The sequence below is a fragment of the Harpia harpyja genome, chromosome 21 (genome assembly GCF_026419915.1).
Source record: "Harpia harpyja isolate bHarHar1 chromosome 21, bHarHar1 primary haplotype, whole genome shotgun sequence".
NCBI lineage: Eukaryota > Metazoa > Chordata > Aves > Accipitriformes > Accipitridae > Harpia > Harpia harpyja.
The window spans coordinates 12,566,600-12,792,209 of NC_068960.1; the positions used below are offsets into that span (position 1 = coordinate 12,566,600).

At 41.1% G+C, this 225,610-nt stretch overlaps 4 protein-coding genes across 5 annotated transcripts; 3 read left to right on the top strand and 1 right to left on the bottom strand.

Moving 5' to 3' along the window:
- Positions 1-10,221: 10,221 nt before the first annotated feature.
- Positions 10,222-19,126, top strand: LITAF (lipopolysaccharide induced TNF factor). Its single transcript, XM_052772725.1, has 4 exons — positions 10,222-10,241; positions 16,633-16,815; positions 17,223-17,379; positions 17,716-19,126. The coding sequence occupies exons 2-4, from the start codon at positions 16,638-16,640 to the stop codon at positions 17,822-17,824; spliced, it is 444 nt and encodes a 147-aa protein (XP_052628685.1). The 5' UTR covers positions 10,222-10,241; positions 16,633-16,637; the 3' UTR covers positions 17,825-19,126.
- An 8,381-nt stretch (positions 19,127-27,507) lies between these two features.
- LOC128134724 (uncharacterized) lies at positions 27,508-131,535 on the top strand. The gene is made up of 73 exons (XM_052772789.1): positions 27,508-27,571; positions 30,806-30,856; positions 32,472-32,632; positions 34,162-34,232; positions 36,253-36,418; positions 37,399-37,536; positions 38,374-38,563; positions 39,638-39,765; positions 47,030-47,133; positions 48,732-48,897; positions 50,926-51,108; positions 54,231-54,383; positions 55,700-55,844; positions 58,813-58,971; positions 59,701-59,819; positions 60,908-61,189; positions 62,215-62,370; positions 62,827-63,011; positions 63,816-63,998; positions 65,449-65,540; positions 65,726-65,895; positions 67,153-67,312; positions 68,421-68,500; positions 69,718-69,898; positions 71,630-71,788; positions 72,879-73,012; positions 74,020-74,178; positions 75,276-75,456; positions 77,303-77,514; positions 79,243-79,431; positions 80,334-80,473; positions 81,865-82,027; positions 82,139-82,225; positions 82,736-82,870; positions 83,259-83,378; positions 84,142-84,359; positions 86,139-86,332; positions 87,028-87,330; positions 88,119-88,348; positions 89,391-89,552; positions 90,357-90,434; positions 91,573-91,929; positions 92,511-92,867; positions 93,936-94,286; positions 96,242-96,373; positions 97,311-97,460; positions 97,921-98,037; positions 99,829-100,002; positions 100,707-100,914; positions 102,170-102,336; positions 103,706-103,818; positions 106,038-106,119; positions 106,727-106,864; positions 107,598-107,760; positions 109,552-109,673; positions 111,072-111,212; positions 112,257-112,370; positions 112,771-112,899; positions 113,308-113,469; positions 114,589-114,753; positions 115,877-116,042; positions 117,389-117,573; positions 118,182-118,274; positions 118,559-118,763; positions 119,708-119,895; positions 120,593-120,690; positions 121,101-121,285; positions 122,292-122,494; positions 123,064-123,253; positions 123,940-124,049; positions 126,783-126,902; positions 127,352-127,491; positions 130,511-131,535. The coding sequence occupies exons 1-73, from the start codon at positions 27,511-27,513 to the stop codon at positions 130,524-130,526; spliced, it is 11,589 nt and encodes a 3,862-aa protein (XP_052628749.1). The 5' UTR covers positions 27,508-27,510; the 3' UTR covers positions 130,527-131,535.
- Positions 131,536-137,398: 5,863 nt separating this feature from the next.
- Positions 137,399-139,538, bottom strand: RMI2 (RecQ mediated genome instability 2). The gene is made up of 2 exons (XM_052772796.1): positions 139,183-139,538; positions 137,399-138,035 (listed from the first exon to the last, which is right to left on the bottom strand). The coding sequence occupies exons 1-2, from the start codon at positions 139,451-139,453 to the stop codon at positions 137,887-137,889; spliced, it is 420 nt and encodes a 139-aa protein (XP_052628756.1). The 5' UTR covers positions 139,454-139,538; the 3' UTR covers positions 137,399-137,886.
- Positions 139,539-168,987: 29,449 nt separating this feature from the next.
- SOCS1 (suppressor of cytokine signaling 1) lies at positions 168,988-173,167 on the top strand. Of its 2 annotated transcripts, none has more exons than XM_052772794.1 (2): positions 168,988-169,217; positions 171,174-173,167. In XM_052772794.1, the coding sequence occupies exon 2, from the start codon at positions 171,249-171,251 to the stop codon at positions 171,870-171,872; it is 624 nt and encodes a 207-aa protein (XP_052628754.1). In that variant the 5' UTR covers positions 168,988-169,217; positions 171,174-171,248; the 3' UTR covers positions 171,873-173,167. The 2 variants fall into 2 exon arrangements, with proteins under 2 accessions (XP_052628754.1, XP_052628755.1); XM_052772795.1 differs by lacking the exon at positions 168,988-169,217 and adding an exon at positions 169,653-169,958.
- The last annotated feature ends 52,443 nt before the right edge of the window (positions 173,168-225,610 follow it).

The window sequence follows — 225,610 nt, forward strand, 5'->3', positions numbered from 1 at the left end:
TGATTGAGTACTACCTGATGTTGTAAGGGTAAATAATTTGTTCTTCATCAGTACTGATCCCATCTGGAAGTTCATGCCCTTGGGACTTTGGAGTAGCTTTTCTTCAACCAACTGATGTTTGCAGCAGTGAATTATGTAGAAATGACAATTTTGGATTTTTGGTCTGGTTTGGGTTTGTTCATTACTTTAAATATAAATCTTCCAAAATATTTGGAAGTGTTACTCTTCGACATGGCACTGCTGTTTGTGTCTTTTTTTTTTTCTTTAATCCTATCGAGTTTACCTGTTTCTCTTTTAAAATATTTATATTGTGAAAAGCAATCCTATAAATGGCTTAAATTTTAGCTGTTATTGTAGGTCAGGATATTGACTGGCAATCGCAATACCAAAATGACTGGCTGTATTTTGCCCGTACTAACTGTTCAAATTGTGTTGGAGTTCTTGTTCTGTTTGCTTTGCAACTTGAATCAGCCATTGCAACAGTGGGGAAAAAACCCAACATTCTTTCAGATCATTTGACTTGATGCATCTACCTTGCTTTCTCTGTAAATCTATGCTTGTACATTGATTACTGGTCTGAAATTGCATTCTGGCACAACTCTCCTTAAGTATCTAGTATTATTGAAATGATCAAAACTCATAGAAATTCTCTTCTAGCCTCAACAAATCAGTATATGCAAAATGACCAAAAAAAAAAAAAATTGATTTGTATGTGTGCAAGTCCTATGATTTCCAGGCAGGAGAAAAATAAGGTGACACTAAGGTTTACTTATTTTACACATTGAGGTCATATTACAGTATATAAAATATGGCTAACAGTCTTTTACATGTACATCAACTTCTAAACTTTGTTTAGTTTCTTTGGTGGAACCTTACTGTTGTAAAAGCAAACACTAATAAAGCTAGCAGGCATTCACTTTTTGGGGCTAAACTGACATCTACTGGTGTTCTGTAATACAATACATGCAATTAGTGTGATGACAAAATATACACAATATTCTGTGTACATTTCCATTTCTGTGACGCCGTTAGCAGCCCTGGTGATGACTCAGTAGGGTGGAGAAAGGTGTAACAGCCAAATACAGTGGGTGGGGCTGCCAGGACATCATGCCACTGGACAGGTGATGGAGTGGAGCTCTCGTAGTTACAGCGTACTGCGCTCGGACTTGCTTCAAGCTTCTGAAACTGCCATGTGGCTTTTTTCTTATGATTTTTTTAAAACATTATGTTTACAATCTTCAGAACAAAAATATTCTAATAGGTACACAGCTCGGGGGGTGGGGGGAGACAGTCAAGACTTACCTTAATTTCTAGCCATGTTTCCTCAAGCATGCCTTGAGTTGGTGCTGCCCGTGTCCCCACCCAGTCACTTGGTCTATTGCAGGAAGGAACTTCTGTGGGTCCCACCACACAGGCGGCCGCTTCGGGGAAGCTGTGCTGGGTTTGCCCTGCAGGGCAGGCCTGCACCCTGCCTAACCGAGGCGGGCCAGTGGGCTGCAGCTCGCAGATGCTGTAGTGGCCTGGCCAGCCACAGCCTGGATAAAGCTGATGCTTCTTTCATCCAGTGCCAGCCAGCAAAGGACTGGAAAGGCAGGAACTGGTGAATGGTGAGACAGGTGGGAAGGAGGAGGGAGGGGTACTGAGAGGAAATACGCTCGTGCACTGGTAAACGGATGCTGACTGCCTGCTGTATTTGGACGTTTGGTGGAAACAGTAGTAGTGCAAAACTGAGTGATGTTATTGGGGTCCCCAAGGAGGAGTAAAAGCTGTAGTGTGAGCCAGCCTCTGACTAGATGTAAGCAAAACACATGGGAGAGCATGACAGAGTAAGGTGGCTTTCAGCTGAAGGTCATGCCTTATTTCACCCTGGGAGGTATGTTCAGTCATGGCTTTTCTCTCCTGTGGCTTCTAAGCTGCTCATAGCCACTGGGGGAAGGGGATTTAGTTACAAAGAGAACAATTATTCCAATTTTAGTTATGCCAGGGCACCAAAGCCAAAATTACTCAAATTCTGCTTCTGAGAAAAATATCATAATGTGATTTCTTGATAATGATGAAAATTTATTCACCTCTAAGTCTAGTTCTACTCTCAGGTTCAAATGCTAACTCGTAGGAAGGACTGCATGCTGCTGAATCACGCCCCCCACCACCACCAAATCAGGGGACTGGGAGTACTCATGCTGCCAGAGCCCTCATGCTCCAACATCTGATGAAAACCCCTGAGTATCTGTACCTGCAAGTGATTCAGTAGATTACTGTGACTGCAGAGCTCACTGTTGGGTTTATTGTCACTTGGGGTAAGAGCCCCTTTGGTCTTATGAAATCTGAATTCCGGCTCTGGGTTTGAAGCTTTATACGTGTTACTTAGGGCGAGGTCCAAGAAAGGATTTAAACACAAAACCAGGACTTTCATGGATTTTGAATGCTTTCAGCCAAAAGGCCTAATGCACAATCCCTGCTGAGCCCTCGGGGGTTATTGACTTCCTTCAGTCTAAAGTAGATTACTAGGTCTTGACAACTGGTTCACCTAAACGATAGTGAGTGAGGCAGTCCTCGTGGAGTCCCGTTCAGGGATCTGGCCAGTAATTAATTTTCTGTCTTATCTTTGAGCTGTTGGGCTGAATAGAGGAAGGAGTGACATAGCCTGTGTTTTCCAAAGACCGAATCCAATTTAATTGCCTGTAAAGGCACTAGTTAAAATCGCTCTCTCTCTTGAAGTTTTCTTTGATCATTTTATGTTTTCTTGCATACGGTGTTGTCTGAAACGACTGATCTTGGTAACATAAGGGGTATTGCAGAAGTAGGGGAGGGTTTTTTCCTCCTGTGCTACAAAATGTGGAGTCTGGCTGCGCTGAGTATGGGAAAGTTGAAGATCACTTGCTTTAATTTGTTAATCTACGAGTAAGCCTCTCGGGAAGAGCTGCAAAGTTCCCCAGTACCGAGGACCGGCCGTTTGTCTGTCTGGCAGAGTTACGGCGGTGTGCGTCCGTCGTCTTTGTACTTCCACAGACTTTTTTTTTTTTTCTCTTCTCCTTTCCTCTTTCTCCCGCCAGTGCCCAGACGCGCCGCTCCCAGGTGCGGGACGCGCTGGCTCCGCTCCCAGCCGGGGAGCGGGCGAGGCGTTCCCGGTAGCTCCGGGGGGCGGCGGCTCCCTCCGCCCGGCGGGGCCCCGGGCGGGGCCTGTCCCGGGCCCAGGCTTGGGGGCGGCGGACTGTCCCGCCGAGGCAGCCCCCCCGCGGGCGCTCGCTCCCTCGCTCGCGGTTCTCGGAGGAGGGCGAGCGTGGGGACGGGACAAGCCCTGCGGGGCGGTGGCTTCACCCGAGCGGAGAGAGGAGGGCAGGCAGGCAGGCAGGCACCCGCTGCGGAGCGGTAAGGGCCGCGGGGCCGCTGCGGGCGACGCTGGGCGCGCCGGGCTCTGTCGCTCCGCCCGGAGCCTGGCTGCTGCCGGACGGGACCTGTCGGTACCCGCTCCCGCGGCGGCCAGGGCCGGGCCGGGCCGGGCCGGGCCGGGGGGGGGGGGGCTTTGCTCCACCGCCGCGGCCGCTTTCGGGGGGCGCAGCGCCGGGCGCCGCTCCCAGCCCGCCGGCGGCGCCCAGGCAGGCAGGGCCGGACCCGACCCCCACGGCCCGGCTGCGGGGTGGGGGAGCCGCCCCGGCTCGGCGGGCCGGTCCCGCCGCGCAGGAGCCCCCGGGGCGCTGCGGGAGCCGGGGCTTCGCGGACGCCAGCGGTGCCGCGGGCGGCGCGGTCCCGGTCCCGGTCCCGGTCCCGGTCCCGGCGGGACGGTCAGGAGACGGCCCGGGAGAGGCCGTGGGTGGCGGCTCCTGCCCTCTCGGCTGCGGGGCCGGCGAGGCCGGAGCCGAAGCTGTGAGCTGTAAGGGAAGCGAAACCCAACTGTTGCAGGCGGCAGCCAGACTGGGGCGGCGAGTGTCCCTTTCCTCAGGGAATGGGCTTGAGAGCGGCGCAGCAGCAGTTCGTGCCAAAACGGCCCGGCCCTGCCCCGGGGAGGGGGTTTACCGGCCTCGCCGGGACCCGAGTTGAAGCCGCTCACAGGGTGATTCTGAGATTGTTGATTGCTTGGTAAAGGGAACATACTCAATGTCTGTAAGCTTTCCTGCTGGGGAGAACACGCCGTGTAGTATCACTTCTATTTTGCCAGTATAAAATTCAGTGTGACGCGAATGGCATTGGTTGTCATACTAAAATAATACATATCAAAGTCTTTTTTGTAAGTATTACTGAATTTTATTTTCTCACAAACGCCTGAGAAATTTACACAACTTTACCAACCTGCTGAGAAATACTGTTTTAAACTAGGAGGTTATTGTCCAGAGTTCAGATGACCAAGATGGTAGCACAAGCGAGTGCTGTGCTACAGCTTGCTGCTGCACACTGCAAAAATCTCAAGTGCTCTGATAAACCTGCATATCCTGCCTGATTGTTTAAAAAAAAGATTAGCCGTCAACCTGTGTTTCATTCCAGGTGCTGCTGATCAGCAGCTGTCTCAAACTCCTCTGTGCAGGGAGCTCCTATAATTACCTGTGGTGTTAGAGAGCAACTTGGGATTTCTAGTGAAGAGGACTGAGCAGGAATTGTTTAATTTAGGGGATTTAATCATGTCAAATTTTAGCAAGAGAGAAAGAGTAAGGAAAGGGCAGCAACATATTTGCTTGGCCAAGCTGGGTGACGAAAGCTGTATTTGTAAGTAATTCTCTTCTCTGTCTCTTTTTTTTTTTTTTTTTTCTTTTTAATACCAAGCAGAGGGGTGGGTTATTACCTTCTCCTTCTCTTGTCCCCAGGCTAATCTCCATGTAGCGCCCTGGATTGTGAGACACATGTTTGCACTGGCTGTATGAAGTAATAGTTCACATACCTCTTCAAAGTTGACATTTAAAGCAGAAGGGGCATTAGCAAAATTAAGTTGAAAAGCTGAAATTGTGGTTACCTCCACAATACTCAGTATTTGGAAGAGATTGTTTTGTAGTCCTGATGTCATCTTGTTCTTTATTAGGAATTTCTGTTTGATAGATAACTTAAAGGGACTGATATTTGCTTTTAGTTTTATACCATTCGCTGTAGTACTTGGTAAATCTATGCTGCAGATTTGAAACTTTTAACTTCAAAAAAAAAAAAAGGAAAGGAAAGCACAGGAGAGGTGGTTGCCATGCCAGGGATGCTGCCAAGCGCTGCAAAGACACAAGACCTGTTTGCATCTGTCTCCAGGAAGGGGGGAGGGAAAACAAAAGAAAAGAAAAAAAGAATAGCAGTAATTTTTAAATGGAACCAGCTGTCCAAAACTAGTCAGTGGTAAGAAATGAAAAATGTGACATCATTTAAAAATAAGTATTGAATGTTAAATATCAAGACTAGAAGTGTTAATGCTGAAGTTATGCTCATGACCACTTTGAAATCTATGAAAGGGTGTTGGCTGCTTAGAACTCACTCTTCAGTAAAGCAGAGGTGAGGATGGTCTTCGGTTGTGCAGTGCCTGTGCCACAGAAGGAGCTGTGTGTTGTGGTTTAACCCCTGCCAGCAACTAAGCACCACATAGTCGCTTGTTCACTCCCCTCCATGGGATGGGGAGAAAGAGAATTGGAAGGGTAAAAGTGAGAAAACTTGTGGGTTGAGGTAAGAACAGTTTAATAATTAAAATAAAATAATAACAAAAATTGTAATCCCTGCCAGCCTCCCCCTTAGTTTTACTGCTGAGCATGGTGTCATATGGTATGGAATATCCTTTTGGTCAGTCGGGGTCAGCTGTCCCAGCTGCGTCCCCTCCCAACTTCTTGTGCACTCCCAGCCAAAACCAGTACGCTGTGACTGGGGACAGTTGATCAGCTTTCAGGTCTTGTAGTTTAGTCACAAGGGGAAACTTTTCTTTTTCTAAAGAAAACAGGAGGTCAGTGGTTTTTAAAAATACAGCTGTGGAATATTTGATACTACAAATATCGTCACAAAAGCTTACTGAGTTTTGTCATCTTTGACTGCTGTCTTGTTCCCTCTTCAGTCTGCCAAAGGCAATGATGTGAAAGATCAACGCCTGTCCTCGGGGAACTGATGGGTTACCACAATTACTGTTCCTGCGTACGCACTGCACCTGTAGCCACGTCTGTTCCTTCTGTACCAACTCCTGTGTTTGCCCTAGCTACGTGGCTACTGTAAAACGCACACTAGACTGAGTACACAATTCCCTTTCTAATAAACCCTTCCGCATTTCTGCTTAGTCTACTGGGAAGACCATGGGACTACTGGAATGTATAAACATCCATAGTGTTTACTAATGTATTACCATGCCTCCAGTGCAGCAGATTAGTCTGGTGTAACGTGGAAGAGTGAACAAACTTGTGAGAAGTTCTTTATGGAAATGTTTATAGACTTCACTGAAATCCTGATGAAAGCTCTGTCCTGTAAGGAAGGCAATCAGCAATATTCCAGAGACTTTTCTGCACTCCAGGAAAGCGAAGAGGCTTGTGTCATTGTTGGGAAGCTTGTGTGCTGGGTCTTAGCTGTACTTTGTGTGGATGGAGTGACTCCAGTCCTAGTCAGACACTTAAGCCTGAAATTATTTTTTCTTTCCATGTTGTCTTGTACCTGTGAAGTTTTGTGTAGGCATCTTTCAGGTGTTGAAAGGGCTTTTTGACTTGAGAGACATGGTCAGAAAAAGTGTAAAATCAAGAGATGCTACCTGAGGCCTATTTTAAAACTTTGAAGAATGACCATGGAAACACGTACAGGAATTGGTGTGGTTGGGGAAGAGCGGTCATGGATTACGAAAGAACTTGTTTATGTTACTTAGAAATAACACACGCTTTCTTTGAGGTTTGCAGTCCGGAGATGTGTGTCCACAGAGCCTTATCCTTGTAGTTGAAGGCTTAAGGGAGAGATTTTTGGATGGTAGGTGAGGGAAAGGCTGAATAAACAGCTTACCAGAGCAGGAACCAACAACAATTTTAGATTACTCTTTTTTCTTTTTGGTATGCAGACAGGTGTGTAGGTGATATATACAATAAGGAAAGTCAATGCTGGCTACTGACTCAACAGAGGAATTGGCCCACGCAGCTGCAGAGGCACCGAGGCTGACTGGCTGTGTAACTGAGCTCTGCACTTGCTCAGCTGGTGCGTGGTGGCCATTGATTATTCCTAGGTACAGTGTGGAAAGGAAAAGATGGGTGATCCTGGAGGGCAGCAGTGTTGACGTGGACAGATACAGACATGAGTGGTGAGGAGGCAACATGGACGTTGTAAGACCAGCAGAGGTTTACCAGACAGGAGGCAGTGGTTGAGAACTCTAGTTGAGAAGTTACGGTAGTAGAAGTATATGAGATAAACATTAGGATATATAACTGCTTAAAGGATGATGTAGAGACAAGAGAAGCTGGTTGTGAGTTGAGGCTAAAACTTTTTATAAAGTTTGGAACTGTGATAGACTGGAGTTTCTAGAACATCTCACAAAAGCAAGAAGATTCAAGCTTGTCTTAAAATGGTCTGAAATTCCCGTGTTCCCAAATGTATATATATTTACATTATGTCTTGTGAAGTAAGGGGAAAAAAAAAAAAAGTCAGGTCCGCTAATAAAACCTAGCTTCCTTTTGATATCGAGATACTGATCCAGAATCTGCATTCCACTAGGTGTACAATAGTACTTGGGGCACAAGGTGTATTTAATAGCCATACAGCGCCTATTGTTGCTGCCAGGCTCTGTACTGGGGATGAATTAGTGCTTGCCTGACTTGAACCAAGCGGGCAGCAATGGAGACAGCCCAGCAATTCAGGCAATGTTCTGGAGAATTGTCCTCAGTGAAGAAGACATTAAAGCAAATTAATTTGTTTACATCACAATTGGTATCTTTTTGCATCATTTTTGTCATAACTTAGTATTTAGTCTTTAGTGTATGGATAAAAACAGAACTGGACCTTTAATCTTTTTCTTGTACAGTAACCTAACTTCAGTTTTCTGGGTTATTACAGAGTAATTTAGGTTGGACGAGGGATCTCCAGAGGTCATTTGGATCAGCAACCTGCTTAGGTGAGGTTGTTCAAGACCCTTTGACTTTGTATTCTGTTATAGCTTTCTGTTCCAAAGTGTGTTTCCTACTTCTGTTCTTCTTACAGAATTATTTACAGCCTGGTGGGATCCTCATGGAGAAGTTCTGCATTATCTGGCTTATTTACCATACTTTTTTTTGCTTCTAGTAAAAACTATCTAGTCGTAGCTTCTGTTTCCTTCTAACTAATCCGTTGTTTGCCCTTGTGTGTGTTGCCTACAGATTTTGCTGGTATTCCTTGCGGGTGTTTTCCTGGACTTAAAAGATCAAATACCACAGTTGTCTAAAGCCAGCAACTTTCTACTGTGTGTAACAAACGTGCAACAATCCAGGTAAGTCAAATTTTTTTTAAAATTTTTTTTTTTCTTAGTGCCTGACACCTTTTTTTTTCCCAGTGTTTCTCTCCCCACCCAGTGCAGGCTGTGCTGTACTCTGCGCTTTGAGGCTGGCTTAGGTAATGTCTTTCAAATTGAGCTGCATAGCTTCTTGGAATAAGCTTGTGCAGTGGGGTTATGTGAAGGACGTTATATCCAGGAGAAGGTGGTTGGGCTGGGAATAGAGCAGCAGGAGTCGAGAGTCTGGCAGAAGTTTCTGAGACAAGGTATAAGCTTTCAGGGCTGGATGGCAGTGGCGGGGAGGCAGTGGCTTGGCTCTCGTGCTCCTGGCAACCGTGCGAATCTTCTGGTTTTGTTCTCAGTGGTGTCTGCTCCCTTGCTCAGCTGAAGCCCCTCATGCGCCATGCTGTTTTGCAGCCTTCCTCTAGCCCCACTTCTCCTGCCAGCTCCTCTGCTGTGCTGCCAACAGGTGGTACCCAGCACTGCCTCTCCCTCCTGGGTAGAACCTAGTATGTCCCTGCTTGAGATCTGCTGTCTTGCACCCCAACGTGAATGACCAAATTTACATATGTCTTGTTGTTCCTTTTCATCCAACCATTCAATAAAAGTCCCTGAAAAAATGAGAACTGCTAGGAAATCTAAAAAAATAATCACTTCTTATGCTCTTATAAAAGGTATGCTTTCTTGATGATATTGCCACCTTGTTCTTCACTTGGATAGCCAGATACAGGCTTACTTTATTTTCTTGTCCTTGCCTTGCATCTTTGCTAGTGTGTTGTACCTCTCAGTAGAAATTCTCTAGAAAGCAATTTGATGTAATGCGTTCAGATAAGTTCACATTTAGCAACATTCCTTACAGCAGAAGATAAAAATAAACTATTTACTTCTTTTCTAAGTGATCCTAATAAACATGCGTAATGGAAATGTCCCTCCTCTTGCTGAGAATGCATATGTATTGATTCTGAGTTTTGGAATGATGCTCTGTGAAAGTAAAAGCAGGTGGTCTGAGATGTTGGTTCTGGTTTCATGATCTGCGTATGTTCCCTTGCATGAATGTTGTTGCCATCTCCCCTTGTAACACTAGCATTTATGCTACTGTGTGGCCGGTGAGACTAAGGAACTGATGTGGCTGAAAACTCACTCCATAGTGGTGAAGTGGCAGGTTGGATCTTTCTATTGGTAGAAATGGTCTTAGATTGATTTAGGACATTTGCTATTGCACTGTTTTAAGGATACAAATTTCTTTTGATAAAAACAGGAAAGTTGTAAATCCATACCAAACAATGAAAATGTTCTTAGTTCAAATTTCATATAGCTAACTGTGGTTATCTTTTATAAAAATTTCTTATGACAGACATACACTCTGATTTAAACTAAAAATTATATTTTCTTTACTCTAAAGTTTGTTTCGGAAGGACTTCAAGCATATACAGCTGTAATTATTTCATTTCAGGGGAGCCTATTTAAAAGCAAGCAGACCATTTTTGGTCCGTACCTGAGTGGCTAAGGAAGATTTCAGTTAAGGAAAATTGTTCTGTAAGGTAGTAAGTGTATTTGTTCTTCCATTCTTAGAAGAGCAGTACTTGCTGTTGTGTTAAAAGCAGGTGTCAGGCTCAGGTTTGGCTGGACAGGGAGAGAGGGATGACACTACAGTTTCCTCCATCTTCTCTGCTTCCCAGGAGCAACACTTCTGCACATAAGTTTTTCCTCGCGTGGTGTGTTAGTGTGGGGACTGCGCAGATGTTTTTTTTTCTTCCCTCCTGATAAGGGGCAGAGAGATTGTCTACCCACAGTTATCCTTGAGGTGCTGTTGCTGTTACCTGTGTGCTGCTATGGAATCCATTTCTACTAGACTCTGGTGCAGGTCAGGAAACTAGCTGGAATTAAAAAAATTGTTGCCTAATGATTCATCTGTAATTGTTGGGTAAGGCATAAATGACTTGACTTTGCTGCTTTTGACTTGTTCCCTCTCCTGTTTTGGGTTTTTTTTTTTCCCCCCCATTCGTCCTTGGGCAAAAGGTATTTTTCTGCATTCTTAGAATACACATTTGCATTCCGTCTTCAGAAAAAGACTGCAGTTTTAAACTATGTAATGTTAACATACCGATCTGGGCAGTATCAAAAAGTTTTCATAAGATGGGGGATGCATCCTATAGTGAGAAAATGGCAATAGATATATGTTCAGTTTTGGGTGTGGAGAGGACAATTTGTAGTTACTGTGATTATCACTAGGTGAAGGTGCATGAAAGGCATGTGAGCCAGACTGACCCTGACTGGTCTGCATCATGAATGGAGTGTGGGGAGGGAAGGGGAAGATGACTGTAGCCCTGTAGCTTTATCCGTCTCTGTATTTGGGAACATGACACAGATAATGGTGCCCTAACACTCTTACAGGAAATCTGCCCCTTGGGAGGGAGGGAATCTTGAATATATTTCCCTTCCTAGAACAGACGATGGCATAAGTTAACGTGTGAATGCGTTTTATCTGTCAGATGTAGCAAGTATAGGTTGTCACAGAGCAACTTATTGTTTTGGGCACGTTAAGGCCTGTGTAGCTTCTGGACTGTGATAAACATACGTTCTTTCTTATTTTCCCTGTAATGCCTGTATGCATCTTGATGAAGAAGGTCAGAGTAAGAGTCTTCCTCATCTACACTAGGTTTTACAGTTCGATATTTCAATTAGCATTCTGAAGGAGCTGCCTAACTTTTTACAAACCCATGTTGTGGGAGGGTGTACTGAGGAATGCTATGCAGCTATTTAAAAAAACCAAACTGTGTAGGTAATTTTTTACATTTTATTTTTATATTTTAATTGATTACATAAACATCAGTTGTCTCATCTGATGAGCTATAACGCTGCTGAATCCTTCTGCAATGTGGAGCTGTCTCTAAGCATGCTGCTAATTTCAAGTCAAAGTTTTATCTTGGATGATTTCAGTCAAATACAAACCCTGAAGCCCATGATAAAAGGCTGTAAGAATCTTGGGTTTATAATGAATGCTTGGTTAATAAGTTCTTCTGATAAGTTACCTTAGAAGTTCTGATTCACTTAATTCATTTTCTCCAGTAGCAAGATAAAAGAAAGGTTTAGCCAGGTGGTGTGCTTTTTTTTCAGGTACAGCCTGCAAACTCTCTTGCTGTGTTAAAATTGGCAGTTCTGGGTAGGGAGCAAATGCAGACCCTGCTTCTGGTTTCAAATTGCTGCATGGAGTTGGAGTTTAGGAATTAAAATGGGGGGGGGGGTGTTTGAATTAGCTGAAATACAATTTTGCAAAATGCAAAACCCTGCAAAAACTGCTCCACACCACTGAGTTTTACTACTCAACAGTATCAAAAGGCTTCCATTCCCCAAAATTCATGTGGCTTTAGTGCAGTTGTAAAAAAATAGCGCTGTACCGTGCTCTCCATTGGAGAGAAGGGTATCCATGCATCCTTCTGTCAGTAGAATTTGTTACTTGTCTTCCTGGTCTCTCCAGCCAGCGTAAATAACTAATCTGATTTTATTTGAATAGAGTGGTTTGTGAATGCTGTGGCTTTTACCAGCCTTTTCCCTCCCCTTATGCTAAGTTTCTTCTGTATGTAGAGCAATGGACCTCTGCAGAAAGGACTGAACTGGAAGTGTGCTTTGTCCCATGCCAGTGTTGTTCCAGTGTGTGCTTATGAAGGAAATTATTTGGGCTGAGAAAAGTGCTCGCAGCTCTAAGTACTTGTGTTTCTTTCTGTTGAGCAATAGAACAAAAAAGAAAAATCAGGGAGGGAGCTGGTACTCTTGCTGCTTTGTTCTTCTCTGGAGTCTAGTGACTCATCTGCCCAAAGTTGTAGTACAGCTGGGCACAGTGAGTCAATGTACACCTTACTATTGTGCACGTGGACGAGCAGAAGAATGCGGGATGGGTAGCCATTGGTCTTTGTCTTACCACATGCATCTGTAAAGACTCGAAGCAAAAGAGTAGTGAGTCTGGGAACAGAATCTAGAACTGCTCAGTTCTTCTTTGTGCTTAATGGTGTTTGGATCTGAAACTTCCAGATGTAAATGGAAACTTCTTGTGTATCAGTGTAAAAGGCCTGGTATTGCATTTAGTGTGCTTGTTGGTCTTTCAATGTTTGCATATCCTGGTTTGAGATAGCTTTAATGTTGCCTAATGTTTTGCATATATGCTACCTCCAGATAACTTTTTGGTGTATTTGACTTCCCTGTTATCTGTCTTATCCTTTGTTTTTTCTTGCAGTCAGGTACCTGTCACCAAACAGTCTTCCCTTTTGAATTATTTGGGAGCAGTATTTGAGAGTCTGCTTTGAGAAGATAAAACTTGTAGGTTCAGTTTCTGCTTCTGCCATCATCTTGCTTTTGTGTCTTTTTATCTTTCAATTCGTAAATTGCTGCTGTTTTTGTAAGTAGCTGGGTACAGTTTGTTAATGTGTTAGAAATTCAAGTTTTCCCTATTGTATATGGATGCTTAAGATTCTGTATCACTTTTTATACGATCTGGTGGTTAATTTGTAATATTAATCTTTTGTCCTCTTTGTAATCAGGCATTATATATTAGCTGCTCTTTCCAGACATGTCTGTATCAGTGGTATTTTATATAAGAGGTTAAAGTTACAAGCCGCTCTGTACGTATCTGCAGGGAGCAAAGTGCAAATGGAAACTATGGAAAGTCTATTAGTGCTTTAAGAGATTGCATAGGGAAGCATAATATGCAGTTTAATTACTAACCTAGGCTGTAAGTCTTGCCTAAGCTAAAATAAAATGCTGAAAATCCTTTCTAGAATGTCCCTCACCTTTGTTTTCATTACTGTCTAATCCTTGGGTTACTGCTTGTTGCCATATCAATTTGCTGCAGTTACTGTCTTATCTGAAGCTTGAATAAGTTTGATACTCAGAAACTCTTTATAATCATGGTTGGTCTGTTTTTTTGTTTGGTGGTGGTTTTGTTTTGTTTGGGTTTTTTGGGGGGGGTGGGGTTTGTTTTGTTTTAAGTAGAGGAAGCTGGTTTTCAGTTAGTTCTAGACCCAGTCTTGCAATAAGCTCTAGGGGCAGCGGGTTGGTTTGCAAGGAGTTTGTTCAGGGTTGGGCCTTACTTTCTTCAGAAGATGCAGCATCTCACTTCTGAAACAGCATACATGAAAATAGGTGTTTAATTTTAAAAGGCATTGCATCTATTTTCAAAAGCAAGTGTTGAAATAATGGAAAATACAGTTGGAAGGGATGTGAAGAGGTTCTCTAATCCACTTAATGCTGAATGACATATAATTTCTGATGTGTAACTCTTCTTAAAACTTTCAGGAGGAAGGTTCCACAACTCTTCTTGCCAATTTATCTAGTGCTTAAGTAGTCTTGTTAATAGACATAGGGAAAAGCTTATTATTTTAAAGTTTTTCTTAAAGTTTTCCTTAAAGTTTACTCTGAGGAGTTTGTTTAGTTGTTCTTCTTTGCTACCTGTCTGTCTTCATTATTCTCTCTGGCCTTTTGATACTAAGGAAACTCAATTTCTTTGGCTTTTTCTCAGAAGTCCTCTTTTCTAGACTTTATGATTGTTCTTGGTGCTTTTCTGTTCACCTATTTGTTTCTTAGATACTGTACTCCCATGGGGGCTTTCCCAGAGCAGCAGAACTTTTTCATCTGTCATACAGATACTGGTTTTGCTTACACATCCCTGCATGGTGTTTGCCATTTTCATGACATTGTAAGCTTATATTCAGCTTCTGGTCTGGTAGATCTGCTGGATCCTTCTCTGCAATCTTGCTGCCGAAGTGATCAGTTCTTCTGAATGAAGAATGTGGTGTATTTATTGGGTGATAGGTGGAAAGAGGTGCATTTTAAACAGTACAAAAAGCCAGATTTTTAGGAGACCAAAGGAAAAGGGGGTTCATTAGGCAGTTCTTTCATAGTTCTATGTGTTAATTTAGAAGTCCAGGATGCTTTGACATCAGGGTGGCCGTTACACAAGTGTCTTGAAATGGTGATGAGAAGATCCTTTTTCAGAATATGCAGTGAAAAAATGCCAGATCTGTGCACAAAATAGCTACATTCTTTCCTGGGATGAATCTTGTTGATGCAATTGGTTGTTAAACTGGTGCTTTTAAGCGTTACAATATACCGAAAACAGCAAGTGAATTCTGGGCTTCATCCGCCCACGTAAACAAAATGGAATGAGGTAGTCTGGGAGAAGGTGGCTGTAGATGCATGGTTTCACAACAGTTATCTCTACTTGGGAGTAATAAATTCTCTGATAAAATAGTCATTCTAGCTTAACAATAAAAGGATCATTCAGGCCACTGTGTGGGAAACTATTGTGCAATAGGTCATTGCACAACAGTTGTAGGTTGGTTCTCCACTGACTGTTGTTCCTCCACTGTCTGTTGTGACTATTGATTTCAGTGTGAAAGAAATTGTGGTCTTCCATCTTCTCAGGAACTAAATTCTGCAAAGGCAACTTAACGATTTAAGGGTTAGCCAGGTTTTATGCTGGAGTTTTTTTCTGGTTTGTTTTATTGTTTTGTTTTGGTGGGGGGTTTTTTGTTTGTGGGTGGGGTTTTTTTGGTTTTTTGTTTTGTGTGGGTTTTTTTTTTGTTGTTTTTTTTACCCCCTCTTGTCTTCTGGGCCAGAAAGCCAACAAGGTCTTCATGGACAATGTTACTCTTTGATTCTTCACTGTTCTATTCCTTCTGTGTAGTGACTCTGCATATTGGACAGCCAAATTACAGCATACTTCCTGGACTGTAAAAATCCACAGCATAGCTTGTGAGGAAAGGATTGTTCACTGGTTGGCCTTGAGAGTTTAACCAGGTCTGAACTTTGATCTTTAATGTTCAGCTTTGAATCAGCTTGTGTCTGTACTTAACCACATTCCTCTTTGGTTTATTTTTGGGAGGAAGTGTCATTTTTGTATAAGGCAGAAAAGGAAGTTGGGCTGTGAACCTTGCAGATAGTTTTCTGAAGCATGTGACTACCAAGCTGGCAATTGTGTATGTTTAGATCCTGTTACTACCATGCAATGCAGTGGTGTCCCAAGATGTGATATGAACAATGGGAAGAATGCTTGCGCTTAGAATGCCTGGCATCTCACACATCTCAAGATGCTGCATGTATCCAGCAAGCTGCTGTTTTCAAAGCAACAAGCTTTGAAAGTAATGCTATATTGTTGTGGATATTTTTATTTCTTAACATACTTTTTTTTTTCTTTTTTCCCCCCTCATCAGTGCAATTTCTCTTATTCCTTTTATTCATACTAGTGCTATGGTTAATTATAGCTTCTATATTACTATAATAATATAGAATTAATATTCCAAATACAGGTTGCCCTTCCCAGACAGTACTGAGTGAAATGACTTGCATGTATATAGAGGGATTGAATGTGCAACAACAGAGAATGGAGTGCAGCTCTCAGAGAGCTGTCTGATGGTCCTTAGGAGGAAGAGAAAAATGGGGATGCTGAATCAGCATTGGTGCTGTGAGGGATTGTTCAACAAAGAAATTGGTGGGCAGAATATAGGAAATAGGTAGGCAGGGAGAAAGAGGAAGTCTGGGTTGAGATCACAATCATTTCTTTCCACTTTGGGAAAAGGCGATGGTTGGCATTCTTATACTCTGTAATGAAGTAAGAATGGGTGGAGGAAAGTCACAGTAACAAACTCATTTGAACTTTGGTAAGCGGCAAAAATGGTGACCTTAGACATACCTGAGAGCTGTAAAAGCTTTGAGTTGAATTGGATGTACTTAATTGTTGGGGTTTCTTTTTCCTTCAATATAAATATTTTTTAATTTCAAATTACAGCAGAGATAAATAGTCTTTTTAAAGTATTTGAGCTTCACCACAAACCAGGCTCATGTTAGTTAGCAACTACCATGTGGCCTATCATACTGTTTGAGTTTTCAGGAGAACGAGAGGGATCTGAAATACTGTTCTTGGAGAACTGGGAGAAACTGCCAGATAGCTTAGTATGCTAATAAAGATGCCCTATATCCCTGTTTTAGCATTTTTAACTTATAAAGGAAGAACTGGTGGTGGGGAAAAAGTGTACAAACTACCCTGTGAAAAGGAAGAGGGAAGGAAGCAGCAGCAACAATGAAATCAAGATTAACATTTAACACTATCAGAAACAAATAACAGTCAATAAATTTTATGCTGGTAAAGGTGCATTTTAATCTAGTTATCTTCTTGCTTTCTGTCTGAATAGAGCCCAATTAGTTTTCACTTGCCCTCAATAAATAACGTCTTTTGTTATAACTTTCTCTCTATTATGTTTTAGATACAATGTCTGCTCCGAGTGGCATCCCTGTCCCGTCTGCACCACCTTCTTATGAGGAAACAACAGGAATCAATGTGGGCTATCCTCACACCTATCCTGTCCCAGAACCTGGCCAGAAACCAGATGGGAAGGGAATGAACCCTCCCCCATACCTGGGACAGCCTACACCAGCAAATAACCCGAGTAAGCCTGAAAAACTCTACTGTACCTCATGTTAAGGAGCTGTCAGGTGGCTGTGTAATAGGTGCTGTGCGGAAGTTGAAAGATTGTGGTTCACAGGTGTTCCCAACCTTCCAAAAATATTTTTGAAGGGAATAACGTGAATCAATTCTTGTGAATTCTTCCTTCAGTGTGCGCTAATATCAGTAGCATCATTTCGCTTTCTGCAGTTTTTAATGCAGCCTTATTCTAAAGACAGTATGTTTCTGCATTAGGAAATACCATGGTGATTGCTCTTTGTCATTGTGCGTTTCATTGCCCTGAGTCTCAAATATTTCAGAGTAATAACTGATTGTAGCTCAGAGGAAGTCAATTAACTATCCTTTCTTCCTTATTTACCCATTGAGTAAACAGCTTATTTCTCTGCTCAGTTACAGTTCAGACAGTGTATGTGCAGCAACCAGTAGTATTTTATGACCGCCCAGTTCAGATGTGCTGCCCTTCCTGTAACCAGATGATAGTGACACGTCTCTCATATGACTCAGGAGCTTTGACTTGGCTGTCATGTGGTGGCCTCTGCCTGCTGGGGTAGGTTGATTCCAATTTGCACTTTATTTTTCTCTTCTTACGTGACATTTTATAGCTCTAAGGAATAACAAGGCTTTCAGCTTTGTTGCTTTCTCATTCTGTCTGGGACCTGACCCTTTTATGGTTTGAATAGCCTATGTCTGCATTTAAGTCCTATAGGACCTTAAAGCAGCTCTAGAACACTAGAGTGATGGACTCCATAGCCGTGTGTGTTCTTCCTAAAGCTTCATGGCACCAGTTTTACTGATGGCTTTTGCAGGAAATATATTTTACCTTCTTGTGTATGTAACAAGTGGTAAAACAGATTGTTTTGTTTTGTTTTGTTTTAATTTGCAGGTGTATAGCTGGCTGCTGCTTAATTCCCTTCTGCATTGATGCCCTAAAGGATGTGGATCACACCTGTCCGAACTGCGGTGCTCTTATTGGTTCTTACAAACGCTTATAGGCAGTGTTTAAACATTGATAATTCATTGATGAAGTTGGTTAGCACCTCTACAAGCCCTTTCTGAAGTTTCATGGAGACTTCTGGTTGTTTCTGTGCATCCTGTCACTGGAAACCAATCAAAAGTAATGTTTATTGCTAAATTGTTTGAATGAGAATCTGCTGAAGGGGATTCTGACTTAGGTCTGTAAAAAATTATGTGTAATCTTTATGGGCCACTCAGTCTAGCACCAGTTGATAGCAGCTAAATGTTTTCCCTTTCTGCTTTATGCAAAACAGGTTGATGATGTTCTTCAGTTAATCTTGTCTCAATCATGATGGATGCTGGTGTGCTTGCTTGTAGTCTCAGCACAGACCAAGAGGAGAATGTCTGTGGAGACCTATATAGTCTCATGCTTGGTGTTGATGCTTTTGCAACAGCACTGTTTACAAACTGGCAGGGAGTTGCTTGCCTCTGAGGCAGGTGCCTCTCTTTCACAGAAGAAGTGATTTGTTGGCGTCTTTTCATGAGCACTAAAATTCACTTTAAAATTTTCTTAGTTGAAAGAGAACCAAACTTAAAGGCTTCTTCCTTCTTGGAGGCAGCTTTACCAAAGGGACAACTCGGGTTATTGTGCTTCAGTGGTGATTCAATCTAGTACCTGAATTTCCTTGCCAGTTTCAAGTCTAGTCATATCTCTAATCTGCAGTAAAGATGTTCATACAGGAATTTTAATAGATATTTGTTCAGTGTTTTTTGGTTGTTTTTTTTTTTTAGTGCTGATTTATAAGTCTGAGAAGTGTTCTCTTATCTCCACCCCAGTGGAAATGCCCATCGTTATAGCATTGGAAAACTTCCTTGTACATTTACATAAGTCAACTGATAGATCATAAATAAATCTCAGCCTTATCTTAAGGCTTGACTTCCACCTGCAAAACACAGATACAGGACCTGGGCTTTTAATTGTTGATCTGTTTGTTAATTAGTCTTTCTTCATTAAGAAGGTAACATGTTTGTTAAGGAGTTTCTTTGATTATTTAGACTTGTACTCTGATTTTTCTAAATGAAAGAGAAGTTCTGTTTTCAGAAACTTAAGCTGGATATGCTTATTTAAGACAATGATCACAAAAAATTAGGGAATGAGGCTCTGAAGGTTGAAGCATTTTACCATGTCATAAGCAGCAGACTTGTCCAAATAACATCTTGATGCATTTGAACGATACCTGTCTAAAAAAGGCAGACAGGTGTTTAAACAAGGCTATGATGCTAACACTGTATTAATCTCTGTAAAAGTAAAAAGCTAAAATAAATACAAATAAAAAGTACTGCATTTACTGTTCTTGAAAAATGTGCCTTCTATAAATATTTGGTATAAGTTAACTTTACAAAAGTCTTTCAATACTTCACGTTTGAAATCCAGGAGTTTCATGGATCACAAATACTACCTCTAGGCCTTGTGTGAATTACTTTTTGTAAACTGCTGCTGCTTGTGGGTCAGTCTGCAAGTGGTTTAAGAGCTTGTGCATTTGGAAGAGGTTTCTGATCATATGTCTCCCTGTACCATAAATTTTTACATCAGTAGCTACTAACTGGCAAGATAATGATGGAGATAAAAAGCTCATAGTTTTGTAGCTTTCCACTTCCATGATGCAGTACTAGCTTGTGTTTTTTGTCTGCTGCTGCACCACTGTAACGCTTTCCATGTTCTTTAAGGGCCTGGGTGATGCTCCATTGAATTGTCTGTTCTGATGACACAGGCAGTGATTTTAACTTCCAGGGTTCCTGTAAAGCGGTATCCCCCGCCCTCTCCCCTCACTGGATTTCACAGAAAATGTACTTTTTGTCAGTTTATCATGAGAGCAAGACGGGAAGAAGCAGTGAAGCATGAAGTGTTTCCAAACTTGATGTTTGCTTGCATGATGGGGACGGGAGGGTTTTAGTTCTTTTAGTACCTGTGTCAGTCTGGTCTGGATAATCCTGCTGTATATTCATTTGGTGAGTAAGTCTTCAAATTGTTATTACCTTAGCTCCCCTTTTCTATACAAAGTGGTGGTTGGAAAATCTGAGGTGGTGGCACCAGAATGCAGAAGAACACGGACTAAAAAAAATAATTATGTGGTGTTTTATTTTATTTTATTTCGTGGGCTCAGTCCATTGCATCTCTTTAAATTCCTTGTATGTATTGAGAATAGGTCACACAAAGTTGGCAGCTATTCCACCTAATTAAGCATTCCGCAAAACTTTCTGCTGCCCCTTCTATACTTAAATTTCCTTAAATACAAAGCCTGTGTTTGTTCTCTTGTGTATGGAATTACCTACAGAATGTGCCAAAGTAACTTGCTTTGTTAAACTTACTTTAGACAGACAAATGCAGGACATAACTTGCTTTGTGTGAAAGTGCTTTGTGTTTGATTATGTTGAAGTTACTGTTTGTTTTTAAAACATTATATTTAAAATAAAAACTGTCTTTCATATCTAGTGCTTGTAATCAGAAAATTATAACTTTTGGAATGTTTCTAAACACATGAAGGCTGAAATGTTAAAATGAAGTCAAGAAATGGAATTACAGGGTGAAATTTTTCAGTCTCCCTTGGGCCAAGTCTTTGTTATTCTCTGCATTCTCTGGCCTGCAGACCAACTGTTTGTACACAGAGAAACGTGTTTTCCTGCAACTAGGGCCCTTTTAAATATTTTTTAAATTAAAACTTCTTTGGCTAAAACTTCCACTTGCAATACAACTAAACAAACACATAGATATGGCTACACTTTTACATACCAGTGACCAGTAGGGAGAAAATAGATATCAAATATAATTATATTCAGTCAGGAAGATTCCCTAATTGTGCAAGAATACCCTGCTTTTTTTCATGTCTGAAGTACTTTTTTCTTTTTTTTTTTTTTTTTTTTTTTTTTCTGAGGTGCAGAAAATACAGGAAGGCAAGATTAATACCTCAAACAATTTCGTTTTAATGCTTTGATATTTACTGGTTTTATTAAGCAACTTTTTGGTCAATTTGTTAAGAAGCAAGTTGAGTTGTGAACAAATAGTTTTTCCTCTGTTGATAGATACAGAAGTGGCATGCTGACTTTACATGCTCATGCTATTTCCACAAGAAAGTAAGGAAGGGGCATAGGCCGTCTGAAAACCTCCAGCCTTGCACGACAAATTTCGGTGAAGCCTTCCCCTACCCCCACCTTCCTAAACTTTCCAGGCTGACATTGCTTTCTGTTACACTTTGACAGTGTTGTTTCCATTAGACTTCTACTTTGAATTGACAGAACTTGCACAATGTTCAAACTTAGTTCTGATGAGGTTTGAGCCAGAAGGAAAAAAAATTTTTGTCATGCAAAGAGGATCCAAAATAAAAGCTGTTGAAACAAAAGCAGCTGATAGCCTTACAAGAGGGAGTTGTTAAGCAAGGGCAGAGTGGTTTCAAAAAGCTGCTATTTATTGCAGTGTTTGTGACAGCACTTCTGGCAGTCTAACCACAAGTTCTTTTTTGAAGAAATGAGTTGTGATTTGTGTATTCAAACCCAGTTGATTGTTCTTTATAACTGAGCAGCAAAGAGTAATGGAGTATATGCTGTCATCCTAGGAATAAAAAATAAGTGCAAGTACTGTGACAAAGGTGTGACATGTTTGTAGTTCAAGTGAATTGTATTTTACAGCAAATTAACCTTTGTGTTCCTATTTTCTTTATAAGATCCTGCAATTATCTTTAGGATGATTTTAATGTATTTTTGTGAGGTGAATACCCTCGTGTATGATGTGCCAGATGTGAATCTAGTATAGAAATAAATTCTCTGATGAGTGTCTTACTACTTTTTCAAACCAGGACACCAAAAGGTGCATGGTGCAACCTGCTGCTTTCAAAGGAAGTGCCTCTTCTTACCCTTACCACATACAATTGATTTTTGTTACAATTTTTTTATTTAAGAAGCTGAAGTGCTGGCATCTGTTTGAACAGGTGCCTGTGTGGTTGGGACATGCTAAAAGTAGTTGTACTGAAGTCCAGAATAAACCAAGAGTGAGTAGGAGGCTTTTTGAAAGTCCTTTTGTGGTTGGCTGGTTTGCTTCATGCAACATCTTGGTCTTTGTAAGAAAAAAAAAAAAAAAAAAAGCACAGCTTCAATGAGCTCTAGATGATTATTGCATTAACGAGGTGTGTGACAGACACTGCTCTAGAATCTAAAGCCATCGTGCCTTTGAATGTGACAACAGTGATTTCACAAAAGCGTTGGGGGGAAGGAGGAAAAAAAAAAAAGACGACCCCGAACTCGTTTCCATCTCTTGCTCCACGAAGCCTGTGCCGCCCTTTCTCCTCCTGGCATGCTACCCCGAGCAGCGGCGGAGGGCGAAGCCTGCCCCGCTCGGTCGGCGTCCTGGCGCCTGGTTGTACAGAAGTGACCTGGGGCTCGCGCTTCGTGCGGTGCTCTAGTTCTCCACAACGCACCGCTGAAGCATTTTTCACTCCGGGATAGTAGAGAGGGATATATACGTACGCAGCTTAAAGGAAAAAGGCGGCGGCGGAGAGCCTGACCGCCGCCTTGAGGCGCAGCAGGCTCCGAGCAGGTGGGTGAGACCCCCTCTCGCCCCGCCCCTTCGGCGCTGCTCGGCTCCGCCGTGGCCGCGCCCCCGCCCGGGCGGCCCGCGCTGCTGCTGGGGGGCGGCGCCAGGGGGCGCTGGCGCGCGGCAGGGCCGCCGCTGGCCCCTCGCCCCCGGCCGGGCCGCCTCAGCTTCGGCCGCGGCTCGGTCCTCCCCCCTCCTCCTCGCCGCGGTGCTTGCTCGCCTCCGCCGTGCGGCGGGTTTCTCGGCTTCCCCGCGGCGGCCGGCGGCCGCTGGGGAGGTTGCGGGGCGTGCGGCGACCGCCGCCGCGCGCTGCCGCAGCCCTGGGGAAGGCGGTCGGCCCCTTCATCGCTTGATTTCCTCTCAGTAAACGGCCTGGAAAGCGTCGCAAAGTGCTTGTCGGTTTGGTTTTGGGTTTTTTTGTTTTTTTTTTTGTTTTTTCCTTCCAGGGAAATAATGTATTTGGAACGCTTTCCCCGAAGCTCTGCCCTGGGAAGCGTTCTGTCCTGTGAGGGTTTCCCGCGGCCCGCCGCCTGGCGTGCCTGCTCCGGCGGCGGCGGGTTTCCCTCCAGGTCTCGTTCTAGGGCCCCAAACTAGTGGCATCTGTCAAGGCACCGAGTAGTTGCCAGAAGAGGTCGGTGGGAGCGGGCGCTCCGCGGCCCCCCGCGCTGGGCGGGCTCTGCCGGAGCCGCGGTAGCCCCCGCCGCCATCACGGGAGGGCGACGGCCGTGCAGGTGTTGGCACTTAGAGGTGCAAGTTTGCAGCTGTGGCCGAGGGCACTTTCCGCCTGCTTTTGGCTGTTAGGGTTAAACGTGAGTTTTATAATAACGTTAATTTAAAAGAGCTTGTGGGGTCTTTACAGAACAGGCTTTACCAGTTTGTTAAAGCTCGGATTTTCTTGGTAATAGTAGTGTAGAGTTCTTAGGTGTCCATGGACATCCTTGCTGCGTTGTGTGCTAGATGGTATTTTTCATTAAATTCATTTTGCAAGCTTGAGTGCAACGTCCAGTAACATGGATGAATACTTTTTGCAGACTTACCACCAGTGTCAGTCTCCTGCGTGTCACCAAACAAGTGTGTTTGCAGCACATGTGCCTGATTTTCTTCAATATTTTAAGATTATCTAGGACAGCACCATGGTGGAAATTTCTCTTTGGGAGGTTCTTTGTCTGCCTGTTTTGGGGGTGGTGTTTTGATTCTTTAGAAAAAACTCTTTTGGGGGGAGGTAGGAAAAAAATGCTTAAAAGGTGTTGAGCTTGTATTTCAGTCTTGGACCGTATCCTGCACTTACCAACCCACTCACATGAGTGAAGTTAGTCAAGTACACAGGATGCTAATGTTACGCCGTGTTTTATCTGAAAGATTTGGCTTGAGCGTGCATTTAAGAGTCTACTGCAAATCAGGCATTTAATTCCTAACTTAGAAGTTTCAGTACAAAGGGCCCAAAATCTGTGATATACTGAAAAAAGATTTTTGAAATATTTTTTACAAGAAAGCCCTGGAGTTTTGTTTGTGAATATCTTTGTTCTTTGGTATATGAAATCATCGAGATGCAAGCAAGCTGAGATTTATATATTCTTGAGCGTGCTCATATGCCTACAATAAGATATTTTACTTCCTTTTTGTTAACATAGTTTCTTCCCTAAGAAATAGGAAGCCGCAAAGCTAAAACTTGAAATTAAATTGCAAATTTGATAATTTTGGAAAGTGTGATTTACAGCTGTAACTGAAAAAGCAGAGCAAGACAATTTGAACAAAATAGAAAATCAGATGCAGTTACTAGATAACATTGAATTCTGTTTTCTTTCTCCAAGCCAAAGCCCAAATCCTCGAGCTTCTCTGTTCCAGCAGTCCTTTCCATGTATAACATACCTCAGGGTCACAGCCTGAATCGGAGTTTGAATGTGAGCCTGACCTATGAGTCTCTTAATATGTTGACACGTAACCCATTCTGTAAGTAATGTTTTTAAATAGAAATCTACTGTATCTGTTACTTTGCATGGATCTTCTATGTCAATATTCAGTTTGTGGCTCACAGTGTTATTACTGGCTGTTGATCCTCATTTTGGTATTGGAAAGGGAGAGACTCGGCTACATGCTGGTTGTGCTGATGTCTGAGGCCAGACCTGTCCAGCTCTCAGACACCAGGATCACTGGTGACTTCTGATGGAAGCTTCTGAATAGCTGCTGCTCTGTTCTTACAGACATTTGAATTTCTCTTAACTCCGCTTAACCATGTGTCGTGTGTCTGCATTTATTTGATCCTTTACATTTAACAAGATTGCTTGTGCTTAAAATGAAGTATATATATAACCACATTAATATCCAACATTTACAAATGAAGTGTTGATCCCTCTTGAATCTTTTGAGAAAGTTTGTTTGCTAATCCTTAAAGAGAACCCTTCTTCTATGACGCTTTTGCATGAAAATGTTGTTACTCTAGAAATTGTGATTGAAATGCTAATATCTGTAGCTAAGTATTTGTCTTAAAGCTATAAAACACATCTTTTACTAAGCTATGGTACCTTGTCAAAAAGATCATCAGAAGAGTCCAGTTTTCTTAGTGTGATGCCTATTGTGTAACCTCTTAGAAGGAGGCTGTCTTGCCACGTGATAAGACATACATGCCGTGTTATTGGTCTGCACGTGCACAGTAGTTCTGAGGCATCTCAAAATGTAGTGTGCTGCAGTCTTGGGAACGGGTCTGACATTTTTGGTCCATCTGGTTAGACCCTGCTTTGTTTCAGGGACTTTGGGCACAGACTGTCTCTTAGTGTAGTTCATACAACCTTTCCTGGCCATCCTCTTTTCTAAAGCTGCTTCCTTGTGGGAAAGGAGTTGCCTGTGACCTCCTCGAACTATTCTTGGTGAAAATTAAAAATGTAGCTGAAAGAGAAAATTTGAGTAATTTTTTTTTTTTTTTATGAGAAACCCACCCACAGTGCTCTAAGGGAAATCTAGCTATTTAGAGAACAAAGGTTTCTGAAAGACCTTCTGGTGTTTGAGTAGGGGATGGAATGACTAATAAAACGGCCTTGTTCCAAGAAGGCATTTAGATTTGAGCACATGCTTAATTTTTGGGGTGTGCTTATGCTTAAAATTAAGCACCTATTTATGTACTTTGCTGACTGCAGACATTGGTGCCATACATGAAGTTAACATAAACTAAGTGGAAAACTTACTATAAAGTGTCAAATTCATTCATATGAGGGTAGGGCTACAAATGCTCAGTACACAAACACTGCTTGTAACTTGTTGCTGTTGGGCTATGCCATTCTTAAGAGAGTCATGATAAGGCAAAAATTCCCTATAATTCCAATGTTGGTATTCCCACTGACTTCAGTATAAGTATTATGCTTTTTAAGTTATTTTGCAATAGCTATGTAAAATATGTTGAAAAATCTTACTATATAAACAGTTAAAAGTCAGGCTGCTGTGGAGAACGGGCAATAGTAGTGACTCAAGAAAAGAATTGTCACAGTATAGCCATTTTCTGGTAAATTCATCATGGTTTTATATTCATGCCCAGTGATTAACTTACCTGCTTCTATCCGTATTGCTGATAGTACACCAAGAGCTGAATGACTGCAGGATAACGTACGGAGCATGTACTATGCCCAGCTGAGCTGTAATCTTAAAATTAAAAATTAGAACAAATACAAGACTGAGGAACTCAGCAGACTAAAAATAGCAAATCCAGCAAGTTGCAAGATTTCCACAATGAAATCTCTGAAGCAGTTTCAGAATTAGAATATTCTGAAAAATCACCATGGAGATGGAAGAAGGCTTTCTGATTTACCACTTTGGGTTGATCATAGGAAATCTGAGCCGCTGTATGAAATCTGTAAGGTTTGCTGTTTTTTTAATTCAGTTTCAGACCTGAGCTGTCCCTGAGGTTGGTATTTGGTAGATCTGTGATTTTGATAAAAGGGCCCAGCTTTTGGCATGGAATATTTTATTAACTCTTTAGACTTGCTCTCTCTCATCATCTTTGGTCATTGATCTATGCAAAACACATGTGAGAAGTTGCTTTCCCTTTAAGTAAAATTCGTAAGCATTTTGAACTGAGCAGATGTTACCTGATGGAGAAAGTAAGTTCAGGCGAGAGGCTATGACAACACAAGCTTGGGGGGGAGAGTAGTACTGGTGACTGGGATTGTTGTCTATGATTTCTACTTGTGAATCTTGTTTGAAGTAAACAGTAGCTCAGGGTAAACCAGAGAGGCTTACAGCAGATTAAGACATGGCAGCAGGAGAAAATAAATCTTTGCCTGTCTGCAGCAGCTTCCTTCAGAAGGTCTTGGCATGCAAGCGTAACCGAGTTTTGGCAACATCTCTGTGGCACAGGTGATCATCAATCCTGTTACGTGTGAAGAGTAAACAGGGCCGTAGGCTGCCAGGGCAGGTGTATGAGGAGAACCCCAGTTCTAGAAGAATGAGTCAGTAGGACAGGAGGTAGATGGTGAATCTCCCTCAAGCAGGAGTGGAAGGTCTTTATCACAAGTTCAGTGAACCCTGGAAGACCTATGTCTCTCATGTTGTAAAAACCTGATTGCTACCAGAAGGACTGTATTTTAGTGGTTTTGTGTATTTATGCAAGATTTCATCCATCTTAGGTTTGAGAATTTGGTTGAAGGGATGATCTGCCTCCCGTGAACTTTCTTGCTCCCAGTGGGAGCACATTGCCTTCAGCCCCAAAGCTTTTGCTTTCATCCTGTGTGCTTTTGCAGGGAACGATTGCTAGGGTGATTTTAAAATTTATTTATTTGTTTTAAACTTACTGCATAGGATTGTTCTGAGCATTTGATATGTTGTCGTGCTGTATACTTAATTTCTTTTCCTTGCAGTTTTGTGGAATTTCTAATAGGTTAATTTCTCTCTCTTTTTTTGCAAAAAGGCTGAAATGCTGTTAGAGATTGGATAAATGTTTGTGTGTGTCTATCTCTCCCCTTTACTACACACGCGCACCCTCCCCTCTGCAGGCTGCCCTGCCAGAGCCCCTCCTCTGGCTGGAAGAGCGGAGCTGAAATAGTGAGCTCCTGCTTTGTGAAGGAAATTTTCTTTCACTGCCTGGCTCAGAGGTGCCTTTGAGAGGAGAACTGATGTAGTTTTGTCAGCTTGTGGGCTGAGGAGGTGATTTCAATGGCCATGGGGCTGCACACCGTCATTTTACTCTGTGGTGTTGTGGCAGGAGCTTCAGGGAGTAAGTAGAAGAAACTTTTTCCTCTGCTAAGATTGATCTCTCTCGATGCAAAATACTTCTGCTAATGAATGATCTCACTAGCAAAACTTCTGAGGTGCTGTAAATTATGTTACAACTTGTAGGTTTGCAGTAATTCTTGTAGCATCTTTGTCTTGATTTTCAGTGTAGTGTAGAGATTTGCCTTAGTGACCTCTCTGGGTGGTACTGGGCAGGTGGGAGGGCAGCCTACCTGTAAAGGAGTGCAGTTAAATAGTGCATCTTCCTTCAGCATTACTAGGGAAAGCAACAGAAACAGTTAGATTGTGCCAGTCAATTCCTTATCTCACCTGAAAATAACATGTTAGTATCATGTTCTAAAATCATGCTCACTTTGGTATTTGGCAGATAAAGGATTCTGAAAAGCGTGAATAGATCATGAAATGTCCATGATGTGGTCCTTTGTTACTCTTGTCAACTGGAAAGAGATAAGTGCATGCTGTTTCTAGAACCAAAATAAATTATGGAAGAAATATTAAAATTTAAAAAGAACAAAGGAAGGAGCAGAAACTCTAAATTTAAGCACCTTAAAAAAGTTAGCAAAGTGCCTGATTGTCCAGGGTGCTCAACCTACCACACTATCTGTCTGTGATAAGCACGTTTAAAAATTCTGAGCGCAACATTCACACAGGAACTGAAAGAGCTCTTAAATGTGGTCCTGGAGAGGTGTGCTCAACATCTTAAAAATCTGATGCTACATAAGAGAGATGAATTTTCCAAGTTTGTCTTACCATATTTATTTTAAGGTTCTTGAATAAGTTGTACTGATTTCTTGGTTAAAAGCCATTAACTTAACACTACCTTTTTCCACTGTTTAAAAGAAAAGGGTGAGCTAGATAGCCCTTTTCTTACCTGATCCACTAGATACTTAGGGATAATTTTTTTTTCTCCCATGGAAACTGAGAAGTGTATTTCTTTCTTTCCAAATGCAGTGTGTTTGGAATGTTAAAGTTAATGCATATGGTTTATGTATAGATAGGTATATTTATAAAAATTAATAGTTGAGTGATAATTCTCATATGTTACATGACCTGGTCTCTCTATGCTAGAAAGTTTTCTAGTTTTGCAGGTATCTGTAGCACTAGACTAAGTTTGCTTGAAAATAACATGTTATTCATACATTTTAAAGGTAAAATCTGAAGTTCCATACAGAGAATTAATTCTGCAAAATAAAAAGGAGCATTTGTTGGGAGGAAAATATAAATGTGGGGTTAAGACCTTTTAAAGAAAAATGTAATTCTACTCTCCAGAAACTTAAATTTTAACTTGGGAATAAAAATGTATATAAGCTTGGGTGGGTGCTGAAGCAAAAACCTCTTATTTTTGTTCCAAAACTAGTGAATTCCCTTCTTTCCTCCTGCCAATAATTTTGACATTTCAAAAAAAGGGATTAAGAGAAGGGAAAATATGGTTCAAATAAATAGTATAAATGTGGATTTTTAAATGTTGTAGTTTGACAAGAGCATTTCCTGCAGGCATATAGCATATATAAAACATCCAAAAGCAGAGAACCAGAATAAAGAGGCTCTTTTAACTTCTGTCTCCAGTGGAAGACAAAGCTGAGCAACACAGGGATGTTAGTTACCACTTAACAGGGAGGTTCATTAGCATATAGTATAGCGTAGAGGTTGGGGGCAATTATACTTACTATTGAACTTCTTGTGGGAGTTATTTTTAAGAAAGATTTATCAATAATGGCAAGTTAGGGCTGAATGTTTTAATACTAATTAAATAATGTAATACATGGTTTATTAATAAAGTAGCGTTTTCATTCACTATGGTACATACAAATGCCATGTATTGAAGTGCAGCAGGATCACATATTTGATTTTGGCTGTTCCTTGTCTATCACAGCAGTGTATATGAGCAGCTGCGATCTGACTGATTTTGCTACGTGCACGTTCCTATCGATATCTAGGACTTGGGGTAACTTGCTGAGTTGAGTGCTGGGGAATGTTAGCAGTGCAGGATTAGGTCCTGGAACTTGCATCTGACGTGTCCATCATGGGGCTCCTCTCTCAAACTTCCTGCAATTCAGCTCAAGTTTATCACAGAAGTTCTCAAGAGATAGGGACCAGTAGGCCAGGACAGCCAGTCTTCAACATAGTACCTGTGCATTTCCCAGGGGTGAAAGCAATCTGCAGTGATTTTATTTCATGTGCTGAAGCATGACTTATATCAGTCTAGCCCTTTGAGTGCCCAGTCATCATGCTTGTAGAGGCAATCACAGTGATGCACAGGAGATAGATACCCTAAAAATTTCCCTGTTGCTTTTCTTCTCTGTGAAAACAGAATTTTTCTTCCAGTTCATCCTGGACTTTTATATTGTTTAGTAGTGCTTGCAATAACTGATAGATGTAATTTTGCTAGGCTTATTTAAGGTCATTCAGCGTCAGCATTAGAATGAGAGTCTTACTAGTTTACTGTGCAGATGTGTGCACACAGAGTGAAGAGAAGGAATGAAGGCTCTGTACGTAGCAGCCCTAACTGTTTCCCCTGTTCATGCCAATGTGAATCTCAAGCAATTCCATCTGTGTGGTGTAAGCGTGTTCTGCATCCCTGTGAATTCGCTGCCCTCCCAGTCAAAGTCTGAATGAAAGTCATGTTGGAGAACAGGCTCTCCAGTTTTAAAGGATGTCTTAACCAACTGCCACCCTTGAGTTGTGATGTTTAAGTGTTCCTTAGTGTGCTGGTGCTGGAGAAGTTTTTCTTGGGCAGTAAAGCTTGCTCTTACTCTGCTTTAAATGATAGTTATGATTTCTGGAATGGCCACATGCAATAAAATCTTAGCTAAGTAGAAATTTTCCCTAACTGCAGTAAAGTTAAAAGCCTGTGGATGTGAAGAAGTGTGGTGTATAAAACCTGTATTTCTTTCTTGGATTAAGAATGCCTTTTTTTAATTTGCTTGGTAATCCATGGTATTGCTGCATTTCCATACCTACCTCAATAAATACACTAAGGCATGTCATTCTTTTATGTATGTGCTTGTGTGGTACAGATGTGTGGAAAGGGGCAAAAGCAAAGTCTTGTCCCTGTATACTCGGTAGCAAAACTCTCATGGATTTTTTTCTTTTTTTTTTTTTTCTTGAGGGCCATGCTTTGGTTTCAGTTATTTCATTGTAATTGAAAAGCAGCGCGTCTGTCCTGAGCTACACACAAATTTTCAGTGCTTTTCTATTATCTTGCCTGTCGTTGCAGGATCCTTGGAGAGTTTAAGTTACGGAGCTTCCTGTTCCGCAGACTGTGTAGGTGAGTAAAACAAGACTGTACTCAGGCCTTGTATGTGATAAGGAAGGAGGAATTTGAAAACTTCCTTCTCTTCAGCAGGGGTGTTGTGTTCTTAGAAGAATGATACTTATGTCTGAGTGATCAGCATTCATGGAAGTAGCAGGGAAGTTCCACGAAGCTTTACCAGGCCCAGACCTGCCAAAAGTTCGCATTCTGTGAACTCAGAAAACTCACAGACATGAGAGCTAAGCAAACTACTAAACCAGTGCAGGACAAAACCCAGCCATGTATGAGTGTCTTTTTTTCCAGTACCCGGTGTTAGCTCCTTTCATACTGAAACAGGCATGAAGAAAGATGACTTCTTCAGTAGGCAGGCACAAAACTTACATTTTGTAAAGGAACAGATTGGAAGACAGCATATTGAACTGACCTGGAAAGGTTTGGTTGAATGGCTTGAGGTGCAGTTTGTAACTTATGCTTCTCATTTACATTGCCAGCAAGTACTTCAATGTGCAAAAGTGCTTTTCAGTGTAACAGCAAGGGGAGCACATGGATGTTCTGCTCCCAAGGAGATCTTGTCCTGGCCTCTTAGCTACCTACTCAGAGACCCTTCATTTGTTCAACATTACTTCATCTCTGTATGGCTTTGTCATTGAAAGTGCTTGAGTATTGCAGTGCCACTGTGAAGCAGAGAAAAAGCAGCTCTGCATTATGGGAGCTGCAGTGGTCATTTTTCCTAGGTGTTGTCTTCTTCATCTGAGGGAAGGGAGAGTATTTTCTTTGAATTTTCCCTCTTCTGCACTTCAGTGGTGCCAGTTAAGGTCACACCCTGATTTCTTACCATTTAGAAACACTGTATTTGTTACAATCTCAGACACCACAGTCACCAAAACACATGGCATTGGAGGTATTATGACTCTGATCTTCTCATCCTTTCAGAGTTAATTCTTATCACCTGGTCTAGAAGAGAAACTCCTTTGATTAGAGGAATACAGAGACCATGTAGCACACGAGGGTGTCTGACATTGTATTCACTAGAAGACAGTGCTACCCATGGACACTTGCCAGGTCATTACAATGTCTTCATACAAATACAAATAATCCTTGTCTTCCCATGCTTTCTCTTCCTCAGCCTGAATTTTTTCAGGCAGGCTTTCAGAACCAGAGTTCTTTACTTAAAAAACATGTAATTTAGTTTGTCTGCATATGTGTAGCTCATAGCATGGGCATGAAAAGCACTGAATGCATCAGCAGATCCTTTTCATCTTGCTGTTGCAAAGGTCCTGCTTTGCTGCTCTCTGAAAGGTAGCGAAAGAGCATCATGCCGTAAATGCATTGCCCTCCTTTTCTGCTCTTGGAAATTAGATTCCTGCCTCAATGGAAATTTTGAGGTTATGTGCATGGGAGCGAGGGGTATTCTTTTCACCCTCCGTACAGGAGTTATCGCTAGCATGCAGCGTGCTTTCAGAAACCCAGTTCTTTCAATGGTAAGTCCAAGTGGGAAGGGAACATTCTGAATATTCAGCCCCTTGTTTAGCTGATTACAGTGGCCAAAAGATTAAAAAGTAGAAAAAAAAAAAATAGGGGGAGGGGCAAGCCTAATAGACTAAAAAAACCATTTTTTGTTTGTTTCTAGGACACAGTGCATCGTACTCCCCCAAAAGAGCTAGATACAGCTACAAGTATTCAGCAGTCACAAACACATTCCTGCAGGGAAGTATTTACAAAAGCAGTGGCATCTCTCTGGAGAGCACAGTGATCATTGAGGTATTGGGGAATTGCCAGATGGTTTTGAAAGTGAGTATTGTCATAATTGTTGGAGTGATTGGGATGAGTTGACGTGAGACTGTATCTTTCTTTGGGATTACTGCTACATTTAAAACATTTGTTTTTCTTGTAATTAAAAGCCAGTTCAATTCTGGATCTCATAATTAGAGTTGCAGAATTGCTTTGATGCGACATGGCTTCAAATTAAGTATTTGCCAGTTTTAAATGACAGATTAAACAAACAATTATTTTCTTTCCTAAGTGGCATGGCAGTTTCACTGCTTTGTCACATGAAGTGCAGAACTGGAGATGAAGCTAGTCCCCTTTAAAGGAATTTGGTTTATTTTTAAGCACTTTCATATCTGCAGCAGTAATTTAAAAGTAGCAAGCGTTTTAAAGAGAACTTGAGAAACGTATATGATGTGCTGGATTGGTGCCATTCCTAGCCTAGTGTAAAATTCAGTCTTGTAGTGCTCCATTGATCTCGACAGGAGATCTCTCCGTCAGTGACAAGAGCAACAGGCCAGTTTCAAATTACAGACTTTTTCCTGGGGTGAGCCCTGCGGTAGGCCAGTTTGAGAACTACATGCTTTAGCAGGAGCATGGAAAATAAACATCTCTCATCTGCCTTGGTTTTCCTTCTAGTTAACAGAGGGGATAATTCATGGGTTCTGTGGGGGGTTGACATGTGTGTACTATATACACATATACATGAGGCCAATGAAGAATAGGGTAGTTATCCTTGTCCTAACACGGCCATATGGATAAAATTAACTGGTTGGTGGTCCTGTGATTTTACATGAAAAATGAGAATTTGGGTGCTGTCTTCAGACTGAATCACTCTCTTCTGCCTTGCAATATCAGTGGCTGGATTCCCCAACTTCCAGTCTTTATCTTAATTTGAGACCTCCTAAGATAAGCAAACCAATATGTAGTTGAATGCTTGTCTTTATAAAAAAGTGGAAGATATTAAGAAAAAAGATTACTAACAGTTGCAATCTGTGCTGTACTTAAAGTGGGGCAGAGAGCCACCATTTTTGATCTACCATTTAAGAACAGTTCTTCTTGCCACAACCAGCCAAATTGCAAGTACTTTAGGAAATTCCATAATGAACTTAAGTGCATTTTTTCCTCTGAATTCAGTGAAAGTAAGCTATGAAATGGCTACTGAATACTGAGAACTTTACCAGGGATAGTCTCAGGAGTCAACTGAGATGGGTACACATTTTGCTTCTCAACTGGAGTAGAAAGGACTTAGGTTTATCCCAGCTCTGACTTTACCCCGGCGTAGGTGATTGCTTCTGGCTTGAAAGTGAAAGAGATATAATAGTGCCATATAAAATGTATTTAATAGTGAGTGAAACTTCTTTGTAGAAGAAATTTCAGAAACCATCTCAGAAATGCAACCTGAAGATGTGGCTATTGCAGTTGTGTTGCTTGCAACACCAAGCCTTTTTTCATAGTCTATGTGTGACATTCTATGCAGATATCCTTATGTCACAAATTCCACAAGTTCCTATTGACAATGATACTTGTTGCTCTATAATCTTTGCTCCTAGGTGCAAGATGTACAGATTAAGAAAAGTTTTGCATCCAGAGAGGAGCCTCTGAAGGAAATGGACAGTCTAAGGTAGAAAAACTTCTAATCTGGTCTAGTTCTTGTTTTTTTGAAGCTATATGGCTTAGCAGCAGCTTGACTGGACATTGTTCACTCTGTTTCATCCTCTGTTTAATTTTAGTTGGGTTTTGTCTTGGTGTGTGTTGGTTTTTTTTAAAGCAAGGATCAAGATATGAGCACCATCAACAAAATTGGAGGCATTTGATCCAAAAAGGTTTTTTTGAACCTAATTTTCATCCCTTTGTTTGTAAAAACTTTCAGAGAGTAGACAATTAAAATTACTCTGGGTACAAATTATCAGGCCTCTAGCTGGCTAGCAGCGTGTATGGATCGCTCACTAGTTCTCTGAGTTGCAATTGTTACTTGTACTGACTCTTAAGTTTTGAAGTACGTTTCAGAAGTTCTTGGTTTGGAGGATTCTCATGATGCAAAACATTGGGTTTTTTCTTCCAGGATATTTAAACTGCATTTATTTGTCTAATGTAATTTTCTTCCTTTTATGTTTTTGTTTTTAGTAGCTCATTCATAACATATGTCAGTGTGTTTCCCTCTGACTTGCAGAGGTATAGACTCTAGTGAAGATGCCTGTACAAAAAGGTCTCTTCAAACTAGAGGTCTGGTATTTTCCCAGGGAGCTGATGCTTCTTGTGGCATCAAAAAAAGCAGTTCTGTTGTCTGATTAAGCTCAGCCTTGTAATCCTCCTCTTTGTCCTGCTACTGGGATTCTCAGCCTTTAAATGACACTGAGAACTGAGTTAATTGGCTCAATTCAAAGGGTCAAAAAGACCAGGTTTGGAGCAAAAGCATTGCTTTTTATATTCCTCAGGAATAGCTTTGTGTTCCACAGTATGGGTAGTGGTATCAGAGTTCAAATCAGAGTACAGGCACATCTTCTGTGAAGTTATTTGTAGGATTTTCATAGAGGTAAGAGCACTTGGGTCTTTTTTTCTTTGCAGAGAAGCCAAAAAATAGAGGTAGCAAAGAAAGCATTCAGTGAAGCTTGGCTATTGAAAATAATTATTCAGATGAGTGAATCTTATTAGCATTTCCCTCAGCCTATTGTGAATATACAGTGGTCTAGCTTGTCCTCTGAACATGCATGTAATTTCCACAGATAGTAGCAAATGCAGCCACAGTTGCCTAGGAGTTCAGAAACCTTTATCGCATGTACACAATCTCTTCTCCTGGAAAGACTTTATCCAGGTGTTGGTGCATTAAAAGTTTTCCTCTTACAATGTCTTTGTGACCTGGTTGATTAGATGAACAGTTAGTTCCACAGTTAATGTGCAGATGAACTGTGTATCTCCCTGTATGGGAGCTGACCATTGGGCTACCATATAATTCTTCCTTTGGATGGCTTATTTTTCCCCATTTAGATGGGAAATACACGATTAAAGTACATTATATTAGGAGTGAAAAATCAATGTTAAAAAGTGATCTCTTGCAAAAGTAGAAAACACTGTACTCTCAATCTGAGATAGCCAAAGCAATCAGGGAGTGGACTGACAACAGGGACTGGGGGGATAACTTTGGGATAGAGCCCAAGTATGTACACCTAGTAGAGCAGGAAGATGTGGGTTGATTGGAAAGCAGTTGTTCTTGTGTGTATCACAGCTGAAGAGGAATGATAAAGAGTACATGCAGTTACTTTGCAGTTAAGACATGCTTACCAACGCTAAAGGCACCCTGAATCATAAAATGGAATTTCTCTCTTACTTTAAACAAGAATTGTTGCCATTAAGTCTAATTACTTGTAAAGAATTTACCAGGAGTTGACTTAATTAAGTGTTACAGTTATGTTGAAGATGCTGTGATTATCTTGATAGTTTTTTTTCATTTGTTTGGTTTTTTAAGGGCTCTTAGGGTCAGGGTGAATTCATGAAGAATAGAAACTTGCTATAAAGAATGGAGATACAGAATAAGACAGATCCATTGTGGAAGAACAGCTCTGTTCAGAAAATCTGAGTCTAATGTCATAAACCGACTTGCAGCCACTGTTCGAAGCAAGAGACTATAAACTATTTTATTGCAGGGAAATACTAGAACAGCATCCTCTTCATTTTTCTTTCCATGATGGGAAAGTTCTGAAGCTCTGTCCTGTGAGGAGTGAACAGACCTGGGCACTGAACATAAAGCGAGGCATTCTCAGTGTCCTGCAGACATCACAAGCATCCACTGCTAGTGCAGTCACTGAAGAGGTGAGACTGTTGGTAGAGTTGTGCTCTAGGGTGGCTGTTAGCCCTTGCACACCTTAAGTCTACTCCCTTTGTAAATAACTAAAGGTTTTTGCCACTTGGTGACTGGTCAGCCAGTGGTGGTCATCTGATTGCTTTTTGTAGTGGATGTTATGAAATTATCTATAATTTGCGTTCTTGTTGAGGGTTGGAATCCCCTACTTGGTTACCTGAGGAAAAGCTGTGTATTGCAGAGTTCTCTGAGGAGTTGTAACACCAGGGCTTGTGCTTTACCTGTTCCCTGGGGGAAAATACAATATTCATTATTCATGATTATTCATCATGACTTTTTTCATTAATTTCAGGAGGCTTTAAGATGAGGCTTCTCAGAGCTCTTTGCAATTTTTTTTTTTCCTAATACTTAAGCCCAAGTTCTGCTGTGTTACACTGAAATAATAGTCCAGAGTACCACACTGTCACCTGTGTGTTTGCGTGAGTGCAGCTGAGATACCTCAATAGCTGCACTACTTCTGTTGTGAAGAGCAGTCTCTAGATTGACCTTCAGCATGATGTGCACTACCTCATTCTCATGCTATTGCTACATATCAGTGCTTAAATAGATGTTCTGCAATAAGGATTGGGACACCCATATGTAATTACATTTCTTCTAAGTAGAAATGCTCTTCTGAATTAATGCTTCCCTGCAAACCCACAAAATATTAAATGAAAAAGCACATGTCTGTAAATGGTCTGATTCATAATAACACAGTGAAGTTAAACAAATCAACAAACTCTGGCTATTATAAAGTTTTACCAAGGTCTTTAAAATGATTTGCCTTTCCATGGCTTTTGTGGAGAAGCCAGTGTCCTGCAAGGGAGAATTTAGATCTCTGTTGCATTGTTATTACAACAAAGCAATTATTAAAATTAATTGTAATAGCCCATAATACCTGCTTGTATTGTATGTGCGCATGTGTGATTCAACACTGTACATTTGTTACTAGGTGGATGTTCTGGGAATATGCCCAACCAGGTATCAGCGAAAAGGTCCTATTCTTGTCAAGACAAGGGACTTAAACCTCTGCTCTCATCGGTATTCTGGTTTTACTTCTGTGCAGTCTGTTGTTCTACCTCATATGTCGGTAGGTGTTGGGGAATGACACTGATTCTTCCACAGGGCCTTTTAATTTCTTTGAAGAGTCATAATGTAAAAGAAAACATTTTTGAATCATCTTTTATGCTCAATTGTATTTGTGTGTGTCTGCCCAAACTTGAATCATTAGCAAAAAAATGATGAATATTATTGTCCCTGTAATGCCTGTTATTCACAGAATTTCTTTCTAATGCAGATTTGCATTGTAGTTGATGAACATTATAGTATAAATGCAAGGGGTTGTTAGATGCCTGGATTAAACTCTGTCATTAAAATATGTTATAGCGGTAAACTGAAAGTAGAGTGTAAAAGAGAGGAATAAGAGATGTGGATAAGAAAAATACATTATGCAAAGAAAGTTGTTATTTGCAGAAAACTTTGGAAGGATAGAAGCTTTTCTAAGAGCCAAACTTCCAGTTTTCCACTGTTCACGGCAAATACAGTCCATGTTTGTATCTTGTGCTGTTTTTATTAGGTGAATATTACTTCTTTCTTGTATTGTATAGCTAGTCATAATTTACCAGCCTTTTGCTTTTCTCAACTCTGCTGACCAAAAAGATCTGCTTAACACTGATGCTTTGTGAACTGAAATGAATTGAGACCATTTGACCCTGAAAGTTAGTAGCAGTTGCATTTCAGTGATGAAAAAATTAGACTAAAAATAAAGAGCGTATTAACCTCCACAGGCTGGGCTCTGTCAAAGGTCTAGACAAGAGACTTCACACTGTATCACAGAACTGGAATCCTCTGGGAAGTTGGGAGAGAAAGGATTGGGCAGGCTGACACAGATGATCAAGACTTTACCTGAAGTATCTGTTCTTCTCAGTCTGAGCAGCAGATCCTGTCCTCCAAACTGGAATGTGTTCAGAGCATTAAGGGTGGAGTCCTGGCAGAGGCCAAATGTACTGAGTCCAATGTTGTTACAGTGTTCTCTCAGAAGGGCAGCGGGGCAAAGACGCAGACACAGTGTTTGCTGAAACTCCTTCAAGTGGAAACAGAGTCACTGTACGAAAAAGGTAACATGATGTTTCTGCTAAAATAGAGTAAATTTATTTCCTCAAAAAATCTTGGGACTGTGTCTTGCCTGCGAGAGCTCTTTGCACCTGATATTTCCTTTAATGTATGAAATGATATGAAAGCGGATGTTTTCACAGGCTGGGCTACTGAGAGCTGTCCCTTCTTTGGGAGTTGGGGCCTGCTCTAACAAAGCTGGGTGGGTCTCCAAAGGATAGATTTCAATAATGGCCAACTCTTTTTTGCCTCCTTTAAATACCTAGCCCCCTTGTACACAGAGCATCAGCCTTCCTGTGTCTGTGGACAATTCCTGGTTTGTGTACAAATGAAGTCTAAATAAGTCCTAATAAGTAAATAAATAAGTAAGTCCTAATGGAACTAAGGACATGCAGTGTCTGAGAACTGTTTTAATTTTTGCTCCTTCTTTGCTCTGTGTGCTTCTCCTTAGGAGAATGATTTTACTGAAGTGAATGGGAGGCTTGCCTGAGAAAAGATTTTAAAGTTGAGCTCTAAATGTTGAGAAACATTTTGTATTATTTTTTTGTTTGCTTCTAAATAGTGGGGTTTTTTTAAAAGGAAAATCCAAATTTCCAGAACACTTTTTTTTTTTATAGTTATGCTGACATAAGATGACAAGATTCTTCCTCAGGAAGAGGCTAAGAGCTGAGCCATTTATTTTTCTTGGCACCTAGATCTCCTGTAGAGTTTTTGGGAGGTTGAAGTGTGGGACCAAGAGAGTGATTAGATAAAATTGGAAAGGGCGATGAACGTAAAGTAGCAGGGCCATTGTAAGAGGCATATTGATGGAAAGTGGGACTTTTTTCATTAGTATCTTTGTCTTGTTTCTCTAACTCTTTCTTTCAGGTCATACTTGTCTTTAGGCCTTTATTCTGTTGTGTTCTTAAATTCAACCTGACTGCAGGCATTCATATTCATCCCTTGGCTTTACTGAGACTGGAGAGATTCTTACATTAGAAATAAAGGCTCAGAGAGAAACTTTCCCCTAGCATTTAGGGTTAACCATAGCAAATGGCCAGCAACAACCAGATATCTGGTTTTTCCTTATGTCTTTCCAGTGGACTCCGAGGATCTGTATGTGACCAGCATGCTCTATGAAAGGGAAGAAACTGAGAGAGAAGTCACTGGAGGAGAACTGACTGAACTAGTGTGGAAACTTTGCTTAGCACATAGTGTGAGTTTTGAGGTAAGCTTTTACACATAACCTCCATTTCCTTGTAAGGCCCTTTGTGGTCTGAGAGTTCTCCTACATAGGTAAGAGGTGACTAGGTGTCGTGGTTTAACCCCAGCCAGCAACTAAGCACCACACAGCCGCTCACTCAATCCCCCCCACCCAGTGGGATGGGGGAGAAAATCGGGAAAAGAAGTAAAACTCGTGGGCTGAGATAAGAACGGTTTAATAGAACAGAAAAGAAGAAACTAATAATGATAATGATAACACTAATAAAATGACAACAGTAATGATAAAAGGATTGGAATGTACAAATGATGCGCTGTGCAATTGCTCACCACCCGCCAATCGACACCCAGTTAGTCCCCGAGTGGCGATCCCCCACCCCCACTCCCCCCAGTTTCTGTACTGGATGGGACGTCACATGGTATGGAATACCCCGTTGGCCAGTTTGGGTCAGGTGCCCTGGCTGTGTCCTGTGCCAACTTCTTGTGCCCCTCCAGCTTTCTTGCTGGCTGGGCATGAGAAGCTGAAAAATCCTTGACTTGAGACTAAACACTGCTGAGCAACAACTGAAAACATCAGTGTTATCAACATTCTTCACATACTGAACTCAAAACATAGCACTGTACCAGCTACTAGGAAGACAATTAACTCTATCCCAGCTGAAACCAGGACACTAAGAGAGCAGCAATTTTGAAATACTGAAGCCTTCCATTTTGGGGGGCATTTTTAAATGTGGAATTATAGAAAGATAAAATGCTTTGAAGTGTCATTTTCCTATATAAACAATAAACTGAAGAGTCAAAATGTCATATGGCCCCTGAATATTGGGCAAAAGCAATTTTGAACTGTATTCTAAATAAACCTGAAAGAAAATGTTCCAAATTTTTGTTTTGCTGTGGAAAAACAAACAAAAAAGTGTCTGGCTCGGGTTATCACTGACAATTTTGATGCTTAATTGTAAAAACCCTTTTCTACAGCTTTAGCATGGGATACTACCCCTGGTAGCGCTGCTGTTTCTATATTTATTGGAGTTCTGCAGTCCTTTTCCTGTTGCCACATCCCTGCAAAACAATTTGCACATGAAACCCTTGCCTCTGGATCTTGGCTGGTTGGTTACATGTGCTTCTCATGAATTCTAGTAATAACCATCATGTTTTCTGGGGATGCTGCTTGGGTCCAGAGGGAATCTCTTCCCACGTAAACCATTTTCATTGGTGAATGCTGCTAAGATAGGGTGGAATATTCTGGTCATGTGGAACATGCAGTGGCTTAATTTTTTTCTATGACAACCATCATTCTAGATGAGGGTCTGCCTGTCTCCTTAGCTTGCTCAGGTCTTGTGATTTTTGTTGATACTGGCAGAAGCTGGATCAGTTAGTATTTGTCACTGTCTTTGAAATGAAGATCCCTATCTTCTGTGAAATTTGGAGATTATCAAGAGCACCTGTTATATACAATACAGAAGGATCAACAGATGATGGTGCTTAATCATTGCTGACCTGAGATGAACTGAGGGCAATGGCCTAAAAGAGAGGGCACTTCGTATCCCATTGTCCTTCAGATGCAGTGTTTTTTGCTGGTAATGAAGTTCCTATATAGAACGATGTGAAGAAAATATAAATTGGAAAATAGAAAACACACTTCTTGTTTAAGTCATTCATGGTCAGGATATTACTAGAGAACAAGTATGGTCTAATAGGGAAAGCACTGAACTGGCCTTGGTGCCTCTATGAATTTGCCACTGATGAGTTCAGTCAGCTCATTCCCGATATAATCCCTGTCCTCTGATGTTCTTGTCTTGTTAGATTGCTTGTACTTTGGAGCAAGATTATTTCTTGTGCAATGGGGATGTGATCTCTCCTGTAAATGCACATAGGTACAAGTGACATTAACAAAAAACTTCAGACCTAGCCTAGGAGAGGGCATTTCATCTTCCTTTGTCTAGGTTAAGTCCCATGTCAAACAACAAAAGCTCTGCCTGTTTCTTCCCTGAGGGGGACACAGATACTGGGAGATGGAGCACAGGCTTTGTGGGGACTGGAGAAGAGTGCACTGCTAGATTACAGCTCTGCAGGCCAGTGGTGCCTGTTTAGAAGTTAATATACTATGGCCATTCACCTTTCTCTTAGCTTTAGCTGTGATTAATGAGCACAAGAGGTGTTTGTGTAATGTGGCATGAGACTTAAGGGAAAGACACAGCGTGGAGAAGGATCACAGTCACAACAACTGAAGCAGGCAACTTCAGTCAGCTATAATAAATTACAACCCTAGCAGTTACTCCCAACCTATTAAATGGCGGTCATAGTCGGAGCTGGTATCACAGCCTGACAAAGACCTCAGCACAGGGCTGAGGAGAAAGCAGCAGGTGGCCTTTCTGGTGGTATATGGGATAGGTTTCTCTCTCTGAGTTATAAGCAAGTCTGCCATCTTTTTTAGCTGCATGCTAGGGAGATTGGGGCTATAGAGAGCTAGCAGAACCGTAAACATAATGGTTCTTGCTAATGTAGAATAAAAGCAGCCTCTTCGGTCGTGATCATGCTTAATTCTATGTGGCTGTCATTGTAACAGTGGTATGTAATGGCATTTAGGAACAGACTAGAGGGCTACATACGGCTTGGAAAATGTTGCAAAAAGAAATTACTGCAGTGGACCTGAGAAACTTTCTCTAGATCCTACCTTCTTTTGAATGCCCATAATTCAGTGTCTTTGAAAGAATGGTAGACGTTTTTTCCCAGTAACAGTGGGATGTCACTTCTGTCTCCAAAGAGGCCCACTGGCCTCATGTGTGGGAAATTTGTTTTGTAAATTACTAAGATTAGCACAAGTAGCTGCTGTCTGCGCCACTGCCTAAAAAAGAGGTGAATTATTCATCATTTGCCTGTCCCAGCACAGGGTTCGATTGGTTGTCAGCCATTTTCACTGTTTCAGGGTGTTCCTTCTGTGTGACAATACATTTCAAAGGGGATCTTTATTATCCCTCATTCCAACCGATAAAATGTCCTTTGGGCCAGGAAAGAAGTTATGGGAATGCCCACCACGTTGCTTGGGAGACAGCTCTGCTGTTACGCATGTATAGCTTGTTTGTCCCCTTATTGTTTGACTCTGAATGAGATGAGATTATGCATTTCTTTTGGGACACAAACCCAAGAATAAATGGAAGGGAAAATCCCCAGCTGCAGGGAAAACAGTGAAGGGATAAGAAAATGGGGGTGGAGATTGTGTCACTTCCAAGGAAGCAAAGTTGTTGTTTAATTTTTTAATGCTATTATGAGACAAGATTGAATTTCAATGTGGATGTAGATTAGCTAATGGACCATTAAGTGAACAAGCTGCATACTGACAAAGAATGGTCAGAAGGGATGGGGAGAAGGGGACCCTCACTTGAGAGAGGCTTGAAGGAAGCCTGTCACACAGCTTCTACTGGGGACTGCATTTACATTTGGCTGTCTGGATTTTGATGCTGGTTTGGTAGCTCTGGTGAATGTGGCTGTGTATGCATTAAGCAGTGTGGGCCAGAGTATGTCAGATTTACTTTGTCCAACTCCTGTACCCCGTCTGACCCAAAAGAGTTTACCTTTAGGGCATGGTCTTACCAATGTTTTTCTCATAAGGCATTCTAATTTCTAGTTACTACATAGTTGGGTGCTAGGATTTGCATGTTTAGAATACTTGTGGGTGTAGGGAGTATAACAGAGTATTTCCCAGGTAAGGAAGATGTTCTGATTATCAAGATGAATTAAGATACTGTAGTTACGTGGATGATTTTGCTTTTTGAAATTCGACTGTTACCTTTCCGTATGACCATAATAATAACTTTACCAGGAACAGAAGTCTTTGTCTGCTTTGAGTTGGAAAGCCTTAGAAGATAGTATTGGGAATGGCCTGTTAGATCACTTAAACCTGGTCCATGACCAGGCACAATTACATCCTTCCTGAAATTGAGGGTGAAATAAGGTTGACTGGCAAGGTGAGAAACCAAATAAGAAAGAACTGATGAGGATCAGAAGGAAGGGAAGTTATGCCATGGCAGGGAGAGAATAACCATAGCTGTTCAACCAGTGGACTTCATGGAGAAGAGTTTGTCAGCTCCATCTGATTTCACGCTTGGCCTTCAATTCAAGGAAATCACTTGTTCTTTAACATACATATAGTTGAAAAAAGAGATCAGACAGCTGAAATCCAGAAGTTCCATACAGAAGCGAGAGCTATGTAATTCCAAAGAGGTATACTGAATTTACTGGAGAGAAGGCCTCACACTTTCATTGAGAACATAAATTAGTAGGCAAAACCAAAGATGTTCATTGAACACATTTTCAAAGCAGACTCCCTTGTGATTATGTGGGCTTATACTTGGCAGCAAATAAGGTGTCAAGCTTTCAAAGGGTAAATATTTCTATATATCATAAATAGAAACACTTTTATTAGGAAACATTTTACTACTTCACCTTCCAATCTAAACTATCCCATGTTTATGCTTTCAGAGGAATTTTTTTTTTTAATAGAGCTACAGTAAGTCTGCAGATAGAGGGAAAAGCAAGCTTCTATGTAGAATAAAAGCCAGGCTTCCTTCTGTTTTATTTAGGGGTGGGAATGAGAGCCAAATTTGCATATAGTTTGTTGTTACGATACTACAAATAGAGGAATTTACAATGAGATTATTGTTTATCTGACAGCTCAATTTCAATGCAACCTACCTTAAAAAATAAAAACAGCCCATCTGACCAGACAGTTCATTCTAGAGCTTTATTATTAGAAAGTAAAAATAGCTGTTTCTGTGCAAAAGTTTGCACTGAGTTATTAGATGGGAGCTTGTCTAGTCAGCAGGTGTGAAGCAGAATGAAGTCAGTATACAGTCTAAAATTACATCACGTGAAAATCTATTAGTCTGGAAATTTTATCTTGAACTGTGCTGTGGCCGCCAGCTGATGAGCCACCTGAGCTCATCAGCAGCTGCACTTGCAGCTCCTTGTGATGACATCTGTGAGGCTCCCCAGCTCCCCTAATCATGCTGCCCATGGTGTATTTGCCTGTGTAAAAGGCACATAAGGCCTGTGTTTTACAAATGCTTTTGAAGAGCTTCATTAAATACAGTTCTCTGAATATTTTATAGACCGTGAAATGTAATCTGTTTCACTAGCTCCATAGTGTTCAGGGTTTGGTAATTTCTTTTAAAAGAGACCTTAGAGGTAATGATGGGATGGGATGGAATGGAATGGAATGGAATGTAATACATGTGGATCTAACTGAATTTTAGCAATGGAATTATAAATGTTATTGGAATTAATACCTAGGTAGGGCTTCATATATGAGAATAAATTTCAATTTGATGAAATTAATGTAGTATTGCTAAAAAGAAAAGTCCAAAAGGAACAAAAACATAAACAATGTTTGTATTGGATCTGACAAATTATTCCTTCAGCCTATCAAACAACACAGTAGGAAATTACTCCATCTTCTTACTGAAAGACAGCTTCTTTTTACTGAAAATGTCTTGGCAGTCTTAAATTAAAATCAAATGCTGGCACTGGGTTATTCCAATTTTTCATTGCTTTTGGAAGCAGCTCCCGGAAGGAAGGTCAGGAAGTCAAAGTAGGTCTCTCCCCAGACCTTTGAAAATGTGACCTAGTGGAATTAGACTTTGTTTGTATGATTTTTACACGAAGAAGAATGTTTCCTTTGGAACCAGAGCAGTAGTCCTATGTCTAAGCCTTTCACATCTGAAGTGAATAAAGAATTTAAGTGAATCTGTATGACATGGACCATGATTAAAACTTGTACATTGCAAAGTTATGTTAAAATGAACATACAAGCTACTGTATTTAACATTCTTCTAATGTTTTAAGTAATGAGACCTATCTCCCTTCTTAAACTTTGGATCAGGTTTCAGAGGAACACATCTACATGCTATTTAGCCTTTAAAACACCATTTTCCAAAAAGCTTCTACTGAGGCCAAAATAACAGTGCAATGAATACTGCATGTGCAAATGAAAATAATCTGAAAAAAGGAGAAAAGATCCTCCTTTCTCAGCAGAGGATAGGCTGGATAGGTAATACAGAGCCTGGTTTGAGTCAGGATGACACTGAAAGATTTGTACTCCATAAAAACAGAAAGGCTTCTGTCGTCTTGGTAATGCGATCAGTTCAATTCAATATTTGATTAATTTGATTTCCAGCATCACATTTGAGAAAATAAAAATTATTGCTGGTAATGTAATACACATCCAAACGTACCTCGAGACAGTAGTTTCTGAAAAATATTTGTTTCAGCTGATAGGACACTGATACTGCCATATAAATTGTGGGGGGTGGAAGTGAGCGTTTTTTTAAATGTAAAGTCTATTACAGGTAGCTACTTCACTTAGCAGAAAAGTGTGGGTGAACTGTGAATTGCTTTTAATTTCTTTCAGCCATGCACATGCAAATAAATTATTAAACAGAACTATTCAGCTTCAACTGTACAGCTAGATCAAAATGCTTAGGTTTTTTTAATGAAGTAACCCTAAAGTAAGTTTTTCATTTTTGCCCACGACAGCAAGGGGCAGCTTGTGAATGAAAGGCTAGAATTTATTTACACTGAAAAGTGTGTGTGATAATGTACTGCAGGTAAAATAGCTGCTGTATGTTGTAGCAATTCAGCTTAGTCAGGGAGAACAGCTCTTCTGCTACTATTCTTTTAACTAATCCAGTGCTGCCTGCAGAGGTAAGAGCAGTTATGCTTGGGCTTTTCCCCAGTAAGATGGAATATTTTCACATAGCACTAGAGGTACTCGAGCAAAACTTTCAAGTGTTGTCCAAACCTCAGTTAAATGATCTTTCTCATAAACTTAAGACTAATAGAAAGTTAGCTTGACTATTGTCTCATTTTGTGTTAAGGCTATGTCAGCAATTCTGGTCATAAATCAGGATCTTGCTGTACAAACGCAGAGAAGATTATGGCCTACTCTTCTGGATTGTAACCACAGTGCTGCATTTTTGTTTGGTATTCATTGGTATGCTAGTGGTGTGCTTAGTGGTCACTGAGCACTGTTGCTGGAGGGACTGACTGACATCCTAAGTGAAAGCCCTTCTCCTTATGTGTTTGCAGCCTGAAGAGAAAAGCAAGGGAGGGAAGGAAGATAAAGACACAGGGAAGAGAGGAGGTTTTACTCTCAGGTTACATTGTTAAGTCAACAGCAGTGCTGGTATAACCCAAAGTCTCTTGTTGTGCTCTGTTCTCTAAAGCTGGTTTCTGCACAGCTATAATATTACATTTGTTGTTGTGCTGTCTTACAGACTGCAGATCTTTTCATGACTCTCGTGTTTGAGCTTCGACGTCTTTCTCTTGAGGCCTTAAAAGCGCTATGGCAAAGATCTTCATTTAAATGCAGAGACAACTGGTAAGGGCCCTTTAGTAATTGCATTAAAAATATATATAGAGAGGAAAGAAATGTTATGTAAATATTTAAAATAGATTAACGTTTTAAATCCATGCCCAAATGTTGGATTTAAATTTGGAGCACTTTAAAGGAAGAATGTGTATTGCAGATCTTGTTTATGTGACAGAAGGATGATATTCTTTCCTTACTGAATGAATGTTGTGTACAAAGTAGACTTTCCTGTCCCATGCCTATTCCTACAGACAGACTTCCTGTTTCAGGAACAATGTGAACAAGAAACTTGAGTCATGGCTTAGATGGAAATCAATGCTGCTGGTTTTAAGCATCTACTGCCATTTGTTATGAAAAAGCTTACCTGGACCTGTTCTTTCAGTGCCCTTAGTACTCATGGGGGAGAGGAGACAAACATTAGGCTGGGAGTATGGACATGGTGGACCCACATCTTTCAGCAGCAGCCTGATCTCGGGATGGTTTATACTGACCATTGAACTGCAGCTTTAAAGATCAAGGCACCCACTCCTCTGCAGTCAGGAATAGTTCTGATGCAATGGTTTGAGACTTTCAGAAATATTAATCCAGTATTATTAAAATCAGTACAATTTTTTTCTCCCTCCAAAATCAATAGTCTGAAGAGTGTAAACAAAGAAACTTTTTTTTTACTTGGTTTCAGTACAAAATGTCATCAGCCTATTTGAAATTAATCTAATGCCAAGTTTTATGTTTGTAACAATATCTTAGGTTTCAGTACAAAATGTCATCAGCCTATTTGAAATTAATCTAATGCCAAGTTTTATGTTTGTAACAATATCTTAACCTTCGTGCAAAAGGGGCGAATTTTGTTTTGGCTGAGGTTTATTCTCACCTTTGACAAATAGTCATGCTAATATTCCTAAATATTAATCTAAACTACTCTGCCTCCTTCTATATTAACTTTAGACTAATTTTACTCAGGACAAGGTTATTAACTTTAGGAGCTAAAAAGAATCCCATGCAGACTACTCTCTTACTTTGATGCAGGTGCTTTTACCCAGTTTAGTTTAACTGCTTCCTAGTTAATGCAGAAGTGTCTGTCCACCAGTATAGGAAGTAGGTACAGAATATTTACAGAGCGACTGTTAAGAGCTGAAATGTGTATTGTCTGGCATGCTGGTGTAACCGTTGCACATACATAAGGTCTAAAAAAGCACAGGAAATAGAAGCTAGTCAATTCAGGTTTAATATTTTCATGTTATTGGTGAAATGAAAGAAAAAAACCACCTTAATAAAAAAATCAGAGCTTTAAGGTACCTCAGTCTTTAGAAGTCAACCTTGGGATATGTTTTGGCTTCATTTTCAGAGAAAGCAACTGAGTATTTTCTTAAAAGCCTGGTTACATACAGTTCTTGAAACACCAATACACTTCATCGCATCTTGGCTGAGGCATATTTCCCTAAGGTCACTAAACCAAAGGGTAATGTTGATTTCTGTGGAATCTGGCATTTGCTAAGCCAGTGGACTTTTATTAACTTTGAAAGAAGCCGAACCTTAATGTGTTTGTTATTTGATTCTTGAGTATTCTGGTCATTTTAGATTTGCTGTACTTTTTTCTTGTGTTACAGGCAGCCCCTAATAGAGGCTCTCCCATCTTGTGCTACAGAGGCATGTGTTGTCCTAATGAAAGAAATTATAGCGTCCGGAGAAGTTGAAGAAGACAAAGTGGAATACTTCTTCTGGTCATTTTCATTCATTCCTAAACCCACCTCAGGCATGATCGAATCTCTTGCTGTGAGTGGGTGTTGTTTTTTCTTTTTTAGTTTATCATCAATCTAGCTGGCTCATAATTTTTGTATTTTACAGTAATAGTCTTTTTCACAGATTTATACAAAACTCTATCTGTCCAGGTAATTTTCATGGTGAAACTACTGGCTATTTTAATTTTGATTCCAAAAGAGGATGCAGTTATGTTTGGTCACTGGAGCTAGATTTGCATTTGTAGCCTTGAGACTTTAAAAAAAAAAAAAAAGAAAAAGAAAAAAAAGTGTAAACTACCCTGTGGACTCCAGAGACTGGTTTATGCGAATTAGTTTTGAGGTTCAAGGTCAGGTCAGTGTGAGGAGAATGATGCTGTTGCAGCTACTCCCTGCTTTGGATAGAGAGTTTTATTCTCCGATTTGGTCTGTTACAAGCTTTGTATTTAGCACCTGGAGACATTTCAGTCCTTTTTATATGCAGTGCTATTGCAGCTTTTGACATTTTTCCTTAACTAAGTTAATTGTATGCAGATTGTATGGCTCCGTTTTGTACTATATTTTTCCTTTAAAGATCTGTTGTTCTGCTGGGTTTATACAGTGTAATCTGTCATGCTTTTAGAGTCTGAAGTTGGGCTTGCTATGTTGTTTTGTGAAGCTGCAGAGTTCCGGGCAGTAAAATCATAGATAGTCCTGTAGCTTAAATAAGCCATTAAGAATTTTTTTTAAGTAAGTAAAATGTTATGCCTGCTGGACTTGTGTGCTCATGAACCATTGATCAGCCATGGAGAATCTTGCAGAGTATATCACAGCCTGCTGTTCCCAATCATACTGGATCTGATCAGGACTACAAAAACCAGCTCTCAGTGTTAGCAGGCTTTCCACAGCATCTGTGTGAAATAATTCATACTGAGTTCATTTGGGCTTCGCAAACGTTGGTTGAAGCGGTGGGATTTTCAACAGTTAACAGGCTTGCTTCAGAGAGTACAGAAATTTGGAATTTGCAGGTTTATGGGACAGAAAAATTAATTTTCATTCTAAAAATGGGTAAATTGCCTGTGACTTACTGACCTGTCAGTGCTTTTTGCTAAGTATTAAGGTGGGACTTAGAGAAACTGTACTGGTGGGTGTTTTACTATTTTGAGTGTCCTGGAAAATAGTTTAGATTTGTTTTCACACTCCTTCCTAAGCACACAGGGCATGAGTTCTTGTGAAAGGAACTGAGGTCTATATCATGTTGACACTAATTTAGCCTGTATGTTTACATGTGAAGGTGGAAGAATTTTCCACTATATCTCTGCAGAGTTGTTCTTTTTTGTTTGTTTGTTTAAATCCTTTAAGGGCTGTTTGTAAATATGCATTGTTGAGATTGAGTTTTAGTATTTAAATATTTTGATGCATTTATTTTCTATGGTATTGTCGTGGTTTAACCCCAGCCAGCAACTAAACACCACGCAGCCGCTCACTCACTCCCCCCCCACCCAGTGGGATGGGGGAGAAAATCGGGAAAAGAAGCAAAACCCGTGGGTTGAGATAAGAACGGTTTAATAGAACAGAAAAGAAGAAACTAATAATGATAATGATAACACTAATAAAATGACAACAGCAATAATGAAAGGATTGGAATGTATAAATGATGCGCAGTGCAATTGCTCACCACCCGCCGACCGACACCCAGCTAGTCCCTGAGCGGCGATTCCCCCGCCCCCCCCTCCCCAGTTTCTGTACTGGATGGGACGTCACATGGTATGGAATACCCCGTTGGCCAGTTTGGGTCAGGTGCCCTGGCTGTGTCCTGTGCCAACTTCTTGTGCCCCTCCAGCTTTCTCGCTGGCTGGGCACGAGAAGCTGAAAAATCCTTGACATTAGTCTAAATGCTACTGAGCAACAACTGAAAACATCAGTGTTATCAACGTTCTTCACATACTGAACTCAAAACATAGCACTGTACCAGCTGCTAGGAAGACAGTTAACTCTATCCCAGCTGAAACCAGGACAGGTATATTACAGTAATCATGGCAATCACTTTTCTGAAACACCCTGTTCTTTTTCTGCTTGTTTACAGCCTTTGCTGAAATCACCAGGAGCAAGCCAGAGCTGCTTCTTAGGAGTAACTGCTCTCTTACATAGGTTTTGTTCAGCTTACAGTTCCTGTGATGGTGTACCTGCTGTGCAGAGTGTGATGAGGACTCTGGGGAAATTTTTGGGAGGAAATTGTACCGTGCAAGATTCAGAACAACTCAGTGAGGTATCAGTCATACAGAAGCATATGATATAATGCTTTACTTTTCTATTCACTTTATGATCTAGAACTTGTTTGATGAAAATGGCATTCAGTGGATTTCCAGAAAGCCATGAATACAAACTTTGTAAATGAATATTCTTTGGTAGGATGGGCAGATAAAATTTTGTAATCCAACAAGTATAACCTATCAGCATGGGTGTTCTTTTCTGTTTAAATAAGGAAAAGTCTTGGGTCTACTGATGAAGCAAACTTCATACTGTTGATCAGTATGAAGAACACCCATCACTCCCCTGTAAAATGGCACATTGATGAAAGTTTCCTATTCCTTTTATGACTCAAAATCATGTACAGTTAGTGTTAGCTGTGTTATTGCTGGCTAATAAGTTCTGCTGAGTCACAGTGTTACTGGCTGTAAGTCAGTCATGATATTGGGAGACTAACAGGAGAGGAAAATTATTCTTACTTGCTGTGTGTGATCTTGAGTTAGGAGTAATTCCTGTCACAGTTCTGGGGCTTTTTATCTTTAATTGACACTTGCTGCTGAAGAAATACCATTATATCTTAAGTTTGATGATCTACTTAAACAATCGGTTCTTCCTTATCATGCTTAGAAAATAGAGATACTAGTGACAATGTATCCCATAGCAGTAAGAGCCCAAGAGCTAAGTTTATCTCATGTATTTGTGTCTCTCTAATTTTCCAGTGTGCAAGCTAAACACACGGGTTTTGTATCTTTCTTCATACAGTGTGAGCAGTCTGTTCACTTTAATTCTTACACCATTTATTAAAGGAATAACTTAAAAAACTAGATTTTATGTATTGGGAGCCTTGAACAAAATTTTGACTAGAAAAACAAAAGAGATTCCATTGCTGAACTTTTTTGTCTTCCCATCAGCCATAGAATCATAGTTTCTGTGTATGTTTTCAGTTTCTTACTATGTGCTGTATGAAATTTTCATAGTTCACTTTGGTAGAATTGGGATTTTACACGGTTTGGGGATACATCACTCTCATTAGAAAAAATTGGAATAGGTGATGTATCTTTTAGAGTCTGTGCTCTCCATCGGAAAGAGGCATCACCGCACTGGTGAGTGGTCTCATGTCTCTCAGAGGTGCCTCACTGGTCTCTACTGAGCCCTTAGAAAAAAGTATTTAAAAAAATAAAAACAGCCATTTAAGTTCCCAAAGGTGGATGTGGAGTGGTATTTTCAAGAGAAGCTTTGATATCAATGTTGCTAGTGGATTGTCAGTGGGATTGGCATGGTCACCTGAGCATCTGCGCTCTCCATGCTTACTCTTACATCCCTTGCTGCCAGCTGGGCAAGGACAGTGCCATATACATAGTTCCAAGCTAGAATTGTGCTGCTGGACTGGATGTCTATGCATGCCAGTTTGCTAGCAGTTGACCAAATTAAGCAAATGTCTATTCAGTTTATATTGCAATCTTTCTCTGTGGGGAAGGGCACTAATTTCTCGGCTCTACTGTGGTGGGTTAACCCTGGCAGGCAGCTAAGCACCAAACAGCCGCCTGCTTACTCTGCCTGCAGTGGGATGGGGGAGAGAATTGGAAGGACAAAACTGAGAAAACTCATTGATTGAGATAAAGACAGTTTAGTAAGTGAAGGACCCCCCCCCCAACCCACAAAAAACCCCCCAAACCCACCAAAAAAACCCAAAAGTGATGCAAAAATAATCGCTCACCAACAGTAGACTGATGCCCAGCCAGTTCCTGAGCAGTGCATACCTTGGAACCACCCCCACTCCATCCACACGCACAGTTTTATTGCTGAGAGTGATGCCATATGGTTTGGTGGTAAATTCTGTGGTAAATTCAGGTCAGCAGTCCTGGCTGTGTCCCCTCTCAGCCTCTTACCCACCCCCAGCCTATTTGCTGGGCAGGTGGCGTAAGAAACAGAGAAAGCCTTGATGCTGTGCAAGCACTGCTCAGCAATAGCTAAAACTTTGTTGTGTTATCAACAGTCTTTTGGTCACAGATCTAAAATACAGCACCATACAGGCTGCTATGGAGAAAATTGACTCCATGCCAGCCAAAATTAGCACACACCCCCAATTGCCTTTTTCATGAAAACTTTGCTTTTTTTAACCCTTTTTCTCTTCCAACAAATCTGATTAAAATTAGCCAAGAGATTAGTAAATCAGAACAGGGAACTGATGAACAGGGAACTGACGAACAGGGGCACGGTGAGAAAGACTGCCCAAGTCTCATTAGCTTCTTGAAAACTGTTCCATAACTTACAGCTGAAACACAGTTGTCTGATGAATAAAGGGTAGCCTCTTGAAACTCAGCAGCATGTTGCAGTGAGTGAGTATACAGACATGTGGGAGAGGTATCTTTGACTATGACAACTTTACTGAATATGTAGAGCAGAACAGTAGATACCTCCCACCTGATGTCTCAAACCAGCAATAAATGGAAGTCTTTGACCCAAACAGTTGTGGAACGTTTTTGAACATTTTTAACTGCGTTGGCTTCAGTATAGTTGTTTCTAGGGGACTGTCGGTAAAAGGAAAATCAGGCACCATGTTGCGTTGAAGTCCCTGGGCTCTAAACTTTAATACAGCTTGTCATTAAAGATTCATTGATTGCCAGTGGTAGCATGCTTTCTGGGTTCTGAAGGTGCACAGGTTTCGTGTATGTTTAGCGGAGAAAACTGGTAACATTATGGCATCTGTTGACAAATTATTATTTTAAATTGGTTATTGTGTCCAGAACTCTGTGCTGAATCACTAGAAGGTCAAAATTACTGTGATCAGAAGGGACAAAATATTGAAGTACTTGAAAAACTTTTACTGCACGTCAAATCCATGACTTCTGCTTTTCCATCACGATGTAGCTTTTGTATTCCACCAGGTCTAAGCCAGATTTTAATTACAAGTGCTATGTGGCATTAGAACAGCTGGCCATACTCATACGAGTCTTGTGCTCATGCTAAAGCCAGAATATGGCTGGTACAATAGGGGCTGCAGTAAACACCCCAAATGACCCACAGTAATTTTAAAGAGAGAATTTTTTTTTCCCCCAGAAAATGTTAATGCAATAGAATTTCATGTACAGCTGACAACATGTGGTGAGCTTTTTATTCTACCTTGCTTTGTATTTACAGATGCAACTGGTGTTAAAAGCCATTGGAAATGCGGGACTGGCAGCAGCTTCGCTAGCTCCTGTTCTGAGCTTGTGTGCTTCCCTGAAAAGTAATCCGATTGAAATTCGTCTAGCTGCTATCCAGGCCTTCAGGCGCATTCCCTGTTCTGTCAGGGTAAGTGATTTATTGCCAGCAGATGACTGACGGCTTCCTGGTGCTGTCCCAGAGTTTTGACTTTCTGGAATAATTATGAAACATGCAAATAAATAAGGAACAAGTGTAAACGTGTCTTCCAGCAGAGCTCTTCTGCTGTTGGAGAGGTTGGTAGGACCACCCCGATGAATGGACCTATATTATGCTTTGCTGTAGTTGAGATAACACATCCAGTGACTGAGGTAATGTTTGTGACTTCTTAAAAAGTTACTTCAGTTGGGTGGCTTATGTCTGTGTGGGCGATGGCTGAAAACCCACAGTACTTGATTTTTCCTATAGTCTGTTGCACTGTATCATTCTCTGAAATGCTAAGTATTAATGTGAGAAGTTTGTTGTGATTGGCAATATGCTATCATAGTTAGAACGTTTTGTTAATGGTTTAATAGAAGAAAACACAAAAGTTGTTTATCTCAAATAACTTGATACTAAAAAGAATTTCAAAGCCAGGAGTGCTAGCCTGGGCAAAGCTGGCAGTCCTCCTCCAGAAGAACAAGAGTTTCCACATAGACTTCCACTTGAGGAAGCATTTTCTGTGGCTTTTTTAAATTTAATTGCAGCATGGATTGGCGTAATCTTCTTGTTCTGTAGTTACGAAGCTTGGTGTTGCTCCTTAGACCTGTTGAAAGTATGAAGTCTATATGTTGTCATACACCCCATCATTGTCTAGCAAATGAACTGCTAAACTGAAACCCTATATGTGGACTGGGGATGTTAAATGCTAATAGAAATGTTACTAGTATCAGTCACCAATGTCTTAATTCCTGGCAGTTGACCAAACAATTCACATTTGTTGATACTGGGGAAGTATTGAACAGAATAAATTTGTTACAGTCCTACCCTTTGATTGAGACCAGAAGTAATAATCTTAATAGCCTGTTAACAAAAATGTAGCCATTGTTGTCTGTGTATTAGCTGTGGTGTGTGTGTGAAATATAATAGAACAACTCTCCCCTGTGGTGGAATAAAACCATCATTAACAGTTGTGCTAGCAAGTGAGGTTTTGTGTTGCAGACATTCCTGAATAAATTAGTTGGTATAGGATTCAGGTCATAATGACAGTTTGTTCTGAAAACTTGTGGACAAGGTAGTATAGAGAATATATACATACGTTTGTATACGTGTTGCATGAAGTGACTTTGTCAGGTATAAAGCAATAGCTATCTCTTTCAGAAAGAAAAACCCACCTGTACCCGAAAGTGCATACATGAGGTGTTTTAGTGGAGTAAATAATAATTGTCTTTTTCTTTTTTGGTTATCTTTTTATCTTTTTGTCTTAGAATGCTATATTAGTTCAGCTGTATCAAGCAACCAGCGAAGATGTGGAAATAAGGATTGCTGCTTATTATATTGCAATGAAATGTCCACATGAAGAGTTATTTAAACAAGTACAAAAGACTTTGCTGAAAGAAACATCCAGTCAAGGTTAGCCAAGCAACTACTGAAATCTTACAGATTCCTAAATGATACATTAATGTAAGATTTACTTTACAGGTGTGGTGGTACCAATCTATATCAATTTTTAGTTAATCTTAATACTTTATAGGTCGTTTTTAAAAGATTATTTGTATGATTGCCACATTTTGTATAGGAATTGCGATACTGTTATTTTAAAAATAGTCGGTAAGGAGTGACTCTTCACAGAATTAGTTCCCTCTACTGGCAACATTTCATTAGCTGAATGCTCTTGAGAAAGAAATGCGTGGAACATCTTTGATGTTTAGTGTATTAGAAATATAAATGGATAACTGCAAATTACATTTTGTTAGGTTGAGAAAGACACAAGTGGCAGAAAAGAGTATTGCAAGCTGCAGGTATGAAGTGAACTATCCTTAATTACCTTTTTAATGCTCCTAAATTCCTCGTTCACATTTGTTTACTTGATGTAATACAAATATTTATTATAAGGACTCACTACCATGGTCTTTCTTTGGTACTATCCTCTTTTGCAGTTATTTTATATCAGTTTTGATATGGTTTTAATATTGATCACAGTATCACATTTAAAGATAGCGTTGGACAGAAACTAAGCAGATCTGAAGACTGCAAAGAAAGGCCTGTTGATTTTCATTTAGATGATTTAAGGTACCTAGGAACTTTAAGGCTTCCTGCAGTTAGCATCAAGGCTTAGCAGGAGGTGCTTTGTCACTGTGCCAGAAGCGATTCTTCAGGTCAACTGAAAGTCCTAAGGGTCACAGTTTGAGAACTGTGGATCTAATGGCAAACAAATGGCATCAAGAAACTGTTTATAACACAGGGAAAAAGCAAAATGTGGGAACTGGGACATGTTGTGTTAGGAATGTTGTTAAAAGGACTTTGTGAGGGGTGTTAATCATATATCCAAATGTATAATAGCTGGCCAACAGTGTAGCAGTCATATGGGGAAAAGGTTAGCATAAGTATAATGTCTTAATTATTGATAGTTTGTTCTGATTTATGCTTCCTGCTTCTGTGGTTCCGTGATCAATTATTGTCTGATCTGAGCCAAATTACTGACATGAGAGACTGAATTGAGAACTGATGCCGAATAGAAAATCTATACTATGTTTAAAAGTAATCATTTTATTTAAGTAGCTTATCTGAAGGAGAAGGTGTTTGGCCTAGTATGAAGTGAAACTGTAGGTTCCATAAAAGCGTAGAATCCGATCAGCTCTTTATTACCAAAGCACACAGATGTTTAAGGTGATCCCATATTTTGGGTGGAGGGTTTTTTTCTAAATTGTTTTACCACATTCAACAAAGAATACCTCTAAACTAATCCTTTGCTTTTAAATCTGTCAAGAAGGAGCAAACATGAAAGGTGTATCTATAAGATTGTTTGCAGGCAGATGAAAGCAGGCTCTGTCTGCACTCTGATGTGTCTGGATCCTAGCCAGCTCTGAACTTGAAGCCATGTATCCATTTTATCAGGATGTTATGTCCAGACTAGTATATCCTGCAGCCATTAGGAGTTCAGGCTCAGCATTGTATTCATCTGATGATGTGGCTTGTGGTTTGGACAGGACTTGTTCCCCTCTGTTTAGAGTTCAGACAGAGAGAAATTGCATAAGCCTGCAAAATACTCAAAATGTCAAGGTGACCCCCCACTCTCCTCTCTGTGGCTCCGTGCAAAAGAAATAAATTGTCTGATTTATGAAAGAGGTCCATAGGTCCATCTAAAATGTTGTATGTTTTAAACAATTTAATGCAATATTCCTGAATTTTGTTAATTTCCTTCCTTTGTCTTCGGTTGGTGTAACACCTAAATAATTCACATAATAGACTTTTGAGTAACAAGTGCTTTTGGAGGCATAGAGCACATACTAGTTTTTAGTTGCCACATTCAGAAAAAGCAACATGAACAAAAGAAGTATTGTGAAAAATGCAGTTATATCAGTATTCAGTGTCTGTGCATTGAACTAGCACTGGACCCTAATATCTTTTATCTTCAGGAGAAAAAAAAGCTTCTATTTAAGAACCAGACTCCAGAACACATGGAATATGTTTGCCCCCTACAACACAGTGCATACATGGCCAAACCATGAATCAGCACGGTGTCATGCAGAAATATTAAATCTGAATCACAACTGTTTAACTGTGTGTGCTGCTTTTTTTTTTTTTTTTTCCTTTTTGGAACTGCTTTTGGAAATGTACATTGCACAGTATAGAAAGATTCTTTGTATTGGAATGATTTGTTTGTTGTATGTAAAGAAACTTTATTGCCAATTTTCTCTTACGAGTGCACCAATATTGTTGCCAGTGTTCACGTAGGGTATCTGATTAATAGACCTCCCTATATATAAAGTTGCTTAATGCTTGCCTTTAAAAGGCTTTGTGTATTCCTGCTTATAGTTTTTAACAGTTATTTTAAGATTTTCATGTGCTTGCTGTCTATCCCAGACTTAATTTTCTTTTTATGTTTCAGTACAGTGGGTCAGTGATTTTTCAAGAACAAAATGAGTGATGCTGCCAAAGTTGAAGTTTAAAACCATCTTTTAAATAATTCTGTTGCATCTGTTCTTTGAAGAACAGAAACAGTCCAATATTATTTGAGCTGCATAGTCTGCCTCTAACATCTGTATTAGAATTGTATCTTTATTTTGCAGCATTCCTTTGAATTTAGTACAGAAGATCCTTTGCAAACAGTGCATAAGTAGGTTAACCTTACCTCCTTTTCTGCCTAGGTTAGCTGAGAAGCATAAATGAAACTAGGGAGTGAATGGCCCCTCACATGCCATATTGGAAAGAATAAGACAGTGTTTAAATAAGTTGACTGTCATAAAGATGGGTGCATCAGACTGATTTTAATGGTGCTGAAAATGAATGAATTCTGTTGTGGTCAGGGAAACAGTATTTTTTAAAACTGTTTTAATTTTTCTCTAATTTCCAAATGCTCTTCTTTGTTTAATTTAAGTGGGCTCCTTTGTTTGGAGTCACCTCTCTCAGCTCCTGGAGACAGATGATCCATTGAAGGAGCACCTTCGAGATTCTATTCCTGATGAAATCCTTAGCAGAGATTTTGACCGGGAGACATGGAAATACTCATCATATTCCGATGTCACATTCCACTCAGGTTTGTGGAGTTTTAGAACTGAATGCTTTGTAGCATATGGATTATTAAAATCCCACATGGCTTTTCTGCTCTAGAGAATTTAAATTTTTGACATACCCAGATATGCAAATGTAGGCTTGATTCTGCTTTGACCTTAATTGGAGTATATCAAATGTAATTCCAGCAAGCCAGGTACCATGGAACTTTGCGTTTTGTGAGAGAGGAGAATAAGAACCAATGAACTTTTTAGAATACTTTTGCGAACATCAACTTTTGATTCCTTCCTTAGCGAGCTTCCTTTGCAGCAACAGGGGATTGGGATGTATTTTTTTTTCTTCTGATTCATGTACTTTCCTTGGTATAAGAAAAGATTCAGGCTAATTCCTTCCTGGTTTACTATCTGTTCATCATTTGGTTTTAGCAAAAACACTAGATAATATTTTTCAAAGTAACATTTTGATTTTCTGTCCATCTCTTCCAGTGCTATTGTGTACGATATGTATTGTAAATGCTCTTCTTTTAGTGTTAGTCAGATAACAGGCTTTCAGTAATGTCTGTTAGTCTTTGCTATAGTACAAAGTTAAATAATTTCACCTGTTGACTTAATGTTTTATTCACCTTCTTTATTCACCTGTTTTATTCATCTTCTTAATGAGCAGAGTTGCAGTTTTCCAAAGAACAATGAGACTTGCAAAGTATATAAGAATAGCTGATCTCCAAATGACAGATATCTGATATTTTCTATTGCAGCTGGTGCAGGTGCAAATATGGAAGCATCAGTGGTCTTTTCTCCTGCATCTTTTCTACCACGATCAGTCATGACAAATTTGACTGTTCACCTTATGGGGCAGGCTATAAATCTACTGGAGGCAAGTTTATGGATTTTTTTTTTTTTTATCCCCCTCCTCAAGGGACACTTGGTGTATTGAAGTAAAAAGAAATATTTTCTGATTTTCCATTGCAGTTCCTTTAGCAAGGTGTGCTTTTCACTGCTACAGCAAAGTTGCCTCAGACTCATGACTCCTTTGTGTAATGCACTTAGTCATAATAAAACCACTTTCACTCTGATAGTACCATACACTAGTCAAGTAAGTTATATTCAGCTCTTGTTGATTCAAATGAAAGATAAAAGTCAGTGCTTTCAGAGACACTGGTCTAGCTCCTGCTTAGGACAATAAGATTCCTTTGGTTGACTTACAGTGGAAAACGGATTGGCTTGGGTGCATCATTCCTTCAATACAGGAGGTAGAGTCGTATATACCTAACTGAAGTCACTGTTCTAGTCCCATTGAGCATTCAGTACTTGGGATATTGAGATGGCCTGCCTGCAACCTCATCATTTTTAATTGTGCCTCTAATGTGCCTCCAAGAGAAAGCAGTGTTTGGCATATGGACCTTTTATTGCAGGTAAAAATATGTATGTGAAAGAAAGAATTTAATGTAGCCTTCAGATCTCCAGTTTAAGCTTGCAAGGGAACAAAATATTTTTTTTTCCAGTGTCATATGCCCTGGATTTATATGTGTTAGTAATACTATTTTAGTCAAACTTCCAATCAGAATCTTATTTCAGGAGCATTAAAAGGGTGTGTTAGTGTTTTCCAATCAAAATACTGTTTGTAACATGCTAAAATAGCAGTAGCTCAAACTGTCCCATCATGGTGTAAATGAACCAGTCCCTGAATAAAAAGGGATTTTTATTTTGTACTGAGCTTCACATAAGCAACAAACTAAAGAGTTTTTACTGGAAAGTTTTAATACTGAAATATCCAGTATTGGATGCTACATGAGGTAGGATACTAAACTTTGTAGATCACTGTGATCTTGTATGAAAAATCTTTCTTTGTACAAAAACCTAAAGGTTGCATCTGGATGTATTTTTTTAATTTCTGCCTGTAGAACTGGACATGGCTTATGCATCTCATTGTCAGGCTTTTTAATGCCATATGCTTTCCCCTAGGTTGATGTACGATTAGAGAATGCTGAGGCTCTCATGCAGAAGATTTTTGGGCAGAAGTCTGCTACTTTCAGTGACTATTATTTTGCAAACACTAATGAAAGAAACCACAAGTCAGAAAACCCGGTGGAAACAACAGGAAGAGTCAACCAGAGGAAGCTGACTTTGAAGCGATACAGCCCCACTGATTATCTTGTGACCAAGTCTGGCAAGCCAAAGTTGAGAAAACCTAACCAGAATTGTCCTGGAAGAAAGTACAGTAAGATGAGTGAGTTAGTAAAAAAGGTAACTGACTCTGTAAATCTTGGAAAAATTAGTGACATTCCCCAGTTAAACTTAGGGTCCCATCTAGCACTGGACGACTGCTCTGTATTACTGTGACTCCTTTGCTTAAAGCATACGTAACTAGTTCCAGTCACTTGCAGAGAATTTAACAGCTGCATAAAATACAAAGCAACAAAGAGCAAGATTTTCAGTTTTTCAGATTGTTTTATTGTCTCAAAACAATGACTCTCAGCCAGGGGAGTATGTTCCCTGTGTTTTGGGCTTCCTCTCATTATTTTGAGCTCTGATCCTCTTTATACTGATGTCCTTTTGTCTGTTGACTTTTGTGGCACTGTAAACAGCTGCTTGGTATTAAGTTCCTGAGTCATGCTGTTTGTGATCTGACTTCCCAGTTTAATGTCAGATGTTACATTGACCCTTTGTGAATTTACCCATGTTTGGAGAGAGCTATGTTCTATGTATGTAACAGGAAAGCTTTGGGAATTGACTTCAATTGTTGATGTATTATTGGGAAAACTTGGGGACCATGAATTATTTCATTTGTCTTAGACCATATCTCTACTTGGGACTCATCTTAGAGTTTCTTCTTACAGTGAAGCTCATGTTCATGTTGTGTTGCTGTTGTATTGATTCATAAAGAGGGAAAATGTAAAATTTTTACTTCTTAGCAGTTTATTTAGCAATCATGGCACCCATAATGTTGTATTAATTGAGACTGTATTTTTCAAAGCTTCCTCTGTTTGTGGGTATGTATTGCAATACTTGTCCTTTTGCCCAGTCATCTTAGGACTAGACGTTACCTGTGTTCATAGTGAAAGTCAACTTGTGTGGTATGGAGCTGAAGTTTAGCTGGAAAGAACAGGTACTAATCCAGGGTCTTAAGTGGTCTTGAAATATTTATAAAAGGGAGCCTAATGTCAGTTTACTGATAACATAGCCTGCACTGAGGAACTGTTTGTTATGAGTTTGAAAGGAAATTAATATAAACATCATTCTCTTCCTGATTTGTTTCTTTATCATGTCAGTTCACTGAGAGTACAGAGAGAAAGGAGGTTTTGAAATGTGAGCTAAGCATGAAGATCTTTGGAAATGAACTTAGCTTCTTGGATTGTGAAGATTTAAGAAAACAAATGAAACATTATTCTTTAAATCTGGCTGAGTTGGCTGTCAAACTTCTGAAGGTGAAAGGAACCTTTTTTCTATTTGAAAGTAAATGCCCTGAGAAACTACTTTCTGACAGATATGTAAAAGATACAAAATATTACTTATTGTTTCTCTAAATTGAACTCTAAAAGACACTAGTATGTATTGGGTTTAAACGGCATTCAATTCATTAGGCAAGGACTTGTTCTGTTGTCTTATGGTTCTTATCTCTTGCTGTTCTCATTCAGATCCATCCATGCTTAAATGAAAAATAATTATTTCTTTAACTGGGTGGGACTAGTGTTTAATTTGTGCCCTGGCCAGATGCAGGCTTTGGGCTGCTTTCTACCTTATTTCCCAAATCAGCTCAGTTAAAAACACTTCCACAGCAGAAGAATGCAGTGGATAGTTTTATCTGGAAAAATTCTTGAATGATGACTTTATTATGCAAAATAAAATTCTAGTTTTTGTTTGTTTGGTTTTTTTCACCATAGGGGCAAGAAGTCCAGTTTAATAAAAGACTGAGTTTGGCCACTGAAGAATTGCAGTTTCCAGCAATTTCAGGCTTGCCTGTTCAGCTGGCAGTTAATGCCTCAGCAGCAATCAACATAAAAATCAAAGGGAATGCAGATTTCAAAGAACAGTCAAATTTCTTTCTAAATGGATATATCAAGCCAAGGTAGTAACTGCTGCAGATGTGTCACTTTCACATATTCCTGATGTCAAGTAGCAATTCCTGATGTGAAAGTTTTGTCTGAATGTCTGTTGTAATCAATTAGGAGATTTCTGAAGAACTCAAGCAGTCATCAGCCTTATATTGCTGAATGGTTGCTAGCCTATAAGGACAGCAGTGGTTTGCTATCGTGCCTGTCTGATTTTGAACTCTATTGCTGTGCTTTTTCAGTACTGTTTTAAGCTGACTATTCCTCCCTATCTCTAAATCAAATTCCTAAGTGCTTGCATGCAGATGATCTTTTGAATGCTTTACCTGTTATGGGGATGGCATTTTTTATTTTTCTCAGGATCAGACATGCAGTTACAGGTTATGGATCTACAACCAATGGATGATTTAACCCTGTGTTTCCTTACCTGGCTGTTGTAGCTTTTTATACATACTGAATATATTTACTAAACTTCACTAAGTGCTGTATAGACAGAGATAAACTTACACCATGATACTCAATCCTAATTGCTTTCCCTTTCCTGATATTTCATGCTGAAGTCTGGGTTCAAATCCCTTACTTAGGAGATATAGCAAAACTACACTTTAATTCATGTTAGAAAGTGTATGTCTGTGTACATACAATTTTTAAGTTATTTCCTGAAACAAAATAGTCGTCATGATTTTAATGTTAGAATATACTGTGTTACAGCATCAAACACTATGTATTTATTGAAGAAGATGAGCAGCCTATGGTTTAAATTAGTGCTTTTAAAAGAAAGTGCTTTTCATAGAAGAATATGTATCTGAATCTTTCAACAGTGCGTTTGTCCAGCTTTCTGTCCAAATGGGAACTGTGGGGACTCTGGGACAATCTGGCCTAAGCTGGTTAACAGGAATGAGGACATCTACTAGTCTTGATGGGGGAATCCAGGTAAAAAAAGGGCAAGAGCTCAAAGTTTTCTTGAACACTCCAGAAGAATCTATGGAGATAATTAATTTCAGGTAAGATTAAGCAAGGATATCTTCCTAAAATAGTGAAAGTAATAACTTTCTTGCATCAGAACTTAACTGGCAGGCTCATTAATAAAGCAGAAATACATTTTGTCAGAAAACAAACTGTTTCAGTCTGACTCATAGTCCAAATCTGCCATTCAGAAGAAAAGGAAGGGGAAATTATTCTGTACATTTTACATTGTTTTACCATAAAAACGTACATTCAAATCAAAGCCTTATGATAAAAGATGTAAATGAATTTTTCATACTCCCCTGGTTTTTTCTACTGAATATCAGTGCTGTTTCTGGAACTTTAGTGTCCAAAGAATCTAGTTCAGGGAATTAAAGTGGTGGAGGAAAAGCTTAGAATTACTTCTACAGATGGTATTTAGCAAAACCAGGTACAGAATAGTATTTAGCAAAACACTGGAATAATTTGGAATATAGTACTAACAAGGTGTGCTCATACCCTTCTAGTGAGTTTTTAGTTAGGTTCTTTAATGCTAGGTAAAGGTTACATTGTAAAATACCACCTCAAAAACTGTCAGATGTTAAGCAAATTAATTACTTGTGTTAATGCAAGCTAGGCTTTTTAGCTCTTTTTTTTTCTGCTGGCTTTCTCTTTTCTTTGGACTTTTGATTTGATAGAAGTCCAAGTAGAAGGCACATATTGTAAACAACATGTCAACTACATGCCTCTTAGACATGACAACAGGTGAATGAAGTATTTACAGTACGTGGATTGTTGTTCCTTTGGGTTTCTCTTGATTTGGGACATTGCGGTACTATAGGATATGCAGTTCAGAAAAGAGCTAAAAAGCTCTGGACTTTGCTTTTAAACCATCCATTCCCTTAGGACTCTTGGAAACTTACTAATGTACTTCTATTTCTGTCAGCTAGGATGGATGACAGACCAGAGTAAAAGTCAAAATAATTACAAACCTATATTGTGCATTATTTGAACACAAGACTGACTGTAGAGTCTATTAGATTTTGCATTCACGCTCTTGCTCCCATCAAGTGCAGAGACCATGATTCTTGTACAAGCAGTTTAGTGAAGTTCTGAAGTTCTGGAAGAACTGCAAGACTGGAACAAAACTGATGTCCATACATACCCTAAGGGGGGGCGGGGGGGGGGGGGGGGGCAGGGAAATGTCTAGAAGCCAGGCAGTGAGTGGAGTTGGAATAAGCTGACCATACCAAATTGCTCAGAACAGGGAAATCTAATACTGACTGTGAAGAACTGCAGAAGAATCTCAAGATAGTGACAGATTAAACATGGAAACTGTAGATAAAAATCAGTGCTAATTAGTAGAAATGTAGACTGACCTTAGCAGAACTTCATCTTTCTTGTTTTTCCCATCTGGGACAAGATGGCATATAACAGAATTTTGTTTAAATATTGCTGTAACTTTAGCATAATTGTTTTTATGTGACCGTTTGAAATTCTTGGTTGTAGCTCTAAACTCTACTTCACAATGGTGGATGAGATGGAAGGTACAGATGTTTTCCAAGACCACACAGAAACCAGATCTTGCACTGGGGAGGGAGGTGAGTCTGACTATTATGTTTGTCTTAGAAAGCTTGATCATTCTGAAATATCCCTAACAGATCATCTTATTCAGTAGAATTTCTTTCTTACATATTAGTTCTAAAAGGTCTTCAGTGCAATGTTCATTTGCATGTTATCTTTGTTTGTTGTTCTAACTGAATGTTCAACTGTTGTCTTCCACCAGTGTCTGAGATTTTTGGCTGGCAGCTGTGTTCTGAAATGTCATATCCTGACCCAGCCAGTGGTTTGGTTTTCCCCCTTATGGGACCTTTGAGAGTGGCTGTCACGTTAACTAAGCAGGACAGAGGCCTGCAGCAGTACGTTATGGAAGCTGCATGTAACTATATTCCTCAGGTACCATTATGGCATGCTTCACTTTGGCATTAGTTTTAGTTTATTATGCTGATGAAAGAATGGTATATCTCAGTACTGTATATTCAACTTAACTGGCTTTCAAGGTCTACATTATTATTATTTCCATTCCCATTATAGTGGGAAAATACGTTGAAAACAAATAACTGATGCTGATAATAGGTACATACTATTTCCATATACAAAACAGTGCACATGAATATTAAGTCATTTGGTTAGATAAGACTGATCAAGCTGAAAGTAGAGACCAGGATTTTTTTACTTGGTTCCCAGTGCTAAACAACTGGGCCTCATTTAAATGACTCGTTTCTCTTTGTGAGAAAAAAAACCCCTCAAACCCCAAATAATTAATTTATATTAAACACCTTGTTTAAAAGCTGAAGTTAGGTTCCAGTGAACCCACTCCAGAAGGCTGTCAGTTGTTTTAATATGTTCGTTTGGGCGAGACCGGGGAAGGAATGGTTTCCAGCTTCTGCAGGGGACAGTAAGAATTTATGGCTTTTTCTGAAATGATAGTATAGGTGTTTAACACGGGCAGTGGCTGGAGCCTTATCTTCGATCACAGCCCAAGTAAGCTGCTGGGCTTGAGCTAATTGTTTTTACTGGGAGACAATTTGGGCTTTGGCTGTATTCAAACGCTGCTCAGTATCTCTGAGACAGTGAGATAAGGGCAATAAGCAGAGTAACTTTCCCTTTGTGATTTTGTTTTTCTCTAATAAAAGCAGGAAAGGGAACAGGCATTTTCCTCTGCCAGAAAATCTGCTGTCTGTAGGTAGGGCAAGGCCAAAACTGTCAACTAAGGCACCCACTGGAGGGTCAGGGTCATGGCGGCATGTACCGTATCCCACTGCTGACACAGGAGTGTAAGGGCTTAAGGTACCCCTGCCAAATTCTAGTCACTTAGCCCTGAGCTATAGAGCTTAAATTTATAACTGGAAGTGTGGTATGATTTTCCCTAAGTTTTCGCAGGATTCAGCATAATTTCAAAATAAGGTCAGTAGGCTGTGAAATTCAAGGTGTTCAGACAGCATTTCCCAAGACAAGCACTGGACAGCAAATGGAAAATACACCCTGGGAAAAATAGAAATTTCTTGCTGAAAAACTTGAAAAGCAGATAAGTGAAAAATGATTGTAGTGGTGAAGGTGGCTATTATCATGTGATGTAACCTGGTGTGATAGGTTGTTTTGTAAATGCTCTGCCAATTGCAGATGCGGTTACCCTTTCTTTCTTTCTATCAGGAGAACTCATGGATCCCAAATGAAGCTGTCCTTCACTTCTTCATTGGGACTCCGAAGTCAGACTTGAAAAGGGATGTTGGTGTTGACCTAAATTTTAGTGTCCCACAGAAGAAATTCAGAATCCGATTTATACAACCTAAGAAAAAAATTGAGATTGATGGTAGGTTTTTCAACTAAGAACCAGATTATCAGTTAATGTCAGTTAGGAGAACTTCATTAGAATTAACAGATAAATATCAATATATTTCAGTCAATAATCTAATGCTAAAACTGCATTATAGTGTGATAGCCATTCAGTTTACTGCTTTAGGTAACACCCATTCCCAGTGGTTTTTGCATCTTGGTTAAGACTATTTTGCACAGTCAGAGGTTCAGTACCTGGTTCACAAACTCACGTTAAAGAGAAAAGCTGTTACCAGTATAGATGAAGCTAAGGCTAAGAAACACAGCAGATTGTTCTGTAATCTTTTACAGATGCTGAACTGGATTTACTATTCTGGAATTTTAGTTTGCTGTATTCTGTTAGTTATGATACAAAATTACTTGTTGCCAAATCAGTTAAGTGCTGACTATGATATTGCTGTGCATTATAATAAAAAGTAACATTTCAATCACAGTGTAACGTAGAAAACAAAATCAACAAACACTTTGAGGAAATATAAACTGATAAATATATGGTAATAATATAGACAACATTTTTCAGCTTCTTTGACATGCTGGTCAAGTGATGTTTTGTTTTGTTTTGTTGTATTCTACCATATCACATATTTAGAATTTGTCCCTCCAGATTTTTTTTTTTTTTTTTTGATCTTGGTTATTTTCAAATGGATTGTATGGAAGATTTACCTACACTGTGCAAAGCTTTGTGTGCACAGTGTTCTGAGCACATGAAATGTCTCCACAGCACAACACAGCTTACAGGTTTTAGCACGGGCCTAAAGGAAGTGTATAAATCACTTCCAGAACTAAACTGGTTTGTTGGAAGCAGCTTCATTGCCTCTTCTCAATTAGTATTCTCAGAATGTTGCCTCTTCTCAATTAGTATTCTCAGAATGTCCTTTCAAAATGAGATGTGTATTCTGAGGACACTTCAATGCCTTTGCAAACTCTGTTCCTAACTTTTTTCCTTTGCTCTGATACCTATTATATTTTTACTCTGTAAATATATTGCTCACAACAATGGCAACTATCATTTTGGGTACAGTTTTATGAAGCATCACTGAACAGTATATATCCAGAAAAAGTAAACCGTTTTATTTTTCTCCAAGGGAGAATTGAGTTTTCTAAAAATTCACGAATTGGACACCTGGAGCTGATAGTAGATGACCGAGATGTATATTACATTAAGGTATGTTTTCAGGTCATGAGCTCTCATACTAGGATGAATACTTAAATAAAAGCACAGAAAAGAAAGACAATGAAAAACACACACATTGAAAAATAGTTTTTTGAGCAATCCATCAGAGAAATTACCAGTCCTCTTCATTACATATTTTTGAGATAGACTCAATGCTAAATTGCTGTGTTTTAAAAGCTTTTAAGGCATGGCTTCTTCAAGTAATCTAAAGCGATTTTTTCACATTCAGATGCACTCAAAACCTTTGGGTTGCTTCCAGTGTTAAATCAGTAGAGAAGATCACATTGACTCCTGTGGACTTTGGCTCATTATGGTGCATATGTAGTCACCCAGTTTTTCAGACCTGTATTCTGACCATGCATAAAGGCTCTGAGTAAGCCCAGGCTAATTTCTTTACATCTGAGGACTCTATATAGATGTAAGAATCTCTAAGATACAGTTCTTTATATCACAGAAATTGTGTTTTTTTTAAAGCACTGGGGAATAAGCAAGAGAATGCCAATATTTAAAATCTGAAATGAAAAAGCAAACAAAAGTGCAGGTGGGATTTTATCACTGAAACTCTACAGACATTTTTGTTTATATTCCAGGACTTGAACAATTTTTTCATTATGCAATTGATACCCATAGCAGGATGCCATGTCTTATGTGGGCCTCCAAAGCCAGTCAGTTTCAAACATTCTGCATTTTCCTACAGTGAGCACATTATTTACAGGTTTTTTTTTTTCTAGAGTAGTATTTCAACAAAGACTGTTTGGGTGTTTCTCACAAACCCAAACACTAATTAGCATTGCAGATTGTGACATTTGCATCTAGTCCAACCTAAATCTAGTTACTTCTGTGAGACTGCCAATATTTTCATTAACACTGTATTATTTTTTGGCCCAGTATTATAACATTCTTAGTGATTTCAGTCACTATTGAAGCCAGCAGGAGGTGAAGGAAATAGCATCTCACACCACTGTCATTTTTTTATAACTGGAAAAACAGATCAGTCCTTCCTCCCCATTATTTACTAACAGCAAGTTTTATGGTTTGGGGGAGGTATAAGGGGAGTTGTTGGGTGTATAGAAAAACAATCTCTTTTCTTCCTTCTCTCATCTCGTTTCTGAAATGCCCAAGTCTATACTGTTGCTTTCTCAAAACTTGATCAGTTTGTACTGTTGAGTGGCTTGGGTTTTTGTTTTTTATTTGTTTGTTTATTCTAGGGAATGACAGATTTGCAGATGCTGAGTAGAGAGCAGAGATACATGACCCAACTGGAGGTAAAGCTGATAAAGCAAAGCAGTCCTATCATTCTGTCAGGAAACATCACTAAACAACTTGGCAAGAAGATAGCTTTTTCAGTATCCCTGAATAATTTATTGAAGGATGCTGCATTTCTTTCAGGTTAGAGGACAGTAAGTATTTGCCATATAATGTATGTTCTGGAGCCCTTATATATTAGGGTTGCCTGGTTTTGGACACATATTTCTAAAGTTCCTTTCAAATCAGTAAGACTGCTTTTTATTATTATCCTTGGTAAATTAGTACTAATATGTATTTCAGAATAATAGGAATTATAAATAAATTGGTTTTTAAGTCTGTTTTAATTACTGTTTGTCGTGGCTTAACCCCAGCCAGCAACTAAGCACCACGCAGCTGCTCACTCACTCCCTCCCACCCAGTGGGATGGGGGAGAGAATCGGGGAAAAAAAAAGAGTAAAACTCATGGGTTGAGTTAAGAATAGTTTAACAGAACAGAAAGGAAGAAACTAATAATGATAATAATAACAATAATAAAATGACAATAATAATAAAAGAATCGGAATATACAAAACAAGTGATTCACAATGCAATTGCTCACCACTCGTTTACTAGTGCCCAGTTAGTTCCCAAACAGTGATCCCCCCCAGTTCATATACTAGGCATGATGTCACATGGTATGGAATACCCCTGTGGCCAGTTTGGGTCAGCTGCCCTGGCTGTGTCCCCTCCCAACCCCTTGTGCCCCTCCAGCCTTCTTGCTGGCTGGGCATGAGAAGCTGAAAAATCCTTCTTAGTCTAAACACGACTTAACAAAAACTGAAAACATCAGCGTCTTATCAACATTCTTCTCATAGTGAACTCAAAACATAGCACTATACCAGCTACTAGGAAGACAATTAACTATCCCAGCTGAAACCACAACACTGTTGAAGCAGGTGGATGAAATAAGATGGAAGGAATCACTTAACAAATGCGAAAACAGTAACAGCTCTTAGAATATTTTCTGTTTTTCACTTTTGTTAGTACAAAACAGTGCAGAAACACATATATGTAGCTAAATATCTCTTAAGACCTGTTGTTCTAAAAATCTTGAAATCTTTTTTTTTTTTTTTTTTCCCCACAAATACACTAAGAGGAAAATATAAGAGAAAGTATCAGGAAGAGGGCTTTACTATTTGTATAACATCAATTTGTTAAAAGGTAAATTAATACAGTGGAATAAACCAATAATTTAAGTCTAAGGCTCTCATTTTTTCCTTAGTATTTCTTACTGTAGTCACCATGTGGCAAAGATATTGAAATGTCATAGGATTACGCAGTATTTTCAAATAAAACTAACTTTTAAGGAATGCAGAATGCCAGTCTGGGTTTTGGGAGATCATCTTTTGGTGAAATCTTCATCCTTAGCTTTCACATGGATTGCCAGTGACTGCATCTAAAAATGGTGCTGGTCTGATTTCAAACCCTTATCCCCTGAGAACTAGGCTGCACCAGTTCTTCTGTTGCAAAGCTACAACCGTGCTCTGACTTAATGTAGAAGTAAATATCCACATGTTCATGTTAGGTCTTAGTTAATTAAAAGATCAGTCTGTTAGAATTTGTTTCCTTTTAGAAGCAGCTTTGGCTGGATTAATTTCACTAAACTTTAAGCAGTATCTGAGAAATATGGTCTACAGGCTGTATATGTAGTCGGAGAAAGAGACTGAACATCCAGCTCTGTCTTTTTGTTTACTACACAAGGAGTACATCATGGGGTCCCTCAGACAGGATGAAACTGAATGTATTTGTGTTTTTCCCACTGTAGTATTCCTTTTACTAGCTAAAGTAACAACATGTTCTACCACTGCGTAATCACTTCTACTCTTTTTGTAGCGTTTCTGGAGAAAAAAAAGGTTGATGATAAGCTGAGACAATATTCATTGGAAGGGGAGACTCACCTTCCAGGTGTTCTTGGAGTTCACGTCATCAGTCTTTTCCAGCAGCATGAGGGCTTGTGGTCTCATGGTTTGAGGATAAAATATGGACTCCTAGGTACAGTGAAAAAGAGGGAAAGTAAAAGGATTCTGTTTGTCTCATTTTTCTGTAAGTTATTTGCCTGTATGATTAGGACACTCTCTTAGCAAGAAAGATTTCAGTTGATTTTTAAACTGTGATCTGAGACCTGGGACAAGTTTCTTTTGAAAACTCTCTATTCTTTCTCTCTATTTATTTATTTATTTATTTATTGCTTCTGAAGAAAAAGTGAGTAAAAGAGCATGGAAATATGGTAAACATCTAAGGAGAGCCTTTGCTTTTCTTAAACAAAATTGGACTAAATTATTGGATCATTTTCATTCCATTCTTAATACAAACCAGCTGTTTCCAATTGTCTGAATTTAGGAACATCTTAAATTTTAATTGAGTATAAAGTAAACAAAGGCCCAAACTCTTACATGTAAAGCCTGTAACATGGCTGTTCCTAGGATTTTCATTTGTAGTACAGCTTGTGGAAAAAAAATAAAAATTTGCAATGCCCAAGCATTTTTTCTGAAGTTTTGCAAATTATTTTGCATATACAGCATGTCTCTAGTCAGAGGTGCAAAGGTATTGATTGCTATTAGGTTGGACATAGGTGTAGCAGGAAAATAAGTTCAGGTGTTAGAAACTGTTTTTACAACAACATTGTAGTCTGTAAAATGTATCTAGATCTTGAGCAGATAGTGAAGATAATTCTTGAGCTGAACTTCATGGTAATGCAGTTATATCAGTATTGGTACCAATCTTCACTAATTTTGGTCAGTACCTTTAGACTGCAGAACGTACTGCCAGACCTTTTACATGAATTAAATATCTACTTGTCTTTTACTTTTTACTGTGGTAGTGTTTTCATTTTCACAGATGTAAATCACTTATCTAGCAAATACAAACTCACTGTTCTTAAATGCAGTTCATTAAATGTGTGCTTTTGTTTGGATTCGTAGGATAAATCAACAAGTATATATCTGTAAAAATAGACAATTATCACTTTAATGTTTTTGAAAAATAGAAACCTTGAAGCCAGCACTAGATTTGTACTATTAACATTTTGAAAGTTTACTTCTGATTTATTTGAATAGGTAACTTTGTGATTTAACTTGAACAGGAGAGGCAAAAAATCTTCATCATGAATGCAGTATGCAGCAAAAGATTAAAGCAGAGACAGGTGCACATGGCATGTACAAACTTGATATTGGGCATGAATTTCACTGTATGTGGACTCCGACCTATAATCACAAGGTAGAGATACTGACCAAAGCACTTGTGTACTTGTGTGCTGCGTACCCTTGTGTCACTCACGTACTGAGGGGCTTAAACAGAGCAATGCCTAAGATGTCATTTTTGGATCAGTCTTTCTTCTCATCTTGTTTCTCTTTGCTTTCTGTGTAGACAAAGATATCTGTTCAAGTTGCTAATTTGTGAGTCCATTACAGCTCTAAGTGATGGAACTCTCCAGTGATGTAATTTTTAATGTATTAATTCACAGAAATTCTGCAGAATGTTTGTTGTGAAAACTGTTGTTTTATATAAAACAATAGTATTAGTAAGTTTATGATTTATCTTGTTTTATCCTTCTTGTAACTAAAAGTCAGGAACTCTCTTTGCTTATTTATCAGAAGTTGTATGTCTGGAAAATAAGGCATTTTACAATGCTTTTTATTAATTTTCTGGTTCAGATTTGTATGCTTTCTTAGAAATTTCAGTGTGTGTGACCCTTTCATGCAGAAAAGCAGATCTGTTGAAATTTCTTCTTTTACAAACGGCATGAAGACAAAGGTTAATTTAAAGGCAAATCATCATTAATACTGGGTATCTGCTGCAGAACAGAGAGCTGGCTGAAAAATAAGCTTCTGAATTAAAGGGATATTTCATTTATCCTTTCAGATTTGCTTTTGGTCCAACTTGGACTGAAGCCAAGAATTGTTAGGATTTCCCATGAAGCAATAGCTTGCCAGGCTTTGCAGCTGCACAGTGAATCCATGTGGGGCAGTCCATCAGGAGTACCTGATTCCAGTTACCTTAGCTTTTGAGAAAAGCAATAAGACTGGCAGCACATAGGCTAAAAGTTTTGGCCTGTCTATACTGAATTTATATCTTCTGATGGAACATGATTTTCTTTGGAAAATTTGCAACCTTTTCTGCCTTAGTCTTGCTTGCTACTTGGGAATATTTCTACAGGCAGTTAACAGCAGTGAATAAAAGAGAAAACATAGTTTACAGGAAAAAGGTGTTTTTCTGTTCTTTAGGTTCACCTGAAACATGATGCGAGTGCATCTTGGCTTTCCTCCCAGATAGAAGTGAACTATGGGAAACACTGGAATGAAATAAACAACAAGAAGAAACTGCTGATCAGCCAAGCATTTAAGAACAGTTCCAGTTCATCTCTAGTCAACTATTTCATGGAGGTAATCATGATCGTTGAAGAGTAAGACCTTCACTTCAAATATTTAACAGACAAACTAAGAAAAAATTTGGGATGAATTTATTTATTAAGACTTTTTTTTTTTAATGTGTTTTGTATCAATAATATAAGTCAGATACCCAGACCTAATAAGTTTGAGTTAGGTAATGTCTTAACACAGGCACATAGAGATAACTGACATTTAAAATGAACAAGAGAGAGCCAGTAGATGGATTTTCAAATACTAAAAAAGTTTGGGTGTAATGTGGTCTGAGTTTTTTGCAGAGTTTGTGCATATAAAATGATAGCAGAGATTTGTGAAGGTTGCTTTGCTCACACAATGTGGAAGGAGGGTGCAGGTTATAACAACTCAGAATATTACAGCATTTAGGTGGAAGTTGGTATGGAATGCAGTAGCTGAACTAAGATCAGACCTGTTCTTTTTTTTGTTGTTGTTTTTTTGTTATAAACTGATTTCTACCCTGGATCAGTAAAAAGTTTTCCCATGTAGTAAAGTATAATTAAAAGCCTCAGAGGGGGTTTATGCCTTCTTTTGAAGCACATTCTATGGGCTACAAAAAGAAAGAAACTTATTTATATTGGCATACCCTTTTGGTTTATTTGTAGAAAGTTCTTACAGAAGCTACAGAAACTATTCCTGTAAATTTTTGTGTTATTTCTTAGAATTTGCAGGGCTTCTCTGTTATTGTCTTAGAATAGGTAATAGTTTTCTGAGGTAGGTTGTCATTATTCTATTTCCATAGGGAGTACCTGTAAGCATAGAATTTATCTGTGATCCCAGCATAAACTGACCTAGAATTATTGTCTTCTGTTTGTTTGTTTGTTTTCAACGAAGTAAATGGTCTAAAAATTAGTGGAAATTTTCCTTTTTGAATCTCCAGTAAATGTAACAAATGCATATTAAAGAAATCCCAATCTGTAATTGATCAGCATGCATGAAAAGCTATGAAGTGAATGGCAAATGTGTAGAGCAGAGGCACTAGCTGTGACCTTCCTGCTACTATGTATGTTTGTGTTAGCTTAGACAGCCCTGAAGATGGGATCCTGTTTTTATTTAAATTTGCTTCACTTGTTTTCCAGTTTACCATGCAAGTCCTGGAAAAACAGGTGAATTATAGAACCCAGCTGCAGCACTCGCACAACTCTCAGGTTTATTTGCAGAGCAGCACCAACTTTGAGGTGCAGTATAATGACCACATGCCATTTGTGGCTGGGCTGCAGTGGAAAGATGCATCCAGAAATGGCCTGAAGAAGTGGGAAGGTGAAGTACCACAAACCGTTTCCAGTCTGTGATTAGAAAAGCAGGCATTGAAAGTTGCTGCTGGGATTTTGTGAGGTAGTTTTGCATGAGTGTAACAGAATCATACAAGTATTGGTTGGAAGAGACAGACCCTGGAGGTTACCTAGACCAGCCTCCTGATCAAATCAGGACTGTTACTAACAGTAGATCACATCTGCTGTGGCTTTGTCTAGCTGAGTTTTCGAAATCTCCAACTTTCCACAGCCTAGCTGGCTAGCCTCTTCCAGCAATTCCTTAGCCTCTGAAAGTGAAATTTGCGGCCATTGTCCCTTGTATTGTCTGCGTCTTTTGAAGGGATTGTGTTCCTCATTTTTGCCATTTACTTTCAAGTTAGCTGTAGGCAACTATTAGGTTCCACTGTTCCTTTGTCAGACTAAACAAGCCCTGCTCCCTCTCTTCTTGTCACAGGTTTTGTTGTCTAGGCCCTTTATCATCATAGCAGCCCTCTGCTGTAGCCTTTCTGGTTTCTTACCATCCACCTTGATCTGGGTGCTCCAAAACCAGATCCAGTGTTGCAGACATAACCTCTCCTATGCTGTGCAGAGGGGGATAACTTTGTCTGATGGCCATGCTCCTAATGTAGACCAGTAATGTCCTGTTAGCTTTTGACTGAGATAAGTGACCAGGAAGAGAACCACATTTTAAAAAAATTCTTTAGTCTAGAAAGTGATCAAGTTTGTTTTAAGACCATTAGAAAGTGGGACACTGAGCAGAATTTGAATGTGTGTTTTAAGCTATAAATTAAACACCTGTGTATATGTATGGATATTTTTTAAAAATCACATTTATCTTAGACCTTTTGCTTCGTAAAGTACAGCAGGGAGTAGGCCTTTATAATAATAAGCTGTATTTTACATTTTCAGAGTTCTTTCTCAAATAGGGTTTAAGTTACCAGTGGTGCGCCAAAAATCAGTTTTCTGACATTTAATTCTTAAGATGGATTGAATGCTACCACCATTTATGCTTCAGTGGATGAAGCTGTATAAATCAGGGCAATGATGTGCTCAGGGTGTAGATTTGCTGTTGACATGTATTTTCTTCAAATCTAGTATACACCATATGTGCAAAAACTTGGATCCTTATTAATGCAAAACAATTGGCTTGATACAGTGGACTGAATTAATGGATGTCTTCTTGTTAAGGTGAAACAAACTAAGGTTAGATTAATCCTGAAGTTTCAAAAATTTGGAGATTACTTTGTGAGTGTCTGTCATAAAATAATCGTGAGTTACTGAACTATATCACAATAAGTGAATGGTGTAATGTGATAAATAACCAGCAAAATTTCAACAGTCTGCTAGTGAAATTTCAGCAGCTTGTCAGATATAAACATTCTCAGCTGTCTATAAACTATTTTCCCAAATAACCTACAAATCTTGTTCAAAATGTATGTATTGCAGAGTTGAATTTCTGTGTTGGCATATGTCAGAACAGCTTTGATTAAGGCCATTATTATAATTATGTGAATAATGGTTACAGACTTACAGTTCAGGTAAAGATTTCACATTTTGTTGCAGATCATGCAGTAGAACAATTTCCTGGTGCCATTTAGGTACTGGACTTCATCAATTTCAATTTATTAGCAAACCTCCCTATGTGTTACGCTATGCAGTATGTTATGCTAGTGAAGGACATTCATTTCATTATGAACCATCCAGAGATTTTGCCAATTGGAAAAGAATAGGTTGATAGTAGCATTTTAGCCTCATTCCAAAACCCCAGCATCTTATCACCTTTGTTGCAGAGTTAGAATCCATGTAGCTTGAAATCTCAGTCTTCTACCAGCTTTAATATATGTTCCTTCCAGGTGGATTGAATATAGACACCCCGTGGCTATATCTGTATGCAGCTCACAAACTACATCAGCCTCAGCATTTTACTTATTTATTGACTATGGAGCTGACAACTGGAAAAGCTCTCTCCATTAAGAATCTCTTAGTGGAACTATTCTATAAAGATCAAGGCAATGAAAAGGAAGGGAAAGTTCACATTTACACACCAGCTACCACGTACCTGCAGGTTAGTAACGTGATGCTTCCTATAGTGTACGGCTTTGATTATAGAGCTTTGTGATAGATACCCTACAGAACTGTCATCGTACTGAAATAACACTTGTTCAGCATGCTGTGTAGAGTAGCTTGTTTTAGAAACTTAGGCACTGTGTGCCAGCTTATAAGAGAGGATTTTGAAATGCCTATGTTAATCTGTTTTCTGTGCTTGAATGATGAGCTATTCTTCTCTGGGGCAGCTGAATCAGCACAGCCAGGGTCTCTTTATTAGCTTCGAAAAAATGTTAGGGCCACCACCTCTACCCCTCTTTGGAACGGGAGTCCATCGCTCCCTGCAGTAAAGCCCAAATACATGATGGCAGAGTTCTGCCTAGGAGTGTACAAATAATAATTACTATTTTAAAGTTTTCTCCCCGCCTCCTCCCTCCATGAGCTAACAATTCCAGGAAGTAGGAAAATTGAATCATCATGTAAGAAATCTTTAAAACTTGTTCCTTGGTGATATGAAACAGTTGAGAATGTCTTTCATTTTAAAAGTAGGAAGAACAATAGCCAAACTTATAAATTAAGAGCCCAGTGATCACAGCATTCACCTAAATTTGAGGCATTAGATTTAATGGCATGCTCTGCCTAAGAAGAACGTAACGCGCCTCTTCCTGGAGAGTATCCTGCTCAGTAGGCTGTCATGTGGTTCATGGCACTTGCTGCCTCTTGATATGGCACCATTTCTAAAAATTCTCCATGAGTATTTGGAGCTCCATTAATACTAGAGTTCTGATCTTGCAGAACACCTTTGCCACTGAGGTGTTTTTGCTGCTACTCTTTATCTCACTGTATCACTACAAAATGAATAAGTATCTCTACAGGTAACTCTGCAATAAGAACAGATTCAGTGGGAGAAATGGTAATCCTGTTGCAGGCTAGAGTACTGGATAGTTCGGTGGTTCAGAACAATCCTGAGAAATGAAAGGTTATTTCTTTTGTTGTGACTTAGAGAATGACTCCAGTCTCCCACAAACCTGTGAGAGAACCTTCAATAGCAGTTTCTCAATGCGTAGTCTTCCGTCTTTTCTACCGGAATTCTTTCGCTTTCTATAAAATGATTAAATATCCACTGGGTGGAATCAGTGTGCCCCAAGTCTATGGTTTCTAAGCTTTCTCCTAATTTATTTTAGACTGTGCTATGCAATAGAGGTTTAAAACTGATTTCATCACAGTTGCTGTGTATTAAGCACTATGATAAACCTCTGTCACTATGCAAAGTGTAGATTTGTCTTGGAGAAGCTTAACTTCTTATCTGCCTCTGTATAAATGAGATGAGAGCCTGGAATGTTTGCCTTTCTTTTAGAATCCACTGCAGTTGTCTAAATCTTTAACTTAGATTTATGTTTAAGGTGTTCCTTTATCCTGAATGGCAGCTTTCCCTTGTTAGATCACTGCTGATTCAGGCACAGTGTGGAGGATTGTGAGAAACATTCTTGAATGAGAAAAAAATGTTCAGCAACTGTTCAGCTTTTTTGCTCTCCCTTGCTTACAGGGGATAAAATAAACTTTGAGATCTTTATGGCAATTCAGAATGTTTTGATGATGGAAAAGCTGGCACACTATTTCTAATTGTTCTTGTAATGATCGTCTCCAAGGGAATGCATTCTTTTCACCTCTGTGCTGTGCTGCTGGCACAATAGGATTCTGTCTGTCCTAACTCAGCCAGACTAATGTGTTCATCTTTGTTTTTCAGGCATCCACATTTAATCATCTTGGGAGGAATGTTCTGCATAGCTATAGTGAAATGATATCTCTGTGGAATCAGCTTGTGAAGAATGAGATTCATCTGGAGAATAATGAACGAGCCAAATTTCTCTGCTTTAAGATAAAGAGTACAAAACAGGAATTTAACTTCACAGCCAGCTATCAGAATCTGCCAGTGGTAAGAAATACAAATGCAATTTCTTTGACTCAGCACTGTGTCTTCCAGGTCTGCCACCTTCCTGAGAGATGTTATTGCTAGTGTTGAAACTTAAACACTTCTAGTGCTGCTTCTATTTCTTTCTGTTTTGACAACCTGCAGTGTAAAGCTAGATTGAAAAAGAAAACAAACAAAAACTTGTGTGGTGTAGTTTTGTGTACTTCTCACCTATTTGGGAGGACAACTACAGACAGAAAGTCAGGAAGGAGAGGACAAAGAGAGGCTACATGGCTAGAAAGAATGCTGTAAATGTGATTACTTACATTTTGATGCAGATGTATGGCAGGTGTGGAAGATTCTACTGCCTTGGAGAATCAAAATATCTTGCCTGCTAGTAAGCATAGTAACAGCCTGGGTTTATATGCTATTTTAGCCTCTACATCCCTTTCAACCTTAAAATCATTTTTGTTTTGCTTGATGTTTGTGGCACAGGAAGGGTAATCTGCAGTTTATCCTCCAAAGAGATACTTTGATCAGTTACTTTGGTCGTTTCCTTGCAGGACATCTTAAAACAAAAAGTGTTTTTCTAGTCATAGCATTCCATGCTTTGAAAATCCCATCAGTTTTTGAATGTAAATGTACTGGTACCAGAGCTAAAGCTTGCTCGTATTGCAAACAGGTTACACTCAAGTGACACATTATAGGGTGTTTGTCTTCTGCTGAAGTCAGTTTTCTACTAATGTCACTTTTAATCCTGTGTAAACGGAGACCAGGATTTAAACTGAAAGGGGTTGATCTGTGAAATGACAGCCTCACTGCAGCCTGTTCTACAATGTGGTTTCTGTGTTGATGTTCCTGAATACGGATGCAGTAAATCTGATGCAATTGTCCTTTCCTCTTCTGGTCTCATGATTTGAGTGCAGCCTAAGAAGACAAACTTTTCTGTGAGGACTGTATGGAGAGATTATAAAAGTCTTCCTGTCATGCTGCAGTTTGAAGGTCAGATAGAAGAGCTGAAGAAAGAGAAGATGCTCTATCAAAAATGTGGAACCCTCCATTTCAGGTTCAGTAGTCGTATTATTTCTATCTCTGAAGAACGTTTTGGCCTAAATTTAATGTGCATCTTGATGCTCTTGGGAAATGTTCTGGGCTTTACAAAGTGGAAGTGCCACATGCACAAAGCCCGTGCTTCCTCCTGTCTGGCTGTCTGAACTTGCTCAAGCACACCGACTTCATGGCTGGTTATTTGCATCCATTAGCTTTTGCCGTCTTTATTGAAATGATAGTGAAGAAAGTTGTCACGGGCAGCAGGCCACGTGTGCTGTGGCAACGTGTTTGTTGGCAACTCTACTGGGCGTATAGCCTCCTTTCATGAAAACAGATTTATGGTGTGTCCAACCAAAATCCAGATCTGATCCTATGTGACATCCAGATGCCTTTTCTTCTAGTCCTTAGGAATAATATAGCCATTCTAAAGCCAAAGGTATCCCTCTTAAAGCACATAACAAATGGTCTTGTTTAGATTTTGGAACATGTTTCCATTTCCTCATGAGAATGAGTGTGCTGCTTCTAGATATTGGCTGTCTCTGAAATTTCTCTCTTCATTACCCATTATCAAAACACAGCTTGAAGGAAGGCCTTGGTAAAAATGTATGCTCAGACTTGAGTCGTCTGGATCATCTCTGGGGACATCTCAGCTTTCTTAAGGCATAGTAGGGTCAACAGGAGTGCACAGGCTCCCTTAGGAGCCACTGTGCATCTTGAAGATAGCTAAAAAACTGTGAGATGCCTTTTCAGTAATGGAAAAAATAGGTAAATGAAGAACAAAGAGCTTTACCAGATATCCTGACATGTATAAAGGCAGTCCAACGTCTGTTTATAAAAGGTAATGCATTTTTCCGAGACATCCAACTAAGTAAATGTGTAGAAATGTTTAATAAAGTCTATAAAACATTACACTGAAGTAGTCAGCTACTCCAAGAACTACGTAGTGGCTGAACATCTGTTGCATAGGATTCTTGATATGCAGATATTGTTTCTAGAGAAAGCATAAAATGTGGTTGATAGGTGAGGTTTTCAAAGCTGCCATAAGCTTTTGGACACCGTTCCTATTTGAAATGAGGTCTTGGCCATGCAGGTATATAAAGTGTATGTACTGGTTATGCATGTCAGAATTTTAGAGCATTACCCCCTCCCATGCTCTTCCAAGTCTTTCCTGAATCCAGGATGGAAACTATCAGAAATTCTGCTAAGTGTGTGTAGTTTGTACAAAGTTGTAATTATGTTCTAGTAATTTCTTAGAGGTCCTGGTCCTATGTGTTTTGCTTCTGTATCTGACACCCTGATGGTATCTACAACTGAAAATTTTGGAGTTCAGGTTGAACTCTGCATGATTTCTTTTTTAGTTGCCTATTAAGATCTTTTACATTTTGCTTATTCCTTGTTTTGTTCTAGGCATCCTTTTAAAGTGCCCATTCTGCAGAGCTTCCTTCTGCAGGAAACGTTTACTGTTGACAAAAAGCAAAAGCACTATTTCTTGGAAACAAAAGTTTTGATAAATGGAGTGGAGGAAACAGTTCAAACTCTTAGACTTGGTTACCAACCTGAAAACCCCTATGTGAGTTATACAAGAATTTCCTTTAATCTGGCATACCAAAAAAAGCCAGCAAATGAGTGATTTACTGTATATATCTTATGTTCCTTGCATTTCCTCTCAAACTTCTTTTAGATTTGTGCTGGCTTAACTCATCCTTATAACTACAGGTTGTTCCCCAAAGATGTTGAAATATGCATTTTAACTCAAAGTCACCAAAACGTGAGTAAATTTCCCATTAAATTCGGTTAGGAGAGATTCATTACCTGTTTATTTACAGTTTATTGTCATTTCAGACCTAACTTGCTATAGGTCTTTAGTTCCTCACCATGTAAATAATGCAACCAAAAAGTTAACAGGGTAACGATGTGGTTGGTGCTAATACAGTGTTTTGTATAATGATATATAATAATATGTTGTGTAGTAATAGATGATAAAAATACTTAATATATTATTTTTAAAAATATTATTATGCATGAATATTATTAATAATAACAAGTACTGGGAAGGAATGGATTCAGAGTTCACATCTTTATCTCGGTGTATCTATTCATCTTTCTTACCAAAAGCAGGGGTTTTTTCCTGCTTTGCTCATTTTTCATTCTGAGCCACAAGGTAATAGCTCACAACTTTTTCATTTTTCATAATATGTAGGGATGACTTCTCTCATCTTTCATAATATACAGGGTTAATACTCAATGCAATTTGCTTATTCACATTATTAACACATAGGTGAAGCATGAGCTTGAGACTACTTTGAAGGTCAATAAGGAAGATGTTCTCAGCTTTCTAGGGGGATATCAGGACAAATCCAGTGAGGCAGATTTTAGACATCTTTTACACATGGATGTGACACATTCATTCCAGGTATTGGTGGTTTTCATTTATGGCATTTTATTTTTTATGTCTTAGCGGCTGCCTTACTGCATTGTCTTTAGAATTATAATTGTTTTATGCTTGTAAACTTTCTAGTTCAATGAAGTCCTGGCCCTGAGAAAGACCCTAGGTATCTCAGCAGATCAAATCATAATCTGTATCAATAATGTCTCGTAAGAAACACACTGACCTTTCGTCTTCATACTCTTTTTACTGCATTTGATTTATTTTTCAGTGTCTTTGGGTAAAATTGGTAAAATTTTATACACACATTTACTTATACGCATCCTCTACTTCATGCTAAAAGTTTAGATTCAAATCACATGAGGCAATTGATGGGAATGCTGTGATTATGTTTACATTTTACTTTGTCAAATAGCTTGAGTTTCCACAAGCAGTGGGCCTAAGTGGGGAGCTGTTTTCCAGGCAGACTAAACTGGAACACTTTGACTACGGTGTGAGTGTAAAAGCCATCATCAACAAGAACATGTCTTCACAGGTCAGTTTCTTGATTATTATAGTCTAGTTGCTTGAACTTGTGGCTTTTGCAGTTCATACGCTCAGACCTGTGTTGAGTCTCTGGGAACTCTTTAATTTTGTGCTATAAATTGCTTTGCAACTACTTTCAAGCATGGGAACACAAATGTATGTGTATACTACAAAGTTGGTCAACTTATGTGGAATTCAATGAGTGTAGTGGACAGATGTAAATTGTTAGGGAAACAGTTAACTTTTTATGGTTAGAGTTTGTTCTGGCTAGATGGCTACATGCAGTTGGAGTGGGTGGCTTGTGTTTTGGCTGAAATTCAGAAAACTCTGAAAGTCAAGTTAAATTGTACTTAAAATTCAATGTAATTCATAATTTTTTTGCTGAAAGGTCTAGAATGGTGACAGGCTTATATGCAAATATCAGGTGTCATCTGTAGCTTTTATTACCAATTCAGAAGGTTCTTTCTCTAGGATTAACTTTGTCCTGTGTGGTGGGTTGAGATAAAGGCAGGGAGATCACTTATCCATTACCTTCATGGACAAAATGGACTCAACTTGAGCAAAATTAATTTATTGCCAAATAAAAATATAGTTAGATGGTGAGAAACAAAGATGAAAAGCTAAAAACAACTTTCCCGCTCCGCTCCCCCTCCCCCAGCCTTTTCCCAGGCCCAACTTCTTGTCTGCAGTCTTATTCCTCAAACTGATGTTTCAGTCTTCTGTATTATGATTTGGGATCCTTAATGTCCTGTTTTTCTTTTCTTTATGTGTAGGCCCAGGCAGCCCTAAAGAGTTACGGTGAAAGCAATTTCAGTGGCTCTCTTTATCTTCATTCCAATGGAAGAGACATGCTGATGCTGGGGGTTGATATGAACAATGAAAACAGAAAGAATGCCAGAGTTGTCGAATTGAGGGCTTTCCTCCATCAGACAATCCTGACAAACCCAGAATCAGTACAGTTCCAGCTCATGGGCAAAATATTTCCATCAAGGTAGAGAAATTAGTCTTGGTTAATAGAGGAGCTGAAGAGTGTTCTGTGATACTTATTTAAATGTAACTGCTTTCATATAGCTGCAGCAGAAGGCACTGAGCAAACGCCATTTCATGCATTTTCCCTGCTACTGAAATACTTTTGCTCCTTGTGTTTCATAAGTTGGTATAATAAGTTATGTTAATGTGTTCTAGTTGCTTTCTTAGGACTTTGTATAGAGATAACTTGAATGAATGGGTGATACTGTTATATTGGTTTTAGATCAGCAGTTGGTTTTTTTCCCCCATTGTTTGTCCTCTCAGAAGTAAGGAACTAATATTTACAAGCTATGCCAGTCAAAGAAGGCATTTCCCAGTGTTAAAGTTTTATTGAGTATTGTGGAAAGCTCTGAGGTCGCAGCGGTAGAAAATAGAAATTTGGCCCTCCCAAGTTTCAGCTGTATTCCAGCTGATTTTTCAAATTTCACAAACACAAAAGTGTGCAGTGAAGGAGTTGATGGTTTTGTAGCGGTCTCAGTGTTTAGCAGTTTAGGAGTTGGATGGGGTGAGGAGAATGAGGAGACAGAATTAAAGAAATCAGAAGTTATTACAATTTAGTTGAAGCTCATTAGATTTACTAGTAAAAGAAAAAACAAAGAAGATAAAATATTCAAGAAAGATATTTCATGTGTTTGTGCAGCTTACTTGCAGTTCTGGGCTTCCAATAGTACGTTCATTTGTTTAAATACCAGGGTGGGCTGTAACAGAGCAATTTATTGCAGCTCACTTCACAGAAAGTAAAACAGAACACTTAAAATTTCTGGAATGACAATTTTTTTAGGATATATTTTACAGGGAGAAAAGAGAGAAAAATAAAAGATTGAATACTTTTGGGGAATTGCTAAAAAGATGCAGTCTATACAGACCTCAATTGCTGACTGATGAAATGAATCTTACATCCCTGAATTATGTAGTTCAATTCTTCCCATCAAGTGGATTTTCAATGAGTTTTTATTCATCATCAGTCTTTCAAGAGGGTTCCAATTTCTAGGAGGGATGTCTAACAATATGAAAATATGATTGCCTCACTTATAGGTATTTTGTGTAGTATACTTGAGTCTAGAAAGTCAGACATTTCAATGGACAGTTTGTTGAAGGCAATGTGAAAATTGAGTCTTAGTCATATACCTGGAACACTGAAAATTGAGTTTCTTGTTGCTCCAGCAGGTTTCCCTAAAAAGCTGTGCTGTGTTTCTCCAACACTGTTCAACTCAGGGCCAAGATACAAAGCAATAATTGTTGGTTCATTTACCAAACTCAAATGGTGGTGACATTTAAAATTATTGTTTAAGCTGAATTCTTAATGCTGCTTTTAAATCGGCACTGAAGAGAGATTTCATATTGTGACAAAGAAGAGTTCATTTCCAACTCTATCTAACTCTGTCCAACTCTATCTTTTTCTTTTATTAGGGATCATAACAAAAGCATCCAAGAAATTTGAAGAAAAATCAGTCTGCCAATCTGAGGCTTTACTGAGTAGTTTTACTGACTAGTTTTATAAACATCTGGTGAATATCATGTATTTATTGCAAAGCATCCGATTCACTGATTCACAACACTGGAACAAGTGCCGAGAAAGTCTGTGGAGTCTCCATACTTGGAGATACTCAAACCTGACCACATGTGCTCTTGAGCACCCGGCTGTCATTGATCCTACTTTGAGTGAGAGGAGGGTTGTCTTGACAATCATGAATTAAGCATAATAATATCTTACTAGCAATTTTTATCTCTGTCTTTTTAGACTTTTGATATCTTCTGAGGTGAAGCTTAATGAAAATAGGCTTCACATGGATTTCGCGGGAGTCAGGGAGCAGAAAGCTGGTTTTGTTTTGTCCCTAAATGGAAGAGTCCACCACACATTTGCTGGATTAAAGGCCATACCTCATCTTCTTTCTCTGAGTGGATTACTGAAGTGCAAAAACAACATTCATGATGGTACTTTTTTATTTTGTGTTTTGCTGCTAAGTCTGCAGCTATCTAAGGAGGCTTCTTAATTTTAATGTATTCCTTACTGAACTGCATATAATGCAGAAGAGAGTATTTACCATGCAAAATAAACTGTTGGTCATTGGGTTGAAACTACTTTTTAGTGAACTAATATAGTTTGATAATTTTCGTATTTTCATTGATTGAAGGAAATAGCAGGTGGCATCTTTCCTGTGCAGGTCTTCTGAAACAGAGGGTGTGGGGGGTGATGGGGTGTGACTTGAGGCCCTTACTCTTCTGAATGGCTCCATGGGTGGACTGCAGAGCTCCAGAGGGATTGTTTAGCCTGGAGTTACACAAGTAATAGGTCATAGTCCCTCTGTAAATTTTCCTTCAGAAGGCAGTGCAGTGTGGTCCATGGCCTAAAGGCACAAGCATCTTGGTGAATAAAAAGGAACAGCTGCCAAAAGTACTATTATGTAATTTGTTTTAAACACAAGACACTTCTACTAGTAGATAAACTCTCTCTCAACAATAAACTGATTCACTCTTTAGATTAGGCTAAATTATCATTATAATAAATGGAAATTCTTTTGCTTCTTCTTAGTATTAAATTAATGGTAGATTTATATGTTGCTTACAAAATTCTGGCTATTTCTGTCCCAAAGGACTCTCTCCACGGTAATTGTTTCTGCTTGTTACAGGTAACATCAATGTGATGGTCAACAAAACACTGTATGGACTCCATCTCAGGAACAGAAATGTGTTTGGGAATGCCACCGTACACAATATCACTTTTGCCATGTTTCAGAATGGCAGTCAGGCAATCCCAATGGAGGCAAAACTGAAAGGACACCTGGAGCTGAGTAAAGAGATGAAAAGGGGGCTAGCTAGCTTCCAAGTGGATGAGAAAGCCCTTTCTGTAGATTTTTCCAATGTCATGAGTCATGGGCACAGCAGAGTCAGTGGGACTTTCACACATAATATCAGCTTTTTAAAAAATGCAGGTATGAGGAAAACTCTGACTTGATGGTGTGGTGTAACAAGGTGTCAAGGTGAATTTATCTAAATGAGTGCAGACAGTGGAAATAGATGAGGTGCATTTGCTCACACCAGAACAAAATGTGATCTAGTCTTAGCAACATTCTTTTTAATATTGTTGAGAAAATACAATAAGATGGATACAAAACTATTTAAAAACTCTTTGAACTGCTTCAGAGTAAATTATTTCCCTCTTGTACATCTGTATTCCTGCATGCTGATCAGTTCCTCTAAGCATATTTTTATGCCTGTTTTGATTTGGGTCAGAACTGAAACATTGAAAGTCATTGAATAAATCACACTGAAGACTGAAATATACCAACTGTTCTTTTCTAAGCAAAACCAAGGGTTTTCATGAGCTGAAGTTACCAATAATTTTGAACGGGTAAATTGCCTTTGTCCCTTTGGACTGAAGAAGTCTGTTTTGAAACTTTCCAACAGCTGACTCCTGGAGTTGGACACAATACCCATTGATAGATATCCTTTATTAAAAAAAGAAAAATCCTTGACTTCCAAAGTGCATGCCACATTTTAATTTAACAGTCCTTTTTTAATATGATTCTCATATGGTGGGTAATGTTCTTTACTATAAATATCAGTAAGTACAGCTAACTGGATGGTCGCACTTTAAAAAAAGGTCTTTTTCTTATGAAAAACTATTGAAGCTTCTTTTAATCTGTAATACACCATTTCTGTATTTTACAATGACAACCCAGAAGTATTGTGTTGATTTTACTTCCTTCCCTGTCAATAGGATTGCCCTTGGATGGCATTCTTACTGCCATGTGTGACCATGGCAGAAGAAATCACACCATTACTATAGCCTTACAGAGTGGCAGTGAAAGGATTACTGCTGTGTTTGGAGGTCACAGACTGTCCGCAGAGCCTCCTAAATCCCAGCTATCTATGAGTTTAAAGCACAACATCTCAAAGATAAAGAAACACGGGATCCCTTTTATTGTGGAAGCTGCTGGATATTATGAGGTAAGGAGAGTTCTGCCTGTGATTATTTAATTTCTGGCAGAACCGTTTCTAATAACTGTAGGTTATTCCTGTGCACTTTATTCCAAAAGCATCTGCATTTTTGAGATGTACTAAATGACTATGTGAAAGAAATGTATTTTCTGGCTTCTTGTCCTACTGTGTACCTGTCATCTGAAGTCATGGAGCTGAATCTAGACTAAATGAGATGCTACATTCAGTTCTCATTTAAGTGAAGTGCTTTGCTGCATAGCAACAGGAGTCTTGTCCAATTTTATTTTTCCCATATAAATGGGAAGTGGACAGGCAGGCCTAATGTATGTAGCCATCAGGTAAGTGTCAGCGAGCCTAGGTACTATATTGCATCTGGTACTGGATTTAACTAGTTCTGAGGTCATCCTTAGGATGTCTGCTAAAGAGTGGAAGAGTGTTCAGCATGGCTTTCCGTTTGGAAATCTCTACCCACAGAAGCGTCACGGATCATGTTTCCTGGTACAGTGTTGCTTGGCCCACTCTTCTCTCTATCTGCACTTCTGCTATAGATCTGTGAATAAAGTATAGCTCTTTTGCATCTCAAATGATCCTTCCATAAAAGAAGGGTTCAGATATTTTGCTTGTTCTAACATATGCTGTCAGGCTCAAGTCACTAACATACTGACATTTGTGGTGGTTTCAGCCACTGTGGTACAGTGAGACACAGAGCTATGCAGAGGAAGAATTCTATACAGTTCCCCTTGCCCTGTTTACTAGTAGTTTCACTACTTTAATCGTGTATGCCTTAGGACTCAAATCCTCCAGGGTACTGAATGCTCTCAGTGTGTTTTGGAGCCAGAAGGAATTACTGGTACGTAGCATTCGGAAGGTCTAGCATAACAGGAAAATCTGTATTTGAAATGAAGCCGCTTTGATGAATTTGCACTTTTATTTTACCAGTGCTGCTACCCTGACACAGGCTGTGATGTTTTAAGCATGATGAAACAGACTCTGCCTTTGCCAGTTGTTGCTGGGATGTTTCTTTTCATGATTTGGTTTCTTCTGTGCGTAGAATTTCACCAGAAAGATTGCTGCAGGGATAACAACCACAGTGGAGATGGAACAGCTCAAAATTGAAATAGAGAAGAAAACCACTGGCAGTGCTATGGAAATCTCTCTTTCACTTCACCATGATGTGGGAGGACTGACTGACATTGTTCCACGTGTACTAGAGGTTAGCAGAAATCCTGCTATATAGTGTATTTGGTGCAGCTTTCTGCTCTGCATTCTCAACTGTTCAGATTTACTGCTTGAGAGCAAGCTAGCAGGCCAGAAGGGAGAGAGATTTTTATCAAACAAGGCCAGTACAGAAAGCCTAAAATTTTTTTGCTTAGCAATAAAGAGGAGGTTTTGTGGTGGGTAACAAAACATTTATGTTATGAAACTGGAGTGGGTGCTTGCCCAGGCACAATAGCATGCAGTCCCAGCTTTTCCCTCTTGCTAAAGCAGGGTTTGCAGGTGGATCACATGGCTGTTTGTGGGTGCAGTGGTATTGACAGCAGAGTGAATAATAATGGCAGTAGTTTTCATACAGCCAACAGCACTCCCCAAGGACTTCACTTTCTGCAACAGGGAACACAGCTGATGGCATTTGAAATACTGAATGTCTACTTGTGACACTGGTATTTTCTATGCCAAACATAAGAAATACCACTATCTCCTGTCAAAATCAAAAGCCAGAGTGTCAAAAATAGTTCTGTCTAGCAAGTAACTCTTTCCTACTGTTTGAAGATATTCTTCTATCTTTATGCTGATAATATTTTGGTATGATAATGCAAGATTAGAGAGATGATTTAGCCTCAGATTCACTAAACTGTTTATCTTTTTGAAACTGATCTCTAACCTTTAAGCTTAAGGCTATGTTTTAGTATCTTCATGCTTTTTATCCTGAAAGCAGCCTTTTAGCTCGTTCCTTTGTATTTTAGTCCTCTCTGCTTTTCTTCGTGCTCTGAATGTGCTTTGTTTATAATGCCAACAGGTTGCTTGCAGTGGAGAATCTGCTAACAAACAACTTTCTGGCCTTTGCAATGGAGCAATTAGATTTCATCATTTTGAGGTACTGGCTTCATTTATAAACTCTGCTGTCAACAATACACTGTCTTAACTACCACTAAGTGGATCTAAGTACTGAAAGGTGTCAGAGATGTAGAAATAGATTTGAGTTAGCTGGAAGTTTTGCATACGCTTTCAGATATTTTCACTCCCTTAGTATGGATTCAAACAGACCAGATTACTGCTCCAGCGTGGGTCCCCCGCAGGGTCACAAGTCCTGCCAGCAAACCTGCTCCAGCGTGGGCTCCTCTCTCCACGGGTCCACAGATCCTGCCAGGAGCCTGCTCCAGCACGGGCTTCCCACGGGGTCACACCTGCTCCCGCGTGGGGTCCTCCCCGAGCTGCAGGTGGATATCTGCTCCACCGTGGACCTCCATGGACTGCAGGGGGACAGCCTGCCTCACCATGGTCTTCCCCACGGGCTGCAGGGGAATCTCTGCTCCGGTGCCTGGAGCATCTCCTCCCCCTCCTTCTGCACTGACCTTGGTGTCTGCAGGGTTGCTTCTTTCACATATTCTCACTCCTTTCTTCCACTGCAGTTTCTGTCACACGGGGGTTTTTTCCCTTCTTAAATATGTTCTCCCAGAGGCACTACCACCATCGCTGATGGGCTCAGCCTTGGCCAGCAGCGGGTCTGTCTTGGAGCCAGCTGGCATTGGCTCTCTTGGACATGGGGAAAGCTAGCAGCTTCTTACAGAAGCCACCCCTGTCGCCCCTCCGCTACCAAAACCTTGCCACGCAAACCCAATACACATGAGTACAATATGCATAACACTTGTCGCTCCTGCTGGGGTGTGAGGGGAATTGAACACATTCTCATAGTGCTAGAGCTCTATCTACTTATAGTAAAACCAGAAGTGATGATAGTAAAAGCAATAGCAGTTGATTTTTCTGATACTAGTAATTGTTTGAACAGAGTTGTGGAGTTGGGTTTTTTTTCTGTTATTTTTATTATGGAACTCTAAAATAAAGATTTTAGGCCATGTCTCTTTGTTTAGGAGTTTATAAATATGTTGGACGATTACAAAATGGTGTCAGGGTAGTAGGGAAATAGTTCTCTTTTAGTAACATGAGCATTTAAAAACAGTATATGGCCTGACAGGAAAACAAACTTGACAACAGTTTTTCCTGTAATTTTTCAGACTCCAGCAAGAGTTTCACTGAATGGGTCAATGTTTACCAGCAACTTTACTGTCATCTTCTTTGGACATGTTTCTTTCCATGACATGTTTGCCTGCCTGCAACTTCATGCCACCACTAACATCCAGCCTCATTTAGAAATTGGCTTCCAGCATTCTTTGCCTTCGCTTCAGTCTCTAGGAATTGCCAGAGAGAACCAAGTGAAGGTGTTAGCCATGAGAAGTGAGAAGTATAAGGCCATGCTTGGTATTGTCCTTGGGCCTTGCAGTTTAAAAGCTGATGGAGAAGTGAGCCTGGCAAGCAATGAAACAGATACAGAATGGGTACTTACTTTTAGAAACAAGTGCATCAGTCTAGAGGTAAGCCTGGATTGTTTTCTGTATGGCATTATAGTCTGTGTATTTCAGATCATTATGAGTCACAGAGAACTATCTCCTGACACTATGGAAAAGACAGTTTTGGTCATTAAAGTTGTTCCGGCAGAGCAATGAGTCAGAGCACTTGCAGAGGGAGTGTATTTGAAGATGAGAGTTTGGAGTAATGCAATGGTAGATATTACTGCTGTTGCCATAAACTAGTTGCTTAATTATAGCTTTTTAATTAGAATAAACTTTTGTCCTAGAATCTAATGAAAAGCATGTCTTTTCTGTTTGAAATTTTGAGGTTTTCTTTGGGGTTACAAACTTTTTCTTCTACAGTACTTATGAAAAGGTTGTTGTAGGGCTTTTTTTTTTCCCCATACAATTTTTTTATAATTTCTTTTTCTCTTGTTTCACAGAGAAATTTCTGATTTATTTGTGAAATAAGCTCTCTTGTATGGTCCTTTCCAAAAGCATATTGGTTCAGAAAGAAGAAATGCTTTCTCATTAATTAGAAAGAAATTAGGAAGACAGTTACTTTACCTTGTGAGCTTTAAATAGTATAATCTTTTCTGTTGCAGAGGATGGGATTGCCTCATGCTGTAGCCTTCGAGGGCTCATTTCAACAGAATATCTGCAACGTTGGCTTGTTAATGAACCTCCAGTGTGATGGCAGAACAGTTGATGTGCAGATAGACACTTCCTGCGAACACGAATATACAGTCCAAGGGATGCTCAGGCATTCAGTTCACTGGCTGAGTCAGCTTGGGCTGCCTTTTGAAAACTCTGTCCTGTTGTCTGCAGCAGCAGACTCCACCACTGAGGGCATTTTGTTGCTGCAGGCTGGGAAATGCAAATTTAAGGCTAGAGGAGACCTCTTTATTCAGAATAAAGCGGAATGGACACTGGAAACAGAAACAGAATGTCAGCTTCTGCAGGTAGCTCTTAGAGGCTTTTGAAGAGAGATTTGGTATCTAATGCAGGCCATATAGGCTTTTAGCTAAAATAACAATGTTTGAGTGTTGGAAAGCTGCTCTAAAGACACACCGGTCTTACAGCATTAGGCAAAGAATGTGTCTAATGTATCCCGTTAATAGGTGTTCTCTGTAGACAGAGATTACTAGTTCAGTCTTTGCTGCTTGTTGCCTTTGCAGATCAAGACTGCCCTCTAAGGCTGAACAGCAGTTTTAGTTTGAACTATTTGTCAAAAAATACATTCTCTGGTCTGTCTTTTTTATCAAAGTAGAAGTTGTGAAATTTCCTTGGTTTTTCCTTCTAGCCTCACTGACTACATTAGAAAGAATGACTATTGTGAATTTAGGGGTTATTTCCAGATATTCATAGGCATTTATGTTTTGCTTTTAACTCCTCAGTTCTAATTCCTTCAACTACTGAGTAGCAATATAAAAACAAAAATTACAGAAAAGTGTGTGTCACCCATAGTGAAAAGGGAATGCAAGCCATTTAAAATATTTAAGAGTAGAATTTTCAGTGTTTTTACAAATACTTTGAAAGAATGAGAGGGAACATTTCATTTGGGATGTTGCACAAGACAAGCTTGAAGTTTTAGTATTAAAAAAAAAGAATCCTTATGACACCAGATGCAAGAATGTCTGTTAGGCCTATTATTTTTTGTGGGTTAGTTTGTTTGAAAATTGAGATTGGTCTGGTCTGAATGAAGCAGAGGATGTTCAGTAAACTTTGCCACTCTGAAGAAATGGCATTTTGTATTTTTGTAAATGTAAAACTTCATATAGTACAGAAGTCATAAATTCTGCAGAGCAGTCCTAAAATCTTCCCTCAGACCTTATTTAGGCAAAATTGCTGTCTTACTGTTGGGAGGGAGAAAAATGGCAGTGCAGAGATTGTAGGTTTTGTCTCTGATATTGTTAACATAAAATCTCCTTTCTCGTATGCTAAAGGGAGACGAAAAAAGACTCAATATTGACTTGTCTTAAAGTGTATGTGTAATCCAAAGGACTTTTATTTTTTTTAAATCTTGATAGGATCTCAGTATTCCAAATCAGTCACGGCTCACAGGATCTATTCAGAAAGACAAGTGCCAAGCAGAACTTCTCTGTGTCCTTGAAGCAGAAGGCAAGACTGCCCATCTTGAAGTGAGAACAGAGTGCGAGCCAAAGATTACACTGGAAATTCAATTGAGGCATGACCTCCCTCAACTGAAGGAAATCCCAAGGGAAAATAAACTGTCCATCACTGCACAAAACCAGTTAAAATATCATATCGGAATAGGAATGAAATTGGGTGATTGTGAGCTTCAAATGAATGGGGACTTTGACCCTGAAAAGAAGCTTCAGTGGAAAATGTTTCTAGAAAACAAATGCCAAACAATTCAGGTATTGGAAAGAATTTTTTTGCTTTACTCTTGAATTTATACATCTAAACTGGGATCTTTGCACCTACTAAAGTCAAAAAAAATAGTCTAATGTTTTCAATGGCAGCAGAGAAACAAGAAACATATTCTCTTTTAACGTTACATCTTGCTTTTGGTGTTAGTCATTCACTGTATTTTTGTATGATATAAGCCAAATTTTCTATGAATCAGTACCTGTAGTTAATAAACTTGGTTGTTCTAGCTCTGATGTATTTTTTTAAAAGCAAGGTTGAGAAATATACAGGGTTTTAATCTTCAGAAATAATGAGTATTCAAAATTCTGTTTGACTTTATCAGCAATTACAGTTTCTCAGCAGTTTGACAGCCAAACTCTGAAATAGTTTAAAAATATATCAAGTAAATAGGTAATCTTCAGGTGAGAAAATTTTCACTCAGCTTTACACAAAATTGAAATTTCTAACAAACTGATATGTAATATATGAAGACCATTGTGGAGATCACACAGAGTGAAAAAGCCAGCATTAAACAGCAGTTACGATTTCCTGTAAGACCTCAGTTGAGAAATATTTCAGGGATTTAGTTGAAAAACAGTGACGTTTTGAACAAGCTGGTTTGGACTGCCCTAGTGAACCATTTCTCTGTGGTAATTCTTGCAAATGCTGGCCATATAATTGTCCCTGAGCTGAACCTTACCATTTACAGTGCCTGACCAAGCACCACCAAATCACTCCTCCTGTTTCATTAATGAGATTTAGCTTCTGGGTTTGGTGGGAATCTCACTATAGACTGTATAGTCTGAACAGCAACTTAGTAAGGTAGGAAAAAAAGTAGTTTCTTTGTTGACAAGATTTAGCCAGTAGAAAAATACAGTGAAAACTGAACTTCTGTGGAGGAAGGTCACTCCATATCACACAAATGTGCCATCATTTGCAGTACAGTCTCATTTCTATACAAAGCAAAGGAAGTGAAGCCCCATCTCTGGGACAATCAACCTGGCTGGCATCAGGCATCCTGGGAGTCCCCATTTCTGAAGGAGTCCACAGTGTCATTGCCTGGGAGAAGCTGTGTGAGCTGGGGAGCAAAGTGACTTTAAGAGCTTCCCACATAAAGACAGGCAGCGTGCTGTGACCCCTCTCAGCTAGTTAGCATGACACACTAAGGTCCTTTAGCCTTTTGACAGAGGAGTGAAAAATGGCACTTTTTTCCCTCAATTCTTACCCGGTAGTTTGTTTTCCCAGGCCAGACTATTGTAGGCAGGTGGAAGCGGAGAAATTCTGCAGCAGGATTTCCTGAAGTAGCAGTTCTAAATTTAGCTGGATTGTGCACTGACTTTTCTTACTGAAAATTTGTATTGCTATTGGAAATCCTGATGTCACAGTGCTCGGCCTCTTACAGATCCCACTAGTCAGTGCTATATAGGCAGGAATGGAAAGGACAGGAGAAATGTACTGAAAGTTTGAGAGATGTTATCACAGAATGATCTGTGGATTCAATATGCAAGTCAGGGTAAATCTGAATATACAAAGATGAGATTCTTCCAGAAACAGAACTGCCATAATAGACCTATATATGCTGCCTGGTTTCACTGGATTTATGGATGCTTTCACTGGATTTATGGATGCTTTGGGCCACTGGAGCAATGCCAAGCACAGAAAATTAATTGACTTTTCCCTTAGGCAGGAAGAGCTGCCATGTTATCCTGTGTTCTATTTATGCTGGCTTACTTATCAAAAATATGTCAGACATTCAAAATAAAAAAGATAAAATGTAATAAAAAGCTGTCAAGATTTCTGAAACATCCTATGGATATGCTGCCTGATATACTAGATTTACAGCTAGGTGCTATTAGAGCTACTTATTAGGAATAAAATTTTCAGGTGTATAGTGTATCTGTGGGTAAGTGTAAAAGTGGTGAATTTTTTAATTTTTTTTTTTTTTTTTTTTTTGCTTGTACAGGATCTTGGAGCACCATTAAAAATTGATGGTTCGGGCTATGTTTTGATGGATAAAATGAACCTAGAGTCACAGACATTGATCACTGTTGATGAAAGTAAATTACAAGGACTCATTATACTAAAAGTCACTGATGTAAGTACCCTGCAGACTGTTAGAATGCATGTACAAAGTACTGAGTGACATACTCTATTTTATTGGGAACAAATAGTCAAGCTTTAGTAATAAATGCCAGAATAAAAATAAATCTTTGAAAATCTGTCACCTGTAATGTGCAGTAAAACAGATGTATAGGATAATAGGATACAGGCTTGTGGCACTTCCTGAATCATTTCATTGCTATGCTCTTTCTGTGTGTATATATATTTTTTTTTTTTATTGTACTATTTGATGTTCCTTATATTATGTGGCAAATATGGTAAGACATGCAAACCCACAAATGCTGATCTCACTTCAGATATATGACAGGTACTCCAATATAACACTCTTCATTCATCATGAAAGTATACAGCAATGCACAAGAAGAAAAAAGATTGCGATTTATAGAGTGGTCACCGTGATTTATATTGCAAAATAATAGGCAGCAATTAATTGAGACACTGCTGTTTGTTTCTTCGGTGAGACAACAGCACAAGAAAGGCTGTGAACCTCTTGCTTTCCTGTTTACAATTACAAGTTTGACTTCTCTTGTCATCAGTGCAGGAGAATAGAGTACACATGGAGAGAAGTATCTTCTTCCTTGTGATCATTCACTTTCATGCCATAACTGGTAGTTTCTGTGTATTTCTGTGCTGTAGAGAAACAGATAGCTAGTGGGAGTTCTTTGCCACCAGAGAGAAACGTTTGCACCTTTTTCCCTCTTAGCTGAAATATGTATTTTTTTCATCCTATCTGTTAGTGTTGATTTTTTTTCTTTTTCCCAGTGTAACTTCCCTAAGTTCAATACAATTGGTTTTAATTAGTATTAAATGTAGGACAGGCAGATTTGCTAAATTTCTGGTTTGAGCTGTGTATTGCAGCAAGCTTTGGGTTCTACACATGCTTTGCTATATATGCTGTGCTATATTAACAGGAAAGACAAGAGTTAGATGCAGTGCTAACCCATAACATTCAAGGAGCTGCTGACATTGGCATTCCTATGAGAATGTTAGTTGATGTGATATCAGAAAAAAACAGCGACTTCTATAAAAGACTTATTCACTTCTGCGTGAACAGCAAGCAAGTAAGTGTCTCCTCCATATTAATAAGATGTGAAATAGAGGTTAAAGTGAGCTAATTGACTTGGTAAATATTGTTTCTCCATTTGAAATAGCTGTGCATGAGGCCCTTATAGGAATACTCTGCAGGGGCTGGTTTGGTTTTTAAAGGCTTTAATTAAATGAAGGCAATATCTTTCAGCCACTCCTGTGCAATCACTTCTAGCAACAAATTTGACATCAGCAATGATCCATGACTCCTGTTTGCAAACTGTATCAAACCTTTCTTATCAAGTATCTTCCCTATTACAGTACAAAGTTGTGACACATTAAAAAATTAGACAATTCTTCACTATAAATTTTTCATAGTTTTCATAATTTTACTCTAATACATATTTAGTACAATAATTACAATTAATCAGAGTGGTCTGAGTATCAGAGATGTGCCACAGTTAACTTTTGTCATATTTTATTTGGACTGAACAGGTTACAGAAGAACTGAGCTTTGTCCAGAAATTGGATGTTTTGACTCTTAACTACCAATTTACTCATAACATAGAGACACTGAGGACTTTGCAAATAAAAGACAGGATTGAGTTGCAGGTAAGTTATCGGACAATGACAGGAGAGACATGAATCCAGCCTGAAATCACGCCATGATGGAAGCAGTAGCTGTAGAAGTCAGATGGCAAAGAACAGAGGGTATACATGTGACTTTCAGGACATGGTTTAGTGGGCGTGGTGGTGTTGGGTTGACAGTTGGACTCGATGATCTTAAAGGTCTTTTCCAACCTAAATGATTCTATGATTCTATGACTTTATGCATTTGCTATTCAGGTGAAATTTTTGTCTCTCTGTCAAGGAGGGTAGAATTGTACTCATTCAGTTGTTAACTTTGGCATCTTTATAATCTTTTCTATTCTGTTATGCCATCTTGCATAAGATCATAGCACAGATTTCAAAGTTGCTTCGTAATACTACTTCACTTAAAATTCAAGATTTATACAGGAGAAAAAGCTTATTGCTACAAAATATAGCCCAAGTGGAGCAAACCACACCATAAACGATCTACCTAATGTTGCAGACACAAGTGGGAAAGATTGTTCTTAACATTTTAAAATACAGTCTAACCTTCAATAAAGTATCCTTCTGAATGAAGAAGTCTGCATTGTCACACCACCTCAGCTTTCACTCTCATTTATTTATTTCTAGACCCAGTGCTCTTCTTTACCTATACTCTACTTAAGTGGGTCTTCCTTGCCTTTAATTTAGTTTCCAGAGAGAGCAGCAGTGTCTTCCATCCTTCAATATGTAATTTGAAGTATGGTGGAGTATTCATCATGAAAGTGCATTGCAGGATGTGCAAACTGTATTTTTTTTTTGTCCAAAATGAATGGTCTGATACATCTGAAATCTGTATCTGTGCATACAAGGACTATCTTGGAAAGAGCTGGGATAAGATGAGGCAGAGAAGTGTGGTGGTGGTAAAATGAAATGTCACCCTGTAATGGGCAGGTAACAAATCAGTTACTTTTCTCGCCACGCAGATTGTACTCCTGAGTTCTGTAACCCATCAGAAGTGAAAGGAAGTTGGGAAAGGTATTATCTGTCTAGGTGGAGAGTGGAGGTGGAAAAGCATATTGCTGCTTATGCTTCTCATAGAATAAGATTTTCCTGAATTTGGGTGTTGTCCCAATATACATGGGTCATACTGCCTGCTTGTGTTTTAAAAACGTTTATATTCTTTCTCTCCCTCCTCCCTCTCCTTCCTGCTCTCTTTCTCTCTTTGTTTTTTTTTCCCCTAAAGTTCGGGGTGGAGGGGAGTCCAGAAGCTCAGTTTGTTCTTGAGGGGTTGGGAGAATAGCTTGCTGGACCAGAAAGTTTCATAGGAATAAGAGGTTGGAGGTTGGCTCCCAATGTGTGAACAAAGCAAGCCACAGCTGAGCTTGCAGCACAAGGAGGGCAATGCATTTTAGCTGACATGCCTAGTCTGTCTGATAGATCTGCAGTGTACCTTGTATAGACCAGACAGAAGTGAGTACTGATACGACTTCCCAGTTTACGTTCCAAATGGTATTTTCCTCCCAGACTCTGACTACCTGGCATATTTTTTTTCTCTGAGGTACACAAGCCTACAGCACAACACTTACTCTTTACTAATCATGTAACTGCTTGAATAGCGTTAAGGCATTGCCATACTGGAGAATACATGTTAATATGTTGAATATCTGTATCTGTCAACATCTGTAACTATGTTGTGTTATAAAATTATACGAGATTAATTTTTTTGACACATCTCAGATGATACTGCCTGAACCAAAGAAAGAACCCTGACTAACAGGAGCTTTACCTTTTATAAAGCTGCCTTTTCACAATTAACTTTGTTGCACACAGGCTATCTTGAACCTGAAAGTGATCAAGAGTTTTAGTATGAAAGTGCATTATGGTGCTCACCTAACAGTTCTCAAAGGACAAATCCAGGAGTTTGAAACAGATACCAACATAACTGGGAATTTCCGTCATAATTGGCCATGGCTGCTACAAGCCAGAGTCCCATCATCTTTACAGGTAGGTTTTTTGGGGTTTTTGCATTAAAATTATTGTCCTTTATTATAATGTAATAGCCTGTGGGTTGAACGAAAACTACTGTTTTGCAAGGTACGGGATGGAAGCTGAGATTTTCTGGTATTTAAAAATCTATGGATGGCTAAAACCTGAACTACTGAAATAGAAAATTTCTTTATGACTGCTTTCTGGACCAGATTATTCCATTCTGATCAGTGTTAGTAGAGTGTGTATTGTTGATATTGTAACTCTACAGGAGAATAGTTTCAGCACATTGCATCAGGACTTGGAATATTGCTCCTATGTTCTTTAACAGGAATTTTTTACTTAAAGAAGTACTTCTTTAAGTGCTATTTTCGGGGAAGTATTGGAATACCTACTATCTGGTAAATATTGGTAGAAAGCATGGATCAAGGATCCTTTATATAAAGGGAGTCATGTTTTTGTGGGATAAAAGAGAACCTAATGAAAATTTGACATAAATCAATGAGGCTGGCGTGGTTTGAAATTCATTCAGTTGAATGGACTTCATACTGAAAAGTCATAGATGATTAATGAAAGGCTAAGATTTTTTTGTTAATGGATAGATTTTTTACATAAGTATAGACTAGAGAGAACTTTCTTTCACTTCTATTTGTCTTCTGTTTTAAAATTAAATAGTATTTAAATGTTGTTTCAACAACTTGTATCTACATGTCATTTTTTAGATAGATGCGGTTTTTCAAGGGAGAAACACTACTCAGGAAAGATATGTGCACATTGCAGCTGGAGAAACATCGATCACATACATAATAAACTCCTATTATGTGGGTCACCAAGTGGATATCTTTTGCCAAAGCATACACAGTAGCGAGGCACTACAGGCATCTGGCTACCCTAAGGCAATCAACTTGATTCTCAGTTTACGGAAATCAGGTAGGTACCTGCCATTCCTTGCAGGTTTCTTGTTACATAATAGCTCTTTGAGGATGTTTCAACTATTCCTTCAACAGCTACAAACTGACTAAGATTTGCTCATAGTACCTAAAAAGGGGATTTTTCTTGTATCTCAGTAAAATTGTCATTCTTAAACTGCATCTGTTATTAGTTACATTACATCTGTTTTAATTCCAGGAAAGATCTCATGTGGTACACCACCTGCTAAAACAGGTGATCCCCAAGATGCTTAGCTGCCTAAAATAAGATTCCAATATCACACAAAAAACCTCATTACAGAGTACAAAAAATGTGAATTCCAGTGTAGTTTACAGTGGGCTTTGAAAATAATTCTAAATGGCTTTTGCTGTTTGAACTGTGGAGGGGAGACAGACCCATCCTGAATAAGCCAGTCTATCCTCAAAACTTGCCCTGACATAAATCCTATTTGCATATCCCTCAACTACTGATTTATATTGTGGGCGAGTACCTTCAATGCCCACATGGGAGTATATTCATGTTGGAAAAAAACCCCAACAACTGTGAGGAGCACCAAAGAGTAGGAATTATTGAGGTTAGCAGGCACTGAATCAATACTAATGTTAGTGGCACTATCTCCTTTCACCCATTCTGGAAAAAGCAACAGGACAACAGGTGGCTTTCAGGATAGCCACCAGAGTGGTCGCTGTATGATTGCATACATGTCTGTGATTTTGTCTTCTCCGTAAAGAGTTTTGGGGTTTCACATCTGTCATCTCATTTTTATCTCTTAGCAGTCTGTACTTTCTTTTTCAAATATGAAAAGCTGGTAGGGAAGTGGGGGAAAAGTCTTCAAGTCATGTGTTTGAGCAGTGTTTGTCTGCTGTAGCTGGAACTGAAGGAGTTACTGAAGGTCAAACCAGCTCAGAGCTCTTCTCTAGAAGTGGCTACTATCTGCCAGGTGCTACAGTTGGCTATATAAGCTAGTCAGCTCTAGCTGCAAAAACACATTACTGTTGGGAATTGACTTGTTACTTAACACTTGTACATGGGTACACAAGCTCTGTTAACTCAAGACATTGTATGTTCAAGGACATCCAAAAAACTCTGCAGTCCTCCAACCACAGGCCAAAGCTCTTGTCTTCCAGAATGGATGACTTTGTTGTGATGAAAGTCTTAACCCAAAACCAAAAGCTGGCTGGATTGATTTTATTCATGCAGCACTGAAATACCTTAAAATGAGCCCCTTAAAATGGCACTGTTTTGTTCTTGCTAGAAACCAAAGCCAAGACTATCTGTGAAATCCAATATGATGACAAAGATATAACTGTGACTATGGATGTTGACACAGACTTTCAACTCTGTGGTATATTTGAATTCATGGCAGAGGTGAAGCATTCAATATCATTTCTCCATCATCTGGGACTTCCCTTCTTTCTTAAGGTAACAAACCGTAGATCTTTTGTTGCGCTTTGATTAGAGGTGTCATCTGAGTTTTACAGTAGCATGAATCCAGAGCAATTCCAGTGGCCTCAGTGAAATTACTCCAGGCTTATACAAGTGCAGATGAGAGGTACTTGGCCCAGTTTATCTGAATCCTTGTTTAACTTAAGTACACAGCTAATGCTCTGTTTCTGAGGAAGCTCAGCAGGTACCTGAAATCCCCGATTTCAGGATTAATCATTTCAGGAAGGCACTCATTTACTGTCACTTCCTAGCTGATACGGCTTACTAAAGTAGAAAGGACTTTTGGTGTAAAACAGCTGTCCTTCATACCTAGAGAATTCCTTGGCTTGGTTAAACCGTTTGTAGCATAGATACCTAAAATGTTTCAGTGTTGAATAAACAGAAATAGATTTGTATTCCAAACTACTTGATAGGATCAGCAAAGGCTGTACCTGCTCATCCCTTGGGAGAAAGAAGTATTAGTTGAAATGTCTCCTTCCCTTTTGTAGGGTAGTACACAGAACAGCATATCCAAGTCATCCATCACCTTCCCTTCAAGTAAGAGGATATGTAGCTAGGATACAAGATTAAAGGTAGACTTCTCTGAAAATAGATGTTAGATCAATATTAAACCTGCATAGTAAGTGTCAGTGTTTCAAGGGAATATTTAATGCTAACATTTTATTAAAAGGTATTAGATATATCCTCTTCTTCCCCCTTAATCTTTAGTGAAATGTCTTTTATCCTATAAATGTTTGAGTGAAAAAAAGAAAAACAGTGATGGTAATTCTTTAGGTGTATTATTCATGTATAAGGTATGAGTGTAATCATGGGCCTCTGTTCCCACAGACTTTGGCAAACACAACATGTGTTGTTATTTAAGTGTGGGAGATGGTGTTCATCTTCCCCAGAGGGATTCTTTAGCAGTTTCAGGATAAAGCTGTAGATGAGCTAGGAGCTGTGGCAGGAAGAAAATACCCTGGAGTAAAAAGATTTGTGGAGCTCCATCTGTTTCATCAACAAAAGAAGGAAGGGCTGTTTCTTTACAGTATACGAAAAAGAAGAGTGGAGAAGACATAAATAAGAACCAGTGTCTCTAAACTTAAACCAGATGAGGGTACATTGAAAGTAAGGCTAATATTTGTCAATAATGCAAATGAGTAGCTATGGAAACATACATCAAAAAAGGAAGACATCTCTCGATGCTTTTGGTTTAGGTCTAGAAAGCATCTAGAAGGCCTGTCTGGAAGATAAACTTCAGTCCAGATAATGGTTTTAAGTCAGTCAAGAGATTGTGCTCAGTTTAGGTGAGATGCTGGGTAGAAGCTATGGTATGTGATTTGTTTACTTCCACACCCCTCCACAGGTGACAATTCAAGAAGTCCTGACCGAAAATGAAACTGAAGGAGCTCTGAGGCTGACCTATGAACAAAACACAAACTTCTCCTTTACCATCAGTAGGAAAAAGGACCAGCAAGGGTAAAAGGGTCATTCTGAACACACTAAAAATGTCATTAGGCCACTATGATTCCATGGAAGAAATTATTGTTTTAGTCACCAAAGCACTGGTGAAATAAATAAAAAATGTTTGATAAAGTGACACCAAACAGTCTGTATACCTCAGGAATTTAATGAAGGTCTGCAGAAAGATTCCCCTCCTCATAGCTTGAGGCATGCTTGTCTTTTTGCCTGCCCCCACAGCACTGAAGTAGCAGACAGTGAAATAATCCAGAAAACTCTTGGTCTGAGACAGACAAGTACTTAAAAATATACCTTAACTCGACATAACTGTTAAAATCTTATTAAATTGTTTTGGCACAGTTGAACCTTGTAAAATTACGGACACTCACTCAGTTTTCTAAGTTGGTATCAGTATGGCTGTATCTGCTGTGCTAATTTCTCTCTTTTTTTTCTGTCTTCTAAAAATTTTCAAAGTTCTTTAAAGAAATTAAGAATGAATAGAATAACTGTTTACTTCAGAAGTAAAGTCTGATAATCAGTGTCTGTTGTGGTTTAAGCCCAGCCAGCAACTAAGCACCACACAGACGCTCACTCACTCCCCACCGGTGGGATGGGAGAGAGAATTGGAAGAGGAAAAGTGAGAAAACCCGTGGGCTGAGATAAAGACAGTTTAATAGGTAAAGCAAAAGCCGTGCATGCAAGCAAAGCAAAACAAGGAATTCATTCACTTCCCATGGGCAGGCAGGTGTTCAGCCATCTCAGGAAAGCCAGGCTCCATCACACCTAATGGTTACTTGGGAAGACAAACGCCATCACTCTGAACATCACCCCTTTCCTTCTTCCCCCAGCTGGAATATCCCTTGGGTCAGTTGAGGTCAGCTGTCCCAGCTGTGTCCCCTCCCAACTTCTTGTGCCCCCCCAGCCTACTCGCTGGTGGGGTGGGGTGAGAAGCAGAAAAGGCCTTGGCTCTGTGTGAGGACTGCTCAGCAATAAGAAAAACATCCCTGTATCATCAACACTGTTTTCAGCACAAATCCAAAACATAGCCCCATACTAGCTGCTATGAAGAGAATTAACTCTACCTCAGCCAAAACCAGCACAGTGTCTAAACAGAAATATCTGGTATGGTGTATAAACAAAACTGTAGGCTTTTGAGGGTGTTTAAGAGGTGTAATATTTTCAGCCTTGGGATATTTCAGATATTTCTTAAATTTCTAGCAAAAGACCTTTGCACTGAAAAGTCTTCTAAGTTCTGTTAAACTCTCTAAGAATTGTAAATTCTAAGTCTGGAAACCATGATAATGCTTGCAAAGTCAGATTCCAAAATACCTATCTCATTTTTAAAAAGCTGATGCTTTTACTATGGCTAGTAAATTACTAGCCAAAGTAATTTCTGATCCAGTGGGCCACATTCTGTCCCTGTGTCCTGGTTTCAGCTGGGATAGAGTTAACTGTCTTCCTAGTAGCTGGTACAGTGCTATGTTTTGAGTTCAGTATGCGAAGAATGTTGATAACACTGATGTTTTCAGTTGTTGCTCAGTAGTGTTTAGACTAATGTCAAGGATTTTTCAGCTTCTCATGCCCAGCCAGTGAGAAAGCTGGAGGGGCACAAGAAGTTGGCACAGGACACAGCCAGGGCACCTGACCCAAACTGGCCAACGGTGTATTCCATACCATGGGACGTCCCATCCAGTATAGGAACGGGGAAGTGGGGTCAGGGATTTGCCGCTCGGGGACTGGCTGGGTGTCGGTCGGCGGGTGGTGAGCAATTGCACTGCGCATCATTTGTACATTCCAATCCTTTCATTATTGCTGTTGTCATTTTATTAGTGTTATCATTATCATTATTAGTTTCTTCTTTTTCTGTTCTATTAAACCGTTCTTATCTCAACCCACGGGTTTTGCTTCTCTTCCCGATTTTCTCCCCCATCCCACTGGTTGGGGGGGAGTGAGTGAGCGGCTGCATGGTGTTTAGTTGCTGGCTGGGGTTAAACCACAACACCCTGGGATTCGTATGCAGATTTTTCACTGAGGTCAGAGATTGCACTACTGTTTGGTCTCCTTTACCTTTGTATGCATCAAAAAATGTTAGGTGGGTAAGCATTCAGTGGAAGGTATTGCAATTTGTAACTCTAAAAGCTGTGGCAGACTCAGAGATTACTTAGATGAACTTGTGCTGTCAGTGAGAGTGTACTTTCTGAAATATTGTTGAACAAAAGTACATTCCTTCTCTTTAGTGAAGAGTTGAATATAAAAGCACTCCAGACGCATCCCGTCTTTCTACAGTACTTCCCCGGTGCAGCAGAACTGTCTTCTAAGGTAACTAGCTACAAGTTGTCTGTCACATACATCACTACAAATTAGACTTGTCTAATAATTTAGGAGTCAAACTGCATTATTTCTAGTACTAGTATCTCTGACCTTTTTGTTGTTGTTGTGGTTGTTCACTTTTTCAAAGATGCTAACAATCCCAACCTACTGGAAAGGATTCATTCCATTCGAGTCTACTTCCGTGCATCTGCATTAATTATGACTTCTGGTAGACTCCTCTCATGAATGTTTTTAATTATTCTGGCTACTAAGAAAAGAGAGACTGGGCAGAAAGCAATTCTGGATATTGGCTGTTTGCAGTGCAGAAATACACAACAGCAAGGATAAGCAAGATGAAAGGGGTTATTTGTCAGTCAAATGCAGCACAGTTACTCCTGCTCACATAAAGACTAATTTCTTACGCATGTTGTTCAGTTTATGTTATTCTGTAGCTGTGCCTTCCATAACGCGAACATAAGGGAAAACCAGATCTCTCTTAGGTCCTGGGGACCATAATATAACATACTGTGCGAAGAATGCAAGCACAATATTTAAGTTTATTTTCTCTCTCTCTCTTTTTTTTTTTTTTTTTTACATTTAATGGAAACTTGAAAAGGTAAATTACGATATGACTGAAGCAAAAGGCAAACTCTACCTCAGTATGGAAAAAAGGGATTTCAATGTTACAGCTAAGCTAACTTTCACTGGAACCAGCTACACTAATGTCATTGAAATAACACAGACAATGTCCCAGGTTGGTATTATCAACTCAGATGGCAAAAGGCAAGCTGTGACTGCCCTGTTTCTAGAGTATGGCACTCAGGATGCTGGCTGCCAGACAGTGAAGGTCAAATACAGCTCCAGCTGCTATGAGGTGTTTTGCCCTTGATTTCTCCAGTAGCATGAGCAAACATTCAACTGTAGATTAGTTGGATGTCCAATGGTACAAACTGTTGTTTGATTTATATTTGTTTGCTCCTATAGATGGAGCACATATATAAGAAATAAGAAAAATAATATGTTATAAACTGAGCAATTGCCAATTCTTATTACGCAGGTACCACACATTTCTTTTTCTAAATAAGGAAGAAAAGATGTCACAAATAGCTATTATCGTTTGTGCTATCTGCTGGATTTATTCTGTAATAGTGGGGCTCTTGATGTTGTAAGAATTATTCAGCGAGATAAAAGAGAGATAGAAAATCAAAACATACAGTAAGCAAAGACTATTGTAAAGGGGATACTCAGTTGTTCATGTATGTTCCATTATGTGAGAAGATGACTTGCTGTAGAAATGAAGTCAGGTAGAAATTAACAGCTGTTTATACAAAAGCAGTGGGCTTTAGTTTATCATTGTTCTAGACCTTTTCTAAACAAATTTCTAAAGCTAGATTCCACAGGACTTTACAGTATGAAAATTGCACACTTAGGTTTTTAACTTTTCAGAGAACTTGGTTTTTAATATGTTTCCCCTCTTTCATTTTTAGTTAAAAATTCTTCCAAGGCAGCTTGTGTTTATGATGGTTTACCAAAAAGGCAACAGAACGCGTATGCTGAGGCACATTGCTCTGTGGGATGGCAAAGAGATAAAGCTAATAGGCACTTACACTGGACTCTTCCCAAAGTTGCCTGGAGGTCATGATGTTCAGGGTAGGTTTCTCAAGTCTTTTGCCAGTGTTGATAGCAGACTATAAAATAAACTAAACCACATAAATCCAATTTCAAAATGCATATTTAAATGGTTTCAATCCAGGCCTTCCAAGATCTTAATTGCTTTAAATTCATGATAAGTCTGGCTGTTAGAAACATCCACTTCAGAACACTATTTCTGCTTTGTGGATATGGAATGTAAAGCTTAAATAAACTTCAGTAGTTCCAGGGAAAAGTTTGGCCAGAGTGGAAAGTCATTAACAAGTTAAAATGTCTGTTGTTATTTTACAACAAATTTCAGAAGTGTTCTGGATTAAATGAAACATTTGGTTTTATTTTTATATTTGCTTTTGAATATTTTAAATATTTAATGAAAAGCAAAGGAAACCTAGGAACTAGTTTTGGACTAAATACCATTTGTAAACAGAGAAGATAGTTAAAAGTATTGCAGTTACTTTCATTCTAGCCAAGGTGCTAGGATACTTAGCTGGGAGGTGGCTGACTGTGGTTCACACCTGCATTTGGTTTCATTCAGAGCAGTGATTTGAATGAGAAATCCCAGTGTGCAGGGCTCTCCCTCTATTCTTCCTGATGGTTCCATTTTGAATAAAATAGTTCCATAGTTCTGTGCCAGTGAATGTTTCATTTTTTTTCACAAACACAAGCAACTTCGGTGGGAGAGAGGGGAGAGTACATGTAGTATGAGCAGTTGTACACTCTGCAGTGTAGATCAGGGTCTTGGTTCTGTAATTTTATGACTTAAGGATCCACTTGGAAAGTACTGGAAAAGAAACGTATGTATTTCCTTCCAGGAGGAGTCAAGGTGCTGAGGAGGAGCTTTATAGGATCTATAGTCTTACTACGCTGTGAGGTTGCCACGTGTGTGAGGTGTACACCTGGACTTGCTAGCCAGAAATGCCCCCAGATCCACAAGTGCACATGTAGCTTGAGGAAGATTAAGCCTCAAATACCCAGTAATCCAGTGGTCAGGTTGCTCACTATGAAGTGGGTACCTAAATGCAGATCTCCCGCAGTTGAGAGAAGGAAAGGGTTTTGAGGTGACCTACATTTCAGATTTGTCCTTCAGTCACTGCACTAGAGGTATAAAGAGACACATCTCACAGATAACATTTTTTTCTGAATGTTGCCCAGGTATCACTTTGAATTTGGAGAGCAAAAACCTTTCAAGTTAATTTTTGTTTATTTTTCTGTATTCTTCTTCCTTTGTATGTTTTTGTCCCTCCTGGATATAATTTTATTTTTTGTTAATTTATTGCCACACATTTCTGAGGCTTTTTTCAGAAACTGTAATAAATTCTGTTACTCTACTGCACTGGGTACTGCAGGGAGCACTGGTCATGCTGGCACTACCTTGAGGTGCTAAACCCTTATGTTGAGGCTATGTTATCTGAAAATAGAGAAAATAACTGCACTTACTTGTTTGAGAGTTGTAAGCTATTCCTCTTCCAGTGTAAGGTCATGTCAGCTTCATAAAGATTACTTTCCTGGCTGTTCTTGCTGGAAGTTGCTTTGGGTGTAGGTATCGATCTTTTGATTATTGCAGGTAATTACTGTTTTGCTGGTAAATAGAGGACGCCTGTTTTCCCTTACTTTTCTTCATATTCAGCAGAAATCAGTACACTAAAGTCATTGTGGCTGTTGGGTAGGTGCACGTGTGTGTTTGAGCAAAGACTGTGTTCTCTCTGGGAACCAACTGTTGCCCTGCTACCTGTGGGAGAATATGTCCTATGCCTTGTATGGGGAAAACTTACTTGCTTTTTTTCCTTGTAGTGGAACTTTTCCATCCTCTCTCCATCCCTTTCCCATGGCATGCCAGGGTCAACTTATATGTGAAACATTCAGCACGCAGTCACCGGGATGATCTTACTGTCATTTGGAATGAGAAGGACCAGGTACAACAGCCCAGAGCAAATAAATGTCAGGAGAATTACAAGAATATCGAGTGGTTCTTTTTTTTTTTTTTTTTTTTTTTAAAGACATTAAGCAAGCCAAGGAATTCAAGTAGGAGGCAAACTTTCCTCCTTCTTGGATGTATAAAAGGCTATGACTATGGAAGATGAACAGCTGATATTCTTGTTGGACGCATTTTCAGGCCATACTATTTTGTTTGCAGCAACCCCACAGCTTGCAGCATAACCAAAGGCAATGAAATGCATATCATTCAAAGCACTGGATAGGCTCTAGGACAATTTTTGAGAGTAGATGGAAAGAATAGCACAAACATCATGTTTAAAGCAGCTTAGGGGGAAAGAAATAAAATCTAAAACAAATGAGTAAGTGTGAGCATTAGTGCGAGGTTGAAAACGATGAACCACCTACCTGTTGCATGGATATGTGCTATGTTTACCCACACAGAAGTGCGACACATACCTGTGCTTAGTATTTTCAGCATTACTGATTCAATTGAAGCTCTTTTGTATTTCACTCTTTTGTTCTCCTCTTTACTAGTAAGAATGACAACTTTGGCACAGTTTAAACCAGCTTTTATTTTCTTGAAGTAAGTCAGCATTAATTTTTAAAAATATAGATAGTAAAACCCACAGAACTAGGATAACTTTGGGTAAGTTGATTTTCAAATGTGGTTAAATGGGGAAGCTTACTGCCTTGCAACTAACTGTGCTATCTTTATATGTGCATCTGAAATGCAGCACCTTGGCTGAGTATTACATTATTTTCTAAATAAAGTAAAGATAAAAGGCAATGTGTAAAACATTACCATATACAAACATAAATCTGCCTGCAAAAAGGATTAGAATTCTTAATTTCTTTAAAAAGTTCTAAAATTCCAAAATTTACTTTAGAAGTTGTACAGAATGTATTTTTGTACTACTACTTAAATTACCACAACAACTTAAATACCACCACTATTTAAATTGCCACAAAAATATTTTGCTCCCAGCAGCATTACAGAATTTAGTTCCTGATTCTGCAAATGTTTTTTCTTGTGCTTCAACTTTGCAAGCTGCATCTAAGCACTCTGCGGCAGTGGAGCCTACAGTGCCTAAATATGAGACCAAACTTAAGCCTCATAAAACTTAAGTAAGGTTCATGATTTTAGTAAAATACAGAAAATAGTTCTACTTTCAGCTGTGTCATGTAGGAAATTCAAGTAGCAAGAATGTCCTCATTTGAACATTGATTTGCCTTACTACTTCAAAAAGGACTTTATTATGCACATAATTCATCTGAGGAAAAGGTACTGGGAAGTCTTACTGGGTGTATGTTTGAGTTCAGTATGTGAGAGGTGTTTTATTTCACAAGTTCCTTTTACATCTGTTGATATGGATCAGATATCAGTGTCATCTTCTCTGAAGTTTGGAAGAGACCGTATGAACTACAGAGCCACTGTTGCCCACCCCTTTAATTACACTCTGAAGCAACTGGAGGTCCATTCCCTGTCAGAAAGAAGAGGCAGAAAGTACAACCAGCAGGTGAGATCAAGAGAAAGGGCTGCAAAATACAAAGCTGTAATACTATATTTACTGTTAGCGTGCCTTTCATCTCAAAGAATTGCAGAACCAGATTATCAGCCTGAAAAATGTAAAGAGCACCAAGTGCTATTATCTCCTTGTGTCCAAACTACCAGCATTGTTTCCTTTTCTAAGCATAACTGTTGCTAGCTGACAGTATCTGTCTTGCAATTTTAGCATTGACCCATTTTGGATGGCAAGAAGCCAGAAGTGCATAGGAGCCAGCCTAGCAATGAAAGTGAGGCAAATTTTGTCCAGAAAGTCATGAACAAACTCCTATTCCACAAAAAAAAAACCCAAACAGGAATCCTTTGATACCCATGCAGCGCAAACCTAAGTTTTTGGACTATATAGGAGATTGCAACACAAGTGTGAAAACGTGCGAGACTAGAAAGGCTTTAGAATACGACTGTGAGGTGCACTTGCAAAGCATATATGGGGAAAAAGAGGAGGAACTCCACAAATCATACGTCATGATCAAAGACTACAGAATATTTTCTGTCTGAAAATGCACTGCGTGGGCCAAGACACTCCAGTTGCTGAGGCTGAAGACTTTCTGCTCAATAATAAGCTGCACAAACTCTGCAGTGTTCTGTTTGTTCATCTGGAGTCTTTTTGGTACTCATAGTGGTGCTACAGGGTGCTCTCAGGTTGTTTTCACTAAGTAGTCAATATGTCTCAAGCGTCATATTTAGAGGAATAAATTCTCTTGTAGTGTCATTATTCCACTGGTGTCAATTGCTATGCATGATTGACCCAATGCAGCTTCCAGAGAAGATAATAGAACGACTTCTGTTGCCTCAGTTGTAAAAGTGCAGATTCCCCTGTGTGTTTAAGGCCCTGAGCTTCCAGGCCACATGGAGTTTAACATTGTTCTGTTGCAGTTTTAATTGTGTTTCTTTTTTTCTCCACTGAGCTGGAGATCATTCTGCTAGATCACCCTGCAGGCTCTTCTGCTAGCCCTAGTCTTGCTTCACTGGACAAATCCTTCTCTTCTGGTTTCAGCTGCAGCTAACAGGGAATGGTGGGCAGCCCGCTGACATCCGACTGACCCTGGAGGATAAATCAAAGGTGAACATCACTGCCTGGGATGGCTGTATGACACTCTCTTCAGGTCAGGTATGAGTCTTTGAGTCTATGAAGGGATGGCTGTAGCTAAATTCCTGGTTTTGAGTCTCACTGAATTTTTTCTGCGCTTGTTATCATATGAAAACCTTTTACCTGAAGTCAACCTTTTTGTGTCTTAGAGGAAGAAAAAGAAAACCTCTGAAGAATTGTGTTTCATGTTGCCAGATATGTTTGTATTTGGGATGCAGCTTTCCTTCAGGACAGAATCATCAACCCCTTAGGTTTCTTGGTAGAGACTGAAGCAGTCTTTTATTGGTATAGACCATTCAGGGGTTCTCACAGGGGTGTATTTTTGCCCAGAAAGCAAAAATAGTATATACTTTAGTATATAGTGAACATATTTTTTAGAAAATTACTAATATGTATGTCTTAATTTTTTTCCCTCTTCCAGCTTCAGAGAGTGTTAAGTATGGAACACCTGCATGCATGTGGGTCTCTAGAGCAAAGATCAGCATTGTTTAACGAATATCTAGATCTGAACTGGGATGACAAAAAATTCAAGCACAATTTAACATATGAGGTAGGAGAAGGCAGTTGTATCTGTTAACTCACTATTTTTATGGAAGCTGTTCTTAATAGATGGGAATTTATTTAGTTTTTTGTATGTAATTTTGAGTGGATTTTAAGAAAGCTTCTGCAGAGTAACACTTTCTGTGAAATACCGTTATTGCATTTTTACCTTTTACATATTGTCTGCATAGGAAGAAAGCTAAATGTAGCATAACTAAGAAAAAAATGAGTTCTTACAAACTAGAGGCCTCACTTGTGCACTAAATTTGAAAACTTGTTAATTCTGTAGGATGGGGACTAGTAACTGTCCTGATAAGCCAAAACATTGGCAAGTGGAAATGTTACATTTTGGAAATGTTAGGTTGAAACCCTGAAGCATTTTGTCACATTTTAACTTTGTTTTCTTGGTTCATTGCAGAGAAATCAGTTCCTGTATCCTGATAAATTTCAGTTAGAAGCTGTTCTGGAAAATATTTTCCTGAGCTCATGCAACAAACAGAAGATTCTGGGTAAAATAGAAACAAACTACTCATCTTGCCTGGACTATTATACAAGCTTTGAGTTCTGTGACCTTCCAAATGTAAGTCTCACATAAATATATTGAGCCTACTTCACTTTAAATGTAATTACTGGTTTGATGACTCAGTTTTCCTCAGCTGCAACTTTTCACAAGAATTGCCATACTTCTGTAACTTAATGAACCATAAATAAACAGTGTCTTTTGATGGGTTAGGCAGAAAGGTTGTGTTTGCCACTGTAGTACATTCTATGGTCCTGTTATGATTGTAAACATTCCCACTTCCTCCATGTTCTTTCTTTCCTATTCCTCTCTCAAAGGTCTTTTAACTTCATGTTTCTGGAGAATATCAAAACAGGCTCGTAAGTGATCAAAAAGGAAACTAGAGAAGAATAAAAGTGCTTTCCTTCCTCTGTAGGTAAAAGTTTACTGGGTTTTTTTGGCTGCTGCGCTGGTAGTAATGGGTTTTTGAACCTTGGTGTAACCTTACAGTTGTCGTTTATTTTTTGAACCAAAGACCCATCCATGATCTTCCTTAGGTGCACATTGGACCCCAGAGTTGCCTATAGATAATCACAACAAACACAAAACTTTGAACTTGTAACAAATGTGGTGTCTTTCCAGTTTCCAGTAGATAAAATGCATCCCAGTTGGTTTCCTCATTTACTGTCAGAGCAGGTCACACCCTGTTAGCAATGGGAAACAGCAGCCAAATTTTGATGCCAGTGAAAACTTCTTCCAAGACCAAGATGTGTTAGAGCCTGTTTATAATGCAAAAAATATATATGCATGTCACTTCAAAATCAGGTGACTCTGTATTCTTTTGGATCCTTTTCTGCAAAGGCATGCATCAAAATGCCTAGCTAGAGTAGTTGAGAAGCATAAGACCAAAAAAAAATTGGACTTGTTTTAATAAAATATAGTTATATTCCAGCTGTTCATCTTGTCTTAGGCTGTAATCACTGAACATGGTTTGTTGTACCACAGAAACTGAAGATGTAATGAAGTAAGACAGTGCTGTGAGAAGGAGGATGTGCTGGTTTCTGAAACTACAAGTTTTGTTCCTCACTTCATTGTGTAATTTCATGAGAATGCTAACATTGTACAACCTCTAACTACTCTATGTAGAGCCCATTTCTTTGGAAGAATTAAGCTTTTAACACCTTTTTTGTTCATACTTAGGTAATTGTTTTCTCTGGAAAACACCAGCTCAACAAAGATGACATCATTTTGCAATCAGAGGGCAGAGTCCACCTTGCTGATCATAGGAGAGATGAAGGGTTGATTGGAGTATCCTTAAAAAATCAGAGTACAGCTGATGTGAAGAACTATTCTTTGGAAATTGAAGTGAGTTTTTATTTTATTTTAGTGGCACTGGTTTGGGGTTTTTAAAGGCCTACTGCCATCTATCTTCCAAACTGATCAGGTGCAGCCAGTGACGTTAAAACAGCAGGCAAGTACAGGCAGAATAAAATACTCCTGGTTTCTTTAGTGCTGTTTTTAAAGGAGCAGTTATGCAACGTACATGCAGTATGATCAAGAAAGAAAGGAAGGCACCAATGTTAGTTATCTGCAGAGCTCAGTGACAAATATAGTAAGTGTATATCAACTGGAGTATATAAAAGTTTTAAGAGGCTATGTTTTATTATAGCTCACCTTCTTCAGCATGACCGGTCTGTTTGGTAAGGTATGTTTTTTTGCACCATAGCAAAAAAAAAAAAAAAAAAAAAAAAAAAAAAAGGGAAACAAAATGTGAGACTTATACAAAGCATTGTTTACCGGAGAAAAAAACTGGCCTTAAGAAAGGCACAGAACAGCTAATATGATGCTCATCTTGAGGCAAATCTCTTCCTTTTTTCTCTCCCCCTGTATTTTGCATTTACTCTTAATTTTCTGTGAAATGAATAAGGTGGGGAAACTGATGGTGGCAACAGAGTCAAGCAGAAAAGTAATGTGGTCAGCACCATCCAAACTCTTCATCAGAAGTAATGTGGGTAGTCTGTCGTAATTAACTGAGACAACAGGCCACATCTTAACAAAATGATGATGATTTAATCACTAAGAGGCTAAGACAAATACTAAATTATTTTTACTTCTCTCTTTAGAAAGGAGGGAGATGAAAAGTATCAGCTGCTCTACTTGGTTTTTCTCTATTCTTTATTTTGGAATAAATGGCAAAAATTAGCAGCGTCACAGGGAATTGACTGTTAGAGTATGTTTCTTTCATTGCTAGCATTAAAATTTTGTCCACAAGCCTCATGCTATCCAGTCATTCAGCTCTTGAGCCAATCATTCTAACGCTTGTGCCTCTCTTAAGAGTGTTAACTCCTGTGCAGTACACAAGCATTGGAAAACATTTCCCTCACTGCTTATCCTTCTGTAGGAAACACTGATATTTGAGCATCATCTCTGAACATTCATTAATTCTGTGTGGTGGCTTTGAATAAATGTTTTTCGTTTATGTCTGCAGTTAAGAGCCTTTGAAGATATTTGGCTAGGCCTGACAGGAACTGCTACTTCCTCATCCATTCAGAGCCAAATCCTGGTGGAGGGGATTATTGATCAGAAAGAGAAAGTAAAATTAGCTGCTTCTAAAGGAAAGGAGTGTTTTCAGTACTACATGGGGTATTTGAAAGGTACGTACCTTCACGGACAACACTTTTAGTCATATAATTTAGTTTTAGGTAGTCCTGCAAGGAGCAGGGGGTTGGACATGATGATCCTTATGAGTCCCTCCCACCTTGGGATATTCTAGGGATTCTATGATTCACAGCTGTCATTGGTATGAAGAGGCAGGAAGAAAGGCTATGTCTCTCTAGTACCAAGCTAGCTCAGTTTCATGGCGATTCAAGCTATGGTCTTTCAGATAATGAAAAGCTGAAGCTTAAAACTTGTTACACAAAGGTCAGTTTGGGAGACATTTTTATGATTACTAGCCAGGGAAGGATTATAATGGATGGTGATTGAAGATAGGCTTTATTTCATCTTGATTTAGCCATCTTAAAGTTGTGTGCCTCCTTTAAGATAATCATTACATTCCAATTTCAATGAAGGGAAAGAGAAAAGCACCTCCAGAGGCTGACTCTACCCCATGCTGAAACAGATGTATGAAACAGGACGTATGAAATCACCCTCTGCAGGTGATTCTCTCAGCAGCAGTCAGTTCTGACTGACAACAGAGAGGAAATGGGGCTGTTGGCTGACTGTACCTAACTTTTAGATGACTAAAGTTCAATGGAATGAGACCTGCTGCAAGTGCTTTCTGTTGTGACTCATCCACCTTTCAACTACATTAGATCTGTATGCAAACCAGGTAGATGTGGTGGTATGACAGTTGTCTCAAACTCATGTTGCTGACAATCCCAGTCCGAGTTTCAGTTGCGGATTTGCCATTCCACACTTCTGCAGTGGAATTTCTCTCAGGTTCATGGCCTCACTTGTAAGTGCTGTGATGTATTTTGAGATTAAGACCATTAGTTTGTGAATTACTGAAGTCAGAAGTTTGTAGAAATTATTCAACTCAACTGTCCTAACCCAGATTCTACATGTACTTTGCCAACCATTTCTGCTTATGCTCGTCAGTACTTGGGCAGAAACAACTTATGTGTGCAATGGGTGGATGAGTGACTGACACTTTCATTTATAGTCTAAGCAGTTTTGAAACATCAGCAACAAAGTACAGTGGAAGACTAAAGTAGAAAAAAGTCTGTAAATCACTGGGACTGAGAGAATTATTTAGATTTATATTAATGCAGTGCTTTCTTTCCAGTAGCAAATCTGTATTTGTAAATCATTCACAAGCCACACAAAGAGAAAAAAATCAAACGCTGACACTGATCTAATTTTCTCCTGTTTATTTCCTCTTGGTTTTTTTTCCACAAACACCTAACACTGATTGATCACCTAAGTAGTTAAAAAGCTGGCTTTGAAACAGTGTCTGTCAGTGTTGTTCCTGTAAATGAAGCTCTTTTCATACTCTAAGGGGATATGGAAGAAGGAGTGGAAGTCAGTGCTTGTACTGATGGGCAACAGATGGCTACCATTAATACCTATCTCAACATTAATGGTGAAAGGCAAGAGAACATGGGACAAATGACCCTCGCAGCTGTTAATGGAAGCTTGAGTCTTCTGGCTCATGGATGTGGGGATCCAGTTCTTAAGGCTGAGGTGAGACCCTTCAGTGGCACTTAACTGCAGTGTGATTTTTCCAGAACATTGTTTAATCTTGTCAGTTTGATGTAGCATCTTCCAGGTAGGCTTCAGGTGTGAGTTTTGGCGAGTAACCAGGCAAAAGGGGGAATTACTCAATTTTTAAATTCATAATAACATTATTCTAACTTTGGTGTGAAAAGATGCCATTGTGAGAATTAAAAAGTTCAGCGATACCTAGAAAGCATAGAAAATATGGGACCCTGTCCTAAAGCGTGTATCCTCCAAAGAGGGCAAGTAAATAAAGCGAGAGCAGCAGTAGTGCGCCAGGGCTGCTCAGCATGTTGGTCACAAAACTAAGATTAGAAATCCTGAATGTGCTTTTACTTACTTCTAATAGGATTTGACATACTCTCTGCTTGGAGGATGCTTTTTGGTTTTTCATCCTTAGACTCTTCTATTGCCATTTCTAACCACTGAATAACGCAGAAGTCATTTCCCCTGAGAAATGGGAGGCCACTGTGGATCTTTGCTGGCATTTAAACTAGTACAAACTTTGAGTGATTTGGACCCAGCACAAGCAATTCTAAATCATAAATTCAAGGTTTTTATTAATCTTCTCACAGTACAAACTTAATGAAATTGGGAGCCTTCTGAAAGCCAAACTGATGGAGAAGATTAAGAAGTTTGACGGATATATATGGAGATTCAGGAGATCAGTAAGTATCTGTACATTGTCTGTGAAAGCACCATAAAACATTCATGCAGTGTTCATTAAAAATCATTATATTGCATGCAGTTATTTTGTTTTGCTCAAACATTTAAATGGTTAATCCTGTGCTAACCTGCAATTCATACATAGACAAAAAGCATGTTTCATGGTAAAGATCCTGTATCTCTGCACCAAAACTGAGGAGTTCAGAATTGCCTTGGAATGGAGTCAAAGCTTTGCTTGTGATCACTGTGTATTTTGATATTTCTTCTTTTTTGGGAACCACTGTAGGTGCAGCAAGTTGATTTTCTGTCTGAAGCAGCTGGCTGGCCTTCGATAGCCTTACAAAAGGTAGCAGGATTCCTCCACAGTGTGGGTAGAGCTGTCACCCAGGTGTGGAAGCAAAGTGGAATCAGGCAGATTCTGAGAAGCAAGCTCCCGCTTTACCTGGATAAAATTCAAGACATTGTCCAGGAAATGCAGAATGAATTGCAAAGTAAGCAAAACCATGCAATGCAAGGAGAACAAGAGCAATGTCAGTGCAGGGCAAAAGAAACTTGAGTATAAAAGATGCTGAACAGCACAAATGTTTCTATTTTGATCTAGCAAAAAGTGCTGACCTTGGCTCTTAGTTTACAGAGTGGGAGCCTTGATGCAATAAGCTCTAAGTAACTGCAGTGTGACCACCTTTCTAATGAAATCATTGAAGAGGCGTTCTCTTGCACACAGGAGTCTGGGTTCAATTGGATGACAACAGAGACCCAATTCCTAAGCTGAAGCATTTCTGCTAACAGTCCACTGGCAAGCATTTCCTCCCAAAGGGCTGTTCACACCTGTCCTTGAGTTTCGAATGCTTGTGCTAATCAGATTTCACTTGATCCGTTTTTTCCAAGTCTATCCAGTAGCCACTAATTCACTGCTCAGCTGGACTATGGCTCATATTGAAACCATTGAGAATGTGGTCAGCTGTAATTAGCTGAGAGAACCTTCAGTTCTCACAAGATTAAAACCTCACTTTGGGCCACTTACCTCTCGACTCTTCCCACTCAAAAGTGGGATTTAGTTGATATACTGTGTTTGAAATTAGTTGTGACCAAACTGTCCTGTTATTCCTTGAGCGGGTACAGGTTGAGCTGTACAGCTTTGATGGTGGCATATTGCAAAACATTCCTTGTATTTGTTTTGGAAAGCAGCAATGTATTTATATTATAAGGCATATGTGCAGATCAGGTTATAACTAAAATGCTTCTTTCAGTTTTTCGTAAGACTATGTCCATGCACACAGCTGTGAGGTGTGCCTAACTGCCATAAAAACAAAGCTGCCTTTTCCTGTTTTCTGTGTCCCTCCTTCACTTACGCTGGAAGCTGTGGGGAAACAAACAAACAGCCACTTTGTAACATACTAGCTAAGGTTTGTTTCATGTATTGTGTTTGCTTCAGAGCCATTAGCAACTTTGAAGGATGCCTACTACGATGTAACCTTGAAGCCACTGGATGAAGTTTGGCAAGAGAAGACAGAAGAGTACATGAAGAAAATCCAGGCTTTTTTACCCAAGATTGTAAAAGATGTGTGGCTAATGGAACCAATTCAGGTGGCATTAAAGGTTGTGAAAGCGGGCTTGGATATGGTTTGTATAACTCAATTCTCCATTTTTAATGGTTTAAAAGACAAAGCCTACAAATTTAAGTCTCAGCTTTGAACTATGGATATACAAAAACAGTTAAATGTTTTTGTTTATAGAAATAGTGAGGTTATCTTTCCACATAACAAGCTCGTACACAGCTAATTTACTGTTCTTGAAATATTTGTCCTGCTTTGAGAGCAGTACTTTTCCGGCTAGAGGAGAGGTTGTTTTACTAGTTTTGGTTGAAATCACAGCAGCAGTAATCTGTCATTCATGTAGCTTCTGCTTTTCTTCCATAGAGAGGAGGAATTGTGATTCCAACAAAAAATGTACAAGTAGGTTTGGGGTCTTCTAGCTGAAATGAAGAGCATAAAGGATATATCATGACACCAATTTATATTAACAAACATATCAATCCTTTGCAAGCTACTGAAGCACATTAACTCAGTGAAGTATTGGTATACTTTAAGTAATGTCATTTTAGGAAGGATGTATTTCTGTCCATTATTTGTTGCTGTAGTGACTAGTGTTTGTCCTCTGGATGTTAACCTCTAAATGACAAGATGCTGTCAGGCAAGTACAAGAGAGACTAAAGTGCTATTCACTGACTATTGATTTAAAACTCATTATCGAGTACTGACCCTGCCCTGATGCCATACTGAACTCAGTTTTGTAATCTCCTTTTCTGGCTCTCCAATAGACTACACAGCAGATGCTCAGGTGGGCAGAGGCCATGTTTTCTAGAGCTGTGAGCAAGATCCGGAAGCCCTTACTCAACCTTTACAGTTTTTCAGCCAGGTAATTGGTGTTTTTTGCAGGATCCCTGCTGCCAAGTAGTGTTCTAAATGGATACGTGCATAGTTAGTTTTCATATCGGCTTGTATGCTGAGGGTTGCAGACAACCACCTGGCCATTCTCTGCTTTGGGCACATGGCATCACACCATAATGTTCATTTTTGTTGGCTACCAGGACAGGCTGCATTTCAAAAGATGCTACTCAGCAGCAAACAGAGTAGCAATGACTACGGTAACAGGCCTTATATGGCATGGTGTATTGCGGGTCTTAGCCATTGTATATCTTTGTTTTGCCATTCTAACCAGACTATAGTTCTTATGAATATTTCACTTCCACATTTCTAATAATAAAGCAACTGCATTTCATCAGCTTAGCAGATAAGGGCACATGCTATTTTGTTTGTATTCTACAGGAACTGTTCGGTGGCAGTAAAACTGCCAGTACTTCCTAAAGCAGACCGCTCCCTGGATCTGGCAAATATTACTAATTATCTCATTGAAGAAAAGCTAATGAGGCCTCTCCAAGACCTCTACAATATCAACATAGTTGCAGAGTATTACAGATTCAAACGGAGGATGATGGAGAGTCCCTTTGAATGTAAGCCCTTTCAAAGTGCTGCTTTGTTTTGTAACTGGGTCTACTTCCACTTAGTTCTAAATTTTACAAATTATATTTGGAAGAGTAGTTTACATAGAGATGGTTGCTAATTAATAATTTTCCTATAAACTTCGTATATAGTCTTTCTTGTAAAACAGTAATTGTATGTATAGTATCAACACTTTGGGTAAAGCTGACATGCAATAAACACTCCTATACTTAATATTCATGCAAATTTTGCAACTCTTCACACTTCCTACTGTTGAGACTAGAAACCAGCAAGTGGCATTTATCAGTCTTATCTATATGCTTTTGTGAGTTGATACTATGGTTCCATGCCAGTCGTACCTGTTGGCCCTGAGCCTTGTGGTGGAGGCTTTGTCCATACTTTGAGAAAAGCATTGCTAAATGCTAAAAGACTGTGTTAACAGTCCCAACTGTCCCTTACAGATAGTGGCTTTTCCAGAAAGAGCCATTTTTAATGGCTTCCTCCCAGCAGGCAGACACAACAGAGGGCACTGAAAGTAGGTCCTAGTGACCAAATACTCTGAGTGAGTGATACATCAGTCAGCAGGGTTTCCTGGACCGCGAATCTGTTTGATGCTCTGGTTCAGCAGGGTATTTTTTTTTGAGGCAGTTAATATTCTTGCTGTTTTCTGCATAGGAATGTATAATGTGTATATGGGGGTGGGGGGGCTTACAAATATGACTATCAAGTAGCATGACTATAAACCAACATAAGCTTTGAATCCTAATTCCTGTTTCTCAGAGTTTTAGGACACTCGGATCTATAATGAAAAGGAAATTATTAGATTGTTTCCTTTTTACTGGGGAAATTTTTGTTGCAGAGCAACTTTAACTAATTAAAATGTAATAATAGCTTGAGAAACTATTGTAAGAGTATGCCAGCCAGAAGCTGTTTGTGTTGCAGTATGCAAGTAGTAGCACAGCACTTACCAGTCTGTGGAAAACTCACTGATGTATCTTCTGAAATACCATTCTCTAGATCATGCGATATTAATGGGGACCAAGCATCTTATGACTTTTGATGGAAAAATTTATGATTTGGCATCAAATTGCAGTGTACTTCTTGCCAAGGATTTTGTCCACAATACTTTCACTGTAATACTGAACGAGGAAACCAGTAACTCAAGATCACTGTATGTGGAGATGAACCAGACCGTGATCAGCATCTATCCAAGACTGAAGGTAGGAGGGGAAAGTCAAACATTCTTCCTTTCCAGACCAGAAATTATCTTCAACCAACCAACAAACAACAACAACAACAAAACCAACAACAACCCAACCCAAAACCCACACAAACACAAAAAAGAAAGAAAGAAAAAAGAAGTCTTCAAAATATTAATGCTCAAAACATAGATCAGAACAGCTCTCAGATATAAGTGCTAGAAAGTAACCACTTTTTAATCAGGAAATAACTCCCCAAAACAAAACCAGTTTTAACTCAAGGGCTGCCTCTTTGCTCTCTGGGTATTTAAAGTGAGAGAGGCTCCATGAACTTTTCAGCTTCCTCTTACCTGGCCCAAGAGGATGGCAGTTAGAGAGGGCTGGTGAAAAAACTGGGCCCATAGCCTCAGTGGACCTGGGAGGCTTTGTGCTTTTCTGCTCTTTCAGAAGTTTAACACAACCCCGTTCTTATTCTCTAACTCTGGGCTGAGCAAAGTTGACCCCGTCCTACCTGCAAACCCAGACTGAGCTTGCCTGTCATTGAACTTTCACTGTGACATACCTGAAATTGCATTTTCATTTTAAAACAGATATCCAAGATGTATAACTTTTCCTTTATGGAAGAGAACTGCCATGTGCTGGATCAATCCCTTGAAAAGAATACCACTAATTCAAGGAGAGAAACCAACAAAATAGAAGTGTCTAATCAGAAAGGAGTTTCTGTCTCTTGCGACTTTCAGTATGATCTGTGTACTGTCACTCTGGCTGGATGGCATCATGGTGAGTATCAATCATACAGCTTTTGTCAGCTGTTAGTAATTTTTTCTGTATCTCTGAATTATCATCACCTCTAGTACCAGCATGTGGGTTGTCTTTCACTTGCTTTTCCCCTCTTCATTTATACACATCCTGGAAATGGCCTTAGGCATTCCCAGTTATTGCCAAATAAAGCACAGTCTGTATCATTCCAGTAAGAACAGCAAGTGTTTACCTAGGTTACTATTGTTTCAGTGCAATAAAGCAGATGACAGACAGAAATAGGGGGTAGATGTAATGCAGTCAGCCCAACCCCAATTCCTGTTTGAGAATCACTGCTCTGCAGCAGGCTTATCTTGTCAAACCTGCAAGAACACAAAAGAGGGAGGCCTAAAAGCTTCCAGGGGTTTTGGTATACTTGGAATACATTCCTATCCATGTGCCCCACACTATTCCAAAGCTCAGACCCCTGAGATTAGCAGAGAATGGATACGACACCTTGATCAGGAAAAGCAAATGAACAGCTAACAAAGACGACAGCAATGCAGTCTGAGAAAAATCCATAATGGATGCCTGGGCATACCTTCCCTCTTCCACATTACAGCTGAGCTCTGCTGTACAGAATAATCACAGCCCAGAGACAGCGTCTAAAATTTTCCTGTGTCTACTCATGACAACTACTATTCTGCTCCATTTCAATTCCATTCCAGGTATTTCAGCTGGGCTTTTTGGTACCAATGATAACGAAGCTGGAAATGACTGGATACTTCCTAATCGTTCCTTCACTGACAACGTGCAAGAGTTCACATGGAGCTGGCAGGTAACAACCTGAAGGGCTTCTTTCTATGCAGATTACCAATGGTGCTGCAGCACAAAGGGCCACATCCAATGTACTGTTTTGGCTTAGATGAACCAAAGCTAGATAGTGAAAACAGCAGCATACTGTACGTAATTCATTTTCCTGTGCTTAACCAGGGAAAAGTTGCACATATTTGGTAAAAACCATATAAGTATTCCCTGTCAATAGGCATTGAGCATTTTTGGCCAAAGTGGTAAGGTAAAACATAGAGGCTGCTTCTGCTGTTAGAAGAAACTGATGTTGGAACCAAGTATCTCTGATGTTTTCCTACTTGGAACACCTCTTTCTGGAATGCAGAGCCAGGTGGTACTTGGTCTGGGACAAATCCGTATGTTCATCAGTCAGGCCACAGTTTGTACCAGGAAGTTTTCCCTCTTGAAGTTTTCTTTAGAGCTGTTTGTTGTTACTGGGTATGTTGAGCCTCTTCAGTTTCTTCCTGCTTTTCATCTTACCAAGAAACAAAACTTCAGAAACCAGTAACTAGTAAAGTTGCTCTCCATCCCCATACCACTAAGTGCTGAGACTTTTTTGGAGGGTTAGCTGCTACTGATTCAGTTATTAACTTGCATAAAAGGACTTCCTATAACCATCTTAAATAAATGCTGTAACTGTTTTATACCAGTAATGTTATACCTCTTTGCTTCAAAGAGACTTAACTTTAATTCATGTCATTTATTTTCAGCTGAAAATAATCTATGAAAACATGCAGGTGTACATAGCCATTTATGAATGCAACTGACCAAAAAAAAAAAAGTAGCCTTACTGTGCTCTCAAGCCATGTTGTCAAGATCCTCTACATCCCTTCAAGCCTAATTTGAGAATCTATTATAAAAAAAAAGAAACCAGCATCTTATTACTACTAAGATTTTGTGGCTCTTCGCTTTACCTTCTCTCACCAGAAGATGTCCGAGTTCTGGGCACAGAAATGCTACTATTTTCAGCTTTATGTCAGTGCTTTAAAAAAGAGGATTGCTTCAAGTATCTTGTACTTTTCCTTGCTGTTGGAGAGATATATCTAATGAGTTTAAGTTAATAATGGGGTGGGATCATGACGTGACTGACTGTAGGTATAATTTTCTTAATTGCTACAAATACTAACTTCTAATATATTCATAAAAAAGCAACCATCTAATGCAAAACTACCCAGAGAGGTTGAACTAAAAATAATAATCAATTAAAAGCAATACATAAGAAACTTACTGTCATAAACATGCTGGGAAGTCATGTATGTCCTTCTTTAAGTGGCTGATGGCATAATGGCTGGCTGCGCTTACGCTATTGATTGGTACATTTTATTTGTAGGCCATGGCATCTTTGCAGTGCTGTATACCACCAAGAAAAATTTATAGATGACTCCAGCTGAACTCTGTGTTCTTTGCAGTCATATCCCGTTCAGAAAAAAGTAATAAAAAGACTGAATTGCCAATAACGTACTGTTGTCATACGTCATTAAAGCAATGGCCAGAAATACAAATGTGCCGAGTCAGGAGTTCATGCAAAATCTTAGAAACTTTTCTATAGCAGTAGGAAGAGACAAGATGGTGGAAATACCCAATTCAAACAGGCAGTGCATTCAGCTGTGCTGATAAAACGGAGCTTGCAAAACTCCCTCCTGACCAGAAGTTTTAGCACAGCTATATGCAATACAGAAAGTGAAAACACAATCAGGTTAAATCCGGCCAGGTATTGAAGCCTGAGATAAAAGCAGTCAGTCACTCTGCATTGCTGCAGTCACCTCACATCGAACTATGAACGCAGACTGGCAACTCGCTACCAGGAGCTTTATTACATGCCTTCGTCATACACTGACCTTGCAAATGAGGTCAGTGAAGTTCTAGTGTTACAAGACCAGCTGCTGTACAAAATGAGGAGGTTAATAAGGAGACTGCAAATGTCTGACTCCTGCAGGATGAACGTTATCCGAGAGATTAAACTGGCAGTTAGTTTTTCTTAGTAATTAAAAGAACTTGAGTTTACACTTGCTTAAAGAACTTCTAAACTCAAAGATCTGCCAGGAAATTACTGATTAAAAAAATAGTAAGTTGCTGATCTGATACAGAGTACTAAAAACAGTGTTCAGTCAAAGCAAACCCTAAAGAAACTTTAGCAAATGCTGCTCATTACTAGTTCTGTTAATATTTGGTATCATCAGCTTTTGACTGGTGCTAAGGGACCTTACCTGAACCATGTACAACAAAACCCCATTCATGTCTTATTGTCCAAAAATGCCTGTAATTGTAGGGACCTCCAGTTTGGCGTTTTTTTAAAGATGCCTTGTTGTTTATTACCCATGAATAACCCAGCAAGGATATGAGGTTGTTTTTCTCCACCAGAAAGATCTAGTAAAAGCACAACTCTGATCTGTCATATATAAGTAAGTTAAGACAACTAGCCAACTACTTACTGTGTTAGCAGCCACACACCACAATCCTTCAGTGAAAAACAAAATTAACAGAAAAAGGAAGCGATGTCTGTAATCTGTAATATTTGACACATACACTGTTTGTTTATGAAGAGTGCAAGGTACTTCCTAATATTAATGAACAATAAATGTTAATCAGACCAGCCTACTGAGCTGCCTGTATCTCCCTTCAAACCATCTCACACTGGAAAAATCAAAGAATTCACACTGCACTGGTGTTTAAAACAAACAAACAAACAAAACCCCCCACTTGAGTAATGCTGTTTTCCCAGGTGAACAAGTGCAGTCTCGTACAGAAGAAAGTGAAGCCATGTCCAATTACAGCTAAGCAAGAAGTCTGTAAAGTGTTTTTTGAAGAATCACATTCACCTCTTAGGAACTGCTTCAAAGTTGTAAGTATAACTTCAGCCACCAAAGGACTACCTGAATACCCAAATGCCATACTTCAAAGGAGTACTCATAACTGTTGCAAGGATATTGAAGTTTAGTTGCAGATAACTTCTTTAGAAGTAATGAGAACAACAATCCAGACAGAAGAAAAGGTGTTGTATCACCATAAATAGAAATTAAGGTCCTTGACATCCACAAAATAGTGGAATGACTTTGTACCACTCTTTAGCATACAGGTCTAGAATTTGGAAATACAAATAAACCCCTCAATATTAGGAAGAGAATAAAGGTTTGTGAATGGTCCTAACACAGGCGGGAAGGGGCAGGGAGACACAAATCAAACTTCCTTTTCAGTTTACCTGCAGGTGCATTGCCAGATCACTGTCTCCAGAAGAGCTGTATGCTTGCACCCTGCACACCACTCCTCTAAACAATCCCCTTTGTATTAAAGGTGGACCCTGAACCATTCTACAGCATGTGTACGTACGACACCTGTGAATCACAGGAGCTGAAGGCTGCCTGCAGTTTAGCAGCAGCTTTTGTTCATTTGTGCAACCGAAATTTTGTGCCCGTGGAAATTCCTCCTCAGTGGTAAGTTTCATTTCTTTTCATCCTGAATATTCTGACTGCATTGCTCCAGTACTTACATGTCCATTATTCAAACCACATAAGAAAATAAAACTAGTGAATCTGACTATGGGCATGAGCAAAACTGATCCTATTCCTGGAATTATTCGTCTTGCTCCTTGTCTCACCCTTTCTGCTGTGCAGTCAGAAGCACACCATAACCCACCCGATTTGTACTCTCTAATGGCTTTGTTATTTCCTCCTAATTTGCTATGTAGGAGGCAGAAGGATACTTGCAGAATATGGTGTGATTGTCCCTAGGAGTTCCACTTTTCAGATGCTATTTTTGTTTCAATCTTTTCTTTTGTCTGAATAATGCATTTGGATTCATATTAACAGTAATACATCTTGCATAGATGCACTAAACATAGTCGGTGACCTATTTTTGTACTTTTCAGTCTCTCAATGAAATTAATCTATCTTCTTTAAACTTAACCTAGAATTTCAAGATTATCAATACTTGTATTTTAATGCAGCTGTCTTCCGGGAATCTGTTTAAAAATGCACAGAAAGCTGAAAAGCCTGAAAAAAGCAGTAGTGCTGGCTTGAAATTTTTGCCATTACAATCCTTTGCCCATTTCTGTTGTTATTGTGCAAATTGGTTACGGATCCTCACATTTTTTGGTGAAGGTGCACACACTGCTGCATTGCACATTGCTGCAGAAACTAGATGAGGACAGTTACTGCTCTAAAAGAGACTGGAGTCATGTGTTCTGCTAACTGTATTTGTATTACTTGGTAAGTGCAGAATTTTAAGAAAAGAATTCTTCTTCTGTAAAGAAAAAAACCTGTGTAAGTCCACAGCCCCAAAATACTTGTTAGTAACAAAATTTCATCCCCTCTACTTATTTTCTTCAGAGTTACTGCATTATTATTACTACAGAGTTGCTCCACAGTTCAACTCTACAGTTGCCATTTCCACTACACATAATCTTACTCCAGTCCAATTTAGCTATTGTGCAATATAAGTACCTAAAGAACAAATGGCTGCCTGTGCCAGAGAAACACAATAATCTGAAGCACCTTACCATTTAAGGATAATAGCAGCTGTATATTTCAGCATTTGCTGTATTATGTATATTCACTAATTTCCACTATACACCTTTTCTACAGGTTTTTTATTAAACTCTGTCTCCATTGGATATTCTGCATACAGTACCTTCTTGGAACTATGATATTTATTGACTACAATTTGCTACATAAATAATGATAATTTGTACCACTTGAGTAATACTATTCACATATTGCTGTCTTAAGAGAGATGACCAAGAACATCCCCAAAACTTATTCTTTTATTCATCTGCATTATGTTATTCCTTAGTTTAGACAAAAAAAACCAACAAAGCCTTCTTTGAAATTTGCTGTATGCTTGTATCTTTTCATTGAATGAGAAAACTAAAGGCAACACACATACCAATTATTGTCATACTAATTACTGATACTTAATAACTTAAGATGTAATTATATTTTTACAAGACTGCAATGGAAACATTTACTCTAATTAAATGACAGAAGCATGCAGAAGAGCCAATCATGCTTTTGCTTGAAAGGAAGCACTTGGGTTTACACTCCTAGCTTTTATGCTCCATGCTTTGCTAAGGCTTAGTAATGAGAAAACAGGGTGGGTTTTTTAATACATGCAATGAAATGTTATTCATTTGCATTTGTAAACTCACTACCACCTCAAAAGAGTGATTTGGTGACAACAAACATATTTGTGGTATGCTTAAAAAGAAATATTTACAAGTATTTGCTGACTTCTCACCCACTAAGGAAGGGAATAACTATCAAGTATTTGTAGATGATTGTGTTAGCCATAAAATAAAAACCTAGAAAAAGAACACTCAGTATATATGTTAAGTGCATCACATGCATACCCTCCCATATGCGGCAATAATGCCACAAGTCATTATCTGCCTTACGTATTCAGTTCACCCAGTATGTAAGCAGCAGATGGCCATGAAACTTCTAGGTAATATCTTGCAGGCAGTAAGTGGCTTTAGCTCCAATAGTTTATATAAACTCTTCAACACATGACTATGAAATATAGAGACAAATTTTGTTAAATCTGAGCCTGAATATTCAGTTGAAAACAGGGTTTTAGAATGGCTCAGTAACCAAAAGATTGGAGTCAGCTAGTGCTGCTAGTTTACAGTATCCCATTTCTGAGGAAAGGGATTGGAATTACAGTGGATCACAAGCTCAGTTAACAACAGTAACATGCTATTAAAGCATGCTATTAAACAAGCAAAGTATACTGGGGATGTACACATGAATAAACATATTTAAGACAAGAAATAATTCTTCTCTATTCAGCTTATTTTATGCATCCAGTTTAGACACCATGTTTTAGTTAAGTTGTTGTGAACCAGTTGGGAAAAGTCCAGAGGTCTCTCTGTGGGGAAAAAATTGAAAGGCTGAGGGAAGACATGAGTTACGTCTTTAAATATGTAAACACACTAAAGAGAAGGAAGTGTAACAGACCAAACTGCAGTAAGGGAGAACTAGGTTTGATATTGTGAAAGAGTTTGTGATGGCCAGGCTAGTCACGCATCATCACCAATAGCCATCTAAGGTCACAGGAACAAGAGAAAATTTCAGTCAGTAATAGCTACCTCTGCACTACTTTCCAGAAATTCATTCTTGTCAAGGACTTCCATTGGCTAGTTGAACTAGCCAGAGCCCATAAATTTTAGTAATAATGCTGCTCTTTTCCTCCTAAATGTGAATTTATCATCAAACATGAAGAAAGAACCTTACACTAAACTGAAATAAAGATGTATCTAAGATAAAACTGTATGTAAAATGCTAGAATACTTTTTCCCACAGCTTTTTGATACCGTCATAAATATAGCTGATGCTATTTTTTTTCCTTCATAGATTTCTTGTAATTTAGCATAATAACAGCTTGTATTACATGCCGCTTGTTACTTGCTATCCTTTAAGTACTTACTAACAGGATTTCATCTCTTCTTCATTTCAGCTTGAGCCAGTTCTGAATGGCAGATACCAGCCCTGAAGACAGAAGAACCCTTTCAGCACCCAAAATAAAACAGCTATTTTAGGTAGACAAGCTAGAAGCAATAGTAGGGAGAACAGTAAAAGTGTGAATGAATTAGTGTTAGGACTATGAATATAATGAAGCCTATATAGCATAAAAGGAAAGCTTTTCACCCAGAAACACCCGAGGGAAAGAGGAACGATTTCAATGCAGTGGCAAGAAACTATAATCAACTAGAAGAAATTGGACATAAGACATATCAGTTACTTTAAAAAAATTCTCCCATTCAGTGGCACAATTGCCTTTTCCCAAGCCTTGAACTGTAGCATGAATACATTTAAAAAATGACAAAATGTCTTTTCCAGCTCAGATTAGTACAAGTGAGGTACTTTTTGTGAAAGCAGTGTATCAGCTTTGAACCTGTGCAGAGATGCTGACTTTGTTTTTCTCCAGAACTGAAACTCAGCTGTTCAGTAAATTCTGGAGAAAGAGACCTTTTTCCAGGGAAGTGCCCTAACACACAAGAGGGCCAAGATAGAAATAAGATGGTTAAATAATTGAAAGCATTTACTAATTTTAATTATTTTTATGCTGGTTGATTTTTCCCTTATTAACGCGTACATTGTTAAATGAGAAGCAGCTTGCTTGGTATCTGTTCACCAGTTTCACATTCTCCCTTTGTGTCTTCAGAACCCCCTTCTCAGAAATCAGGTTACATGTTGGGAAAAGGTGACTGACACCTATCCATAAAGTAGTCTTAAGGTGTTACAGATATCACTGTGTGAAAGCATCTCATCTGTTAAATTACTTTCGATATTGTAGGTCTAATGATTAAAAAAATGCATTACATTTCTCCACTCAGTACGAGGAATGTGATTATTCCATAGTAAGAGGTAACACTGCAAAATCCTTCAGATATCTTCGCATAATATGCAAACATTGAAATAATGGTGTTCTGAACTATGAAATAATGTTAATAAACATTTGACTTCGTTGTTTTTATGCTGCAGTACATTTTTACAGATTATTTGTAAGAATAAAGTACTGATCTACAGAGTTGGAACTAGCTGGGTTTAAATGGCTCCCATAGTTCGTAAAAGACAAAAATAGCAGCTGGCCTCAAGTTACCTTGTGTATGCTGCTTTAGTCTATGCTCACTTTCCCGACACACTGTAGTTTTATACAAATTCTAAGTAAAACATGATTCTCACAACTAGTCAGGAAAAATTCCTACATTGTTAAGGATTCCCACCCACACGAGATGCTGCTATATAAGACATGGTAGAAATCAAGTCTTCTTGTGCAGTAATTTTATAACTGCCTGCTTACAGAGAAGAGGTGTTTGTTTTATAACGAAAGCCCAAATTGTATGAAATATTTCTGAAAGTTAAAGAATATTTATACCAGTTATTTATTAAAAAACGCATAATCTCCCCAGTCACTCAGTGCATGCCAAATACTGCCGTGACGGTTGCAAGAACAAAGTAAAACGTCAGCAAGTAGAGCAAAAGATTCCGAAGAGCTGCGTTACTTACTTTTCAGCTAATTGCAGTGCAGTTAGGGATACAAAATACAGAAAAGAGAAAGAGTTTAACTATATGCCAACTGCAGACGGCAACCCTGAGATGGATGCAGATCCTGGGTCTCCTAGAAGCTGCATACCACATACAGCAGGTGCCAAAGCAGCCATTTAAACGCCAACAACCGTTTTAAACTACAGCTCAGCCCGTTGACAGCTGTCCCCGAGACGCTGCCAGGCTATGCACACGCCGGGTTTGCTCTCGGTACTCACTGCAGAGGCGAGAACTCAACTCGCCAGCCAGGCGCTCCGCGCCTCGCTGGACGGGGCCGCCGCCGCCCCAGCCCGCCCAGCGGTTGCCGCAGACGGGCGTGGCTCGCGGCCGGCAGGGGGCGCCAGCACCCACGTCAACGGCGACTCCCACCCCGCCCGGCGTCCCCAGGTTGTGCCCAGCCCCCCCGACCGCACCCACCATCGGCACCACCGCACAGACCAGCAACACCAGTCCGGGCAGAGCACCACCGCTGCAGAACAGGGCTAACAGAATAACCGTCGGGGGGGGGGGGCTGATGAGAAAGAAGAACCCCAAACCAAACCACCCCGCGCTTTTCGGTACCTTGCTCGTAATTTGCGTTCAGCATGGATCGATAGCTTTCACGACTAGTCGCAGCTCCATTCTTTTGCGTTGGCAGCTGCGCCTTTCCTATGTGCCGCACGGACTACTGGTGTTAGTGGAAAGGCAATCTCCTTTCCGTGCCTGTTCATAAAGTAACTAGCAACAAACACGCAGTGGTTCGTCACGGCTCAAGAGGTTCTTCAAATGAACTTTGTAAAACCTGTCACGAGCTAAGGAAACCACCTATCCAAATTTTTAAGCATGTCTTAATCACGGCATAGTAATGTCTCATCTTGGGAATTAAAAAATGGAAATAATACACCACCCTCCCTGCCAAACAGAAGCAGGACGTCAGCCACGTTGTAAAGCAGCTCGTATTAGCAAACAAGTCGTTAAATTGGAAGGCGACAGAGGATTATGTGGGGAACCCCATTCCAGCAGTCCCCGATGGCTGGATAGCAGCCTCCCCGCCTGCTGCAAGCTGACACACTCTGGCAGGGGAGCACGCCAAGATGAGGTGATGACTTCACACAAAAAGCATCCCTCAAGCCAACTAAAATATGTTTGTGATTCCTCATGGACACGATCCTCCAGGAAGGAGCCCCTTAGCAGGACTTGACTGAATCATTTCTCAGCTCAATACTTCAGTTTCAGTATTTCAAAACTGGCATTTTCCTCTGCACTACCCCGGCTTTACCAGGACTAAAACTTTTAGTATATATACTCTCTCTCTATATATACACACACACACACTATACTAACTTTTAGTATACCACTACTACTAATACTGCACATTTTAGAACACCTTGACTGAAGTCATCTGAAATGTTTATTACCTTCAGATGAATGTTGTCCTATGGAAAATGTATAATAATAATAATAATAATAATAATAATAATGTATAAAATAGCTCAGGGAGCCACACATCACACAAAACAAATGGCTCTGATCTTGCCTCCCAGCTTGCTGGAGACCAGGAACTTCTGCACCTGCAACTCATGCTGATCAGAGCACTTTGAACACACCCACCCACACCCAGCTGTCCTTGCAGGAGCATAGAGAAGTTGTCATTCTTCCAAGTGTGAGTACTTTTAGTGCCTACAACTCACCTGCAACGTGTCCTTTATATAGGTCATATACAGAAATTCCAGATCTACAAAGTTCACAGACATTTATGCATACCACAAAGTTCACAGACATTTATGCATACCACACAAACTTATGCCCCAAAACTTAGCAGCAACGTTGAGGGTTTGAGGATCTATCACAGGCTGAGAAAGTTTGAAATACACAAAGCCTCATGGTTCTGCCAGTTGAGTTCCCCAGATACTGGTATGTGCTCTGAGATAAATCCAGATTTGTTCCAGTTATGATAGAGCTAACACAGAACACACAGAAGCCCTCCTGCAATCTACAACCATTCTTTCTACTGCCCTCTTCAAGGTCCAAATACCAAGCGGTCTTAGAAAAAGATCGCAGCTTTGACCTCCCCCTCCACAAGACAGGACTAGAGAAGCCCCTCACCCTGTAACTTCTCAGTTGCATGCTCTGCTGTACAACAGCAACAAAAATCACAGATAAACAGACGTTCTACTGTAGAACTTGAGACACGAGTTAAGATGTGGAAAAGTGAGAATTCCCACTACCCCAGTAGAGCCCTACAGTGCCAAACTGTGGAAACCCAGAGATGAGGCACTTCAGCCTGACCCTTAAACCTACATGGTACAGAAGCCACCAATAGCCATAAGCAGCATCAGCCACTCATTAGGTAAAGCACGGCTAAACTCCAAGTCAAAGCAATCACTGGAAGTCTTACGTTTAGAAGCTCGACATTCAACTTTGCTAAAAGCATCTCTTGCTTTGAATTCCTAGGAAAGCACTTTTTAATGTGAACTGTCATAAAAGCATCCAGTTTGGCTTTAAAACCGTTAACAGTTACTGTTTTACTAATGTAATCGCAGGCATTTCTGAAGCACTACTTCAGTTCAGCAGCAGATCTCCTTCCAATCAACTGCCAAGCAATATTTACAGCTTTGTAGTAATCAAATATGTGAAACTTGTTAGGGGGATGGAACCAGAGTTTATGTCTGGGGTTTTAGTGAGGTCAAGTGTACAGTACAGAGCCAGACCAATACTGAAACACCCTAAATCAAGCAATGAAGAGATCTAGATCTTACTATGCTTGGAATTGACCATTAACAAGTGAGCAAAGAAACCCCCGATGCTTCAACTCATGAACCTCTGGATGGGAGATGGTGGTGAGAGATGCAAAGAAATCTTCTACAAATCCAATCCAGCCCTATGTAAATCCAGTCCAATCCAATCCAAATACCACTTTTCAGATGCGTTCAGTGAATATGCATCACTGCCAGATGGATTAACAGTAGCTTCACTCCTGCTAGCCACTACACTGTGCACCCATCAACTACATACAACAGGAGCTACAAGCCATATTTAATTCTGCCATAAATTTACTGACACTAGCAAAGATGCAGCAGACCTTTTAGCTCTTTTATTTTCAGGGTTTTACTGCCTAGTTAGAAAGCATGGCAAGATGAACTTATTTGGAAAGAGCTTCAGGTTCCTGGCATAAGCAGCATCCATATGGAAAAATATTGCCAGATAAAAACAGTTGCCAGCCAATATGCTGACCACATGGATCATTTCTGAAAGGCTACAGCATTCCACAAGTGGCTTTTTCCCAGCATTAAAAATAATAAATAAACTCAGACTGCCAAAATTCTGTACGTACGTGTGTTTTGGCATTTCATCAGCAGGGTCTCAGAGCACAGGAGTTCCATTATACAACTGCCTCTGATGTGGTCTGATTTGGAATACTGAACTCAAGGCTAGAACCGCACTCTGAAATCCAGTCCTTAATCTGTAAAGATCTCATTTAAAGATCTACTTAAAAGACAGGTTTTTATTTCCATACGCTTTGAAAACATAATCCCACAATTTTAAAATTCAGTTACCACCACTCGATTCTTGTCTTAAATTGTACAGAGTACAATCAGAGAGTAGCTTCCTTTCCTATACGCATTCCTAATTAACATAAATGTATTGCTGGACAATATAGACCCAAACTACAAAGCCATACCACATGGATAATGCAATGCTTTCTTTAGGACTCAAATTCTCTTTAGACAAGGTGGGAAATAAATGGTAATAGTTCTGCTTTTTACAGGTTTTTTGATTTGATTTCATTGGGTTTTTTTCACAGGAGGAGGAAAGAAAGATAAAAATAAAATATATTTAAGAATGATTTAAACAACTAAAAATAGCATACAGTGGAACAAGAAAGGAAACCTTCAAAAAGAAAAATGCACTTGGGCACAGCAAGCTTGTTTCATGAGGTGGTAAAGGGATTTGCATCTTGAACCTCGAGAACCTATACCAAGGAATCCTGCGTCACATCTTTTCAGTTAATTTCACTTCATTGGAAAACATGGGTTATTACTGTACCACTTTCAGTCTTTCAGAAACACAGAAACCAGAGAGATATTGAAGTACAAGACTCTGCTTACAGTTAGAAAGAGACATCTCTCTTTCTTACAAGTAGAGTTTACTGACATGGTTATTACTGAATGTGATGGGTTGACCCTGGCTGGACACCAGGTGCCCACCAAAGCCGTTCTATCACTCCCCCTCCTTCTCAGCTGGACAGGGGAGAGAAAATATAACAAAGAGCTTGTGGGTCAAGATAAGGACAGGAGAGATCACTCACCAATTACCATCATAGGCAAAACAGACTCAGCTTGGGGAAAATTAACTCAATTTATTACAAATCAACCAGAGTAGGGTAATGAGAATTAAAACCAAATCTCAGAACACCTTCCCTCCACCCCTCCCTTCTTCCCAGGCACAATTTCACTCCCAGATTCTCTACCAAGCCCCCCAGCAGCACAGGGGGACGGGGATGGGGTTTACGGTCAGTTCATCACACGTTATTTTCTGCTGCTTCATCCTCCTCAGGGTGAGGACTCATCACTTCCCCTGCGCCAGTGTGGGGTCCCTCCCACGGGAGACAGTCCTCCACAAACTTCTCCAACGTGGGTCCTTCCCACGGGCTGCAGTTCTTCACAAACTGCTCCAGCATGGGTCCTTTCCACGGTGTGCACTCCTTCAGGAGCACACTGCTCCAGCGTGGGTCCCCCACGGGGTCACAAGTCCTGCCAGAAAACCTGCTCCAGCGTGGGCTCCTCTCTCCACAGATCCGCAGGTCCTGCCAGGAGCCTGCTCCAGCGCGGGGTTCCCACGGGGTCACAGCCTCCTTCGGGAACCCACCTGCTCCGGCGTGGGGTCCTCCCCGGGCTGCAGGTGGATATCTGCTCCACCGTGGACCTCCATGGACTGCAGGGGGACAGCCTGCCTCACCATGGTCTTCACCACGGGCTGCAGGGGAATCTCTGCTCCGGCGCCTGGAGCATCTCCTCCCCCTCCTTCTTCACTGACCTTGGTGTCTGCAGGGTTGTTTCTCTTACACGTTCTCACTCCCCTCTCCGGCTGCTGTTTCCGTCTGTCCCAACTTTTTTTTCCTTCTTAAAAATGTTATCACAGAGGCGTTACCACTATCGTTGATTGGCTCGGCCTTGGCCGGCGGCGGGTCCATCTCAGAGCCGGCTGGTGTTGGCTCTGTCAGACACAGGGGAAGCTTCCAGCAGCTTCTTACAGAAGCCACCCCTGTAACCCCCCCCGCTACCAAAACCTTGCCACACAAAGCCAATACACTGAAAGAGAAAACACAGATGAAGATGTTATTTCCAACCACAGTCTAAATGGACTGAAACACATTTTGCCTTCATTCCACATATTGAGTTCACCCTGGTAACACGAGTTCTGTGCAGCCCTTTCTGCCAAGAATACCCCGTTATAGGAATGACTATCTAAACACATGCTCCCAGCAACAGCAACCAACATATGAAGAAACATGTAGTATTCTTAATAGCATAGACATGTTACACAGAAAGCATCAAGTGTTTCTCAAATCTGTTGGTATAAAAAAAGACTGTGAAAGAGATGAACATTGTGATTATCTGCACTGATCCCTCCACTTAACTCGGAGCCTGACATCTCACTTCAGTTTACTCCAAAACTAACTGGTAGTTGTTTGAAACCACAAATACACAGAATGGCCCAGTGTTCTGCACCAAGCAGCAGCAGGAAAAAAAAAAAAAAAAAAAAAAGTACATTTCCAGATATTTTAGGCAGAAGACAAAGGATCTAGGGGATGACTCTGTGCAAATCCTCCACTTCAAGGCTCCACATATTCTTATGCACAGGGTTTTCAGAAAGATCTGTCATCTTTATTGCTCGAAGAATAGGCTCAGGACTGCAGGAGCGCACCACACCCATCACCATTACATACTTCCCTAAAAAAACAAGCAAGCATGAAATTTAATTAACCTTTGTATTTTCATTTTATTTTTAATTCAGAAAGCAAAATATTTAAAACCAAGTAGTTGTTATAGTTTGAATTAAAGCTGCCAATACTCCCAAGGAATCTCAAGGAACTAAGATTGCTTAAAACTAAATTTCAGAAAAAGGCTTCATTATCCATATGGCCATTTTTACAGTAATTTTACTAGATTTTCACATACAATAAGAGTCAAAACCAGCACACAATTCCTCCTTCTGCTGTGCAAGTGGAGGGAGGACAATTCAGAAGACTCAAAATTAAGCAATGTGACTACTTTGTACCACAATTCCTGCAGTCCAGCACTTCTCCACTCGAATTAACACTACTGGTGAAGGAAAGAAAAAAAGAAAAAGAAGAAAAATCCCTATCCTTGTTCCTTGACTCACAGGTCTTCTCAGCAGCACCCTGGTTTGATCTAACATTTCCAGTAACTGCGGAGAGCTGAAAACAGGCCCTATCCTTATTGGAACTCATAGGGGAAGACAGCACAAGTCTTTGTATTGACAGCCACAAAGACACTCCCCTTGCAGCACACTCTGCTCCTTCTGCGACTGCTACAGCAGCGCAGCTTTTTCAGGATGCCCCTTTTATGAATGATCTTGTATGTAAAAGCGTGTCCTCTGCGCAGCTGCGCAAGCTCAGACACGTACTTGACGCACAGACAAGAACCATTCTTAACGCTCCATGTAGCCAGCGGGCAAGCAGGCCTGCGAGTCTCCTGCCTTCAGACAACGGCAGCATCCAGCATCCCTGTGCGGGAAGCACCCGTCCGCTAGTGGGCGTGAGGTGCCTCGTGTACACGGGCCCGGCCCGTGGTGCAAGCGAGCATGCCCTCGGCCGCCCGCACCCAGGGCGTACGCGGGAGGGCACGGCCGCGGGGGCGGGCTGGCTGGCTGCCGTGCCCTGCGTGTGGCCCCCCGCCGGCGTACCTGCCCCACCCGGGGAGCGACACCTCCCACGGGCTCCTCCGACGGGCACCAGGAGGCGATCTGCCGAATTACTTTACATACGGGGAGGGAAAGCGCTCCCCACACCCCGGGGGCCGCTCAGCGCCCGCCGCCCCCCCTCCCCCTCCCCCTCCCCCCGCCGCCGGCCGGTACCTGCGCTGAGGCAGGGCCGCCCTTTGGGCACCTCCTCCACCCCCAGCACGGTGAAGGGGCCGCTGCCGTCCTGCAGCCGGGCCGAGCCGCCGCGGGCGCCGCCGCGCTCCACCTCCAGCACGGTGCCCTGCATCCACACGGCCCACAGGCGCAACGGCGCCCGGCCCGCCTCCGCCCGGCCCAACAGCCACGTCCCGCCGGCGCCCCGCACCGCCGCCCGCAGCTGGGCGGCCAGCACCTTCACCGGCGGCCCCGGCGCGTCCCCGGCCATGCAGTCGCACCAGCAGGCCGCCGCGAACCGAGGGCGGCCTGAGGCGGCCGGGCGGAGGCCGGTGCCCGCGGCGCGCAGCCGCTGAGGGGAAAGGCGGGAAGGGGCGCGCGGCCCGGCCCGGCCCGGCCCGGCCCGCCCCAGCGGCAGACGCACGCTCGGCGGGCCCCGGCGCCGCCACCTGAGGGGAGGGGGGGACAGGGCCGCGGCGCCGCCCGGCCGCCGCCGCCGGGGAGGGCCGGGGGAAGGCGGGGACCGGCCCCAGAGCCCGGCGGCAGGCCTCGGGGGCGGAGGCAGCGGCGGGGGGCCGGCCGCCTGCCTTTCCAGTAAAGCTAGGGAACAGCAGCCCGCTTGCTTGTGCGTGGCCGTTGAACCGCGCCCCGCGCCGCCTCGCTTCAGTGTCCCACGAAGAGCGGCGTTCGCAGGAGCTCCGCGGTGTTGCTGCCGCGCTGCCGCAGGGCCGGTCCTCGCCACCGCCGCTCCCTTAGCGGTGAACCGCTCACCTGGCGAGGGCAGAGGGAGCACAACCACCCTGTTCTCCAGAACTGGGCACGCCGCCTCACACAACCAGCACATCCGCTGCCGAGTTTTCTGCGTTAAAACCAAAACCGGCTTACCTGGAAAATAAAGTACTTAGCAGAGGTGTGCTACGTTTGATGCAAGTCGGGGACAAGTGAAGTTACTCCCAGGTGGTCCACCTGATCCCAACAAGCCACCCGTGCACAGCTGCTCCAGTGGCTGTCATTTGTGACCAGAGGAAAAAAGCGTGCGATTCACCAGACAGCTCGGGGCCAGCACCCCCCTCTTCCACCGGTGATAATTTATTAAGAGCCTCACCAGAGTTGTGGAACAGCTGGTTCTCATTTCACCCGAATCCAATGCGGGATCGGCTCCTTTATGTGCAAAACCTAGTGTAAAATCTGAGTCGATGGTTTGGTTTGAGCAAAAAATACTCTTTGCTGTGTCTCAACTTGTCTGAGCAAACTCGTCCTGCAGACTGGTTTATGCGCTTTGCTCCCAACCCCGGGTTACGCTAGCGTAAGACTTGCCCGCACCTCCTTCCAGGCTGTTGGAGCCATCCCAGATAGTTTTCCATGGTATTCCTTCACTACTTAGCAAGAAATGATCACTTGATATTTACTGTTTCGTTGATGAAGATCCTCCAGTTTCGTGAGAAAAAAAGAAAATGCACATGCTGATTTTCTCAGGGATGCTTTCAGGGTACCTTTTTATTGTATGTACTTAGGTGGAAATCTGTGGAGCATAATGCACTGAAAGTACAGGCAGCTTTAAGCTGGGACACTTTAATTCCAAGGCCTTTAGGAATTTATTTGCTGTCTGTTTATATTACAGACAAGCTAATTCGCTTTGCCGCAATCTGAAATCCTTGAAATGTTATGGTTTGCTTTAGGTGGGTGGGTTGACATTTCATTTAGAAAATAAGACAAGAAATAAGCTAATGGAAAAACAGGAGGATGGAACAAAGAAAAAGAAAAGAATCAGGAAAACCAAGGGGATGGATTCCTCAATTTCACCAGTTCTGTTACCTACAGAACTGTAAAACCAGTAAAAATGCACAGAGAACTGACTTGCCTGCAGTCATTCTTCTTTAAAGCAGATTTTGTTCTCCATTAAAATAGCCAGTGACTTTATTTAAAAAATCCAGTTTTGTTTTGAGTAGCAAAATACATCAAAAGACCTTTTTTTCCTACTCACCCATCGTGTTATGAATTATTTATTCAGCATATCTTTTTTCCAGAAATATTTTCTCTTCAAAGACATTCTGTAAATGGGACTTTATTCTTTTTATAGTGTAAGGAAGCAGTTAACTTTTTGTTACCATTTACAGTAAGAATAAAAGAGAATATTGGTAGTAACAATAAAAACACTGACATCTAAGCACAATACAGAATCATGAAATCTGGCAATCAAATCATATGGCTTACAGGAATAGAAAGACATTAGATGGTTACTGTATATGAATGCAAAATTTGAGCAAGGCTCACAGGAGAAGAATATTTGTAATTTATGCCCCTAAGATGCAGTCACTTGACAGCATCAATATTTAGTTTCACATAAAAAAAATTAATTGTGCCAAATATTGATAAAAGTATTGTATTCCTATTTGTTACTGTATAACTGGAGGGTCTAATGCTTATTAAGCCATTAAATCTACAGATGAAGGCAAGACCCCTACAAGAGTGTAATCTCCAGGAGAAACTAAAAGGTCCCTTTCAAAAGATTTTCCTTGAAGAAACTGTGTTATGAGAAGAAGGGCAGAAGCACTGGCAATCTGCACCAAGAAATGGATTTGTTTTCCTAAACCAGAAAATCCTTATCTTTCAGTAAAATGCAAAGTTATACTGAATTATCTGCAAAGGTCTTATCAAAGAACTGGCTCAGGTCAGCATAGAGACAGGTTTTGCAGCTGCAGGAAGAATGTCTGATGCCTCAACAGACTGTTTTCTGGAGATAATCCCAGAGATCATCCTCTGATTTAAGGGTAGCAGAGGAAGCTCAGCACACAGTTGGAAAAGGCAATGAGTTGGTGGCTGACAGGCTCTAAATTAGACTGGATTAAACCTGAGCACATTTTCTGAGAACATGCTGGATGAGACACAATTTTCGTTTGTGTGGATTAAAAAGAAGGAATCAATCTTCTTCTGCCTGCTACTACAATATGTGCCTTTCTTCAAAGCAGTCTTCAAGGACATTATTCCTCATGCTGACATGCATGCAAGATGCTGTCACAGTATGGGTAAAAAAAGGCCAGACTACACATTGATAAGTTGGTCCAGAGCGTAGCAGGAGCCAGGTCTCCCTCAATTACTCTGGCACTGTTTTGTTGGTATGGTGTCAAGAGAACGTAGAAAAGAATTTGACCCTAGATCTCCATGAAAAGGGATTTCCAAAGAAGCAGCAACTTGAAATTTTCTGTCCAGCTCAGACCTTTTCACGCTCTCACTGATAGTACTACTTAAAATGGAAGCAATTCTCTGCTCCCCTCTCTAATTTTGGTAAAAGGCTGATATTACACAATCAGAAAAATCCTTCTTTCTGTTATTTTACAGTCTTTCATCCTACCCAAAAGAGTTTTAAAGAAGATTTCTATCCCAGTCCATTGGTTAATGTGTACAGAAAAGGTTCTTCAGTTTTATTTCTCAGTTTCTCTTTCCTAGTACTGAGAAGTCACTAACTAGATTTCAAAAAAAGTTTTGTTTTGTTTTAATTATTTTAAGATTTGGAATCCAAGCAATCAAGATTTTTTTATTATTATTATTTTTAGTATTTTCTAAATACTTGCTTTAGAAACAGGGCTACCTGGAAGCTCCACAGATGAATGGAAGAAAAGTCAGGAAGCGTGGAGCTGATAAATACGTGGAACATAATGGTAATGTCTGAATGGCCCACAAATGTCCATAAAACAGATACTATAGAAAAACTTGTCTGTGGCAGCCCAGCAGCTCAGGGGATTCAAGTGTGATGGGGACAGGCCAATGGCAGCTCTCCACCTGCTCTGTTGTGCAACTTGCTGGCAGGTGCTGCTCTGTGTTAGCATCTCTTGCAGACACTGCCCACAATCACAGAGTAAACTGCAAAGTGATACGATTGAGTCTTTTATATTCTCCGTCAGTAAAAGGAAGCAGCATACAGGAGCTAAGCATGACAGAAGCAAGATAAGAAGACAATACTTTGTAAAAATGCATTACTCTGTAAGTGAGAAGAGGGACCTGAGACAAACCATCTTCCCTTCCGTGGTATTCATACAAAACTTCACTGAAGGACAACTTTTAGCACAGACAAGAACTGTCAAGTTTCACCTTTAAGAGATCCACCCTAGTTTATGCTTATTTTCTTATATTGCACACAGAACTATATGAAACAATCACAAGAATATAAAATTCAATTGTTCTCTGGTGTTTGTTTTGTACTGCATAAAAGATGCAATGTGGACATGCTGACATGCTGGATGAAGCCTGGAAAACCATCCTCATCCTTCACGGTTGGTTTTTTAGGCTATCTCATCATCACTGAATTTCATTAATTACTTGAAATTAATGGGTCAATGGGTTGGAATTAATGGGTTGGGAGTCAGTCATATTTGCATCCCTAACCTGAACTTCAGCTGCTTGTAATTTATGCTTTGGGACTGATCAGTCTGGCATGTGGATGCTAAATTATGTTTGACCAGCAAAAGACCTGGAGCCAGGCAAATCATTTGCTGAAACAGGAAAACTCTAGGTACAACCTGCCAAAGTTTTAGTTAGCAGGTAGCTCTGAATAAGTGACGCTTTAGAATTGACTTGGACAAGGCAGGTAAACGTGAACAACAGACATCAAAATACTACTACTAACAACAAGAGTCTGGCCTCTCCCGTAGCATTGTCCTGCCAAAACTGCATGGGAATCACTCGAAGGTACGATGAACTAACTTTCGTGGCAAATGCCATCAAGTAAAGCATTAGTAAGGCACCCTCTCGTGCTCTTTTTTCTTGAGAACCTAATACAGATGCTATACATTGCATGTTAGCATATGCTTAGTGGAATCAGTAGAGGATTACAGCAAGAGTCTTCCTGCATCTGCCAGGAGCTGACAGCTGCATCCAGTGTGTGGCAGAGAAAAAGCAGCGTCTGGCTTAGGCACCTCCTCAGAAAGGGTGGAAACCTTAGATTGTACAGCCACCCTTAACATGAGAAATTATTTCACTGCTCTCACCGTCACACAAACTTAACCAGTTCCTGTCACTCACCACACATCCCTACTGATGGTAGCCTACAGGCTACGAAAACCGTGCAATGCTCTCCAGTTTAGCTGACTCATTTCATTTACGAAGAATACTTAAAGGAAATGCTTAGAGAACTCCAGTCACATTCTGCAGAAGTGGGTGTTGCCTGTTTCTTTCTTTCCATGCTATAAATATGATGGTATGTAACTGAAATAAACCAGTGTTCTATGGAATAGGACTATGACATGATGAAAGAAAAAAAAAAAGGAATTAATCATAGTCTTTACCAGTATTGCTTGCTGCTCTGGAAATAGTCTGTACAGCTGGTTTCCAGATGAGCTTATGCAAACTCCTGCACTAAGAAAAAAAGAACTCTTTTTAAACAGGAAGTATGAATGGCATCCAAAGCGTTAGATCTTCATCCTGACTGAAGTGAATCCAGTAGCTAGGAGACTTCAGTCGTTCAGTCTTTCTGACTTCATTTCACTTCATAAAAGAACTGGATATTTAGGAGAAGCTTAACAGGACTGGAGAGCCCCTATAACCAGTGTAGGGGAATACAGACCACGGTGTTGTCTCTTGACAGCTGCTGGCTTTGCATAAATATATCTGATTAGCATTGTCAGCATCCAGTTAGTCCAGTGGAGTGAGAGAAGGATAATTTTCCTAAAGAAAAGTAACCAGAAGAGGGGCATTTTATTTTTGAAAACTTAAAATCTGAGATGTCAAATATTCAAAATACACATAGAGGCCAGTAAGGCTGAGAAGTTACAGCCATTCCAGAGCATACATTGGCAGGTTTTGCAATATTCAAGGCCTGTTCAAAGATTCATGAAATAAATTTCTGGTGCTTATTAGGGAGAGGCTCTTACTAATAGTCAAATTTTCAAGCAGACAAGATCTTTCTCAGATCCAATCAAAGAGACCATCTCTCCCTACGAGCCTTAGCTTGTTTAAACCAAAACATCACAGCTACACCACCACCAATCAAGGTCATTTGAAATTAATAAAATGTTAGAACAGGATTAAAAGTAGTTCAGACTACTGACATCTCAGGAATTTTATATCAATCTCACACTCAGCACACACCTGCATTTATTCAGGAAAAAACTTGGAAGTTTGAGATTAACATCAAGCTACTTCAAGAGGAAAGTTTGAAGTGAGCTTCCAAGAGTTCACAGGGAGCCAGAGAGGAGAAAGCTGTGTGAGGGAGTATTTTGCAGAGTCTTCAGGAGACAGACATTTGATAACAAGTTTGGTGGCAGCTGCAGGTCACACAGCCAAGCAGACCAGTCAGCTGTTTTCTAGTCACTGAAAATCTGTGTGAAAGTGAATACTCCTCACTATTCCCTATGCTTTAGCCAATGTTTTTAACTTGTATTCCCATGGAGTATCACCTAAGACACAGATGTAGTGACTGTCCTTAACTAACCCAATTTTGCCCCAAGATCAGAGAATCTCCATGTAAAATGGCTGCATTTATTTTCTATAAAGCTGTGACTAAAGCTTTGCCTATGTGATTGCCCAGAGATGCTAGACAAAAAGGATCCTGCACTGGCCACAGGGCACTAGCAGCACTGGCATCCTCTTTAGAAACTGCTTGTGAGCAACTGGTCTCCTGACTAACCTGGTGCTGGCAGTAGTACTGGGATGAAGAGCAGAAATGGCCTTGAATGGGAAGAATGCTGCTAAGTGCTGAGTGGGAAGGCACTCGTATTGGTATTTCAGAAAGCAAAAGCTAAAATCATAGCTGAAGGAACAGCTGGCCTTGTGTTTCTCTGCAGTGGGGAAGCAGAGCATGAATTCAGAACAAACAGCTGAATGACTGAAAAAGCAAAAATAACATAAAGAGGAAATCAACAGCAGTGAAACTTTTGTTTAAAGCTGCTCAATAATAGCACTTATGTTTTTATGTACTTAGATGGACTAGGGCCTAAATAAGCTTGATTTTTCAATTTCTTACATTATGGCATGCACTTTGTAAAGCAAGGTTTAAAAATGGAAGTAGTTATAAGCCCAGACTTAGAATGCATTTATTGCCATACCACCTACAAATAGCAGCTCGCTTCCCCAACTACTGGCATGAATGAATGAATCTTCACGCCAGTAGCATTGCGCATGCTATTACATGCTATTGTAACTCATGTACAATAGCGTTAATTTTGGATGAAAGTCACATTAGTGTATGGGCTATACAAGGCCTATTTATCTCGTAATAGGTCTAAGAGAAGATATAAAATGGTAAGTAAAATCACAGAATTCTTCCTAAATCAGGACTTTCAATGTATAATCACTGAAATATGTTTTCACATTCTTAGGCTTCTTTCATTTATTATAAAATCAAAAGACACAAGATTGCATGAGCCAACTGGGAGATATCTCATCAGCTCAGCCTAGAAAGACTTCTACGACTCATATGGAAATGTCACATTTTAAAATATAATTTGACATTAAAATGTCACAAACTGCCTCCACCTCTTGATTTAAGTGATTTTAATCACAGGTTCCAGTTTGTAGTCTGTACAGCACCTTATATTTAACACTATATTGAAACTCTCTAATTAAGACCCATCTCTTTCCACTAAGCCCAGAATATGCAGGGTCAAATATGAATTTGATGGAATGAAGGTCAGACTTTTATTGCTGGCATTTGGAGTCTTGAACAACCACCACTGACAACTGATCCATGAGTACCTCATGGTACTCAGTTTCTGTTAAGGTAAACACATCTACTGGTGCTAAAAGACTTTCATCAGCTCATTCCAGTGAGACTCTAGACCTTGTGTTAGGAACTAAACAGGAAAACAAAATGAACCAGAGGAACGTACAAAGAAATTGTGAAAAGGACCCACTTCAAGGGAAAATATTAAAATAACTTCTTACGTATGGGCAACCTAACCTTTCTACTGAACTGATGGTTGCGACGAAGACTGCGGTGAGGCAACTATACAAACATTTATTTATCTGAATACATTTAAATAATTATTAATGAATTATATTAAAAATATATATTTGATTTTTTGTAGATGGCTTAAACACACATAGTCGTGCAACACAATGTTTGTTTCTAAATGTAGCTCTATACAGGGCAGCCCTCCAAACTAAACAACAAAACTTGGACTTGAAATTCAAATACAACCAAAAAGTGACTCTTTAGGGATTAAAAAATATTGAAGCCAAAAACTTAGCAAGCTTTCAGCTTGTCATGAAAAGCAGCAGTAAATGATAAATTTAAAACCAGTATGCCTTATTTTCAAAACCTGACGAGCCCACAAAACCAGGCTTGCAGTAGTGCACTCTATTGCAAAAGCCAACAGTGCTTGTTTATTCAAAATAGAAACTGTCAATACTTTAAGAGCCAACTAGGAGACATCAGTTCAGTGTAGATGGTGTCTAAGATTCACGCAAATGTCACATAGCATAAAGTGGCTGTGCAGAGCAGGCGTGACAATGTGTGCACGTTTTTGCTTGCACCTTTGGAGTTTTGACGTTCCAAACATAAAGCACCTATATTCAAATAATTTCAAATTTTGTACAGGAGCATTTGAAAATCTGTAGCTCTGCTACAATTTGAACAGATATGAATTTCAGGCAATAGACACTTTAGAACAGAAAAGGACCGCACAGGACCTCGGATTTGCAAGGCAAAGCTCGTCAGAGTACCTGGGCTCAGTTGACAGTTACAGCTTCATTTACAAGAAACTGTGCAGGGTGAAAGTGAAAGACACAAAGCAGTTTCTTTTTTCTCATCTACAGATCTCTCTAGTCTGACTATATGTTATCTAAACTCTTTTAAAAGATAATACTGTGATTACTAACAAACAATCCTAACAGATGTGGGCTAGGTATTTTCATTTTCATTGTTTTCATAGATTTTAAGGCAGAGGGAGAATTGACCAGTTGAACCTACTGTTTGACAGAGACTACTGATTTATTTGCATTCTGGTACCTCTGACTCTTCCTTTGCCAGGAACTCACTGGTGCTTCAGTCCACTCCAGACCACAAGAGCCTCCAGCCCTTACCAGTGGAGCTAAGGATGTTGAAGCACAGTCACTATTGTGCCCATGCTGTCATTTGATGCAGTCCCTTTTATGGCCATTTCTGCCAAATCAAGTACTTGGGTGAACTTTGGGCAATGGCAAAAATATTCTTCAGGCCCCTTTTTTTCCTCCATCCAGGTTGGTTAACAATGGTTAACCATACTGATGAAGGAATTAATAGCTTAGGGCAGACATTTTTCAAATGCAACTGGGCTGGCCCCAATCACTCCACAGTTCCACTGCTCTGCCCTGCCTAGTAAAATTAAGCATTCAGGTACATAGGTTAGATTCAGCATATATAATGTCAATGGAGTTCATAAAATACTTTGGCTGGCCCAGTTAAATTACAGTATATGCTACCTATAAAACCAGCACTGTTCAGTATCAATCGACTGATTCTTCTGACTTGGGCCATGTTCTGAAAGGTACACAGTGGCTTCTGAGACATACTACATACTTTAAGCCTTCTTTGGTATCAGCCCGACTAATGGCGGTAAGCAACTTGAAAAATCAAGGCTGGGAGGAACAGTCCTTAAGAAAATTTCTGAAGTTCATAGTCACAGGAGTGTTCATTTAAATAGTGCCACATCTTACTCAAAGCTGGCAGTATTCAGTGAATGTCCCTTTTGCTTGTGGCTACTTTCCCTTCTGTTTCTTATAAATGTCATTGTACTACCCCAGATTCTGGCTGGACACATGATCGTCTGGGGAAAACAGAAATTCCAGCCAAAGAAAACAGAACTGAAAGTAATTAGAGAACCTTTTTCATTCATCCTCTGATCTGTAAGATAGATGCGTTTCCTTCTAAAGGCTCTATTTCCCAGCTGTAAAACAATAGAGCTCCCTCCACCAGTACTTCTGCAATCTTCGTCACACAGCTGTGGAGTGTTGCAAACTGATAACATTTGTAAAGAGTACTTGTAAAGTCATAAAGGAAGCAGTGCCATGAAGTTCTTACTCTAAACTGTGGGGAAAGTTTAAGTTTCTGTTCTTCAGTTCAAAGCAGTTTGCACGTTTCACAATGATCTCAAACTATGGTCTGTAATCTTGCATTAAGCCCTGTTAAATTCCTGGTACATGTGTAGGATAGGGTGTACTGTTGCTTTGTTGTTTCATCAGTAAAGTTACAGACAGATGCTTTAGAACAATGCTTTTACCTTTCCTGGTAGCCATTTCTTGTGCAGGCACATACTGAAGAACGAGTTTCCATCATGGCTTTCATTTTGCTGGTTTTCATTCACACTTTTATGTTATCTGTAAACGTCTGAATATACAGCACCTCAATAGCTCTAAAGTTGTATCTTCGTGTTGCGGCTCTGTATAAATGGGCAGACTGTGCATTTCAGAAGGTAAGAAATGACCAGGCTCTGCATTAAAAGGCCTCTGGAAAGTGCTAAGCCATATCCTGGATCAGCCCTGGTCCTCCGTCCCGCTCAGGTAGGAGGGAACTTCTGCCTCCTGTTCCCAGCTTTTACCAAGTGCTACAGCTTGGTTGGCCAGTTTGGCCTCTGTCGAAGCGGGTTAGCTCTGATCATAGAAGCACAAGATTCCTGTGAAGGTGGGATGAGACGTCTAGATTGCAGACCTAGAAAACTCTGAGGTTTATCTGAGCTTGGCCAAATGCCTCAGGAGGAAGGAGTGCTCCCCCGGTTGCAGAGCCATCTCTGATTACCCACTGCTTGGGACTGAAGTACTTCCTGCTTCCTTTTTTTTTTTCCTCCTCTCTTCTTCCTACAGTGTGCACAGATGCTGCAATAAAACCTTCTCATTCAGAAGGAAAGGGAACTCTTTATTGCACTGCAATTATAAAGCAACAGATGACTTAAATCTGGGAGGCAGTGCAGCTGCATTTCAGCAGACAGGAAATGTTGCACAGTCACAAAATGCTGCATGTGTAAAAACTGAGACTACTTGTATTTAACCCTCTGACTTGTGAGTAAAGAGGTTGGGAATAAATTCCAAACACAGGCTGGGTTTTCTAACTTCCCTAGAACTCGGGGCTATTTAGACTTCTTTCTGGTCCAATCCTGTTGTTAATTTTAGCATTTATTGGCTAATACAGGTAAGACTGAATACTCATTTAACCTCACCAGGATACATGCTGTACTGACAGTATATTCTGGGAAACTTTAATTAGTTCACATTTTCATCTGAAATACAATTACATTAAAAAGCTTTTTTAACATAAACCACCAATTCAGTATGTTTTTCCTTCCCTCAGTTTTGCTAGTTTGATTTTTACAGGACAATTGTCACTATTTTTTCAAACTGAATGAAATAATAGAGCTTTGAAATCTCATCCCTTCAGAGACTTCCTTAGAGACACTTTCTTTAAAGGGGTACTATCATCTTTTCAACCTCATCAGTTTTATCCAACAGTTTACCAGTGAGATCATTCATGGGAATGTGGGCGTTTCAGGCTTAAATGTGGGAAATTCAGGCTCAAATCCCTTCCTGGCATAGAGGAACTCAAGGACATGCTTGTCAAATTCATTTTGAAATGATGACCTCACCACAAGCCTGTAGAAGGAAACATTCTCTGGTCTTCTCGTGAACTTGCTTTAGTTCACAGAAAGGCATTCAAGAGGCATTGACCTACAAAAGAATGGGACTTGCCTTTAAGCCTGCAGATTGGGGCATTGATTTGAGAGAGGTGAGCCACTGAATTCTGTCTCAGCTTCAAATACCACTAACGTAGCTTATCTAATAACTGCTTAATGTACAATATGTAACAGCACTCAGAGGAGGCACAGAATCCAGTGTTTCCCACTCATAGGTGAGTGCTCTAGCTGTTAAGCTCCAAATCTCTCTTGGCTAACAAATACTGCTCCTTCCCTTTCCATGAGAAGACACCTCTACTTAGTAGTTAGGACACCTTCCAGAAAAGGGAGGAACCGAAGTTTGACTGCCCTCTTGCCAAGCAGGGACACAAATCTCACTTTTCCACATACTGAAGAGGTCTTCTAAGTACTAATCAGCTGTCACACTCCCTTGGCTTGCTCCATTTTTAAAAGACTGCCATTCTACAAAGACCAATTTTTGAACAAGCTCAAGAGGGAGAAAAGCTTCAGACACACCTCTGTAGGCAATAGTTCTTTACTGGCTGCTTGCGTAGCATACTGGCTGCTTTGGATCTCCTTTCAAAGAAACTCAGCTGTCAATGTGCACCACAGAGGACCATAAATGGGTCCAACATTTATCTCCGAAACTTCAACATTTTGTTGGGCAATGCTGTGGCACACTTCTTTTTTTGGCTTTTAGCCTAATTAATTAGTGCAGTCACCAGGCAGTCTGTTTCAGAGCAGGGCTTAAATCCATGTCCTAATTTAGTGCTCAAGCTAATGGACTGTTTTTCCTTGCTGGGCCTATTTCCTGATCTGTAAATATAAAGCTGGTCCCTGCAAAAGGCTTTGTCATACACAAATGACAAAGCATGTTTTAAACAGCACATAGTATTGTCTTTCACCTAGCGAACTTCCCTTGTCACGTTTTAAGGACAAGCAAAGCAGGTCTTTGCAGTTTGAATTGCCCTGGAAAAGCATGTGTGCTTCTTGGATTCAGATTTTTATTATTTCCTGTATAGACATATTATGCAAGTACACTCTAACTGTGTGCAATGAGATCACTGACAAAAGATGTAAATAATATATACGAGATATAGTGGGGGGTGAAGAGGGTGGACACTACTGAAAATAACTTGGATGATAAAATAATCAGATGACAGGATGAATTTTCAACAGACTGGCTGAATACTCATTCAAATGGAGAGATTTGAATGCATTTGCAGTGATCATCCTGACTCTTCTCTAAAGCTCAACTCATGACAGATAACGATAGATAATAATAGAAAGATAGTAATGATCTTGTGAACTCTGACCCTGTAATTACCTGAATAGTAATAAGCTGGAATGCTTTTACTAGATGTCTTCAGCATGCAGGGATGAAAACATGATTTTTCCGTCCAGTAGAGGGGGCTTGGCAGTAGGTTTTCTAAACACAAATCCAAATCACTTCTTTGGAAATTGAGTGACACTAAAATTAAACTGACTTTTATAGAAACTTGCGTAGTATTATAGATAAAAACGGAACTTCGTACAGACAAGAGATTCAAATATAAACAGACACAATTCAAACTGAGGGCTGTTCTGGCTATCTTTGTTTCTCTTACTTCTCAGTGTGGCTTTTCTATTTCTGCAGAAAGCCCTTGCAGTTATACCTGACAGGCACAGTGTGCAAGTAAAGAAGTTTTTGCTCCTAATTCCTTGGAAAAGCTGAGTCCAAGTTCCTATTAAACCTGTCCCTGTAAACTACTTCAATACATGTACAAGAACAAAACAAGGAAGACACTGAGGTAAACTCCTGGTGGAAAGTTTTCCAAACCACCACCACAAAGCTGTGTATTTGAAGGCAGGACATGCCATCCAAGTGGTCTGGGAGTTTACAGCACAGTTATCTAATTATTTGAGACCACTCTGTAGTTTTAAACAGCAGACATAAATCTGGATGGCCACAAGAGCCACTGGCAACCTCATAATATGGGTGAGACCAAAAACATGGATATAATCCAAACTGGTGGTGTACAGAAGCACATTTAAAGCTAATGCTTAGTGTTAAGTTGCACACAGTGTTACATCAAGACAAAAGAATGACAAAAATTTCTCTTGAAATTAAAACAAGCTGGCTAGTCTTCTGGTGAATTCCTCTTTTTCATGGTTAATTGGATTTGTCCCCCAAATACTCTTTCCTTGCTTGATTTCCCCTCACATAGAAGAAAAGTGCAGGCTGGTGCATTTTAATATCTGGGAATTATATTCACCTCATTACTTCTGATGAATAGAGTTTGACTCCACATGTGAGTATTTGAATGGCACTGTTCAGCGCTGTTCAAAATCTGATTCTTTTATTTCCAGTGAGAACTAGCTGCCAATTTTGATGACAGATTCTGGTAAATGTAATTATTTTCACCTCTGTGGCTCCAGCTTCTAGTGAAGGAAATACTGAAAATACAATGCACTAGAGTAACTTAAAATGAAATTCATGCCAGATGTAGCAGAAGGTGCAAATGACTCACCACGACCAATAAGGGTGCAACACTTTCCCTCGCCGACGTGAGCATGGGCTGTGCTGTTACATGCGCAGCAGCAGTCACCTTGCAGGGATGCTGATAGGTGCAGCGTTTTGCAGCATCCTGGGCTCTGCCTACTCACTGGCCTTGCCGGTCATTCTGGTGAGCTCTTCTCAGAAGGCAGGATCTCAGCAGCCACTCTGTCTGTGGGGTACAAGAGTTGCCACCCACATAGCCCAGTAATGTTCCCTAAGTACTCATATACTTCAAAAAAGGGTATGTGGGGGAGGAGAAGGATGAGCATTCTGGTCACCTAGTGAAATAAAATTATCATTTATTGTGGATAGCACATTGTCTGTTAAACCTTCTATTTGGAAGTGGATGTACTATGTACTGACATACTATATACCACCATATTTCTGATAGAGGAAAAGGATGGGCTGTAAGGGTTACAGCAGTCCATTGGGAGGAAGGGGGATGCGGCAGGTCAACTGTGTGTCCTCAGTCCCCAAACCAGGATCCCAGTTAATGGCACCAGCTCTGCTAGATGGTGATCCCCGGCCTCTCCTGCCTTTGAGTCCCCTCATCCATACCACATCTGCAACGCTTCCACCCATTGCTCTCAGTTCCCCCAGTCTTTGGACCTGGTGTCCTCCACACCCTTTAGGACCCCGCTTCTCCAAACCTATTTCAAAACCTCTCCCTTCTCTATAGAGCTGCATTTCTTCTCACAAAATAAAAATATCCAGCCTTCCACACCAGAGCATCCCCTCCCTGACCACACAGCCCTGGGCTATACATCCTTCCTGGACCTTCCCTTTCTGCCTGCCTGGAACCACCCCAGAGCTGCTTCCTCGCAACCCTCAGGCGCTCCCAGCGCTGCCCCTGCCTTTTGGCCCACTCACTCCCCAGTGTCAGGTCCCCCAATGCCAGCCACCTAGCCTAGGTTCCCTTTGGCCTCTGCAATAATCTGAGCTCCTTCCTGGCACCAGCTCCTTGGGTATCCTCTCCTCGGGTGCACTTTGTGAAAACCCTGGCTCCTGCTTTTCAGATGGGAGGATTTCAAAACATAGCAAATCCTCCACCATTCACAGCTGTAAGAGCAGCAAAAGAGGACTTGTCTGAGGGAAAGCAACCGGGTGTCAGCTTTCATAAAGCAATGTACTGCATAGCACTGCTGTTTGTGGTACTGGAGAGGATTGAGGAAGAGAAACGAGAAGAAAGGTGGGCAGTTATGGGAATTTGCAAGAAAAAAAGAATCTACTTTGATGTTAGTGACCTGAGTCAAAATACAAGGAGACTGAACTTCCCAGAAAGGAAGTTCACTAACAAGGAAACACAGAAAACCTTCAGATGCTAAACTGAAAACTCTGGAGGTAGACTTAATTCTCAGAAAAAAACCTGTACGAAGTATACTTAACATCAGAGAGAGAAAGAAAGCAAAAGACAGCATCTTGAAACTAAAAGAAGTATTAAACAGAAATTACAGGAAGCAATTAGAAAACATCAGGCTGGAAAGCAGAAAAAAGCAAAGAGTGGAGTAAATTTTAAACCTGGGACGTTGGGATTTGTTCACACAGAGAAAGGTCAGATGGGGACAAACTTCCAGCAGTATTGTGGAAGAAGCCAATAAGGAGTTAGCTGGGACTAGCACAGAGGGAGTACAATAAATTTACAAAAAAACGTAAGGAAAAGGACTGTGAACTGGAGGACAGGAGACAGGCTAGAAATGAAAGAGGAAAGAAAGAAGCAACTGAATAAATATTGCATGGGATAGAGAGGGAAAAAGAACAGAACAGCCCATTCCAACTCAGCTCATAGAACCTGCAGATCTCCCAAATCTGCTTTATTAATTGCCAACGCCAAGTTTAAAGCCATGTCGGTACAGAACTTTTCACATGGAGAGGCAACTATCTGTGCAGGTTCAAAATGGACCAGGGAAAGCATCATCTTAATGACAAAGGATGTACCAAAACTATGAGCCCAGAGGAGTAAGATGACATCTGACAGCTTCAAACACAAAATATTCTAGGGCAAGTGAGACTCTAGATGCTGCTGGCCTAAAAGCTACTAGACATTGCTACTGCTGTTATTTTAACAAGGGCATAGCTTCTTCCAGCTCAGTTCATCTTTCCAAAGATGCTAATTCTTTGAAGGAACAGGAGGTACATTAGAAAATGTATTCTAAGCAAACATGTAATTGTCTCCCTTCCATTCAGCATATTTACACGCATACTCTTTAAAATAAAAAAAACAGTCGTTCCTAAGTCTTCTTGCACATGAAATGAAAGCAACAAAAATTCGATTTTTAGGCCACCAAGAGATGCAGGTAAAAGCCCAGTTAAAGTATGTTAATGTAAGTCCCAAGAACTGTCACGTGAAGGTCTAACAAAGATCCAAGCAGACAGACCATTTTGCAGACATGGGTCATTGATAATCAGAGAGCTTAACAAGAAGTCCAGACAGTCTCATTGGTCTACTGTAAGATCATTACCTTAAGACAACAAAAAATAATGGGTCATATTGTCAATTCGTCTCCTCCAGGGATGAATGGAGCCCCTCTTGATACAGTGCAAAAAGAGAAGTAAAAATACCCAACTAGAAAAGGACGTCTGTGCTGAGTTCCCAGTGACTGCAATGGCTGAGTCACAGTGGGTTCTTGGACATGCAGGGGAGTTTTAGCAGGAAACCGCCTACCACTTTATTTACAGCTCCATTTCAACTATGCCATTCGACTCAGCTCAGTAGATGATTTTTATCACTCTAGATGTTGTGGATGCATTTGCACAGAGACACTTTCCAAAAGGCCACATATATTTAGCATCACTTTTTCATGAGGTTTCTATATATTCACTTCAGATGGAAGAAATACTGCCCCTTCTACCCTTCTACCTCCAGTACAAAAGTACCTTTTCTCCATCCCCTCTGATTTGTTTGAGTCATACCTGACCTACATGCATGCTTTGCAGTGCTGAACTGTATCTGTTTAGAAACTAGCATGGTATCATTGTATACCTTACAAGCACAGGCAGCTACAGTAGCACAAAAGCACTTATCTTCAAAATTTGGATAATTCTGGTGTCTCATCATTAGTCTTAAGTAAGGCTCAAAGATCTAGAAAAGGGGGGGGAACTACAGTTCTGCCAGCCTATCCTGCCTCAACTCAGTGATCTCTATCTACATTCAGCACCTGGATACAGAGTCCTGCTCTCCCACATACAGCACATTATCTTTCTGGCAATTAACATAATTAAAACAACAGCAAGTTTGTATCAAAAAAACATTCTGGAATGCTAGCAAATTTTCTTTTTATACCTTTCTTTTTTGTAAAGTACAGAATTATCTATAGAAAACTATGTTAAAAAAATGTAATTGCAAATTGCAGCCCTTAAGATTTACAGGGCCTTCCTTGTCTTTTCCTGCAAATTCTGTCCTAGTTTTGTGAAAGAGTTAAGGTCATGCATTTCACCAGCACTCCCGCGTCACTCAGTGCACAAATGTGCGTGTGGGCAGATTTCAGGTTGTATGTGTAAATGTAAATCTGATATTGCCCAATTTTTCAGTTCTTGGCTTTGTAAACCACATAACATCAGTGCAGTGTGCGCACCAGTATGCAAGATGGGAGGAAGGCTGTGGTATGTGCTATACTGAAGTGCAAGCTGCTAATTAGGAGAACAGAAGAGGAAATGGGCTAATGATTCTCTGGAACAGTGATGGGGTCTCTGCACAGCCTCATGACTGCACCAAAACTCCATTTTCAGAGGGGAATGGCTGCTGAATCGTGGGTGATGAGGACTTGTCTCCATTCATGGAGTGCTCCTTGGCGTAGTAAACCCAGCTGAGTACAATGCCACAACACAGACCCTCACAAATCTGCTTCTTCCTGCGCAAACATGCTGTCATATTTCCCCAGCCCTGAAAAAAGGGGGCTGGGAGGAGATAAGGGAAGAGATGTAAAGACAAGAAAATACTTCAGTTGGACCCCTTTCTCTCTGCATATACCAGTATACAGAAAAGTCGATGCAAATTAGAATCAGCCACAGGACTTCTGGGAAGCTGCCAGTGACACTCTCAGTGTCTCAAAGTTAAGGTACGAGTGAAATTGAGAGAGAGAAGTCTCTTAAAGCTGTTTCTAAATAGCCAGTAAAAACATCCCGTTCCGTCCAGCAGCAATTGCTTTGGCAATCTACATTGGCAGCTTTGGACACTCAGGATCACTTTTTCTTTTTTATGCTGCACAGAACTCTGCTTGTGGCTCATTCTTTAAAACCAGATTCAGCTTTAGCCCTGCCTTTCCAGTACACATTTGAGAGATCACCATACGCAGAGCAGAGAAAGGATGCTGAATGAATCACAAGAGATGATCTATTTGCCAAGGATTTACAGGCTGCACCATTCTTGGTATTTTATGCAGGGAGTCTGTCACATGAAGAGGATTCATATGTGATCTGAAACAACTCAGTGAGCGTAACACCGTAAAAACCAATGGGTTTACCTCCCCAGTCTCAAGTCTAGTGTTTCCCTCTCACCCCCCAAATCACACCCCTCCCACCCCTCTACCACCACCACAACCACATGTTGGCACAAAATGAACAGAAAATAACCACACTCAGCTCTGCCTATCACCCGCTAGTGGAAACTGGGAATTCACTGGAATTCAGGGAACTGGAGGCAGGTCACATGCATTACACCCTTGATACCACAATTTATCTGCACAGTTGATATTTTAGAGTTTCATGTATGTTGTTCAGTTTCCCTGAAATTAACCTTTAAAAAAAAAAAAAAAAAGAAAAACCCACAGTCTCTCAGGGGGATCAGAAACCAGCTTCAGGAAACACTACCAGCTTTGATGGTAAACGCAGCCACTGAGAGTAAATGTATTCTTGTGTGTGTGTGTGTGTGTATCAGACCAAGTTTTTTACTGAGTTTCATACAGAAACAGAGGAGGAAAAGCATAAAATGCTACACAACTTACTGCTGGAATACCACATTGCTATACATTGCGGACTTATCAGTGGTGAGCTATTTTTAGTATGGCCCATGAGCAAGCAAGAATTGAGGACATGGGGTTTTTTCCAGTGCTTGAACCAGGCAAGCTGCTTTTTCCAGCCCTGACACCTGGAATCCTCCAGTGCAGGGATCCCTTGGCATTGCTCCACTGGCACAGTGCACAGCCTTGCCCTGGGCTTTCCCAGTCTGCAGCCCCAGCTGTCAATGACTGTGCAGGGGAAAATGGGACACTAAGAAAGTAAGGGTAAAATACGCGAGGAATAAAAAGCCAGAATGAAGGGAGGAAAATGGAGGGAGTTAGGTGGTATCCTTTCAGCTAATTCAAAATTTGTAACACAAATGTATCTAGAATTGAGCTTCGAATCTCTTTGGTTTTCATCTCTTCAAAAATAAGCTATTTTTAGCAGTAAAGCTAAGGTCTGGACCCCACCACTCTATTCTGGGTGCAAGTCTGCTTTTCCATTTTTCTGAAAACATCTACTTGGAGATCTTTGCCCAGCTGCCACTAGCAGCGTTTTGGATGCAGAAGTCAAGTCTAACATGAAGTCACATTTGGATCCTTCCATAGCTACAGCACATCCATCACATTCCTATTAAAGAACCAACACATACTACAGAACAAAATGTTCACCTTGCTCAACAAAGAAAAAAATTCCTGAGAAACATACTCAGATCACAGACATTGTACATGTTACCGTGTTTATATACTACTATAACCAGAAATATTCTGAAGGGCTCTGATGAAGCTCCTGCCAGGCCTTCAGCAAAGAAATCTAAACTCACAAAAGATGTCCTCCTGACCAAAGCATATACCGTAAGTATGGACTTGGGAAGATAAGGGAGCATTTTTAAATTCTGGGTCTCTGGCAGGGCTCTGAAGTTAGGCAAACCTCTCAGGATATGTAAGACCTTGTCTGTAAGTACTCCACTTTTGTCACATGTAAGTCATAGTGCTCTATGAGCATTAGAAAGGGACTGACTAACTGGAAAATCCATACCCTCTGTTAGTATTTTAACCTTTCCTTATAGACTCAGGGAGAGAGGATGTAAACCTATTTATATGGGAAATCATCAGAGCGTGCACAGTTTTTAAATTCACATTCATCAGTTTATTGGTATTTCTTGGTAGTATTGTAGTAGGTGCTTAATTGCATCCGCTTGTGTATAAAAGTTCTTGAGGGAAAATCCCAACACTTGACATTTGAAGAATTGTATCTGCTTTTTCTTGACAAGTTATCACCCAGCTAATCTGAATTTTTAAACTGGTGATTAGAGAAATCTAATTATGGAACTTCAGCTTAGATATCATACAATCATAGAATGGGTTGGGTTGTAGGGGCCCTTAAAGATCATCTAGTTCCAACCCCCCTGCCATGGGCAGGGACACCTTCCACTAGACCAGGTTGCTCAAATATATACTAGACCAGGTTGCTCAGATATATACTAAAACAGCAATCACCTGAAGGCTGCATCAATTTATGTTGGATGGGGCTGTAATATCAGGAATATACAGATCATTCTGTTTAGAAGTAAACCCTGAAAGTCATGGACATAGTTTTGGTACTGCTGCAGAATCTGAGAGGTTACTCAGGCCATACTCCCAAGTCATGGTATGAGACAGAGCCAGAACAGGACAGCTGGAGCATAGAACTAAAGAGAAGTAAAAATTTAAACCGTTTGCATATAAGAACAGCCACCTTACCAAAAAGTTCTTCTGTGAGTAAAGTTGTACTAGAATGACTTGTGGTTTGAGGTCATCACATGTCACTACTCATATGTTCAGTATGTGTTTGAAGGTCACCTTGGCAAGCTCAATTCATGTATGTGACTAAGTCTAACGCTTCCTCTAGACTCATTATCAGACATTTTGCTAGTATTTTGACATTATTATAAACTGAAATATATCTGCAATTGAAATACAGCATAGCATTTCTTTCCAGTTTAAGATAACTGATAATAGGACTTCTCACAGTGTCAGAGGACAAAGCTGCCCTTAAAAAGTGAGTCACCACAGACATCAAACCTCCCAACAAGAGCAATTCAGTGAGATGACTCCAGAACTCCAGAAGGAAATCCTCCAGGCTGGGCACTCTTCCCACTTTTATATTCTCAGTTACCTAATTTACTGATAGGGGACATCAAGGCCTGCATGCTAAGCTACACTAATTTTACATAATGTAATATTTCTTCTTAATTAATCCAAAAGCATGTGTGGTGAGTTCTGTATCTAACTAATATAGATCTTTCTAAAAGTACAGAATGCTTCATTAATATCGTTGGATGATGTTGCTAATTTACCACTTTAACGACAGATGCCAAAAATTCTACACTTAAGGGACTTTTATCTTGTGTCAGAAATTGCCAGCTTATTTTCCTGATTCTTAGAAATTCTGCTGGAGTTGGAATATGGTGAAGCTAATCTATTCTGAACCCAGCTTGTTGAGTTCACATGTAAAATTGACTGAGGTTGGCAATAAATCTGGAGACGGAGAATGTCTGAAGAAAAAAATCCAATTCTTTTTCCACAAGAGCAATTGTGGTGGGTTTTTTTTTTCCTTTCCTTTTCTTGGCAAATAAGGAATTAATATTTGTATTCTGAAGTAGACTGTTGAGCCACCTATCAGAACCTACCCTTCCTCCATGGACAAGGGAGGAACTGAAATCTGGCTAATTTCTCAATACTTTGAAAACTGAGAAATTAAAACTCATATTAGCTATTTCTTGCCTAGATCTTTGCAGACATATGTTACATAAGTAGCCAAGGCCATAATAAAATCTATATAGGATCTATCCGTACAGTAGAATAAAAGATGCACATTCACTAGTTTAGTTTGTATTTGTTTGGTGTAGGAGTTATTAGATACTGCAGGACCCTAATATATTCCATCATGGTAAGAGTTTGGATGGTTTATGATTTTGACATCAGACTGCAACTGTGAAAAAGATCTGTCAATTAAGATAGATTACAATCACAGTCAGAATATGGAGGTCAGCGTATCATGCAGTAGGAAAGCCCACAAAAGATGTTTTCTGAAGGCTGAATATTAATGGTGATTTATTCAGATCCAGGCTTGATAACTTCAAGTATTAAAAATCCAACCAAGTCATCTGAAAGTGTCTCAGTGCACTGTGAAAGAAATATGATTGTCCACCTGGATCTGGATGAGAAGCTGCAAGATACTGCTATGCCATCACCTTCTGATTTCTCAGCCTCCTACCTGTACTTCTGTCTCCTTTAACAGAACTGTATCAGTCTTTGTTCACTTTAAGAACAAAACCACTTTTTTCCTTTTAATTTGGACTCTTGAGTCTCTCTACATTCAAGGAAATAAAACTGAGATTTGGGTCCATTTGACCATATTAAGAATGAATTTTAATCAGTTTCTGTGGACTGAAAACCATAGGCAAGGGAACATTTGAGTCATTTGCTCCACCTCACCCCAACCATAAAAATCTCATGTGTTGATTATGCCCATGAATGAAATGCACCAGAAACTGATTCCACAACCTTTGAACTGCTTCAGCAGAAGCTCAGCATTTGCATAAGGTTTGAGTAGATGGAATCATGGCAGCACCTGAAAGGGCATCAACACCATTCACCTGCAGCAGCAAATGCAAATTTATAGTCACGTAAACCGTGCAGGACACAATCTAAACAGGCACTGAAAACAAAGAGAAGTGATAGAAAATGCCTGTAAGAATGGGAAACTGTAAGAGCAGAGGGTAAAGATACCATTAAAATAGTAATAGACACCGGAGGCCTTTTTGGATTATGAACTGATGTTTTGCTTGGTGTCCTCAAGGTTCCCACTCAAAAATAAATTTTCCCCAAAGCTTATGACCTCTCCTGTGCTCTATTTACAGTCAGCATCCCCTTCCCATATTACATGGATACATAATGGCCTGAGGACTCTAACTGCATGTACAAACAGTAACCTTGGCTCCAAATCCACAGCACAGTTCAGTGCCATGGCTGATTTTCCTGTGCTATGTTACCACTCTCCTTTCATGGGCTTGGGATCTGAAGACATGAGAACAGAAAACAGCAGAAGCAGAGAATGTGGCTTCAACAGCAAGGGAGACAGCTGCTGGGGCAGTGAGGGAGGCAGTGGAAACGGAGCAGAGGTCCGTACTGGCTTAGATTGGAAAGGATCACTTGGGTATTGCGGTAGCCACACTGAAGTAAAATTAGCAACTGGCTCTGAAAGCCAAGGTCTGTGTTCCTCCAGCCAGCACTGAAACCTCTGTAGTCCAGTAAGCGTATCTGGAAGCCAAGCTACCTTCATACGGTTCTGCTTTAAAATACCCAGTTCAGTATTTACAGCAGCAGTTCCCCTGTATGAATGGCAGGCTGCTACCTCTGCAATTAGCACTGACATTATTTTTAGAGATCCAAAGTTCCTCCATCAATTGCGGAGTATGCACGCGCGCGCGCGCCCCTCGCCCCAAGCAACACAAATCTCTCATTTGTATGAAAAAAACACCAGAAAGCAGGCTGCCCTTTCACAACGCTTTTACCAACAATTTGAGGCTTTCCTTTTTTTTTTTCCACTCAACTGATTACCAAGAAGGATGTCTAAACTACTGAAATGTAGAAAACCCAAACCGCATTTTTGTATGGTTAACTGTTCAGCATTTGAATTCCTGAGACTAATGCAAATCTTGATTTGACTTGGTTAATTATCAACAAAAGAACTTCCACTGAACATCAGACAGGATCCATTTAGTCTGGGCTCAAGGAAACCAGCCATTAACTGCCCCAGAAGAAGGAACTAACGTAATTTGAAATAAACAATTACAGAATAGCCAGCTTAAAAAGTGTCCTGGTTTCAGCTGGGACAGAGTTAATTTTCTTCCTCGTAGCTGGTACAGTGCTGTGTTTTGGATTTAGTATGAGAATAATATTGAGAACACACTGATGTTTTCAGTTGTTGCTAAGTAGCGCTTATCCTAAATCAAGGATTTTTCAGTTTCCCATGCTCTGCCAGCGAGCAGGTGGACAAGAAGCTGGGAGGGACCATAGCCAGGACAGCTGACCTAAACTGGCCAAAGGAATATTCCATACCGTATGACATCATGTCCAGTATATAAACTGAGGGGAGTTGGCCAGGAGGCGCAGATCACTGCTCGGAGACTGGCTGGGCATCGGTCAGCGGCTGGTGAACAATTGCATTGTGCATCACTTGCCTGTCTTGGGTTATATTTCACTCTCTTTTTGTTATCTTCCTTTTCATTAAAAATTATTATTATTACTATGATTATGACATTTTATTTCAATTACTAAACTGTTCTTATCTCAACCCATGAGTTTTACTTTTTTTCAATCCTCCTCCCCATCCCACTGGGGTGGGGGAGGAGTGAGCCAGCGTCTGTGTGGTGCTTTAGTTGCCAGCTGGGGTTAAACCATGACAGAAAGAAACTTTTCTTGTAGCCTCAGACACTTAATTTATTACTTATTTGAAGTATATCTCTTATAGAGTTATATTTCAGACAATTTGGACTATTCAAAGGAACTTATGGGAGGGAGAGGTTCAACTGTTACTCGGTTTTAGTACACAGTTAAGCTTAATTCGCTTAACTTCCCCTTAACTTCCCCAAAAAACCCAGCTTTTCATCCTAGCCAGTACACATGTGCACTTTCTCACAACTAATACTCACAGCAATACTTTTTAGAAGACAACACCACTAATTTCTATCATCCATCCTGGCTGGATAACAAATTGGTGACATCTCAAAATGTATTTTGCTCTTGGCATAATGACTTGTGTCTGGCTGCGACAACCGTGCCATACACGCATTGTTCTTCAGTGATATCTAGCATGATAATTAATATCTGTGTAAAGTGAGCCATTTTACCTGGAAGCAAAGATAAGATGAGCTGTATTCATCAGGCCCACTTTATTATCTCTTAACTTAGAAAATGATAGTATGGATAGTATGGAAATGGAGATGTATAAGGAAATGTCTAGTCACAGTAGTTACATCTTTTGGGCATGTCCCACTTAAATATGTCAAACTCTGACCTTAATACCTAGTCAAAGTGGGTGACGGAGGTTCACACTTCTCTCAGTGCTGCTGGTTTCAGGGCATCTGAAAGCAGACTCAGAAACCGTGTGGTGTCTAATTTACTTGCAAAATCAAAGAATTCCGATTTCAGGGGGTTTCGTTTAAATGAAAATTCAGATTCTGGAGAAGAAAACAAAACCCACTAAAACAGGAAGGGTGGTATTGTGGTTAAGTTTCTAGTATGGGGCTCTGAAGACCTGAATTATGTTCCATTCCTAGCCCTTCTGCAGACTATATCGCTCTGTGACTTTAAGCAAATCAGCGAATCTCTTGGTGCTTCAGTTCCCCTTTCCTAAAGATGATGTTGCTGATTTGGTCAGATAATAAACGTTTTCATGTAAGAGCTACCATTTACAATATCAGCACAAGAAAGGCTCTAACCTCAAAACACTAATAGTAAATTACGTGACCCTATTTACTTGAACTGTTCTTACAAGAAAACAGCAATTTATTAGACTTGGAAAAATATTTTGATTACTCGTTGACAAGTGTCTTTATAACAATAACACAATTGAGCTGATTTAACATTCCCGTATCAATTCCCACACTGATCACCCACTTACTACATCAAATTCTAGACAACATGCTTTTCCACAGACACATTGTCTTGCCAATTAATCCAGCTTCATAACAGAATCAGAGTCTGCTTCTATTCTCAAAAATTAGGAACAAAGCTGAAATGGGGAGTGCCTGCTGATTTTCTAAGCCTTTCAAGTTTTTTGATTTTTTTTTCCCCCCAGAGGACTGTCCCTGCAGGGGGGATGAATTCAGCAGGGTGTGGAGTGCCCCATAAGGGAATTTATACTGAGGAATACCATACATGGTATCACAACCTCCCCCTTCTTGGTGGTTTCACAGGGTGAAGAAAGGCTTGGAGCATAAATAAAGGAAGCTCTGCCTGCATTACGCTGCTGCTAGTAGGGGTAAGAGTGTGGTTTTTGAAAAACAAACTAACAAGCAGGCAAATGTCTCATGTATCCCCAAAAGATACAATACTCTCCTGCCTTCAAAACCATCTTCAGAAACATGTTTTTTCCCTTGCTGCCTCCTGGCAGAACTTTTCTGGCATCCATACTCCCAGCGCTTTCTGAACAGATTCCCTCTAGCCTTTGCCCTGTTTCTAGCCAGTAAGCTGTGCTCCTGCTGCACAAATGCCTAGCGATTCCTCTGAATTTTCTGACATCTTCCAAGCCAATGATTACAAAATAAGGGTAAGGACTTTTATTTTTAACCAAAGCTGAGTTTGTTCTTTATCCTAGCCTTTGGAGATTTACTGATACGACCCTTCAGATCAGAAGCGTTTACATTCCTGCCCCAAGAAACAAGGGAGAAGGGCCTACGGGATAACGTCTCCCAATCATTTTCTTTCTCCCCAGACTTTGCCTCTCTTTTCTGAGACCATCAGGAAGGAAGGAAGGGAACACAATTTGTTTCTCCACGTGAATTGGTTCCTTGTGAAGAGGAGAAAAAAAGGCGTTTCAGAAGGAAGACTTTACTTACCAAACAGACTCTAAATCCAATTCGCCTCGCAATAAGCAATAAGTGCTCATTAAGCTGAGTGACAGAGCACAGACCAGAATCATCTGAACTGGCAGCAGCGCTTCCAACTTCAGCCGTTTCTAGTGACCTTCTTTCTAGCTGTGCTCTGCCCAGCAGCTCTGCACCGGCTCCAAATTTCTGCACTGCCCTCTACTGGGTGGAGTAACCTCACTTCATCCAATCCTGCGGGCATGGAGCTCTTCCCAAGGCCCGGATTGTGGGGATTTTAAGCAGAGGGAGAGGAGGTAAGAAAGGAAACAGAAGGATGGGAATGGGGGGGTTGCAAAAGGAAACATGAGTGGGTAAAATTGAAGATATCCCAAGAAAGCTCAACCTGTAGGAGCCTCAAGTCTAAAACCCCAGCTCTTCCTATCACAAAATCTTCACTCACTGTACAAGTCTCCTTCACATATTACAACTGATGCCCACTTCTCCTGGGCAAGCCGTTTTAAGGCACCTTATGAAACCCCCCAGACCACTCTCATTGTGATTCACGTAGAGATGGTATCCAACTCCGTAAGCAGCAGCCTGACGCACTTGGCTTTTGGCGTCCGAGCTGGCAGGCTCGCTCCATGGCTCCCCTCAGCGACTGGGAGCTCACCTACCTATTCGAGCCCTGCCAAGCTCTGAAGCTTTGCAGCTAAATATTATTACCACATTCCTGCTCAATGAAGACGACTTTTTGGACAGACACTTTGTCAGCTGCGCTACTCAGTACATGGCAGACAGGCTGCACGTGCACCTGGAGGATCTTTCTTTCCCCTGTGATCTTACAAAATTAAAAATCACATGAGAGTGGAACAGCTTTCCTGGCACGCCTACAGCAACCTGCAGCCAACCTCCATCTCATCTGAGAAACACTCATATACCACTGTGCTGCATTACAGCCATGCCGTGCTCCACTCCTTAAAGCCACAGTGATGGCAGGAGCCAACGGTGCAGTAGCAGGAAGGTAGCTCGGCTGGGTGCCTCAGGGGCTAGGTGAGAAGTTAGAGGATCTGAGCTGTACTTTTGGCTCTGTTTTACCTTATTGTGACACAGTAAGCACTTCAAATCTCTTTTCTTTGGAGGGGTGGTGGGGAGGGAGGGGACTTTGTCTTGCCTAAGTAGACTTTAAGCTGTTAAGGGCAAGGCCTGGTTGTACTACCTGTCTGAACGTTAACAGTGCCTTATACAAAACGGCCATTGAATCTACTCGCTGCATGGAGCACACTACGCCAAAGCAGATACTGGCAAAACATTTCTCATTATTGCATGTTCAAATTCTAAAGTAAGTTTCAGTTCCACCATTCCTTCATGCTTTTGTTTTACAGAGAAAAGCAGCTGAGCTTCCCTCCCCCAGCTACTTTTGCCAAACCTTAGCTTAAGCTCAGTTGCTCAAAAATTGTTTGAAAGAGGATTCTGAGCACAAAGTGAATCTCTGTGCCAGGTCTTAAAATTAATGACGAGCTGCCAAGGATGGCTGCACATCACCGTAAGGCGCGGTATTGCCATCAGGTTAATTCAGTCTGTGACCATACTGGATTTTGAAAAGAATACTCAGTCTCAAAGCAGGAAATACATTCCCTCAACTTCATTCCAAAGGACAACTCACAAGTCCTTGCCAGCCCCTGTCCCCTTAATCATTTGACAGAAACATTTCCTTTTCGTTGTCACAAAACATCATGCTTATTTCAAGGGGAAAAACATCCTCTCTCTGCTTCAGATATAAAGAAGCATTCTGGTTGCAAAACCCGTATGTCATACTGCATGCCCCCAACCGCACGTGCTCTGGAAGCAATACATTCATGTATTGATTCCAGATTCAAGAGTCAGTGGAATTCTTCACAAAGTTTCTGTATTTTTGCACATGCCTACACAGATGAATTACTGTGCAAGGTACATATTAGGGTACTTGGCTTCCAAAAAAGACAAGGAATAATGAGAAGAAAGACTTCTTGGCCTTTTAAACAGGTCTTGGTTACTACTTTAGGAAACATCCTCTTTGGAAGAAAGCGCACTTTGCTGCGGCCTGCTTAGAGGAACACATAAGACACTGGTTTGGTACTTGAGGCTTCAAATCTCCCTCTGGGTGAGCAGAACAGCATCCCAAGCCTCCCGCGCTGGCTGCTGGCAAGGTTATAAATGCAGCTGGGGATTTGAACAGTTACTTTTAAATCTGATTACCCTGTAGAAAACCCCAGGGAAATTCTGTTTTGAGAATGCAAACCCCAGTGTTGCGTCTGTGCAGTCCTCTTAGTGGAAGGATCATAGATTTCTCTGAATGTTTTTCTCACTTTAAAATTATTACTGGTCTAAATCTGCTCCCCTTCTTGGACATTTAAGTTATACATTAAGTCCTCTCACCTGTTCTGTCCATGCTGACCTGTTAGCTTTGAGGAGAGCGGCTATCTTCACGTTAAAACTTCCCACGCTGGTTGGTTGCTTGCTTGCTTTTCTTGCCATTTTTTCCCCCACGTTTTGAGCTAGCTGCCAGGTCTGAGCCCTGCTCATCACGTACCTCTAGTGTCCCCTCGCCTCCCTTCGGCCTCAGAGCACTCCTGTGCTCGGGCTTCCCAGGCAGCACCTCCTGCCGGGCCAGCCCGACCCTGCACCCGCTGCCTGCCGCTACCCAGGGGCACCGTCCGCACCACCGCTTCGCTGGGGGCTGTCCAAAAACACACGAATAAACAAACAAACGAGTAAAACCAGATTTAGCGGGGCAGAAGAAACGGGGCCGCCCGGGGCCAGAGACCAGCACCAGCGGCAGAGCGGAGCGGAGCGGAGCGGGGCGGGGAGCCCGCGGGGGCGTCCGCCGCAGCCCCCGCCGCCGGGGTTCCGCAGCCGGGGGCAGCGCCTGCCCGCGCCCGGCGGCACCGGCGGGCCGAGCGCTCGGCGCGACGGCAGCTGCCCACGGCGCGGCGGCAGCTCCGGCTGCGGGCGCGCTCCGCGGGAAGCCCGGGCGCCGCGGGCACGGCACGGCGCGGCGCGGCGCGGCCGTGACTCATTCGGAAAGTGAAAGTGAAGCGGCGGCCACGTGTTTTCGGAGAAGTCGGGGGAGGAGCCGCGCGGCAGAAAAGCGCCGCCGCCGCGTTAAATAGAAAGCAGAGGCGATGAGGGGGCCCAGAGCGCTGGAGGTGCCGCTCGCCCGCCTGCCCCGCGGGAGCCCCGGCTCGCTGCGGCGCCAGGCGGGCCCCCCGCGCGGAGGATGCTCAGCCGGCCGCCGGGGCCAGGACTAGCCGCCGCGCCGCCGGCTCCGGCGCGCCCCTGTCCGCAGCCCGCGCGTGTGCTGTGCGCTCCGGGGACGGCCCCCACCCGCGGCGCGGCGCCCCGGGCGAAGGTAAGGGAGGGTCTCTTTCTCGCGGGGTCCTCGCCAGCCGCGACCTGCATCAAATTTCGGCGGCACGCCAAGGGAGCCCTGCCTGTCGTGCGAGAGCGTGGTGGCTTTGGGGGTTTTTGCCTTTTTTTTTTTTTTTGTTCCTTTTTTTTTTCTTTTCCTCCCTTTTTGGCTCAATGTCCGTGCTCAAGACGGAGCTCTCGCGCCCGGTATAAAATAGCGGGAAAAACAATAAAGCGGACACGCAGTGGTTTTCGGACGGCACCGCTCTTCTCCAAGGACGCCGCACCCTCGCTACGCGGTAGGAAGCGGAGCAGCCCCCGGGCCGGAGCGCGGCGGCCAGGCGGGTGCCGCCGCCGGGACGAGCCGGGGCCGGGCCCCCGCCGAAGGCTCTGCTCCGGCGGAGTCGGGGCAGCCTCGTACCGGACCCCAGCTCTGGCGTTCGGGCTGCGAAGACTGGCGCGCCCCGCGTTTGCTCTGCGCTCTTTGGAGAGGCACGGCAAACACCCTCTTGGCTACGGACGGCTTCTGCTGGGGATTTTTAGATCTCGGGCTTAGTGCTTATTTCTCGCCAGAGTGCCCTGAAATTTAATTTCTGTTAACTTTAAATACTGAGATCCTGGCCCAGTAATTGGAAAAACTGACATCAGTTTCCTTCTGCTGTGTAAAGAAAGCCCAATGCTACTTTCAGCCTGTTATTTGCCAGCATAAGGATTTTTACAACCCTCTTTGCTGTTTCAGGAGGTAATATGACCTAAATGAAACCAAACATCGAGTCGTTAAATTAGCACAGACAGGAATCCGGCTGTGTACTTTCCTTGAAATCCTCATTAGCATGTTACCCTGAACTGTAACGTGGCTGAGGGATTCATTTCTGAGAATACTTCAAGGTTTCTCAACAAGCTGCTGCTGCAGATCTATAACTGACTATAGGGATAAATCCTAAAATCTATGCTTGCCAGTAAGGTCAAGGCAGCCAGCGGAGACGTATTGAACCACACTGTCAGAGGTAGACATTTCAGGCCAAACTCATTCCTGGTGCAGCACTGCTAATTCCTTTGAAGTAACACGAGGGATGAATTTAGTCCCTCATGCTGAAAGATATATCAATAGGAAGCAATTTAGATTGGGCCACTTAAAGTGCATGTAATACAAAAAAGAGAGAGAGACTGAGGAGTAATGCTTTAAGGGTTCATAGAGGTTGATTTGTGTAAGCTAGCGAGGTTGTAGCATTGCTGTCCCAAGGGAAAGTTGGGGGAATGGGAAATTGCCTTTTATGGCAGAGCCTCAGGTTAACAGGAGAGAGGAAGGTAGTTTTAGGATTACTGTGTAAATTGGCAGTGTTACAGCTGCCCTTCCGAGTTACACTTCAGTTGCACAATGGCACCTGTTCACCTCACCGTCTTCGTCTTCCCCAATTATTGGGAGACATACCCAGCTGCAGAGTTTACATTTCCTTCACCCACTTTCTCTTTTTCACACAATGCACCAAATGATGATGATGTCTGAGTTCCGACATCTCAGTTGGGATTGGGGAAGGGAAAGAGGGAGGTACAGAGAAATTGGTAACTTGGTTGTAAAACCTTGTTGCTTTGTTCTCTAAAAACTTGAGAATTGGATGGAGTGTACACAAGCTAACTTCTCATTGAGAGGGTCCCGTCATTTGACTCGCTCTAGGTCCGGATACACTTCTGTGGACTCATAGCAGGGAAACTGCATTACCTGTTGTAGCTGTTAATGATCCTTGCTAAGTATTTTTGGGGCTGTGGACTTTGCCATAGCGATAGACTGCTAATCTTGTCAGAAAGTGAGCAGTTGTTTGCCCAGTGTAAATTGGCAAATGAATATTTTATTATTTTATAATGAGTGGGAGGCATGTGAATGGAAGACTTGGTCATTCAGAGATTGCAGCCGCTTTTCTCTGGGGATCTCACATTGTGTCTCTCCTTGGCATTTCAGAATAGCTGCTGGAAAGCTGCCCTGCCGTAGCCGCTGACGCTATGGAAGACCGCATCCGCTGGTCTAGGCTGTAGGATGGTAGCGCACAGCAAGGTGTCAGCAGATAATGCAGTTGCAGCAGATGCGAGATGTCTACTTGACCCTCCAGCACGGGATCGTTCGCAGGCTCGAGGCTACCACGGCCCAGGCCGGCCCAGCACTGTGCAGGCACAGAGCAACACACACTTCCGAACCTTTCGCTCGCAAGCGGATTTTAGTAGCATCACTCGAGCAAGCAGCCTGCTGGATGCCTGTGGCTTCTACTGGGGACCTCTGACTGTCAGTGCTGCCCACGAGAAGCTGAAGTCTGAGCCTGAGGGCACCTTCCTCATCAGGGACAGCACGCAAAAGAATTGCTTCTTTGCCATCAGTGTTAAGACTGCGACTGGGCCCACCAGCATCCGGATAAACTTTCAGACTGGGCGTTTCAGCCTGGATGGCAGCAAAGAGACTTTTGACTGTCTTTTTAAGCTGCTGGAACATTACCTAAGCTCCCCGAGGAAGGTACTGGTTACCCCCCTGCGCAAAGTCCGTGTGCAGCCCCTGCAGGAGCTCTGCCGGAAGAGCATTGTGAAGACTTTTGGAAGAGACAACTTAAACCAGATCCCCCTCAATCCTGTTTTAAAGGACTATCTGAAATCCTTCCCATTTCAGATATAAGTACAGCATTAACTGTATAGGGACACGGGAGATGTGTAAAGAAATCCAGCTTCCTGGGTTTTTAAACATGTTTGACAGCGAGCAAACTTATTTTTGTAGCAATTTACTGTATTTTGGGATGGAACTTGAACACTTGACTTCTTATGTTTACAAAAACTGTTTGCACAAACCTGGGGTTTTAAAACCCTGGCATAACTTTTCTGCCAAGCAGAATATTTTATTATTTTATAATATTTTTAATGATATTAACATAATAAACTTTATTGTGAAAGTTTTTAAAAAAAAAAAAAAGCATCTCTGTTTTTAAAGGCTCTGGTGCCTATCCTGCTGACAAACTTCAACTGCTAATTGAGTGTGTAAGTGCAGACAGGTCTCCACATGGTCCTGCTCTTTGCCCTACCAAACTAGCCTGTTTTAGTGCTAGTCCGGCCAACAGAGGATTCCTGCCCCAAAAAGCCTAAAATAGAAAGATGTAAGCAAGTAGAAAATGTACTCTGGATGAATCTGCCCAGGAATCTAGCTCTCTTCTAAATCCACGAGAGCAGGAACAATGTGTTAAGGCTACAGTGGTGCACAGTTTTTGAAACAGTGAATCAAACCCTTGGCCGAGCTAATTGCACCAATTCTGGCTTGCCTTATTTCTGTTAAAAGCTACAAGGCTCTAAGCAAGAAGAGGTTGCTGTCTGACAAAACTAAACCACATGAATGTCAGTGGGGAAAAACAAAACTGTCCAGAAATGCCATTCCCACACTTTAAAAGGCTGTGAACACTGTATCATGATGATGCATTGGGGGAAGGATAGCTTAGTTCTCTCTTTAAATTGGCATACACAAAATGGCAAAGGTGCAGACATCTTTAGACTTCAAAAAGGTGTTTCTTGTCTTAAATTCCTGGTTATCTACAGAGCACAGGCTTGACACTTTAAAAGAATCTATGCCGTAGCTCCATGACAGGATCCAGAGAGCATAAACCTGTAGATTTGCAGCTCTAATTTCTAGTGGCTAAACGGCATTTAGAGTCTAAGTTAAAATACATTAGACTGTTTTGTAATACTATTTGTAGGAAATTGGTGAAGGCACCACTGGGTTTTTATCTGCTCGTAAAATGCAAAATCAGTGCCCCATAGAGCTGTAACTGTGAATGACCTGAGATGTCTAAGTTGGCAAAATGTCACCTGCATTATGATAAAGTGATTCTCCCCTCCCCCAAGCATTTCCTGAAATCCATGAAAAGCTGACTTAGAAAACCAGCTGAACCAAATCACTTCAAAGAAGGCAGAGTCTTTCACAGAAATGTACTCTTATCAGCACAGATCTATGGTGCTTACAGTAACTGTAAGCAGTAGATGAAGTCATCTTTAGAGTTTGGAAGACAAAAGGTCTCTCCCTCTACTGTGAATCACGTTCCTTTTAAAGCTAAAGCCACTTCTAGGAAACATCGAGTATGTGTTATGTAGTGTTCCTTACTGAATAATTTGTTTAATATCATTTACTCTACAAAATTAGCTCTTACATTGTTGATGTTTCTTTGGAATAAATAGGTTTCCTCCTCAAACATGGCTAAGGATCACTCACAGTGCATTGGACATTGTGAAAAAGGGAAAAAGAAAGAATATAGAGGCAGTATCATGTGACCCTTTATTATGCTGCTTCCCTAAAAATGTTCTTTGGACAGGTCCTGCCTAGCAGTCTCCCATTCCCTTGTCAGCCATCCCTGGCTGAGATTAGCAGACAGCATTTCTGCTTAATTCTAAAGCTAGAATTAGTTGCTGAACAATGCATCTTCCCACAGCAGCTGCAAGGATATAAATTGGGGAAATAGTGAAAGCTGGGCTATGCAGCAGGTACAAGAGCAGAGCTAAGGGACTGCCTGAATGTGAATAGCTTTAAGAAGTTAAAATTGGGGAAAAAAAAAAAAAAGTATTTGTATGTTGAAGGCTGCCAAACTGGTTTTCTGTCAGCAGAGATTGTTATCTCTTTCCCTGTCCCACACTGCAGTATTTTTTAACCCTTCAGGCCCCAAACTAATGACTTGCCTTGCTATATAAATGAGTGTCCACATGACAGCATTAGTGGTAGAACAAGCCCAATGTAGCTTAGAAGGTTCTCCACTACCCCTGATAAAAATGAGACGAGACCTAGATATACAGTAAGGGGCTTCCCACTGAGAGGCATGGAATGAAAAGCATAAAGATTGAGCCCATTTCATTTTTTTCCTGGCAGAAACAAACCTACTTTTTTTCTCACTCCCTTTTACTGCTTTAGAGTAAGTTTAGCAGAAATGATCCATATCCTCCCACATGAAGTGCCTAAATCCCTTCATTTTGTCTTTAATATGAAATGCAAATGTGGGATAGCTCAGAAAAAAATATAATCAAAACTATATATGAGAACAAGAAGGTCAGAATTGTATAAAAGGTCTTTTATGGAAAGAGGAGACAAAGCTGGCTTGTATTTTTAAACTACCTATCTTTTCACCTGCCTTATTCTTCTTCCCCTTCCTTCCTTTCCTTGTCCCTCTCTCTCCCCAGCATACAATACAGTGGCCAGGCAGATCCTCTTTCTAGCAAGTATACAAAGAAACTAAATCCTAACCAACAGTATGTGTGTTCACAATGTCACTCTGACTTGCCCTCTGCAAGGGCTAATGAAGGGCGCTCTGAAATGTCTGCTTACCTGTCTGCACTGATTTAAGGACTCTGTCACATCTAAGAAATCTAATCCTGAAGATTTCTGTAGTAATTCCAGCTGTCAAATCTCGCATCCTCTGTTTAAGAAAGTACCCGCAAGGTCAAATAGAGAATTTGCTGTATTCTGCACCTAAACCAATGGAAACACATCACAGTGCAGTGATTTTAATCTGCCCTGCTAAATAGTACATGAAGAGTGGTGTTTTCAGTCCCTCCCCCTCTTGCCCAGCTCTTTCCTCTGACCTTTTCACTCCTGGCTGTGGCTGGGAAGTGAAGTAAACAGTCAATCTCATAAAGGACTACGGAAGAATTTGAGCCATGCTCAGGAGCAGAGGGAAGCCACATTTTCTGAAGAGACTGCAATATTTAGACTTAGTGCAGAAGGGACAGCTTTAAAATAATACCATTTGCAGCACGGCTGTGTCACCCGCAAGGACCGTGGGGGTCTCTGTCCCACGGTGAGCAGCAGGGTGGGAACTGTGCAGCAGGGTCCTGCTCCAGTGCAATGCTCCTGTGACTTTACAGGCAGCAAGACTGAGACTTCCTCGCTTTGCAGACTGAAAGAGCAGGTTCAGAGCAGGTTAATTTACATACCATGCTGCAGCTGTAAAACACTTGCTAATGAATACAGCTAATTAATAGAACTGTAGGTGTTCAGAGAACCTCGTTAATTTAGCTGTGAAGAGTTATTGAATGCTCAGTAGGAGCCTCTTGAATGACAAGCATAACCTTACCCACTGTGAAGCTGTGGTCACACTAATTCTGTTATGATTGAAGTCATTTACAAGAAGTGAGGCTTCAGCTGCAGTCAGCACTGTTGCTATTTTCAACAGTCAAGAAAAAAGTGTCCCCTAGGGCAACACGCTGACCGTATCTAGGCATCAATACTCTTCATCCAGCTTGTACTTAATCCTCTATTGAACAGTGTATCCACCTCCTGAACCTCCTCCTTCAGATCCAGTGTCAGCCCTTTCTGTTGTGCTGAGCTGTCATTCAGTCCCTGGCTCTCCTTCCACCCCTCCATTCATGGTGCTGACAGTTGTGTGAGAAATGCATTTTTTCATTAATTCCAGCTTTGAGACAAAGGCTGTGTAACAGTGACTTAATTTGGACTCTACACTGCTTTCTGTGCAGTCAAAGTGTAAGCTAACAACTGCATGTGCAGTAGGTTTCCAGAATGTTTCTCCCAATTGCAAAGAAGTGCCATTCAAGACTTTTCATTGCCACTGACTTGTCTGTTGTCATACATCTGCATAGTACTCAGATCCTGTCACTGTATCTGACTTTTTCCTCCACAGCTGTTTCCCAACATAGCAGGCAAATTTGCTACACCTGGGTCCAATTTGCTCTTTGTGTCACCACAAAATAACAGAAACACAGGCCAGCAGGCAGTGTAAAGAAAAGCCCAACCTCTTCCACCTGTCCCAAAATGTAACCACTGCTCAAGTATGGCAAAGCAGTGAAGGCCAAAGAGTCATAATATAAACTCTTGACTGACAGATGGGAGAGTTTGCCACACACCAAAAGTATTTCCCCTCTGTCTGGACCTCAGCGACATGTTTTGGATGTAGTTATTGAAGACAACAATGATAGAGATGATGCTTGTGCATAGCAAAGAAATTACTCTATAGTCTTCAGCTATGAGAAGAGCACATACTGTGAGGACAGAATAGCAGCCAAACAGAATAGAACAAATAACTAACCATGCCACAAGCCACACTTGCTTAGCTTCCTTCATTCTACTCCTCTTGATAATATTAGCAAGGCAAAGTAGCATCACCCTTCTATTGTCATTTTAATCTCAGTTATAGGTATATTTTTTGTAGCTCCCAGCCATGTAGAAGAATGATAAGTCCAGTCACCACTCTTAATGAATTCTCTCTCCTTCTGTGAATCACTACTGCCTGGCCTGCTTCTGCTTGTGAGCACAAAGGTTCACCTTCACTGGCAGGGAGTTTGGGGTTTTTTTAATTCTCTGCTGCTAACTGAAATAAAGCAACTGTGAAGATTTGCTCATTTTTTCTGAATAAGATCCACTGGTCACTGTGCTGTGCTTGTAGGTGTGCAGAATCCCTCCAGACATGGCTGTGGAAGTAAAGTTCTGACTGACTGGTAAAAAAGGGGAACTATCTTTACATGATTAGTGTGAAATGTATATTGGCTTTCGCAAAACGAGAACACAGAAATTTGCCTAACTACTGCATAAGTTACATCCCGAAAGGATGTTTGCCTCACTGCCACTAAATTAGGCCTTAACACGGGAAATATGTAGTTAATATATTCCAGGCATCAATTGTATTTTATAGGTTGTAGGTAATAAATGGGCACAAGCAGAATATGTAGTTTCTTTTGATGAGATAAGACATCCTGTAACTCAAGTAATTAAAGGATGTGTAGATAGATTTGTGAAAACATAGAAAAACAGACATATGGACTCAAGGACAAGTAAAATTAAGAACACAAGTAAGAAGATAAGGAGTGATTTGTTAGCATGAGAACAGCATTTTGGGGGTCAAAGATTATTTGACATGAAAGATACGAGAAGAACAAAGGAAAACCAGGAGTTTAATGTGAAAATATTAAAAAGTGTGACTAGAGGAAAACGACAGGGTGAAAAGTGCAGTCAGAGGAAGACTACTGACTTCATCCCTTGCAGATCTCCGAAGGCCGCCAGAGGAAGACTACTGACTTCATCCCTTGCAGATCCCCGAAGGCCCCTCCGAACCACAAGAGACGCGCGCAAGGGGGGGTGGTCTGGGGTGGAGTTATGTTAATAGATACCTGAAATATTAAAATAACCCCTTTGAAATACCACAAACACAGTGTATAAAAAGGCAAGTTTGGGTATAACTGGTGCGCCGCTGGTTTTGACCATGCGCCCAGTGCTGTTTGCCTTTGTTCTATAATAAACTTGTAAAATTCAGGAAATTCAGCGTGAGTGCATTTCTCACAATTAGTATGTTTTTAATCAGAGGCTTCTCACACACTTATCTATTGCCAAACACTTATCACTTCTTCCATAGAAATACTCATTAAATGCCTCTTTCTTCCCAACGTAATTAATTCCTTTTTAGTTCTATTTTTGTTACAGGAAAGGGTTATTTGGTTTAATCTTAACAGTATCCTTGTTTATACATGATTCTGTGTTCTACAGCCTGTAGTTGTCTATACTGAATACAGTGGGCCAAAACATGCTTAGGTTTACAGTGCGATATTCTATGGGCAGATCCAAAATGCTGCCGGGAGGCCTGAGAGGACACTCTAACTCAGACATCTGTGTACTCGCAGTATTGCACGGGCTCGGGACATATACACAGTGTTGTTAGCTTAATGCAGCTTGTGGATCAGATCTAGTGATCATCAGTGGGACATCAGTTCCACAAAGCCCCTTTACTTATATTTTACAGCATCTTTGCATGCCATAAAGATTTGAAGGGTAGAAGATAGCAATACATTCATCTAGTTTGATGTTCCGTATATAAAAAAAGGCCTCAGAAGTTTCACCAGGAATTTTCTGCAGTGCCGAAGTTATTCCTGCAAAGCACATAGTTAATGCCTGCTGTGTAAGTGAACACTATCAAAGCCAATTATGTGAATTAAACTTAGTAGAGTTTTTAGGCAGACATCCAATCTCAGCTGAAGGATGTCAAGCACTAAAGAATTTACTGTGTTCTTCCATGTGCTCTTCCACCAGTTAACACACTGGCTGCATTACAATGCAATTTATCTTTTCCGATCATCAACACGTCTGGTCAGTTACAGTTCTCTTTCCATTTGGGATTACAATAGCAGCATGGCATGGCTGCAGGTGCAGAGGGAATAAAGCCGTAAAGTAGATGGTGGGACATTTTTTCTCCTTACCTGACAGAACAGGACTGGGCACAAGGCTGGCTTCTTTTGTGTAAGGTGAGCTAGTCGCCACCCAGGACTTCCTGCGCTTGGTAATAAGAGAGGAAAGTCTTGATCATCAGTCTTAGTTGAGCACATTGGGAAAGGAGAGGAATCTGAAGTTGTTATAAATCAAGTTCCTCCCTCTCTCAGGCAGCTGAAATGCGGATAGTGAAGAAACTGTAACTACCGTACTAAAATAACATGTACAGGCCACACAGACAAACGACCTGGAAAGATGCACCCAGTTGGATAGATAAGTAGGATAAGTAGTTTAGGCCTTTACTTAGATGCTGTCAAATCTCTGGGAATTTCTGTGCTCTCTTTTAGTTGCTTTTCATAGTATAAATGGACGTCCTGGCTCTGTTAAAAAAGCAAACAACTATTTGGCCCTTCCTTATTCTACCACTGACTGGCCTCCTGATACTCTACTGCAGACTTTGAGCAGCAGAAAAGAGATCAGTGGTTTCAATAGTCAAGACACATAATATGTACACAGGTGAACATGTTAGTGATGAGAGAGGAGAATAATGAACTTAGTAGCAAGCAAGAAAAAATAGGAAAAATGATTAGCAAATTTTCAGAGGAGATAGTATTAAAGGGTGGCTTTACCGTGATGAATGCTGGGACATTTAGTGGTGGTGTCAGCAGAAACAGAGAATAGGGGATAGGGAGATCGCTTGAAAAGGAAGGCACAAGTGCGATCAAATCTCGAAGTCTGTACTTTCCATGTAGCTATAAAGCTACCCTTTCATTTGGTTACAATGGTCCCAGGTTAAGTTAGAGTGAAAAGTTATCAGTGTACTGGCAGATGAATACCTTGTCACTGTAAACGAAGCCTCTGAATTCAGTTACCTTTATCTTAGACTGAAAATCTTAGATAATTTCACCAATCCCTTCCACCTTTCACAAAGTTTAACTGAAAATAAGGTGCTTTACTATACTGGTCTAACAGACACCCTAGAGGTAGCATTAGCACAGGACAGCCAGCAGCTGCATGAAGTCAAGGGAGTGCAGAGGAGTTCCCAGCACTGTACTGTTCCCAGGGATCCTGAATTGACGGATACTTTGCAAGGCACAGTGTGAATGCTAAGAGATCGGGACGATACTGTGGACCCATTATTTCTCCTGGTAAATCTGCTCTAATCACAACATTTACACATGTTGTGGGAAAAATAAAAATGTTAACCATATTCAATCACAGGTTTATCATATCAGAACATACATCTAGAGTGAAATGTTAGCTCCAGTGAAATCAATTTCCAGGGAAGATCAACTTTTCTATAGATAATATGGTTAAATAACAGTAAGTATCTGTCCCGGTTTCGGCTGGAACAAAGTTAATTTTCTTCCTAGTAGCTGGTACAGTGCTGTGTTTTGGATTTAGGATGAGAAGAATGTTGATAACACACTGATGTTTTCAGTTGTTGCTAAGCAGTGTTTATACTAAGTCAAGGACTTCTCAGCTTCTCATACTGCCCTGCCAGCAGAGGCTGGGAGTGCACAAGAAGCTGGGAAGGGACACAGCAAGGAGAGCTGACCTAAAGGAGCCAAAGGGATATTCCATACCATGTGATGTCATGCCCAGTATATAAACTGGGGAAGTTGGTCAGGGGATGCCATGGCTCAGGGATTGGCTGGGCGCTGGTCAGCAGGTGGTGAGCAATTGTACTGTGCATCACTTTTTTTGTATGTTCTATTATTATTTATTATTTTCCCTTCCTTTTCTGTCTTATTAAACTGTCTTTATCTCAACCCACGAGTTTTACTTTTTTTTTCCCAATGCTCTCCCCCATCCCACTGGGGTTGGGGGGCTGTGAATGAGTGGCTGTGTGGTGCTTAGTTGCTGGCTGGGTTTAAACCACAACACTATCTTTTTTAAATTAAATCTAAAAGCTATGGTTGCATCACGAAGATTTCTTACCTGATAGAGCCCCAGCTAACTCACAGGTTGAGGGTGATGTGAAACCATATCTATGCTGTTCAGTTTTGTTACTGAAAGTGTGTATACAAGATTGTGTGCAATTTCCTGCCCCCATTCCTTCCAGCTCTGCAGAGTATTTGCAAGTCTCCCCTGTGCCCTTCAAACTGAAATTGGTAACTGTGTTACATTTTCACCCTAACCAAACTTTCCCCAAATCAACTTCCCTACAGCAGAAACGAATTATTACTGGAATTTGAGTCAGATTGAACTTTCAGGCTGAGATTTTAGGTATCCTCTCTGGGATTTGAACAACTTCTGGTTCCCAGACAGAGCGCTGAAAACAGAAGTGAACATAAAATATTCTCCCCAAAAACGTTGCAACACAGACTTGACTAAGGCTTACAGATTTTGTAACACTCAGTGAAATAGCCTTGTTTGGCTTTTTCTTGACCTGCCTGTATACCACCCCTGTTCAGGCAGTCTAGAGAGATCTGGAGATGGATTTGGCTAGAGATGGATTTGGTATATCCTACAGACTCATGACACTGAAGTAGGATAGGTATGATTTCTAACATTATCACCAGAATGAATTTGGGAGATCTATATGCTACACAAGGAGTAAGGCCACTAGCTACTTTCTTAGCTCTCCCCAGATAAAAACCAGTAAACCTTCTTGCTAGACTCTTCTGGCATGTATTATACACACATAATCTGTTCAGAAATAGTTTTGACAAATGCTTCAGAGATTATTTTCGGGTTTCTGTCCTCCTTACACTCCCATTCGCTCTCACCAGGTAAGTTGTTCACACCTGCTACTTTAAACAGCTGACTTAGGTGCAAATCAAAAGCTTTCAGAGACAGACACCTAACTGCCAGGGGTCAATTAGATCTGTAAATTAGGTGCCTAAAAGACATCGTGTGAATCCTTCCCCAGGTTTCTCCCCGGTTCCCAACAAGGCCAGCTGTACAAAGTAAAATGAAATGAGCCATGAAAGCTTTACAAGTATTACATAGCAATTGCTTTCTGTTTAAAACAAACGGAAACTACAGTTCAGTACCTCAAGCCTTTTTCAGCCATGAGATGGGAATTTCCTGTTTCAAGTAGAGGGATCTTCTCTGTAAAACTGGCAGCTGACAGAAGCTTTTCCCAGACAAGACAGTATAGCAGCACAGGAGTCCAGAGCACAAGCTACACTCGTAGTCCACAGCTCTGCAACATATCATGTAGCTATTACTTGTATGTATTTGGCATGTACCATATTTGTATAATTATATGCAAAGTAGATGGTGCCTTTAATTTCAGTTCCAGTATTCTCAGCCCAGCACATTTGGTAATGTAATTTCCATTTTCATACAAGAGTTTCTGGCTGCTGTAAATTTTCTCATTACTGTTGCTGCACAGAAAAAGCTAGTGACTGGCTGAGCTGTACTAATAGAACATACAATCAACCTGTTGTTCAGCATAAATTTGGTACAGTTTTCCTCTCTATGGACATTAATTACAAAGGTCCAGGTGTACAATGGCATTTACAACCACTATTGTTCTTACAATTTGTCAGTTATGCCAAATGATTACTCTAAGTTTCCATTCAGTAAAGAAAAGAAAAAGAAGGCTGCAATGAGAGAAATCTTAGACTTCACAGGGGATTCATGACTGGCCCAGAGGGCAGAGCTGTCTAAACCATCTCAAGCCTTATGCAAAAACTGTTTTATAGCATTCAGTATGCTGTTGTACACTGGGTTTGTATACACTTCCAACAACTGGTATGTCTACATCTGCTGCTGTAATTTATCAGCTCACTGTAAAAAGCAGTTAACTGCTTTCTGGAGTGGATAGCTGAAACAGCAGGAGTCTAGAAGAAGGCTCAGAGATGATATGAGTATTTGCACACAGGGACAGTGATTCCTGGGTTTCTCTGTCTTTCTCTAAAGCCTGAGAAGCCAGACACAGTAAGCATCTCATGGGGTGGTGCGGATGACCTTCTCAGCTAACTTGTTTGTCTTTAGGGCCAGACTGACTGTCATGATGGGAGTCCAGGTCAGACTGGCAATTAAGGGTTGTTGTTAAGGGATGGCTTTTTCAACAGGCTGCAGTGTCATTTGTCCTTGGGAATTAAATATCTCACTAATTTGCGTGTTGCAGTTGTAAAGGTCTCAAGCACTGGTGAGACATTTAAAATGTCTTCAACTTTCTGCCAGGGACACGCAGTTTTGAGGGCTAAGCTTAGTACAGAACACACTGGGAACACTTGCTACCTTCTAATACACGAAGTCAAATGAGTGGCCCACATGCCACTCTGGCCTTGAATTTTATGAATAGAAGCCATGTACATACCGGTCAGAGGGATTTTCTCTGGAGTCTAAATGCAAATAAAGAAGGACACCTTTTGTTTTAGGAGCGGAGAGTGAGGAGGAGTGTGAAATAGCAGGGCCTACTGAAGCTGTAAGGCACAAAGGATGCTCCGGTTAGCCACAGAGGTACTTGGGATAGGAAAAGAAAATAGGAAAGAATAGAAATTCACCCTTTGGGTGAAGTGCTGCTGAAATGAGGCTTAGGACTCTGAACTCCAAACAAGGAAACTATCTCCTGCCCTGTGATTCTGGAATCTTGCGTTATATAGTTTGTACAAAATATCTGTCAGTAAATAGTTTGAATGAAGCATTATAGCTCAGACTCATAGACAGAGCCCTTTCCCAGGCATCAGGAACCTTTGGTTTCATTCTGGACTCTGCCGACAAATTATTCTATACATCACACTACTTCAGCTTGTAATCTCCCCCCAGCTTTTATCTGTATGGATAATTTAGACTGATTTTTCACAGCACATAACAGAATGTGTATCATCTTTACTATTAGGCAACACTGCAAGGGTTTCAGTAACAGAGTACTCGTTAAAGAGAGGTTTGGCTTTTTTTAGTTCATTATGGCCTATTCTCTTTCCAGTCCTTTTACAGCTGCCCTGCTGAAACCACACCAAATTCTACATCTTTCTGACAGTAGGATAAAAGTCTTTTGATTCAAACTCTGAGTCTATAAAACTCCCCATGCCTTCATTCCCTTACCTGTGCAATGGGTATCATGCTCTAGTCCTGGAAGATTTACTGTAATACACACAGGGATTTAGGAAGAGCCTTTAACTCTGGGGAAGAAAAGTACAAAGGCTTAGGTATCAAGAAGTATTTGCTGATTATTTTCCTATATGCCTAAGTATTATTTTATATCTATTTTTAAAACAAATACGCCTAATGAGGAAGAAGTTGTCCATGTGAACTGAGCAACCTGTACTGTGTATCTTTTTATTATGCTTTGGAACTAATAAAACCTAGACAATCTTTCTTCCTCATAAGTGTCATTTATGCACTGCATGCAAGACCATACACAGACTCATTGCAAGGTGAATACATTGACAATTTCAATCACAGATACTGAAATAACTTAGGACTTCCAAATCTGCATTAAAAGACACAAGTGAAGAGTACAGGTAAGGCTATGTCTGTATATTAAGTATAAAGTGAGGACTACACAGTCCAGGGCTGCCTTTCTCAGCCATCCGTATTATTTTCTCCTTGCTCTCCTATATATCTCATTTCCTTTGTAATTTCAATATAGTTTTAAGATGACAGTGATTTTAGAATGCAGCACATTTCACATCCATCCAAAATACACGTTTTGGGACTGTAAACCCAGATAGATAAGTTTTAGCAGTGACATTTCTACTGGGGAAGAACAATCTCTTCTGACTCCTTAAAGTTTAAAATACCACAGTTCATCTGCCAGACCTGAACTTCTGATCCAAGTGAAAGGAAAAGCTGACTGCTGCATACAGTCTGCTGTAGTTACACTGTATACAAACCATTATCTGTTAATATTGTATACAAGCCCAGCTGAAGCCCAAAGGCAACTGCATATAAATGCTAAACACAATGCATAGACGTACTCCAGGCTGGTATAAATAGCCTTTGAGTGAATTTATGAGTGCATGTGTAACCCCACTAGCTTGAATGCTAGTCATTGGTGGAAGAAAAAAACCACTGCAGGGCTAGCTTGAAGCAAATGCCAGGTTTAACTAATGGCCAGCGGTCTTCAGGGTTTCTTACAGGGCCTAATTCAATCTCTAGTGAAGTCAACTGAACTGAGCTCAAAACTAACCTTCAGAGAAAATGTTTTCTCTCTAAAGGAAAATTCTGTGTGAAATCTGGGAAGACTGTAGCATGTCAGAGGAAAACATCCTAGAAGGCTGTGAAATTTTGGAAGGAGGTAATGCATTTGAGAGAGCCTGAGAAAGTAAAAGCTGGGTTTTGAAAGAATTGCATAGAGGGAATAACAGCTGCAAGGACATGCAGGTGGTTCTCACAAGTTCTCTTACCAGCTGTAATTTCTGTCATAAAAGAGTCATCCCAAATGCAGAACAATTATACAGCTAGTTTAGAGCTTTTTACTCCAAGATTCAGATATGTTACATAATTCAACATAGTCCTAAAACTGCTCAGTTTCCGCTGACAACGGTGAAGGCCTGAGCCCTTATTGAGGACTTGGAGAAGCCACTTAATTAATCAGCATACAAATTATGCTACTGTTGTTCCAAGTTTTTAAAGCTTGAACTTATTGCAGGTCAGTTTTAACAGCCTCTAGTGCTTGAGCTGAAATGAATGCACTCTCTTTTATTCAAGCTTAATCCATATTAAGCGCACAATTAAGATAATGTGCTGATTGTAGAGAAGAAAAGGAGGGGGAAGAGACACAAATTAAACACCTTCATAAGACAGTGTCTTTTTAAATAACCATGAGCAAAGTATTTATGAAACTCCCCCAGTCTGAGTCATAAAGTCTTTATGTAGCAGGCAGGTTATCAAAGCAGCTTGGGCTTACTAGTTGTAAAACATACAGAAGTGGCCGAATTTTAAATAGTGTCAGTTGGGTTAGGTGGTCATTTATACATTCAGATTAGGACAGCTTTGGGCAAGTGGAGCTCAGGAAGTTCTGTAAAATAGGACCTTGCAAAATTATTCCAGAATCTAGAGGTTTGACCTGTGGGGACCACATGTCACCACGTCAAAACAGATTAAGGGAAAAGAAACTAAACTCAAAATAAGAATAACTACAGTTTACTCACTTTTACTTTAATCTCTTGCAGGTCTTTCTTTTGCTTAGTTGCATAATGGGAAGCACAGATTGTACAGTATGTCACTCTAGCTCAACAGGCACTGGCATCCAAACACAAGAAAAACAAATCCCTTCCGTTTAATTCAAGTCCATCCTGCTTCCCATGATTTCCTGTCCTCCAGCGCAGTTCAGTTCCTAGGAAGAATTGCACAATACAAATACACTGTTGCCTGTGCTAACAAAATAATTGACCTGCCATGAAAAAGCTGGCATAAATATTATCTCCTCTTGGTAACTACTAAATAGCTAAATTGCATGTGGTAATGCTGTTTGCTATTAATGTCATTTTAAAGAGACATAATGCTTACAAATCCAAACAGAACAGCCAGTGACCTGTTCCATGCAGGGTGTACAACAAATGGCACATTTTACTGTAAAACAACTACACAAGAACCACTGCAGTTAAAGAGCATATGTCACAGTCAGTGTCCTCTAAATTTGCTGGTCAGATATGATCCTCCAGGAAATTAGAGGCTGAGAAGGGGAAAAGAGCATAATCAAACAGTACTTACTAATGTTATTGATGGTGGAGGAGGGGAATAACCAGCTTTTCACTGAACTCAGTTTCTGCTTTACAAATCAATTCAGGTTTTCTGCTCTGTATGGTTCAATATTAAGAGGTTTGAGGAGGATGAGCTAGTCAATATTCCAAATCTGGTTCAGTTTTATTAATTTTACTGTAAGCTTAAATGAAAGAAATATCCTCATACGATCAAGTTCGAGCTCAGACTTGCAAACAGTAGTCCTGCTTTGGAAATACTCCAGTCTGTGACCTCTGCTTCAGCCACTTGAGGAAATGGAGCTGATAATCCAGGAGCAAGTCCAGGAAAAGGAATTAAGCATCTGGAGACTTAAATGTGCTTAGGTGAAGGAATAAGGATTTAACAGGGAATAACTAAAATGCAGAAGAAAAAATTCTGGAGCAATGACTAGATCACAGGATTTCTCAGTCGCAGGGAGCAATTGAAGCAGCATGTTGCAGACCTCCCCTCCTCTCTTCTGCTCAGCCCAGAGAGATGCACTACTGTTTGTACAGTCTTCGCATACCAAAGTGCCTTGCCCTCCCCCACAGAAGCCTGTCCAGTGCAGGACCTTTGCCTCTGAGGGAGGCAATAAGGACTTAAACCAAATCCTCTCCCAGCACTGAACCTGTTTGGAAGCAAGTGCTCTGGCTACTTGTATTGGTTTTGTGTGGCAAGGTTTTGGTAGCGGGTGGGGTTACAGGGGTGGCTTCTGTAAGAAGCTGCTGGAAGCTTCCCCTGTGTTCGACAGAGCCCATACCAGCCGGCTCTAAGACAGACCCGCCGCCAGCCAAGGCCGAGCCAATCAGCGATAGTGGTAACGCCTCTGTGATAACATTTTTAAGAAGGAAAAAAAGTTGGGACGGCGGTATTCGGCAGCCGGAGAGAGGAGTGAGAACATGTAAGAGAAACAACCCTGCGGACACCAAGGTCAGTGAAGAAGGAGGGGGAGGAGATGCTCCAGGCGCCGGAGCAGAGATTCCCCTGCAGCCCGTGGGGAAGACCATGGTGAGGCAGGCTGTCCCCCTGCAGTCCATGGAGGTCCACGGTGGAGCAGATATCCACCTGCAGCCCGGGGAGGACCCCACGCCGGAGCAGATGGGTTCCCGAAGGAGGCTGTGACCCCGTGGGAACCCCGCGCTGGAGCAGGCTCCTGGCAGGACCTGCGGATCTGTGGAGAGAGGAGCCCACGGAGCAGGTTTTCTGGCAGGACTTGTGACCCCGTGGGGGGCTCACGCTGGAGCAGTCTGTGCCTGAAGGACTGCACGCCGTGGAAAGGACCCATGCTGGAGCAGTTCGTGAAGAACTGCAGCCCGTGGGAAGGACCCACGTTGGAGAAGTTCGTGGAGGACTGTCTCCCGTGGGTGGGACCCCACGCTGGAGCAGGGGAAGAGTGTGATGAGTCCTCCCCCTGAGGAGGATGAAGCGGCAGAAAATAACGTGTGATGAACTGACCGTAAACCCCATCCCCGTCCCCCTGTGCCGCTGGAGGGGTGGTAGAGAATCCGGGAGTGAAGTTGTGCCCGGGAAGAAGGGAGGGGTGGAGGGAAGGTGTTCTGAGATTTGGTTTTATTTCTCATTACCCTACTCCGGTTGATTTGTAATAAATCAAGTTAATTTTTCCCCAAACTGAGTCTGTTTTGCCCGTGACGGTAATTGGTGAGTGATCTCTCCTATCCTTATCTCGACCCACAAGCTCATTGTTATATTTTCTCTCCCCTGTCCAGTTGAGAAGGAGGGGGAGTGATAGAACAGCTCTGGTGGGCACCTGGCATCCAGCCAGGGTCAACCCATCACACTACTAGACTATTGGGGGGAAAAAAAAAAAATCCTTGGCAAATACAACTACTACCTCAGGACTCTCGTGTTTGACTGTGGAACACTGTGAAAGGCCAAGACCATCCATTTACCTAAGACAACTGTCTCCCAAGAGCAAAAGTATGAAAAGGAGAACTTTTCAAGAACTAAATACTTCCATGAATCTCTACTGGAGTTGGGGGAGTTTTGGTATTAATCACAGAGGCAGCAAAAGCAGGACTAGATTGTGCATATATCAGGCTGACACAACAGGTATTGACCCTCCTAGGACTAGTCAAGAGCCTTGATTTCAGTAGAAAGGCTTACTTGCTGTACAATGACCCATCAAATAATGCCACCTGGCCTGCGCTAATCAGATCTGACTGTAAAGTGCCTCTGTGGCTCTGACAGTAACAGAAGCAGGATGTCGGTAGTTGACAGGAAGTTCAGGTGTTAGGGTACAAGAAAATCAGAAGTGCTTCCTTGCCGACTCTTGGGTTTGCACACAGACAGAAAGCGTATGACCTAATTGAGGAGAATCAGAGTGCAGATCAGGATATTCATCTTCTATTTGCCACCTCAGCAATGATAAACTTGAATTTGGTTGCTCTTATACTTCAGCAGCTTGCCAGCGCTCAGATGTTTAGAGGCTCTGTTCTGCTTTTAGCAAGTGATATGAGTAACACTGAGAGTTCATTTCAGCATTTTGCTCTTTCCTTTGTTTTATCTTGAAAATCCCAAAGGACATGGCTAAAAGCCATAGTCATATCTGGTTCAGGATTTTCACATCTGATTATTAATTCTCTTGGAAAGATGATTTGCCTGGGAATAGCATTGTTTGAACATGCTTTTGTTAGTGTTACTGAGGGGTTTTCCTTCCCTTCTTCTGTTCCTCTATTTCACAGAAGGCTCTTATTCATTGTCCTGGTTTCAGCTGGGATAGAGTTAATTTTCTTCCTAGTAGCTGGTATAGTGTATTGGATTTAGCATGAGAATAATGCTGATAACATGCTGATGTTTTCAGTTGTTGCTAAGTAGTGTTTAGACCAAGTCAAGGATTTTTCAGCTTCTCATGCCCAGCCAGCAAGAAGGCTGGAGGGGCACAAGAAGTTGGGAGGGGACACAGCCAGGACAGCTGACCCAAACTGGCCAAAGGGGTATTCCACACCATATGACATCATGCCCAGTATATAAACCGGGGGGAGTTGGCCAGGGGTGGGTGGATCACTGCTTGGGAACTAACTGGGCATTAGTTGGCTAGTGGTGAGCAATTGCATTGTGCATCACTTGTTTTGTATATTCCAATTCTTTTATTATTATTATTGTCGTTATTATTCTCTTTCTTTCTGTCTTATTAAACTGTCTTTATCTCAACCCATGAGTTTTACTTTTTTTTTCCCCCCGATTCTCTCCCCCATCCCACTTGGCTGGGGGGAAGTGAGCGCGTGGCAGCATGGTGCTTAGTTGCTGGCTGGGGTTAAACCATGACACTCACATAATTGTAATCCTTTAATTCTTCAGTTCACATATGCCTTCTCTAATGCACAAGGAACTTCAGGCTTAGGGATGGTCATTTGGACGACTGCTTTGCCATATGACTTAAGAAAGACCTATTAAGCCTCCCATGCTGAGGATAAGGCCCCTTCTTTGAAGTTCTTGTTAGTTAGTCCCCCACAGAAATACATCATTCATTTATGCTGTTCCATGTAGACTTATTTCTGCTCTGTGGCCTCGTACGTTGCTACTGGTGACTGTGCAATCAAACGATCTGATCTGCTGCGGGCTGTGGATCATGGAGACATTCTCCTAACAGTGAAACAGCTTCTTCTCTCCACCTAGCACACAGCAGCCTTGTGTCAAGACCCTTCCTCAATGCCAGAATTTGGTGTACTGGGAGCACTCCTTGTCCCATGAAGGCCACTACTGTCTCTTGGTGATGCAAGAAGAGGAAATCAGAAATTTGTGTATTATATTCCACTAATGCCCTATAATTCTAATAGCTGGATTTTTGACCAATACCTATGTGAGAGACTGAAAGAGTTAATGTCTCAAACATTGTGGTGGGGCAAGTTCTGCTTAAAGACAAACCCTGCACAGCAAGAAGCCAAGGTGAAAAGCCCATCAGCTCAGACATCAGCAACAGGAGGGGGAGGGTGTGCTGGAGGGTGCGCAGCTCCCTCTTCTGATAAGCTGTTCTGATACAAAGATCAAACAATGGCCATGTCTGCAGGGAAGGAGAAGTTACTCCACAAACGACCCCCAAACCCAAAGGCTCACAAACTGTTCATTAACCTGACTAGTTCGGGTGCCCACCCGAAGGAGGGGCAAGGATGATAAAAGGACACAAACTGAAGCCCCGGGTGCGCAAGCCCACCGGGACTGGACCCCTCGGCTGACTGGACCCCTCGGCTGACTGAACCAATGCTGGACCCAGGACCAGTGAAATCTTTCTCTCTTCCTTTCTCTCTCTCTGTCTTCTTCTCTCTTTCCTTTTCCTTTTCCACAATCCCTACACCTCATCCGTTTCAAGATATAAACCGTTGACCAAGTCTGAGACTAAGAGTAGATCCAGCCGCCCCTAGACTGTTCTCTGAGGAGGAGTCTGGAAAGCAAGGGGGTCTGCTCTGAACCTTGTGACTCAACGGGAGGGATCTCCTTATTCCCTGAATCAACGTATATGGTCACCACAAGTTACCTGGTTTCAAGACATAAACCGTTGACCAAGTCTGAGACTAAGAGTGGATCCAGCCGCCCCTAGACCCTTCTCTGAGGAGGAGTCTGGAAAGCAAGGGGGTCTGCTCTGAACCTCGTGACTCAATGGGAGGGATCTCCTTATTCCCTGAATCAGTGTATATGGTTACACAGTTTACAGAAGTAGTCTTATGCCAATTCCTGTTGTGAGAAACCCTGCCACCAGCTACCACGCCTCCTCAATTCAGTTTGCTTCTGTCATGAATAAAATCTTTAACTGATCATTTGGTGTCCTTTCACCTTAATTTAGCCCGAGGGAATTTTGAATTAAACATGACTCCCTGGTCTGTCCAGTCTGGGTCGTGACAACCTAGCTACCAGTTCCTATGGAAAGGGGTTCAGTTGCTCTACATGAACAAATAAGGCTTTGCAGAGACCTTTCTACAGAGGCAACACAGGGAAATCATGTCACAAACTCATTCTCTCTTCCTCTCCACTCTTCGCCTTCTCCCCACCCCAATGACACTTAAGGAGTTTACGTGCACTCATACACAATCTGTGGGATGGGAATCCCCTTTAAAAAAACCTGCTGGCTTCAGAAGTTTTGTAAAACTGCTGCATTGCAACCAGGCTGCAAGTAAGCAAGGCAGGGAAAGGACAAGGGTGGCTGTCCTAGTGCCCTCACTCTCAAGAAGCTGAAAAATCTGGAGGTGAAGGGGGCCATGCCCTCACCTGTAAGTAAGGAGTGGGGGATTTCTTCCCTCTTCCTGAGGAGAAATCTATAAGGAAACTATCATGGCATTTCCCTATCTGTGTGTCTCCTCCTATGGGATTTCCAAAATTGTTGTTACACAAGTTGTGAAATCTGCCCTGTCCTTTCAGAGGGGGAGGGAGCAAGTACAGACTTGCTGGGGCTGGATGACAGCAAAGGACAGAGGTAGGTAGACTTCCTCCCCTGTGTCTATACTGGCACCTGTAAGAGGTTATGTAGTACAGGAGGAGCTGGCTCTGAGCCAACCTCCTCTGGCTCTCAGGAGGCATTAGTCATTTTGGCTTGATAATGGTCTAAGTAAAGCCACCCAGCTACTGGTTGGCAGCTTGACTCTACCTGCCACGGACATAACTTCTGATAGCAGGAGTCCCAGGCACCTGTATCAGCTGAAACATATGCTGCCAGGACCTGGGAGAAAGCAAAAGAGAGGAGGTGGGTGTGGTGTAGATAGGCACACATAGACACGTGATGGGCTGCTGACTCTTCCTATATCTGGTGAGGCAATGGGAATATACTCAGGTAAGTGAGAGCCAAAGCAGAGATTGCTGGAGCTGTTTGAAAGTAATGATGGAAACATTTAGCATTAGGAAAATGGTGCCCATTCACTTATTATGATGCTGCTATGTGAAATTTCCATGATTTTCCTTAGAATGGTGATTTGAAACACTTTGAAGTCCTTACGTGACAGGGCAAATGCATTTACTCATGGGAAGTGAAAAAGGGTCTCATTTCATCCAAGGAGGTATAAGGTAATTCCTTTAACCATTCATACATGGCAGATCCTGCTCCTCTTTCTACCTATACTAGATAATTCTTTCCACTTCCCTCCTAGAGTTACATAAACACTACAGTGCCTTCGGTACATTCCTGTAGTGTATATATTGCACTGAGTGGTTGATCCTCCAAACTGAAACTGATAAGGAGGTAAAAGACACTCTCTGAAAAAGCAGGCTCATCCATACTGTTTACATAGCCCCCACACTGAAGTGTTAAAGGTAACCTGAAGGCCTCAGTCCAACTACCTTGACACTCAACAGCATGGCCAGTATAACCCTTGAGTTGCTCTAAATCGAAACGTGTCCTCTCTTAGCATAGTGGTCAAGCCTGGTAAGTAAAACCAGTCCCAATCTATATTTTGCATTCCTGAAAGAGAAGTTTTTCTCAATAATTTTAGCTCTCACCTGTAAGCCAGTAACTAGAAGGCTGCTGGCTGTATATTTCATGTGATAGAAACAATATAGGCAGGCTGGGTTTTAAACAACTCAAGAGCATGGGGTCACAGACAGCTGAGACAATGCAGCAACTTCCCCCACAGCTTGGCCTTTCTCTTTCTCCATCCCTGCTCCTGGGCCATGGAATCCCACCTCACCCTTTCTGGTGGCTCTCGAACCGTTCTAGAGCCAAGACAACTTGCGATCTTAGGGAAGAAAAAATAATCCAGTCATGTCACATTAAGGAGCTAAAATGGCTAAAAAAAGCATCCAAGAAATGTCAGAACCGGTGCAAAACAGCAGCAGGAGTTATGTGGCTGGGGTAGATTTCAATTTTTCAGGTCTTAGCATTACCGGTTGTTCTGTTATTTCTGTTAACTTCCACACTGTTGTAATTAAGAAACACCCTTGTGTATTACAGAATAAGGAGAGCTTCAAGGATGTACCAGCTCCTGTTTGCATACCAGATCTGGCAAATCAGTCATGCAGAATGTCAATAAAAGATAAACTTCTCAATCTAGAACAGCTATTGCAGGAGCCTGCTGTTTAGTTTGGCAGGATCATACTGGAAATAAAAGGCTGAACTGAAAGCCTGTACCCAATAGCTGAGAGAAATCATTCAGAGTCTACTAAAAACGTGGCAGGTAGGATCCAAACAAACATGTAAAATGATTGACTTTGCTACTTCTGCCACAAAAAGGGAATGGACTCACTGATATGAAAAGCCTGCTTAATAAAGAGTTGAGTGCAAAATTTTCTCTCTGTTAATTCTCCAGGACGGATAAGTTAAAAATTTAAATGCTAAATTTAGATTACATTGGAAAAAAACCAACAACCCAATACCAAACCAAAATAGCTGTAATTAAGGCTGAATATTTATGGAGTAAAATAAAAGACTAACCAAGAGAAAAAACATGCCACTGACTAATCCAAGAACATTTCAGATTTACAGTGAACTGCATAAGCAATACAGAATTAAGGCCTCAGTTTTCCTCAGACTTTTTTAGGCAAAGTTCCCATTGAAGTTGCTGCAGAAAGTTGACAGTGATTGCAAAACTGAATTAAAAAGAGATCTCAAAAGTTTTTGCTAAAACATAAGAAATCCCTTTTGCACAAAAAGTAATTGAGGGGTTGGAGAAAAACAGCCTATTTTATTTGCCTAGTTACATCTTCTGCGTCAGGTCAGATTTAATTTGTGATTTCACGGGTAGGCCCATCAGATGTTAGCTTTCCAGAAACTAAGTTCTCCTCAGGGGAAGGGTTTCAGCTGAATAAGAGCCTGAGCATCTGATCCAAAGGCCATTGGCAATGGAGAGAAAGTTTCCAATGACCTGTGGAGATTTAGACCTCAGAAGAGGAAGAAACAGCAGAGTCTTTTCTGAGTGCATGAAGAATTGAAGCCTTTTGGCTAACAGCAGGCACATGCAGGGACTACTACCACAAGGCTTTGTTCGGATGACTTGTGCATACAGACCATCACTGGTTCAAAGCAGGCATACAAGACAATACTGAGTTCTTGGAAAAATGGGAAGAAAGAGGAAAAAAGGAGGGGGAAAAAACAACAGTAACTTTTTTTACTTACTGGAATACAAGATCATCTTCAGAGAAAATGTGGTTGGTTACTATAATTTGGAAAATGATTATTGCAATCTGCCTGTTGGTAATTCCCTGAAAAGAAAGAGCGGGCTTTAGGCCAGTATGCTCTTATTTTCTTGCACAGGAACTGTTAAGTCTTTTTGTCTTGCTACAGGATACTTTTTTAAAACTTTAGCTTTCTTAGTGTTTGGAACATACCTGAGGTAAGAGAGTAGCATCTGCGAGAGGAACCCCTCAGGGCAGTAGTTAGTATCTCACTGGAGGATGTTCTTCCCCAGGTAGGGAAGCAGTTGGGAGGTCTGGCCTGAGGCTGGGTGCCTGAGTCTGCTGTGCTTTGGTTACTCCTTCTGGTTGAAGAATATAGCATAGATTTAATGAGGGCCAGAGGGGGAACAAAAGGGACTATAACCCATTCCCACTGTTAGCTCTAACTTAGCAAAGCAACTGCTCTGTCACAATACGGTCTTACCTCATCTCAATGCAACTGAATCAGCCCTTGCAGGGCTGGGGCAGGGCAAATTAACTTTTTCACTGTTCTGCTGAGTAGCAATGCACTTGTGACACAAAGATCCCTGCTAGGATCATAGATGTGTCTCTGTGTTTCTGCTTGCAGCAGAACTTGGTATACCTGTGCTTTCTAAAGGTGCTCCAGATGTAGCGTGCACAGCACCAAACAACTCAGCCCTCCTAAGAAACACCAAAGGGATACAAGACAGAGATTTATTTGTGCCCATATATTTGCAAAAAGTGACAGCTCAATCTGTACTAGAAGCAAGCGGTGACCTACAAATCTGAAATGAAATAGGATACTATGGTACATCAGCAAAATGTTTCCAGGCACAGTTCTGGAAAAATGACTACTCAGCTAGTGAAAATATTTTAAGTGGATTTGCACAGCTATTGTAAATATGCTCAAAAATGCTTGAAGAGAAACAAGCAACATGGCACATGCATGTTGATGTCAGTTCCAGTGACATGCTCTCTGCATGCTTGAACTGTCCTGACAATACTGTAACAGCAAAGGCTGCTACAATAGTTGTTTTTAAAAGAGGAACAGGAGGTCAGCTCAACGTGAGAGATGACTAACTTTCAGTAAAGCACCCGTTTAGTGAACTGAACCTGGGATGTGTTATGCTTTTGTAGTTCAAAGGGAGCGTCTCTCTGTGTGCGTTTGGCTTTTAACACTATCCCTCCATGTGATTAAAGAAAGCCACAAGAAAGAGGTTTCTACGTTATTATCTCTTCCTGGAAAACAAACCTGACTGTTTCCCCGAAGTTTGCTGGTACAGAATTATGCAGCTTTAAAGGCAGCCAGACATTTTGGCTGCCCATCCACTTGCCTTCCTTGCAGTTGTCATTATCTCTGTTTTACTTTACTTGGAACTTAACAATCCCTCACTCCCTTTCCTCCTAGGTTTCAGTAACTCTTCAGAATGAAAATCAATAGCGTTACTTTTACTCCAAGGTACAGTCTTTCAGATAATCACGTCATATTGTGCAGCAGCTGCTTGGAGCCTATGCAGCAGAAATAGCCCTTGGATAAAAAGTTTCCAGTAAAGTAGCTGCCTTTTTCTAGCATTTCACTGTTTACTTGTAACATTGGTTTAGATCAACATTAAGTTTTCATTAAGTGACATGTTAGTGGCATGGCTAAGAAAACTCAGAAAGTTTTTTTTTTTAATTACTTCACCTTAGAGACTCTAAATAAACAAAGATCTTACGAGTCAGTGGATTTCATTCCTGTCAAATGGCCACTGAATTAAAACAAAATAACCTCACACCTCTCATTAGCAGAACTGCATGTGTAATTTTGGTTTCTGTTTTGCTATTAACAGGCTTGTAAATGGGTTATAGTAATCCTACTTCTTTTTTAAGAAACTTGTCATCATGACAGATGCATGAGAGGCCTCAGGAAACCCCCCTCTCTCTTCCCCCAGAAGCGTCAGGTTTGCAAGGAAGAGCTGGCATTGCAAAAGTCTGGACATAATTTAACAAATTTTCCCAGTAGATAGGGCCAAAGCCTCACCCACTGAAGATTCAGGGCAGTCTCCCTGACACAACTGGAGCTGTGCAGATGGGTGGCCAGATCCTTCCCTGGAAATAAACAGCACAAACTCAAAGAACTGAGCACTGAAAGTGAATGTGCTATGGCTAATAGTTCTCATAATCCAAATTACCTGAAATATCAACTGACCTCAGAGACAAGCCAGGTTTCTGTTAGTACTGTGGAGAAGTTGATTTATGCATAAAAATTCTACAGAGTTCACAGTATAAGTGACACATGGAAAAGCTGAAAGTAGCATATTCTTAGAAATATAGTGACAGGGCTGGCGGGAGGGGTTTGTGGGCAAAGGACTGCAGCAAGGGAAATTGTTGCATTTGGTTTGTCTTGGGTCTTTTTTTAAAAGAAAATTTAGCTCATCTGCTTTTTGAAATGTTACATATATATTTATATTTATGCTACAAATACCGTGATGGCTTCGTGGTGTATTGTGGTACCATAATATAAATGCAACTAGTTGCCTCCCTGCTCTGTCCACATAAGACATACATGGGCATAACTGCCCCCTGCCTTGTTCATAAGACAAAAGTCACCCTGCTAAATATTTCTTTTTTCCCCACCATCAACAGATGTGGACTGCTTCCTTAAGTTTTACTTGCCTCATCTGTTGTAATCCCAGAGTGAACTATCAAAAGCAGAAATAGCAGCTGAAGATGGGAGTTTTAATCTGTAAAAGATCCACAGCTTTCCTTTAAGAGATTAATCTCTTTTAGTATGAATAATTGAATGTTAACACTGCCACAACACAGTTTGTGATGAAGCTATTTTGGTTAATCTTAAAGATTTCTAACAGGAAATTGTTGTAACTTTCCTTTTCCCTCAGAGGCTTCTGCTGTTATGTAGAGGAAACCTGGGTTTCTAAGCAGACAGCTAAGAAATAAAGAGCAAAACCAGTCAAAATTTACAAGTATGCAGTTTGGCCAAGAGGCCGCCTTCCATACTGACAGACACCCCAAAATCTTTACATCATTCAGAGGCTAAAGAATGCTCTTGTTCAACAACCTGTACTGTAAAGAGTCCTGAAGAGAACTTTGTGTAAAAGGAGGGTCCCAAACCCCAGTGAAACTTGTCCTTGTTGGGACATTTCAGGACTGCACAAACGGATTCACATAATGTCAACAAAACCAAGGCCTCGTGGGAGCTTAGTTGCAGATTTTAGACACAGCTTGCTCTCTGTCAGGTCTGTAGGGTTGATAAGTAAGGGGAAAATACATATTGATCTTGGTCAGAGCGCATGGGCTTTCTTTTCCCTTTAGAGCACAGCCATGCTCTATAGGAATGGTCCAACTGAGGGTGTGTGAAAGCTTTGCTGCAGCTGCGTAGTGACCTCTTTATAACCCTCTTTATTGCCTACATGAAGGATTGGTCAGCAGCTGTGTCAGCCTGGATTTTAAGATTTCTTCCTCCACACACCCCCAGCCTGGTCTCCCCCCATTCCAGAGAACTACAACTGGCTTTGTCCCAACTCCTTCCTGCTCACAGCTCCTTCCTGTGCAAGCAGAGACTCTCATCACGTTGGCACTGATGCTGGGAGATACCAACTCTCAAACAGCAGCAGCTATGACTACACTACCTGGGCTGCATTTCCTTCCTTCCCTCCCTCCCTCCATCCTTTTCTTTGGCAGCCACAAGCACCCTGGATCTCTGCTTATCTCCTATTATGGTGCTGCTTGGCTGCCTAGGTAATACCTGCTATTTTATTGGGCTTTCAATGTCTTCTATGGGAAGAAATGACAGACCAGAAGCAAGTGTCCTGCAGGCTAAATCTGACTCACAAGAACAAGAGAAAGAAACAGCAAACTTCTCTTTAGCCTACACGTAAGCTGATTGTATGATCCGGTATCAGAAAAACGCATAAATCTAGAGATATATGTAGCAATAAGTCACTTAGTTGGGTGTCTGTTCATTCAAACCAGAATTACTCTACAGTGCCCACAATCCATTAGAGACAGAATAGCTTAATTTAAAACAATCTGGTGAGAGAATGATTTAGCCCAGAAGTATGTGGCTGATGAGCAGGAGTTCCAGGTCCCAAAATAGCTCCATGTCATGGTTTAACCCCAGCCAGCAACTAAGCACCACAGAGCCACTCACTACTCCTTCTCCTTCCACCCGCCCCCTCCCCCGCCCTCACAGTGGGATGGGGGAGAGAATCAGAAGAGTGAAAGTGAGAAAACTCGTGGATTGAGATAAAGATAGTTTAATAGGTAAAGCAAAAGCTGCACATGCAAGCAAAGCAAACCAAAGAATTCATTCACCGCTTCCCATGGGCAGGCAGGTGTTCAGCCATCTCCAGGAAAGCAGGCCTCCATCAAGCCTAATGGTTACTTGGGAAGACAAACGCCATCACTCTGAACGTCCCCCCAGCCTCCTCCTTCTTCCCCAGCTTTATATACCGAGCATGACGTCATACGGTCTGGAATATCCCTTGGGTCAGTTGAGGTCAGCTGTCCCGGCTGTGTCCCCTCCCAACTTCTTGTGCCCCCAAAGCCTCCTCGCTGGTGGGGTGGGGTGAGAAGCAGAAAGGGCCTTGGCTCTGTGTGAGCACTGCTCAGCAATAGCTAAAACATCCCTGAATTATCAACACTGTTTTCAGCACAAATCCAAAACGTAGCCCCATACTAGCTACTACAAAGAAAATTAACTCTATCCCAGCCAAAACCAGCACACTCTATTAAAGCTCAGTAAACTAAGCGAGCATCTCTCTCAGTGTTGATTCCTGCAAAACACGGTACTCTAAAGCAACCTCAGCTGGCAGCTTTCTAGGACTGTAATGATCATTGAGAGCACTGATTGATACAAATACTGTTTTTCCTCAAAATCCAGGGGGACTTTGAAGCACATCCAGGCATATGTAACTTTCCTTTAAGCAATAATCTCATTGCAAAATACTGACATGCCAAGAATTCCACTCCATTCAGGAAGTTAGTGCAACATAGAAGGTAACAAAATCTATCCCAGTATTCTGCAGCCTAGTCTGACTGGGGCAGAGCTGAAATGCTTTTTGATGGAAGCTTTTAAGATACGGATTCTAAGCTGAAGTCTTTAACCAGGACTTGAGTCCAGCTTCCTCTAGACTCAGCTATTTTCAGCCCACATTGAAAATTCATACCTCATTGAATGACTCTATCCAGTGGGCTTCAAAGTCCAAGCATTTTGAATTAGTGCCACCTTCACTAATGTTCAAAAGTAATTTACATTTGACTTACATTTTACTTTCTTCCTATATTCAAATTCCCTGTTCTAATCACCATTTCCAATTGACCCTTACCCATTTCTGGAGATCTATGTGTTCACTAGTTGGAGAGAGGAAACTCTGGACTTAAGCACCAGAACTTGTCAGTAATGGAACGAGGGTTTGGTTTCTGACCAAAAAAAGCTAGACTGGAAAAAACATACCCTCTGTGGTACTGACTCAGTGTGATGAAAAGTGGCAGAAGATATAGTATTGTTCTTCTCAGGTTGTTCCCTGACAGGCTACTTCAGTGCTGCAATAGAAATTACAGGAATTGGCAACAGCTAGAGACACAATCCGCAAAGTTCAAAGGTGGATTACATGCTTATATGTTGACTGAGTATAGAAGGAAGGAAATAATTTATTCATTGTTAGAGGACAGAGCCTTTCACTCAAGCCCTGTTACCAGGAATATTCAGAAATGTATTGCTGCAATGCCTTAGTGTTGAGCCCATCAGAACTCATGCCACTCGCCTGTTTTGGAACAGGAAGTTATTTACCTGAGATTATACCTCATGCACACACGTCCTGTCTCCAAGGCAAGTTCTTCAGCCAGGTGGATACTTAAACCACCCAGCAGCCATTCAGCCAGACCAGCTTGCTGGCAAGATGTGGAGGGTGTGTTAAGTGGTGCTAATTCTGGTTGGCTGCTCATTCAGATGTGCATCTACTAGTTGTGGGTTGAAACTCCTCTTGACTACAGAGGCCCTTCCTCTCCTGAACAAATCCTCCTGATGTAGTAAATACTAACCAATAATCAGGACGAATGGTCTGGAGGAGACATTAAAGAGCAACAGAAGAGTAAGCAAAAAAGAATTCAATGTCACCAAAGGAAAAAATAATTCAATAGCACTGAGCTTAACTAGCTTGGGAAAATGTCCCAGAGGAATAACCCTTATCTGGTAATTAAAATTATTGGAAAAAGCAGCAGGAAGCATGCTGGAGAGAAGGTGAAATCCCGCTGCTATGCCATAGACAAGTTGAACATCATTTCTATTTTCACTCTAGGTTGCACTCTGTTTGTGCCACTCACTCCTACTGACAAAAACACACACACCTTCAGTTAGTATCAAGATCACATTAAGCAGAAAACCTGCACAAAGTCTAGCTCTAGTAAATCACAAACTGAAATGACTCACATGGTAAACACTCCTATTCACAGCTTCCTGAGTATGTTTAATATAGGTGGATATTTATACTTATATCTGACATCTGAATTTCTTAGCTTGCTTATACTTCCTTTGGAAAAAGCTATATTTATAACAGCTTTTTATAGAACATAGTCAATGAAACTAATATACAGTACTTTTAGCTAACTTATATCTAAAAGGACACTGCTTTAATATTTTAAGAGCAGGGGAAATGCATATAAGTCCAGAGAAGCAAAAAAGAAATGTTTGAAGACACTGATAATATGAAAAAGGGAATACCTGAGTTTGGAGTGTCTGCAGTGAACCGCAGAGCAAAAAGCTAGAGGAGACTGAAAGAGAGTATCACCCAGATATGGTCAAAATAGGGGTGAGAAGAAAGAAGGTGCAGAAAAAAATTAAAGTACACAGGTAAGGAAGAAGTGGCTTCCAGGAACATAGTTATTGTAAAGCTATTATCCCTAGTTTACTTTGGCATTTCTACTAGATACAGTTTGGTCTGAGATGAGAAGGAATCTGATATTAATTTGAAAATACTCAGTAAGACATCCTATCTATGAACCCTACAAGGACCCCCATTCTTCTGCATTTATTTTATTATAAACATTGTCTTATTTTATTATTCTAAAAATGTTCTCTACTTGTTTTAGTATAAAAGAAGAATGTATGCTGTGGAGTCCTGGAAGAAGGTTAACATAACAGAACTTTTCTGTCACTGGGGCCCAAACTTAAAAGGGCATAGGCACTTAAACAGCCCTAAACTTGGGTTGGGTATTAGGTAAGTGACATTTAAAAGATTCTGGTAGAGAAAATATTATTGACTATCAGAGTGCAATTAAATGGATTTCTGGAATGCTGCGCTGGGTTGCTCTGAACTATATCAGAAGACAATGTGTATACATCTAGCAGGACTTTAAAGCACAATTTCACACAGTAGCCTACTGAGGTTAACTTAGTGACATCTGAACATGCTCTGCAATTAAACAAGCAAAAGGTTGCCAAGAGTTATATAGGTAGCAAAATATTTTCTTCTCCTTTTAGACATTTCTTTTTTCAAGAACCAACCTTCAAGATTGGGTGTGGAGAGGGGGCTCTGAGCTCCAGCTCCAAGCATAAAAAAGATTTGGCACAGTTCTGATCATATGCTGGAAACAACATGCGGCTCCAAATCCAGTTCCTAGATGGCTGCTAGGGAGAGCAGAATACTGCAGAGCTTGTGTGTAAGTGCAAACCGTGAATGGTTTCCACAGCAGCTGCAGACCACCATGGCTCTTGGCTTCATCATAGTATTCACTACTTAGGGTAGTCACCTGCTCGATCTGCATTTGACTAGAACAGATTGACTACAGTCTGGTGTTAGTTGACACCAGAAACAGTATCAATTAGCACACATGCAGCAGCCCTTTGTTTCAGGGACACATAGCCTTGTGTATCGTTGAAGAGAATTCTATGGGTGACAGCAGCAGCAGATCTTCAGAAGCAAAGTGCTAAGGGCTATTGTTTTAGGCTAAAACTAATGACACTAGCAAATAATCCACTGTTTATAAAGCTTACACTCTTTTGTTGGTATTAGCTGTGGAGTGCAGGCATTAACCCTCCCACAGTGAGATCAAACTTGTTACAAAAGGCTTCATCTATCCTAGGATCTTAAGTCTTATCCTCAAGCCAAACTGCTCCTTTAATCACAAGGCTGCCAACTAGCAAAGGGCAAGTCAGAGATTTGGTTGTGGGTGAAAAGAGAAAGACTTCAGCACAAACTTGTCATTCAGCTGGGACACTCCTTTTTCTTCAGCCTACCACTCTCAGCCTTGCCTCCTAACAGCTTCGCATCTCATTCCCTTCCCATAGCTTTAACTTGGGCCTTACACAGCAAGAAACCAAAACCCACCCTCTGCCTTGAGGGGAAAAATAGCAAGCAAACATTTAAACCATTTCAGTTGTCTCAAAGATATATATCAAATATATGTCTCAAAGAGTATATCGGAAGTCTGCCTACATTAAAAATACATTAAGTTCTACTTGTCTTTTAAGTCTTTGACTTTTCAGCCTTATGAACCTTACAAGGTGACAATTCAGAAGGACAACTCTGCAGAACCCAGGATTTGAAGCACTGTCGTGGTTTAACCCCAGCCAGCAACTAAACACCACGCAGCCGCTCACTCACTCCCCCCCCACCCAGTGGGATGGGGGAGAAAATTGGGAAAAGAAGCAAAACCCGTGGGTTGAGATAAGAACGGTTTAATAGAACAGAAAAGAAGAAACTAATAATGATAATGATAACACTAATAAAATGACAACAGCAATAATGAAAGGATTGGAATGTACAAATGATACGCAGTGCAATTGCTCACCACCCGCCGACCGACACCCAGCCAGTCCCCCGAGCGGCGAATCCCTGCCCCCCACTTCCCCGTTTCTGTACTGGATGGGACGTCACATGGTATGGAATACACCGTTGGCCAGTTTGGGTCAGGTGCCCTGGCTGTGTCCTGTGCCAACTCCTTGTGCCCCTCCAGCTTTCTCACTGGCTGGGCATGAGAAGCTGAAAAATCCTTGACATTAGTCTAAACACTACTGAGCAACAACTGAAAACATCAGTGTTATCAACATTCTTCGCTCTGAACTCAAAACATAGCACTGTACCAGCTACTAGGAAGACAGTTAACTCTATCCCAGCTGAAACCAGGACAGTATCCACCCCTTATTCTATACCATTGACGTCATGCACAGTTCCCATACCTTTAGTTACATTCTGATCAATCATCACCTTTCCATCCCTTTAAGACATATGAGCAATGATATATATATATGTATACACACACAGAGATATCATTCCTTTAGTTCATGGGTCATGTTCATAAAATGTTCATTGAGTTCATTTAGTTTCCGACTCTGGGCTCCATCTGTCATACCAGTCTTTCTGGGCAGGAGGGATGGTGCAAAGTCCTCTCAGTCGGTAGAGCAGAATTGGGCTTCAGTGCAGTGTGACAAGCAGGTGACATTTGGCGCAGCAGGAGGATGGTGTGCACCGTTGGATTGTTGCATGCTGGAGTCAGTTCTGGTTCCATCACTACTGCGCTTTGCTCAGTTTTATCACAGTTCTTTTCTTGCTTGATCTAAGTGATTCTTACTATAGTACTATGGATATAGCACATAATTATAGTAAGGATAATATACAGTAGCAGGGTTATATAGCAACTAATATGCAGTTTAATTCTGGCTGTTCTCACCTAAAATTAAATCCCCTTGAGGCACACATCGGACTTCCCCATCTTTTCGCATCACCCACCAAGTGCACCCAGGCCCTTGAGCAAAAGCAATCCCACGAATGGGTTTACCTTTGCCTGAGGCAGGAGTAACCCAGACTGTCTTCCCTAACATATTTTTTATGTGCACTACAGGGACTTTATCCCCTTCTACAGTATGTAAAAATTCCGACTGGGCAGGGCCACCCCGATTGGCAGATCCTCTGGTGTTGACTAACCAGGTGGCTTTTGCTAAATGTGTATCCCAATGTTTGAAAGTTCCACCCCCCATTGCTCTCAATGTAGTCTTTAACAGTCCATTGTATCGCTCAATTTTCCCAGAGGCTGGTGCATGATAGGGGATATGATACACCCACTCAATGCCATGCTCTTTGGCCCAGGTGTCTATGAGGTTGTTTCGGAAATGAGTCCCGTTGTCTGACTCAATTCGTTCTGGGGTGCCATGTCGCCACAAGACTTGCTTTTCTAGGCCCAGGATAGTGTTCCGGGCGGTGGCATGGGGCACAGAATATGTTTCCAGCCATCCAGTGGTTGCTTCCACCATCGTGAGCACATAGCGCTTGCCTTGGCGAGTTTGTGGGAGTGTGATATAGTCAATCTGCCAGGCTTCTCCATATTTATATTTCAGCCATCGCCCTCCATACCACAGGGGCTTTAACCGCTTGGCTTGCTTAATTGCAGCACATGTTTCACATTCATGGATAACCTGTGCAATAGTGTCCATGGTCAAGTCCACCCCTCGGTCACGAGCCCATCTATATGTTGCATCTCTTCCCTGATGGCCTGAAGCATCATGGGCCCACCGAGCCATAAATAGCTCACCCTTATGTTGCCAGTCCAGGTCCACCTGAGCCACTTCAATCTTGGCAGCCTGATCCACCTGTTGGTTGTTTTGATGTTCTTCAGTGGCCCGACTCTTGGGTATGTGAGCATCTACATGACGTACTTTTACAACCAGATTCTCTAGCCGGGATGCAATATCTTGCCACAGTGCGGCAGCCCAGATGGGTTTACCTCTGCGCTGCCAGTTGCTCTGCTTCCATTGCTGTAGCCACCCCCACAGGGCATTTGCCACCATCCATGAGTCAGTATAGAGATAGAGCACTGGCCACTTTTCTCTTTCAGCAATATCTAATGCTAGCTGGATGGCTTTCACCTCTGCAAACTGACTCGATTCACCTTCTCCTTCAGCAGTTTCTGCAACTTGTCGTGTAGGACTCCATACGGCAGCTTTCCACCTCCGATGCTTTCCCACGATGCGACAGGATCCGTCAGTGAACAGGGCATATTGCCTCTCATTTTCTGGCAGTTTATTATACAGCGGGGCCTCTTCAGCACGTGCCACCTCCTCCTCTGGCGACATTCCAAAATCTTTGCCTTCTGGCCAGTCCGTGATCACTTCCAAAATTCCTGGGCGACTGGGGTTTCCTATGCGAGCCCGTTGTGTGATCAGTGCAATCCACTTACTCCACGTGGCATCAGTCGCGTGATGTGTAGAGGAGACCCTCCCTTTGAACATCCAGCCCAGCACTGGCAGTCGGGGTGCTAAGAGGAGCTGTGTTTCAGTACCAACAACTTCTGAGGCAGCTTGAACTCCTTCATATGCTGCCAATATCTCCTTTTCAGTTGGAGTATAGTGAGCCTCGGATCCTCTGTATCCCCGACTCCAAAACCCCAGGGGTCGGCCTCGGGTCTCCCCAGGTGCTTTCTGCCAGAGGCTCCAGGTAGGGCCATTCTCCCCAGCTGCAGTATAGAGCACATTTTTAACATCTTGTCCTGTCCGGACTGGTCCAAGGGCTACTGCGTGAACAATCTCCCGTTTAATTTGTTCAAAGGCTTGTTGTTGCTCAGGGCCCCATTGAAAATCATTCTTCTTTCGGGTCACTTGATAGAGAGGGCTTACAATCAGACTGTAATTTGGAATATGCATTCTCCAAAACCCCACGACACCTAAGAAGGCCTGTGTTTCCTTTTTATTAGTTGGTGGAGACATAGCTGCTATTTTGTTAATCACATCCATTGGGATCTGACGACGCCCATCTTGCCATTTTATTCCTAAAAACTGGATCTCCCGTGCAGGTCCCTTGACCTTACTTTCTTTTATGGCAAAACCGGCTTTCAGAAGGATTTGGATTATTTTCTTCCCTTTCTCAAAGACTTCTTCTGCCGTGTTGCCCCATACGATGATGTCATCAATGTATTGCAGGTGTTCCGGAGCTTCACCTTTTTCCAGTGCAGTCTGGATTAGTCCATGGCAAATGGTGGGGCTGTGTTTCCACCCCTGGGGCAATCGATTCCAAGTGTACTGGACACCCCTCCAAGTAAAGGCAAATTGTGGACGACACTCTGCTGCCAGAGGGATTGAGAAAAACGCATTAGCAATGTCAATTGTAGCATACCACTTGGCTGCCTTTGACTCTAGTTCGTATTGAAGTTCTAGCATATCTGGAACGGCAGCACTCAGTGGTGGCGTAACTTCATTCAGGCCGCGATAGTCAACTGTTAGTCTCCACTCCCCATTAGACTTTCGCACGGGCCATATGGGACTATTAAAAGGTGAGCGAGTTTTGCTGATCACTCCTTGGCTCTCCAGTTGGCGAATCAACTTGTGGATGGGAATCAGAGAGTCTCGGTTGGTGCGATATTGCCGCCGGTGCACCGTCGTGGTAGCAATTGGTACTTGTTGTTCTTCAACCCTCAGCAACCCTACAATCGAAGGGTCTTGAGAGAGACCAGGCAGGGTAGACAGCTGTTCCGTGCCCTCCGTCTCCAAGGCAGCTATACCAAAAGCCCATCGATACCCCTTTGGGTCCTTAAAATACCCTCTCCTGAGATAGTCTATGCCAAGGATGCACGGAGCCTCTGGACCAGTCACAATGGGGTGTTTCTGCCATTCATTCCCAGTTAGGCTTACTTCAGCTTCCAATACAGTTAACTCTTGGGATCCCCCTGTCACACCAGAAATAGAAATGGGTTCTGCCCCTTCATAACTTGATGGCATTAAAGTACACTGTGCGCCGGTGTCTACTAGAGCCTTATACTCCTGTGGGTCTAACGTGCCAGGCCATCGAATCCACACAGTCCAATAGACCCGGTTATCCCTTTCCTCCACCTGGCTGGAGGCAGGGCCCCTCTAATTCTGGTCAGAGTATCCAGTATTCACTTCTCGTAAAATTGGCTCAGAAGTCCCTTCAAGAGGATCAGAAATAAGATCAGCCCTTCTACTCTGTTTGGAAACCGGAGCGGCATTTTTCCTGGTAGAATCCCCTTTTGTGGTGTTTTTTCCTCGCAGCTCACGTACCCGTGCATTTAGGACCGAGGTAGGTTTTCCATCCCATTTCCTCATGTCCTCTCCATGATCACATAAGTAAAACCACAGGGCACCTCGCGGTGTGTACCTTCTATATTCTCTCTCTTGGGCAGAGGAGCGCTCACTCCTAATAGCTGAGACATTGGTCCTTACAGGTGGGCAACAGGACATCTCCTCTTTGAATTGCTGGAAATCCTCAGACAGCTTCTCCACAGCCGAAATGCAGGCTTGTAGGGAGGAGGAGAGATTTTCTTCGTATTGACGGAGTTGGCGAGCCACTTCATCCACTGTCGGTGCCTCTTCGTCTTTCCAGGTCATTATTGCCAGTGAGTTGGCATAGGACGATGGTGCGCTCCGTACAAACTTCCGCCACATGGGTCGTGTGCATTGGACTTCGTCTGGATCTTTGGGTAATTGTGGGTTGTCTGGATCATGATGAATTGTCTCTAGCACAGCTAATTCCCTCAGATATTGGATACCTTTTTCCATGGTTGTCCACTTGCTTGATTGACATATAACATCTTCCTTAAAGGGGTACCTTTCCTTCACACTTGACAGGAGTCGCCTCCAGAGGCTGATGGCTTGTGTCCCTCTTCCAATTGCCTTGTCAATGCCACCTTCCCTGGCAAGCGATCCCAGCTGCTTGGCTTCCCTACCTTCTAATTCCAAGCTATTAGCCCCATTGTCCCAGCATCGGAGGAGCCAGGTGATAATATGCTCACCTATACGGCGGCCAAAATCTTTTCGCATATCCCGCAGCTCACTCAAGGATAGGGACCGGGTTATTACCTCTGGTTCTGCCTCTTCCTCCTGTTCCCGTGATGACCCTGGTTCGCCTTCATCCTTCGCTAAGCGAACTGATTTTTTTGTATATTTCTTTTTCTGTACGGGGGCAACTGATACTGGTGCAGGTTGGTCCGCTGGTTCAGTTGCAGTACCGCTCGCCGGGTCTTGGATAACCGCAGTGTCTGTTGCCAAGGTTTGGGTAGCTGCTGTGCTCGTTGCTGGGGCTGGAGGGACCTCAGTGCCCGTTGCCGAGGTTTGGGTAGCTGCCGTGCTCATTGCCGAGGCTGGAGGGGCTGCAGTGCCTGTCGCTGAGGTTTGGATAGCCACAGTGCTCATCGTTTTGTTGTTAGGTCCAGAGACCTTCTCTTCCCCTTGAGGGTACTGAGTGGTGTCGAACAGGGCTCGATAGGCATGGGCCAGGCCCCAGCACGTTGCAGTAATTTGTATCTCTCTGGAGCTGCCGGGGTGACAGCATACCTTTTCCAAATATTTTACTAGTTCTTCTGGATTCTGCACTTGTTCAGGGGTGAATTTCCAAAACACTGGAGGTGCCCACTTTTCTAGGTACTTGCCCATACTACCCCACACACCCTGCCACTCATAATTATCCAGCCTTGGGGCAGATCTCTGGGTGATTTTCTTAAATAGTTGTTTAACCTTAAATGAGAGCTGAACCACATTCAGAAGCATGCTAATTCCTAGCAGTAGGGCTAGGACCGTGCTGGTCCCAACATCCCAAGAGTATTCAAATTTTTCAAAATTCTCAAACACCATTGTAACTGGACTGAAGGAGAAAGGAGAGGGGAAGAAAGGTATCCCACCCATAGACTGGTTTTCCAAGGAGGAAAGGTAAATGGTATAATTATTAATAGTTTCCCACAGATGGCTTCCACAGTATAAAGGTGACAATGCTGGGTGCAAGTACCGGATTAATCCCACAGCCGACGACTTTATCATACCATAAACCAGTGTTATACAATACATCAAAGCGAAAACCTTAATCCACCTCCCACGGATGATAAGCAGCAGAAGAGGGACTACATACAGCAAGCGAGGTGATACATAACAGAACTTTAAAAACCAGAGCAACAACTCTAAGAACACATAAATCAACATAATGACCAGCAACTATTAGACCGCTATAATGAATGCTTATAACAAATTTGTTTTAACAAGCTCTGGTCAGGTTTGTCGTTATCTCAACCCTTCGTGCCCCACATTGGGCGCCAAAAAGGACTGTCGTGGTTTAACCCCAGCCAGCAACTAAACACCACGCAGCCGCTCACTCACTCCCCCCCCACCCAGTGGGATGGGGGAGAAAATTGGGAAAAGAAGCAAAACCCGTGGGTTGAGATAAGAACGGTTTAATAGAACAGAAAAGAAGAAACTAATAATGATAATGATAACACTAATAAAATGACAACAGCAATAATGAAAGGATTGGAATGTACAAATGATACGCAGTGCAATTGCTCACCACCCGCCGACCGACACCCAGCCAGTCCCCCGAGCGGCGAATCCCTGCCCCCCACTTCCCCGTTTCTGTACTGGATGGGACGTCACATGGTATGGAATACACCGTTGGCCAGTTTGGGTCAGGTGCCCTGGCTGTGTCCTGTGCCAACTCCTTGTGCCCCTCCAGCTTTCTCACTGGCTGGGCATGAGAAGCTGAAAAATCCTTGACATTAGTCTAAACACTACTGAGCAACAACTGAAAACATCAGTGTTATCAACATTCTTCGCTCTGAACTCAAAACATAGCACTGTACCAGCTACTAGGAAGACAGTTAACTCTATCCCAGCTGAAACCAGGACAAGCACAAACTGTTCTACAAGGTCAGCCACTACTAATGAATTTCCACACTAACTTTTGGCCTAATTAAGCCTGGTTTTACACTGCTACAATTACTTGGTCAAAATAGTTACACCAGTACATGCCCCAGTATGGAGTCCACTCTCCACTCCAGTTGGAATTAACTGTTCTAGCCTAAGGCACCTCCAGATCAGTGCATTTCTAATCATCTGATGCTGCTGGACAGCCTTCATTATAACCTTACAATCATGAACAAGGACTTCTGCCTTTAGATGGACACCGGTCTCTATTCTAGAACAAGATGTAGAAACTAAAACAGGTAATGGCTTCATACTTCTTATCCTCCTCTTATGCAAGTATGCTTTTACTTGAGAACAGTTTTTCCTTTTAACTTCTGGTACCAATTTGTTTAAACTACAAAGCAAGGGCTTTATACATGCACAATTAAAGATAAGATATGATCTTTGGAAAAAACAAACATGTTTATTTTCCAATATCCTGAGCAGCCACAAGATCCTTTACATGTTATTAATGACCTTTCTATGTACTTCACTTTCAGACTCAACCATTCTGGGACAACACCTTGTTTTAATTGGCTAGCATCAACCTGAACCCCCAAATTTTCTCAATGCTTCTCACTCCTGCGTCCCACTCCTAACTGTGGCAGAGACTGTCATTCAGAGAACATTTTCTTCACTGCCTGCAGGGCTGCGTATCTGCCTCAGCGTGAAACTGATCTTTCTCTTAAAGGCTTATGGTACCAATTCAAAGCTGTTTGCACATCTGTTTACAACAGCGTTCCATATGTTCTCTTTCAAGGTGATCCAGAAAATCCCAGAAACTAAAAAGTACTGGATAGCCGCCAGCTGTCCTATTGGGATAGATCTTCCAGCGCATAAGTGCCGTTGTGGCACATGCAGCAGAGTATGACCTACAGGAAACACAGATTGTTCCCAAGTTACGTAGAGCTCAGCTGGTACTAAGAACTTCAGCCAGAAGAGTACACTCTGTGCAGGCAACAGCAGCTTACTACATGTTACAGCACTCTTAAGAGATAAGGTTAAAGATATCGTATGCACTGTGTGCTAAATGATTTAGTCAAATGTCTTGCAGGAAATTGTTGATGTATTCTCTTCCAGGAATGTTTCCTGGGAAAAAGAGCTGGCAATTCACAACAGAACACTTCGAGGCTGCCTCTATATGCCAGCTGCAGCTTTGCTAGTAGTAACATAGAGAGTAGGAGTTAACTTATATTCATATTTAGAGTGTGTTTCCACATAATTAAAGAAATCCGTAGAGGAAAGGTATCTGTGAGTAGGAGCAGAATAAATTCTGCAAGCTGGACTAACTATTAGGAGTTAAAACTGAACCCACAAGCTCAAATATAACTGGAGAAAGCACTCTAACAGACACTGCCTGTCCTGGTGGCCACTCCCAAGTGATACCAGGAAAACTCAATCACTTTGCAACCTCAAATTTAGGCAGTCCTTGCTGGTTTGAGACTATGTCTTCTTCTCTCATATGTATTTTTAGTGTGTGCAACTGCCAAAAATCTGAGGATACGGAAAACATGTCTTCTGCATCAGCTTTTTCTTTAGCTTGAATGCACCGGTAGGAAGAACTGAACTAGTCAGCTGAGCTAGAAGCAGCTTCTCTGCACTACAATTGCTTTTGTGGTCCTTGCTGTTCTGTGTTTGCTTTTTGCTCAGGTGATGAGAAGGAAGTGAAAGGAGGAAAGATGTAACCAAAGGGGTTTGGATGGAGCAGCTGTTCTTTCTCAGGCATTTTTTTTCACACCATCACAGCATGGGATTTTTCCTGCAGCACACTTTGAAAGTTATAAATCTTTGGGTTAACAAGTATCAAAGTTCCTGCAGACCTAACTGACAAGCTTAGAAATGCTATCCCACAGTACACTGCACAACATCAGAACCATCATGTCTTACTTAAATGCTGATGCTTTGACAGGTGCAGACCATTTTCATGCCTGTGGTCTAACATACATGAGCTAGATTGCATTTTGCTAAAACAGCACAGCACCTGCTAACTGTGGGCATTTCAAACTGTGCAGCTCTCTTGCCTTTCAGGAAGAGGTGAAAGAGCAAATGCCTCCACAGTGAGCAGATGTATGAAGCTGTCACCATAATGATGACTGAGCAGGATCTTTCCCTTGGGTACGTCCTATACCGAAAGCCAGAACTGTAGAAGAAAACTAATAACCAGATATCCTGTTATTTCATCTGTTGTTCATGGAACTGAACATGGGGGTTTTCAAGGACATTATCAGCACCTCAATTTACAGAGGCTGTAAACCCAATCAGTCACTGAAGTGGAAGATGAAAGTCCTTCCCTTTATAAGTCCACATGTTCCTGTGAGGAAATCATGCATGGTAGAATCCAACCTAGCAGAGAACTGCAAGGCAAAAGAAGAATTTGGTAAAGCTGTGGGATGAAAACATGAAGAATACAAATGTTGTTTGGTAAAAGTCAGCATGGATGAAAATAGCAGAATGGTTTCAATTGTGCTAATCTGCAGTTCATTAATTGTGCAAAAGCAAGCACAGCCACATCTAGTGACCTCAGATTTGAGATGCAATTAAAAAATGGGATAAAGCAAGGAGTGAGAGAGAAAAATATCATGGGGTGACTTTGATGTGCCTTAACACTCAACAAAACAGAGGAGGCTCAGGAATGGTCAAAATCTCTGAATGGGATCCTAGAAATTGATAAGATTGAGTAAAATTGTGATACTTTTCAATTAACTTTGGATCCTGCTGGCAAACAGTTTTTTTGGTCTGGAGTCTCAGACTTTATGGTTTGTATTTGCCAGCTTTTTCTCCTTGACAAAACTTGTTTTTGTTTGGGGGATTTGTTTGTTTGTTTTTCAGAAAAGACTGAGAATTTTATATCACTAAATATTATGAATCCATAATGAAACTGAGAGACCTGGTAACATTGCCAAAGCCACTGATTCAGGCAGGTTTTCTGCTAAGCATTCTGCTCAGCCCTTCACCCATGCCTTATGCTTTGTCTGAGTTCAGGTACTCTTACCTAGCTGCAGTGCTCTAGGCACTATGTGACCTGTTGATGCTTCCAGCTGACCTACACTCACCTTCACTCAAGCAGACAAGAACCAAGGGGCAAACCCTGGCCAGTTTGCTGCCTACCACCTCTCCTATCTGCCACAGCTTGGAGGGCTGTTTTGATGCAGTGAACCTTTCTAGTGTCCTCATGTAGTGAGGACAGGAAACTGCTGCTAAGCAAAGAGCAAAGCACTCGACATCCTCTGTTGCTCTTCCCCAAATCTCTGGGAAGAGAGGGGTTAGCTACTCTCTGGACAAAGGAAGCTGTGGCCTGTAAAAAGAGGGGTCTTAAACTCCAGCTCTGATCCCTGTGGCTGCAGATGTTGGACCAGCCCTTGTCAATTAAAGAAATGACACAACTTCCTATTGCAAAAGAGTCCAAAGGTTAAAAAAGAAGGCAAAAGTAACATACGATAACAGCACTGCACAAAGCCAAATCCTGCCGTAGCCAAAGTAACACTTAACCAAGTTATAGTCTTTAGTGAAATCACAACGTTATTCCACTTTACAGATTGGTAAGTGACTTGCCCAAGTCATCCACTAGGTCAGTAACAGACTCAAAGAGTGAGGTGTTGATTAAATACAGTCATGACCCTGATTGATCTGGACACTAAAGAGTCTAGGTATGTTTCATCTCAACCTAAAGCATAATCTAGCATCATCTAACACACTTTAGGGCATTTGTGCCCCCCAAATGCCTGTTTCTCTCCACTGACTATAAAGAGAGCTTAGGGTACACATGTCCATGCTGTAAGTAGCTAATGGATGGGAATCCCACCTCCGCTCTCCTGCATCCCAGTGTCCAGTGGTCTCTCCTACCCCAGAAGCAGGCACAGTGTGGTGGTACCAGCTCTTTCAGCTGCACTTTTGAGAAGGAAAGGAGAAAGGGGTTTAAAAAAAATATGGGGGTAGGAAGAGAGAGGCTGATTCCAAGAAGAAAACAAAGAATCAATTGCATTGAAGGAAAAAACAAAGAAAAAGTAGCCTGAAGAAAACTCAGCCTCCAAAACACAATGGACCAAGATGAAGAAGGAAAACATGGGTTGGAGAGGCATATGGTTTACTTCAGGTTTTGTGTTAGAACATGTGATTTATAGGAATCTGAATTTCCTTTCAAGAGAAATTGCTATTCCTAACACTGCCCTCTCTTCTGAGAAGTTTTCCGAGCTTACGGCAACGATGTGCCAGCATCCTGCTCCTTAGGTGGCCCCTCCAGATATTGATGATCCCTTGTTTTCCTTGGAAAGCCACTAACAGGTATACACTGAGCCACCTGCTCTCTGCTGCAGCTGGTACACACAAACATCCCTTCAAGCTCCCAGCTTGACCTATTACCTGGTCAATCCTCAGCAGCTAGTCTTTGTATTTTGGGGAGAAGGGAAGAATATTTTGTTTCTACAGGGATTAAAACTGAAGTCTGGAATGAGAAATTCAGTTCTCTTTTTCTTAAACCTTGAGGTATTTGTCATGCATCAGTTATGATGACACTGGGCCCCAAGAGGAGGCCTAGAAATAAGCCACAAATGAGCGGGGAGCAGCACAACTGGTACACCAGCACAGCTGTTAGTGCTCTGCATGGAAATCTTCCCTGAACACTGCTGGAACACAGTCAGCAAAACATGGCACGAGTGACTCAGGAGCCTCCCATTACTGGCACTCTGTCAGCAAAGGATACCATTTCGATAAGTAGCTGAAAGCAATTTTATTATTGCCCTGTAGCATACTGGTGTGAGTGTCTGCTTAGAGTCACAAGTTACCTTCACTGATCACATGTACAGGCAGGCTTAAGCAAGACTGAGAGAGGATGTTGTAAACCTCCTGTTCCTTGACTCCTTTTTCAAGCTTGTTTGCTCTGTTGTATGCTGCTCTCTACTCTGTGTCCCCAGCACTCCTGCTTTCACCATTATCGCTAATTTAGTGTTTGCAATGTCAGTTACCTCTTAATTTCTACTTTTTTTTTTATTTAATTGGAAAAGGAAATAAGAAAAAAAAAAAAAAAAAAAAAGAGTGCTGCACAACCAGCCCTTGAAACTGCTGTGCATGAACTCAGCTTATGGAGCTTTGTAACTGTTCCAGCTCGGGTGACTGGGATGCAAAAAAGGTACTGCAAATCAACACCCTTATGTGTCACACCTTCCTGGTGTGACACCACATGCACACTCAAACCCTGTCTCAGCCTCTTCCCCTCAAGAGAAGGGTAATGCCTTAGCAACCTCCAGCACAGTCGTATGACACATGTAAATGATTGTATGAATGTTATTCATAAAAGGCTCATCAGAGTCTCTGTGTCCTTAAATTATAATTTAAGGGTGGGGATGTTATTTCATTAGAAGATAAATCATGTTATAACTCGATGGCAGTTTTTAAAAAAGAAACCACCCTAAAGCAGTTGGACCAGCTGATTAGATATTTTCCTCCTGAGCTTACATGCTGGCCCCAGAAATGAAGCTGCTGAGCAGAACTGAGCCCATGCCAAGTCATTGTTATGCCAGGACAAACACCGAGATCTTCTCCCTGCTCTTGACATAATACATCCCTGCACAAACATGACTGCTTTGCAAGTCCCTTCCCACCCAAGAGAAAATCCTGAAACAGCTGGGATCTCTTATCACCAGGGCATCAAGCCTATTTCATTCACATGACAGGAGATCTGTGCCTGTGTTGGGGGGCGGGGAATGCTGAAGCCCCCCCTTTCCCCTGCAAGAAAGGTTTATTTAGCTGACTGGTAAAGCATACTTAGAAATCTAAGCAAATCTTGTTTTTTCAGAGTCATTCATGCTCACACCACCTGAATTTAAGCTGATGCTGTCTTCATTCCTGTGGATGAGGTTTGGAGCACATAAATATGCTTGTTAAAAATAATGAAGAGGCCACAATCTTTTGGGACTGAGTATCACAGAGGACCACTAGTGCATTGTTCCTACTGTTATTTGTGGTCCGTGGGTAAAATCAGCATCTTGGCCAGAATTCTTCATTTGCTGGGCTTGGATTCAGAAAAAAAAAAAAGGAGCTGGATTTTTAATTTGAAATAGGAGGAGGAAGTTTTTGGTCTTTTCTGCATCTGTCACAAATGAACTGTTCCCTGCAGATTGCAGCCAACACACAGTGAAACCAGGACCGTCCTCTGTGCCCTGCTCCAGACGCTGCACTTCAGCAGGAATTGCGACTGCCTTGTGCCTGGCAGTCAAGGCCAGTGCTTTCCTTGCTCAGAATAGGTGCCAATAGGAGTCAAAGCTTTGAACCAGTGAGAAAAGTACAGACTACATTGTCGGTATGGTACATTCCTAAGTGCCTTAGTAAGACAGGGAAAAATGACTCATAGTGTTGCGTGTACACCCCTCAAAATGAAAGCTTTAACTTGTGAAGTGTAGAGGAAGAGAAGCCTCATTAATCCTAGCAGTCCTTGATCCACTGTGGCTGGGGAAGGTGTCACTATCTGCCTGATAATATGAAGGAAAGAGGCTCCTTCCTAAACTTCCTTCCTCCTTTCCACACCTCCCTATTCTCCCATCCTCAAACCTGATGTTCAGCTCTGCTGGGTATACTGCTGTCACATTTGTCCTTGAATAACTCCAGTAAATTCAAGAAGATCGGAGCAGGCATAAATCTAACTCACTGGCCTGAAAGACCAATATAGCCCCAGCATTCGTGCTCGGATGAGGTTCCCAGATGGGAGCAGCCAGGCTAGGCGCTGGCTTGACACACTTCTCACAAACAATCCCAGCTCCCAGGAGAGGGGCTGACTCAGTGCTGGCCCCCCATCACCCAACAGGGGGGGGCCCGCAGCCCTTGCGCAGCTGGTTTCTTCAGGAGCGAGTTGTCTTTTGCTCTGACCTCCATTTGCAGCTATATTTTGAGAGAAGGTGCACAAAAATCAAAGGACTCGCCATGTAATCTTTGTTTAACCCATCACTTGTGCTCTGCAGCTTCTCTTAACAAGACTGACATTGTTGGCTTTTTTCTGCTGAAGGGAGGGCAGTAGGAAGGGGATTAATGCACTGTTTCTCACTACATCCCAAGTTACTGTTACATTGCAAGCCAAAGACACTCCAGGCCAGTCAGTAATTTGATGAATCATCAGACTTCTGCTCCTCAGGACCCTCCACTCTACCAATCACAGAGAGAACTCCCAATTAAAGCCCCAGATTTGTCCTTGGTTCAGCCTTTTTATTCAGAGCCTCTGCTCACTATTGCCAGGATTTCATCTCTACCAGCATGTTTAATTTTTCAATTAAGCTGTCACATATCCCTTGTTTCTCGGAGTGGAAGGCTCAGTCATAGGCCCTCAGTAACTTGATACCGACACACAGACATCATGGCTCATCCTACACATACCACAATAAACCACTAGTCACTGCAGATATATCTAAATGTCTTGGAAAATGTAAATACCAATAAAATTCAAATAAGTATTTTGTGTTTTGAATGAATATATCTCTTTCCAGCATTGGAGCTAAGCTCCTTAGCACCTGCTAATCAAATCCTCTAATAATCCTGTGAAGTACCACATCTTATCATAGGCTGGGATCTGGCAGCACTTCAGAGAAACTGAGAGGCTCAGCCTTCCCTGCAGACTGAGGGCACTGTCACAGAGCCAGCTTCCTGCCCCTGGAAAGGTCCCCCCTGCCTGTGTGCCCAGCCTCGCCCACATCTGCCCTTCCCCTTCCCAGTACCAACCGTGTGCTTAGTGTAGGATCATCAGACAGCTGGAGAGGAAGTGAGGTGAATGTCCTTCCTCTGACTCTCACCGTCCTCCTCACTGCTGGGTCTGCCCACTGCCAGCATTGCTTCTCCCTCCAGAAGCCAGGGAAGGCCCCCTCCTTCTTTTGCACACACAGACACACTCTTGCTCATGCAAAGCATAATTTTGCTGTCCCATCAGTCCATTGCTTCAGATAACTGTTGGTTTGCACCTGAAGAGGCCCCTGTGAAGGTCAAAACTTCTGGCCAGGTATGTAAGACACTAAGAAACAAAGTGAGCCTTCCAAAAGCCCGAGTTGGTGGTTAGGGCTGTAACAGAAATCTAAGGGCCCTTATGTTCAGTTGTCTTTAACACTACCTTTCTTCTGTTATCATTAGTATTTGCCTGGTCCCCAGACTTCTCTTAAGCTGACGTCCCTCCGGTTATCTTCTCCTGTTTCATTGAAACCATGCTGCTTTAATTTTCCAGCTGCAAGGCAAGATCTTTTCAGGTGAGGACCTTGCACGGAAGCATGGCATTGTAGAATAGTTTTCACTGCATAATCCAGTGCTGTGCTGAAAAACTTGCTTCTGAGGTTGCTTTCAAGCAAAATTATTTAGCTTGGGAGAGCATTGTGTCACCATGCCTCATGTTTCTCTGTACATGTCTACACCTTGCTGTATAACCTAAATTTAGATGCAGAGAACTTATTAGCTTTTGGGAGTAAGATGTTAGAAAAGTTCTCCAGTGAATTCTCATCCTTTCCTTCAGAAAGTTTAATTCATAAAATAAATGTTTCAGGTTACACATTTGAGCTGCTATAAAGTAAATCACAGCAAGGAGCCTTGTAAAATGCAACTGCTTGTTTTGTGTGGTGCAACTCGATACAACGTGGTGTTCCCACAGCTATGCAATGCTCTGGCCTTACATCCCCTGCATGGCCATAGTGGCTGCACTGATGCTGCAGCACACCAGTAAACATTTTCACTGAAGGCATTTCTGCAATTCAGTCTCATTTCCAAGTGATCAGAATTTTCTATGGTTCCTTCAAGCACTTCTTAAAAACCAACAATGGTTTTAATAGAAATGTGGTGGGCTTATTAATATTTGACCGAGGCAGAAGCTCTCTGATGTGATGAGCAAGCAGTGGGGAAAGGGGAAGTGGAAGATGAAGACACCAGGGTGAAGGAGCATGCTGTGGCTGTGCAGGTGGCACCATGGCAGGCATCAAAGGGCAGCAGTGATTGCTAATGCAGAAAAGCTAAGGACACAAAACATCTCCTGTTGCTGCACTGGGAGGAGAAAAATGCTGCCTCCTGCAGGAAAGCCAGTCAAGGGGTCTCTGATTCCCATAGGTTTCTAAACAATTTGAGTCTTTGTTTCCTCAATTTGAGGATACAGCCATAAAATCTCTGTTTTCTTTAGAGACCACAACCCTTTTTGGCACCAGTGATACCAGTATGGGTAGCCGCAGAAGTCATGGTTTCAGAGACTGGCTTGTATTTAGGACAGAAAATGGTGACAAAGGCATAGCATAAACTGAAAGTATAATCTATTTTACTGATGTATATAGTTCATACCTCACACAGGCACCTGAACTATCCCCTTTCAAAAAACCCAGCCTAGCAAAAATGTCTGGTTCCCGCGTAGTACTGTCAGTCAGGATCAGACTCCAGATTCTCGGGCAGAAAGCAATCTCTGTTCCTGCCCTCCTTCTCCCAACAGTAACATCGCAACAGATCTTATCAAGTCTTAACACCTGTTCAAAGAACTGCAGTGTGTAAGAATCTCCTCAGATTCACCAAGGGGAAGTCATGCTTGACTAACCTGATAACCTTCTATGATGAAATGACTGCCTTCATAGATGAGGGGAGAGCAGTGGATATTGTGGATAGACTTTGGTAAGGCTTTTGACACTGTCTCCCATAAGATCCTCATAGAGAAGCTGTAGATGTATGGGCTGGATGAGCAGACCTGAAGTGGATTGAAAACTGGCATGAAGCCTGGCTGGAGGCCAGTAAGTAGTGGTGTACCCCAGGCATCAATACTGGGTCCAGTCCTGTTTAACAACTTCATTAATGATCTGGATGATGGGGCAGAATGCACCCTCAGCAAGTGTGCAGATGACACAAACTGGGAAGAGTGGCTGATCCACCAGAGGGTTGTGCTGCCAGTCAGAGGGACCTCAACAGGCTGGAGAACTGGGCTGACAGGAACCTCATGCAGTTCAACAATGGGAGGAGATATGCAAAGTCCTGCACCTGGGGAGGAACAACCCCATGCACAAATATATCCTGGGGCCACTCAGCTGGAAAGCAGCTTTGCAGAAAAGGACCTGGGGGTCCTGGTGGACACCAAGCTGAACATGAGCCAGCAACGTGTCCTTGTGACAAAGAAGGCGAACGGTATCCTGGGCTGCATTAGAGAAAGCATAGCCAGCAGGCCAAGGGAGGTGATCCCTCTCCTCTGCTCAGTACTGGTGAGGCCACATCTGGAGTACTGTGTCCATTTCTGACCTCCCCAGTGCAAGACAGACATGGAGATACTGGAGAAAGCCCAACAAAGGACCATAAAGATGATTAAGGAACTAGAGCATCTCTCCTGTGAGGAAAGGCTGAGAGAGCTGGGACTGTTCGGCCTGGAGAAGAGAAGGCTCAGGGGGATCTTATCAAAGTATATAAATACCTGAAGGGAGGGTGCAAGGACGACAGAGCCAGGCTCTTTTCAGTGGTGCCCAGTGACAGGACTACAGGCAATGGGCACAAACTGAAACACAGGAGGTTACCTCTGAACACCAGGAAACACTTTTTCACCAGAAGGGTGACCGAGCACTGGCACAGGTTGCCCAGAGAGGTTGTGGAGTCTCCATCCTTGGAGATATTCAAAAGCTGTCTGGACATGGTCTTGGGCAACTGGCTCTAAGTGACCCTGCTTGAGCAGGTGGCTTGGACCAGATGACCTCCAAAGGTCCCTTCCAACCTCAACCAGTCTGAGTCTGTGTTAACAATATCACCCAGTAAGTAACAATAGCACATTCCTATGCCTACTCTGCTTATGAGCAGTTGTGAGCCTAACAGCCACATTTGAGCATATTCTAAGTAAAGAATTCTTTCATTCAAATTCCATTAAGACTGAACAAATTTTTGTCTTAGCTGGAACCAAGTAGTGGAACTATATCTCCATGAACTTAAAAAGCTAATTTTCATGTCCAAGTAGAAGTCCATAAACAAAAGAATAGCAATCTGAGGTCTGTTTTCAATTCAGTATTTAAACACTTCATTCCTGGCAAAGGCAGGATCCAAAAGCACAAGTAATAGAAACTGAAATTAATTTCCCATTCACCTGTAAACATCTTATTTATATATGTATTTACTTTGTCAACCACAACAATCACCTTTCTATATAGCACAACAACAAACCATCCTAAAGAAAAAGAAAAACAGAAAATCTGTGGCTGAATGCTGTGGCTGAGATGGATCTTTTAATTCTCATTGCAACAGACTGTTTTACAACCAGAAACTCCTATGTTGTGTGACTTCCATTAGAAGTAGATAAAGGCAGAATTCAGAAAGGCAACTGATTTAAAAAGATAGCAGCATCCAGCAGGCACTCAGGAGGCATTAAAAAAACCCTAGTGAGCCATGTTTCACAGCACTTACAGTGCAATATGTAACAAGAAACACACTTACTGGTTGAAGTCTCTTGGGTTGGTAGGTCATGGCACCTCTGAATCTGCTATACACTACTATGTTATGAAGATGTCTGAATTGCAGTGAAATTTCTTCTTCCCAGGGGATGAGAACTCATTTCAGTGATATGATGAACTGTAAAGAAATAAGAAAGATGTTAAGAATGAAAAAAAGCTTGCCTGAGACAAAGTTATTTTGAGAAAGCCAGTAGGTGGATGTAATAGAAGGTACTGAGAGTGCTATACACGTCCAGACTTGCTATAGGTAGAGTTCTCTCTTATCAGAGACAGACAGAGATACTGCGAGGAACCAATTCATCAAGGACTGCTTTAATTTCCCAGATAACTGCTATATAACAAATGTTTCTAGCAATGATAGAGCCCAAATATTTTTGTATGGTATAGTTAATATTTCTTTCAACTATTAGTCAATGAAGTTTTGGACTTGTTTTGCTAACTATGAATCTTCCGCTACTTACTTTCAATCTGATAGTGCTGGGCATCCTGCATCCTGGGCGTGGTTCCACACAGTAATTTTTTCAGCAACAGCTTATTGTCTGTCTTAAGATGATTTTTTCGTTTTCTTTTTTGTTTTTAAACCCCCTAACTTTCACATGCCTTCTCCTCTCCCTGATCTTGCTTGGTGCAGAATTTTAGCTTGGGATCCTAAGAGCTGTATCACACCCACTCTGCTTCTCTATTCTGTTCTATAGCGTTCATGGCAGGCTGCCTGGTAGCATACCTTACTCTGCAACATACCAGGATAAATATGACATAACGCTGCTAATTCCAAGAAAAAGCACCTCTAAATAGCCTGATCTGGGCAGTATTTAAACAGGATGGTAATGCCTACACAACACAATCCCAGCAGAGTAGATGTGTGTAAGTGTTGACACACACCATACTTAGACCACATACAAAGTGTTTTATATCCTGATTGTATGTACGGTGGTACCAAACTTTCTATCAAGCTTCTCAGAAAATTATTCTACTCCCAACAAAAGCTTAGAGAGCCACGAAATGTAATCACCTTCAGAATGAACTTAATTTAAAATACATATGGGTGCTGCCCAGGCTGAGAAGCTGAAAATACATAGAGATATCTGAAAGATATCTAGAAATGTTTGGGTAACAAGCTTGTACTAGTTTCCAGGGGAATTTAATCCAGCTGCTAGGTATCTTTAACATGGAAACATCTCTGCAACAAAAATAGGTCCTTTGGAATGGAGAGATCCCTTACAGCATGCTGTACAGCAGCAGGAAGATGTAAGGCAACTAGCTGGCTAAGGATGCAACATCTACTTATCTCCTTGGGACTCTTTCTGATCAAAGTGCTGCATGATCAGCACTTTATTAACAAAGGCTTTTTGCCTAGTCTCCTAGTCTCCTAGTCTTTTAATCAATGACTTAATAAAGGACTAAATGCAGAAGGACAGCCACAGACTGACTGGTTTTGAGGCAAGTTAATAGACTAGCCATAGTACAAGAGGTAGCAGTCAGAGGATCATCAACCTACTGTGTGGTAGAGAAACAGTCTCATGAGTTTTAGCCTGCACGAATTTACTGTGCAGTGTGCTGAACACAAACATCAGAGCAGGCTCTACAGTGTAATAAATATGAATATTTATATAGTTTGAAATTACCTGTGTGTCAGCACAGGTTTATATAAATATGAACCTTAGCTTAGTGTGAACTACACAGTTTGCACAGATTTCTTTAACAAGATACCATAGCTCCCACTAAGTCAGGAGGAAGTAACTTCTGTTGATTTCACAGGACTTCCCTCAGATACTGTAACAGTGTTTAGCATAATCGACATTAAAGCTAAATGGGAAATTTTCTGTGGACTTTGACAGAAGCAGCTAGACTGCTGCTGCCATGCTGAAAGGCTCCTTCCTGATAAACAGTTCAACACAATACAGAGTATCAAGTTCACAAGAAGACACAGTCTGCAACAAGATGCCCACTGACTTTGCTTGGTAGTTTATATCCACCAGTTTCTACTCAAGAGATTTTTAGAAGTAGATTAATTTTTTTCAGTGCACCTACTGAGGAAAGAAGGTTAAGGAGAGTAAAACTAGATGAGTTTTACTCATCTGTAAAAAAATTGTCCTAGATGAGAGCCAAATAATTTTTTAACAGTTTTCACTGATAACTTTCTACTCTGTGCTTGCCTGAAACAAAGCTATCCGGCTCTTAAGACATTATATAAACCTTACACATTATATGATGGAGAAAAATTATATGATGGAGTCTTACATAACAGACTGCACACACATACAAAGATTTTTATAAGGTCTTCTCTAAGGGATGTTGTCACGCCTCTCACAGACTCTAGTCTTATTCATTATTTATCCCCAAAACACCAATCTGGGGATGTACTTCAAATTTAAATTCATTAAGAAAGTATTTGTTTACTGTTTCCTCATTGGTATTTCAACTGCACAGCACAGAGCTCAGCTAGACTGTGGTATGCTGGATGAGGCAGGTAAGCCTTCTTTGAGAAGTTAGGGGAAATCCTCTCAAAGCCTTTCTCAGTAGCTTTCTGAGCTTCTTGATCTCCTGATCATTCTGTCCCATCCTACTGCCCTCTGACTTCTTGCTGCTTCTGTCTTCTTGCAGAAGTTTCCCTCTAGTCAGCTTTTGCTAAAATGCTTTATTGAAAAGAGAGATGTGCACATATATCTCATATTTATATAGGCTGAACTGGCTCACGTGCTCTACTCTCCAGCAGTCTTTCTGGCAGTTTCTCTCTCTCCTAAAAAGTGATTTGAGAAACATCCTTTGCATTACGCTCTGTGATTTCTGTTGCCTGACTTCCAATATCCAAAATAAACAGAAAAAAATAGAAGAAAATTGGCCCCTGCCTCAAAATTCATCCCCCTTTTCTCCTCACCCCCCAATTACATCTGGAAGTGCAATTACAGCTCGTGAGCATCTGTGTAGCCTCTAAAGGGAAGTCAGAGCCCAGGGAATGCTCACACACTGGGAGAAAGATTCACCCCCCAAGAGACACAGAAGCTTATCAGAGCCAGAAGGATCCTGAGGGAGACTGTAACATACACATAGCACTTTATTTTATTTTGTGAAGAACAAGAACGTTTCTCCTCCCCCAGTCATAATGCTTACACTGAGCTCAGCCTCAAAAGTGAGCAGGTAAAGTCTCTCCCTCTCTCTCTGAACAGGGATTGTGGTAGCATTGAAGGGAATGGTCCTGTCTTGGCACTGCTTTACACAAAGAAAATGTGTTACTGGCTTCATTCTACTGACTTGCTGGGAAGTTACAGAAAGTGTGGCTTATTTTTGCTCTTTTCCTTATTATAATCAAGCGTTGGTCCTAGCTCACAATTTCCATTTAACAGCCAGGGCTTTGTGTTCCTAACATGTAACTGCATGTCCAGCATTGTCCTTGCAGCACCATACACCATTACAAAACCCTGAGCTGTACCAGCTTTAACAAAGAAATCTATTTCCTTATCATTCCAGGAAAAGACTGTCTAAAATGCCACGTATTCCCTGGCCTTGCCATTTGCTTATCATGGACTGGGGATTTAGTTACAAAGCCTATACAGTCACATTCTATTACCTAACGGCAATTAAGAAAAGCAAATTTCACCTTCTGATTAATCAGATACTACTTCAGTGTTTCCAAATGCTTCAGTTGAGCAAGTAATGATCTGCTCATTTCATAGAATGAAAACAATTATCAGAAACAGAAAGCGGATAGTCCCTCTTTGGGAAACATTTCCTAGGGAATTTTGGTGATACTAACCAGAAAGGAGGAAGCAGCAATAATTTAATTTCAAAATAATGAAAAACTCTGTATTTTTACATTAACAAAGTCTCTGCTGAATATATTCCTTACAGTTAAGGCCAATCCACACACATTCATCCACACCAGATACCCACCAGCACTGTAATTCTCCTTCAGTTACACTAACACTGTAAATCTCTAGCTCAAATGCCAAGCGGCAGCCCAAGCCATCCCCTCAAAATCGTTTACCTTCTGGATATGAGGATAAGCCTACCTTTCTCCAGACATTTCTCATCCCAGTCTATTATTTCTTTCTTCCAGCTCACTTAAGTTCTGATTCTCCTCCCCCAATCCTTGTGCAAACCAGAAGCACCTTGGGAAAATACGGTTTAACAGAACCTGGGGTACATCTTACTGCTGTGTTCAAGATGTAGACACCCGAGTATGAATGGCTTTGGTACAGTCAAAAGATGATACAGATGGGAGAAAAGAGGTGGCAGCTCATATAGCTCTGGCTAGCCAGGATCACCCTCTACTCAACTCTAAATATAACCACTCATATAGGCCCTTTTGCTGTATGGGTTATATGGCCTCCTTGTTCCCCAGTAGCAGCTTTTGTGTGTTGATTCTAATAAGATGTAGTCAGAAATCTATTGTG

Excerpts from the sequence above, each read along its gene's own strand:
- LITAF (XM_052772725.1), top strand. The coding sequence starts at position 16,638 with ATGTCTGCTCCGAGTGGCATCCCTGTCCCGTCTGCACCACCTTCTTAT. Across the intron at positions 16,816-17,222 it reads TACACCAGCAAATAACCCGA|TTACAGTTCAGACAGTGTAT; the intron begins GTAAGCCTGAAA and ends TTCTCTGCTCAG. Across the intron at positions 17,380-17,715 it reads GGTGGCCTCTGCCTGCTGGG|GTGTATAGCTGGCTGCTGCT; the intron begins GTAGGTTGATTC and ends TTTAATTTGCAG.
- LOC128134724 (XM_052772789.1), top strand. The coding sequence starts at position 27,511 with ATGGCCATGGGGCTGCACACCGTCATTTTACTCTGTGGTGTTGTGGCA. Across the intron at positions 37,537-38,373 it reads TTGTTCTACCTCATATGTCG|TCTGAGCAGCAGATCCTGTC; the intron begins GTAGGTGTTGGG and ends TGTTCTTCTCAG. Across the intron at positions 79,432-80,333 it reads GCTATCAGAATCTGCCAGTG|CCTAAGAAGACAAACTTTTC; the intron begins GTAAGAAATACA and ends ATTTGAGTGCAG.
- RMI2 (XM_052772796.1), bottom strand. The coding sequence starts at position 139,453 with ATGGCCGGGGACGCGCCGGGGCCGCCGGTGAAGGTGCTGGCCGCCCAG. Across the intron at positions 138,036-139,182 it reads GCGGCCCTGCCTCAGCGCAG|GGAAGTATGTAATGGTGATG; the intron begins GTACCGGCCGGC and ends TTGTTTTTTTAG.
- SOCS1 (XM_052772794.1), top strand. The coding sequence starts at position 171,249 with ATGGTAGCGCACAGCAAGGTGTCAGCAGATAATGCAGTTGCAGCAGAT.